Here is a 266,967-nt window from a genome sequence, read left to right on the forward strand (position 1 = left end):
ACTAAGTTTCATATATAGCCTTGTTAGATGCACTGCAGAGATTTTGTATGGTTGATGCTATTTCAGAACTTGATATAGGCCTGTTGAACATTTCCACCTGATTCTGGCTAAGTCTTGGAAGGTGACATAGTATTCCAAGCTTCCAAGTATTGGTCCATTTTCTTCAGATTTTCATGTTTCTGAGAATAAGGGGATTTTTTGAATTTCTGAGAAATTTTACTCTTTGTTTCCTGGTTAGGTTAGCCAAAGGTTTATCTATTTTATGACCTCTTCAAAAAACCAACTTTTTGATGTATTGATTTGTTGTATAATTCTTCTGGTTTCAATTTCATTTAATTCTGCTCTAACTTTGGTTAATTCTTTTCTTCTACTGGGTTTGGGGTTGGAATGTTCTTCATTTTCCAGTTGCTTGATATGTCCCATTAAGTTGTTAACTTCCTCTCTTTTCATTCTCTTGAGGAAGGCTGGCAGTGCTATATATTTTGCTCTTAGGACTGCCTTTGCGGTATCCCAGAGGTTCTGATATTCGTGTCTTCATTGTCATTTTTTTCCTAAAATTTGGAAATTTCCTTCTTAATCTGATCTCTGATCCAGCTATCATTCAGCATAAGGTTATTTAACTTCCATGCTTTTGTATGAGTATGCAGATTCCTGTTGTTACTGTGTTCAACTTTTATTCCATGGTGTTCTGAGAAGATGCAAGGAATAATTTATATTCCTTTAAATTTACTGAGGTTAGACTTGTGACCTAAGATGTAATTGATTTCGGAGTATGTTCCGTGGGCTGATGAGAAGTATGTGTATTCAGTTTTGTTGGGATGAAATATTCTGTACATGTCTGCTAAATCCAAATGTTCGATGATTAGGTTTAAGTCTAAAATTTCTTTGCTCAGCTTCTTATTGGAATTTATCCAACACTGCCAAAGGAGTGTTGAAATCTCTGACAATTATGGAGCTGGAGAAAATCAAGTTGCTCATGTCTGTTAGAATTTCTCTTATAAATTGAGGCACATTCTGGTTGGGTGCATAAATATTCATAATTGAAATATCATCATATTGAGTATTACCCTTAACAAATATGAAGTAACCATTCTCATCCTTCCATACTTTTTATGGTTTAAAGCCTATTGTGTCTGCAAATAGAATTACAACACCTGCTTTTTTCTGATTACCATTTGCCTGAATTATGGACAACTATCCATTCACCCTGAGTCTATATTTATCTTTTAAGTTAAGATGTGACACTTTTATGCAGCAAATATCTGAACTGAGTTTTTGTATCCAGTCAGCCACCATGTGCCTCTTTAGAGGACAGTTTAAGCCATTCACATTAATGGAGAATATTGATAAGTCTGTTAAAATTTTGAGTATCAAGTTTTATGAAAGTCCAGTAGACATTTTTAATCTTTTTGCCACCGTGGAAGTTGGAGTTTGATCAAAAGTTTCTGAGTGAGTTTACTTTTGTGGTAGAGATTGGGCTTGTCATTATGAAGGATATATCTGAGAATATACTGAAGAGCTGGTTTGGTTATCACAAATTTCTTCAACATATGAATGTTGTTAAAGTATTTAATTTCTCCATCATAAATGAAATTCAGTTTACATGAATACAGGATATGGGGTTGAAAGTTATTTTGTTTTAGAAGATTAAAAGATGATGACCACTCTCTTCTGGTTTGAAAAGTTTCAGCAGGGAGATCTACAGTCATTCTAATATTCTTCCATTTTTTAGGTAGTGGCTTTTTTACATCTGGCTGCTTTCAGAATTTTCTTCTTCCTGTTAACTTTAGTGAAGTTTATTATGATGTTCCTGGTGGATGTCTTATTTGGGTTGAATTGTGCTGGGGTTCTGAAACTGTCTGCTCTCAGAATTTCAGAATCTCTTGGCATGTCTGGAAAAGTCTCTTTCATAATTTCATGGAGAAGGGCCTCTGTGTCTTGCAAAGGCACTCCATCGCTTTTAGGGATTCCAATGAGACGGATATTAATCTTCGTCTAATTATTCCAGGGCTCTCTGAGAGAATGATCCGTTTTTGCTCTCCATTTCTCTTTTTTAGAGTTTGAAACATTCAAATGCTTTGTCTTCAATTTCAGAAATCCTTTCTTCTGCTTGCTGCACTCTGTTACTGAGGGATTCTACTGTATTTTTAAGATCTTTGAGGACTGCAAATTGTTGCTTCCGTGCATCAAAATATTTGCTGGTTTTGTCTTTAAATTCATTAAATTCTTGAAACAACTTTAGAATCTCTCCTAGAATTTCTAATTCCAAATTTTGAATTGCTCCTCGATTTTCTAATTCCAAATTTTCCTTTATGCTATTAATCTTGTTTGCGATCCAAATTCTGAATTCAATTTCTGACATCTCAGCCAGCTGTTTATGAGTGGGATCTTCATTTACATCTGCCATATCTTTCCTTGGAGGGGGGTTGATCTATTCTGGTTATTCATGTTACCAGAGTTTTTCCACTGATTTCACCCCATGATTATTTTATACCGTTTGATCTTTTCTCTGGAACTTTGCCGAGGACCTGTACAGTTCTATGGCCTGAGAAACTGGGTACCTTTTTGGTGTGGTGGAACTAAGTCTCTCTGTCTTGTATTCACCTGGTCTCTGTCTGACATTAGTGAAACAGTTACTCTAGGTGGAAGTATCAGCTGTGGAGAAATACCAGCAATTAAGTCTCTCCACCCCCCACAGGCAACAATTGGAAAAGGAAAATCAAACCTTCCTACAACTGCACACCCAGGGCACCACTTGGATAGTCCTCAGGCGATTGGCTCAGTTCAAAAGGTCCAAGTAAATTGTCTTAATCAGCACCCTTCTTAGGTGGGAGAGTTTAAAAAGTCTCTGGCAACTAGATTGCAGGGGTTTGCTGACAACTCAAATATGACTTGCTCCAGTGCTCCATGACATCAGGAAGACCCATCCAGCAAATAGATTATTCAGACAAGGTTGATGCCTCCTTCCCCACCTTGCACCTCTGTCACATCCAGTCCCTGATAACCCCGCAGGGCTGTGACTTAGTTGCCTCCAGTGAGCATATACCCCAGGGGGTTGCACCTGCATGAATCCCAAGGATATCTATATCCAGCAGGGGGAGGTGAGGCCTGACAGCCTCGAGAGGCTGGGACTGTTCACTCAGTTCCAGCCCCACCCCTGATTGATGTTACTGACAGAACAGAACAGAACAGAACAACTTTGTGGGAATTTGTTTTTGTCCCTGCTAAATTCCCCTGCAGAAGAGAAGCTGTTTTGAGTTCCTCAGAACCCGGGCCTGAGGCCCTATCTGTGCCACCTTACAGTCTCAGCTGTAGTTTGTATTCGTAGCACAGTTACCTGTCAATTCCAGCCTCTGCTTGCCGTCCTTTGTTTAGGCTAAAGATCCCCTGGGGCCCAGGTGCATTTTAGACTCATTAAAGCAGTCCTTTGGGTCAGCCCTTCCCTGGGAATCTCCTGGCTCTGCGCATGCGTTTTCAGTGTCCCTGCACTCCACCCATGCTGGTACCACCTCAGGCAAATCTGTTCCATGGTGGTTTCCACCTGAGAAGATGCCCAGCCTCCTCTGGTTGCCCAGAGAGACAGGGGGTGTGACTCCAGAATATCCAGGGCTGAGCCCTATTGTTGCCAAAAACGGCTATTGCTCTGCACCTCGGGGCACTGCCATACCAGTATGGTTCCCTCTCAGCTAACTGTCATCTCCTCACTTATATGCTGCAGAATCAGCACTGACCAGCTGCAGTCTAGGTCCTGTCCACACCCCTCAAGAAATCACTCAAGAATCTGGACTCCTAGGGGACAGGCCTCCAGACCTCAGAGTGAGAGTGGAGGGGAGTGCTGGGAGCTCAGAATTGCAGGTAGAGAATATGTACAATTTTATACAGTTTTATGCCTGGCAGGAGATCACCACAGCACCCTAGTAGGGGAAGTAGGTTCAGTTTTTAGAGGGTCTCTCCCGTGAAGTATAATGGGAAGACTTTTAACTCTGCTTATTTGTTTGTGGGGTACTTTGAGCCATTCTCATGGGGGAGGGGACTCCCATCCACTTGGTGATATATTTTGTACCTTGGTTTGTATCCTCGGGGTCGCAGATCACCCAAGCAGGGTTGATGTGCATTCTTCAACCTTCTTTCTTGGCACAACTTCAATCCACCAGGTTACTTGCTAAATTCCTGGCCTTTAACTCTCCTTCTGGACTGGAGCCTCTGTGGAAAGCTGGCTTCAGTCAGCCGTCTTGTCTCTGCCCCCACATAAGCTCTTTTTTAGTGGCATGCTTTTCAGTTATAACTGACATACGATAACACACACCCATTTAAAGCATACTCTTCAATGGTTGCTTGTCTATTTAGAAAACTGTGCAGTCATCATCTAAATAAAATTTTGGAATATTTTTATCATCGTTGAGGAAATATTGCACCCATTGAAAATCACATTTCATTTTCTCCTTTTTTCCCTTCCTTAGACAACAACTAATCTATTTTATGCCTCTATTTTTTATGCCTCCTTGTCTATTTTGGACAATTCTTACAAATGGAATCATATAATCATATGGTATGCTATCTTTTTTTACTTCCTTCTGTTAGTGTGTTTTAAAGGTATATTTATGTTGTCTCCAGGGTGATGAAACATCCTGTGAATGGGGTTTTGTATTTGCAAAGCATACATCAAATAAGGGAGAAATATACAAAATGTATGAAACTCAAGTAACTCAATAGTGAGAAAACCAAATAACTCAATTAAACAATAGGCAAACAACCTAAAGAGACATTATTCAAAAGAAGACATACATTTATATACATTCCTGGAGCAAAAAAAGAAAAAAAAAAACAGTTCAGATGAAAGTCAAATCAAAAACTCATACCTAGAAATATACTTAATTGAGGAGATGAAAAATTTCTACAAAGAGAACTATAAAACAAGAAAAACATACCATGCCCATGGATTGGTAGAATCAACATTGTTAAAATGTTCATATTACCCAAAGTGATTTAAGGATTCAATGCAATCTCCATGCAAATACCAATGTCGTGTTTCACAGATCTAGAGAAAATAACTTCACACTTCATCTGGAACAAGAAAAAAATCCTGAATAGCCAAATCATAAGCTAAAAAAACAAATCTGGAGGCATCAAGTTACCAGACTTCAAACTTTTCTGCAAGGCTCTAGTACCCCCCAAAACATGATAATGGTACAAAAATAGAGACATAGGCAATGGAACCAAATAGAGAGCCATGATATAAAAGCTCTACCTACACCCAACCAATCTTTGATGTATACTAAAGAATAGAAGCCTTATTCAATAAATGGTGCTGGGAAAATTGAATAGCCATGTGAAGAATAATTAGCAGAACTTTGTCTCTCACAATTCACAAAAAATTATTGAAGGTGGGTAAAAGACCTAGATCTAAGACATGAAACTAAGAATTCTAGAAGAAAATGTAGAAAAAACTCTTCTAGATATCAGCCTAGGAAAATAATTTATAAATAAGTCCCCAGTGGCAATTATAACAACAACAAAAAAAACAAATATATGGGATTTGATTAAGTTAAAAAGCTTCCACACAGATAAGGAAATAAACAGAGTACATAGACAACCTACAGAATGGGAGAAAATATTAGTAAACTATACATCCAATTAAGAGCTAATATCCAGAATCAACGAAGAACTCAAACAAATAATCAAGAAAAAATAAAACTCCCATTGCAAAGGGTGCAAAAGACATGAACAGTGGTTTTACAAAGAACATAGACATATGGCAAATAAACATGCAAAAGTGCTCAGTGTTACTTATCACCAGGGAAATACAAATTAAAACCAAATTGAGACAACACCTTATGCCTGTTGGTGGCTTTCCTTTTGAAGTCCAAAAACAGTAGATGATGCTGTGGATGCAGAGAGAAAGGAATGCTTATATGCTGTTGGTTGTGCTGGAAATTAGTACACTCTCCATGGAAAATAGTACGGATATTTCTCAAACAACTAAAAGTAGACCTTTCGTTTAATCCAGCAATCCAACTGTTGGGTATGTATGCAAAAGAAAACAAGTCAATTTATCACTCAAATTTTTTTTTTTTTTTATTGTTGGGGATTCATTGAGGGTACAATAAGCCAGTTACACTGATTGCAATTGTTAGGTAAAGTCCCTCTTGCAATCATGTGTTGCCCCCATAAAGTGTGACACACACTAAGGCCCCCCCCATAACCTTAATTGTCATTAATTGTCCTCATATCAAGATAGAGTGCATAGGATTCATGCTTCTCCATTTTTGTGATGCTTTACTAAGAATAATGTCTTCCACTTCCATCCAGGTTAATACGAAGGATGTAAAGTCTCCATTTTTTTTAATAGCTGAATAGTATTCCATGGTATATATATACCACAGCTTGTTAATCCATTCCTGGGTTGGTGGGCATTTAGGCTGTTTCCACATTTTGGCAATGTTAAATTGAGCTGCAATAAACAGTCTAGTACAAGTGTCCTTATGATAAAAGGATTTTTTTCCTTCTGTGTAGATGCCCAGTAATGGGATTGCAGGATCGAATGGGAGGTCTAGGTTGAGTGCTTTGAGGTTTCTCCATACTTCCTTCCAGAAAGGCTGTACTAGTTTGCAGTCCCACCAGCAGTGCAAAAGTGTTCCCTTCTCTCCACATCCACGCCAGCATCTGCAGTTTTGAGATTTTGTGATGTGGGCCATTCTCACTGGGGTTAGATGATATCTCAGGGTTGTTTTGATTTGCATTTCTCTAATATATAGAGATGATGAACATTTTTTCATGTGTTAGCCATTTGTCTGTCGTCTTTAGAGAAAGTTCTATTCATGTCTCTTGCCCATTGATATAAGGGATTGTTGGCTTTTTTCATGTGGATTAATTTGAGTTCTCTATAGATCCTGGTTATCAAGCTTTTGTCTGATTGAAAATATGCAACTATCCTTTCCCATTGTGTAGGTTGTCTCTTTGCTTTGGTTATTGTCTCCTTAGCTGTACAGAAGCTTTTCAGTTTAATGAAGTCCCATTTGTTTATTTTTGTTGTTGTTGCAATTGCCATGGCAGTCTTCTTCATGAAGTCTTCCCCCAGGCCAATATCTTCCAGTGTTTTTTCTATGCTTTCTTTGAGGATTTTTATTGTTTCATGCCTTAAATTTAAGTCCTTTATCCATCTTGAATCAATTTTTGTGAGTGGGGAAAGGTGTGGGTCCAGTTTCAGTCTTTTACATGTAGACATCCAGTTCTCCCAACACCATTTATTGAATAGGGAGTCTTTCCCCCAGGGTAAGTTCTTGTTTGGTTTATCAAAGATTAGGTGGTTGTAAGATGTTAGTTTCATTTCTTGGTTTTCAATTCGATTCCAAGTGTCTATGTCTCTGTTTTTGTGCCAGTACCATGCTGTCTTGACCACTATGGCTTTGTAGTACAGACTAAAATCTGGTATGCTGATGCCCCCAGCTTTATTTTTGTTACTAAGAACTCCCTTAGCTATACGAGGTTTTTTCCAGTTCCATACAAAACGCAGAATCATTTTTTCCAAATCTTGAAAGTGCGATGTAGGTACTTTGATAGGAATGGCATTGAATAGGTAGATAGCTTTGGGAAGTATAGACATTTTAACAATGTTGATTCTTCCCATCCATGAGCATGGTATGTTCTTCCATTTGTTAATATCCTCTGCTATTTCCTTTCTGAGGATTTCATAGTTTTCTTTATAGAGGTCCTTCACCTCCTTCCTTAGGTATATTCCTAGGTATTTCATTTTCTTTGAAACTATGGTGAAGGGAGTTGTGTCCTTAATTAGCTTCTCATCTTGACTGTTATTGGTGTATACAAAGGCTACTGACTTGTGGACATTGATTTGATATCCTGAAACATTACTGTATTTTTTGATGACTTCTAGGAATCTTGTGGTTGAGTCTTTGGGGTTCTCTAAGTATAAGATCATGTCTTCAGCAAAGAGGGAGAGTTTGACCTCCTCTGCTCCCATTTGGATTCCCTTTATTTCCTTGTCTTGCCTAATTGTATTGGCTAGAACTTCCAGCACTATGTTGAATAGTAAAGGTGCAGAGGACAACCTTGTCTGGTTCCAGTTCTAAGAGGAAAAGCTTTCAGTTTTACTCCATTCAGTAAAATATTGGCTGTGGGTTTGTCATAGATAGCTTCAATCAGTTTTAGAAATGTGCCACCTATGCCTATACTCTTCAGAGTTCTAATTAGAAAAGGATGCTGGATTTTATCAAATGCTTTTTCTGCATCTATTGAGAGGATCATATGATCTTTATTTTTGCCTCTGTTAATATGGTGGATAACGTTTATGGACTTGCGTATGTTAAACCAGCCTTGCATCCCTGGGATGAAGCCTACTTGATCATGATGAATGACTTTTTTGATGATAAGCTGTAATCTATTGGCTAGGATTTTGTTGAGAATTTTTCCATCTATATTCATGAGTGAGATTGGTCTGAAATTCTCCTTTTTGTTTGGGTCTTTTCCTGGTTTTGGTATCAGGGTGATGTTTGCTTCATAGAATGTGTTGGGGAAGATTCCTTCTTCCTCAGTTTTTTGGAATAATTTCTGCAGTACAGGAATAAGCTCTTCCTTGAAGGTTTGATAGAATTCTGGAGTGAAGCCATCTGGACCAGGGCATTTTTTAGTTGGAAGCTTTTTTATTGTTTCTTTGATCTCAGTGCTTGAAATTGGTCTGTTCAGGAGCTCTATTTCTTCCTGGCTGAGTCTAGGGAGAGGGTGTGATTCCAAATATTGATCCATTTCCTTCACATTGTCAAATATCTGGGCATAGAGTTTCTGGTAGTATTCAGAGATGATCTCTTGTATCTCTGTGGGATCAGTTGTTATTTCCCCTTTATCGTTTCTGATTGAGGTTATTAGAGATTTTACTTTTCTATTTCTAGTTAGTCTGGCTAATGGTTTATCTATTTTATTTTCTCAAAAAACCAACTCCTTGTTTCATTAATTTTCTGAATACTTCTTTTGTTTTCAATTTCATTGATCTCTGATTTGATTTTGGATATTTCTTTTCTTCTACTGAGTTTAGGCTTAGATTGTTCTTCTTTTTCCAATTCCATAAGATCTCTTATGAGATTGTTGCTGTGCTCTCTTTCTGTTTTTTGAATGTAGGCATCTAAAGCGATGAATTTTCCTCTCAAAACTGCTTTTGCAGTATCCCACAGGTTTTGGTAGCTTGTGTCTTCATTGTTGTTATGCTCAAGGAAGTTAATGATTTCCTGTTTTATTTCTTCCTTCACCCATCTGTTATTCAACAGAAGATTGTTTAATTTCCATGCCTTTGGGTGGGGTTGAGCATTTTTGTTAGTGTTGAGTTCCACCTTTAGTGCCTTACGGTCTGAAAAGATACAAGGTAAAATTTCAATTCTTTTGATTCTGTTGATATTTGTTTTGTGTCCCAGGATATGATCAATTTTGGAGAATGTTCCATGGGGTGATGAGAAGAATGTATATTCTTTATCTTTGGGGTGGAGTGTTCTATATGCGTCTATCAAGCATAGTTGTTCTAGGGTCTCATTTAAATCTCTTACATCTTTGTTTAATTTCTGTTTAGAGGATCTGTCCAGCTCTGTAAGAGGTGTGTTAAAGTCCCCTGTTATGATGGTATTATCAGATATCATATTGCTCAGACTGAGTAATGTCTGCTTCAAGAATCTGGGAGCATTTAAATTGGGTGCATAAATATTTAGAATTGAAATGTCTTCTTGTTGTAGTTTTCCCTTGACCAATATAAAGTGACCATCTTTGTCTTTTTTTACTTTAGTTGTTTAAAATTCACAAGTATCTGAAAATAAGATTGCAACTCCTCTTTTCTTCTGAATTCCATTTGCCTGAAAAATTGTCTTCCAACCCTTGACTCGGAGCTTTATTTTGTCTTTTGAAGCCAGGTGTGTTTTCTTGCAGACAGCAAATGGATGGCTTGTGTTTTTTAATCCAGTCAGCCAATCTATGTCTCTTCAGTGGGGAATTCAAGCCATTAACATTTACTGAGATAATTGATAAGTGTGGTAGTATTCTATTCGTCTTATTTGGTGAGAGTCCATTGCTTAGTTTTATCTTTTGCATCAGTATCACTCAAATTTTTATTGCAGCACAATTTAAACAACAAAGATTTGGAATCAATCCAAATGCCCACTAATTCATGAGTGGATTAAACAAATATGGTATATGTATACAATTGAGTACTACTCAGCCACAAAAGTGGATGAATTAGTGCCTTTTTCAAAAATCTGGAAAGAATTGGAAATCATTCTCCTAAGTGATATATCTCAAGAATGGAATAACTAATACCATATGTATTCTCCAATAAATTGAAAGTAATGGATAGGCACACATATGCACAGAGCAATTAAAAGTCACTGGAAATTAAGCAAAGGGAAGGGGGAAAAGTAGGGGCAAAAAACTACCTAAAGGGTACAATGAACATTATTTTGTTTATGGGCACACTTACAGCTCTGAATCATGCCAGCTAACAAAAATACTTGTTAACATTTTGAGATATTAAAAATATACATTTTATAGTTTAAAAAATCACAAAGAGACAACAGGTATATGTGAAAAATCTCAGCATAAGTAATCATCCATGTGATAGAATGGCTATCACAAAGAAGAAAAGGGCAGCAAGTATTGGTGTATTTGTGTGGTGGACAGATACTTGGATACTTGAAAACTGTTGGTACATTAGTGTGACCTTTATGAAAAAACAATACAGAGGTTGCACAAACAATTAAAAAATAAATAAAAATAGAATAGCCATGTATTCCAGAAATCAAACTACGGACTATGACTCCCGATATGTTGGGAGATAATGTGCATTCCAATTTCCATGGCAGCATTAATCACAACATCCATGATATGGAAGGGAACTTTGTTCCATCATTTAGTAGAATAGCTGAAGAATATGTGGTATATACACAGTGGAATATTGTTCAGCCTTTTAGAAGAAAGAAATCCTGTTTTTCCTACCACATTGATCAAGCTGGAGGACTATATGTAAAGTGAAATCAGGAAGTCATAGCCAACAATTACAACATGAAGTCTCCTTTACATGGAATCTAAAAGTGTCTAGCTCATAGAAGCAGACAGAAGAATGGTAGGTACTGTGGGGTTGTGAAATAGGAAACAAGAAATGAATTCAGGGGTGGTGCCTGTGTGTCAAAGGAGTAGGGTGCCAGCCCCATATACCAGAGTTGGTGGGTTCAAACCCAGCCCTAGCCAAAAATGAGAGAGAGAGAGAGAATTTCAGGATATCTATTTTCCATTCTGATGAGTACAGTTGAAAACAATAAAATTTATTCTTGAAAGATAACATGAAAGGGGAAATATTAGCAAAAAATATATCTGATAAGGGTCAAATTATCCAGAATATATGAAGAACTAATATAAGAAACAAAAATGCAAAGAAGACAATTAAAATTGAACAGACTTAAAAAGCCATTTCTCCACAGAAGATACAGAAACTGCTAATAAGCACTCTAACAGATGGTCAATTTTCTATTAGCAAAACACAACTCAAAATGACAAATAGATGTTACTTCAAATCTACTAGGTGGATGTAGTCATTTTTTAAGAAAGAAAATAATAAGTATTGGAAAGAATATGAAGACATAAGCATGTTCCTAGCAGAACTATTCACAAGAATCTAGAGATGGAAATTACCTGAATATCCATTAATGAATAAATGGATAAACAACTTGGGTTTACTATATAGAGGAATATTACTCAGCCATAAAATGGAATGTACCCTGCTAACATTACCCAGTAAAACAGGCAAGAGGAAGGAAGAAAAGAAGGAAGGACAGTAAAGAATAAAGAAGGAAGGAGAGAAAGACAAAAATCACAAGAGTTGAAGCAACATCTCAGAGTTATCATAGGAATCAAATACATGTACTTACTGTAAAATCTAAATTCTAGCATCTATGTTGAAAATTCCATCACTTTCCCTTTATTTACATGGAAATGCAAAGACTTAGGAGTGCCAAATAACTTTAAAAAAGAAAAACAAAGTTGGAGAGTTATTGCTTCCTTATTTCATAAATACATGAAAGGGATACATGAAGCTTCATAAATCAAGACAGTGGATATTGACATACACTAAAGATAGACAAACAGATAAATTGAATAGAATAGAGAATCTAGAAATATACCCATATTATAGAACTAATTAAATTTATTTTAATTATTTTTACATTTTTATTGTTTGGGATTCATTGAGGGTAAAAAGAAATAGATTACACTGATTGCATTTGTTAGATAAAGTCCCTCTTATAATTGTGACCCATCCCCAAGAGGTGTGCCATACACTGTGACCCCTCCCATCTTGCTGTCCTCCCCTCTCCACACTTACTCATTCCCCTATCCCTCCCCTGTATTGGCTCATCTACTGCCTTCATATTAGAATTGAGTACATTGGATTCTTGCTTCTCCATTCTTATGATGCTTTACTAAGAATGTGTTACAACCCCATCCAGGTTAATACAAAAAATGTAGTCTCAATCTCTTTTAGTGGCTGAATAGTATTCTGTGGTATACATATACCACAGCTTGTCAATATTTTTCTGGATTGGTAGACATTTAGTGTATTTTCACATTTTAGCGATTGTAAATTGAGCTGTGATAAACAGTCTAGGGCAAATGTCCTTATGATAGAAGGATTTCTTTTGTTCTCAGTAGATGGACTAGTAATGGGATTACAGGATCAAATGGGAGGCCTAGTTTGAGTTCTCTGAGGATTCTCCATACTTGGTTCCAAAAAGATTGTATTAGTTTGCAGTCCCACTAGCCGTGTAAAAGTATTTCCTTCTCTCCACATCTGCACCAGCATCTGAAGCTTTGAAACTGTGATGTGAGACATTCTCACTGGGGTTAGGTGATATATCAGAGTAGTTTTGATTTGTATTTCTCTGATCATTAGGAATGAAGAGCATTTTTCATGTGTTTATTAGCCATTCATCTGCCTTCTTTTGAAAAGGTTCTATTGACCTCTCTTGCCCAGTGATATATGAGATTATTGGGTCTTTTTTTGTTAATTAACTAGAGTTCTCTATAGATCCTAGTTATCAAGCTTTTGTTCAACACATAATATGCAAATATCTTTTCCCCTTATGAAGGAAGGTTATCAGTTTGCTTCGGTTGTAGTCTCCCTAGCTGTACAGAAGCTTTTCAGTATACTTAAATCCTTTTTTTTATTATTATTATTTTTGTTGTTGCAGTTGCAATGGAAGTCTTCATAAAATCTTTTCCCAGGCTGATATCTCCAAGTGTGCTCACCACACTTTTTCCAAAGATTTTTATTGTTTCATGCCTTAGATTTAAATCTTTTATGCATCTTGAATCAATTTTTGTAAGTGGTGAGAAGTGCAGGTCCAGTTTCAGTCTTTTACATGTGGTTATCCAGTTCTCCCAACACCATTTATTGAATAGGGATTCTTTCCCCCAGAGTATGTTCTTGCTTGGTTTACCAAAAACCTGGTGGCTGTAAAATTTTAGTTTCATCTCATGGCTTTCTATTGGGTTTCAAATGTCAATATCTCTATTTTTGTGCCAATACCATGCTACTTTGATCACTATGGACTTGTAATATAGCGAAAAATCTGATAGTGTAATACTCCCAGCTTTGTTTTTATTATTAAGAGTTCCTTGGCTATATGAGGTTCCTTTTGGTTCCATACAAAACAAAGAATTGTTTTTCCAAATCTTGAAAACATGATGATGGAATTTTAGGGGATTGCATTGACTTGGTAGATTGTTTTTGGAAGTATAGACATTTTTTTTTTTTAGTAGAGACAGAGTCTCACTTTATGGCCCTCAATAGAGTGCTGTGGCCTCACACAGCTCACAGCAACCTCCAACTCCTGGGCTCAAGCGATTCTCCTGCCTCAGCCTCCCAAGTATCTGGGGCTACAGGCGCCTGCCACAACACCCGGCTGTTTTTGGTTGCAGTTTGGCTGGGGCTGGGTTTGAACCCGCCACCCTCGGTATATGCCGGTGCCTTACCAACTGAGCCACAGGCGCTGCCCTGGAAGTATAGACATTGTAAATATGTTGACTCTTCCCAGCCATGACCATGGTATGGTCTTCCATTTGTTATTATTTTCTGCCATTTATTTTCTTAAGATTTTGTAATTTTCTTTGTAGAGGTCTTTCACCTCTTTTTTTAGGTATATTCCTAGGTATTTCATTTTCTTTGTAGCTACTGTGAATGGAATTGTGCCCTTAATTAGCTTCTCATCTTGGCTGCTATTGGCATATACAAATGCTACTGATTTGCGAACATTGATTTTATATCCTGTGACATTGCTGTATTTTTTTCTCACTTGCAGAAGTCTTGTGTTTGAGTCTTTGGAGGTCTCTAAGTATAAGATCATCTCAGCAAACAGTGAGAATCTGATCCTCTGTACCATTTGGACACCCTTTATTTCTTCTCTTGCCTGATTGTATTGGCTAGAACTTCCTACACTATATTGAACAGTAGTTGCGATACAGGACAACCTTGTCTGCTTCCAGTTCTAAGTGGAAAAGCTTTCAGTTTTACTCCATTCAGTAAAATTGTAGCTGTAGGAGTGTCATAGATAACCTTAATTAGTTTAAGAAATGTGCCACCTGTGCCTATACTCTTCAGTGTTCTGATTAGAAAAGGTTGCTAGATTTCATTGAATGCTTTTTCTGCATCTATTGAGAAGATCATATCATCTTTGTTTTTGCTTCTGTTGATATGGTGAATTACGTTTATGGACTTGCTTATGTTAAACCAGCCTTGCATCCCTGGGATGAAACCTACTTGACTGTGATGAATGATTTTTTTTTAATGGGTAGCTTAATATGTTAGTTAGGATTTTATTGAGAATTTTTGCATCTTTATTCATTAGTAAAATTGGTCTGAAATTCTCCTTTTTAGTTGGGTCTTTTCCTGGTTTTGGCATCAGGATGTTCGTTTCACAGAACATGTTGAGGACGATTCTTTTCTTTTCAATTTTTTGGAATAATTTTTGCAGTATGGGTATGAACTCTTCCTTGAAGGTTTGATAGAATTCTGATGTGAAGCCATCTGGACCAGGGAATTTATTTGTTGGGAGCTTTTTCTTGTTTCTTTGATCTCAGTTCTTGAAATTGATTTGTTCAAGAATGCTATTTCTTCTTGGTTATGTCTAGGAAGAGGGTGTGATTCTAGGTATTAATTCATTTCCTCCAGATTGTCAAATTTCTGGGCATAGAGGTTTTTGTACTACTCAGAGATGATCTCTTGTATCTCTGTGGCATTGGCTGTTATTTCCCCTTTATCGTTTCTGATTAAGGTTATTTGAGATTTTACTTTTCTGTTTCTAGCTAATTTGGCCAGAGGTTTATCAATTTTATTTATTTTTTTCAAAAAACAACTATTTTTTTATTAAATCATAGCTGTGTACAATAATGCAATCATGAGGTACAATGTGCTGGTTCCATATACAGTCTGAAATATTTTCACAGAACTGGTTAACATAGCCTTCATGGCATTTTCTTAATTATTGTGTTCAAACCCTTATACTCTATACTTAGTAAACTTCACTTGCACCCTTCCAAGATGCAACTTTTTGTTTCATTAATTTTCTGAGTGATACTTTTGTTTTCAATTTCATGAATCTGATTTAATTTTGGCTATTTCTTGCTTCTGCTGGGTCTGTAATTAGATTGCTCTTCTTTTTCCAATTCCATTAGAAGGTCCATGAGTTTGTTGATGCACTCTCTTTTTGCTTTTCCAGTATAGGTATCTAATGCAATACATTTCCTCTTCTTTCTGTGGGGATAAACATTTTTGTTGGAGTTGAGTACCACCTTTATTGCCTTGTGTTCTGAGAAGATACATGGTATTATTTATATTCCTTTAATTTTGCTGAGATTTGATTTGTATCCTAGGATGTTGTTGATTTTGGAGGATGTACCATGGGCTGATGAGAAAAATGCATATTTTTTATCTTTGGGATGGTGTGTTCTGTATATGTCTATTAATCACTTTTGTTCTAGGATCACATTTAAGTCCTTTGTTTCCTTGTTTAGTTCCTGTTTAGAATGTCTGTCCAGATCTGTGAGAGGGGTGTTAAAGTCCCCAGCTATTATGGTATTGTGGGATGTCATATTGCTCAGACTCTTCAAGATGTTTCATAAATGTGATAGCATTTAAGTTGGGTGCCTAAATATCTAAAATTGAAATGTCTTCTTGTCTCCTTTTACCACTATAAAGTGTCCAATTTTATCTTTCTTTAGTTGCTTTCATCCACTTGTATCTGAAAAGAAGATTACAGCCCCTCCTTTCTTCTGATTTCCATTTACTTGAAACACTGTTTTCCATTTCTTAACCCTGAGCCTTGATTTGTCCTTCAGGGAAAAGTGTGTCTCCTGCAGGCATATAGATTTTTTTTTTTTTAATCCAATCAGCCAGCCTGTGTCTCTTCAGTGGTGAATTCAGTCCACTGACATTTATGGAGAGAATTGATAAGTGTGATGGAATTTTATTCATCTTGTTATGAGAAAGTGTGTTGTGTATTTTATCTTTGTGTCACTGTGAAAAATATGTTTTCCCCTTTAGCTTCTGGGTGTTTACTTTGTTGGTGGTCCATTGTGATTGTCAGTGTTGAGAATAGGTCTAAGTATTTCCTGTAGAGCTGGTCTTGTTGTGGCAAATTTCCTCAGAGCTTGTACATCATCAAAAGATTTGATTTCTCCATCAATTTTGCAGCTTAGTTTAGCAAGGTACAGAATTCTGGGCTGAAAAAAAATGTTTTAAGAATGGTAAAAGTGGATGACCATGCTCTTCTGGCTTGGAAGTTTTCCATTGAAAAGTCTTTTGTCATCCTATTGGCTCTGCCTCTGTAGGTCAGTTGACACTTACTGTTGGATGCTTGCAGATTTTTTTCTTTCATCTTGACTTTGGATAGGTTGACTACAATGTGTTTTGGAGAGGGTCTGTTTAAGCTGAGACAAACTGGGGTTCGATATCCATTTGAAAGGAGTGTGTCAGTGTCTTTAGTAAAACTTGGTAAGTTTTCATTTATGATAGTCTCCAGTAGGGATTCCATTCCTTTGGGACAATCTTCTGCCCCTTCAGGAATCACTATTATTCATATGTTTGAGTGCTTCCTGGAGTCTTGTAGTTCTCTAAGTGACTGTTCTGCTTTATCACTCTTCTTTTCTGCCTCTATAACTAATAGGTTAACTAAAAAACTTTGTCCTCTAGCTCTGAGGTTCTTTCTTCTCCATGGTATAACCTGTTTTTGATACTTTCTACCGCATCTTTACGTTCCCTGATTGTCTCCTTCCTTAAACTCTGCCATATCCTTTCTGTATTGTACATATCTCTCATTCAACTTTTGGTTCTGTCTTTCCATTTTCTCATCCATTCCTTTTATTGTCTATATTTTAAATTCCCTTTCTGTAAAGTCCATTAATTATTAATAGGTGGAGTCTTCTGCAGTAGATACCTCTCCAAGAACTCCCATTAGGGAGTTCCTCTGTTTTGCATTTTTATGTTGCACCAATTGTTCTGTTGGTTCCTCCTCATGTGTTCTTTCTTCTTGTTCACTTTCTTGTCCTCCTTTTCCCTTCTCACTGCCTCCCTTCTTTCAAATCCCCTTGTCTCAGAGCTTTGGTCTTGAAATGGCCTCAGCCTGACAAAACCCAAATTTTTCTCATGGCCAAATAAACAGAAATCCTTGTTCTTGATGACGATATTTTGCAATATGTCACCAGGAAACCAGGTGATGCTATGGTTTTCTTAGGAGACAGAGAGCACCACCAGCAACCCCTATGTTCTTTATTCCAAACTTAGTTGCCTTCATTGATCGCCTGATTGTTTCTTCAGCATTCTCATCCTGCAAGGCTGGGATTTTAAAGCTCACAAGAACCTTTCAGGGGAGGTCTCACTGTGCCCCCTGACTTCAGTTCCTAAGGGGTACAGAGAGTCCCTTAGCCTGTCCCAGGAGTGGATTTATAATCCTTCCAGGTGGAATTAAGATGGCTGTACTTTAGGCACTTTCTAAGACCTTCTCATGACCTTCCCACAATGGGAGACCACTGGCCACTGAGACCTTCTCATTATGGCTGCCTCACCAGCCATCAAACCTATGGCAAATCCACTCCAATCAGTGTTCAAATGTAGTTACTATATGTTCAAGTCCCCCACCCTTCCAAGATTTCCATTCAATGCATAGTTCCCCCAACAATTGAAAAACCCTGAAAGTCTTCCTCCCTTCCACACCTTTGTGGGAGTCCAGCCGATCCAAGCTGATAGAAATCACCTGCCAAATTTATAACATTTCCACCACTTGGGATCATATGCTGTATCCAGCTCACCCCCTCCTGGCTGTGTTCCCTGAGCTATGACTCTGGATAATTTCCCCCACGCCAAGTATGGTTGGGTTTTCTCTTTTTCCCCAGTCATTTTTGTACAGCTCAGTTGAACAATTCTTTGGGTTCACTGTCTTGCTCCACACCCATCATCACTGTTTTTATGAAAAGCAGTGCAGCAAACAAGAGTGTGGACTCAGTGCAGGGTCATAGTCCATCTTAACTCAGGCTCTTCCTTGGAGAAATTGAAGAATGTGTGAAAACTCTCAAAGGCATGTATTTTTTTTTGTCTGTTTCTTTGTTTTTTGTTATTTTTTAAGGGAGAATATTTCTATTAGATGCAATAGAAATTGCATACTCAGCATACTTATTGATGGCTCTCATATTTATTATTTTTCTTATTTTTTTTTCCCCAGTGATGGAGGCCAGCAACATCTACCAAAAATGTTTATTAGGAATTGAAGGGGAAAGGTGATTAGAATAGAAATGATTGCCAGTTATACAGTTGGCTATGCCACTGACCATTTTTTCTTTTTTCTTTTATTATTTATTAAGTCATATACACATAGATCATTTACACATTAATCCATTTATGGAGTACAGTGTTCTGCTTTTATATACAATTTGGAATGCTTAGATCAAATTTGTTAATATAGGGATTCACTTCATTTACTTAATTATTATGTTAAGACATCTATATTCTATACTTAGATATGACATACCCTTGAAATATGCTCCATAGGTGTGGCCCCACCATTTACCCTTCCTCCATCAACCCTCCTCACACCCCTCCCATCCCCCTCATCTTCCCTTCTACATCCTGGTCTGTAGTTGTGATTTATCTTTCATACGAAAGTATGAATGATTATAAATTGGTTTCATAAAAGTACTGAGAACATTGGATACTTTTTCTTCCATTCTTGATATGCTTTACTAGGAACAATATGTTACAGCTCCATCCATGTAAACAAAAAGGAGGTAAAGTCTCCATCTTTTTTAAGGCTACGTAGTATTCCATGGTATACATATACCACAGTTTATTAATTCATGGGTGGATTGACACTTGGTCTTCTTCCATGACTTGGCAATTATTAATTGAACTGCAGTGAACAATCTGGTGCAAATATCTTTGTTACATAGTGATTTTTTGTCTTTTGGATATACACCTAGTATAGGAATTGCAGGGTCAAATGGCAGGTCTACTTTTAGATCCCTAAGTGTTCTCCAATCTTCTTTCCAAAAGGAATGTATTAGCTTTCATTTCCCCCAAAAGTGCAGAAGTGTTCCCTTTTATCTAAATCCATATGTTTCTGACAAAGGTTTGATAACCAGAATCGATGGAGAAATCAAACTTATTAATAAGAAAAGAACAAATGATCCCATTTCATTGTGGGCAAGAGACTTGAACAGAATCTTCACTGAAGAAGAAAAGTGCATGGCCTACAGACATATAAAAACTGCTCATCATCTTTAATCATCAGTGAAATGCAAATCAAAACCACTTTGAGATATCATCTAATTCCAGTAAGAGCAGCCCACATAACAAAATCTCAAAGGCATGCTTTTAGAATTATTTTCATACATGTAAAGCAACAAGCAGAATTCTAGTAGAGGAAGACTACAGCTTTCAGTATTGTCATTTTTATTACATTTATTTCATAAATAGCAAGAGCACATATAAATTAGAGAAGAATAGTAACAGGAAAGAGGATAATTTTTCAGAAAACTGCACCAGTATCCAATATGAAATCCTTTTGTCAAGTTATAAATCTCAGGAATGGCTCTATGAAAACTTAATAAAATTAGCACTTTAAGGCCCAGTTATGGACAAGAGATATTAAATTACTGAGTCATTTGTTTAACAAAAACAAAAATGTAAAAAAGCAGAGAACTGGTTGCTTTGGCAAAAAAACAAAAGAACCATATCATTAAAAGGAGAAACACAACAAGGATATGGAAATTCACATTTGCTTTTGAGGACCACAATGTCCACTGAGTTCTGAACCAGCGATCTGTGTGTCACAGGCAAGAGGCTGTTCTGATGAGAAGTCTTCCCAGGGCCCCCTTCACATGCTTATTACTCAGGCTGTAGATGAAGGGATTCAGCATGGGGGTGACCACTGTGTACATCACTGAGGCAATAGAAGTTCTCTGGGAAGAATTTGTCCCAGAAGAACTCAGGTAGACCCCAAGTCCTGTTCCATAGAGCAAGCAGACCACACAGAGGTGAGACCCACAGGTGGAAAATGCTTTATACTTGCCTGCCATGGATGACAACCTCATTAAGGAGGAGAATATCTGAGAATAAGAGAATAGGATCCTCATGACAGGAAACACCCCCAGAAACACATTTGACACATACAATATGATGGTATCAACGAGGGGATCAGAGCAGGTCATCTTGAGAAGATGAGCCATTTCACAGAAGAAATGTGGAATTTCAGTGCCTACAGAGGTCAGTCTTGTGATCAGTAGAACATGAACCGTGGCAACCAGAGACATGATGAATAAAGGCATCAGAACCAGGAGGCCACAGAGGTAGGGGTTCATGATGACCATATAGTGAAGAGGGTGGCAGATGGCTACAAACCAGTCACAGACCATCACAGTCAGCAGGAGATTATCCAGTCCACCAAACATCATTACAAAATACATCTGAGTGAGGCATCCTATGTAGTAGATGTCTTTGCTTTGCGTTTGGATGTTCACTAACATCTTTGGAATCGTGGTGGAGGTAAAACAGATGTCAGCCAAGGAAAGGATGGAAAGGAAGAAGTACATGGGGGTGTGCAGGTGAGAGTCAGAGCATATGGGCAGGATTACAAGCAGATTCCTGAGCATTGTGACCAGGTACATGGATTGGAACAGCCCAGAGGGAAGGGGCTGAAGTTCAGGATCTTCTGAGAGGCCCATGAGGAGGAATTGTGATACTTCTGTGTGTTTTTCTGCTTCCATGTAGCTAGTAGTGTGTCTGTCAGGGAGGAAGATAAATGGAACATTTTATAAAATGCCAGGTTACACCTTGGCTAGTTATCACAGTATAATGATTCTTCACAGTCAGTAGAGTCTTTTCAAAGACTGTATTTACTTTGTTGAGCAGGCGGCCACTTGTATTTGAAATGTGAAGAATTGCTCAGACTTCCTTCCAATTAGCAGCAATCCCTCTATTTTCTCATCTATTCACTAGATTTGATTCTCATATTAAACCTCTTGTCATTAACCGATTTCTTCCTTGATAGAATCTTTCAAGTTATTGCAGACATAGCCCATCTTTTTTTTTTTTCATAATCCATTTTTTCCAGAATCCTTTTATTCTACTGGGTCTCCAGTGGTGATTATCACATGGATTTTCAACTCACTCCTTTTTCTGTGATGTGACATTTCCTATTGATATGAAAGTAACCTCTTAGGATCTTGTTATTTTTCTAAATATATGATCATTAGTATACCTCATGTGTGAGGTTTAAGAGTAGTTTTTTGTACAAATAATCTCAATAAATAATACTTGTCATTGTTATTATTAAAGTTTTCTTTTTAGTAAAATTATTTTAGATATGTTAAGTTTTCCATCATACAGGATAATAATAATGAACAAAAAGTTTTAATTAGTCAGTCTTTCTAGAGATAAATATTTATAGAACAGCTTACTAAGGAGTGACCTGAGAAAGTTATTTAAACTATTATCTGCAGGTACCTCACCTCTATAGTAGGAGCAGTAAATATATCCAATATCTATCAAAGAATGAAATTAAACATGGTGGGATAGTTATCATTTTTCTATTCTGGTTACTGAATCTTACATTTTTAACATAACAATAAATCTGCCGTTCATGCCTATGTTTTATATCAAGACCCCATATACAAGAATCAACCATCAGGATGTATTTCCTCACTGTTCCAATGCCTTAAGGATGTAATTCTGATCATTCTGAAAATATCAGGTCAGGTCTCTTACCTGTTTTGATTGCCATATAGTACTTGTAACTAGTGAAGATCCTTATATCTCCTTCTTTCAGAATATGCACACCAAGTGAATTCTCCAAAGAAGAAAAAATGAGTAGACCATATACATAAAAGGAGGGAATTAAAGCACACAAACAAATTGAAATAAAATACAAGGTATATGTCAGAAGTTTTGCTTATGTGGATATTCTCTCAGTAGGAGATGTATTAGAATCAGCAAAGTTAGTCACCAACATATATAACTGATAGATTCAATTGAAGGTTTCCAAAATGTGTATAAATTTAATCATCTAGAAAAACCAAAAGCCAAATTTGATATTTTAAAGTAATTTTTACATCTTGATGATAGAACAATATTCTGTGTTACATGTTATGACTCATAGAGTGGGTCACTAAATTAAAAGCAGAAAAAAAATCATGAAGAAAAATTTAGATGGGAATGTTGTGAAGGCAGGAATTCTCTGATGTATGTATATATGATCTGAAAGAGGAAGTGTGGGTCAGAGTTAATCAAGGGAGTAAGGACAGAATAAACTTTCTAGGCAAGAGAACAGGATGCTATACACATATGGTTCAGTGAGTATTGTAGTGGGAATTTGAGGGTGAGTGAAATGGAGAGCAAAGGATGAGTGTCATGAGGGCAGAGGTGTGAGGCCCACAGCAGAGTATCCTGTGATATCTCTTAAAGTTCATTTCATGTTGATAATTTTATGTTTGTTTGAAGTCTGAGGCTGTGACAGTTTTTTCTCATTATTTTTCTTTCCAGGTATGTTGATACACTTTGTGCCTGTCATGTTGTCAGGGCCCAACAAATACAAATCTTGCATGTGTAATAATGAGTGAGACCAAATGTGTAAAAGCAACATGAACAGAAATCTTGAACCTCATTACATGCCTGAATATAGATTCAAAGTGGAGTGGTAAGGTTAAATAAAATACATTCATTTCCATTTTACAGGACTAATAAATAATGAGCAGGTAACACTTTAGTAAGGGGAACGAAGTTTGTCTTATAATGTTTGTTAACATAGAATAGCACACATTTTCATCACAATGGTTAACATAGCCTTCTCAAATGGTCTATGAAGTGAGTGTATGATGCCCCATGATCATATCAATGTATACAGTTATGATTTAATAAAAAAATAAAATAAAAAAAAGAATAGCACACATACAGGTTCATAAGTAGATTCACAATCACAAGGAAAAAAAATGTGTTTGAGAATATGGAATAACCATTTCTGCAGTTAGCAGGCAGGGCAGAGAATCTTCAGACATACACAAAAGTACACAGGCAACTTCTGAACCAAGTAAAGAATGGTGATTTAAAACCCACAGGTAACATTATATCCTACATTAACATATTAGAACAATTGTGCAACATTTATGATTAGGGAAACGCGGACTACTTTAAATTATATTACTCAGTATTCTCCCAAACATTTAAAGAGATTGGTGAATGGTGAACGGAAAGTGGCCTGAGTGCCAAGTGTCAAAAATAAGTATATTATTTCCATCATATTTTGCACACTTTAATAAAAACTGATGATGACAACATATAGGAACTATTCAGTGATTTTAGTAATAGGGAAGTAAATTTAAAAATGTGATCAAATTGAAAACAGCACATACAATACCTGGTGAATAAGAGGTCCTTAAACAGCAGTTAATGAATGAATGTTTGGATCAAGGAAATCTAGCAGGAACCTACAATGTTTAGGAGACAGGAAAAGCTCTAAAGACTGTCCAGGAAAAGATACATTCTAGAATTGGCCATTTCTAGCTCTTACTAGAAAGAGATTCTATTATCAATTCCATAAAGAAAGAACAGGAAACTGAAGGAGAGTGGGAAAAGACCAGTCTCAAAGTATCTTATCTTCTAAGGATAGTGATTGTACCCTCATAGATTAAATACCTGCAGAACTGTCCCCATCTCATTGCTGTAAAGGCAAAGCCTGTGCCCACTTTTCTTTCTTTTTTCTCCACCAGCCCCCCAGCTCACACTGACTCTCTCTGCTGGTGTCACTGAAGATTTATTTTTCTCCAGAGTCTTTCCGTGGGAAGCCCTCCTGGGTTTTCACAAAATCAGAAATCAAAGAATTACAGGTGGGGGCCAGCAGGGGCATGTTTAACATTTCTTGTGTCTCAAGAGTTGCATTCCCAGAGTGACTCATTAAATGAATTGTTCTATTGTCTCTGCACTCTGCAAACCGTTTGGCTCCCTTAGGATACAAAGGTGACAGCAGAATTCAAACTTTCCAGTCAATTTTGTGTCTACAAAGACCGTGATAGAGAAAGCTGGATGTATTTCCCCTAAGGAGTAACTCTTCTTCCTTTGGTTTTATTTAAAAGTCACAAGGTTTCCCCTAAGGAAAGTTTAAATTCTATAAGCAACAAAACTCAGGAATCATCTCTCTGTTATGCTATGCTTTGGAAAAGGTTATGTAATATAGGTACTGGTTCCCCTTTGAAGGTTTGGTAGAATTGTGATCTGAAATCATCTGGTCCCGGACTTTTATTTTTTGAGAGATTTTGTATTCTTGATGTTATTTCAGCACTGGATATAGGTCTATTCCAAATTTGTAATTTTTTCTACTTGAGTCTAGGAAGGTGGCAGATTTCCTTCAGATTTTCATATTTCTGAGAATAGAGTTTTTTGTCATGAACATTGAGGATTTTTTAATTTCTGTGGTATCTATTCTTATGTCCCATTTATCATTTCTGATTGACATTATTAGAGACTTTACTTTTCTATTTCTGGTCAGGCTAGCCAAGGATTTATGAATTTAATTAATCATTCCTAAAAGCAGCTTTCCGTTTCATTGATCTTCTGAATGATTCTTTTGTTTTCAATTTCATTTAACACAGCTCTAATTTTCATTATTTCTTTTCTTCTGCTGGGTTTTGGCTTGGATTTTTCTTCCTTTCCCTGTTGCTTGAAATGACCCTTTATGTTGTTGAATTTCTCACTTTCTGTTTTCTTGATGAAGGCTTCTAAGTTATAAATTACTCCTCTAAGACCTGTCTTTGCAGTATCTCACAGGTTTTGATAATTTGTGTCTCCATTATTATTTTGTTTCAAAACTGATGATTTCCTTCTTTGTCTCATGTTTGACTCAGCTATCATTCATCCTAAATTATTTATTTTCTATTATTTTGTTTGAGTATAAAGACTTCTGCTGTTATTGAGTTCAATTTTTATTCTGCGGTGGTCTGAGAAGACACAAGGAATAATTTCTATTCTTTCAAATACGTTGAAGTTAGATTTTTGTCCTAAAATATGATCAGTTTTGGAGGATGATCTGTGGGCTGAGGAGAAGAATGTATATTCAGTTTTATTAGAATGAAACGTTCTCTAAATGTCTGTTAAGTCCATTTGTTCTAATGTCAAGTTTAAGTCCATTATTTCTTTGATAAATTTCTTCTTGGAGGATTTATCCAGAACTGTCAAACGAGTGTTAAAATCTCCAACTATTATAATGCAGGAAAATATCAAAATTTTCATATCTGTTTTATAAATTGAAGCGCATTTAGGTAGAACACACAAATGTTAATTATTCAAATCGCTTCATGTTGCTTGTTTCCCTTGAGAAATACATAGCGACAAATACATAGTGCTTGTCTTTCCTTATCTTTGTTTGTTTAAATCCTATTATATCTGCAAATAAAATTTCTATCCCTGTTTCATTCTGATTTCCATTTACTTGTATTAGAGATGCTTATCCCTTCACCCTGGATCTTGTTTTATACTGTAAGGTAAGATGAGTCTCTTGTAGGAAACAGATACCTGGCTTGAGTTTTTTTATCCTTTAGACAACCTGTGTCTCTCAGAGGAGAATATAAGCCATTCACATTAATTGACAGAATTTATAAGTGTTGTAGTGTTCTGGCTGTCCTGTTTTTCAAAGGTCCACTGCATATTTTTTAACACTTTCACCAATGTAGAATTAAGGTTTTTTGTTTAAATTCTCGGTGACTTTACTTTGCTGGTAAACCTTTGTGCCTGTAATTGTGGGAAATAGGTCTGAGTATTTCCTGGGGAGTTGGTTTAGTTTTGGCAAATTTCTCAAAATGTTGATGTGTCAGATATTTGATTTCTCCATCACAAATAAATCTCAGTTTAGCTAGATACGGGATCCTAGGCTGAAAGTTGTTTTGTTTTAGAAGGTTGAAGAAGATGACCATCCTCTTCTAGCCCGAGATATTTCAGCTAAAATATATGTGGACATCCTAATATTTCTCCCTTTGTAGGTAATGTTTTTCTTATGTCTGGCTGCTTGCAGGATTTTCTCCTTCATATTAACTCTGGCAACCTTAATTACAATGTGTCTATGAGATATTTTGTTTGAATTGAGTTGTGCTGGGGGTTGTGAAACTATCTACTATCTGATTTTCTGTAGGTCTTATAATGCTTCAGAAATTCTCCTCCATAATATCTTGGAGTAGAACATCTGTGCCTTTAGGACCATCCTCTTCTCTTTCAGGAATCCCTACAATTCAGATGTTTGAACTTTTGGAATGATCCTACAACTCTCACAGTTAATGTTCTGCTCTTGTTTTCCTTTTTTCTGCCTCTTTTAATGCTTGGTATTATTTAAAACCCTTGTATTCAATTTCAGAAATTCTTTCTTCTGCTTGCTCAACTCTACTGTATTTTGAAGCTCCTTGAATAACTTTTTCACTTCCTTGAGCTCTGCTATCTCTTTCACCACAGCCACACGGTTAATTGTCCATCCTTCCATCAGGTGGCTGATGCAACCTTACATGGCTCAAGAAGTGCTTACCTGTTTTTCCAATCATCTTCTATGACTTAGGAAACCAAAAAAAAATTCATGTTTCTTGTTTTTTTCCTCCATGTCCTCCCATGCCTGTCTCCACTCTTCTATTCATTTATGTTCAAAGCCCTTGACCAGATGGCCTTGCCACCTTAATCCACTTTTTCTTGTACACAAATTGGATGACCAGATCTCCTGCTTGCAATTCCAGTCATATTAGATACAGTTCATGTGTCTTTCATTCCAAGGATACCAAGGATGTTTATAATGAATATGTGGTCCAATTTTGGCTTTATCAACACTCCATACCAATCTATCTATGAGTCAAAGTCAAAAATTTTTATCCTCTGTATTACTGGTACAGGATACCTCTTGACCCCAACAGAAAATAGGTTCAGACTAAAATAGTAATGTTGATTTAGTAATAGTGGATGATTCTAACATCTGCACTATCTGGTCATGTGGCTCACACACACCTCAGTTTGATATCTAATGGACCATTAACTCCATATAACAGTACTATATCTATCTGAATTTATGACTTAGTAAAATCAGTCATCAGTGCATAAGTGCACTAATTAGTGCATAGTCCACTAATTCATCTCAGAATTAGAATGGGCAGTATGGCCATGAAACCAGTCTTGTAATGGTATGTTTTGGAAATGAGGTTACTGGGTACCCTGTGGTTAAACACCTCACATCTATATGACTCAGTAACAAACCAGGAACTAGTTCTCCATGACATATGAGCATTCTTTTTTTTTTTTTCATTATTATTATTTTTTTATTGTTGGGGATTCATTGAGGGTACAATAAGCCAGGTTACACTGATTGCAATTGTTAGGTAAAGTCCCTCTTGCAATCATGTCTTGCCCCCATAAAGTGTGACACACACTAAGGCCCCACCCCCCATTCTTTATGGAGAGAATAGCCTTATTATAGAATCCCTGGGGTCTGTATTGTGATTCTTCTCCTAAGACATTCCATAGATCCACATTGAAGGTGTTTTCTCCCATGTCATTTAATATCATAGATCTGGAATTTAATATGACCCATGCAATAGGGGTGTATCACAGCAGAAGTGGAGACAGTTCTGGCATGCAGTTGATTCATCTAGGCACTGATGATAGTCTGTTTCTCAATTTTGACAATAAATGGTGAAATGTAGCAGCCATAATATGAAAAGAAAATGATGTGTTGACCAGGATCAGAACACTGAGAACAAGAACAAGCTCCACCTACTGTGTCAATCATACCCACTAGCAGAGGTTATGCAGGGCTGAGTGGCATTGAGAGCAGGCAGTGGAGGATGAAGACCATATTTCAGTGTGATCTTGAGATGATCTTCAGGAGAAGAGGCTAAATTCTGACCTATTGTCAGTGCTCTAAGAAGTATTTCATCCTATTGACCTTTCTTCCCTAAATAATGACCATGAAGTTGCCACTCCCTGAACTTACATGAAGAAGTACATCCAAATGGCCAAAGGGGTGGAGTGTAATGAATGCTGTGCTGCATAGTCCACTAATCCATCTCAGAATTAGAATGGGTGGTATGGTCATCTGACAGACTTCAGCCTTTGCCTTCTTAGATAATATACTTCAGCTAAAGGAGACTGCTTCACCCAGGGTCACAACACTCAGAGGTCTGTGGGAACTGTTACACCCCACACTGTATTGGCACTTCTGCAAACACCAGGCTAGCAGAGACCCGAAGCACTAAGTTCCCATGTGGCTTTCTGGAACTAACATTATGCAAGGACCCTTCTACTTCCAACCTTTTTTTGTGTGTGTGTGGAACTATGTATTCTGTATAACCAATTTGCACTATATTATGATATTTCTTTGATTCACAGTATATATAATTTTTTGAAAAACGTGGGACTGGTATTTCCTCACTGTTCCAGTGCCTTCATTTATTATACACATTCTCTTTGAAATTAATCAGGTCTCCATATATTCAATTTAAACACTTTCTGTAAAGCCATTCAATGTATTTCATAATGTGTGTACAGTATGCTTTATCTTTCCTCTTTCCATCTCTGAAAAACTATATAGTTTGTTTATATTTCTATTCTATATTTCATTAGTATTCACTATTCAACTCACTCTAGCTAAATTATTATTTCCCATCTTTCTCATTAGAGGTGATAAATGAAGCCCTAATATCAACAAATGTTCCTCTGTCTCCAGCAAATGTCAAAGATTTTCCTGTGCACCTTTTGTTAGTCATTTCAAAGGAAGAAAAAGCTATCCAATTTGCTTCCCTCAAGAAGAACTTCTTTTAAAAATTTATTTCAGATTATTATGAGGGTATGAATGATTATGTTATATTTTTTAGATGTTATGTAAAGTTCAAGTTATAGTTGAGACTTTCACCCAGGCTACAGTATATCCTTCAATTATCTCTCAACACATCAGTCCTCCTCCCTCCTCTCTCCCCCGACCCTTCTCTCCCTTATCCCTCCATTTGAGTTTAATTGTGTTTTTCTCTCCTATAGGTATGCAGTTGTTTATGTATTGATTTCATATTAGTATTGAATACAATAGAAATAGATGCTCTAGTCCAGAGTCTATTGGGCAAGAGACCAGAAACTCCATTTTTTGTAGTTGTTCTTACTCCTCAGCAAGCATTAGAACCTGCAGGACTTGTTAAAGACCAATGCATGGATGCCCATCCAATGCAGTTTCTGATGCAGTAGATCTGGGTCAGGGCCAAGGCTTGCTTTCCTAACAAGTTCCTGCTGCTGCTCAGGCAGAGACCATATTTAGAGAATCATATTTGTAGAATTCATGTGTATTTCAGGGCTTGTACTCTTTTTTTATTGTTAAATCATAGCTGTGTACATTAGTGTAATCAAGGGGTAAAATGTGCTGGTTTCATATACAATCTGAAATATTCTCATCAAACTGTTCAACGTACCCTTCGTGGCATTTTATTAGTTATTGTATGCAGACATTTGTATTCTGCATTTAGTAAGTTTCACCTGTACCCATTCTAAGATGCACGGTAGGTGTAGCCCCACCCATTACCCTCCCTCCACCCTAACCTCCCCCCTCCCTTCCCCTCCCTTAGCCCTTCCCCATATTCTTGTGCTATAGTTGGGTTATAGCCTTCATGTAAAAGCTATACATTAGCTTCATAGTAAGGCTGAGTACATTGGATACTTTTTCTTCCATTCCTGAGATACTTTGCTAAGAAGAATAAGTTCCATCTCCATCCAGGTAAACATGAAAGAGGTAAAGTCTCCATCTTTCTTTAAGGCTACATAATATTCCATGGTATACGTGTACCACAATTTGCTAGTCCATTCATGGATTGTTGGGCTCTTGGGCTTCTTCCATGACTTAGCAATTATGAATTGGGCTACAATAAACATTCTGGTACAGATGTCTCTGTTATATTGTGATTTTTGGTCTTCTGGGTATAAACCTAGTAAAGGAATTATAGGATCAAATTTCAGGTCTATTTTTAGGTCTCTAAGTATTCTCCAAACATCCTTCCAGAAGGAACGTATTAGTGTGCATTCCCACCAGCATGTAGAAGTGTGCCCTTTTCTCCACATCCACGCCGTACACACCCTGCCTGTCTGGTGTCCTGTGGCCTGGTCAGTCTCTCTGTACACACCCTGCCTGTCTGGTGTCCTGTGGCTTGGTCAGTCCCTCTGTACACAACCTGCCTGTCCGGCTTCCTGTGGCCTGGTCAGTCCCTCTGTATACACCCTGCCTGTCTGGTGTCCTGTGGCCTGGTCAGTCCCTCTGTATACACACTGCCTGTCTGGTGTTTCATGGCCTGGTCAGTCCCTCTGTAGACACCCTGCCTGTCTGGAATCTTGTGGCCTGGTCAGTCCCTCTGTAGACACTCCACCTGTCTGGTGTCCTGTGGCCTGATTAGTCCCTCTGTACACACTCTGCCTGTCTGGCATCTTGTGGCCTGGTCAGTCCCTCTGTAGACACTCCACCTGTCTGGTGTCCTGTGGCCTGATCAGTCCCTCTGTACACACCCTGCCTGTCTGGAATCTTGTGGCCTGGTCAGTCTCTCTGTAGACACTTCACCTGTCTGGTGTCCTGTGGCCTGATCAGTCCTTCTGTACACACCCTGCCTGTCTGGAATCTTGTGGCCTGGTCAGTCTCTCTGTAGACACCTCATCTGTTTGCTGTCATGTGGCACTGCTACTTTTTGTTGCTGTCGCTGTTCTTGGTTTTTAGCTTGCATTTACCTGATACCTTTCTTGCCTTTTCATTTTAAGTGTTCTTGTAAATCATATTTTTGAGTTTTGCTTTTTTTAACCCTGTTATCTGGTCTGTTTCTAATGTGAGCATTCAGCCTGTCTTGATTCAGTGACATGTGAAGCGCTTGATCTGCTCCTGTGCTTGTTGCTTCCTGGTTGCTGTGTTTCACTTGTGCTGCCGTCCATGCTGTCTCTGCTGCGTGTCCTGGTGCTGCCGTCCCTGCTGTTGTCCCTGCTGCATGTGACTTGTGCTGCTGTCCTGCCGTCCCTGATGAGTGTCCCTGTGCTGCTGTCCCTGATGTGTGAAGCGCTTGATCTGCTCCTGTGCTTGTTGCTTCCTGGTTGCTGCGTGTCACTTGTGCTGCCATCCATGCCGTCCCTGCAGCTGTCCCTGCTGCGTGTCCTGGTGCTGCCGTCCCTGCTGCTGTCCCTTCTGCATGTGACTTGTGCTGCTGTCCTGCCATCCCTGCTGAGTGCCCCTGTGCTGCTGTCCCTGACGTGTGAAGCGCTTGATCTGCTCCTGTGCTTGTTGCTTCCTGGTTGCTGCATGCCATCCCTGATCCCGTCCCTGTTGAGTGTCCCGGTGCTGCTGTTCCTGCCTTTCAGCTTCACTTCTTCTGCTCTGATCAGCCTATTACTCATCATTTCTCTCTCACTCTCCTGTTCCACAAAGGGTTATCTTCCCTTCCCCATTCTCATAATTAGGAACATTTTCCTTCAGTATTTATTTGTTTCTTTACCATCTTTATCACCAAGATGCATTATTTCCATCACTAATTTGCTCTATTTCCCCTTCTTCTGCCCCTACCCCCAATCAGTAAGATATGATCTTTGTAATACTCTATCCCCTCTCTTGGTTTGGGCCAGTTTAGTGTTTTTAGTTCTAGACTCTTATTAGTACCTTAGAGTGGCCACACCCTCCCCCCAAGTGCAAGAGCCCTTAACAGCCATCAGGGTGCAATTTGCCTTCACGTTTTCTCTCCACTCCAACCATGCTCAGTGGGAGTCAGTTCCTCTGTAGACTGGCATCCTGTGGCCTGGTCAGTCCCTTCCTCACATCTGTCACTGGATGGACTACACCGGTGGTGGACTTTTAGCTTCTGGCTTATGCTCAAGCATCCCTCCTCGGTCCTTACTGTGGAGCGAGATCCTGGCACATCTCAGTGCCGTAAACATTACCCTGTCTCTGTTCCCTGTTGCGGACAAGGTGCTAGGGGCTGCCGGACTCTTCTCCCTCCTGGGGAGGTTGTTCTGTGCCTGCTGCAGAGCCCAGGGCCTCATCTGTGGGTACAGCCCCTCCTCAGAGCCCCCTTCTTCCATCTGTCCATTGCTTTCATCTCCTCTCCTTGGTCTTCTGCTCATCTGCTTGGTCTGGCCTTGTCCTTGTGAGTTCTCCCTCATGGTCTCCTATAGACTTGAGATGTTCTTGTGCTTCATCTTCCAGGCTTCTAGCTTGGGTTTTAAGAGTGACCTTCCTATTCTTTTATCTGCTGAATGGTTTTAGAAGGGAATTTATTTTTTTTCTCAAAAGCACCTTTCTCATTCTCTCTTTTAGTTAGTTTCACTTTGATCTGTTTGGTGCTATACCTAAATTCCTGGGACCTTGTCAACTTTCCCTCCTGGATTTCCTCTGGCTGGACTCAGAAGTTGTCAGATCAAGATGGGCTTGGGACTCAGAGGGAGGAAAGGAAGCCATACTTGGGTTTTCAGGTGCTCAGAGCTGCATGGTGACTTTGGCTGCCCTCCCTTGGTGCCAAGGACTGCTATGTCCCAGGCGCAGGCCACATGTCAAGTGGGTTGAGCCCTAATGAACTAGACCCTTTGTTGTTTCACTCAATCTTCATAGTCCTGTGAGGTTAGGGTTTTCTGCGTGAAATCTCCAGGCTGTGTGCTGTGTGCAGGGTCACATACCCAGGTGAGGGGTTCCTTGGTGTCCTCTGCTGGTGAGTCAAAGCTGGGCTTGAAGGAAAGCACATTTTTCTGGTCTGTCGTCTCACTGGCCTCTGGAAGGGCTGCTGAGGGCCGGAATGGTCTTGGCCACTCTGTTTCTGTTCCCTGTCCAGGCCTGGCATGGAATGCCTATGTAGGGGGCAGAATAGAAAGAACTCAAATGTTTGCATGCAGTCATGCCTTGTTCTCATGAAAGCTCAATTCATTGTCATTCATAGGTTAGTTTCAGTCTTGATTTTCCCCTACCTTGAAAATATTTTTTTCTTGAAATAATGTTTTTTTTTTCATTAAAAAATATGTGCTGATTAAACTAAACTTGGAAAATGCAAAAGACTGAAAAGCAGAAGTGCGGTCCCTTTGTGATTTCCCCACCTGAACATGGCTCTGGACATAGACGTCTCCCCACTTGCTACAGAGGGTAATAGCAAAGAGCTGAGCCGGGGCCGCTGTCCATGGCAGACTCAGCCGCACAGGGGCTGCCTACTGGGAAATGCTGTCCTGGGTACCTGCACCCAGCCCAGAATGCACTGGTGGCCCAGGATATACTGGCAGGATGCTGGCCTGACTTTCCCCATTTCCTCAACAAATGGCCCACGCCACATGGCTCTGTGGCTCTGAGGATACTGGCTGGTCTGCCTGTGAGTTTGTTGGGTCTGTCCCAGAGTGTGAGTGTGAGTTGAGTGGTTATGCTGGCTCCCTGCAGGCAGGACAGAATAGTCCTGCTATCTGGTGCCCCTGCCCTGGCGCTCCATCGCACATGGTCACACCAAGGAACTTCTGTGGCTCAGGGACCCCATGGAAGGTGTGGTTTTGTGCAAATATGGTGACAAGGGAGGGTGTGTGCTATATGGGTGCAGGCAGATGAGTGCGTGGGACATGGCTGGCCAGACACAGAAGGCAGCATTCTCACTAGGCCTTTGTTGTGGCAGGCACCGACTAGCTCTTACTGTACGGCTGGGGACTCCTTTGGAGGACTTGCTGCCCCCTCACTGCCAGGTGCAGTGGCCATGGGGGTCTGCATGCTCCTTTCCCCCCTTCCATGGGTGGCTATGCATGTGCTGAGGACATGTCATGTGGCTTCTGGCTGGCCTTCAGAGTGAGCTGAGTCAGGGCTGAGCGTGAGTGTAACTCTGATGTTCCAAGTGACTGCAAGTGTCAGGGGCTATGAGTGCATGGCTCAGTCTGTGGCCCTGTGTGGCTTTGTCCCACATGGCCTGCTCTGTGCGTCTGCCCCCTCTGCACCCTGCTCTGCTCCTCTGAGGATGAGTGCGTATGCATGGCCATGGTGGGTCAGCTCTGACTAAGTGACTACTTCCAGTGAGGTCTGGATGTGGATGGTGTAAGGCTCTGTCTTGGCTTTACAGAAAGAGGGCTGTGGGGATGGTGTTCTGTGCATTTGCATCCCAAGCACTAAGAATCCACCCTTAGGGCCCTGCAGGGACACCCACAACTGGCTTGTGGTCTCCTTTGGACCCTCTTGCTGGGCCCGAGGCCACCTATGACAGTGTCTCCCTGTGTGTCTGACACAGCTGCTCAGCTTGTGGACGTGTCCCCCTGAAGGCCTCAGAGTCTGTCTTCTCCAGCCCGCTGATTCTCCATTGTGCTGAGCGCCTGGGTGTGCACATGCACACATGACATGCGCAGAGTGCTCACAGCGATACACTCACACACCCTATGTCTTCACACAGGGTTTGCACCCCGAGAGGCCCTTGGCTGGGCACAGCTGTCTGTGTCACGGACACAGTGGCCAGCCCATGCTGCACACGTCGGGCAGTTCCTGCACAGGCTGCTGCAGGGACATGGCCAGCCCTAGAGGCACACACAGCATCCCAGGCACGATGGAGGCCCTGCCCCACTCACCATGCTTTGCCAGAAGCCTTGCCATCACATGGTAACAGAGGCATGTGGCCCCTGTCCTCTCAGAGCTCAGGGGCTTTTGCAGGAGCTGGGCACAGAGTGGGTCAGTAAGCAGACACAGTGACAGGGGCAGTTTAGTGAAGACCACTGCGAGTGGAGCCAAGGACCCACTTTTGAATGAAGCTCCTGGAGCAGGAGTTCAGTGAGGATGCTGGACCAGCTGTGACAAGAGGGAGCTAAGGGAGACATCCCTCTCCCAGGCAGCCATGAGGGGCTGGGCAGAGCAGAAGGGAGAGTGTGTGGAAATGCAAGGAGGCCACATGGTTGTATGTGAGGAGGGGAGAGCTGCAGGCATTGGATCAGAGTGTAGGGCTTGAGGCTTGGTGGGCAGGAGGCATGGGCCACATATGCACAGTGAACTTGGCTGTGCCCTAGGAAATTGGGTAAGAACAGGTGGCCCCTAGCTGTGAACCCTGAGCCACTGGGAGAGAGGGAGGGCCAGGTGCTGCAGAATTCCTCAGCCAAACTGATGAGGTGGGATTTGGGGAGATTTATGTCTTGGAGGTGCAGAAAGCTCGGGATACCTGCAGACAGTGTCAGGGTGCTGGGACCAGAGACAGTGGCAGTGGATCATCTAGGCCCAGTCCAACACTCCCATCTGGCACCCAGTAACTGTGGAGATCACTGAGGCCTTCAGCTCCCTCACTAGCAAGATGGGGGCCACAGAGATAATCAGCATAAGTATCTGTGACTGGCTGGGCTAGGGGCCAGTGTCCTCAAGGGTGTGTCTGTGAGAGTGTGCCATGGGAGTGTCAGGTGTGTGTCCTGAGGCCTGCTGGTCCCCCACACCCTCAGCAAGTCCCCTGTCCCCCAGGATCTCCCTTCGCCCGTGCCAGCCTCAAGTGCGGGAAGACAGAGAGCTCATCATAATTCCGGAGGAAGGAGAAGCTGTTCCAGTTCTTCATCCAGCGTGTGGTGAAGGCTCAGAGCTTCTACTGGGCGGTGCTGTGTGTGGTGGCCCTGAACATGCTGTGTGTGGCCATGGTGCACTACAACCAGCCACAGCGTCTCACCACGGCGCTGTGTATGTATGTGGCTGGGCCCCTTCTGCTCATGGGCAACTTGGACGTCTCCTGTCCCTTTCTACCTGGGATCCCTCACAGGATCCCTGTGTTGCCCAGACTGTCCCACAGACATGGGCAGCCCCCAGGGGCTCTGCTGGAGGCTAGAATGTGTCTGGGACCTGAGGTGGCCTCCCCATCCCTGGGCTGCCCAGGTCCTGTGAACCTCTATTCCTCAGCATACTGTGAAATGGGACAAGAGGCCTGGGCCCCCAGGGGAGAAGGTATGTGGGGTGGCCAGGGCCAGGCCAGGCCAGAGAGACCTTTATCCTCCTTTGGAGGGCTTAGACCTACAGACTAGGGCCTCAGTGCCATGGTCCTTCCTGCCACAAGGCTGTTGCCCCTGCCCTGGGCAGCTGTTCTGGTTGCTACCTTTGGGGTTATTTCCATTTTCCTATGTGATTGGTTGGCCCTGGATGCATCCCTGCCCCCTGTGACTGGAGCCTTGCAATGGGTAACAGGGATTGAAGTCATGACCTGTCTTGGCCCCGGCCATAGCCCCAGGGATGAGAGAGGAAGATGACTGGGGGTGGGGACCTTGGTCCCAGTGCCAGCCCTCCACACGTGGGACTCTGTGGCCTGTGGAGTCGTCCAGCTCCATTGTCTTCCTCACAATGAGGATTAAAGACAAAAAACTCACCTGAGGCCGTGGCTCGCACCTGTAATCCTAGTGCTCTGGGAGGCTAAGGTGGGAGGATCATCTGAGCTCAAGGATTCGAGATCAGCCTGAGCAAAAGCGAGACCCCATCTCTACTAAAAAGAGAAAAACTAGCTGGTTGTTATGTCAGGCACCTGTAATCTCACCTACTCAGGAGGCTGAGGCTGTAGAATCACTTGGGCCCCAGAGTTTGAGGTTGCTGTGAGCTGTGATGATGCCATGGCACTCTACCCAGGGCGACAGAGTGAGACCACAAAACACAAAGAACCCACTGATGTCTTCTGTCCTGTGGTTAGTGCTTCAGTCTCTCCATTCTCCAGGGGTCAGCTGTGCTCACCCTGCTTGGCGTCTGCAGCTGAGCTGGGGATGGGGCACTACTGGGACTCCCACATGGGCCTTGCTCTCTCTTGAGGGCCCTGTGTGCCTGAAGCCACCTAGGCTGCCCCAGGAGAGCCTCTTCTGACTTCAGAGAAGAATGGTCCTGGCCCCAGCCCTGTCTGAGTGTTCTGCTGTGTTGATGGGCTGGCCCAGACTCTCTCCAGCGGCCACTAACCCAGCCTCCACCTGCAGGGTTTTCACAAACTGGAGAGACAAGGCTTATAGGCCTAGGAAGACATGGGTAGGATCCTAGGCCACAGTTCCCCAGACTTCATACTGAAATCTCTTCCTGCTCTAATAGGAAAAGGGGGCAGAAGGATCCAGGGAGCTTCTGGAAGGCACCCTGGCTCCCATTCCCAGGAGGGTGATGTCCAGGGAGGGATGTATTCTGAATACCTTCTCTGACTCCTAATTCAGGAGTCCTGGGGCCCATAGTTTGCTATCTTGGAACTTTGCTTAGCACTGGGTTCAGGGTTTTGCTTGAGTTCTCAGCTCAAGCAAAGGTGAATGTGGTGGGGCTTCCTCCCAACCCAGCTAGCCAGGCCCATCCTTCTGTGAGAGGACCCCAGCAGTGCCCAGGCTTGGGAGCAGGTGGCTGCACAGTCTGGCCACACATCCCACATGCACAGAACAGGCTGGAAGTGCCCAGTGCTGGAACCTGCACTTACTGCTCGGTCATCTCCATGGTTTCCAGCTTCACTTGTATTACAGGGGGACAGTGGCTGGAGGTGGGTGGGCATTTGCTCTGACTGAGTGTCTCTGTCCTTCACCACACATGAGACTAAAGGAGGCTGACTCAAAGGGCAGGGTGTATTGGCCTGAGGTGGGTTTCCTGCGGTTACTGTGCCTAATTTATAAGTTAAACTTTATCATATGTATGTATAAATAGGAAAAAACAGTATTTTGAGGGTTCAGTACTATCTAAGATTTTGGTCATGCCCTGGGGGTCTTGGAATGTAGTCCCCAAGGGTAAATGGGGATGACTGTATTTGCTGTGCTTAGCAGAGTGGATGAGGCAGTACTGTTGTCTTCAGAAGCTGAAGTCTTGAGTTAATTTTTATATGTAATGTGAGATAAGGATTGAAAGGGTTTTTTTTCCCCCCCTCTAATGGATGTCCAATCATTCCATTACCATTTTTTTAAAGGATTATCATTTTCCCATTTTATTATTTTTGGCACTTTTGTCAAAAATCAATTGATAAGTATTATTTTATTTCAGGAAAAATTCTGAGATTATTGTTACAATTGTTAGTTCCATTATGCTGTATTATTTTTGTATTTCAGACATTCCAGTTGTGCAAACTCTGGCTCTCTGTTGTCTGTCTTGTCTATAACTTTATTTCTGATCCTTTGGATAGCTCATTTCATAGTATCCTCTTGGCTCATCTCACACCTATCTTCCTTTTCTGTTGATAAACTTTCAGTCCTATCTGTTCTCCCTTGGACTCCTTGTTCTTTCTGAGATAATTTTGTCTTTCTCTTTAATTTTCTTTCTGAGATGATTTCGTCTTCTTTGATTTCTCTTTAGTGCTCATCCCACATCTTCTAGTTGTCCTTCCATTTTATTTTGAGCTTTTGAATCTGATTTGTAGTAATCTTTCCTATTAGCACTGCTTGTTCAATTATATTTAATTCATATTGAAAAGTTATATTAGTTTTCCTCTACTTTACAGGGGGGTGTTTTGTAAAATTTTGTTAGCTGAAAAGTTTTTATCCTTCCTTTCTACTTTCTTCTTATAGAAGCTTTTTCACATAATGATAAACTGTGTAAATTTTCCTGGACCAGCAATTACATGTGACTTTGTGGAGGGTAGGGTAGAGGTCTGGGTAACTTACTTGCTTTCTAGTTCAAGAATATCCTCCTTTGGGGAAGGGAGTAGAGTCTTACTCTGTTGTTGTTATTTCCACACTTACATGCAGGCTAAAGCTTATGGTTTCTTGTTTCTCATATACTACAGGGATAGACTGTGGATAATTTTGTTCTTTCTCTATATTGAGAAATAGAGGGTATGGGGAGAAATTTGAGTGTAGGTAACTGCCATTATCTACAGGCACTAGTTTCTTACTATCTTTTTATTTTCTGCCGGATTTGTAGTATGGCCGCTTATAATTGCCTTCTTACCTTTTCCCCCTCCCTCCTTCACTTGAAAAACTCTTTTCCCCTAATGATTTGTCAATTTAAACGGTTTACCAGCATCTCAATCTTTGTCTTTCTTGATCTTTTCTGTTGCATCTTTGTTTTCTGTTTCATTAATTCTTGTTCTAATTTATTATTTCCTTTATTCTACTTACTTTATCCATACTGTAATATTCTTTCTCCAGTTCTTTATTTGAATATTTAGCTCATGGAATTTGAGGTGTGTTTAAAGCTTTAATTTTCACTTTGAGAATTATTTTAATTGCATATTATAAACTTTGAAATATTGGTTTCTTGTTTTAAGTCTTTTTTCCAAGTGTGATTATGATTTCTTAATTGATTTATGTGTTATTTATAAGTATGGTTTTGAATTTCCAGTTGACAGGTTTTTCTATGTTGATTTTTTCTCCCTTATTTTTGCTGTTGATTTCATTATTCCCTCTCATCTTTCATCACTTCTATTTCAGATCATCCCCGTTTTTTTTTTTTTTTTTCTTTCTTTCTTTTTCCCTTTTGCTTGAAGAACATCTTTCCTAACTTTGTTTAGATTGAGTGGTGGTAAGTTCTCTCATTTTGCCTGAGTGGTCTTTGCCACTGTTATTAATTCTACTTCACATGGAATTCTAGTTTGCTATTTTCTCTCAGGATATTGAGACCGTTCCACTGTCTTCTGCCTCTGTTGATTCCTTTGAGAAGCCAGTTGTCAGTCTGAATTGTTTCTCCTTTTTATGGCTGTGTCTTCTCTCTGTAGCTGCTTCAATAAACCATATTTATTGTGGAAGCTGAAATACATGGGGAGGCAGAGACAAGGGCAAGTGGCTTCTGCCATCAGCAGCTGCCCACGCTTTGCCAATCTTGTTCACTTACACTTTCTCTTGCTTTCTTGTGTATCATTTTTAGGTATAAATATGCCAGTAAGCATCTTTAATAATTAATAGCCACAGTAGCTCTTTCTTTTTTTTTTTTTTTCTGAGACAAGGTCTCTCTCTGTTGCTCAGGCTGGAGTGCAATGCTGCAGCCTCCAAATCCTGAGCTCAAGGGGTCCTTCTGCCTTGGCCTCCCAAAGTATGGGGATTTCAGCCCTGAGCCACTGCACCCGGCCATTTTGTTATTATACTTTACAATATTGGTAATGGTTCCTTGCTAACAACCAATCTATTCTAGGTTCAAACTTTACTGGCTATCTCAAAAATAACATTTTACAGATGGTTTGTTTGAATAAGAGTCCAAACAAGGTTTACTCCTTTGACTTGCTTCATTTTGAAAACGTCTCTTTTATGTTATGATGATTTTCTCTTTTCTTTATGCCATTTGTTTGTTGAAAAAACATACCATTTGTCCTGTATAATTTCTCACATTGTTCATTTGGTTGACTGCATCGTGGTGTCATTTAGTAAATTCCTCTGTCCTCACTATATTCTGCTACTGGTAATTAGACCTAGGACAGAGCTGCTGAGCTGTGGCACCACTGAAATTCTGTTGTTGGCAGCTGTCCTGAGCGTCTCAGGGTGTGTAACAGCAGCCTGGTCTGCACTCACCAGATGCCCCAGATGGTACCAAAGTCACCCATTTGTGAAGCGCAGATCTAGAGACTTGGTTAGAAAGAATTGAGGCCATTTATTTTGTAAGCATCATAGGTGGTATTGTGCACTTGCTGTTGTGTTTGAAATGTGCAACATAGTATAAAAACAACCTAGAATATTACTAACCATCTATTATGTAGTATGTACATTTCTAAAATAGTGACTATGTGCTTCTCAATTTCTTTTGTAAGAGCTTATTTCTTGCTTTCTTTAAAAAACTTCCTACTGGGGCAACACCTGTGGCTCAAAGGAGTAGGGTGCCAGCCCCATATGCCAGAGGTGGCAGGTTCAAACCCAGCCCCGGCCAAAGACTGCAAAAAAAAATAAAAATAGGGCGGTGCCTGTGGCTCAAAGGAGTAGGGCATCGGCCCCATATGCTGGAGGTGGCAGGTTCAAACCCAGCCCTGGCCAAAAACTGCAAAAAAAAAAAAATAATAATAATAGTAATAATAATAAATAAAATAAAAAAATAAATAAAAATAAAAAACTTTCTACTGAAATATATATAAGCAGTTATCTTCTTTTTCTTTTTTTTTTTTTTGTGACAGAGTTTCACTATGTCGCCTTTGGTAGAGTGCTATGGAGTCACATCTCACAGCAACCTCAATTCCTGAGCTCAAGCAATCCTGCTCCTTCAGCTTCCCAAGTAGCTGGAACTACAGAGGAACTACACCACAACATCTGCCTAGTTTTTCCATTTTTAGTAGAGATGGGGTCTCACTCTTGCTCAGACTTGTCTCCAACTCCCGAGCTCAAGGAATCCTCCTGCCTTGGCCTCCCAGAGTGCTGGGGTTACAGGTGTGAGCCACCGTGCCTGGCCAGTCCCCTTTAATTCTAGTGATTTTTGTCTCAATGTGAATATGGCTCCCTGAGCTTTTTTATTTTAGGTAAGCATTTGCCAAGTATATATTTTTCCATCTTTTGACTTTCAGACTTTATGTGGCCTTCTATTTTGGGCTTATTGTTTGGAAACTACATATTTTATAACTGTTATTTTATAAAATCTTGCTGAATCTTTGTCATTTAATTGCCCAATTTAGTCTGCTCATAATTATTATGACTAGTAATTTACTTGGACTTTCTTCATCCATCTTAGATTATGACATTTATTCCATTTTTCATATGCTTTTTCCTTCCTTTTTAATACTAACTGATTTTGATTGTTTATTTGCTTACATGTCCCACTTTGCCTTCTCCTGGTTTAAAAACTATAGATAAAATTTCTGTTCTTTTAGTGATTAAATTTGTAATTTTACCTGTATTCACAGTAAAAATCTATAATCGTTAACTTCCCTTTTAATAATACTAAGACCTTAGAATAGTAACTTAGTCCCATTTTTCCCAACTTCTTTGTTACTGTTGTATAGCACTCCAGCTGTTTTTTAAAAATTCTGCACAGTAGAGGGGCAGCGCCTGTGGCTCAGTGAGTGGGGCGCCGGCCCCATATGCCCAGGATGGCGTGTTCAAACCCAGCCCCGGCCAAACTGCAACAACAAAAAAAAATAGCCCGCGTTGTGGCGGGCGCCTGTAGTCCCAGCTGCTCGGAAGGCTGAGGCAAGAGAATCGCTTACGCCCAAGAGTTAGAGGTTGCTGTGAGCCGTGTGACGCCACGGCATTCTACCCAAGGGCGGTACAGTGAGACTCTGTCTCTACAAAAAAAAAAAAAATTCTGCACAGTAGATATTATTATTGCTTTGTACATGATAGAGACCATGTTTATTTAGATTTGCCAGTTTTAGATTTCTCACTGCTCTTTGGCTTACCTTTTAGTCTTACAGCTCAAACCTCCATTTGCTGTGATTCTCTTTCTTCCTAAAGTTCAGACAGTCCTGTGTGACCTGACACGTGCACTCCCGAAAATGCCTTGCACTAGAAATCGCAGAGGTGTAGGAAGAGTAGAGTTGGGCCCAATGACTCAAGAGTTGTTTAACTCTTTAACCAGAAACTAAAAAACTGGAATGGTCCTGATAAAAAATAATAGCAAAGTTTAATTTCTTGTGTGTGTGTGTGTGTGTGTGTGTGTGTAGAGACAGAGTCTCACTGTACCGCCCTCGGGTAGAGTGCCGTGGCGTCACACGGCTCACAGCAACCTCTTAACTCTTGGGCTTACGCGATTCTCTTGCCTCAGCCTCCCGAGCAGCTGGGACTACAACGCCCGCCACAACGCCCGGCTATTTTTTTGTTGCAGTTTGGCCGGGGCTGGGTTTGAACCCGCCACCCTCGGCATATGGGGCTGGCGCCCTACTCATTGAGCCAGAGGCGCCGCCCGCAAAGTTTAATTTCTATTAGCATTTATGGTCAGTGTCAAAATTTCTGCAGCCTTAAACGCTGAGACTCAACCCTGTTTTCCTGTGAGATGAGGATCCTGGTGGGCATTTGCTTTCAAGGAACAGCCTGGCTCAGTGCCATAGCTCAGTGGTTAGGGTGCCAGCCACATACACCAAGGCTGTTGGGTTCCAGCCTGGCCCAGGGTCTGCTAAACAATGACAACTGCAACCAAAAAGTAGCCAGGTGTTGTAGTGGGTGCCTGTAGTCCCAGCTACTTGGGAGGCTGAGGCAAGAGAGTCACTTGGGCCCAAGAGTTTGAGGTTGCTGTGAGCTGTGACATCACAGTACTCTACAGAGAGTGACAAAATAAGACTCTGTCAATAAAAAAAAACAAAGTTCAGCCTTGGCCTGAACTCACATAGCTGTGATGTGAAGGGAATTCTTGAGTCCCAATTGGGTCTTTTCTCCTGTTGTGCGTTGCTGTTACTGTGAAAGAAGTGTGGCTTTAAATAATAAGTATTCCTTACTTTAAAGGTGATATGTAGATATCCAAGCCCTTTGCACTGCTTCTAGAACTCATGATTGTAATGCTGAATGTTTGCTGTCTAGTCTTCCATTGCCATGTGTCTGGGTACCCAGTGCCCATCTGCAGCTGTCTCTGTCTTACTGGTGCAGGAGCTGGGTCCACCATCATCCTCCCAGAGCCTCCCCTTATAAGCATAAATAATATAAATGGGTACAGGATTCTGGCCACAGCTGTAGGCAGACTCAGCCTAAAATAAATCCCTGATTGAATTAAAGTGATAAATCCTTCATCCTATCTGCCTAATAGACAAAAGGTACTTCCACTGGTGGAAGACATTATCTGGAGCATTTGTTTCATTTATATACCACGTGCAGCATGCAATAAAAAATTACGAGACATGCAAACAAGCAGGACAAAAGAAGTGTAATAAAACAAAAAGTATGATCTAAAAGCCCTTCTGAGGTCACAGCTAACATTTTGGTGTTATTTCTCTCCTTGCATGGGTGTTATTTTCTACAGGTGGGGCTCATGTAGGGTATACAAGTATGTGGCCTGCCTTTTTTTTTCTTTTAACTTACCATGTCATAAATTTCCTCTTACATCTCTGAAGTCATTTTAAATTTAATTAATCAATTTATTTATAGAAATGGGGTTCTCATTCTGTTTCCCAGGCTAGACTTAAACTTGAGGTCTCAAGTGACCTTCCTCCCACATTGCTGGGACAACAGGTGTGATTTTTTTGTTTTTTTTTTTTTTTTTTTGTAGAGACAGAGTCTCACTGTACCACCCTCGGGTAGAATGTCATGACGTCACACGGCTCACAGCAACCTGTAACTCTTGGGCTTACGTGATTCTCTTTGCCTCAGCCTCCCAAGCAGCTGGGACTACAGGCGCCCGCCACAACGCCTGGCTATTTTTTTGTTGTTGTTGCAGTTTGGCTGGGGCTGGGTTTGAACCTGCCACCCTCGGCATATGGGGCCGGCGCCCTACTTACTGAGCCACAGGTGCTGCCCAGGTGTGAGCTTTTTTAATATTAATAGTATGGTGCTTCATATAAACATTTCATATTTTACTTAGTCAAACTATAGTTATATGTTTCATAACTTTTGTTACTGTAAAAGAACTTATAACAAAGTAAATACAGATTGCTGTGTGTATGCTTGATTGCCTTAGTGGATAATGTCTTAGATATTAATAGAGTATTTTAAGCTTTAATTAAGTATTGTCAGATTTCTTTCTCAGAGGTCTGTGTATTTAATAATTTATGTTTTCAGCAGAGAAATTTGATGATACCCATTTCATAAGTGGTCACTATAAAACTGCCTATGCTTGTGGGTAGGGGAGCTGGCTGCCCAGTGCCATGTCAGCAGTTCTCACATGCCACACAAGGCTCTTTTTTCTGGCCCAGCTATTCTCTGCAGGACTTCAGAGTGGTCAGTGACCAAGGAGGGCTTGGAGCTTGTTCTCTACAGCAGGCTGTAGGGATAAGCACCTTCATTTTTGTTCTTAATATCCTCTTTGCTTTTATGTTTCTTTAAAGAAGTAAAAAGGAGATACAGCAGGTGGGGGGGCTCCAAGTCACTGTACTATCTTCTTTGGTGTCCCTTAGGTCTCAGGAACTCTGTCACCCACAAGAGTTGAACTATATGTTAGGATAATTAAAGATGCAGAGTTGTGAGCAAAATGCATGAATAGCAGGCTTTATCTGACATATCAGGTTATGGCCATCTCAGTCCTGGGCAGTTTGGTTTGTGGGAACAAAACTGGGCAGGGCTGGAGTACTCATTCAGCAAGCAGAGGGTGGGCCTGGGGGAGGTCGGGTGCTGAGTGGGGGCCAAGTGAGGACCCATAAGGACCCAAGGAAGAGCGAGCTGTGAGCAGAGACTGGTCAGCAAATCCTTCCTGGGTCAGTGGGTCCTTCTGACCTCCCTATCATTGTGAGTCCTTATCTAGAATCCTGAGGGAGAAAATGCCAGGTCAGTTCAGACTGGACAATGGTGGTCAGGGAGCTCCTGTGGGCTTCTGAATCAGGGCCAGCCCTGCCTGTCCAATTTCACTGCTCCAAGGGTCCTGTAGAGGCCGATGGGAGGCCTGGCTGGCTTTGCTCCTTTTGGAGCATGCACAGCCTAGTAGGCAGCACTGGGCTTGAATCTGTTCCCACCCCAGCCCTGCCAAATCAAGATGCAAGGAGGGGCCGGCTTATCGGAGTCTCTGCACACACAGCTCAGGGACTTGGTTGTGGCTGTGGCCTGCCGTCATCCCCTCAGCCATGTCTGCGAAGCCTGCCTGGCCAGGCCTTCCTGGTGGAGAGATCATGTGATGTGGGCTGTGTGCACACCACACCCTTACCTGGTGGCTTTGTACTCTCACAGGTGGTAACGTGGACCCGGAGAGCCAAGTGGAGGGGAAGAAGGAGGTGGAAGCCGATGACGTGATGAGGAGCGGCCCCCGACCCATTGTGCCATATAGCTCCATGTTCTGCTTAAGCCCCACCAACCTGTGAGTCCCTCGTTGCCCCGGCATGTGGATGTTTCTCTTTTCCATTCATCATGACCTGCAGAGACACAGGAACCAGCATGGCCTGTAGGTGCTCTGAGGGTGCAATTGCACCCTATGCTACGTGAGCTTCTTTGGTCACTGCCATAGTCCCTCGAGACACATGCCCATGACTTTTCATGTAGACGAGGACACAGATGGTTCTGTGCTACGTGCCCTGATATAGCAGTCTTGGTGATGCAGGGTTTGAACCCAGCAGCTGTAGAGCTGCTGCTCAGCCCTGCATGCTCAGCCCTACATGCTCACTCTCCTCTGCACACAGGGTTCCATCTCCCTGTGTGCACACAGGTTTCATGCACCCCCTTCCATTGCACCTGTCACCCGCATGTGTATGCATGCATGCAGTATCTGTTTACTTGTTCACCTGTGTGCCTTCCCATGTCTGCCCGGCATGCATTTGCCATCCACTCATCAGTCTGGTGCTCTCATCGGTCCAACTAAAGTCCACATGGTAGACAGCACTCTAGGCACTGGAGGTGCTCAGGACCAAGGCACTGTCCTTGCTGAGCCTATGTGCCTGTGGGAGTGACAGACACCAGGCACAACAAATAAGTAAAAGACGTAATAAGACGTCCAACAGTGCATAGTGCAGGAGGAAGCACAAAATGGGGTGGAGATGCTGTCCAGGTACTAAGTTAGATGGAAGGTTGGGAGTGGAAGGGAGGGTGTACAGGGGGAGCAGGGGATGTAGACAGGCAGTCCAAGGGCAGCAAAGGCAGGTTGGCCTATACCCCGTTTGTTGCTGGTCTGCCCAGCCACTCCTGTCCCAGCAGCCAGTGGTGTCTGCACATGGCTCTCCAGCACCCAATCTCCCTGCCTCCTCCCTCTCTGTTACAGCTCAGCACGTGCAGAGGCATGGTCCCTGCCACAAGGGGCAGGGAACGTCCAGTAAGTTCAGCATGAAAATATCTCAATGGAGAGATGCTGGCATTGGGGAGCAGGTGGATTGTTAGTAAAGCTCTCCTAGCAGAAGAGGCACCTGTGCCAAAACCCGAAGGGCAGAAGCTCTGGGGCGGAGGAAGGATGTAGGAGGTAGTGGGCTAGGACAGAGGGTGGACATGGGAGGCAGCAGGCTGCAGGCAGTATGGGCAGCGCCAAGATGAGAAGGGCTTGACTGCTGGCATCCTTTGGGGATGGACAGCACTGAGAGGTGGACATGCTCGACCTGCACCTCAGCAAGATCCTTCAATGGGGAGAATGCACAGAGATGCCGGGTGGTTGAAGTGTTAGGAAGAAATGGTGGTGGTTTGACTGGAGTAGTCAGAATGGAGAGGTTTGGAAGTCAGTTCTTGGAAGAAATTTTGGAGGCATAATCTGCAGAATTTGATGATACTTGTACTATGTGGGAGAGGAGGGGTTGTTAAGGACAGCACCAATCTCTGCTGGATGCTGGGCAGAAGGTAGTGTGCTCACCAAGACTAGCAGGGCTGCTGAGGGTCTGGATGAGAAAACCTAAGGCAACTGGAGACATCTTGTAGCCAAGTAGCCCGGAGTCTAAGTGGTAGAAACCCAGACACAGGCTGCTGAATTAGAAGGAAAAGTGTCTCTTTTAAGGAGGGAGAAATGCCATGGAGTGAAGAACTAGCAGGCTGTTGGTAGACCTGGGAGGCAGATCCATGGGTGTGAGGATAGGAGCCAGGTGAGGATAAGGAGATGTGCATGGGCTCCCTCCAGAGAAGAGAGAGAAGGGGGTCTTTGGATGGAAGGTCTTGGGATGTCAATGTTAGAGGAGAGACTGGAAGGGCTAGAGGAGCAGAGTGTGCCTGGGATGCAGGAGGTAGAGGTGGTGCTCCTAGAGCATGTTCCTTGTGTTGGCACGAGAGACAGTCCACTCCACCTAGCCCATCTATTGCTGCCCCTTCTGTCCGCTACTCAGAGATTGGCTTTCCAACCCCCTGAGCACTTGTCCGCACCAGTCTCCTATTTCTGTCCACACTGTTTGCTGCTGTTTTCCTGCCAGAATGGGACTTCCTGAGGTGGAGGACTTGCCTGCCCTGTTGCTTACTATGTCCCCCAGAGTTCAGCACAGGCTGGCAGAGCAGATGCTCAGTAATGTTGCATGAGTGAGTGCAGGTGAGCAAGTGGGCTTGTGTTCCTGGCGGCCCTGGGAAGGTTCCTAGGCCAGGAGAGGCCTGCCGTCTGCCAGAATGCTAGTGCTGACATCCATCCTCTCTAGACAGCAGCCAGGTGGACACAAGTGGTTATGCTGTACGGAAGTGTGGCCTGTGAGCTGTAGCCTGTGAGCTGTGGGCTGTGCAGCCTTCCCACTCCTTGTCCTGGGCTGCCCTCATGAGTAACTCAGCCACCATTGTCACCGGGCTGCTGTGCCAGGAGAAGTGGAGAAGGCTCTGGTGCCTGTAGCTGAGCCAAGTGTGCCCAGCTTGCTCACAGCCTCCATGCTTTATCCCCACAGGCTGCGGTGCCTCTGCCACTACATAGTGACCATGCGCTACTTCGAGATGGTCATCCTCGTGGTCATTGCCCTGAGTAGCATTGCTCTGGCTGCAGAGGACCCTGTGCGGACAGACTCTCCCAGAAACAATGTGAGTGGCAGAGGGGCTGGCTTCTCCCCTAACATCCTCCCTCTCTGCTATGTCTCCTCCTCAGGCGTGCAGGGCCCAATGTCTGAAGGCAGGAGTAGCAGGGGTTGGGGCTGCAGCCAGGGGACTAGCCCAAAGGGATGGATGCATGTCTGAGCCCTGCCTCCTAATGCCCAAGCCCACAGCTCCCAGATTGGCTGTCTGCCCAGTGACTCAGAGGAGCTCGGAGCCCCTGCAGCAACCCTGGCTCAGGCCCCAGCTTGGTGTTTGGAATAACCTTCCTTTTGGTTTCAGGCTCTGAAGTACATGGACTACATCTTCACAGGTGTCTTCACCTTTGAGATGGTGATAAAGGTGAGCTGTGTGGCCATCCCAGCTACCTGGTGTTTTGCTCATCTTCCCATATGAGATGGGGCTAAGGCTGGGGGTTAAGCCACATTCCTAGTAGCCTCTGGTGAGGGTGCACAGTGGGCGGGTAAGCAGTGAGTATATGCATACGTGTGTGAGGACATGAGAGCACCTGCTGCATGCATATGGGGTGTGTTTTGAGAACAAGAGGCTTCGTCATTCATTGAGGACCCCTTGTGCAGGATCGCCTCCCCAGCAGTGCCTGGGTCCCTGCTGCACTCCACTCCTGGAACAGGACACTTTGGGTTCAGCTCCTTCCCTAGGGCTGCTGTGTGACAGGAGGCCAAGAAGCCTGGAGAGAGCTGGGGGGCCGTGGGAAGTAGGCAGTGAAGACACAAATTTAAAAGGGGTCTGGCATTTGCCTGGTAACAGGCTCAGGGTCTGCCGCCTCACTGCAGCCTTCATTTCTGTCTCTACGTGTGGATCTGAGTGTTCCCTTATCAGTGTCTGACAGGCATGTGCTCAGCGTGGTTGGATGTGCACACGTGTGTGTACACCTGTGACTTCAGCATGTGTGCCCAGTGCATACTCTCAGGGTGGCACTCGGCACATCATCATGTTTTATAAATGAGGAAACTGAGGCTACAGAGGTCCTGGCACCTGTTCCAAGTCCCCACACAGGGAGTGGCAGAGCCAGGCCACAAATGAAAGTCCTATAACCTGGACCAGCTGCTCTTCCTGCTGCATTGAGCCGGCCCTCTGAAGGTGTGGCAGAGCATGGCCCTGCAGAGCACATGGTGGCAGACCCTCCCAGTCTCATTCAGGCTTCAGGGTGGCAGGGAGCCCAGGCAGGGTGCCAGGCTGTCATGAACTGTGACACTGGGGTCAGTGACCTTGAGTCCCTTAGAGGGTATGACCTGGACTGTGACCTCTGCCCTGGGAGGGCATGTGAGCATGTTCCGAGGCTGCAATGAGGTCACAGACGTGCGAACCTTTGCTGAGAGGGAGTGACCCTGTGACACCAGGACCTGGCTCTACCTCTTTTCTGGAACATTATATTCGCTAATGTGTGTTTCTCACCTGAAGATGATTGACTTGGGACTGCTCCTTCACCCTGGAGCCTACTTCCGGGACCTGTGGAACATTCTGGACTTCATTGTGGTCAGTGGGGCCCTGGTGGTGTTTGCCTTCTCATAAGTAACCATATTGGCTCTGGTCTGGCTGTGTGCAGCCCCCAGAACCGTGGTACAATCATGTTAGGGTGGCCAAGGAGAAGACCTTGAGTGTAGGGGCATGGGGTGATGTCTGTGGGCCATATGGAACTGGTCCAGCTTCCTGGAGCTGGGCTCTATGGGGCCAGGGGACCTGAGGGGACCCGAGGCCTGTCTGTCCCTGACGTCCCACAGGTACCCGGTGGTTCTAGGACTGGGTGCAGCCCCATAGGGCCCATACAAGCAGCTTTACCTGAGGTGAGCATCTGGGCCAGTGCTGTTCCCAGCCAGAGTTGGAGGTCATCTTACCCTCTTGGGGTACTGGGCTGTTCCTTCTGCCTCCTTTGTGGGAATACTCCCCCTGTTGGAGTGGGGCCTAGAGAGAACTCTGTCAGGCCTTGCGTGGAGAGTGTCAGGGCCTGGGGGGACCTGGTGGGTGCAGAGGGCAGCTGTGAAGTGAGAGCCAGAGACAAGGAAGGCCCCTGACAGTCGATAGGCAACACTGGGGGCTTTGCCTTCTCTGAGCCTACTGGGAAGGCTGCACCTGCACAAAGGCCCCTCCTATCCTGCCAGTGTCACTGACTCTGCTCTTTTTGCCTCCTTGTTGCTGGACTCGGTAGGAGCACCATGGGGTAATGCTTCTCTCTCTCTCCCCCATGCGTCCGGCATCACAGCTCCAATGGCCTCTCTCCAGACCATTTCATCACCAGCCTCGCCTCCTGCTCACCCACATTCCCCATCTGGGCTGCATGCTGCTAGGAGCCATGTACCCAAGCCCAGTGTTTCTGTCATGCCTTGGGTTGGGGCCTAGGGCTGGACATGGTCAGCCCTTGCTGCGGTATTTCCTAAAGATCAAGGTGTCCTGGTCACGTGCTAGAGGCTGAGAATATCAGCTGGAAGGCAGTGAGGTGGCAACTTCCAGCTGTGGCCATAGGCCCCAGGATGTTGGACCTCTTAAGCTGCTTCCTCTGAGGCTCCTTTCTTGAAGTGCAGCTTCCTCCCCACTCCTTCCTGACCACATCAGTGCCCAGCCATACCCAGTTTCCCCTCTGGGTGTCTTAATGAACCCTCCTTCCATGGTAAAGGGAACGAGAACTTTGCCAGGGTGTTGGGAGGGTCCTGCAATGAGGACAGTGAAGCCAGGGATGCTGGACAGTCCCAGCAGGAGGAGAGAGGTGAGACCCAGCCAGGTGGCTTCAGAGGAAGAGAATGGGAGGCAGCCCTGAGCTGGCTATTCTGCATGGATGTCAGAGGGCTGCTCCTCCCAGACAGGCAGTGTGGCCTTCCTCCTGCTCTGCCCCACCCCAGGCCAGCGTCTGTCCTCCCTTCTCTGTCTGGCAGAGGAGGGTGGTTTGAGAGCAGGTTCAGGGGCTTCTGCAGTGATGGAAATAGCCAACTTAGAGGGGCTGGGCTTTGCCCACCTGAAAACTCAGCATTGCAGGGGAGTTTAATTGGACTCTGGGGTGTAGGCTGCTGCTGGGGCAGCAGAGGACTGGGTATCCAGACTCTCCAGCCCCATAAAGGCCTGAGACACTCTGCCCACCCCACCCAGTGGGCCCAGGAAGACCCCTAAGGATAGGACCACACACACCCATGCAGGCCATTGCCCACTGAGTAAAGAAGCCAGAGCCCCAGGTATGAATGAAGCCCACTTCATCCTGTTCACTCCTGCCCCCATGGACTAAGGGCTTTATGCTTCTGATAATAGGCTCTCCATGAAGCCTGGCCTGGCCTCGCCTCAGGTGGAGTTGGTAGGAGGTCAGTAGGTTGGCCCCCAGTGCCTGCTAGGCCCAGTTCCTGGGGCCCTGGCAAGCAGAGGCAGCACCTAGGTCTGCTCTGGCTTTTCCTGCGAGAGTCCCTGATGTGGGCACATGAACCCTGGACTTCGGAGCTTGTTTCTAGTGCCTGAGTTTTCTTTTCCCTGACTTTCTCCCTGCTCCCCTCTGTGTGAGTTTCCCTGTCCACTGCTCTGTCTGTGGCTCCCTCCCTCCTTCCTCACTCATGGTTTATGTATGTAACGTCTCTTTCTTACTTTCCTTCCCCACTTCCCTCTTCTTTTCTGTCAGCTTTTTGTCATCTGCTATAGTGTTAGGGTGGCCAAGGAGAACTGTAGGAAGAGGCCAGACACGGCCCCCTTACCTTCCTCTGCCAGGACTGAGAAAGCAGGGGAAAAGCCCTTCCAGAATGTTGCGGTACTAAAGGGCTACAGTACTGATACAGGCCCCCTGTCCTCTGCTCCTGGAAGCTGGCTCGGGGTGGCTGTCAGAGTGTGGTTGAGGGAACTCTGGGCTCTCCCTGTGCCCCAGGTGCTGCTGTCCTGGTGCTGGTCCCAGCCTGGCCCCTGTCCTCAGATGAGGCCCCAGGCAGGTAACCATGGGAAGAGCCAAGTGGCCTGTGGTACCTGCAGGGCAAGGCCTCCCTGCTTCTGGATACAGAGGGGTGTGAGCCAGACCCTGGGGAGCTGCATGGGTGCCACTCACAACTCTACCTGTCTGCATCTGTGGTTTCTCCCTTCTAGAGGATCCAAAGGGAAAGACATCAACACCATCAAGTCCCTAAGAGTTCTGCGCGTCTTACGGCCCCTCAAGACCATCAAACGGCTCCCCAAGCTCAAGGTTAGAGCCTGGACCTGGGACTTGAAGGATGTGCTGTGCGTGTATGCACACGTGTATGCATATATGAGCATGCATTTACGTATGTCTACTCAAATCATACACCTGCATGAAGGAGATGGGCTCACTTAGCTGCAAAACCTTACCCAAGTAGACCTTGTTCCCAACATTCCCCTTCGTTAGCCCAGCAGGACCAAAGGTTTTCTTCAGTAGCCACAGTGCAGGGCCGAAGGGGATGTCTAGAGAGGTGGAGGATCATGGAGGGGAGATGATGCTAGGACACAGGCTCCAGGAAGTTTAGGATTCAGGAGATGGGCATGGCTGAGGTTGTGGACAGAGGATGAGTGTAGCCCAAACATTTGGAATTGTGCTAAAAACTAATCTTGATGGAGTGTGTGCTGGGCACTGTGCTAAGTACTCATTTAATCCTCCAAATTTTTTGTGCTAGTTCCTGTTATTAATAGCTTAGAAAAGCAAGCCATGGAGCATTAAGCAATGTAGGAGCAGAAAAAAGTTTGCTTAGAATGCTGAGCCCCTTGGCGCCGCAGGCTGTAGAGGACGCAGGGTACCTCGGCGTGGCCGGCGACTGCTCCTGGGCGTTGTGGCTGTGATGGAATGCACAGCTCCTCAGCGCCGCCCTTTGCGAGGGGACCAGGCCTGGCGACCACCTCAGCGCGACGCCCTCAGGACACCGGGGTTCTGCGATTCCAACCCTGAGTGCGACTTTCCTGTCCCAGCCCTGCCTGCCCAGGGGCAGCTGGTGTTCAGAGAACCGGGAGGGGGAGGTTCTGTGTTGAAAATGGAGAGTGCTGTGTCCAAGGTCCAGCATCGCTGCCCCACGTTCCATTTGCAGGTCAAGGAGGGTGGGCCCTCAGGCAGGCAGGCGGGATGGACAGGGACTAGGCTGCCAGCCCGCTGCCACCACAGCCGGGGCTGCAACTCGTTGTCAGGTGCCTGCAGTGACTGTCCAGAAATCCCAGATCTCGCGACGCCCTCAGCAGCACCAATGCAAGGGCGGGGGCCTCAGCCTGCGCCAAGCCGGGCGGTGGGCCCGGCACTAGCAGCAGCACTCAGGGGCGGAACAGGCTGCACCGCTGAACCCTGAGGTCGGTGTGTCCAGCGCTCAAGGACTCGTGTCCAGCATGCGTCCCAAGGGCCCTACCGACTCCGTGGGCCAGCTCCTGCTGGGTCCATGCTGGGAGTATGGGGTCCGCGCCCACCAGGCAGTCTGGCTGAGCGGCTGCTGCCAGGTCATTGGCCAGGCTTGACTGCAACTGAGGTGTCAGGTGCCTTGTTCCTTCCTTCTAGGAGCGCAGGCAGGTTCCTAGTTGCAGGGCTGCTCCCCACAGTCCCTGGCCCTGTCCAAACAGCAGCAAGGACAGGAAATATCTGCCTGAGCTGAGAGGGTACAGAACTCCCTAGATCCCTCCTGCACGCACCATGTGCAGCAGGTGTGCCAGGCCTGGCGGGCAGTGTACGAGGACCCTGTGCACCCAGGGAGCCCCGAGGTCCAGCTCTGTAGCCACGCCCTGCACGCCCAGGCACCAGCTGCACACAACTTCCGGACGCCAGCGCGGGTCTTCCTGCGCACGCGCACTGCGGTTGCTAGCCTTCGGTTGTACCGGTCTGACCACGGAACCGCCAGGCTTGTTTCCTGGAGTTGCTGCCAGACCTGGTTAGGACACCGTCCTAGGGCTACGCTGAGCGAGAAAGCGGAGGGGAGGGGGTGGGGGAAGGGAGTCTACGGAGCCAGGAGCTCTATCTAAAAGAAATTGTTAGCTGCAGGTGGAGATGGGCAACACAGCCTTGACCCCTTTGGTCCACCAGTACTGGGACCAGAATCAGGACCCAGTCTTCTCAACGGCCGGGTATGAGGTCAAATTTAAGGACCTCAAGACTCTCCACAGAGCTGCCTACGAGGGCGACCTCTATGACATGATGGACCTGGTCCATCTGAAAAGAAATAAGTTAAATGCATATGATAAGAAGAAGAGGTAATAGGAACAGGGAGCCGGGTGGCTCGGGCTGGGGCGGGGGGCAGGGGTTGGGTGGGATGGGGTTGGGGGTGGCGGCGTGGGTGGTGAGAGGTGGGGTGACCAGGTGTGAGGGATGAGGTGTGAGGGGGGAGATGCCCCCTTTCATGGGCTCCCTGGGCCAGCCCTCCTGTCGCCAGGGCTCCTTAGAAACTGAGATGGGGAAGTCTGGGAGAGGTCCCGCGCCCCACTCGGGCCACCACTATGGGCAGCAGAGCAAAAGCTGAACCTCATCTGTTTCCATTCCACTCCAGATTCCCCTTATACAGCTCTGTATTGACCTTTTTTGTTTGTTTGTTTTTTGGAGACAGAGTCTCACTTTTTTGCCCTGGATAGAATGCTGTGGCGTCATAGCTCCCCAACAACCTCAAGCACTTGTCTTGTCTCAGCCTCCAGAGTAGCTGGGACTACAGGAACTCGCCACAACACCTGGCTATTTTTAGAGATGTGGTCTCGCTCTGGCTCAGGCTGGTCTTGAACCTGTGAGCTCAGGCAATCCACCCGCCTCGGCATCCAGAGTGCTAGGATTACAGACGCGAGCCCCTGTGCCCAGCCTGTATTGACCATTTTAAAGTAATTTAACCAAGAAAATTAGGTATAACCGCATTTTATTTTTGATGTACACATTTTAGAACATAATGTTCTGTATATTATGGAAAAGTACATAATGAGAGAATTCCTACAATATGTCCACCTCTGAGCTAACACATCTTTAGATCAAGTCCAATTTCCATTTTATATCGAAGTGCAGCCGTGGGTTTGCGTTCTCTACCGAGGGGGTCTTAGAAAGCAATTTTAAAGTGGTAAGATGATTGCATGTGCTTGAGTAGGAAGTCTTATTTTCCTGAAAATGTGAGCTCTTTCCATGTTTATTAATTTTAAATCAGCCAAATAAAAATGCCAAAATTTTTCAATTTTTGAGTTGCATATGGTATCCATCTTTTGTTATTGTCATGATATTAAGAAACATTTGTAATGGTGTGAATAAAGACTTGCCTATTTAGATATCAAAATGTGCTATTAAGGTCCACAAATTTTTTACTAACATTTGAAAAGACACATGAATGAATGGCACAAAATATAAAATCCAGATACACCAAATGTATAGGAGAATTTAGAACTTGATAATGGTGACATTTTATATTATTAGCGAACAATGAATTTTTCATAACTGAGGTGTCTGTTAGCTGGAAATAAAGTAGATAGATTTTTAATTCACAAAAGTAAGTTCATGGCTGGGCACCGTCAGGTCAGTGGTTAGGACACCGGCCACATACACCGGGGGGGTGGGTGTGGGGTGGGGTGGTGGGTTCCAAGAACAGCATGCTAAACAAAGACCACTACAACAAATATATAGTCAGGTGTTGTGGGGGCACCTATAATCTCAGCTACTTTGGAAGCTGAGGCAGGAGAATTGCTTAAGCTCAAGAGTGAGGTTGCTGTGAGCTGTGACCCCACGGAACTCTACCCAGGCCAACATAGTGAGAATCTGTCTCAAATAAATAAATACATAAATAAATGTAAGTTCATAATAAAATACATATTAAAAGTTTTAAATATACCAAATGAGGAAAGTACTAGGAACAAACCTAAATGCCTATTGAGATAGATACATTTTTATGGTAAGAAGCCCTTCCTCAGAATGACCTCTGAAGCAAGCTTACTGAAGATTGTTTCAGCAAAATAAACGTTAAAACCCTCCGTATATGAGGGGAAAAAATTAACAAAACATGTTTACAAAATATTTGCAACACATCAAATGAAAATATATCTTAATTTGGGCAGCACCTGTGGTTCAAAGTGTAGGGCACTGGCCCCATAAACCAGGGGTGGCTGGTTCAAGTCCGGTCCTGGCCAAAACTGTAAGGAAAAAAAAAAGAATTCTAAAATTCTGCAAAGTACATTTTTCTTTACTGATCTACAATTGATCTATGGACCTGGGAAAAACATTTAGTGTTCCTGATAAGACAAGGACCTTAAATTAAAAAGGGAATACTTTTTTTTTCTATCCACAAAGTTTATAAAGATGCAATGTGGTGGTACTTATGCTTTTATGTGCTTATGACCTTTTAGATAGACTCCAACAAGTCGTAATAAAATATTTTTATGGAGTAATTAGAAATTCATAAAATTCGACTTTCTCAGCTCTGCTTAAAGTAACACTGTATTAAGGAGAACCTACATAACATGCCTGTGGCTCAGTGAGTAAGGCGCCGGCCCCATATGCCGAGGGTGGCGGGTTCAAACCCAGCCCCGGCCAAACTGCAACAACAAAAAAAATAGCCGGGCGTTGTGGCGGGCGCCTGTAGTCCCAGCTACTAGGGAGGCTGAGGCAAGAGAATCGCGGAAGCCCAGGAGTTGGAGGTTGCTGTGAGCTGTGTGACGCCACGGCACTCTACCGAGGGTGGTACAGTGAGACTCTGTCTCCACAAAAAAAAAGAAAAAAAAAAAAAAAAGAAACTTCAGTGCATCCATAGGGTAGTACAATATGTGACAGAATCCTAATCTGGCAGAAGCAGCCACTTAGGTAAGAGTGGCATATGAAGGTGGCATATGAACAGGTAGGTGTCAGCTGTCATGTGGAGGTGAACTTTTAAGATATACAGTGAGGAAAATGTCAATTTGCTGATATGTACACATGGACTATGGCAATGTGTTAGCTGAAAATTTGTAAAAAGTTTTACAAAAGCAGTTAGTGTTAGAAATTGGTATACGACTAAGATTTTTATTTTTTTCCCTGTGATTTCTGCAGTGAACCTGTATAAGGTTTAGTAGCAGCTTATTATTAATGAAATAATCCGTTCACAAGGATTATGGGATATGAATCTTACACAAGAAAAATAATTTCCCACTTTTTATTAATTCATTTATTTGAATTAGTATCTTCTGCTAACTTGTAGTCTCTTCAAAATGAATCTTTTTACCTGTATCTGTGCATGTATATTCTGTTGCGTATACATTTTATTATGCACATTGTTTTCATCATATGTATTTATTATATATACAAATAATTATAGATTCATCATTTTATTTGTGCCCTTAAGAAAATAAAGCTGGCAAATATAAATGATTATTAATCTTGCAAAAGTATTGCTTTACTTCTTGAGTTTTTCTTTTTTCTTTTAATTGAGCTCCCTATCCATCCTTTGAATCCATTTATTCTCCAAACATAAGCTGGAAACCTCTTTGGTAGGAGACATATACTATAGCCTTTCAGGACCGTTCCATCCCAAACCATCATGTTTCCCTGAGCAGCCTGAGGAAGATGAGAGGTTTAAAATTGTTGCATTAGGACTTGATCTCACATGCAGTTTTTCCTCCCTCCTGTTAAACACAGATAAAAAGATTCCTTTACTTTTGAAGAGAATAAAAGTTAGCATAAAAATAATTCCTAAAGTTAAACAATTATTTAAAAAGATATTTTAGTGACCTTTGAAATTTTATAACAGTCTTAATGACTAATACTAATCACTGGAAATATCTCCTTTACATGTCAATCAATCTAAGCACTGAATAATGAGCCACACTTTCCATTTGAATTCTGCATTTATTTTGTTTTAAATATTTTTGAAATCAAAATGAGAATTAACTTTCTTTTGAAAATTGTTGTTAATTCAGCCATCTTTTTGTCCTAGTACATTTAAAAACTAAAATTTATTTAAATGTCATTCATATAAAAATAAATGCTAGAGACCTGTGTGTGCCAAATCTCACTCACTGTAAAACCACCATGGAATGTGCTATGCCCCATTATCTTAAGTTCAATACTGTAATTTTTAAAATGCTGCCAATTATACTTATAATCATGAATTACAAGTGGCATTCCTAAATCAGAGATGTTATAATGGAAAAAAAAAAGAAACATTATAATACAGTTGTATTTCTAATCTTTAAAACATACCACTGAGTAGATATGATTGTATCATTTTACTTTAATCAGAATGTCATCTTTCTTAGCATTCATAGTAATAGTTATAATAAACAACAATTACTGAGCTGTTATTTGTGCCAGGAACTGTTAAAAATGGTCAGCATCACAAGGGTATCCTGTAAGGTGTCCTTACTATTTCTTTTTTTTTTTGCAGTTTTTGGCTGGGGCTGGGTTTCAACCCACCACAACTGGCATATGGGGCTGGCGCCCTACTCCTTTGAACTACAGGTGCCGCCTGCTCTTACTATTTTTATTTCCATTTTATCGATGAGGAAATTAAGACACAGAAAAACTAAGCCAAAGTGTGTCCCAAACTGAAGTTACTGAATCCAAAGGCCAGTGTCTTTGGATTCCAATAGGCTGTTCTTTTGTTACACAGTGAGTGTTAATAAATATCGTTCTGTCTTCACAAGAAAATTAAGGATTTGTTCTGAAAACAGGAATAAATGAAACTTAATGCTTACAACTACGTGAATGATTACATGTTTTTAGTTAGTGTGCTACAATTTTTTAAAAAGGCTCTCTCAATTTTGTAGGAGTGCTTTGCATTTGGCTTGCGTAAGAGGCTATGCCAAGGTGTCCACTATGTTGATCGACAAGGACTGCGATCTGAACATCAGAGATGCTGAAGAGAGGACACCTCTGATAAAGGTATATAGTAGCCAGATTTCAGCTTGAGATGGATTTTATTTAAACCCATAGAATAAAAATGAATTTATCACAATTGAATATAACTAATAAGTGAAATCTGTGAAAGGTTTATATTGCATTCCTAGAACTTATGATCTATTTCTTGGTGTAAAACTGACAGGCCGTGCAATGCGAGAGACCGCAGTGTGTCACTCTCCTCTTAGAACGTGGCGCAGATCCCAACATCACGGATATCCACGGTAACTGCGCTCTCCACTATGCTGCCCAAAGCGGCAATGTAGAGATTACAACAAAACTCCTTGAACATGGTGCCGCTACAGAGATAATGAACAAGGTATAGATTAACTGACTTTATTTTGAAAATATCGGAAATACATTTGTTTTAACATTGACATATGTAAGGGTTCAATTTTCCAAGTTTGGAAACTTAAGCATTCCCTAAAATAAAATATTTTGAAATAGCTCAATTGTCAAAGGTTTCTGTTTAAAAATTGGTACTTTCGAAGGAGCATGAGAGAGTACATCTTCTTTTATGCATTTATGTTAAATATTTGAGATAACACTGAATTTGTTGAAGGTTAAATTATTTTTTCAATTTTTTTACCATTCTGCTGTTTCTTTCTAATTATTGTAAAATAGCACAGAAAAGTCAATTTATCCTAGAAATAGGCTTTATCTTAAAACTTCGACAAAAGGAATGTATTTTACAAGAAATAGAAATCTTGCTGTTGACAGATTTCTTAAAAAATAATTTCTAGGAACATGATTTGCCTCACATAAGCAAGGGGTAAAGAGGAAAATGGGGAAAAGGGAAAGGAGACTGATCAGAAACACACAGGCCAGTTTAAAAACTGCATGATTGGGTAAATGAGGTGAAAGCTATGTTGATTAGTATGATGTAAGCACTTCAATTTGTTCAAATAATCAACACATTGAAAATGGCATAAATGTTTTTATGATCTATATACAAAAGACTTAATAAAAAATCATTAAAAAAATACATAACTGCAGGAAATACCAATAAGAGGGGGTTTTGCATGTTTTGTCCAGTTTTTTAACATTTAAACCAGAATCTCTTTATTTTGAGGGATAATAACTCTCAGTTTGAGAGAGTTAGTGAGAGGTAGACTTGTCTAGGCATCAATTTTAGGAGAACTCCGAGAAAACCAGATTGACAATGAGTATGATGAAGTAAGAAAGAAGGAAGAACAAATAATTAACTGATCATCCTAATTTGGCAGAAGCAGCCACTTTTAGGTAAGAGTGTAAACTCTGCTCTCAAGACCAGAATGTCTTGATGGGAAGGTGGGGGAGAAGGACCTTTTCCGTAGCAAAATCAAGGTGCATGTTCAGTTCACTAGTCCCTGTTCTCCCCTTCCCTAGAAACATTAAATGGAATTTTCAGTAATGACTCCACCTCTTACTCTTTCTTCTTTTTATCCAAATTCCCAAGTGGTAACATAATTGTCCATGTAGGTAGACAATGAGACAAAAGTGGTTTTCTGTTGCATTAGTTCTCCACTAGAATTGTGCAACACAATGAACTGGGGGGAATGTAAAAGAATAATTTAGAAGTCTAGGCTCTGTCCTGAAGATTTTGATTCAGAAAATATAATAAGGTCCAAGCACGTATATTTAAAAATATTTCCTTGAAGGCAGGTACATGTTTGAGGGAGAGGGAGATTGAGGTAGGAAGGATCAGTCAATCTCAGGAGTTGTTTTTTTTTTTTTTTTTTTTGAGACAGAGTCTCATTGTGTTCCCCTGGGTAGAGTACCTTGGCGTGACAGCTCACAGCAACCTCCAACTCTTGTTTAAGCAATTCTCTTGCGTCAGCCTCCCAAGAAGCTGGGACTACAGGTGTCTGTCACAATGCCGGGCTATTTTTTTGTTTTTGTTGTAGTTGTCATTGTTTGGCAGGCCTGGGCTGGCTTAGAACCTGCCAGCTCAGGTTTTTTTATATGGCCAGTGCCCTAGCTGCTGAGCTACAGGCACTGAACCAACCCAGGATTTCTTGACACTTTCTCTGACACTGTCCCTAAGAACAACACAATTTCTTCAAGACTCTGATGCACTGAGCACTTAAGTGTAATTATGAATTCACATGTATCAAAAATGTAAGAAATTTCTAGAGGCACTACTTCTCTTTCAATCTCTGCTTTCCAGTAATATTAGACTGATGTTTATGATGTCTTTTACTGCTGAAGAGGGTAAAAGGAATGTTACTGGCAGTATCTGTTAGCTTACAGAGCACCTTCTTATTCTTTTCAACCATCAATCATTTACTGTTATTGAGAGGGATTTTAGAAATTTACTTGTGTATAGTCTTTCAATAAGTGCAGACTGACCATTTTAGTATTTCCTCTTTGTTATCATTCAGATGATTAAGTCAACAAATGTTTTTTACAAGTAGAGTTTTCTCAATCAGAATAGTAGTGAATCCTTTACCTTTTTTTTAGTTGAAGCTGTAATATGAACTGTCTTAGCACATCTTTTAGGGCCACAGAGCTTCAGCATAATCAGGATCTCAGTTTGAAACACTGAAAACCATGAAGTTAGAATACATATAGGAATTTTTTTAAAAAAAATTATATTAGTCCTTAGTGATGGGGTCATATCTTAGAACTTAAAAAATGGCTTTTAAAATCTCTTTGTCTTTGCATCTATCAAATAATTGTTTTCCTGTTACAAAACCTATAAGCCTTTTTAAGTTAATCATGGTTGTAGTTGGATAGATGATGACATATGTTTTGCCTCAGCACCATCCCTTAAAAATGAAAATGATTTAGTGCCTTTACTTAGGCTGTAAACAATTCATGTAAGTCAGTATTAGAACTTCTATTAAGAAACCATTATATTTCTGCTTTATATTTTGCCGAAAAAAACATAATTTAAAGAGAAACCAGAAAAAAATGGATTAGAAAGTTAAATATGCATTAGATTTCCATTTACCATTTTCATCGAGAATAATGTTTCTCAGTGAACTTTCTAACAGCTGAGATAAAAATCGGTAATCTTTTTTTGTTATTGTTGTTTGTTTTGTTTTGTTTTGTTTTGAGACAGAGTCTCACTATGTCACCCTTGGTAGATTGCCATGGTGTCACAGCTCACAGCGACCTCAGACTCTTGGGCTTAAGTGATTCTCTTGCCTCAGCCTCCTAAGTAAAAAATTGATAATCTTATAACAGGAGACATCCCACGGGCCATTTAATGATAAGCAAGAAAAGTTCATTTGAAGTCTAGCTTTTTTTCACTCAGAAAACCTTAGTGAACCATTCGCAACAGGAGTGACAGACCAATTGGCATCTGGGGTCTTGTCACCATCGATAGAAGAGAGTCCTGAGTTGGTATACCTGGTGAAATCCTCCCCCTTTGTTGGAAAGCTTTCAAGGATCACGGAAACTCTAATTTCTCAAATGTTAGGGTTTGCCCCAAAAATGTATTGCCAAAGAGGGTTTAAGCAAATTCAAGAGATTGCTTTAATATTGGATATATAATGGAAAGTTTGGTAATATTTGTTATGCATAGATGATCATGGAAACTTTGTGTTGGGGGTACATACTTGTAAGTAGTCTTTGAAATCCAGTGTAAGAAATACTGATCTAGGGGTAATAATTTAGATCATTAACTCAATAAAAATACTGAAAATAGTTACTACTATATCTTAGGGTAGGGGGATATAGAGATATTAATAATAGATACTGCCTCTGCCCACAAGAAGCTCTTGGTTTAGATGAGAAACAATAAAGTATTATACTGTGGTAAATGCTGTGATAGAAGCAAAGATTCTTCAAAGCATTAAATGTCTGAACTGAGTTTTGGAGGTAACCTGAGTTGATGTGAAGAGGCAGATGAGAGTTGTTTCCAAGGGAAGGAGTGTCACATTGGAAAGCACAGAGTAATGAGAAGGAAGGGTCTACTTTTTATTTATTTTCTACCTTATGTGTACAATTTTAGGACCTTATATAAAGTTTTCCACTTATAAAAGTGTATAATTTTGTCCAGTATTGTATTAATTGTTTTTGCTGTATTGCAGAAAGACACCACACCACTCTTCCTTGCTCTGAAGGAAACCCATTCAGATGTGGCGGAACTTTTAATTAAGCATAAGGCAAATATACATCTAGTTGATGGATGTAGGAGGTATAGTAATTCGTTCTGTTTTTAAAACCTGAGTGGTATTCTAGAGTGGCAATAGTATCTCTCCTCAGAAATGTTAAATGAACAATAACGTTACCTCATAATTGTTGTATAGTGAAAAATATCCACACAGATCTTCAGTTACGCAGAAAAGCAGTTATTTTGACTGAGAAATATGAAGGACAGTATACAGAAGGATTTACCTTTTTTTTCAATATTGACTGATATTTGTTCGTAATTTGGTGTTTTGGTGATATATTAGCTGATAGGCTTTAGTTAGTTGTATAAAATGTGGACTTAAACTTGTAGTTTACTTTATGACTTAATATGAAATTCTTCACTCTTTCATAGTATTTTTTAACAACTGTTGCTTATATGGTTTTCCTTTAGAATGTCCTGTGTCCCATAAATAGGAGCTGGGATTCATTTTCTCTTTTGAATGACTTAGTGAGTCTTTAAGTTGTTTTCTTTAAAGAATATTGACGTTAGATTATCCTTAAGTGACTATTAATTGCTATTACCAGATCCTGTGGGTTCATCAGCTTTTTTTCCATTTTTACTTCTAGTGTAGTTTGATGTTTTAGTTTTAATTGGCATGGGCAGAAGGATGAAAACTTTAACTGGATAAACTTTTCCTTGAATAAAATAAGCCATAGGTGGGTGATAAAGTGTAAACAGAGAGGCTTTAGATTCCCCGAAACCTGCGTTGGATTCCTGGCTTTTCCACTTGCTAGGTGTGATGTTAGGAACATCATTTATCATCAGATGTGTTTTTTGATCTGAAAAGGAGCATAATCTGCCAAGGCTTATGGTGTGTAAAGTCTTATATGTACACACACAGAGACATATACACACATACACACAGATACATATATATATATACACACACACACAATAATTTAATGCAGTTCCTAGCACATGAATATCAGCATCAAAATCTGTAAGTACTCTGACTAAAATTATTACCATTATTATTGTTATTGGAAGCCTGCAAGTAGCTCTTACTTATTTGACCACTATCTGACTTTGAATGAAAATATATTCTATTTAGATAGGGAAGGAATGGAGAATTCTACATCTAAATCTTGCACTATGTAAGATAAGTGATCTCAGCGTAGTTTCTTGACCATTAAAGCCTTATAAATTAGCAACTTGTACTGTGTTATACCTGTGGTTAAGAGGCTTCCTTTTAGCTTCAGTGGAAATTGGCTAAAATGAACATTTCAGTACCCAAGATGTTCATGTCTGTAAGAACATTCTGCACGGACAGGCAGGATATTGAATTAGTAAAGTATATCCAATTAGTACTATAAATAACTTTTTTCAAGTTTGTAAGTGTGGGTTATCTTTCTTATTTTAGAACAGCGCTCATGCTTGCTGTACTTTGTAATTCGGAAAGCTTAGTGGATCTTCTTTTGGAGCAGAATATTAATGTCTTTGCGGAAGATTTATTTGGACGGACTATAGATAATTTTCTTCTTCCTGACTCTGAAAGGTAAGTGTACACGATAAAAGACTACTTAATCCTGGGTGGCACCCGTAGCACAGTGGTTAAGGTGCCAGCCATATGCACTGGGGGTGACAGGGTTGAACGGGGCCTGGGCCTGCTAAAACGATAATGACAATTGCAACAAAAAAATATCCAGGCATTGTGCAGGCACCTGTAGTCACAGCTACTCAGGAGCTTAGGCAAGAGAATTGCTTAATCCTAAGAGTTTGAGGTCGCTGTGAGCTATGATGACATGTCACTCTACCCAGGGGGACAAAGTAAGACTCTGTCTCAAAAAAAAAAAAAAAAGAAAAAGAAAAAAGACCAGTTAATGTTAAATTGAGGTGTAAAATAATTATAACTATTGCAACTTGTACATCAGTTGAAATTTCATGGTTTGTTTCAGAAAGTTTTAGAATGGAAATGAGATAGCCGGAAGAAACCCAAAGGATGGAGGTGTTACAAGTAGTAATGAGTGCAGGGTTCTTAAGACTTTTAAGACCTTTGGGCGGCGACTGTGGCTCAGTGAGTAGGGCACCGGCCCCATATGCCGAGGGTGGCGGGTTCAAACCCAGCCCCGGCCAAACTGCAACAAAAAAAATAGCCGGGCGTTGTGGCGGGCGCATGTAGTCCCAGCTGCTTGGGAGGCTGAGGCAAGAGAATCCCGTAAGCCCAAGAGTTAGAGGTTGCTGTGAGCCGTGTGACGCCACGGCACTCTACCCGAGGGCGGTACAGTGAGACTCTGTCTCTACAAAAAACAAACAAAAAAAAAAAAGACTTTTAAGACCTTTAACCTTACGGATTTCAGTTTTATTTTGTTTTATTACAAGTACAGCCCCTATGCGTGGGATAAAGACAGTGTCACAACTCTTCTTTTTCTGAGTAGTTATATGGGTCGTGAAAGGTCCACTTTAGTAGAAGCTGTTGTACCATTCCCTGTTGTACTGTTGTGCTCTAGACCTTCCTCCTTGAAATTTTCAAGAACTGAACAGGTTTTAAAGTGCAAGAAAGGCAATCCTCTTTTATAAGGCAGAAAGGGGAGAAGAAGGACTTTGTACTCATTCTGTTTCCCCTGATTGTGTTGCTGCATTGTTGCCTGGAAACTGGTCCTGCAGTCTGGTAATTATGCTACTAGGAAGTCTTTGCTGATTCAGATGCCTCAGTCTCCATGGTCAAACACACTTAAACTTCAAAGTAATACTTTTTGTGGTTCACTTACATTTGCTTATATGCTTGTCCATTGTTCCCAAAAGCACTAGCATCGTTCTCTGCTCTGGCAGCTAGGCCTCTGACCTTTAGCCACACAAACACACAGTGAGCAAAGAGATCCCTTCCCCTACTTATATAGAGCTTATATGGAGCTCACATTTTAGTTTAGACTTAGCCTAATCCTTTGTACATTCTCCTTTAAAGTCCTTTTGTCTAGCAAATAGTAGCTGAGATTGTTCTAAACTGTCAGAGTTCCAAATAATGATGCAGGAAAGGAATGGAGTTCCGTTTCTTCTTTGTTACCAGATCTATGCCCTGAAGCCTACTTATAGCCTGTGCAGCACCTTTTCTTAGGCTGTAAAAGATCCCATGTCCTTCTCTAGTAGTGGACACCAACTTGTCCTTGGCCCTCAAATGATTTGTCCTCCATAATTATGAAAATCTTTGAAGCTACTTGGTTCTCTACCTCAAAATTTAAGAATGTTTTCAAATTCTATGTCAAATTCTAAGAATGTAGCTGCTGGATGTAAACCTCTGAATCTGAACAGGTTAGTTGTATTTATATGACAAATCAATACCAAAGCAAATAGACAACCTACCCAATAAGAAGATATATTTGCATATATTGAATTAGATAAAAGATTAATAACTAGGATCTACAGATAAACACAAAAGAACCAAGAATCCTTTACAACATAGAGCAAGAGAGATGAATAGAATCTTCTCTAAAGAAGACAGATGAATGGCTAACAAACATATGATAAAATGCTCATCATCCCCAATTATCCGAGAAATGCAAATCAAAACCACCCTGAGATATCACCTAAACCCAGTGAGAATGGCCCACCTTATAAAGTCTCAAAACTACAGATGCTGGCATGGATGTGAAGAGAAGGGAACACTTTTGTACTGCTGGTGGGACTGCAAACTAGTACAACCTTTTTGGAAGGAAGTATGGAGATCCCTCAAAGAACTCAAACTAGACCTCCCATTTGATCCTGCAATCCCATTACTGGGCATCTGCCTAGAAGGAAAAAAACAAAACAAAAACAAAAACATCTATTTACTTTAAGGACACTTGTGCTAGACTGTTTATCACAGCTCAATTTGCAATTGCTAAAATGTGGAAACAGCCTAAATGCCCACCCACCTAGGAATGAATTAGCAAACTGTGGTATATGTATACCATAGACTACTATGCAACCACTAAAAAAGATGCAGACTTTACATCTTTTGTATTAACCTGGATGGAAGTGGAAGACATTATTCTTAGCAAAGCATCACAAGAATGGAAAAGCAAGAATTCTATGTACTCAATTCTAATATGGGAAAAATTAGTGACCTAGCACACAGTGTGGGGGTTGAGGATGGGGAGAACAGAGAAAGGAAGGGGGTAGGAATCACAGGGGGTGGTACACGTTTTGGAGGTGGAACACTATTATTGGAAGGTCTTTATCTGACAAAAGCAATCAATGTAACCAGGTTCTTTAAATCCTCAATGAAGCCCCCAAAATAAAAAAAAAAAAGTTACATACAAAAGTAGAACATTGTGCTTGCTTTGGCAGCACGTATAATAAAATTGAAACAATACAGAGAAGATTAGCATGACTCATGTGCAAAGGTCACATACAGTTTCTTGAGACATTCCATATTTTGTGTAGTTCTTGAATGGTGACTGAATTGTTTGACAAACTCTAATAGTATGAGTCAAAGCAAAATGGGCAGCACCGAATAGTGAAACTGTGATGTTCTCTAAAAAAAATTTTGTGTAAGATGATCTATGAAATGAGCATGGAGCTGAATAACACTTGGGATGTTGTGTGCAAAGTGTTGTTGATGTATTTCAGAAATGAGAAAGTATCAACATGGATCTCGCTCCTTCATGGAATTTAAAGAAGCAGGATTTTTTTGTTGTCTACATCAATTGGAGATGAGCATGGAGATTAAATACCATTCTAACAAAGATCTACTGGTTCAGAGTCTGACTAGGTACTAGGTAGAGAGAGAATAGTAGGAATCCAAACCAGGTCTTGACATCTATTAGTTTTCTACCATTATAATGGGGGACATTTACTTTATGTTATCTAATTTAGTGGGCTAATGTCTTACAAATAAATTTTGTTGAAAACTATGAAACAGCTGAGATGACCTTGTTACTGGATGAAGAGAGTTTGGCCACCTGTCACTGTCAGCCAATATGCAGAGATGGGGATAGATGCACCAAACTTTATTTGTCAGAAGTCCATCAATTGTGGAGAAGATGAGAGTGTTCTCTCCAAGACTGTCCTGTTCTTCTATTTCCAAAATCACATTTTTTTATTGTTGGGGATTTATTGAGGTTCTTCATTCAAAGAACCAGGTTACACTAATTGCATTTGTCAAGCAAAGTTCCTCTTATAAATGTGTTCCTCCCCCAAGAGGTGTGCCAAACACTGTGACCTCCCCTTCTTCCTTCTCTCCACTCCCCCATTCTCTGACCCCCCAACATGTACTAGGTTATCAATTGTCCTCATATCAAAATTGAGCACATTGGATTCTTGCTTCTCCATTCTTGTGATGCTTCACTAAGAAGGATGTATTCCATCTCCATCCAAATTAGTACAAAAGATGTATAGTGTTCATTTGATTTAGTAGCTGAATAGTATTCCACGGCACACATATACCACAACTTGTTAATCCACTCCTGGGTTGGGGGGCATTTAGGCTGTTTCTCCATTTTTTTTTTATTGTAAATTGAACTGCAATAAGCAGTCTACTGCAAGTGTCCTTATGGTAAAAGGATTTTTTTTTTTCTTCTGGGTAGGTACTCAGTAATGGGAGGATCAAATGGGAAGTCTAGTTTGAGTTCTTTGAGGGTTCTCCATACTTTCTCCTAAAAGGTTGTATTAGTTTGCAGTCCCAGCAGAAGTGTACAATAACTAAGAAAATGTCATGAAGGCTACATTGAATGGTTTGATGAGAATATTTCAGATTGTATATGAAACCAGCACATTGTACCTCTTGATTGAACTAATGTACACAGCTATGATGTAACAATAAAAAAAATAATAAAAACAAACAAACAAAAAAAGAAGTGTTCCCTGCTCTCCACATCCACACCAGCATCTGTAGCTTTGAGACTTTGTGATGTTGGCCATTCTCACTGGGGTTCAATGATATCTCAGGGTGGTTTTGATCTGCATTTCTCGAATAATTAGGTATGATGAGCATTTTTTCATATGTTTATTATTTTTCCATTCATCTGTCTTCTTTAGAGAAGGTTTTCTTCTTCTCTCTGGCCAATTGACAGAAGGGATTTTTGACTCTTTTTCTGTTGCTTAGTTTGAGTTCTCTGTAGATCCTAGTTATAAATCTGTTGTCTAATTCATAGTATGCAAGTAACTTTTCCCATTCTGATGACTGTCCATTAGCTTTGGTGGTTGTCCTATTAGCTGTACAGAAGCTATTGAGTTTAATTAAGTCCCATTTGTTTATTCTGCTGTTGCAGTTGCCACTGAAGTCTTCTTCATACAGTCTTTTCCCAGGCTGATACCTTGAAGTGTTTTACCAGTATTTTCTTTAAGGACTTTTATTGTTCTGTGCCTTAGATTCAGATCTCTTATCTATCGTGAATAAATTTTAGTGAGTGGTGAAAAGTGCAGATCCAGTTTCAAGTGTTTTATGTATGGTTATCCAGTTCTCCCAGCACCATTAACTGAATAGGGATTCTTTCCTCCAGTGTAGGTTCTTGTTTGGTTTATCAAAGATTAGGTGGCTGTAAGATGTTAGTTTCATTTCCTGGTTTTCTATTTGGTTCCAAAATGTCTATATGTCTATTTTTGTGCCAGTACCATGCTGTTTTGATCAATATGGCCTTGTAGTACAGCCTAATATATGGTAGACTGATTCACTCAGGTTTGTTTTTATTACTAAGGATGGCCTTAGCTAGACAGGATTTTTCCTGGTTCCATACAAAACAAAGAATTATTTTTTCCAAGTCTTGAAAGTATGATGTTGGTATTTTAATGGGGATTGCTTGAATCTGTAGAATGCTTTTGGAAGTACAGACATTTTAACAATGTTGATTTTCCCCAGCAATGAGCATGGTATGTTCTATCATTTGTTAATATCCTCTGCTATTCCTTTTCTTAGGGTTTTATAATTTTCTTTATAGAGATTCTTCACCTCTTTTGTGAGGTATATTCCTAGGTATTTCATTTTCTTTGAAACTACTGTGAGGGGAAGTGTGTCCTTGATTGTCTTCTTGTCTTGGCTGCTGTTATTGGTGTATACAAAGGCTACTGATTTGTGGAGATTAATTTTATATCCTGGGACCTTACTGTATTTTTTGATCACTTCCAGGAGTCTTGTGATTGAGTCTTTGGGGTTCTCTAAGTATAATATCATATCATCAGCAAAGAGGGAGAGTTTGACCTGCTCTGCCCCCATTTGGGTGTCCTTTATTTTCTTCTCTTGCCTGATTGTATCGGCTAGAACTTCCAGCACTATGTTGAATTAGTAGTGACGATAGAGGACAACCTTGTCTGGTTCCATTTCTAAGTGGAAAAGATTTCAGTTTTGCTCCATTGAGTATAATACTAGCTGTGAGTTTGTGGTAGATAGCTTTGATCAGTTTAAGAAATGTGCCAACTATACCTGTATTCTTCAGTGTTCTAATCAGAAAAGGATGCTGGGCTTTATCAAATGCTTTTTCTGCATGTATTGAGAGGATCAGGTCTTTGTTTTTGCTTCTTTTGATATGGTATATTCCAAAATCAGTTTTGTATGTAAATGTTAAAAGAAAGAATCATACCCTTATATTAAACAGCAGTAATAATACTTATTTTAAATAACAATAATCACCATAACCAATGATCTGTAACAAACAATAATTGACATAACCCATGATCCATATAACAACATTCCAATCCAGAAGTTAATCTCTTTAAATTGCCTTAAGCTATTCAAGATATACAATGTTAGGTTAAACCCATATTTACAAGACAACAAGGATGGGAGACATGAGGCAAAGGTCACATAGGACATACTCAGAGGTCACATAGGACCTAACCATCCAGACCATCTGTGTCATCTCAGCCCTAGCCTGACTAACTCCATCTTATTCTCGCTTTGTGTGCTATCAACCTGATTTATAAGCCACACAGTAGAAAACAACCAATATCCAAAAAAGTAGGACTTAATGAACATGTACTGGAAAATGCAACATTAGAATATTACAAAATGTGGGGCAGCACCCATAGCTCAGGGGGTAGGATGCCAGCCACATACACCAAGGCTGGCCGGTTGGATCCTACCCAGGCTAGCCAAAATGACAGTGACAACTGCAACAACAACAACAATAATAGTCGGACATTGTGGTGGGCACCTGTAGTCCCAACTACTTGGGAGGCTGAGGCAAGAGAATCACTTAAGCCCAAGAGTCTGAGGTTGCTGTGAGCTGTGACACCATGGCACTCTACCCAGGGTGACTTAGTGAGACTCTGTCTCAAAAAAAATAAATAAATAATAAAACAATTACAACCTGTGAAAAATGCAGATGGTATTTTATGTGGGATTCTATGACAGTTTCAATAATAAATTTTAGGAGCAATGTATTCCATTGTATTCCTGTTTCTCTGAGCATTTAAAAATTTTGTCTCAGTAAAGCATCATAATAACCTAGTTAAAGATGGTCATAAAATCCTTATTTTTAGAAAAAAAAATTAATCCTTAAAGAGGCATTTTTGGCACGAACAATTAGCTATTTGTTGTAGAGGTAGAACTTATTCTGAGTTCAGGAAGTTTTCCATTTTTTCAAGCTAATTCTAATTAATGTAATGAGCTGTACTTCCCTCAATTCATGAGTACTTCACCTTGCTTTTTTTCTTTATTCTTTAGAAGCTGTATAATAAATTCATAGAGCTTACAAATTTGATCTGTATGGGATAACATTCTGATGTCAGCTCTTATGTTTTCTGAAAAAGTCTAATAATTTAATATATGTGGTAAATATATTTCACATCAGTATTAAAACTATAATTCTATTTATTCTTTATGCATAGCATTCAACAGAAAATTTTGGAATACAAGGCAAAAATTAAACCTATAACTCCTGCACAAGGTAAGACTTCTGGTAGTGAATTACTCTGGGTTGACCTATTATAGTAAGAGTAGTAAGTTCTGAACACAAAGGAGCAGTTACCAAAAAAATTGTAAATTTTATGTATTTTTTCTTCATTTGTTCCTTCCAGGCCTACAGTTCAGAATTGTTTATTAAGTCAGTTGCAGATAACTTAGAATCCAATATAATATTGTCCGAAAACAATTCATTTAATTAGTTATGGCCTCTAAAATCTTATATGAGATTTTTGTATAAATGAGAAAATAGATGTGCAAGTTGGAATGTTCAAAATGTCCTCCATCATCACATTGTAATGAGTTGAACTTGTTAATAAAATAAATCCTCCATTTACTTTTTGTAATAAGGGATTTACATTCATTTAAAGAATATTAATTACTGTTTACCCTAAAAAAAATGTGTGGTTTGTAGTCAAACATTTACATACCACATTTTTTGGGGGGAGACAGGATCTTCCTCTGTTGGCCAGGGATGCATCAACCATAGCTCACTGCAACTTCAGACTCCTGGGCTCCAGTAGTCCTCCTGCCTCAGCCTCCTGAGTAGCTGGGAATACAGACATATACTACCATGCCCAGCTAATTTTTAAAATTTTTATAGAGTTGGAGTCTTGTTTTCTTGTTCAGGTTGGTCTCAAACTCCTGGTTTCAAGCAATCCCCCCATCCTTTCAAAGTGCTAGGATTATCCACCTATGTATAATGTTTGGCTCCCTACAAACTATTAATAGCCTATGTTGACTGAAAACCTTAGTGAATGAAACAATCAATTACCACATATTTTTGTGTGTGTTATCTACCTGATTCTCACAATAAAGAAAGAATCTTGTATTCTTACAATAAAGATAGAGGAAGGAATTCATTAAGAACAAAGAAAGAATTGAAAAGTATATTTACTGTTCATTAAGTGGAAGTGAATCATTGTAGAGGACTTCCACCTCCTGGTCTTCACATGGGCTGAGGAGGAGGGAGGGGAGAGATTGGTTTTGCTGTCTGCAGGTGGCAGAGGTGAAAGAAAATCTGCACGTAAGTGGATGCTGCAGGCAACACCCCTGTTGTTTAAAGGCTAACTGTATTACATAGTGCAATCTGTCTCTAAAAACATACTGTCTTTAAACCTGGGAACTCAACAATAAACAATACCTCTGTGGTACCATGAATAGGCATAAAACTACGAAACATATCCAGTGTGGGCTAACACCAATAAGTGAATATTTCTTAATGGTATCTTCTGAGTAGGCGAGTCAGAAGGGCAGTCCCTGTTGAGAAGCACAAGTTATATATTCTTATACCAACAAGACCTTATTATTATTGACTTCATTAACCAAAAATTGTAATTGAATAAGATACATTTACCTGGTTAGAATAAGGTGTGTTCTTCTGTGTGCTAGGTAACTATCATGGTAACCATAATTGTGGTAGAAGAAGATACTGTTACCATTCGCTACAGGTTTTGCCTCATAAATATTCCAAATGCCCAACTCTGAGTAAACAAAGTATAATAAAAGTACAAAAATGTTTCATAGTAACAAAAGTGCTATTAGGCTACCTCAATGTGACATATATATACAATCTGAAATATAATGTTGTGTATCTTTCTAAAAGAATTTCTGTATCAGGTTTCTCAAGTTGTGGAAAAAAAAGATGGAGTAGACTGGGCTCAGTAGCTCATGCCTGTAATCCTAGCACTCTGGGAGCCTGAGGCAGGCAGAATGAGTGAGTTCAGAAGTTCAAGACCAGCCTGAGCAAAAGCAAGACCCCATATCTACTAAAAATAGGAAAACTAGCTGGGTGTTGTGGTGGGTGCTTATAGTCCCAGCTATTCAGGAGGCTGAGGTAATAGGGGGAATGGAGAAAGGGAAGGGGGGAGGTGGGGAGAAGGAGGGGGCTTGGTGGGATTACACCTGCCGTGCATCTTACAAGGGTATATGTGAAACTTAGTAAATGTAGAATGTAAATGTCTTAATACAATAACTAAGAAAATGCCAGGAAGGCTATGTTAACCAGTGTGATGAAAATGTGTGAAATGGTCTATAAAACCAGTATATGGTGCCCCATGATTGCATTAATGTACACAGCTATAATTTAATAACAAAAAAAAATTAAAAAAAAGGATGGATTGAACCCAAGCATTTGAGGTTGCTGTGAGCTACAACACCATGGCACTCTACCCATGGTAACAGAGTGAGACACTGTCTCAGAGAAAACAAATGGAATAGACAGTTTTGGCCTGTAAGGTGCTCCAAATAGATCATTTCCTATTTAATTCCTGAGGTTGATGAACAGAATTGTTAAGGAAATAATCTTTATTCCTTTGCCCATTTAACAAATAACTATTAAGTGTTTTTTATGTACTAAGCATTTTGCTAGTGTTATAGAAGACAAATATTTTAAAAAATACTATCAGAAGCTAGTTGAAGTTTTTTTTGTTGTTGTTGTTTGTTTGTTTCGAGACAGAGTCTCCCTAAGTCACCTTGGGTAGAGTTCCGTAGCATCACAGCTCACAGCAACCTCCAATTCTTGTGCTTAAGCGATTCTCTTGCCTCAGCCTCCCAAGTAGCTGGGACTACAGGCACCCACGACAATGCCCGGCTATTTCTTTGTTGCAGGTGTCATTGTGTAGCTGAGTTTGAACCCACCAGCGTCTGTGCATATGGCTGGCACCATAACCACTATGCTGTAGTGCCAAGTCAAGAACTAGTTATTATCATTGTCATTTTAATTATTTGCTACTATCTTCAGTGTTTACTGTGTGTGAGCACATGCTTATATCATTCCTTATGTATTTATTATGTTATGTTTATGCCAGCCACCTTAAGTCCATGCAAAGAAATTAAAGCTTTAAGGGAATGAATAGGATATAAGGTAAGCAGGTAGAGTGAACAGCAGTCTTCCAGTGAAAGAGGCAAAATAATGATGCTTGTAGAAGGAATATCTAACCAGATTACATATTTGTCAGAAGGAAGAGGAAGTGTAAAATCTGATGTTCATAAATGGCCTTGCAGGATTTCTCAGAGGTTCAGTTATGCTGGGAATGAGGTGAATACCTGGCTCACACATGCTCATTAAAACCTTTTTATTAGTATAGAAATGAGTAGGTCTTATTCTGTAGGTCATGGGCATTTTTTAAAAAATCATTGCTGTGTACATTAATGCCATTATGGGGTACAATGTGCTGGTTTTATATACCATTTGAAATATTTTCTTTTTTTGTTTTATTGTTGGGGATTCATTGAGGGTACAATAAGCCAGGTTACACTGATTGCAATTGTTAGGTAAAGTCCCTGTTGGAATCATGTCTTGCCCCCATAAAGTGTGACACACACCAAGGCCCCACCCCCTCCCTCCTTCCCTCTTTCTGTTTCCCCCCCATAACCATAATTGTCATTAATTGTCCTCATATCAAAATTGAGTACATATGATTCATGCTTCTCCATTCTTGTGATACTTTACTAAGAATAATGTTTTCCACGTCCATCCAGGTTAATACAAAGGATGTAAAGTCTCCATTTTTTTTAATGGCTGAATAGTATTCCATGGTATACATATACCACAGCTTGTTAATCCATTCCTGGGTTGGTGGGCATTTAGGCTGTTTCCACATTTTGGTGATTGTAAATTGAGCTGCAATAAACAGTCTAGTACAAGTGTCCTTATGATAAAAGGACTTTTTTCCTTCTGGGTAGATGCCCAGTAATGGGATTGCAGGATCAAATGGGAGGTCTAGCTTGAGTGCTTTGAGGTTTCTCCATACTTCCTTCCAGAAAGGTTGTCCTAGTTTGCAGTCCCACCAGCAGTGTAAAAGTGCTCCCTTCTCTCCACATCCACGCCAGCACCTGCAGTTTTGAGAATTTTGTGATGTGGGCCATTCTCACTGGGGTTAGATGATATCTCAGGGTTGTTTTGATTTGCATTTCTCTAATATATAGAGATGATGAACATTTTTTCATGTGTTTGTTAGCCATTCGTCTGTCGTCTTTAGAGAAACTTCTATTCATGTCTCTTGCCCATTGATATATGGGATTGTTGGCTTTTTTCATGTGGATTAATTTGAGTTCTCTATAGATCTTAGTTATCAAGCTTTTGTCTGATTGAAAATATGCAAATATCCTTCCCATTGTGTAGGTTGTCTCTTTGCTTTGGTTATTGTCCATTTGAAATATTTTCATCAGACTGGTTAACATAGCCTTTAGCTCATTTTCTTAATTGTGTTAATACATTTATACTCTACACTTAGTAAATTTAACATGTACCCTTGTAAAATGCACCGTAGTTGTGTTCCCACCAATTACCCTCCCTCCATCCATGCTGAAGATGACCTAACCAATGGTGGCTACAACCACAGAAAACAGAGTTGTTTTTTTTTTTGGGGGGGTCAGTGCACATCCTCAGCATCCCCCTTGTTGTCCCTCTTTCTGCTGTGCTGTTGCTTGTGTTTTGTTCATGTCTCCTTTTGTGGTTGCCTAATTAGCAGTAACTCCAAACATTGTGTTCCCGTAAGGTGATGTCTCATGGTTGGAAGGCCTGCTTTTCTTATGTTTCAGTTAAATGGAGAGAAAACTCACATGCTTGCAGGGGACTTCCTGTTAGATTTTGTTGGCTGGGGTACATCATATGCTCATCCCTAAACCAGTCACTGGGAAAGCAGATTAGCTTAGAATAATTATTTCTGGTTTTGGAGCCTGGGAAGGGTTTTGGGTTGATAAATATCCAAATAGGATTGTGTTCCTCTAGCAAGAGGGAACATGGAATGGCTATTAGGTATGGAGCCAGTAAAGTTTGCTGTAGGGATTCATTGGTGAATTTTGAGCAAGGAAGTCACAGGTCAGATTTGAGTATTAGAGAGCTCTGTTTATGGGTAAAGCAGGGACTTGCAAAGTTTTTATTCAAAGGGCCACACAGTAAATATTTTAGCTCAGCTGGTTATCTCTGTCACATCTACTCAACCCTGTCATGGTTCTGTGAAAGCAGTCATCAATAATATGTAAGCAAATAGATATGAATTTATTCCAATAAATGTTACTTATAAAGGCATGCCAGGATGAATTTTTATATGTTGTCTGTAGTTTTCTGAGGCCTCTTGTAGGGGATAGGAGGAAGGTAACCACATGAAGCGATTAGGAGACAAAGGAAGCTTTTTTGGTAGTCAAAACCACAGTTACCTTGGCACCAATTCTTGCTCTCAATCTATTATGAGGTTTTACCCATCTATGGTAAAATATAGAAAAATAGGGAGCTTAGTTGTTTTTTTTTTTATTTTAAGTGTTGGTCTTTTTCTTGGCATTATGACTTTTTTATTTGTTTGTCTTAAAGTATTTTTTTCATTTATGAAATAACAATGATAGTTGGTAGTTTGTTTTCCCTATGAGAATGATGCATTGAGAGCACACGCTAAACTAGGAATTATCAATGTATTTTAATGTATTAATATTTAACCCTGCAGCATTAGTAGAAATATGCAGAAGAAGAAAAGACATATAGTCAACATGATTTAGTGATTATTGAATGTGAAACTCTTAGGGGGCAGAGAGATATCTCAGATAATCCATAGATTTCCATGTTGTACCCAAATTATTCAAGAGAATTTTTGAGTAAAACATCCATGGTATCACCAGAGATCCAGACATCTAGATACAAGATGGTCATCAAACTCTGGAAAGTCTCATAGCATATGCTACATCTCTGAGACACATGATAATCAACTTGGCCAAAGTCAAAATGAAGGAGAAAATTCTACAGGCGTAATCTATAACTGACCTGCAAAGGAAAAGCCATCAGACTAACAACTTACTTATCAGCAGAAATCTTATGAACCAGAGGGATGGAGTCTTCTCTTTAATCTTTTTAAACAGAACAACTACCAGCCTAGAATCTGGTATCTTGAAAAACTAGGTTTCATATTTGATGTAGAAATTAAGCTTTTCCAGACAAGCATGGGGGGAATTTGTTACGACCAGACCTGCCTTGCAGAAAGTAGTCAAAACTGCATTATACATGAATCAGCACAATTGATAGCCACCAATGTAAAATCACCCAAAAAAGTAAAGCTCACAACTCTTATAGAACAATAGCACAAAAGGGCAAAAAAGGTACAAGGTTTTACCCAACACTATGAACAGAAGAGCATCCTACATATCAATTGTATCTCTTAATGGTTTAAATGCACCACTCACAAGGTGTAGTCTGACTGAATGGATAAGGAAACACAATCCAAGTATCTATTTTCTCCAGGAAACATATTGGAGCCACTGAGGATGCATACAGATACAATGTGAAAGTGTGGTAAAAAGTATTCCACACAAATTGAAACCAAAAGAGAGCCGGCATAGCCATTCTCAAATCAGATAAAACAGATTTTAAATTAGCAAAGGTAAAGAAAGCCAAAGAGGGTTATTTTAAAATGGTAAAGGGAGAACTTCAACAAGAAATTACAACAATCCTGAATACAGTAGAACCTCAGTGACTTGAGCAGAACACCCAAGGGACTGTAAAAAACCGGTCAAGAACTAGACCTGCTGTACTGACATGTACATGTGGTGCATGTCCAGTCTATGAAAATTAAGTCAACTTAAGGAGGGTCAGTGTATGGAGTTGGTCAACTCTGATGGTTCTACTGTATGTATGCACCTCAAATAGCAGCTTCCAGATAAATAAAGCAGACCTGCCATTGGATACTGCAATTCCTCTACTAGGAGTGTATCCAAAAGACCAAAGTAATTTTGCAAGTTACTTTGCAAAAAAGATATTTGCACCTGATTATTCATTGCAGCTCAATTTATAAAAGCCAAGTCATGGAAGAAGCCCAAGTGCCCATCGACCCATGAATGGATTAATAAACTGTGGTATATGTATATCATGGAATATTATGCAGCCTTAAAAAAGATGAAGCCTTTACCTCTTTTGTGTTTATATGGAGGGATCCAGAACATATTCTCCTGAGTAAAATGTCTCAAGAATGGAGGAAAAAGTATCCAGTGTACTCAGTACTTCTATGAAACCTACTTATATTTACTCACACTTTCTTTTAGATGGATAAAGGACTTAAATTTAAGGCATGAAACAATAAAAATTCTCAAAGAAAGCATAGGAAAAACACTGGAAGATATTGGCCTGGGGAAAGACTTCGTGAAGAAGACTGCCATGGCAATTGCAACCACAACAAAAATAAACAAATGGGACTTCATTAAACTGAAAAGCTTCTGTACAGCTAAGGAGACAACAACCAAAGCAAAGAGACAATGTACACAATGGGAAAGGATATTTGCATATTTTCAATCAGACAAAAGCTTGATAACTAAGATCTATAGAGAACTCAAATTAATCCACATGAAAAAAGCCAACAATCCCATATATCAATGGGCAAGAGGCATGAACAGAAACTTCTCTAAAGATGACAGATGAATGGCTAACAAACATGTGAAAAAATGTTCATCATCTCTGTATATTAGAGAAATGCAAATCAAAACAACCCTGAGATACCATCTAAGCTCAGTGATAATGGCCCACATCACAAAATCTCAAAACTGCAGATGCTGGCATGGATGTGGAGAGAAGGGAACACTTTTACACTGCTGGTGGGACTGCAAACTAGTACAACCTTTCTTGAAGGAAGTATGGAGAAACCTCAAAGCACTCAAGCTAGACCTCCCATTTGATCCTGCAATCCCATTACTGGGCATCTACCCAGAAGGAAAAAAGTCCTTTTATCATAAGGACACTTGTACTAGACTGTTTATTGCAGCTCAATTTACAATCGCCAAAATGTGGAAACAGCCTAAATGCCCACCAACCCAGGAATGGATTAACAAGCTGTGATATATGTATACCATGGAATAGTATACAGCTATTAAAAATAATGGAGACTTTACATCCTTTGAATTAACCTGGATGAAAGGGGAAGGCATTATTCTTAGTAAAGCATCACAAGAATGGAGAAGCATGAATCCTATGTACTCAATTTTGATATGAGGACAATTAATGACAAGGTTATGGGATGGGGGAGGAAAAGCAGAAAGAGGGAAGGAGGAAGGGGGGTGGGGCCTTGGTGTGTGCCACACTTTCTGGGGGAAGACACGATGTCAAAAGGGACTTTACCTAACAAATGCAATCAGTGTAACCTGGCTTATTGTACCTTCAATGCATCCCCAACAATAAAAAAAAAAAAAAAGAAAATGTTTTGACTTCAATTTAGCTAAAATTGTACACTGCATTTAAAAAGCTGTTTTATAACACAGTAAAACTGTGTTATAGTAAGTGAAGTCTGTCTTTGTCTTAATTAGCTTTTAACTAGTGTATTTCAATATTAATATGAAGTCAATACAGAGTTAGTGGTATGGTATGGTATGTTATGAACAAAAGAGATAGGGCTATTTTTAAAAGGAATTCTCAAGTAACCAGAAACTACATTTATCTGGAATATACCATCCCCATGGGTTCCAGAAAGCAGGAAGATTACTGTGGCAGGATTGTGTTTACTGGGGCCTTTTAACACCTAACTGTCAGAGATAGACAGATCATAAAAGCAGAGTATAAATAAATGCAGACTGTAAATAAAATGGGCCTAACAACATTTTCAGAACATTCTACCTCAAAACTATTGAATAAGAGATTCTTCTCTGCAGCGCATGAGATATTCTCTGAGATTGATCATGCCTTAGGCTACAAAAAGGCCTCAAGAAGTTAAAAAAAAAATGAAATCATACTATGCATCTTCTCAGACCACAGTGGAATGCAACTAGAAGTGAAAGTCACAGAAATTAAACAACCTGCTGCTGAATGATTATTGAGTCAAAAATAAAATTAGGATGGAAATCAAGAAATAATTTGAAAAACAGGGAAACATAGGTCATTCCCTGTAGCCACTGCCAGCTGCCCCTGTACCTGCTGCTTGGACACCGTCTTGGGTGGCATCTCTGATGGGTGGGAGCGAGGCACTGATGACTACGTGGAACAGCAGCACCCTGGCTTGACCATGGGGCTGTCCCGTGGCACCTGGATGCTCTGAGAACATTTCCATTTTGATCTGAGGATGCACAGTGGGATTCTAAAAACACAAGATTTTACTCCCAGGGACATTTGGGACCAAAATATGTATGAGGTTTCTTCTTCTGAAGGGAATAATGCCTTCTATGTTGGGATTTTGGGGAAACCCCAAAAGTAGCGAAAAGCTTCTTCTGTCACTCCATTTTATGCAGTCAGATGTCGTGACAGCAGAGTCATTGTGAAGATCCTCACTTCCATGGGGACAGGATCTGACTGTGCTAGCATGACTGAAATACAATTGGTGCAGAGTGTCATGTACCTCTAGAGAGGATTATCTATGCAAATCCCTGTAACCAAGTTTCTACAATTAAGTGTGCTGCCAATAATGGAGTCCAGATGATGATTTTGGACAGCACAGTCAAGCTGATGAAAGTTGCCAAAACACAACCAAAGCCAAAGTTGGCTTTGCTGGTTGCCACTGATGGTTCCATGGCAGCCTGTTGACGCTGCTAAATTTGGTGCCATGCTCAAAACCAGAAGATTTCTTGTGGAATAAGAAAAAGCACTAAATATTAATGTTATCAGCATTATCTTCCATGTAGGAAATGGCTGTAATGATCCTGAGCCCTTCATGCAGGTGGTCTCTGGTGTCTGCTGTGTCTTTAACATAGGAGCCAAGGTTGGTTTCAGCATGTACTGCTTCATATTGATGGTGGTTTGCCTGAATGTGAGGATGTGAAGCTGAAAGTGGAAGAGATCATCAGTGTAATCAGCCCAGTGTTGCACAAGTGTTTTGCATCAGACCCTGGAGTGAAAATCGTAGCTGAGCCAGGCAGATAGTATGTTGCATCACCTTTCATGCTTGCAGTTAATATTGTTGCCAAAAAAGTCATGTTGAAGGAACAGATAGGCTCTGATGATGATGATGATGAGTGCAGTGAATAAGTCTGTCTGTGTTATGTGAAGACGGGGTGTAGGGGTCATTTGGTAACATCCTAATGATTATGTGCATGTAAAGCCTCTTCCGCACAAGAGTCCTAAATCAGATGAGAAGTAGTATTCATCCATCTACTTCTGGGGATGAGTATGTGATAGCCTTGATAAGATTGTTGAGTGCCGTGACCTGCCTGAAATGCATGTGTGTTTCTGGATGCTCCTTGAAATCCTGGCTACTTACACTGTAGCTGCTGCTTCTACTCGACCGTCTACTATATGATGTCAGGACTGATATGGCAACTGAACAAATCCAGAACCCTGACGTCCTACCTGAAGTAGAAGAGAGGGATGTCAGCATTCTGTCTGTGTCTTGTACTTGGGAAAGTGAAATGAAAGGTCACCCAGCAGTGTGTCCTTCAGCCATTAATAATGTGCAGACATCATTCTGTAGCTGTTAACTGTGAGTTTAGCTGGCATTAGGAATTTTGTGGTACACTTAACTGAATCACTACTAGTTTTGAAATGTTTTTGTAAAAGTAGGGTTGGCACAGATGAAGCAATTCAGAGGATTAGGATATGGGGTTACCTTTATCTGTGTTCCTATAGAAAAAGTTTAAATATTTGTTTTATATGGACTTTTGTTCACATTTCAGACATGCTATGAAAGAGTGCCCTTCAGCTGCTGAGCCAGCATTTAGAGCTTGTACAATAGCAGAATGCACCAAAAGCTTGGTGTTGTGATCTACTTTAAAAAAAATTGTGAAATAAGGAAAAAACAAGGGGACACAAGCTTTTATAATCTATGGGACTCAGCCATAGCATTCTTTGGTGGGAAATCAATAACCTTAAAAGCCTAAATCAAAAAGACAGAATGATCACAATTTAATAGCCTGACCTTAAAACTGGGCATAAGGACGGAATAAGAAGTTTTTAGGTCAATAAAGAGGAGGTTACCAGGTATTGCCTTTACTATTCAACATAGTGCTGTTTCTAGCCAATACAATCAGGCAAGAGAAGGAAATAAAGAACATCCCAATGGGAGCAGAGGAGGTCCAAGTCTCCCTCTTTGCTGACGATATGATCTTTTACTTAGAGCACCTCAAAGGTCAACCACAAGACTCCTGAAAGTGATCCAAAAATACAGTAATGTCTCAGGATATAAAACCAATATCCACAAGTCAGTAGCCTTTATGTATGCCAGTAACAGCCAAGGTGCGAGGCTAATTAAGGACAGAACCCCCTTCACCATAGCTGCAAAGAAAATGAAATACCTAGGAATATACCTAACAAAAGAGGTGAAGGACCTCTATAAAGGAAATTTCAAAACCCTAAGGAACGAAATAGCAGAGGATATTAACAAATGAAAGAACATATCATGCTCATGGCTGGGAAAAATCAACATTGTTGAAATGTCCATACTTCCCAAAGGAGTCTACAGATTCAATGCCATCCCTATTAAAATACCAACATCATACTTTCAAGACTTAGAAAAATAATTCTTTGTTTTGTATGGAACCAGAAAAATCCCCATATATCTAAGGCACCTCTTAGTAGTAAAAGCAAAGCTTGGGGCATCAGCATACCAGACTTTAGGCTGTACTACAAGGCCATAGTGTTCAAAACAGCATGGTACTGGCACAAAAATAGAGACATAGACATTTGGAACCGAGTTGAATACCAGGAAATGAAACTAACATCTTAAAGCCACCTAGTCTTTGATAAACCAAACAAGAACATACACTGAGGGAAAGAATCCCTATTCAATAAATGGTGTTGGGAGAACTGGATAAGGACCTGTAAAAGACCGAAACTGGAACCACACCCTTCTCGACTCACAAAAATTGATTTAAGATGGATAATAGACCTAAATTTAAGGCACAAAACGATAAAAATCCACAAAGAAATTATAGGAAAAACACTTGAAGTTATTGTCCTGGGGAAAGACTGTATGAAGAAGACTTCTGTAGCGATTGCAACAACAACAAAGATAAACAAATGGGAGTTAATTCATCTGAAAAGCTAAGGAGACGACAACCAAAGCAAATAGACAACCTACACAATGGGAAAGGATATTTGCATTTTTTGAATCAGACCAAAGCTTGATAACTAGGATCTATAGAGGACAAAGGGAAGCCACAAGTCAGTCTGCTCCCTCCCCTGCTCAGTGTAGACCTGGTGTAGACCAGTGTGGGTGCACCTCAGAATTAAGGGTGCTTCCCCACAGTGCCTGTTTTCTGTTGCATGGGTTCTGCACAGACTCCAAGCGGTATCCCATCTGTGCAGATAAGAGGTCTGTGAGGGTGTTGGGTGCCATCGTGCAGTTCAGGCCATGCTGTGCTGACATGGTTCTTTCATAATCTAATCTACTCTTCCCATCACATTCTCTAATCTTCTTAATGTGTCACCTATCACCTTTCCCCCCCACAATGAGTGTACCCTGTTCCTTCTCTGTGATTTCACAATGTGGCTTCAGAGACAAGTGATCCGTATGAAGGCAGCTACCTGCAACTCCACTTTCCCCGTGAGTGGCACATTTGTAGTCTGTCTCTAGTCTGCCCTGCAAATGTTTTCTCCTATATACACATATCTATGATAGTTTATAAATTAGGCACAGTAATAGATCAACTAAAATAACTAATAATAAACGAATAATTTTAACAACGTGCTATACTGTAAGTGACGTGAATGTCATCTCTCAAAACAGTTTATCATACTGTCCTCACCCTACTTCTCCTTGCGATGACAGGGGCAGATACAGTGAACGCGACTGGATGAGGGAGGTGGGTGAGGCAGGCACTGTGATGCAGTTTGGGCTGCTGTTTATGTTCCAACTGCATATTAGAAGGAGGAGATCATCTCCTTCCAGTGATCCTGGATCACCCAGCTGAGGGCTGAATGTGAGGACAGAGCATATCAATGGCTAAGGGAGAATTGGGGGTACAGCACAGACAGTGTGGTTATACCAGAAGAAGGATGATTGACATCCTGGGCAAAATGGAGCAGAATGGTTTGAGGTTTTTTATCACACTACTCAGAAGAGTACATAATTTAAAACTTATAAATTGTTTATTTCTGGAGTTTTCAATTTAAGACTTAGACACCATTTTGACTATATGTATTGAAACCACAGGACACAAAGCCAAAAATGTGATACTTGATCTTGCACCCCATTTCCTGGCATACAACTTCTAAAATCCTTAGGATCTCCAAAAGAGATAGCTTTGTGTGTGGTTGATGGCCTGATGTCCAGCCGTTCCTAGGCAGCTTCAGAGTAAGGCCTGGTCACCTGAAAGACTATGGTAGGATTAGAAGGTTGGGACTTCTAGACCCACTTCCCAACCTCCAGGGAGGAGCGAGAGACTGGAAGTTTGTTTGACACCAATGGCCAGTCCTTTAGTCAGGCATGCCAAGTAATGAATCTTTCATAAAACCCCAAAGGACAGGGTTCAGAGAGCTTCTAGATAGCTGAATATATGGAAGTTCCAAGGGGGTGGTGCCCTTTGGAGGGTCTGGAAGCTCTGCATCTCTTCCCCATACCTTGCCCTATGTCCCTCACCATCTGTATCCTTCATAATCTCCTCCATAATTAACCAGCTGGCAGAAGTGTCTCCTTGAGTTCTGTGAAACATTCTACTGAATTTATCGAACCCTAGGATGGGGTTGTGGGAACCCCAGCTTGAAGGCTGTTGGTCAGAAGTTCTGGTGTGGGGAGGGGCAGACGAGCCCTGTGGGGTCTGATACTGTCACCAAGGAGATGGTGCTGGGATCAAAAGGGAGGACACCCAGCTGGTGTCTACTGAAGAATCGATTGTGGGATTTTTGGAGTGAAAAAATATTCCCACACATAGGTCACATAAATCCTCTGTGTTGATTAGTGTCGTGGTGGTGTGAGGACAAAGGAAAAACAGGTTGAGTGTGTTTTTTCTCACACAAGTAACAGATAAGGGGGAATGCTTTATACTGTATTCTAAGTGCTCCTCATCCATTTCAGAAATCAATCTTTTTAAGTTTGAGACTATACTCACGCGATACTGATTCTGCAAATGATAGCATTTTCTGTCAGTGTGGTAGGGTTTTTTAGGATTCTGATTATTGCAAATAGTAGCTCCTTACAGGTATCAAATAATTTTGATAGATCTTGTTCTTGTTTACATTTTATAAACAAAGGAAGGGAAGTAAGAGTTTCTTCCTGCAGTAATAGCCCACCAATAGTATGACTATTAATTCTACTCTGGTATTCAAGTATGATCCCAAAGGAATACTTTGTAACAATGTATCAGTCTTCGTTTTTAGCAAATTGTAAATCATACACAAAATGTGCATTTTTTTCATGATCTATCAGCTAGACAGCTATGATTTGATATTAATAAAAAAGAAACTAGAATAAGAGCTAATGAAACTTAAAGTGACCAAAAGAAAGGAAATAAAAATTAGAGCCAAAATCAATCAGAATAAAAAGTAAAAAAATCAAAATCAATGAAATCAAAATGTGCATTTTTTACTGTTTGGAATTCATTAAGGGTAAACAAAGAATTAGGTTACACTGATTGCATTTATTAGATAAAATCCCTCTTATACTTGTGTTCTGCCCCCAAGAGGTGTGCCACACACTGTGTCCCCCACTCCCCTTCTACCTCTGCCTCTCCCCGCTACCTCATTCTGCTACCATACCCCTTGAATTAGATCATGTATTGCCTTCATATTAGAATATAAATATACACATTGGATTTTTGCTTCTCCGTTCTTGTGATAATTTACTAAGAACAATGTTTTCCATCTTCGTCTGGGTTAATATGAAAGATATAAAGCCTCCATCGTTTTTAGTGGCTGAATAGTATTCCATGGTATATATGTACCACAGTTTGTTGATCCATTCCTGGGTTGGTGGCCATTTAGGTTGTTTCCACATTTTGTGATTTTAAATTGAGCTGCGGTAAACGGTCTAGCGCAAATGTCCTTATGATAAAAGGATTTCTTTTTCTTCTGGGTAGATGCTCAGTAATGGGATTGCAGGATTAAATGGCAGATCTAATTTGACTTCTTTGAGGATTATCCATACTTCCTTTCAAAAGATTGTATTAATTAGCATCCCCAGCAGCAGCGTAAAAGTGTTCCCTTCTCTCCACATCCACACCGGCATCTGCCACTTTGAGACTTTGTGATGTGGGCCATTTTGGGGCTAGGTGATATCTTATGGTGGGTTTGATTTGCATTTCTCTGATGATCAGTGATGATGAGTATTATTTCATATGTTTGTTAGCTATTCATCTGTCTTTAGAAAGGTTCTATTCATGTCTCTTGCCCTGTGATATACAGGATTCTTGGATCTTTTCTAGTTGATTAATTTGAGTTGTCTATACATCCTAGTAATCATGGTTTTGTCCAATTCATAATATGCAAATGTCTTTTCCCATTCTGAAGGCTGTCTGTTTGCTTTGGTTATTGTTCCCTTAGCTGTATAGCAGCTTTTCAGTTGAATTAAGTCCCATTTGTTTATTATTGGTGTTGTGGTGACTGCCACAAAAGTCTTTTTCATAAAATCTTTCCCCAGGTTGATATCTTCAAGTGTTTTCCCCACACTTTCTTTGAGGATTTTTATTGTTTCATGCCTTAGATTTAGATCTTTTATCTATCCTGAATCAATTTTTGTAAGTGATGAGAGATGAGGGCCCAGTTTCAGTCTTTTACATATCGTTATCCAGTTCTCCCAGCACCATTTATTGAATAGGGATTCTTTTCCCTAGTGTATGTTCTTGTTTGTTTTATCAAAGATCAGGTAGCTGTAAGATATTAGTTTCCTTTCATGGTTTTCTATTCAGTTCTAAATGTCAGTGACTATTTTTGTGCCAATACCATGCTGTCTTGATCTTTACAGCTGAAAGTCTGGTAGTGATATGCCCTGGCTTTGTTTTTATTACTAAGAATTGCTTTGGCTATAACATTTTTTTTTTTTTGGTTCCATACAAAATGCAGAATTATTTTTTTTCCTACATTTTGAAAGTATGATGATGGGATTTTAATGGGGATTGCATAAAATCTGTAGAATGGTTTGGGAGTATAGAAATTTTAATAATGTTGTTTCTCTCCAGCCAAGAGCATGTTATATCCTTCCATTTGTTAATATCCTCTGCTATTTCTTTTCTTAGGGTTTTGTAAGTTTCTTTATAGAGGTCCTTCACCTCTTTTATTAGGTATATTCCTAGGTATTTCATTTTTTTCTGAGGCTACTGTGAAGACATTTGTGTCCTTGATTAGCTTCTCATCTTGGCTGTTATTGGCATATACAAAGGCTACTGACTTGTGGAGATTAACTTTATATCCTGAGACCTTAGTGTATTTTTTGATCACTTCCAGGATTCTTGTGGTTGAGTTGTTGGTGTTCTCTAAGTATAAGATCATCATTGGCATAGAGGGAGAGTTTGACCTCTTCTGCTCCCATTAAGATGCCCTTTATAGCCTTCTATTGCCTGATTGAATTGGTTAGAACTTCCAGCACTATGTTGTATAGTGGTGGTGGTAGAGGACAACCTTGTGTTTGTTCCAGTTCTAAGTGGAAAAGTTTTCAGTTTTACTCAATTTAGTATAATACTAGCAGTGGGTTTGTCATAGATGGCTTCAATAAGTTTAAGAAATATGCCACCTATGCCTATATTTTTAAGTGTTCTTATTAGAAAAAAGATGTTGAATTTTATTGAATGCTTTTTCTGCCTCTATTCAGAGGATCATATGGTCATTGTTTCTGCTTCTGTTGATATGGTGAAGTACATTTTTTGTTTATTGGGCTTGCATCTCTGGGATGAATCCTGCGTGATTGTGATTTTATTTTTTAATGTGTAGCTGTAATTTTTTGGGTAGGATTTTATTGAGAATTTTTGCATCTATATTCATTAGTGAAATTGGTCTGAAATTCTCAATTTAGTTGGATGTTTTACTGGTTTTGGCATCAGGGTAACGTTTGCTTTGTAGAACGTGTTGGGAAGATTCCTTCCTTTTTCCTCTCTCTCTTTTTTTTTTTTTTTTGGAATAATTTCTGCAATATGAGTATAAGCTTTTCCTTGAAGGTTTGATAGAATTCTGGTGTGAAGTCATCTGGACCATGGCATTTTTTGTTGGGAAATTTTTTATTTTTTCTTCAATCTCAGTGGTTGAGATTGGTCTTTTCAGAAGATCTATTTGTTCTTGTTTAAGTCTAGGGAGAGGATATTATTCTTGTTATTGATCCATTTTCTCCACATTATACAATTTCTAGGCATAGAGTTTCTTGTAGTACTCAGAGATAATCTCTTGTGTCTCTGTGGCATCTGTTGTTATTTCCTGTTTATTGTTTCTGATTGATGTGATTAGAGATTTTGTTTTCTGTTTCTAGTTAATCTGGCCACAGGTTATCTATTTTATTTATTTTTTCAAAAAATTAAATCATTTGGGGGGGCACCTGTGGCTCAAAGGAGTAGGGTGTCAGCCCAATATGCCAGAGGTGGAGGGTTCAAACCCAGCCTTGGACAAAAACTGCAATAAATAAATAAATAAATAAATAAAATAAAAAATATTTTTTGTTTCATTAATTTTTTGAATGATTCTCTTGTTTTTAATTTCATTAATCTCTGATTTAATTCTGGTTAATTCTTTCCTTCTGCTGGTTTGGGGATTAGATTGTTGTATTTTCCAATTCCATAAGATGGTTCTTGAGTTTGTCAATGCACTCCCTTTCTGTTTTTCAAATGTGGGCATCTAATGTAATACATTTATCTCGTAGGAGGGCTTTCACTGTATCCCACAGGTTTTTAGAACTTATTCCTTCATTGTTGTTATGTTTGAGGAATTTAATGATTTCCTCTTTTATCTTTTCTTGAACATAACTCTCATTTAGCTAAAAGTTACTTAATTTCCATGTCTTTGTGTAGAGATGTGCATTTTAGTTGGAGTTGAGTTCCACCTTTATTGCCTTGTGGTCTGAGAAGGTATAAGGTACATTGTTTTAATTTTGCTGAGGTTTGATTTGTATTCTAGGATGTGGTCAATTTTGGAGTATGTATGATGGGCTGAGAAAAATGTATATTCTTTTGCTTTGGGATGTTGTGTTCTGTATATGTATATTAATCCCTTTTGTTCCAGGGTCATATTTAAGTCCCTTGTATCTTGGTTAGTTTCCATTTATAGGACCTGTCCAGTTCTGTCAGAGGGATGTTAATGTCCCCAGCTATTATGGTGTCTTTGGGATGTCATATTGCTCAGACCCTTCATGGTCTGTTTCATAAATATGGGCATATTAAAGTTGGGTGCATAAATATTTAAAATTGATATGTTTTCATGTTGTATTGTACCTTTGACCAGTATAAAGTGTCCATCTTTGTCTTTCTTTTTTTATTTTTATTTTATTTATTTATTTATTTATTATTATTTTTTTTATTGTTGGGGATTCATTGAAGGTACAAATAACCAAGTTACACTAATTGCATTTGTCAGGCAAAGTCCCTCTTATAAATGTGTTTTTTCTCCAAGAGGTGTGCCAAACACCATGACCCATCACCCCTCCCTCCTTTCCTCTCTTCCATCTTTGTCTTTCTTAATTTTAGTTGCTTTAAAACTGCTTGTATCTGAAATTAAGATTGCAACCTCTCCTTTGTTCTGGTTTCCTTTTTCTTCCTTTTCCGTTTCCTTTTGGGTTTCCAACCCAGATTTTAAAAGTCTATAGACTGCTTCTCAGACATGCAAGGAAAATTATAAGCTTTTTGAAGACTGTCTCTTCTTGTGTTATTTATTGATTATGAACTACCAATATTTTTATGTATTCTTTACCTTGTTTTTACTGTAGCAAGAGCAACTTTGGTTAAGGAAAGGCGTTCTGTTTGTCAAAAAGAAGAAATGGCTGAAAACCATTTTTCCACCTTCACTTTAGTCCAGCCATTCATACCAGGTCCTCGAATGGCCTTTGTCAACCATTGTGATACAGAGGTAAGTTGTCGTCATAAAACCTTTTTTAAAGGATATTTATTTATTATTAAATCATACCTGTGTACATTAATGCATTTATGGGATACAATGTGATTTTTTTCACATACCATCCCACTGATTCTCATAATAATAAGAAAGATCTAACAAAAAAAGTCCTCATAATCATAAGAGAAATCATATAGTGTCAAGCCAGAGATGTGCTTAGCATTGAACATTAGGAAAACTAGTGGAGCAAAGCTTAAGCTTATCATTATGGAAGGAAAGTACTATAAAGCAACCAAAAAACCCCAGCTCAACAAACATGGAGAGGAAGAGAGTGATGAAGGGAAAGAATTGATTGAGGAAGGGCAAGATAAATATAAACATTGAGTAAGACAGTCCAAATGAGGGAGATTATTATGAAAACACAACAGATAGCCAGGTGTTGTGGTGGGTGCCTATAATCCCAGGTACTCAGGAGGTTGAGGCAAGCGTATCGCTTAAGCCTGGGAGTTGGAGGTTTCTGTGACCTGTGATGCCATGGCACTCTACCATGGGTGAAAAAGTGAAGCTCTATCTCTAAAAAAGAAAAGTAATAAATAAATAAATAAATAAAAACACGACGGAAATAGTGGAGTTAAATGGTGGCATGATCTCTGTATAAGATATAATAGAAATTATTTTAAACATAACTTAGAAAAAGAAAGCCAGGTAATGAAAACGTGTTCAGATTTATCTGAATGACTTATAACTGATGTTAATAAGGAACATAAAGAAAACTTAATGATGGCTATAGTAACATTAATCTTGTATACATTTACAAATAACTAGAAGATATTTCATAAGTTCCTAGCATGAATGAAAGATAAATATCGAAGGTGATGGTTCCTCAGCCACAGGCTGGGAGGCCGTGATTGGGAAGCCTGGGTTAGGGTCCCTTGTGGATGATGGCCATGGCTGGACAAGCATTAAGGACGGCAGTGATGAGAGTGGCACAGGCAGGAAGAGTACTAGAAGGAAACTGGACACAGATGCAGAGGGTGTTTGGAACCCAGATACTGAGCAGAGCTTGGCCATCTACCTGTTCTATGGTTGTCAGAAAATCATCTTGTCCTTTGAAGGCAAGATGTACGGTTAGAATGAAATGATTACCTGCTACATCAAGCTAAGATTGGAGAAGGTCTGAACTTGCAACCAGGTCTCTAATCTCATCCAGGTTTCAACTTGAAAGTAATCAAGAGAAATCTAGTCCAAGCTAAAGGACCAGGTTTCCAAGAACAAGGCTTTCCGAACCATGGCTACCACGTTGTTGGCCCAGCTCACCAAACTGGGTCCTGGTGGTCCTCAAGCCTCTGAGCTTTTCCAATTTTGGCCTGGGGCCCTAGAGCCCTGTGCAAGTTTCAGATGTGAAGCCATTCTTCTTGTCATTGACTCCCCCATCTATTGACCAGGGTAAGGGTTCACTTAACCCCTCTCACCCCTGTCTGTACTTGCTCCATTATCCCCAGCCTGGCAGGCTTGGGCCCTGGGCTCTTCCTGGTTGCAGCTAGTAGAGTTCTCTGCCTGTGTGAAACTGCCAAATGCAACTGGCTCATACCAGAGGCACCTGTTTGTACACATCAGCCAGCACTGCCCCAGCCCTGGAGTACCCCCACTCAAGAGTGTGGATGTCCAGCAGATCAATTACAAATTCTCTGAGAAAAGGGTGGTGTCCAGGAACTGATGATCAATGCCTCCTCCCCCTGTCTTTTTCCTGTTTAAGTTTTTGGCAGAACTGAACTGGGGCCCAAGTGGTGAGAAGACCAGGGCTAGCAGTGGTAGAAGCAGCAACAGTGGTGCCTTATACAGAGTGAGCAGCCAGTATGAGAGCCTGGAGCACATGACCCTCATGTGCTCCTCCAAGGCCTGCTCCTTTGGCAAGTAGGTGGTGGAGAAGGTGGTGACAGAGCGGGCCCAGCTGGAGGACGGAGATTTGTGTACTGCCTGTTTTGCTCACCCCTCTAGGAGTACCTGGTGAATTTCCTGCACAAGTTGTAGTAGCTGGCTGAATGATACATGATGAACAGCATCCTTGAAAACTCCACCATCCTCCCGGTGGTGACAAACAGAGACACCCAGGAATTGCCGGGTGTCTTATTGGAATTACTGCCCTGCCTATGTCTTTGAGGTCTCCACCAATGAACACAGGGCCCAGCACCAATTTAATTCATGGTCTGGGACTGAGGGGGGACCCCCAAACTGGCTGACCCCTGGAATATACTCCTGGCAGGAAGGACCCTTGAGGTCTCCTCATGCTTTGTATTTAAGGAGAGGGCTGTGATTTAAAGGGGATGACTTCAGAGGCCTAAGCAATAGGGGACACCAAAACTTGGTTGGTGAGCTAAATAGGTGGGTTCCAAGAAAATAATAGACTCTGAGAGTGGAACAGGGGGATGTCTGAAAGGACAGATCACTCAAGAGCATCAGGGATTGAGGACAGGAGTGAGACTACCTCCAGGAATACTTCTCAGCCAATGACAGGGCCCCCTTGCCCCTCTCTTCTGGATGTTTGGGAGAGCCTTCATTACACATTGGGTTGTCTTCCAGCTACCAGCCCCCCAAATTTCTGCCCCCAAAATATCACCCTTTTTACTACAGAGATTAACCCTATTTGTGTAGGAGCAGAGCCAGGTGGGCCCTGGAAATATTTTTAATATAATGATCTATTTATAAGGGTTATGGCTTTATCTCAGCTGCATGAGAAATGGGGGAAGGCTTTGTAACTCATCCTCCTTCTTCTCAGTGAGCAGCGGGTTCTACTGTTGTGTTTCCTCACTTGCCAACACCAAAGTCTGTTGGTTTGTGTTATGACAGAGGATAAAGCTATTTCCCCCCCCAAAAAATGTATATATAAAAATGTATATGTTTACATATTTAAGATGATGAATATCCTTATACCCTGAGTTGATGATATGAATGTGTGAAATTATCATGTGTACTCCCCAAATATGGACCCCTATTATGTATCAATTACAAATATTAGAAAATGGCTGGACACCTGTACCTCAGTGTTTAGGGCGCATGCCACATACATCCGATCTGGTAGTTTCAAACCTGGCTTGGGCCTGCTCAACAATGACAACTGCAACAATAAAATAGCCAGGAATTATGGCAGGCCCCTGTAGTCCCAGCTACTTATGAGGCTGACGCAAGAGAATCGCTGATGCCCAAGAGTTGGAGGTTGCTTGGAGCTGTGACGCCATGGCACCCTACCTAGGGGGACATAGTGAGACTCTGTCTTAAAAATAATAATAATAATAAAGGAGTTTTATTTTATTTTTTAGAAAAAAACATGTTTATTCTGTGTGGTTATCTTTTCTTTTTTCGGGTATTCCATTTATGAACAACCCCCCAAAGTTATCTTTTCCTTTGATTGCTTATGACAGCCTGAACATCAATCTTCTTTTTAAGGTCTATTCTCTATTTTTTGGTAGTATTTCTAAGAAAGGAAATTTAGTCTGTATTATTTCTTTTCAATTTAATGAAATGTCATCTCATATTTAATCTAGTCAAACCTATGCTCACAGATTATACAAAGTGAAACCTCTTTTAGGCTCTATTAGAATTATTAAATGAATTATTAGTATTTGGCTCTTCTGGCTTTTGTTTAAGTTTTCTAACAGTGTTTAGTATATTCTCAACTAATTTATCTTACTATTTGATGTAATTTCTTGGTAGCTGAACTTTTTGAAAATAAGGCAAAATAATAAACATTTATAGTTTTGTTAACTAAAATTAAAATTTATGTATCCATTAAATGTGAAAAGATATTTTAAATTCAAACCTCTTAAACAAATTAGTCCGTTGTGTGTTTTGGTGTTTTTCTCATTCATCTTGTGCTCATGAAATCTCTGTAATGGACACAGATGTTCACACATCCAGTAAATGTAGTCAGATTTGATTAAAGAATCATCAAATAAACTACACAAAGTTATAGAAGCATACGGCAGTAAAGACTGCCAAATAGTATACAAAATTATCTCTGGAAGGTCATTTCTTAATTTGACAAATATGTCCAGAATGTGAACATTTTATTATTCTAAAGAAGCATTATTAACTTTAGTATTCATGCTTGTCAAACCTTGTACACGATGTCTTTTATCAGTAAAACACAAGAGTCCTGTGGGCCCGATGTTTTAGTCCATTTCTTCTTTCCTCATGTGAGTATCGGGTCCTGCTGGACAATCATGGATATACTGGGAGATTTCTAAATCTTCAACATGTATAATCATAGGGTTTTTTAAATTCTAGATCCTTTCTTCAGTTTTTGTTGTTGTTGTTGTTGTTGAGGTTTCCTTGAGGGTACACAGATCCAGCGTACATTGATTGCTTTGTTAGATAAGAACCCTTGTCCCCCTATTCTTAGGTTGTAACTGGGTTATAGCTTTCATGTGAAAGCCCTAAATTAGTTTCATAGTAGGGCTGAGTACATTGGGTACTTTTTTTTCCATTCTTGAGATACTTACGGGGAAGGGGGAAGGGAGGGGAGGGGGATAAAGCAAGGGGGATAGGTGGGATTACACCTGTGGTGTATCTTACAAGGGTATATGTGAAACTTAGTAAATGTAGAATGTAAATGTCTTAGCACAATAACTAAAAAAATGCCAGGAAGGCTGTGTCAACCAGTATGATGAAAATGTGTCAAACGGTTTATGAAGCTAGTGTATGATGCCCCATGATCATATCAATGTACACAGCTATAATTTAATAATAATAAAAAAGAACCCTTGTCCCACCCATAAAAGACATACCACACCCCTTTTCTTTAACTTTTAATGACCATTCTATCAGGTATCAATAGACAGAGTTATTAGTACGTTGTTGACAGAAGAATAAGAAAACCATGTGAAATTTAAACTAGGGTTTTACATTTCTTTCTTACATCATAGTAGTACTTAAAATGCCCTCGTAATTCTCTAATCATAACAGCATTTTTCTTCTACAAGTTAAAATTTGTAGGGATAATTATTGAAAGAGTTTTCTTGTAGCATCTTGAATTGGTTTTTTTTGAGATAAACATTTTCTTCAATTTTAAAAATGGACACAATAACAAGAAATAAATATTTGCATATATTAATGAAAGTGTATTTTTCTTCAAAAATGTTAAAATATAAAATTTGAATCCTATGGTTTTATTTTCTCCTCTTGTTCTCATTTTCCAAATGTCAGAGTTCTGTTGGATTTGCATTACATAGGTGTGCCAGTTTAGAATATCTTACACATACTTATGTTCTTAACACCATATTCCTTTCATGAGTAAGTAATCTCTTCCTCAAGTATGTATCCAGATTTATCTCCTATGTCCTTGCGTGCTTCATAGTTGACATATTGGACTTTAAGGACTGAAGACACTGTCCTTATCCCTTCCCTTACTTCCTTGACTCTTGGTGCCCTATTTTGTCATCTAATTTTTCTTTTCTAGTAAATAACATCTAGTAAGTAGCACTGAAACATTAAGTTAGTGTAAATCTTGTACTTTATCTCTCCTGCAGATCACCAATCCAGTCACTCACCATTACCAGTGTTCATAGCTTGTTACCATAATTCTCTTTCTGATCTATGATTTTGAAAAGCTCTTTTCTGATTTTGTCAGGTGTTCATCTATTTTCACATTGCTACCAAGGTGATCTTTTGAAAATATGTTTGTGGTGGCCTGACTTACCTGCTTATTGAGTGGATCCCATTACAGGAAAGGGAAAGTTTGCACCTCTTCTGCCACCTGTCTTTGGTAGCTTGTCCTGATTCTCCCATTTCATCTCTGAAACCTGTTCCTTATCACAAGGTTGCAGTTTTACCGCATTACCTTCAGAGCCCTCATATGCCCTGTGGTTCCATTCCTCATCCTTTTGCCCCTTCTCCCCTGTCCAAAAGCCCTTCACACTCTCACTGTGTACATCGTTGTCTTTGAAAATACGCCTCTATCTTTGCTGCATTTCCTAAGCTTCCTGGGTAGAACTGACTCTTCCTCCATTGTATCCTTTGTGTAATTAATTTACTGTAATTACAGACTCATGAATTACCTTTCTTATTTGTTTCCATATATCTTTGCCACACCCACTTAAATATAGGACAGACTCTGTCTTCTGTTTCTATGTTCAAATTATTCTCCCAGGTAGTGCGTATGCTTGATAAACATAGTGAATGTGTGTTGTTTTGCTAACAGATTGATGTGTGAGTGAATCAATACATTTCCTGAAGTTGACTTTTCTTTTTCTCAATAGGAAGGAGCAAGAGAGTCAGAAGTTGGAGACAATACCAACACGATTGGTATTGTTGAAAGTGCTACACAAAAGCAAATAGGTAATGACAATTTTATTTTTGTGAAAATAAATTATAAGAGGTGGTAATCTTATAATTAGGGGAAACATCTAAAATTTTTAATTACATGCTATTACAAAATAAAAACCAATAATGGGTATTGGTTTAATTTCCATTCCTTTTATTTATTTTATTGTTTTTATTAAATCATAACTATGTACAGTAATGTATTTATGGGGTATGATGTGCTGATTTTATATACAATTAGGAATGCTTAAATCAAGCTGGGTCACATAGCCTTCACCTCACTTACTTAATTGTTGTGTTAAGACATTGATACTCTACACTTCATAGATTTGACGTGTACCCTTGCAATATGCACCATAGGTAAGGTCACAAATAGATAATGTCCATTCCTTTTAAATATACTGTCCATTCCTTTTAAGTACGTTTCTTTTGCCACCTTTTTTATACTATAAACTTTATCCTGAAACTGCTTTAACCTTCTGAAATTTTTTTGGCTATGAGTTTTATTTTACTGAAATAGTCACAAATGGAGATACATTTGTATATGTTTTGAAAATGCAGTAATATTTTTATCATTAATTTATCTTTAAATGACATTTTATAGATAAAATCTCTGTACTGTTATCAGGACACGACAAACGAAAAGAACCAAGTTTGTATTTGGAGGTACTGTCTTTTCTTATCATTACTTTAAAATATAAGCATTGACAACTTTAAAACATAAAAGGGATGCTTTTAATTACCTTTTCTCAGCTGCGTATGTTCCCACAAGGAATTATTTTCTTACATTATCAGGCCATAATTAATAAAGTAATTATGTGGAAAGAATGAGCTGCTGAATAGTAAAATTCTGCTAATTTGCAAGATTCCTTTAAAAAGACAGTGTAATAAAATACAAAATGATAAGGCTTAGAAGTTATAAGAATACCATTTGGATTTGAAGTTAAGTTTATTTAAAAATTAAAGAATTATTCCAGATTCATCTATAGCCAAATGCATGAGTCTGTGGTAAATATGGATGTGTAATAAAAGGCCTAATGAAATTCAGGGAAAAGCAGTTTGGAGACTTGATTTTTATAACTTGGAACTTGTAATGACAAAATCTGGCACTCAAAACTGTTACTATGTTTGAATTGGCCAGTCTAGATCATCAAGGAACATTTTAAGAGAAAAAAAAAAAAAATCATGGGGAGTAAGTGAACATGTTGGGCTGTAATAGTAACAATTTGATTTAGTGGAGTTTTAATAAACAAAAATCATTTTCTAAAATAGAACACATAGAATACTTTTGTGGCAGCCATGCTTCTGATACACTATAGGTATGAAATACTGACAATTTATTCGGAAGCAGAGCTCAGGTAGGAAGACATGGGAAAGGCTGACCTCTTGGAAGCAGTGGTTGGGCAGCAGCACCAGCATCAAATGGATGTCAAAAGACATGTTTTTCTGGATCTTTCACTTTCTGTGGAAACTGAGGAAAATTATTTAATTAATTTTGAATGTCTGTGACCTAATTCATAGACATGGCACTAATATCAACCTCTTAGGTATGTGTAATGAACAAATATAGTATGAAATCTGGAAACATTTTTATAGTCTGAAACGTATGCATGCAAATGTAAGAAATGTTCACAGTTTTATTTAATGATTTAATAAATATGGGAAGTAGTTCTTTTTTAAAAAAAAATCCTTCAGACAGTAGTGTCAAGGAAAAATGGAAGTTAAGCAAGTTAGAACTGGCATGAGCCTTTCTAATTTGGGGTATAATAAGTTTTGGGAGACTATTGTGGCAGATATCCTGTAAGAATAGTGATTTTGTGCTTACGACCTTCCCAATGAGATTTGTACATGTCTGACCTTGAAAAAAAAATATGTATATATTTATATATATATATTTTTTGAGATAGAATCTCATTCTGTGCCCTGGGTGGAGTGCTGTGGTGTCATAGCTCACAGCAACCTCAAACGCTTGGGCTTAAGTGATCCCCTTGCCTCAGCCTCCGAAGTAGTATCTGGTACTATGAGTACCAATTATGTGCTAAGTAGTTAGACATTGAATGTACAATAGGATGACTTACGGTATTGTAGTATCAATAGAAAGCCAAACAGCCAAAAAATCCGACTTACTATGTGGGCTTCATATAAATATTGTAGTATCAACAGAAAGCCAAACAGCCAAAAATTCTGACTTACTATGGGGGCTTCATATAGAGAAAACAGAGAATATCAGGTTAGACAATATAGAGGAAGATTGCAGTTAATGCGGAAAGGACTGGGGTGGAAATCTATAGTCAGGAAAGATCTTTCTGAATGTGATTTTCAAGCTATCAGCTAAAGGATGAGAAGGAGCCAGCCATGTGAAATTGTGGGAGAAAGGAAAGAAAGCAATGGATCACATATGTATCATTTTTTACTCTAAACATCCTGGGAACACCAGGAAGCAGAAAGTAGGGTAATCATCATCATCATCATCAGTCAATTTTATTTTTATCATTATAATGCATAGAAATGAAAATGTGCAAATACATGTCTGGGATACCTTAGATGCTTCAAAAATAAATGTTTGTATTCTTTTATATCGAGGTTTTCTATAGTTCCTAATTTGCTTTTTGTTAGTAAAAAGTTACATACTATATCTAGTGTTTGTTTGATTTTATTTAAACATGACAAAACAGTTATTTTTAACTGCGGTATCCTTTTATTCAATCATAAGTAAAAACTCTACAAAACATATTTTAGATTTTTCTAACCTTTTGTTTACCTAAATAAAGCAGCTTCAGAAATGTTCTGTTTAGGTACACTTATGTTAATATGAAATAAAAATGAATGTTCAGTTTATGCCCAATATGACATATACAAAGTTTATTAGAATTCTGTGTGTCAAATTTTCATGCTAAAATTCCATTGAGAAATATTTTATGTGTGTAATCGGTAAGTATTAGAGCAAGTGTATTTTGTTTTTAAAAAAAGTTCTCTTATTCCTTGTGGTGAGTACAAAGTAATCGGTTATTTTCAAGCTTGTTCCATGTTGAAACATGCACGAGTTCATATTTTTTGTGAATATGATTCATTTTGGCCTTTCATGCTGTGTTTACACACCGATATGCACATAAAAGATGAGCTTGAGCTAGACAGCATATATGAAGTTCTGTATTGAAGTGTTTTGGCTTTCAATACATGTTTCTCTTAGTTTTATATGTAATTGCTTTTACCAAAAAAAATTCAGTTGTTTTTGAAGAAAATGATTAGCAAATATTGATGTAACTTATTATTTTTAACTTAACTCATATTGATATTAACTTTAACAGAGTATTTCAGAGACTCTTTCAGAGAAGGATCTTAGTCATTCATCTCAGGATGCCAATCAAGAAGAAAAAAACAGAGTAAATGCACAAGTAGAAGGTAAGAATTGTATTTTCCTGTAAAAGACAATTTTTACAGATGGGATTTTATTCTTGCTCAGGCTAGTCCTAAACTCCAGAGCACAAGCATCCACCTGCCTTCGCCTCCCAGAGTGCTGGGATTACAGGGTCGAGCTACTGCTCCCTCGGGACTCTGTGTTTCTAATATGTTCTCAGGTGACTCCAATGCTGCGGATTCTTGGACCACACTAAGTAACAAGACTATAGACATCCCTGTAGAGAAATATATAGGAAGAGCTATTGGAGAACATCTCCAACAGAAGGATCAAAGGAGGGCATTATTTTGCTTTTACATGTATTTCTGAACATGTTCCTAGCCAGATGGGATAAAGAAAAAAGTGAACAATTCCAAATTATAGATATGAACTGTTACTACTAATTGAAGAGGAAATAAGTGGCATAAATGATCCCTGAAAAGAATGGTGACGAGAGATCCGAAAAAAAGGTTCATGAGCAGGGAAAGAGGGAAGGAATAAGTTATACCCGTAAGGTTGCAGTTAATGATGAAGAAAACCGAGAGAATGCTCTTGTATCGATTCAAGAAATTTGCATTTACACAGAAGATTAAGATTACTTCTGCCACAGAGATCACTGGAAGCAAGAGAGTGTGCTAGAATTATAACGTGGAATTTGGAAGGATAGGATCCGGTATTTGAAACTATTTCTGTTTGAATTCTCCAGTCTAGATATTCAAGGAACATTTTGGGAGAAAAAAAAAATTGTGGGGAATGGTGAATCTGTGGGGCTATAGCAGCAATGCATTTCTCCTCCTGTAAGTGTTAGGCATCAGAGCTATGTGCTATATGTATATTAATTCATAAAAATAGATTAACTTGAATATAAAAACACTGGTCATTTTTAAAAATATTCTTTATTAAAATAGGTGTTTTCTAAAATCAGAAAGAGATTAATGTAATATCCCCACAGAAAATAAAGTCAAAAACCATAAATTTATAGAGCCCATTCCATGACTTTTCTTAATATTTTCAATGAATATGACACTGATTTTTAAATGTAAAAATTAGTTAATATGTTATAATGATGAGGTGAATCAATTTGTTTCCTTTTTTATAAATATGTCATATTTAGAGTGAATGTGCATAATTACTTAGATGTATCTTACAAGGCTTCTGAATGAGTGGAGGAAGACATATTAAGATGGGAAAGCTAGAGGATACAGAGTACACCTAATCTGTAGGCCGCAGGGTACTCCATCCCGTCCTGCTCTCATTTTTTCTTGGCCTCTCCAACTTTTCACCTTGCTCATCTCACCCTTTCCTTCTCAGCTAACACATGAGCTCTGGAAATGCCAACCTTGATGCATCTTATTCATTTTCCTTTAACTGCATTCCATAATTATCAAGTAAAATAGGTAAAAACTGTTTGCCAATGATGCTATGGAATATTGTGAGCCTTGAGATCTGGGGAATAGAAATGGAAATAAATAACTTACAGTTGAGGTGGGGAAGTTGCAAAGGAGAAATCCTTGGAGTATTGAGGCCTTACTGAGGGAGGATATGCCTGTTTATCCATGGAAAGAGCCATAATGAATGGAGTCCTCACGTAGCAATCTGTGTAAAAAAAAAAAAAAAAAAAAAAAAAAAGGAAAGAAGATTGTCAGCATATGAGCAGAAAGCATTTCACATATATATCAACAGGCATACACTGATGAAGGTATAAAAAGTAACAACAACTTGATGATTAACATGTGCAACGCGTTGAAGGTTCTAATAGGAGGTAGACAGGAGTACATAGGTTACTTGATATGTTTTTCTGGATTGATAAAATTTTCTTTGTTTATGATGGCTTTGTCATTTATGTTGTATGGAAGAATTTGTGAGTGAATCTGTGATCTTCATATGCCTTCTACCTGGTGACATCTAGCAGCCCCTTCTGAGTGGTTTTTCAAGTATTAGATGATTAGGAGTAATTTTTAAAGAGGTATATAGTTTGCTAAAGACTTAACTTCATCTAAACTCTCAATTTATAAGATAAAAATAAATGTAGGTTTGTATACATTTTTATAAAGCTGAGAGATTTTATCACATTCTAAGCAATGTCATTTAACTTAATATATGAAATTTACAGGACACAAAATTTTATCAAAATCAGTGAAAGAGGAAGAAGAACCTAAAGGAAGTGAAAATAACCAGCCACAGGTATCAACAAATTTAAATTTAAGTTCCTGGTTTAATGTTGTTTTCTTTACATGAATGATGTGACGTAGTCCAAGGGACATTTCCTACTGGAATGGCATTTTAGAATTCATATGCGGTTAGCTAATATTTAATTTTATTTTTTTTTTTATTTTATTTTTTTTTTATTAAATCATAAGTGTATACAATGATATGATTATGGGGCATCATACACTCACTTCATAAACCATTTGACACATTTTTATCCCAGTGGTTAACATAGCCTTTCCGGCGTTATCTCAGTTACTGTGCCAAAACATTTATATTCTACATTTACCAAGTTTCGCAAATACCCCTGTAATATGCACCACAGGTGTGATCCCACCGATTCCCCTCCCTCTACCCACCCCCCCCTTTCCCACTTCCCCCTATTGTTAAGTTGTAGTTGGGTTATAGCTTTCATGTGAGAGTCCCAAATTAGTTTCATAGTAGGGCTGTGTACATTGGATATTTTTTCTTCCATTCTTGGGATACTTTACTAAGAAGAATATGTTCCAGCTCCATCCATGTAAACATGAAAGAGGTAAAGTCTCCATCTTTCAATTTTAAACAGTTTTTTTTTAACTAGTTATAAAACTTAAACCTTCCTAAAGTAAAGAGTGACTTACAGCTAATCTTTGTCCTTGGAATCCAGGCAGACGATTTTGGTGTTTTTCTGGCTCTTCAGTTTTGTAACCTTACATGATAAGGACGGTAATGCCAAGTACAGAATCATATTACTAAGCAAGAGAAATTACAAGCAATTTCATCATGATGACCACTGAGTTGGACTCATGTTCAAAGAGTCATCATTCCCAATGTACCAAACCGTAATGTAGTTTTTATACTGCACATCAGTCGTGCCAGGTAGAGTGTTTCTTCCACCTTGTGGCCTCTAACTCAGTTCAGTGTGTGTGCTGAGAGAGGGAATTAGGTCATTAGACTGTGCCTATGTAGGAAATCCGACCTTGAAGAAAGGGACTTTGATGTGAGGGTACAGCAGCAAGTTGTAACTGACATAGTTTCTGGAAATTATTAAACGGTACCAAGGTTCCTTCACTCACTGTCTTATGAGGACATTAGAAAATATTAAATGTGGGCTTAAGCCGACAGTCTGTTTCAGAAAATAGCACTGTCATATTGTGCTATATCATTTAAATTCACATTTGAGAATTGGCTTTTCTTTCTGATTGCTACTGATTTTGTCTTGTGATAATGTAAAATTTCCCAGGTTTCAGTTATCAATTTTTAAACACAGAACGGAAATAAGCACGTTAATAGTGCATGTGTTGTACTCATGCTACCTGAAGAAAGACTCAGGTATACCCACTCTAGGTATAAATCAGATAGTGATTTATTACACCCGCGCAGGCCTGTTTTTGTCCAAATGGCAAACGGCCCCAAGGCGAGGATCAAGCTGATTTTTATACCATTTTTGTGCTATGTGGCAAGCCAAGCAAAAACAAAAGCCAAACATGGCAGGTGGTTACCTCAGGGGCGGGGTTACAGAGTTGGCTCAGGGGGGCAACAGCATGTCGGTTTTCACAAGGGTGGGGTTACAGTGAGTCAGGGGTTTGGCACTGGTTACAGTAAGTCACGGGGTTACATTCTGGCAGCTGGCATGGGGATAAACTTGGATTGGGAAATTTTACTTGAGTAAGTTTTCCATCATTGTTTAGCCATTGCTAGGGGGTTGTGGTAAGTTAAACCGTTGTTTTACCTGTGTCTAGGAATCTTTGGGCACTAAGGGAACTTCCTGTTCTATTCTGAAACCTGTTTTGGGAATTAACCCAAGAGGGGGTTTAGATGTGTGGGGAACTCAGGATGAGACAGGGGCCTTTAGGGGTTCTTTGAATGGGTACTACACATGTTTGCATATGGAAACATGTCTCCTGACTAGGAATGAATGAGGACTGATAGAATGTATCTGTACTTTCAGAACTTCCTTGCGTTCAAAAGTATAAGCAACTGTGCATCAAACAAGGCAAAGTGGAATGGGGAAGTAAATAAAAACACCTGAGAAATGAGTTGAAACAGAGTTATGGTTAAAACTGTGAATAATACAAAATTTCTGCTTGTCCTTTAGTTGAGTTAGTGTAAGGAAGGAGCAAAGTTCTGAAAATTCACCATCTAATGTAACAAATAGTATACCAGACTGTGAGGGGAAAGATGTACCTGGAGTGTCCACTCTTTAGTATTTGAGGCATTTTCTCAATAAAAAGGCCTCAGTGACAAAAATATGTCCCATCTCATGCCTACTTTGTGTTCCTGAAGTATAATCTCTACTCACCTCCTAAAGTTCATTTAAATGAAAGAAAAAGGTATACTGTAAAAATGCTAACAATGCACACGGACACTCGGCATGCATTTGACACAGGTGAGTAGAAATGTGAAGATAATACAAACACAAAAACAAGCAAGGAAGTCAGAAGTTATTGTCGAAATGAAGGGACACTGAGAGTTTTTTTTTTTATGAAGTTCTTATTTTTATATCATAATTTTTTTATTGAATCATAACTGTACATTACTCCTTTTATGGGATACAAGGTGCTGATATTAGACACAATTTGGAATGCTTATTTCAAACTGGTTAACATAGGATTCACTTTAATTATTTGTTGTGTTAAGACATTTATACTCTACTCTTAAAAGATTTGACATGTACCCTTGTGATATGCACTATAGGTGATGTCCCACTGTTTACCTTCTCTTCACACAGCTTCCCCCTTCCCCTATTCTCCCCCGTCTTCCCTCTTTCATTCTGGGCTATAGTTGTGATTCATCATTCATATAAAAGTATGGGGGATTATATATTTGTTTCATAACAGTACTGAGTATAGTTTTTCTTAGATTCTTGAGATATGTTACTAAGAAAAATATGTTCAAACTCCATCATGTGAACATAAAAGGGGCAAAGTCTCCATCTTTTTATGGCTGCACAATATTCCATGGTATACATATACCACAATTTGTTACTTCATTCAGGGGCTATGGGCACTTGCGCTTCTTTCATGACTGGGCAATCATGAACTGGGCTGTAATAAACATTCTGGTGCAAATATGTTTGTCGTAAAATGATGATTGGTCATCTGGATTTATTCCTAGCAGAGGCATAGCAGGATCAAATGGTAGGTCTACTTTTAATATCCTAAGTGTTCTCCAAACCTCTTTCTAAAAGGGACATATTAGACTGCATTCCCACCAGCAGTGCAGAAATGTTCCCTTCTGTCCACATCCACACCAAAATCTGTAGTTTTGTGATTTTGTGATGTGGGCTACTCTTCCTGGAGTTAGATGATGTCTCAAAGTGGTTTTGATTTGTATTTCTCTGATGATTAAAGATGATGAGCAGTTTTTCATGTGTCTGTAGGCCATGCGCCTATTTTCTTCAGAGAAGCTTCTGTTCAACTCTCTTGCCTAAAATGAAATGTGATCAATAGTTCTTAACTTACTAATTAATTTGGGTTTTCTGTTTAATCTAATTATCAAATCGTTGTTGGAAACATAACCTGAAAAAATCTTCTCCCATTCTGAGGACCGTGTGCTTGCTTTACTTACTTTGTTCTTTGCTGTGCAGATGTTTTTTCGTTTTATCAGATCCCTGTAATATATTTTTGGTGTTACTTCAATTGCCTGGGCACTGGGGTCCTCCTCATAGCATATTCTTCCAGGCCAATTTTTTCAAGTGTTTTCCCTGTCGCCGCTAATAGTATTTTTATATTTTTTTGTCTTAAGTTTAAACCGTTTATCCAATGAGAATCAATTTTTGTTAATGGTGAAAGATGAGGGTCCTGTTTCTGTCTTCTACAAGTCGCCAGCCAATTCACCCAGTACCATTTGTTGAATAGGGAATGTTTTCCCTATTTATGTTTTTGATACGCTTATCAAAGATCGAATGATAGTAAGTGTCCGGCTTAATCTCTTGGTTATCTATTCTGTTCTATACATTTACCTTGGTATTTTTGTGCCACTATCATGCTGTTTTGATCACTATAGATTTATAGTATAGACTGAAGTCTGGTAGGCTGATTGCTACTGCTTTGTCTTTATTTCTGAGTAATGTCTTGGCTATTCAGGGTTGCCTGCATTATAGATGACCATCCCTTCACCCTGAGTCTATATTTATCTCTTAAGGTAAATTGAGATTCTTATATGCAGCAGATATATGACTTAAATTTGTATATCCAGTCAGCAAAACTGTGCCTCTTTAGAGGACAATTTTAGCCATTCACATTAATTGAGAATATTGATAAGCCTGGTAGTATTTTGGGTATCAATTTTTTTAAAGTCCAGTAGGCATTTTTAATCCTTTTGCAACAGTGGAAGTTGGATTTTGATCAAAAGTTTCTGAGTGAGTTGACTTTGCTGGTAGAGGATTGTGCTGGTCACTATAGAGGATAGGATTGAGAATATCCTGGAGAGGTGGTTTCTTTATGGAAAATTTCTTCAACATGTGAATGTCATTAAAGTATTTAACTTCTCCATCATAAATGAACCTCAGTTTAGCTGGATACAGGATCCTGGGTTGAAAGTTATTTTGTGTTAGGAGGTTAAAGGTTGATGACCATCCTCTTCTAGCTTGAAAAGTTTCAGTAGAGAGATCTGAATTCATTCGAATATTTTCCCCCTTGTAGGTTATGGCTGTCTGACATCTGGCTGCTTGCAGAATTTTCTCCTTCATGTTAATTTTGGCAAAGTTAATTATTATGTGCCTGGGTGATGCTATATTTGGGTTGAGTCATGCTGGGGTTCTGAAACTGTCTTCTTTCTTAATTTCAGAATCTCTTGCCATGTTTGGTAAGTTCTCCTCGATTATCTCTTGCAGAAGAGCATCTTGGGGCTTTCAAAGCAACCTCATCCCCTTCAGGAATTCCTATAAGGCAAATGTTAGTTTGCTTTGAAGTGTCCCAGACCTCTCTGAGAGAATGATCCATTTTTGCTCTCCCTTTCTCTTCCACGTTGAGCATTTGGAAGCATTCAAAAGCTTTGTCTTCATTGTCAGAAATCCTTTCTTCTGCCTGCTCCATTCTGTTACTGAGGGATTCTACTGTATTTCTCAGATCTTTGAGGGCTTCAAATTCTTGCCTCAATGTGTCAAAACTTTGTTGATTTGTCTTTTAATTAATTGAATTCTTGAGACAACTCAATTCTCACAGAATTTGCATTTTGTCCTGGCTTTATTGCTCTATGGGCCAGGCATTATTTGAGTTCACAGAAACTATGGCTCAGTCCCACCCTGTGTTGTTGCTGCTGCACCTATACTCATGTAGCTGGCATCTCTGACTACACTGCACTCTATGATGGGGCGGGTTCACTTAGAGCTCATAAATGACTCTCAGTTTCAGCCCTTCCATGGGCTGATGCTGTTGCCCTGCCTGCTTTCGTCCTGGCTAAGCTCCTGGGGAACACTTGCATCTTGGGCTCACAAATGTAGCATTTCTGACTCAGCTCTGCCCTAGGAGTGTGCCGTCTCTGCATGCACGTGGATTCTATTCTCTGTTCCTGCCATGCCACTCCAAGGCAGGTATCACCTCAGGCATATCCTTTGCTCAGGGGGCCTGTGTGTCAATCCCACATCTGTTTCACCCATGGCCGCCACCAGAGCAGAGGCCCAGCTGCCTCTGCTTGCTAAGAGAGGTGGAAAATGTTTCTCCAAAACATCACCAGGGGCATAAGCCCTATTGATCCCACCACTGCAGCTGCTGGGCTGCCATGTGGAACGCCATCTCTCTCTCTCCTGTATGGCTCCCATGATCCACAGTCCCCAGTTTCCACCCATGCCTCCATTTCAGCACAGACTTGTAACAGCCCACACCCTGTCCACACCTCTCGAGAAAATGCCCAAGAATCTGGACTCCATGGGAGACAGGCTTCCAGACCACAGCATGAGAGTGGAGGGGAGTGCTGGAAGTTCAGAATTGCAGGTAGAGTCTATGTTCAGTTTTATGCCTGGAGAGAGAGTGCCATGGCACACTAGTGAGTCCTCTCTTGGGAAGGAGTTCTGGTTTATAGAGTGTCTCTCCCATGGGATAAAATAGGAAGAGCTATGAACTCTGCTTGCTTGCTTGTAGAAGGGATGCTTTGATATGTGCTCTTTAGTCTTCCCTTTTGGCTCAGCTCTAAACCATCAGCTTACTTGCTAAACTTCTGTCCTTTGACTCTCCTTCTGGACGGGTGCCTCTGTGGAAATCTGGTTCCAATCAGCCATCTTGCCTCCTCCCCCACAGTGGATATTTTCAATCATTTCACCATTGTGGATATTAGGTTTTATTCATTTTCTGGGTGAATTTACTTTAGTGGTAGACCATTAAGCTGATCATGATGGAGGATGAGTCTGAGAATTTCCTGGATAGCTGGTTTAGTTATGGCAAATTTCTTCCACATGTGTATGCAGGAGAGGTATTTGATTCCTCCATCACAAATGAAACTCAGTTTAGCTGGATACAGGATCCTGGGCTGAAAGTTCTTTTCTTTTCAGAGATTGAAGGTGAATGACCATCCTCTTGTGGCTTGAAAATTTTCAACAGAGATATCTACAGCCATTCTAATATTCTTCCCCTTGTAGGTTATACTTTTGTTATGTCTGGCTGCTTGCAGAATTCTCTCCTTCATGTTTACTTGGGTATAGTTAATTACAACATGTCCAGAAGATGCTTTATTTGGATTGAGTTGTGCTGGTGTTCTGACACTATCTACTATCTGAATTTCTGTATCTTTTGTCATGCTTGGCAAATTATCCTCCGTTATATCTTGGAGTAGAGGATATAATTTGGAATTATCCACTTCACCTTCAGGAATTCCCATTAGGTGAATGTTTGGTCTTCTGAAGTGGTCCCACAACCCTCTCACCAAGTGATCCATTTTTGCTCTCTACTTCTCTGCCTCTTGGAGTGTTTTAGAGCCTTCAAAAGCTTTCTATTCAACTTTGGAGATCCTTCCTTCTGCCTGCTTCACTGTATTACTGAGGGATTCTACTGTATTTCTCAGTTCATTGAGGTCTTCATTTTTTGTCCTCCTTATGTCTAAATCATTGCATATTTTGTCTTTGAATTCATTGATTTCTTGAGACAACTTTTGAACTACTCCTTGTATTTCTAATTCCAACTGTCGTTCCATTCTGTTAATCTTATTTGCCATCCATATTGTGAATTCCTTTTCTGACATTTCAACCATTTGTTTATGAATGGCATATTCTATTGTGTCTTTTTTGTCATTCCAAGGGGTTGTTAATCTACTCTGAGTATTCATATTACCAGAGTATTTCCACTGGTTCTGCCCAATGATTTTTTTTTTTTTTTTTTTTGCAGTTTTTGCCCATGGCCAGTTTTGAACCTGCCACCTCCAGTACATGGAGCCAGCATATACTGCATATACTTGTCCTGGAGCCACAGGCGCCACACCAGCCAATGGTTATTTTTCACATTTTGACTGGAGAAGCTGCTAAAGTGAAAATGGTTTGAGGGATCCCTGAGTTGTAGTTCACCATCCCTTTATGAAAAAGTTGGAATTAGTGACTGTGGCTTTTTTCCCTACAGCTTTACAAAGGTCTCTTTCCATCGTGCATCCTGAGAGTCTGGGGACATGGTAGGTGTGATGGGGCTAGGTGGCTCTGTTTTGTATTCAGCCAGCCTTTATCCAGTCCTAGGGAATCAGTGGCTTTTGTCTGAAATCTTAGCTGGGGAGAGATAAAAGCAACTAAGACACCACACCCCCAAGCAGCAACAACTTGAAGAGGAGAATCAGTCTCTCCCATTTCAACCCTACCAGGGTTCAACCTTGGAGCATCCCCAGGTAGGAGTTCTAAACTAATTGTCCTGGGCAGCAGAATCGCTGTTCATGTGGGAGAGTTGAAAATGTCTCAAACAAGCAGACAGCAGGTGTCCACTGGCAGTTCAAATATGACTTGTTCTGGTACTCCATGGAGTCAGAAAGGCCTACCCAGCAAATGAGTTAGTGCAGGGAGGTTGGAACTCCTTCCCCACTTTTCACATCTGCCATGAGCAGTCAGTGTTAATCCTGAGGGTCTGTTGCCGAGTTCCCTCCAATGAGCAAATGTGCCAGGGTTCTGCGCCTGCCAAATTCAAAGGGGAGTCAATGATTCCTTAACCAGGCCGTTGCATTCTGCCACCAGCACACAAAGGGAGCTGAATCCTGACACCCTTTGGTGCTCATTGGAAACTGGGTCATGTTTTCCCTGAGTCTGCTCCAAGCTGGGGGTTGACTCAGTGTGTGTTTTACTCCCTCAGAGAATGCAGCTCTCACACAGCCACACTCCTCCTCTGGTACCGCTGTGGGGCAAGGTTGGGCTCCTTCTAGTGGTCCATAGAAGTGGTGAGATGGCTTCCCAAAATTTTACCATGGAGGGAGCAGGGTACCATCACTGCTGCTTTTCCACCACATAGGTCCCCAAGCCTCTGCCAGCCGCTACTATGTACTTGGTGGCACTGGGCCAGTCCTCCTCCCCTTGTATCTCTCCACTTCTTCTCATGTCACATTTTTAGCGCGCCTGTCCCATGGCCCATACAAAGCCCAGCCCTAGCAAAGAACCACCAGAAACTCTGACTCTGCAGGGGTTAGACTTCCAGACTTCTAGGCCCGGGGAAAAGATGGACTGAGAGTTCAGAATAGCAGGGAAAATACTTGTCCAACTTTTATGCCAGACAAGAAAATGGCCATGCTCACAGCTTTATTGGGTTTGTTCTGACTATTATCATTCTTTCTTTGTGGGAGCTTATGCTGAAAGCTGTCTCCGTACAGAAGTGGCAGGAAATGGGAACCCCAAAACCATTAATGTGAAAATAGATGTCAGAACTATGCTTCAGTCTAGTGATGCAAAATTTGTAACTTGATAACAGCAAAGAAATGAAGTGTGCCTCATTCAAGCAAAAGGGCACACTGCTTCTGCTGCTATGGGCACTTATGATGAAGGAAAAACAGTACATGCTGAACATGTTTGTGAGGCATTAGATGAGTTCAGCAAATCTAAGAAGTATAAATCATGAAACCTGAATCAGAAAATGTGTATTTCTCCCCACCACCTAGAGACAGATCATCAAAAGCATATGTGTTTATGAAGCAAACAATAGAGCAAATTATGTAAACTAATCAGAATGAGGAAGGCTGGTAGAACTCTCACCTTCCAAAAAGAAAAAGTGCAAGTTCCAAACGAGGTAGATGGTTCCCTTTCCACTGCTGCTTTTTCCTTTGTCAGTTGTCTGGTCCATTCTGATTTTCCAATTTTGTATGTTTCGTTAATCACATTTATTCACCATTTTACTCTTACCTCCTACAATGAACAGAAAACAGAACTGAGGGTTACTATCTTCATCATGATTTTTATGTTCATTAGTATAATGTGTAGAAAAGAAAATGTACAAGAAAGTGTGCAGAACACTTTAGGAGATTCTAAGAAATGTCTTCTCTGTTTTCATCCTTCACTTTTTATTTTATTTTTTTGTAAATGATTTTTTTATTTTATTATTTTTTATTGTTTTTTAATTTTTGTTATTAATACTAAATCATAGCTGTGTACATTAGTGTGATCATGGGGCACCATACATTGGTTTTATGAACAGTTTGACACATTTTCATTAGACTGGTTAACATAGCCTTCCTGGCATTTTCTTAGTTATTGTGTTAAGACAATTACATTCTACATTTACTAAATTTCACAAGTACCCTTGTGAGATGCACCACGGGTGTAATCCCACCTATCACCCTCCCTCCGCCCATCTTCCTCCTTCCTTCCCCTGCCTCTCCCCATTCCCCATATTCTTAGGCTATAACTGGGATATAGCTTTCATATGAAAGCCAAAAATTAGTTTCATAGTAGGGCTGAGTACATTGGATATTTTTTCTTCCATTCTTGAGATACATTACTGAGAAGAACATGTTCCAGCTCCATCCACGTAAACATGAAAGAGGTAAAGTCTCCATCTTTCTTTAAGGCTGCATAATATTCCATGGTGTACATATACCACAGTTTGTTACTCCATTCATGCATCGATGGGCACTTGGGCTTTTTCCATGACTTAGCAATTGGAATTGGGCTGCAATAAACATTCTGGTACAAATATCCTTGTTACAATGTGATTTTTTGTCTTCAGGGTATAAACCTTATAAACCTAGTAGAGGAATTATAGGATTGAATAGCAGGTCTATTTTTAGATCTCTAAAGGTTCTCCAAACATCTTTCCTAAAGAAATGTATTAATTTGCATTCCAACCAGCAGTGCAGAAGTGTTGCCTTTTCTCAAAATCTATGCCAACATCTCTGGTCTTTGGATTTTGTGATAGGGGCTAATCTTACTGGAGTTAGATGGTATCCCAAGGTAGTTTTGATTTGCATTTCTCTGATGATTAAAGGTGATGAGCGTTTTTTCATATGTCTGTAGGCCATGCCCCTGTGTTCTTCAGAGAAGTTTCTCTTCAAGTCCGTTGCCCAGCCTGCGATGGGATCACTTGTTCTTCTCTTGCTTATACGTTTGAGTTCTCTGTGGATTCTGGTTATTAAACCTTTGTCGGAGACATAACCTGCAAATATCTTCTCCCATTCTGAGGGCTGTTTGCTTGCTTTACTTACTGTGTTCTTGGCTGTGCAGAGCTTTTTAGATTGTTCAGGTCCCAGTAGTGTATTTTTGAAGCTGCTTCAATTGCCTGGGGAGTCCTCCTCATAAAATGCTCACCCAGACCGATTTCTTAAAGAGTTTTCCCTGCACTCTCTTCTAGTATTTTTATCGTCTCATGTCTTAAGTTTAAACCTTTTATCCAGTGAGAGTCTATCTTAGTTAATAGTGAAAAGTGTGGGTCCAGTTTCAGTCTTCTACAGGTTGCCAGCCAATTCACCCAGCACCATTTGTTAAATAGGGAATCTTTTTTCCACTGAATGTTTTTAACTGGCGTGTCAAAGATCAGATAATGGTAAGTGGCTGGATTCACCTCTTGGTTCTCTATTCTGTTCCAGACATCTACTTATCTGTTTTTGTGACAGTACCATGCTGTTTTGATCACTATCGATATATAGTATAGTCTGAGGTCTGGTAATGTAATTCCTCTTGCTTTGTTTTTATTTCTGAGTAATGTTTTGGCTATTCAAGGGTTTTTTTGATTCCATATAAAACTAAGTATTATTTTTTCAAGATATTTAAAGTATGACAGTGGGGCTTTAATAGGGATTGCATTAAAATTGTATATTGCTTTGGGTAGTATGGACATTTTAACAATGTTGATTCTTCCCAACCATGACCATGGTATGTTTTTCCATTTGTTAATGTTTTCAGCTGTTTCTTTTCTTAGAGTTTCATAGTTCTCTTTATAGATATCTTTCTCGTCTTTTGTTAGATATACTCCCAAATATTTCATGTTCTTTGGCACTACTGTGCATGGAATAGAGTCATTAACTGTTTTTTCAGCTTGACTATTGTTGGTATGTATAAAGGCTAATGATTTATGAGTGTTATTTTTGTAACCTGAGATGCTGCTGTATTCCTTGATCACTTCTGAGAGTTTTGTAGTAGAATCCCTGGTGTTTTTCATATATACAATCATATCGTCTGTGAAAAGCGTAAGTTTGATCTCTTCTGACCCTATATGGATACCCTTGATCACCTTTTCTTCCATAATTGTGATGGCTAAAATTTCCATCACAATGTTAAAGAGCAGTGGAGACAATGGGCAGCCTTGTCTAGTTCCTGATCTGAGTGGAAATAATTTCAGTTTAACTCCATTCGATATGATATTGGCTGTGGGTTTGCTGTATATGGCCCCTATCAATTTAAGAAATGTCCCTTCTATACCAGTTTTTTTAAGTGTTCTGATCATGAAACGATGCTGGATATTGTCAAAAGCTTTTTTCAGCATCAATTAAGAGAATCATGTGGCCTTTGTTTTTTAGTTTGTTCATACAATGAATTATATTTATAGATTTATGTATGTTAAACCAGCCTTGAGACCCTGGGATAAAACCGACTTGTTCATGATGTATAATTTGTTTGATATGTTGCCGGATTCTCTTTGTTAGGATCTTGTTGAATATTTTTGCATCTATATTCATTAGTGATATTGGTGAATAATTTTCTTTTCTTGCTAGGTCTTTTCCTGGTTTGGGGATCAGGGTGATGTTTGCTTCGTAGAACTTGTTGGGTAGTCTTCCTTCTTTTTCTACGTTTTGGAACGGGTTGGGTAACATAGGTACTAGTTCCTCTTCAAAGTTTTGGTAGAATTCTGACGTGAAGCCATCTGGTCCCAGGCTTTTCTTTTTAGGGAGCTCTCATATGGTTGATGCTATTTCATAACTTGATATTGGCATGTTCAACAGTTCCACTTGATTCTGGCTAAGTCTTGGAAGACGAAGTGCTTCCAAGTATTGGTCAATTTCCTTCAGATTTTCATATTTCTGAGAATAAAGTTTCTTATAATATTCTTTAAAATCTTTTGAATTTCCGAGGAGTCTGTTGTTATTTCGTCTTTGTTGTTTCTGATTGATGAAATTAGAGATTTTACTCTTTTTTTGCTGGTGAGGTTAGCCAAATGTTTATCTATTTTATTGACATTTTCAAAAAACAACTTTTTGATTTATTGATCTGTTATATAATTCTTTTGTTTTCAATTTCATTTAATTCTGCTCTAATTTTGGTTATTTCTTTTCTTCTACTGGGTTTGGGGTTGGAATGTTCTTCCTTTTCCAGTTGCTTGAGATGTCCCATTATGCTGTTAACTTCCTCTCTTTCCGTTCTCTTGAGGAAGGCTTGCAGTGCTATAAATTTCCGTCTTAGGACTGCCTTTGCAGTATCCCAGAGGTTCTTACAGTTTGTGTCTTCATTGTTGTTTTGTTCCAAAAATTTGGCAATTTCCTTCTTAATCTCATCTCTGACCCAGGTATCATTCAGCATAAGGTTATTTAACTTCCATTTTTTTTTATATGAGTGTGCAGATTCCTGTTGTTACTGAGTTCAACTTTTATGCCACGGTGGTCCGATATGATGCAAGGAATAAGTTATATTCCTTTAAATTTACTTAGGTTAGACTTGTGACCTAAGCTGTGATCGATTTTGGAGTATGTTCCATTGGCTAATGAAAAGTATGTGTATTCAGTTTTGTTGGGATGAAATGTTCTCTAGATGTCTGCTAAATCCGAATGTTGGATGGCTGGGTTTAAATCTAAAATTTCTTTGCTCAGCTTCTTAATGGCGGATCTATCCAGCACTGCCAAATGAGTGTTGAAATCTCCGACTATTATGGAGCTTGAGGAAATCAAGTTGCTCATGTCTTTTAGAGTTTCTCTTATAAATTGAGGAGCATTCTGGTTGTGTGCATAAATATTCATAATTGGAATCTCATCATATTGAGCATTACCCTTAACAAATATGTAGTGACCATTTTTATCTTTCTTTACTTTTGTTGGTTTAAAGCCTATTGTGTCAGCAAATAGAATTGCAACACCTGCTTTTTTCTCATTACCATTTGCCTGAAATATGGATGACCATCCTTTCACCCTGACTCTATATTTATCTTTTAAGGTAAGATGTTACACTTATATGCAGCAAATATCTGGCCTGAGTTTTTGTATACAGTCAGCTGTACTGTGCCTCTTTAGAGGACACTAAGTTGTTCACATTAATGGAGAATATTGATATGTCTGGTAAAATATTGGGTATCAAGTTTTTTGAAAGTCCAGTGGACAATTTTAGTCCTTTCTCCACTGTGGAAGTTGGAGTTTGATCAAAGTTTCTGAGTGAGTTCTTTTTTCGGTAGAGGATTGGGGTGTCACTATGGAGGATAGTTCTGAGAATATCCTGGAGTACTGGTTTGGTCATGGCAAATTTCTTCAACATATGAATGGCATAAAGGATTTAATTTCTCCATCATAAATGAAACTCAGTTTATATGGATACAGGATCTGGGGTTGAAAATTATTTTGCTTTAGGAAATTAAAGGTCGAGGACAACCCTCTTCTGGCTTTAAAAGTTTCAGCAGAGACATCCTCCGTCATTCTAATATTCTTCCCTTTGTAGGTAATAGATTTCTTGCATCTAGCTGCTTTCATTATTTTCGCCTTCATATTGACACTAGTGAAGTTAATTATGACATGCCTGGGGGATATCTTGTTTGGATTGAGTTGTGCTGGGGTTCTGAAACTGTCTGCTATCTGGATTTCAGAATATCTTGACATATCTTGAAAATTCTCTTTCATAATTTCATGGAGAAGGGCCTCTGTGCCTTGCAAGACCTCTTCATCACTTTCAGTGATTCCAATGAGGCGGATTTTAGCCTTCTTCAAATTATCCCAGAGCTCTCTGAGAGAATGATACATTTTTGCTCTCCATTTCTCGTCTTCTTTGAGAGTTTGGGAGTGTTCAAACACCTTGTCTTCAATGTCAGAAATCCTTTCTTCTGCCTGCTCCACTCTGTTACTGAGGGATTCTACTGTATTTTTCAGATCTTTGAGGGCTGCAAATGCTTGCTTCAGTGCATGGAAATCTTTGGTGGTTTTGTCTTTAAATTCATTAAATTCTTGAGACAATGTTTTAATTTCTCCTCAAATTTCTAATTCTGACTTTTGAATTGCTCTTTGGATTTCTAATTCCAGATTATCCTCCATTCAATTAATCTTGTTTGCAATCCAAATTCTGAATTTGATTTCTGACATCTCAGCCAGCTGTTTATCAATGGGATCTTCAGCTACATCTGCCATATCTGTCCTTTGGGAGTTGTTGATCTATTCCGGTTATTCATGTTACCAGAATTTTTCCGCCAATTGTGCCCCATGATTACTTTACACCATTTGATTTTTCCTCTGGAGCCTTGTCGAGGACCCGTGCAGTGCTACAGCCTGAGATGTTGGGGATCTATTTGATGTGGTGGGGCTAAGTGGTTCTGTCTTGTTTTCAGCTGGTCTCTGTTCACCCCTAGTGAAACAGTTACTCTGGGTTGAAGTATCAGCTGTGGAGTATTACCAGCAATTAAGTCACCCTGCCCCCCACAGGCAAGAATTTTAAAAGAAAATCAAACTTTCTTACAACCACACACCCAGGGCACCATTTGAATAGTCCTCAGGCAATTGGCTCAATTGAAAAGGTCCAAATCAATTGTGTCAGTCAGCACCTGCCTCAGGTGGGAGAGTTTAAAAGGTCTCTGGCAACTGGAACGCAGGGGTCTGGTGACAACTCAAATATGACTTGCTCTGGTGCTCCATGAATTCTGGAGGACCCACCCAGCAAACAGATTAGTCTGGGAAGTTTGATACCTTCTTCCCCATCTTGAAGTTCTGTCACACCCAGTCACTGCTAGCCCCGCAGGGCTGTGACCCAGTCAGTTGTCTCCAGTGAGCAGATACTCCAGAGGTTTGCACCTACCTACATCACAAGGATGTCTGTGTCTGCTCAGCCAGGCCGCTGCTCTCTGCCTCTATCCATTAGGGGGTGGTGAGACCTGTCAAACTCGGGCGCTTGATGGAGGCTGGGGGGTGTTCACTTTGTTCCAGCTGCGCCCTAGATTAATGTTACTGGCCTAACAGAACAACCTTGTTGGAGTTTGTTTCTGTCCCAGCTAAATTCCTCTGCAGAGGAGGGGCTGATTTGAATTCCCAGAACCTGTGCCTCAGGCCCTGTCTGTACTCCTGCAGGTTTTTATTCGCAGCATGGTCAGCTGTCAGCTCTAGCCTCCTGTCCTCCTTTGTCTATAGGCTGATGATCCCCTGAGGGCCAGGTGCGTCTTATGCTCAGTAGGGTGGTCCTCTTGGTCAGCCCGCTCTGGGAGTTTCCTTGTTCTGCGCGTGCTTTTTCTAGTCCTCGTGTTCCACCCAGGCCAGTACCGCCTCAGGCAAACCCTTTACTCATGGGGCCTGTGTTTCAGTCCCAAATCTGTTCTGTGGTGGTTGCCATCTGAGAAGATGCCTGGCCTCCTTTGGTTGCCCAGGGAGACAGGGGGAGTTGCTTTGGGAAATCTGGGGGTTTGCCTTTTTGTTGCTAAAGATGACTGCTGCTCTGTGCCTCGGGGCACTGCCGCCTCGGCGTGATTCCCTCTCAGCTGACCATCGTCTCCTCACTCCCATGCCACAGAATCAGCTCGGACCAGCTGCAGTCCAGGTCCTGTCCACACCCCTCGAGAAATCACACAAGACTCTGTACTCCTGGGGGACAGGCCTCCAGACCTCAGAGTGAGAGTGGAGGGAAGTGCTGGGAGCTCAGAATTGCAGGTCGTAACACGAAACTCATTGAGACCAAATGATCACATAAACATATACAAAGGCTACCAGACACACGAGCCCGTAGATGCACAGACAGAGATAGATAGACATACAGACAACAATCACAACAACGGCAACAAAAAACTACAATAAAAATAGTGCTAAATGTAAAATAATTGAAAAAAAAAGAAAAAAGTGGTGTTCATAAAAAAGTTAAATAAATAAGAAAGGAGAAATTAAAATTAGAAAAAAAGGAAATAAAAATATGTCTAAAAATCATAAAAAATAATAATAGCTCCTCCAAGAAAATGGTGAGGAAAAAAAACAGAACAAAAAAAAAAAAGAGAAAAAGAAAAAAAGGCACCAATCACAAAAATATTATTCTTGTACATATGTAGAAATATACATCTGTATGTATGATGTAGGGATCAATTTTCGTAGGAAAATATTTATAATGCAATATACATTCTGGACACCAGGAGGCGCTGTGAGTAGTTTCCAGGCTTATACCTGATTCACAGTTTATACTGTTACCACGTAAGCACCCTATCTGGCCGATCACCATTTTGGAGTTTTGGTCAAAGGTTGTCACCTAAGTATTGCGCAACCTCAGCTGCTCTGTTCCAGATTGCACTCCTGTCCGACCTCCCAACTCCTTGCAGCAGTCCACGCTTCACAAATCTTTCCACTCTGCTCCAATGTTCTTCTCCAAACTGGCGACTGCATTCGGCTGTGGGGAAGGGTGTTGGCTGCTGGTGGCTCCCGTGGCTGCTGACAGGTCCTGTGGAGCGCTCAGGGACCTTATTCTCAGTTTTGTGGTTCAGAGTCTCCCTTTTGAATTGGGACTTTTGAGTCCAGCCACCTGCCAGTTTGCCATGCAGCCTGAACTGCCAGCCCCCTCCAACATTCCCCACCAGGGATGCTCTGGTCTATTTAATCACTCCTATTGTTCAGGGGGAAGGCGTCTGCCATTTTGGATAGTTCAAAATGTCTGTTTCCCAGGCGGTATCCCTTCCCTTCAATTTTCCATTGGGTTGCCGAGCTCTCTGTGGTTTTGAGTGGCTCTCCTTTCGGATGCCATCCTTAGCTCAGGAGTACATTTTCGTAAGTTGGGTTTTGCCAGTAATTGCAAGCTGCTGTCCCCCGTAAGGGAGGGGCCTGCCAGCCAGCATGGCCAAGCAGGGAAAAATCTCTACAACAGTCTGTGGTTTTAAATTACCCCTCATATACAGCAATCTGCCAATTTGGTGAGTGTCTCCAGCTGTCCATCCACATCAATAATCCACGCGTGGGAAAGGTCCAGACCACTCTTCCTCTCACCTGATGACTTGGGAGAGGTCGGCTACACGTCCGTCCCATCTGCCATCATGCTCCGCCTCCATCCTTCCCTCTTTATTAAGGCTTTCCATACTTTCTTGAAGTTGTTTCCTAATTGGGAAGGAGTTGCACAGTGTATGTCCTGTTTACTTGCTTTTACTTAAACATAAACATAAGGCAAGTTGTTCTTATCAGATGATATCTTTTTCTTCAACAATTTTTCCTATCAGTAAATATTTTATCACAAAACATTTTGATGTCTTCTGGGCCTTGTTTAGCTAAATGAAGCAGCATTGACATTTTTGAGCTCATACTCGACATGATGTACTCCCAAGTTGCCCATTATGCCAGTATCTAGTGTTACCACTGACATATTTCTAGAGTGAGAAATATTTTAAGGATGTAATGCCAGAAGTATGATATCCCATGTATTATATTTTTCACAATGTTGATCTGTGTTTGGTGGAGAATGCAAAGTAATGTTATGGAAGGTGAAGTAAGTTCCTTGTTGCTATATAACATGAGTTAATGTTTTGTCTTCGAATATGTTTCCTTTGGCTGCCTATGCTCAATTTACAGAATCAATAGCCATACACAAGTGGAAGGTAAGGTTCATCTCGAGAGCATATGTATAGCTGCAATGCTTTGGTTTTCAAGACATTCTTCTTTCTTTAAAGGTTAAAAAACTTTGATCTTAGAGTAGATAATTCAAATATTTTTGACAAAAATGATTAGGAAATGTTGACACCACTTATTTTAATTATAAAGTACTTTAAACTCAATGTTGATGTTAATTTTAACAGAATTTATCAGAGAATCTGACCAAAGAGGATCTTAGTGGTTCTTCTTGGACTGGCAATTCAAATGGATACAAGACAGTACCCAAACAAGTAAAGGGTAAGCACTGCAACTTACGGGAAATGTCATGTGAAATAATGTTTGTTGAAGAACGTGAGCACCAAAAACCATCTTGGATTTTAGATATGTATGGTAGAAAAAAGAAAAGATGAAGCAAAACAGTGATAAATTGTATGTCTTCTCAGGTGTCAGCAACAGATGATGAAATCGAGAGTATCACTTAAGGAACTGAATCTTTAGTCCCATCTCAGTATAGTGCGAGAGCTGAGCAAAGGCAAGAAATCAGGAAGAGGACAGCTTTACAAAAGGGGATGAAGAACTGGGAAAGCAGACAGTACAGAGAGTACATGGAGAGAAAAGGAGCAGATGGATGTAATGTCAGGGTGGTCCAATAAAATACTTCTTAAGTAAAAGGTAGATTAAAGTGTTAGGTGGGAAGAATGTAGTAAAATGAGCTTCCAGTGCCAAAATGAGTGAGACAAGTAGCACCAACATCCTTGTTCTCCCTGTGTTTCTCACTGTTTGGAAGCCATTAAGGGCTGAGGCCCCTGTTCATGCAGAGCTGTTTGATGGAGTGTGGAGCTGTTACGTGTATGCAATTTCATGTCATATAAAGTGATGTTTCTTCATAGCATATGGTTCAATTTTATGGAAGTGGATAGAAGACAATGGGGTTATTCGTGGAGAGGTCAGGAAAGCTGTAGCCCAGTAACATTCCAGTAGAAACATGGTGATTTTAAATGCCATTTCAGTGTGGAATATGTGACTGGGAGAAACTGGAGGCTGTATTCCAAGGGCTATTTTTAGGTAAAGAAATGTGGACTAATACTCTTTAAAGACCAGATATTCTCAAACATTAAGAAATCAATGGGGACCATGTTAAAGATGCACATCGTGATTGAGCAGGTTTATGATTCTACAGTTGTAATGCATTCTCATTTGTTTCCAGTACTGTTGGTCCTCAGAACGCCCTGAATAACTAGGGCGTAGAGTTCTCTGTAGAGAAATGTGAAGGAGGCGCCATTGAAGAGCACTTCCAACCTAGAATCAAGGGAAAGCATTATTTTGTTCTTATTTCTGAGCATTTTTCTAGCTGGAGGATAACACTGAATGATAGAGAAATTGAAACACTAGATATATGATGTTTTGCTAAATAAAGAGGAAAGAGGTGGTGGAAATAATCTATCAAAAGAATGCAGATGGCAGATTGCAAGATTTTTTTTTGGCAAACGAAGAGGGCTTGTGAGTGGGCATAGAGGGAAGAAGTTTAGCGAGGTAATTTCTCAGTTAATGATGAGCAAACATGACAGAACTCAGTTCAGGTGGCTTCAGGAAATTTGCACACACAGAGAAGATTGGATTACTGCAGCTCCAGAGATTACTGGAAGAAGGAAGTGCTGGATTGGGGCAGAACACAGGGAGGCATTTCTTTTCTCCAGAAGGATCAGGCAGCTGAGATATATGTTGCATTGATACTAGTTAATCAGATCAGGTTACTTTGAACAAATATGGCTGGCTTTTTTTGCAAATGTTATTTTTTTTCCTAGAAAGTAGTTGTTTCCTAATTCCCTCAATGTGCGATCTTCAAGCACACTAATTTTAGAAACAGTACACTTAGCATTTGATTCAATCTATATAAAAGTAAAGTATGCAAGCAAAACATGTATCCCCAAATATTCTGAAAATTTAAAAAAAGCCTAAAAGCTTATTTTTGCCTCTTATGAAATTTAATGCCATGTTCAATGAATATTCTAGTGATTTTTGAATATAAAAATTCATTAACATCTATTAATTCTTTTTTAAAAACATTTTAACTTTTTTTTTTTTTTTTTTTTTGTGGTTTGTAGGGCCAGGGCTTGGTTTGAATCCGCCACCTCTGGCATATGGGGCCAGTGCCCTACTCCTTTGAGTCACAGGAGCCACCCAAGATCTAATAATTATATGGCCATTCAGTGTTTCCTTTTTGATAAATAGTTCACCATAGATAGCTCAGTATATGTAATTTCTCACAAACCTCTTATATGAATTGAGGAAGAAAATTAACAGCACAAAAGTAAGAGGACCTAAGAAATATTGGTATACTTGCGTCTCTTGTGGGTGTGGAAAAGATCAAACTTTTAAAACTGCTATTCTACAAGGGTCTAGCCATGCATTTCGATTGAACCCTTTCTCTAATGAGAAATGGACTATGCCTTCATCTGAACTGTCATCATAGCTGTGTTTCTTCTTAAATGACATCCACAAACTGAAGAACTTGGCAGTTAATTGCAGCCTATTGTACAAATGATGTTTTGGGTTGTAGTAAAGGCATGCTGTAAGCTTCTGCCATCGGCCTTGCCTTTTATGCTCTCTGGGTCATGATTTGCTCCTTCAAATAAAGACCACTCTTCACTCTTCTGTATGTGCACTTTTCTATATGAGTGATTTTCATTTGAAACATAATCTCACTTTTGAAGTTTTAACTGTATATTATATTAAACTTGTATTCCTATTGTCTTCAGTTTTTGTCTGTTATGCTCCAGTCTGCCCATAAATCAATCAATCCACCAATAAAAGAGAGAAAAAGCAGCCCGAAACCTAAAGTATTTCTTTTCTAAGCCCAGCTTGGGGGTTCAGCTCAATAGGAACTCTCCTCCACTGTATGTTTGGCTTTGTCATATTTACATTTACACTGTCATTTACACTGATTTCTATGTTCTCTTTGTTTTTCAGTGCATGTTAAGACACAACCTCAGTATCAGGTAACAATATTCATTCAGGAAATTTGCACACACAGAGAAGATTGGATTACTGCAGCTCCAGAGATTACAGGAAGGAGGAGGAAGTGCTGGATTGGGGCAGAACACAGGGAGGCATTTCTTTTCTCCAGAAGGATCAGGCATCTGAGATATATGTTGCATTGATACTAGTTAATCAGATCAGGTTACTTTGAACAAAGATGGCTGGCTTTTTTTGCAAATGTTATTATTGTTTTTTTTTGTTTTTTTTTTTTTCTATAAAGTAGTTGTTTCCTAATTCCCTTCATGTGAGGGAATTATTTGCTGTACATTGTGTGAAATTGTGCTTTACTTATGATACAATTTGTTTCAAAGCTCACTGTGCGCGATGCTGACATAAAACCTCCTACTCCAAAAAAAGGAGTACAAAGGATTAAAGTTAAACCAGCTGCAACAGGTAATTTTCTTTTGTTGTTGTTGTTGTCATTCTGCCTCCCATTGTTCTCTGATTTGGCATCCCTGTCCTTGTTAGGGAAATGACAGAGGTGAATTTGGTGACTCCACAACTTTCCAAGTGCTTCTTGGAATTCAAATCTTTACTTAGAGGAGCACTTCATGTTAACATCTCAGTCATGTTTAACTTTAATTATTCTATCTTACTGATTTTACACTGATGATACAAAGGAAGTCGGGTGATCCAATTAGTAGAGTATATTTGTGTGAGAGGGTATCCTTATTAGTAAAATAATTAATCACGCCTTTATGAATTTTTTTTTTTTTAGTTTTTAATTTTTCATTTATTGAGAGACTTTTTTTGGTAGTACATATATATTTTGGTGAAATATATAAAGCAAGTCTGGCAGAATTCCAAGAGAAAGTTGCGAGTCTACAAACAAAGTGGGAAACTTTTTTAAATGAATTTTCTTTTTTTTATTTTTTTTGTTAAATCATATCTGTGTACATTAGTATGATCATGGGGCACCATACACTTGGTTCATAGACCATTTGACACATTTTCGTCACACTAGTTAACATAGCTTTCCTGGCATATTCTTAGTTATTTTCCATTATGAATATTTGGTAGACACAGTCTTAAAACCGTGATCCTGAAAGGTTAATAGTACAAAATAGTCCTTCCGTACTATTTACGGAATATTACACAGAAATAATGAACACCTGGAATTGTCTGTACATTATTTCCAAGGACTTTCAAAGTTTTGACAATGTATGAGTCTGGTGATAAATATTGCTGAGAATTAGTTTCTGGGTCATAAAATTGCACACAAATGGTATACATTGTATATAACATTCAGCAACTTCTTCATTTGCTCAATATTACATTTTTTTTGGATCTGCTGAGAATGACACTAGTATCCTTGTTTAGTTTAAGCTCTCCGTGCCATTCCAACATATGTGTACCACACTGAACTGAACACTGAATGCAGATTACAAATGTAAATGTGATTGGGGATCCATAGGATCTTTTGTATACAGTAGGTTGTAAATATTAAAACTTACTATACTAAGCATTAAAATGGAAAAAATTATAATGCAAAACCTAGATTCTTTTATTTATTCCATAAAAATCTACATTACACTTGGGGCTGACACTTTGTGAATCATTTCTGGAACCATTCATATATTTCAGAAGTGCATTTATTTTGCAATATGGCCTGTAAGTCATCTTCTGTTTATTCATGTGTCCCTGGAATTTATCTTCCCTACAGTATTCACTGTGGTCCCTCTCCAGGGCCGTTAGGATGATTAAGCGGTCCTTGAATTGGTAATATTGTAGTACCTTAGGTCTCACATGGGGCTTTCACAATCTGACTTTTTCTCAACTCTCCATTTTAGCCCATACCCTGTGTGCCTGCCTTTTCACTAGCATTACTGAAATACCTCTGGGAGTGCCCTCTGAGCCAATTCCTCTTTTTTGGACAAATGCACATCCTCTTTCAGGCTTCTCTTTCCTCCTGCTGCTTCCTGTCCTGCTCTCCCTTTCTCCTGGCCTCTCCATCTTTTCACCTTGCTCATCTCACCCTGTACTTGTCAGTTCAGACATGACCTCTAGAAAAGCCAATCTTGATGCATCTTATTCATTTTCCTTTAATCACAGTATAATTATTAAGTACAATAGATAAAAACTATGTGCCCAACAATGCTGTGGAATATTGTATCCTACAGCCTTTGGATCTGGGGAATAGAAATGGAAATAAATAACTTACAGTTCAGGTGGGGAAGGTGCAAAAGAGAAATCCATAAGTCCTGAGGATGAGAGTAGATTCAGTGAGAGAGTAGATTCCAGTTTGACCAGGGAAAGAGCTGTAATTAACAGAGTCTTCACATAGCAATCTGTGTCCAAAAATAAAGAAGGAAAGAAGAGAGAAGATTGAAAAAGAAGAATAAAGGAAGAGAAAAGAAAATTAAAAATTGATTGAAGATTGTCAGCCTATTAGAGGGAAAGCATTTCACACGTAAGTCACAGGGCATACACTGATTATGGTATGAAAAGTAACAGCAACTTACAGAATAACATATGCAATGCTTTGCAGGTTTTATTAAGAAGGAGACAGGCGTACACAGGGATACTTGATATGTTTTCCTGGATTGAAAAATTTTTCTTTGTTTATGATGGCTATGTCATGTATGTTGGGTGGATGAATTTCTGCGTGAATCTGTGATCTTTGTGAGCCTTCTACACACTGATGCCTAGTAGTTTTCAGAGTGGTTTTTTAAGTGTTAGATAATTAGGAATATTTTTTAAAGGAGTATATAGTATGCTAAAGACTTAACTTCATCTAAACACTCAATCTATAAAATAAAAAGAAATTTAGCTTTCTATCCATTTTTATAAAGCAGATAGCTTTTACCACATCATTCTAAGAAACTCATTATTAGATTAACTAGGAGTACTTTTTAAGGAAGTATATAGTCTGCCAAAGACTTCATCTAGAAATTTAATTTATAAAATAAAGAGAAATTTAGCTTTCTATCCATTTTTATAAAGGTAATAGCTTTTACCATCATTCCAAGCAACTCATTATTAGATTATTTAGGAGTATTTTTTTTTTTTTTTTTTTTTTTTTTTTTTTGTAGAGACAGAGTCTCACTGTACCGCCCTCGGGTAGAGTGCCGTGGCGTCACACGGCTCACAGCAACCTCTAACTCTTGGGCTTACGTGATTCTCTTGCCTCAGCCTCCGGAGCAGCTGGGACTACAGGCGCCCGCCACAACGCCCGGCTATTTTTTTGCTGCAGTTTGGCCGGGGCTGGGCCTGAACCCGCCACCCTCAGCATATGGGGCCGGCGCCCTACTCACTGAGCCACAGGCGCCGCCCTATTTAGGAGTATTTTTAAAACAAGTATATAGTCTGCTAAAGACTTAACTTCATCTAAACTCTCAATTTATAAAATCAACCTAAATGTAACTTTCTATCCACTTTTATAAAGCTGATACCTTTTATCACATCATTCTAATCAGCTCATTTAAATAAATATATGAAATTTACAGTATACAACTTTGTTACGTCAGAAGAAGAGGAAGAAGAGCCTGAAGGAGTTGAAAATGACCAGCCACAGGTATAAACAAATTGACACTTATGTTCCTGGTTTAATACTGCTTTTTTACATGAATAATGTGGCATAGTCCCAGGGACATTTCCTACTGGAATAGCATTTTATAATTCATATGTTGTAAGCTAATATTTAAGTTGAGGAAGTTTTTTAACTAGTTATAAAGCTTAAACCTTCCTAAAGTGAAGAGTGACTTATAGCTAATCTTTGTCCTTGGATTCGAGGCAGAGAATTTCTGGTGTTTTCCTGCTTCTTTAGTTTTATAACCTTACATGATAAGGTCATGCCAAGTACAGAATCATATTACTAAGCAAGAGAAATTACAAGCAAATTCATCGTGATGGCCACTGAGTTGGACTCATGTTCAAAGAGTCACCATGCCTAATGTCCCAAACTGTAGTGTAGTTTTGTACTGCCAGTCATTTGTGCCAGGTAGAGTGGTTCTTCCACCTTGTGGCCTCTAACTCGGTTCGGCCTGTGTGCTGAGAGAGGGAATGAGATCATTAGACTGTGCCTATGAAGGAAATCTGACCTTGTAGAAAGGGACATTGATGTGATTGTGTACAGCAGCAAGTTGTAACTCACATAGCTGTATAAAATTATTAAATGGTATCAAGGTTCCTTTACTCACTGTCCTAAGAGGACATTAGAATATCTTAGACATAGTCTTAAGCGGATAGTCCGTGTCAGAAAAATAGCACTGTCATATTCTGCTATATCATTTGAATTCACATTTGAGAATTGGCTTTTCTTTCTGATTGCTATTGATTTTATCTTGTGATAATGTAAAATTTTCCAGTTTTCAGTTATCAGTTTTTAAAAACAGAATGGAAATAACCATGTTAATCGAGCATGTTTGCATATGGAAACATGACTCCTGATTAGGAATGAATGAGGACTGATGAAATGTATCTGTACATTCAGAACTTCCTTGTGTTCAAAAGTATGAGCAACTGGGCGTCAAACAAGGCAAAGAGGAATGGGGAAGTAAATAAAAACACCTGAGAAATGAGTTGAAACAGAGTTCTGGTTAAATCTGTGAATGATACAAAATTCCTGCTTGTCCTGTAGTAGAGTTAGTGTAAGGACAGAGCAAAGTTCAGAAAAAGCACCATCTAATGTAACAAATAGTATACCCGACTGTGAGGGGAAAGATGCACCTGGATTTTCCACTCTTTAGTGTTTGAGGCATTTTCTCAACAAAATGCCTCAGTCACAAAAATATTTTCCATCTCATGCCTACTTTGTGTTCCTGAAGTATAATCTTCACTCACCTTCTAAAGTTTATTTAAATTAAAGAAAAAGTGTACTGTAAAAATGCTAACAATGCACACAGACACTCGGCATGCATTTGACACAGGTGAGGAGAAATGTGAAGATAATACAGACACTAAAACAAGCAAGGAAGTCAGAAGTTATTGTCAAAATGAAGGGACACTAAGTTTTTTTTCTGAAGTTCTTATTTTTATATCGTAAATTTTTTATTGAATCGTAACTGTACATTACTGCTTTTATGGGGTACAATGTGCTGATTTTAGACACAATTTGGAATGCTTATATCAAACTGGTTAACATAGGGTTCACCTTACTGAATTATTTGTTGTGTTAAGACATTTATACTCTACTCTTAATAGATTTGACATGTACCTTTGTGATATGCACCATAGGTGATGTCCCACCATTTACCTTCCATTCACATGGCCTCCCCCTGCTCCTACTCTCCCCCTCTCTTCCCTCTTTCATTCTGGGCTATAGTTATGATTTATCATTTGTATAAAAGTGTGGGGGATTATATATTCATTTCACAATAGTACTGAGTACATTGGACAGTTTTTCTTCCATTCTTGAGATATGTTACTAAGAAAAATATGTTCCAGCTCATTATGTGAACAAAAAGGGGCAAAGTCTCCATCTTTTTGATGGCTGCATAAGATTCCATGGTATACATATACCACAATTTGTTACTCTAGGGGGTCTAAGGGTACTTGGGCTTCTTTCATGACTGGGCAATCATGAATTGGGCTGTAATAAACATTCTAGTGCAAATATGTTTTGTAAAATGATGACTGGTCATCTGGACTTATTCCTAGCAGAGGCATAGCAGGATCAAATAGTAGGTCTACTTTTAGTTTCCTGAGTGTTCTCCAAACCTCTTTCTAAAAGGGACATATTGGCCTGCATTCCCACCAGCAGTGCAGAAATGTTCCCTTCTCTCCACATCCACACCAAAATCTGTAGTTTTGTGACTTTCTGATGTTGGGCTACTCTTCCTGGAGTTAGATGATGTCTCAAAGTGGTTTTGATTTGTATTTCTCTGATGATTAAAGATGATGAGCAGTTTTTCATGGGTCTGTAGGTCATGCACCTATTTTCTTCAGAGAAGCTTCTGTTCAATTCTCTTGCCCAAAATGAAATGAGATCACTTGTTCTTTCCTTGCGAATTAATTGGGTTTTCTGTTTATTCTAGTTATCAAACCTTGGTTGGAAACATAACCTGGAAAAATCTTCTCCCATTCTGAGGACCGTGTGCTGGCTTTACTTTCTTCTTTTTACAGGGTTTGATCAGATCCCTGTAGTACATTTTTGGTTTTGCTTCAATTGTTTAGGGGCTGGGGTCCTCCTCATAACACATTCTTCCAGGCCAATTTTTTCAGGGGACAAGTATTTCCCTTGTCCCCTCTAAAATATTTTTTATAGTTTTATGTCTTATGTTTAAACTGTTTATCCAATGAGAATCAATTTTTGTTAATGGTGAAAGATGAGGGTCCAGTTTCAGTGTTCTACAAGTTGCCATCCAGTTCACCTAGCACCATTTGTTGAATAGGGAATCTTTCCCCCAATTTATGTTTTTGATATGCTTATCAAAGATTGAATGATGGTAAGTGTCCGGGTTAATCTCTTGGTTCTCTACTCCGTTCCATACATTTACCTTGGCATTTTTACCATGCTGTTTTGATCAATATAGATTTCTAGTATAGGCTGAAGTCTGGTAGGTTGATTGCTATTGCTCTGTGTTTATTTCGGAGTAATGTCTTGGCTATTCAATGTTTTTTTCTGATTCCATATAAACAAAGTACTAGTTTTTCCAGTTGTTTTTAAAGTATGATAGAGGTGCTTTAGGGATTGCATTAAATTTGTATATTGCTTTGGGTAATATGGACATTTTAACAATGAAGATTGTTCCCAGCCATAAGCATGGGGTATGATTTTCCATTTGTTAACATCTTCAGCTTTTTTCTTTTCTCAGAGTTTAATAGTTCTCTTTATAGAGATCTTTCATGTCCTTTTTGAGGTAAATTCCCAAATACTTCATCTTCTTTGGTACTACTATAAAAAGAATATAGTCCTTGACTATTTTTTCAGCTTTGACTATTGTTGGTATATGTAAAAGCTACAGATTTGTAAGTATTGATTTTGTATTCCTAGATGTTGCTGTATTTTTTTTATCACTTATAAGAGTTTTACAGTTGAGTCCCTGGGTTTTTCCAGGTAGAAGATTATATCATCTGCGAAGAGTGAGAGTTTGTCTCCTCTGACCAAATTGGAATACCCTTAATCTCCTTCTTTTGCTTGATTGCAATGGATAATACTTCCGTTACTTTGTTCAATAGCAGTAGAGGCTATGAGCATCATTGTCTAGTTCCAGATCTGAGTGGAATTTTTTTCAATTTTCTTCCATTCCATATGATATTGGCTGTGGGTTTACTGTAGTGAGCCTCTATCAGTTTAGATATGACCCGTTTCAGCCTATTTCCTTAAGTGTTCTGATCATGAAAGGATCCTGGATGTTATCAAAAGCTTTTTTGCATCAGTGGAGAGAATCATATGGTCTTTGTTTTTTATTTTGTTTATGTGATATATTACGTTTATAGAGTTAGTCATGTTGAACCAGCCTTGTGACCCTGGGATAAAACCAACTTAGTCATACTGTATAAATTTTTTGATGTGTTGTTGAATTGTTTTTGCTAGGATCTTATTGAATATTTTTGCATCAATAGTCATTAATGCTATTGGTCTATAACTTTAATTCTTTGTTGGGTCTTTTCCTGGTTTGGGATCAAGGTGATGTTTGCTTCCTCAAATGTATTGGGAAGTATTCCTTCTTTTTCTGTTTTGAAGATGGTTATGTAATATAGATACTGGTTCCTCTTTAAAGGTTTGGTAGAATTATGATGTGAAGCCTCCTCTTTCTGGACTTTACTTTTCTGGAGATTTCATATAGTTGATGGTATTTCATTGCTTGATATAGGTCTGTTCAACACTTTCAATTCTTTCAGCTATGTCTAGGAAGGTGGTGTGCTTCCAGACATTGCTATTTCCCCCCAGATTTTCCCATTTCTGAGAATAGAGTATTCTGCAGTAATCATTAAGGATTTTTTGCATCTTCTGAGGTGCCTTTTGTTATTTCTTTTTTATCATTACTGATTGATGATATTAGGGATTTTACTTTCCTGTTTCTGGTTTGGTTAGTCAAAGTTTTCTCAATTTTGTTAATCTTTTCAAAAACCCAGCTTTTTGTTCGTTGATCTTCTGAGTGATTCTTTTATTTTCAATATCACTGAATTCTGCTCTAATTTTGGTTATTTATTTTCTTCTGCTTGATTTGGGGAAGGGATGTTCTTCCTTTTCCAGTTGCTTGAGATGACCCACTAAGTTGTTGACTTCCTCTCTTTCCAGTCTCTTGGGGAAGGCTTGCAATGCTATAAATTTCCTTTGTAGGACTGCTTTCGTAGAATCCAACAGTTTTGATAATTTATGTCTTCATTGTCATTTTGTTCCAAAAATTTGGTAATTTTCTTCTTAATCTCAACTTTGACACAGCTATCATTCAGCATAAGGTTATTTAGTTCCCTTGACTTTGTTCCAGTATGAAGATTCCTGCTGTTGTTGAGTTCAACTTTTATTCCGGATGGTCCGAGAAAATACAAGGAATAATTTATATTCTTAAATTTGCTAAAGTTAGATTTGTGACCTAAGATGTGATCAATTTTGGAGGATGTTGCATGGGATGATGAGAAGAATGTGTGTTTGGTTTTATTATAATGAAATTATCTGTAGCTGTCTGTTTAGTCCATTTGTTATAGGACCAAGTTTAAATCTATTATTTCTTTGTTTACATTCTTCTTGGAAAGATCCTCCTTCTTGGAGGATCTATCCAACATAGCCAAATGGTAGTTAAAATCTCCACTGTTATAGTTCAGGATGATATCCAATTGTTCAGTGTCTGTTAGTGTTTTCCTTTATAAATAGAGAGGCATTCTGGTAGGGTGCATGAATATTAATAATTGAAATATCTTCATATGGAGTGTTTCTTTTCACAAATATGAAGTGTCCATCCTTAACTTTCCTTACCTTTGTTGGTTTAAAGCCTATTTGTATCTGCAAATAAAATTGCAACCCCTGATTTTTTTCTGATTTCCATTTGCCTGAATTATAGATGTTCATCCCTTCACCCTCAGTCTACTTTTGTCATTTAAGGTAAGATGGGATTCTGGAATGCAAGATATATCTGATCCGAGCTTTTGTGTACAGTCAGCTAGCCTGTGCCTCTTTAGAGGACAATTTAAGAAACTCAAATTAATTGAGAGTATTGATAAACATCATAATGTTTGGGATGCCATGTTTATCAAGTGTCCAGTGGATATTTTCTTTTTTTCTTCTTCTTTTTTTTATTAAATCATAGCTGTGTATATTAATGCAATTTTGGGGTACAATGTGCTGGTTTTATATACAATTTGAAATGTTTTCATCAAACTGGTTAAAAAAGCCTTCATCACATTAGCTTAGTTATTGTGTTAAGATATTTATATTCTACTCTTAGTAGATTTAACATGTACTCTTATAAAATGCACTGTAGGTATGGTCCCTCCAATTACCCTTCCTCCACCCATCCTCCCCCTACCCCTTCCTTCCCTCTTCTTTTTCCCCTTCACCTTGGGCTATAGTTGGGTTATAGCTTTCATATGGATGTGTGGGTGCTTATAAATTAATTTCATGGTAGGGCTGAGTACATTGGATACTTTTTCTTTTATTCTTTAGATACTTTGCTAAGAAGAAAATGTTTCCGCTCCATCAATGAAAATATGAAAGAGGCAAAGTCCCCATCTTTTTTAAGGCTGTATAATATTCCATGTTGTATATACACCACAATTTCTTAATCCATTCATGAATCAATGGGCACTCGGGCTTCTTCCATGACTTATCAATTATGAATTGGGTTCCAATAAACATTTTGGTGCAATTATCTTCATTATTAAGTGATTGTTGGTCCTCTGGATATATACCTAATAGATAAATTAAAGGATACAATGCAGGTCTATTTTTAGATTTCTACGTGATCTCCAAATATCTTTCCAAAAGGAACATATTAGTTTGCATTCCCACCAGCATTGCAGAAGTGTTCCCTTTTCCCAACATCCATGCCAACATCTCTGGTTTTGGGATTTTGTGATGTGGGCTAATCTCTCTCTCTCTCTCTCTTTTTTTTTTAATTAAATCATAGCTGTGTACCTTAATGCAATCATGGGGTAAAATGTGCTTGTTTTATACACAATTTGAAATATTTTCATCGAACTGCTTAACATAGCCTTCATGGCATTTTCTTAGTTATTGTGTTCATACATTTATATTCTGCATTTATTAAGCTTCACCTGTACCCTTCTAAGATGCACCATAGATGTGGTCCCACCATTTACCCTATTTCCAACCATCCTCCCCTCTCCCCTCCTGTCCTTTGTCCCTTTCCCCATATTCTTGTGCTGTAATTAGTTTCATAGTAGGGCTGAGTACATTGGATACTTTTTCTTATATCCAGAAGACCAAAAATCACTAATGTACACAGCTATGGTTTAATAGTAATAAAAATCACATTATAGCAAAGATATTTGTACCAGAATGTTTATTTCAGCCCAATTCATAATTGCTCAGACGTGGAAGAAGCCCAAGTGACCATCAAGCCATGAATGGATCAATAAATTGTGGTATCTGTAAACCAAGGAATTTTATGCAGCCTTAAAGAAAGATGGAGACTTTAACTCTTTCATGTTTACATGGATAGAGCTGGAAAATATTCTTCTTAGCAAAGTATCTCATGAATGAATGTGGGCTAATCTTCCTGGAGTTAGATGATATCTTAAAGTGGTTTTGATTTGCATTTATCTGATGATTAAGGATTATGAGCATTTTTTCATGTGTCTGTAGGCTGTGCACCTGACTTCTTCAGAGAAGTTTCTCTTCAAGTCTCTTGCCCACCCTGAGATGGGATCACTTGTTTTTTTTGTGCTAATACGTTTAATTTCTCTGTGGATTCTGGTTGTTAAACTTTTGTGGGAGACATAACCTACAAATATCTTCTCTCATTCTGAAGGATGTCTGTTTGCTTTATGTACTGTGTCCTTGGCTGTGCAGAAGCTTTTTAGTTTGATCAGATCCCACTAATGTATTTTGGTGTTGCTTCAATTGCCCTGGGGGTCCTCCTCATAAAATTATTTCCCAGATCGATTTCCTCAAATATTTTCCCTGTACTTTCTTCTAGTATTTTATAGGTTCATATCTTAAGTTTAAATATTTTTAATTAAATCACAGCTGTGTACATTAGTGCAATCATGGGGTACAATGTGCTATTTTTATATACAGTTTGAAATAATTTTATCAAACTGGTTCACAAAGCCTTCATGACATTTTCTTATTTATTATGTTAAGACATTTATATTCTACACTTAGCAAATTTAACATGTACCCTTGTAAGATGCACCATAGTTGTAGTCCCACCAATTACCCTCCCTCCTCGCATCCTCCCCCTTCCCTACCCTTAATCTCCCCTTTTCCCTTGTTCTTGGGATATAATTGGGTTATAGCTTTCATATGAAAGGTATAAATTGATTTCACAGTAGTGCTGAGTACATTGGATACTTTTTCTTGTATTCTTGAGATACTTTGATAAGAAGAATATGTTCTAGATCCATCCATGTAAACATGAAAGTGGTAAAGTCTCCTTCTTTTTTACAGCTGCATGATATTCTATGGTGTATATACAATTTATTAATCCATTCATGGTTCGATGGACACTTGGGCTTCTTCCATGAATTAGCAATTATGAATTGGGCTGCAATAAACATTCTGGTACAATTATGTTTGTTATAACGTGATTTTTGTCTTCAGGATATATACCTAGTAGAGGAATTGTAGGATCAAAATAAATCAAAAAGTTAGTTTTTTGGAAAGGTCAATAAAATAGATAAATCTTTGGCTAACCTAACCATGAAGAAAGACTAAAATCTCTTAATTTGATCAATCAGAAATGGTAAAGATGAAATAACAACAGACTCCTCAAAAATTCAAAAAATGCCTTAATGAATATGACAAGAAACTCTTTTTTCAGAAATATGAAATTTTAAAGGAAATAGGCCAATGCTTGGAAGCATGCTACCTTCCTAGATGTAGCCAGAATGAAGTGGAACTGTTGAACAGATCTATATCAAGTTCTGAAATAGCATAAACTATACAAAATCTCCGTAAAAAGAAAAGCCCTGGACCAGATGGCTTCACAACAGAATTCTACCAAACCTTTAAAGAGGAATCAGTACCTATATTACTTAACCTTTTCCAAAATAGAAAAACAAGGAGTACCACCCTACACATTCTATGAAGCAAACATCACCATGATACTCAAACTAGGAAAAGACAAAACAAGAAAAGAAAATTATAGACCAATGTAACTAATGAATCTTGATGCAAAAATATTCAACAAGATCCTAAAAAGTTAATCCAGCAACACATCAAACAAATTATACACCACGACCAAGTGGGTTTTATCCAAGGCTCTCATGGGTTCATTATACATAAATCTATAAATATAATTCATCAGATAAACAAATTAAAAACAAAGACCTGATGTTTCTCTCAGTTGAAGCAGAAAAAATATTTTGATAATAGTCCAGCATCCTTTCATGATTAGAACACGTAAGAAAATTGGTGTAGAAGGGACATTTCTTAAACTGATAGAGGCCATCTATAGCAAATCCACAGCCAATATTATATTGGATGGAGGTAAATTGAAATTATTTCTACTCAGATCAGGAACCAGGCAAGGTTCCCCATTGTCTCCACTGCTTTTTAATATTGTAATGGAAGTCTTAGCCATCACGATCAGGCATGAATAGGCGATCAAGGGTATCCATGTAGGGTCAGAGTATATCAAACTTTCACTCTTTGCAAATGATATGATTGTATATCTGGAAAACCCCAGGGACTCTACTACAAAATTCTTAGAATTGATCAAGGAGGGGCGGTGCCCGTGGCTCAAAAGAGTAGGGCTCCGGCTTCATATGCTGGAGGTGGCAGGTTCAATCCCAGTCCCAGCCAAAAACTGGAAGAAAAAAAAGTGATCAATGAATACAGCAACATCTCAGGTTATAAAATCAATACTCACAAATCTGTAGCCTTTATATATACCAACAATAGTCAAGTTGAAGAAACAGTCAAGGACTCTATTTTGTTCACAGTAGTACCAAAGAAGATAAAATATTTGGGAGTTCACCTAGCAAAGGCTGTGAAAGATCTTTTATAAAGAGAACTATGAAACTCTGAGAAAAGAAATAGCTGAAGATGTTAACAAATGGAAAAACATACCAATCTCATGGCTGGGAAAAATCAACATTGTTAAAATGTCCATACCACCCAAAGCAATATACAATTTTATTTTTTATTTTTTTTCCTTATTAAGCACCACTGTCATACATTTCACCATTAACTAAGATAGACTTGCTCCCATTCTGAGGGCTGTCTGTTTGCTTTACTTGTGTTCTTGGCTGTGCAGAAGCTTTTTAGTATGATCAGGTCTCAGTAATGTATTTTTGTTGTGGCTTCAATTGCCCTAGGGTGTCTTCCATATAAAATATTGTCCCAGGTTGATTTCTTCAAGTGTTTTCCCTGCAATTTCTTCTAGTATTTTTTGTAGTTTCATATCTTAAGTTAAATTCTTTAATCTTAAGATAAAGATATGTGCACGTTATGTCTCTGACAAAGGTTTAAATCTTTGATCTTAAGATAAAGATATGTGCAGGTTATGTCTCTGACAAAGGTTTAATAACCAGAATCCACAGAGAACTCAAATGTATTAGCAGGAAAAGAACAAGTGATCCCATGTCAGGGTGGGCAAGGGACTTGAAGGGAAACTTCTCTGAAGAAGACAGGCGCATGGCCTATAGACATGTGAAAAAAATGCTCATAATCCTTAATCATCAGAGAAATGCACATCAAAACCACTTTGAGATATCATTTAACTCCAGTAAGATTAGCCTCCATCACAAAATCCCACAACCAAAGCTGTTGGTATGGATGTTTAGGAAAGTGAACACTTTTGCACTGCTGGTGGGAATGCAAACTAATGCACTACTTTTGGAAAGATACTTGGAGAACACTTAGGGATTTAAAAATAGACCTGGCATTTGATCCTACAATTCCTCTACTAGGTATATATCAAGAAGTTTAAATCTTTAATACAGTAATCTGGTATATTTGTTAATGGTGAAAGCTGTGGTTCCAGGTTCAGTCTTCTACAAGTTGCCAGCCAGTTCACCCAGCACCATTTGTTAAATAGGGAATCTTTTTCCCACTGAATGTTTTTAATTGGCTTGTCAAAGATCAAATAATGGTAAGTAGCTGGGTTCATCTCTTGGTTCTGTATTCTTTTCCATACATCTACATGCATATTTTTGTGCCAGTACCATGCTGTTTGGATCATTATCAATTTATAGTATAAAACGAGGTTTGGTAGTATGATTCTTCTGATTTGTTTTTATTTCCGAGTAATATCCAGCTATCTGAGTTCTTTTCTGATTCCATGTAAATGTAGAATGTAAATGTTTTGGCACAGTAACTGAGATAACGCCGGAAAGGCTATGTTAACCACTGTGATAAAAATGTGTCAAATGGTTTATGAAGTGAGTGTATGATGCCCCATAATCATATCATTGTATACAGTTATGATTTAATAAAAAAATTAAAAAAAAAGTAAAATGAAGTATTATTTTTTTTAGGTCTTTAAAGTAAGACAGTGGTGCTTTAATAAGGATTCCATTAAAATTGTATATTGTTTTGGGTAGTATGGACATTTTAACAATGTTGATTCTTCCCAACCATGAGCAGGGTATGTTTTTCCATTTGTTAACATCTTCAGCTATTTCTTTTCTCAGAGTTTCATAGTTCTCTTTATAAAGATCTTTCACGGCTTTTGCTAGGTAAACTTCCAAATATTTTATCTTCTTTGGCACTTCTGTGAACGGAATAGAATCCTTGACTGTTTTTTCAGCTTGACTATTGTTGGTATATATAACGGCTACAGATTTGTGAGTATTGATTTTGTACCTAAGATGTTGCTGTATTTCTTGATTACTTCTAAAAGTTTTGTAGTTGAATCCCTGGGGTTTTCCAGAAATACAATCATATCATCTTCAAAGAGTGATAGTTTGATCTCCTCTGACCCTACATGGATACCCTGATTGCCTCTTCTTACCTGATTGTGATGTCTAAGACTTCCATTACAATGTTAAAAAGCAGTGGAGACAATGGGCAACCTTGCCTGGTTCCTGATCTGAGTGGAAATTATTTCAATTTTCCTCCATTCAATACAATATTGGATGTGGGTTTGCTATATATGGCCTCTATCAATTTAAGAAATGTCCCTTCTATACCAGTTTTTTTAAGTATTCTGATCATGAAACGATGCTGGATATTGTCAAAAGATTTTTAGAGCATCAATTAAGAGAATCATGTGGTCTTTGTTTTTTATTTTGTTCATGCAATGCATTATATTTATAGTTTTATGTATGTTAATCCAGCCTTGAGACCCTGGGATAAAATCCACTTGATCATGGTGTACAATTTGTTTGATGTGATACTGCATTCTGTTTTCTAGGATTTTTTTTTTTTTTTTTTTGCAGTTGTTCACTGGGGTTGGGTTTGAACCTGCCACCTCTGATGTATGGGGCTAGCACCCTACTTCTTGAGCCACAGGCACCAACCTGTTTGCTAGTATCTTAATGAATATTTTTCTGTCAATATTCATTAGAGATATTGGTCCATAATTTTCTTTTCTTGTTGGGTCTGTTCCTGGTTTGTGGATCAAAGTGATGTTTTATTCATGGAATGTGTTGTGTAGTATTCCTTGTTTTTCTATATTTTGGAAAAGGTTAGTGATATAGGTACTAGTTCGTCTTTAAAGATTTGGTAGAGTTCTGATGTGAAACCATCTGATGGTGGTCTTTTTGGGGAGATTTTGTATTGATCTTTTCAGTAAACCAACTTTTTGATATATTGATCTGCTGTATAAACCTTTTGCTTTCCATTTCATTTAATTCTGCTCTAATTTTGGTTATTTCTTTTCATCTGCTGTGTTTGGGATTGGAATGTTCTTCCTTTTACAGTTGCTAGAGATTAGTTTGTTAACTTCTTATCTTTTTGTTCTCTTGAGGAAGGCTTGCAATGCTTTAAATTTCCCTCTTAGGACGGCCTTTGCGGTATTCCAGAAGGTTCTGGTCATTTGTGCCTTCATTATCATTTTGTCCGAAAATTTGGTAATTTTCTTCTTAATCCCATCTATGACTCAGCTGTGATTCAGCATAAGGTTATTTAGTTTCCATGTTTTTGTATGAGTATGCAGATTCCTGTTGTTACTGAGTTCTACTTTTATTCCATGATGGTCTGAGAAGATGCAAGGAATAATTTCTATTCTTTTAAATTTGCTGAGGTTAGACATGTGACCTAAGATGTTATAAATTTTGGAGGATGTTGCATAGCTAATGAGAAGAATGTGTATTTAGTGTTCTTAGGGTGGAATCCTCTTTAGATGTCTGTTAAATCCGATTGTTGAATGGCTAAGTTTAAGTCCAAAATTACTTTCCTTACTTTCTGACTGGAGGATCTATCCAACATTGCCAAAAGAGTACTAAAATCTCCTACTATTATGGTGCTGTGGGAAATCAAGGTACCCATGTCTGTTGGACCCTCTCTTATAAATTGATGTGTATTCTGGTTGGGTGTATAAATGTTAATAACCTAAATCTCATCATGTTGACTGTTTTCCTTAATAAATATGAAGTGACCATCATTATCTTTTCTTACTTTTTAAAGCATATTATATCTGCAAATAAAATTTTAACACCTACTTCTTTCTGATTTCCATTTGCCTGCATTATATACAACCATCCCTTCACACTGAGTCTATATTTATTTTTGAAGGTAAGAGGAGATTCTTATATGCAGCAGATACATGACTTAAATTTTTATATCCAGTCAGCCAACCTGTGCCTCTTTAGAGGACAATTTTAGCCATACACATTAATTGAGAATATTGATAAACCTGACAGTATTTTGGATATCAAGTTTTTCAAAAGTCCAGTATGCATTTTTAATCCTTTTGGCACTGTGGAAATTGGAATTTGATCAAAAGTTTCTGAGTGAGTTGACTTTAGTAGTAGAGGATTTTGCTGGTCATTGTGGAGGATAGGACTGAGAACATACTGGAGAGCTGGTTTAGTTATGGCAAATGTCTTCAACATGTGAATGTCATTAAAGTATTTAACTTCTCCATCATAAACGAACCTGAGTTTAGTTGGATACAGAATCCTGTGTTGAAAGTTGTTTTGTTTTAGGAGGTTAAATGTCGATGACCACCCTCTTCTACCTCGAAAAGTTACGGTAGAGAGATCTTCACTCATTCTAATATTCTTCCCATTGTGGGTTATGGTTTTCTTATGTCTGGCTGCTTGCAGAATTTTCTCCTTCATATTAACTTTTACTAAGTTAATTATAATATGTCTGGGAGATGCTATAATTAGGTTGAGTTGTGCTGGGGTTCTGAAACTGTCTGCTTTCTTAATTTCAGAATCTCCTGCCATGTTTGATAAGTTCTTCTCGATTATCTCTTGCAGTAGAGCATCTGGAACTTTAGATGCAATCTCATTGCCCACAGGAATTCCTATAAGGCGAAAGTTAGGTTTTTTGAAGTGTCCCAGAGCTCTCTGAGAGAATGATCCATTTTTGCTCTCCATTTCTCTTCCTCTTTGAGCATTTGGAAACATTCAAAAGCTTTGCCTTCATTGTCAGAAATCCTTTCTTCTGCCTGCTCCATTCTGTTCCTGATGGATTCTACTGTATTTCTCAGATCTTTGGGGGCTGTAAGTTCTTGCCTCAATGGGTCAAAACTGGTTGATTTTGACTTTGAATTCATTGAATTCTTCAGACGACTTTTGAAATGCTCCTTAAATTTCTAAATCCGACTTTGCTCCATTCTGTTAATCTTATTGGCAATCCAAATTCTGAATTCAATTTCTGACATCTCAGCCATTTGTTTGTGAATGGGATCTTCTGGTGTGTCCACCTTTTCGTTCCTTGGGGATGTTGATCTACTCTTACTATGCATGTTGCCAGAGTTTTTCTGCTGATTCCACCCCATGTTTATTTTTCACCATTTGGCTAGATGAGCAGATAATGTGAAATTGGATTGGGGGCACCTGGAGTAGTGATTAACCAGCCCTTTGCCCAAGAGCTGGGACTGATGACTGTGGGTTTTCCCCTACTGCTTTGCAAAGGACCCATTGTGGCAGCTAGCTAAGTGATACATGATGAACAGCATTTTTGAAAAGTTCACCATCTTCCAGGTGTAGACAAACAGAAACGCCCAGGAATTGATGCTATGCACCACTTATGTTTTTTATGTCTCCACCAGTGATCATGGGGCTCACCACCCCATTTACTGCCTGGTTTGGGACTGAAGGGGGACCTGAAACTGGCTGGTCCCTGGAATAGCCTCCTGATAGGAAGGACCCTATGAAGGCAAAATGTATGGTCAGAATGAAATGATTACCTCCTATATCAAGCTGAGAATGGAAAAGGTCTGAACATGCAACCAGGTCTCTAGTCTCATCCAGGTTTTACCTTGAAATAAATCAAGGGAAATGTAGTCCAAGCTAAAGGACCTGGTTTCTAAGAACAAGGTTTTCCAAACCATGACTACCATGTCCTCAGCCAAGCTCACCAAACTGGGTCCTGCTGGACCTCAGGTCTCTTGAGATTTTCCAGTTTTGGTCAGGGGCTCTAGACCCCTCTGGAATGTTTCAGATGTGAAGCCATTTTCCTTGTCATTAACTCCCACATCTATTGACCAGGGTATGGGTCTGCTTAACCCATATTACCCATGCCTCTACCTGCCCCATTACCCCCAACCTGGCAGGCTTGGGCCCTGGGCATTGTCTGCTTGCAGCTAGTAGAGTTCTCGGCCTGTGTGTAACTGCCTAATGCAGCTGACTCATACCAGAAACACCTGTTTCTACAGATCACCCAGCATTGCCTTAGCCCTGGGAACCCCCACTCAAAGAGTGTGAATGTCCAGCAGATCAATTACAACATCCCTGAAAAAGTGTGGTCTCCACTACCCCCATCTTTTGCCTGATCAAGTTCTGGGCAGACCTGAACTGAGGCCCAAGGGGTGATAAGCCAGGGCTAGCAGTGGCAGCAGCAGTAACAGAGTGAGCAGCCAGTATGAGAGCCTGGGACACATGACCCTCACATGCTCCTACAAGACCTGTTCCTTTGGCAAGCAGGTGGTGGAGAAGGTGGAGACAAAGCATGCCCAGCTGGAAGACAGAGATTAGTGTACTTCCTGGTGTGCTTGCCTCTCTGGGATTACCTGGTGAATTACCTGCACAGGTTGTGGCAGCTGGCTGAGTGATATATGATGAACAGCATCCTTGAAAACTTCACCGTCCTCCAGGTGGTGACAAACTGAGACACCCAGAAATTGCTGCTGTGCACTGTCTATGTCTTTGCAGTCTCCAACAGTGAATATGGGGCCCACCACCAAATTTACTGCCTGGTCCAGGACTGAAGGGGAACCCCAAAACTGGCTGACCCCTGGAATATCCTCTTGGCAGGAACGACCCTCCAGCTCTCCTCATGCTTTGTATTTAAGGAGAGGGCTGTTATTTAAAGGGGCTGATTTCAGAGGCCTAAGCAATTAGGGACACCAAAACTTGGTTGGTGAGCTGAATAGGTGGGGACCGAGGGAAGAATAGACTCTGATAGTGGAACCTCACAGGTGGAGTCTGAAAGGACAGATCACTCAAGAGCATCTGGGATTGGGGACAGGAGTGAGACCACCTTCAGGAACATTTCTCAGCCTCTGACAGGTCCCCCTTGTCCCTCTCTTTTGTATGTTTGGGAGAGCCTTTGTTACACATTGCCTTGTATCCCTTCCTGTTTTCCACCTACCAGTAAACCAAATTTCTGCCTCTCCCTCTCACCCTTTTTACTACAGAGATTAACCTTATTTGTGTAGGAGCAGAGCCAGGTGGGCCCTGGAAATATTTTTAATATGCTTATCTATTTATAAGGGTTATGTCTTTATCAGCTGCACGAGAAATGGGGGAAGGCTTTGTAACTCATCCTCCTCCTTCTCAGTGAGCAGCGTGTTCTACTGTTGTGTTTCCTCACTTGCCAACACCAAAGTCTGTTGGTTTGTGTTATGACAGAGGATAAAGCTATTTTACCACCCTCAAAAAATGTATATATAAAAATGTATGTGTATATATATTTAAGGTGTTGAATACCTTATACCCTGAGTTGATGATATGAATGTGTGAAATTATCATGTGTACACACCAAATATGGACCCCTATTATGTATGAATTACAAAGATTAAAAAATAGCTAAGCACCCACAGCTCAGTGCTTAGGGCACTGGCTATATACATGGGGTCTGGCAGGTTTAAACCAGGCCCGGGCCTGCTCAACAATGACAACTGCAACAATAAAATAGGCAGGTATTGTGGTGGGTGCCTGTAGTCCCAACTACTTATGAGGCTGAGGCAAGAGAATTGCTGATGCCCAAAAGTTAGAAGTCGCTTGGAGCTGTGACGACACGGCACTCTACCTAGGGGGACATAGCGAGATTCTGTCTTAAAATAATAATAATAATAATAATAATAATAATAATTATAATAATAACAACAAAGGACTTTTACATATTTTTTAGAAAAATCATGTTAATTCTATGTGATTATCTTTTCTTTTTTAGGTTATTCCATTTATGACTAACCCCCAAAAGTTATCTTCTCCTTTGATTGCTTAAGACAGCCTGAACATCAAACTTCTTTTTAAGATTTATTCTCTTTTTTCGATAGTATCTCTAAAAAAGGAAATTTAGTCCTTATTATTTCTTTTCAATTTAATGAAACATCAACTTATATTTAATCTAGTCAAACCTATATTTAGATATTATGCAAAGTGAATTAGGCTTTATTAGAATTATTAAATTTATTATTAGAGCTCTATTAGGCTCTATTAGAATTATTAAATTTATTATTATTATTTGACTCTTCTGGCTTTTTTTTAAGTTTTCTAACATTGTTTAGTATATTCTCAACTTACTTAACTAATTTATCTTACTGTTTGATGTAATTTCTTGGTAGCTGAACTTTTTGAAAATAAAAAGGCAAAATAAATAAGCATTTATAGTTTTGTTAACTAAAATTAAAATGTCTTTATCCATTAAATGTGAAAAGAGGTTTTAAACTCAATCCTCTTAAACAAATTAGTCACTTGTTTATTTTGGTGATTTTCTCATTCATCTTGTGCTCATGGAATCTCTGTAATGGACACAGATGTTCACACATCTAGTGTATGTGATCAGATTTGATTAAAGAATCGTCAAATAAACTACCCAGTGTTACAGAAGCATAAGGCAGTAAAGATTGCAAAAGAGTATATAGAATTATCTCTGGAAGGTCATTTCTTACTTTGACAAATATGTCCAGCAATGCAGAGATTTTATTATTCTCAAGAAGCATTATTAACTTTAGTATTCATACTTGTCAAACCATGCACATAACATCCTTTATCAGTAAAACCCAATAATCCTGTTGGCTCAATATTTTAGTCCATTTCTTCTTTCCTCATGTGAGTATCAGGTCCTGGTGGACAATCATGTATATACTGGGAGATTTCTAAATCTTTAACTTGGATAATCTTAGAGTTTTTTTAATTCTAGATCCTTTCTTCAAATTTTTTTTAATTTTTTTTTTTTTTTTATTGCTGGGGATTCTTTGAGGGTACAACAAACTAGGTTACACTTACTACATTTGTTAGTCAAAGTTCCTCTTGCAATCATGTCTTGCCCCCAAAAGTTGTGACACACACCAAGGATCCCCCCTATTTCCTCCTTCCCTCTCTCTGCTCTCCACTTCCCCCACCCCTACCATGTCCTTTTCATTAATTGTCCTCATATCAAAATTGAGTACATAGGATTCATGCTTCTCCGTTCTTCTGATGCTTTACTAACAATAATGTGTTCCATGTCCATCCAGGTTAATACAAAGTAGTTAAAGTCTCCATTTTTAATAGCTGAATAGTATTCCATGTTGCACATATACCACAGTTTGTTAATCCATTCCACAGTTGGTGGGCATTTAGGCTGTTTCCACATTTTGACGATTTTAAATTGAGCTGCAGTAAACAGTCTAGTGCAAGTGTCCTTATGATAAAAGGATTTTTTCCTTCTGGGCAGATGCCCAGTAATGGGATTGCAGGATGAAATGGGAGGTCTAGCTTGAGTACTTTGAGGTTTCTCCATACTTCCTTCCAAAAAGGTTGTGCTAGTTTGCAGTCCCACCAGCAGGGTAAAAGTGGTCCCTTCTCTCCACACCCACACCAGCATCTGCAGTTTTGAGATTTTGTGATGTGGGCTATTCTTGCTGGGGTTAGATGGTATCTAAGGGTGGTTTTGGTTGGCATTTCTCTAATAGATAGGGATGATGAACATTTTTTCATGTATTTGTTAGCCATTCGTCTGTCTTAAAGAAGGTTCTACACATGTCTCTTGCCCATTGACATAGGGGATTGTTGGCTTTTTTCATAGGTATTAATTTCAGTTCTTTATAGATCCTAGTTATCAAGCTTTTGTCTGATTAAAAACAAGCAAATATCCTTTCCCATTGTCTAGGTTGTCTATTTGCTTTGGTTATTGTCTCCTTAGCTGTACAATACCGTTTCAGTTTAATGAAGTCCCATTTTGTTTATTTTTGTTGTTGCAATTGCCATGGCAGTCTTATTCATGAAGTCTTTCCCCAGGCCAATATCTTTGTTTTTCCTGTGCTTTCTTTGAGGACTTTTATTGTTTCATGCCTTAAATTTAAGTCGTTTATCCATCTTGAATCAATTTTTGTGAGTGGAGAAAGGTGTGGGTCCAGTGTCATTCTTTTACATGTGGATATGCAGTTCTCCCAACACCATTTATTGAATAAGGATACTTTCCCCCAAGGCATGTTCTTGTTTGGTTTATCGAAGATTAGTTGGTTGTAAGATGTTAGTTTCATCTCCTGGTTTTCTGTTTGATTCCAAATATCTATGTCTCTATTTTTGTGCCACTACTATGCTGCCTTGACCACTGTGGCTTTGTAGGACAGCCTAAAATCACATATGGTAATGCCCCCAGCTTTATTTTTATTGATAAGAACTGCCTTAGCTATATGGGTTTTTTTCTGGTTCCATACGAAATGCAGAATTATTTTTTCCAAATCTTGAAAGTAGGATGTTGGTATTTTAATAGGAATAGCATTGAATAGGTAGACTGCTTTGGGATTTATAGACATTTAACAATGTTGATTCTTCCCAGTCATGAGCATGGTATGTTCTTCCATTTGTTAATATCCTCTGCTATTTCCTTTCTGAGGATTTCATAATTTTCTTTATAGAGGTCCTTCAACTCCTTTGTTAGGTATAATCCTAGGTATTCTATTTTCTTTGAAACTATGGTGAAGGAGTTTTTGCCCTTTATTAGCCTCTCATCTTGACTGTTATTGATATATTCAAAAGCTAATGACTTGTGGACATTGACTTTATATCCTGAGATATTACTGTATTTTTTGATGACTTCCAGGAGTCTTTTGGTTGAGTCTTTGGGATTCTCTAAGTATAAGATCATGTCGTCAGCAAAGAGGGAGAGTTTGACCTTCTTTGCTCCCAGATGGATTCCATTTATTTTCTTGTCTTGCCTAATTGTATTGGCTAGAACTTCCAGAATTACATTGAATAGTAAAGGTGACAGAGGACAACCTTGTATGTTTCCAGTTCTAAGAGGAAAAACTTTCAGTTTTACTCCATTCAGTAAAATATTAGCTGTGAATTTGTCATAGATAGCTTTGATCAGTTTCAGAAATGTGCTACCTATGCCTATACGCTTCAGTGTTCTAATTAGAAAAGGATGCTGAATTTTATCAAATGCGTTTTCTACATCTATTGAGAGGATCATATGGTCTTTATTTTTGCTTCTGTTAATATGATGGATAATGTTTATAGACTTGCGTATATTAAACCAGCCTTGCATCCCTGGGATGAAACCTACTTGATCATGGTATATGACTATTTGATCATAAGCTGTAATCTGTTGGCTAGGATTTTGTTGAGAATTTTTTCATCTATATTCATTATATTCATTAGTGAAATTGGTCTGAAATTCTTTTTAATTGGGTCTTTTTCTGGTTTTGGTATCAGGGTGATATTTGCTTCATAGACTGTATTGGGAAGATTCCTTCCTCCTCAATTTATTGGAATATTTCTGCAGTACGGGAAAAAGCTCTTCCTTGAAGGTTTGATGGAATTCTGGTGTGAAGTCAGCTGGACCACGGCATTTTTTTGTTGGAAGCTTTTTTATTGTTTCTTTGATCTGAGTGTTTGAAATTGGTCTGTTCAGGAGCTCTATTTCTTCCTGGCTATGTCTAGGGATAGGGTGTGATTCCAAATGTTGATCCATTTTCTTCACATTGTCAAATTTCTGGGCATAGAGTTTCTGGGAGTATTCAGAGATGATCTCTTGTATCTCTGTGGCATCAGTTGTAATTTCCCCTGTATCATTTCTGATTGAGGTTACTAGAGATTTTACTTTTCTATTTCTACTTAGTCTGGCCAAAGTTGTTTTTTTTTTTTTTTTTTTTCTTTTTCTTTCTCACCATGTTCAGTTTATTCCTCTTTATTTATTTTTTTTTATTAAATCATAGCTGTGTACATTGATATGATCATGGGACATCATTCACTAGCTTCACAGACCGTTTACCAAGTTTCACATATACCCTTGTAAGATGCACCGCTGGTGTAATCCCACCAATCCCCTTCCCTCTACCCACCTCATTTATACTATTCTCTAGTATGCCTTCCATTCCCCTGTGGCATCCGTCTTCCCTTTCTGGGATACCTATCACTCATATGTTTGAATGCTTCATAAAGTCCCATAATTCTGTCAGTGAATGTTCTGCTTTCTCTCTCTATTCTTTTCTGCCTCTTTAAATATCTAAATTATCTCAAGAGCTTTGTCCTCTACCTCTGAAATTATTTCTTCTGCATGGTCTAATCTGTTGTTGATACTTTCTATTGCATCTTTAAGTTCCCTAATTGACTGCTTCAGTTCCTTCAGCTCTGCTATACTCTTTCTATATTCTTCATATCGTTCATCTCTTATTTGATTTTTTTGAATTTCCTTTTAGTTATTTCCAACTTTATCAGCAGTTTCCTTCATTGTTTCCATCATTTCCTTCATTGTTTTCATCACCTGTATTCTAAATTCCCTTTTTGTCATTTCTAACATTTCTTTGTAGGTGGAATCCTCTGCTGTTGCTACCTCGTGGTCCCTTGGAGAGGTTGCTCTGGACTGGTTTTTTATGTTGCCAGGAGTTTTCTGCTGATTCTTCCTCATGAATGATTTCTTTTATCTGTTTCCTTGATCTCATTTTCCTTTCACTTCCCCTTGCTCTTTAAGTTGCCATGCTTCTGGACTAGGGTTTCAATGAGTCCTTTTGGTATAGGAACAGAAGGATGAGAAGGTTGAAGAGCAAGAAGGGATAAAAGAAAAAAAAAAAGAAGAAGAAGGGATGAGTAAAAAGTAATATTTAAAAAATAAGAGAGACACAGAAAGAGTGAGACAGAGCAATATAGGTGCACAGTAGGGTACTTTGACATAACCTAAAAATAATAATAATAATAATAATAAAACATCTGGGGGCACCGGGTTGGGTGGTTCCCTTACTAGCCTGTTAGGACACAGTACCTTACGTCCACCAAGTAGAGAGGAAAGACAAAAATGCTATAAATCAAACCAAAACAATAAAAAAATAAAACTTACAGGGTAAAATTGGGGGGAAACCAAGTAGGCATAGAAACAGTAGCAAAAATGAAGTTCTAATTATAGAAAAAGGCAACAATGGGAAATAGTATTTAAACTAGACAAATGGTGAAAGAAAAGAAAAAAATAAATAAAAGAAAATTCTATGGGTAAAAGATTGAAATTAAAAAAACAAAACAGCAACAACAACAACAAAAATAAACAAAACCAAGGACAAAGCAGTATATATATCTTGCTGAATATTGTCTGGGCAACAGGTGATCTTCTTGGGTATAAGATGTTAATCACAATGCTGATATGACTGGAGGCCTCTGCCTATTTCTCAAATCCCTCAGGGTGGAGACCCAAATATCCCCTCAGCTCTCTTAAAGGGCACTTTAAACTGCTAAACTTGGCTATGCAGAAGCTTTCCCAGGAAAGCACTTGTTGCTTGGATCACTGCTGAAGTGGCTATCCAGTGTGCCAAAACCAGTCTCACTCTGCTCCTGAGGTCTAAGGCTGTAAGGCAGCTCTGCCCCACCTTTAGGCTGCTCAGTCACTAGATTACTAGATCCCACCTGATCCTTGCTCTGTGGCCCTGAGGGTAGAGCTTGCCTGGGCAGTTCTCTCACAATGACTCCACACGGCCCACAGCTGGACACTGTTAGCTCCATTCAGCTCAGTGGCCCTAGACAATGCCCAAATTTCTCCACACTCCTGTCCAAGCTCTCGCAAGAGAGTTCAACTGAGTGCCAAGTCCAAAAACACCAAAACAGCTCACAGGTGAGATTGCCCCTTTGCAATCTCACTGCTGCTGTTCTTACAGCTGTCAGCATGATTAGACTGAACAAACACACACAACCACTTTGCAGTTTTACACTGCTTTTGTCCTCCTCTTGGGGTCAAGAAGTCTCTCGCTGACTCCCTCTGTCCTCAAAGGGATAAATATAAGCAGATCCCACCAGCCAGAGATGCCTGTGGTCTTGTCTCCCCAGACTCACTGTGTCCAGTTTCAAGGAAGCTGTTACTCGGCCACCATCTTCCAGATTACCCTCTTTTTTTGAGGGTACATAGAACTAGGTACATTGATTGCTTTGGTAGATGATGAGGACCCTAGTTCCATCCCCAAAAGGCATACCACATGCCTTGTCCCCCTACCTTTCCTTAACTTTTAATGACCATTCTATCAGGGGTGGGTCAATAGACAATCACAGTTATTCATATATTGTTAACTAACGAATAAGAAAACCATGTGAAATTCAAACTAGGGTTTTACATTTCTTTCTTACATCATAGTAGTACTTAAAATGCCCTCATAATTCTCTAATCAAATCAGCATTTCTCTTTTACAGGTCAGAATTTAGGGCTAATTATTGAAAGAGAGCTTTCTTGTAGCATCCTGAATTGGTGTTTTAGAGTTAAATATTTTCATCCATTTAAAAAATGCACATAATAATGAGAAATAAAAGTTTGCACATGTTAATAAAAGTATATTATTTCTTTAAAAATGTTAAAATATAAAATTCAAATCCTTTTGTTGTCATTTTCCAAATGTCAGAGTTCTGTTGGATTACATAAGGTGTGCCAGTTTAGTATAGCTTACACATACTTATGTTCTTAACACCATATGCCTTTCATGAGTAAGGTAATCTCTTCTTAAAGTATTTACCCAGATTTACCTCCTATGTCCTTGGATGCTTCATAGTTGACATATTAGACTTTAAGGACTGAAGACACTGTCCTTAACCCTTCCCTTACTTCCTTGACTCTGTTCCCTATTTTGTCATCTGATTTTTCTATTATGTAAATAACACACAGTAAGTAGCACTGAAACATTAAGTTAGTGTAAATCTTGTACTTTAACTCTCCTGCAGATCACCAATCCAGTCACTCACCATTACCAGTGTTCATAGCTTATTACCATAATTAACTTTCTGATTTATGATTTTGAAAAGCTCTTTTCTGATTTTGTCCTGTGTTCATCTATCTTCACATTGCTACCAAGGTGACCTTTTGAAAATGTGTTTGTGGTGGCCTGACTTACGTGTTTATTGAGTGGATCCCATTACAGGAAAGGGAAAGTTTGCACCTCTTCTGCCACCAGTCTTTGGTAGCTTGGCCTGATTCTCCCATTTCATCTCTAAAACCTGTTCCTTATCACAAGGTTGCAGTTTTACCGCATTACCTTCATAGCCCTCATATGCCCTGTGGTTCCATTCCTCATCCTTTTGCCCCTTCTCCCCTGTCTAAAAGCTCTTCACACTCTCACTGCGCACATTGTTGTCTTTGAAAATACGCCTCTATCTTTGCTGCATTTCCTAAGCTTCCTGGGTAGAACTGACTCTTCCTCCATTGTATCCTTAGTGTAATTAATTTACTGTAATTACAGACTCATCAATTACTTTTCTGATTTGTTTTCATATATCTTTGCCACACCTCCTTAAATATAGGATAGACTCTATCTTCTGTTTCTATGTTCAAATTATTCTCCCAGATAGTGTGTATGCTTCATAAACATAGTGAATGTGTGTTGTTTTGCTAACAGATTGGTGTGTGAGTGAATCAATACATTTCCTGAATTTGGCTTTTCTTTTTCTCAATAGGAAGGAGCAAGAGAGTCAGAAGTTGAAGACAATACCAACACGATTGGTATTGTTGAAAGTGCTACACAAAAGGAAACAAGTAAAGACAATTTTATTTTTGTTATAAAAAATAATAAGAGGTGGTAATTTAGGGGAAATATCTCAAAAATTTAATGATTACGTGCTATTATGAAGTCAAAACCAATAATGGGTATTGGTTTGATGTCCATTCCTTTGATTTATTGTATTGTTTTTATTAAATCATAACTGTGTACATTAATGTATTTATGAGGTATGATGTGCTGATTTTATATACAATTTGGACTGCTTAAATCCAGATTTTTTTTTTTTTTGTGGTTTTTGGCCCGGGCTGGGTTTGAACCCGCCACCTATGGCATATGGGACCAGCGCCCTACTCCTTGAGCCACAGGCGCCACCCTTTTTTTAAAAATCTCTTTTTTTTTTTTTTTGTAGAGACAGAGTCTTACTTTATGGCCCTCGGTAGAGTGCCATGGCATCACACAGCTCACAGCAACCTCCAACTCCTGGGCTTAAGCGATTCTCTTGCCTCAGCCTCCCGAGTAGCTGGGACTACAGGCTCCCGCCACAACGCCCAACTATTTTTTGGTTGCAGTTCAGCCGGGGCTGGGTTTGAACCCGCCACCCTCGGTATATGGGGCCGGCGCCTTACCGACTGAGCCACAGGGGCCGCCCAAAATCCAGATTGTTCACATAGCCTTCACATCACTTACTTAATTGTTGTATTAAGACATTGATACTATACTCTTCATAGACTTCACATGTACATTTGCAAGATGCACCATAGGTGAGGACACAAGTATTTAATGTCCATTCCTTTTTAATATCTTTCTTTTGCCTTTTTTTATACTATAAACTTTTTCCTGAAACTGCTTTAACCTTGTGAAATTCTTTTTGCTATGAGTTTATTTTACTGAAATAGTCACAAAGAGGTAGATTTGAATATGTTTTTAAAATGCAGTAATACTTTTGTCATTAATTTATCTGTAAATAACATTTCATAGATGAAGTCTCTGTACTGTTATCAAGACAAGACAGACCAAAAGAACCAAGTTTGTATTTGGAGGTAATGTCTTTTCTTATCATTACTTTAAAATATAAGCATTGACAACTTTAAAACATAAAAGGGATGCTTTTAATTACCTTTTCTCAGCTGTGTATGTGCCCACAAGAAATTATTTTCTTACATTATCAGGCCATAATTAATAAAGTAATTATGTGGAAAGAATGAGCTGCTGAATAGTAAAATTCTGCTAATTTGCAAGATTCGTTTAAAAAGACAGTGTAATATAATACAAAATGATAAGGCTTAGGAGTTATAAGAATCCCATTTGGCTTTGAAGTTAAGTTTATTTAAAAACTAAAGAATTATTCAAGATCAACCTATAGCCAAATGCATGAGTCCGTAGTAAATATGGATATGTAATAAAAGTCCTAATGAAATTCAGGGAAAAGCAGTTTGGAGTGTTGATTTTTATAACTTGGAACTTGAAATGATAAAATGTGGCACTCAAAACTGTTACTATGTTTGAATTGACCAGGCTAGATCATCAAGGAACGTTTTAGGAGAAAAAAAAAAAATCATGGGGAGTAAGTGAACATGTGGAGCTGTAATAGTAACAATTTGATTTAGTGGCGTTTTAAGCAGAAGTCATTTTCTAAAATAGAACACATAGAGTACTTTTGTGGCAGCCATGCTTCTGGTATACTGTAGGTGTGAAATACTGACAATTTGTTCGGAAGCAGAGCTCAGGTAGGAAGACATGTTAAAGGCTGACCTCTTAGAAGCAGTGGTTGGGCAGCAGCACCAGATTCAAATGGATGTCAAAAGACATGTTATTCTGGATCTTTCACTTTCTGTGGAAACTGAGGGAAATTATTTAATTAATTTTGAATGTCTGTGACCTAATTCATAGACATGGCACTAATATCTACCTTTTAGGTATGTGTAATGAACAAATACAGTACGAAATCTGGAAACATTTTTATAGTCTGAAAAGTATGCATGCAAATGTAAGAAATGTTCACAGTTTTATTTAATGATTTAATAAATATGGGAAGTAGTTCTTTAAAAAAAAAAAAACAAACAAAGCAAAACCTTAAGACAGTAGTGTCAAGGAAAAAATGGGAAGTTAAGCAAGTTAGAACAGGCATGAGTCTTTGTAATTTGGGGTATAATAAGTTTCAGGAGACTATCGTGGCCAATATCCTGTAAGAATAAAATCACTCTAGTGATTTTGTGCTTAAGATCTTCCCAATGAGATTTGTACATTTTTTGACCTTGAACATGTAGAGACATGTACATGTACATGACCTTGAACATGTAAAGACAAAATCTCATTCTGTGCCCTGGGTGGAGTGCTATGGTGTCATAGGTCACAGCAACCTCAAACACTTAGGCTCAAGTGATCCCCTTGCCTCAGCCTCCGAAGTAACAGGGACTATAAGTACCAATTATGTGCTAAGTAGTTAGACACTGAATGTACAATAGGATGCCTTATAGTAGTAGCAAGAGAAAACCAAACAGCAAAAAATTCTGATTTCCTATGTGGGCTTCATATAGAGAAAGCAGAGAATATCAGGTTTGACAATATTGAGGAAGATTGCAGTTAATGGGGACGGGACTGGGGTGGAAATCCACAGTCAGGGAAGATATTTCTGAGTGTGAAGTTCAAGCTACCAGCTAAAGGCTGAGGAGGAGCCAGCCACGTGAAATTCGGAGAGGAAGATAGGGCAGAAAGAACAATGGATCACATATGTAAATCATTTTACTCTGAACATCCTGGGAACTCCAGGAAACAGAAAGTAGGGTAATCATCAGCAGCAGCCAACTTTAATTTTATTATTATAATACATAGAAAAGAAAATGTGGAAATACATGTCTGGGATACCTTAGATGCTTCAAAAATAAATGTTCTTATTATTTTATATTGAGGATTGCTATAGTTCTTGAAATTGATTTTTATTAGCATAAAGTTACATACTATATCTAATATTTGTTTGATTTTATGTAAACATAAAAAATAGTTATTTTAGCTGTGGTATCTTTTTATTCAACCATAAGTAAAAACTCTATCAACACATATTTTAGATTTTTCTAACCTTTTGTTTACCTAAATAAAGCAGGTTCAGAAATTTTCTGTTTAGGTACACTTACATTAATATGAATTAAAAATGAATATTTGGTTTATGCCCAATATGACATAACAAAAGTTTCTTAGAATGCTATATCTCAAATTTTTATGCTAAAATTTCATTAAAAATATTTTATGTGTTTAATGCATAACTATTATAGCAAGTGTATTTTGTTTTTTAAAAATGTTATCTTATTCCTGGTGGTGAATGTGAAGTAATCATTTATTTTGAAGTTCGTTACATGTTGAAATATGCACATTAGTTCATATTTTTTGTGAATATGACTCATTTTGGCCTTTCATGCTGTGTCTACACATCGATATGCAGATAAAAGATGAGCTTAATCTAGACAGCAAATGTGAACTTCTCTACTGAAATGTTTTGATTTTCAATACTTGTTCCTCTTCTTTTGTATGTAATTGCTTTTACCGAAAGAAATTAAGATGCTTCGGAGAAAATGATTAGCAAATCTTGATGTAACTTATTATTTTTAACTGAACTCATATTGATATTAATTTTAATAGAATATCTCAGAGAGTCTTTCAGAGAAGGATCTTAGTTATTCATCTCAGGATGCCAATCAAGAAGAGAAAAACAGAGTAAATGCACAAGTAGAAGGTAAGAACTGTATTTTCCTGTAAAAGACAATTTGATTTGACATATCCAGGACTTTCCATTTCTTTTTTTTTTTTTTTTTGGAGGAAGTGTCTCACTCTGTCACTCTCAGTAGAATTCTGTGATGTCATAGCTCACAGCAACCTCAAGCTCTTGAGCTCAAGTGATCCTCTTGCCTCAGCCTCCTGAGTAGCTGGGACTACAAAAACCAATCACAGTGTCCACTCATTTTTACAGATGGGATCTTACTCTTGCTCAGGCTAGTCCTGAACTCCAGAGCACAGGCATCCACCTGCCTTGGCCTCCCAGAGTGCTGGGATTACAGGGTCGAGCTACCGCTCCCCCGGGACTCTGTGTTTCTTATACTTCCCAGGTAACTCCAATGCTGCGGGTTCTTGGACCACACCAAGTAACAAGACTATAGACATCCCTGTAGAGAAATATATAGGAAGATCTATTGGAGAACATTTCCAACAGAAGGATCAAAGGAGGGCCTTATATTGCTTTTACATGTATTTCAGAACATGTTCCTAGCCAGATGGGATAAAGAAAAAAGTGAACAATTAATTCCAAATTATAGATATGAACTATTACTAGTAATTGAAGAGGAAAGAAGTGGCATAAATGATCCCTGAAAAGAATGGCGACCAGAGATTTGAAGAAAGATTCATGAGCAGGGAAAGAAGGAGGGAATAAGTTAGCCATGTAATGTTGCAGTTAATCATGAAGAAACCTGAGAGAATGCTTTTGTATCGATTCAAGAAAGTTGCCTTTACACACATTAAGATTACTTCTGCCACAGAGATCACTGGAAGTAAGAGAGTGTGCTACAATTATAATGTGGAATTTGGAAGGATAGAATCTGGTACTTGAAACTATTTCTGTTTGAACTCTCCAGTCTGGATATTCAAGGAACATTTTGGGAGAAAAAAACAATTGTGGGGAATGGTGAATCTGTGGGGCTATAACAAAAATGCATTTCTCCTCCTGTAAGTGTTAGGCATCAGAGAAATGTGCTATGTCTATATTCATTCATAAAAATAGATTAACTTGAATATAAAAACACTGGTCATTTTTAAAAATATTCTTTATTAAAATAGGTGTTTTCTAAAATCAGAAAGAGATTAATGTAATATCCCACATAAAATAAAGTCAAAACCCATAAATTTATAGAGCCCATTTCATGACATTTCTTAATATTTTCAATTAATATGACACTGATTTTTAAATGTAAAAGTTAGTTACTATGTTATAATGATGAGGTGAATCAATTTGTTTCCTTTTTTTATAAATATGTCATATTTAGAGTGAATATGCATAATTACTTAGATGTATCTTACAAGGCTTTTGAATGAGTGGAGGAAGAAATGTTAAGATGGGAAAGCTAGAGGATACAGTGTACACCTAATCTCTAGGCCACAGGGTGCTCCATCCCATCCTGCTCTCATTTTTTCTTGGCCTCTCCAACTTTTCACCTTGCTCATCTCACCCTTTCCTTCTTAGCTCACACATGAGCTCTGGAAATGCCAACCTTGATGCATCTTATTCATTTTCCTTTAACCCCATTCCATAATTATCATGTAAAATAGGTAAAAACTGCTTGCCCAATGATGCTGTGGAATATTGTGTCCTACAGCCTTGAGATCTGGGGAATAGAAATGGAAATAAATAACTTACAGTTAAGATGGGGAAGTTGCAAAATAGAAATTCATAGAGTCTTGAGGCCTCACTGAGGGAGGATATGCCTGTTTATCCAGGGAAAGAGCCATAATGAATGGAGTCCTCACGTAGCAATCTGTGTCAAAAAAAAAAAAAGAAAGAAAGAAAGAAAGAAAAAATGGAAAGAAGATTGTGAGCACATGAGCGAAAAGCATTTCACATATATATCACCTGGCATACACTGATGAAGGTATAAAAAGTAACAGCAACGTAATGATTAACATGTGCAATGCATTGAAGGTTCTAATAGGAGGTAGACAGGAGTAACAGGGCTACTTGATATGTTTTCCTGGATTGAGAAATTTTTCTTTGTTTATGATGGCTTTGTCATTTATGTTGTGTGGATGAATTTGTGAGTGAATCTGTGATCTTTGTATGCCTTCTACCTGGTGACATCTAGTAGTCTTCTGAGTGGTTTTTCACGTGTTAGATAATTAGGAGTAATTTTTAAAGAAGTATATAGTCTGCTAAAGATTTAACTTCATCTAAACTCTCAGTTTGTAAGATAAAAATAAGCTTAGGTTTGTAAATATTTTTATAAAGCTGAGAGATTTTATCACATCATTCTAAGCAACTCATTTAACTGAATATATGAAATTTACATGACTGAACATTTTATCAACATCAGTGAAAGTGGAAGAAGAGCCTAAAGGAAGTGAAAATAACCAGCCACAGGTATCAAGAAATATAAATTTAAGTTCCTTGTTTAATATTGTTTACATGAATGATGTGACATAGTCCAAGGGACATTTCCTACTGGAACAGCATTTTAGAATTCATACGTGGTTAGCTAATATTTAATTTTAAGAAGTTTTTAATACTCGTTATAAAACTTAAACCTTCCTAAAGTGAAGAGTTACTTATAGATAATCTTTGTCCTTGCAAGCGAGACAGAATATTTCTGGTGTTTTCCTGGCTCTTTAGTTTTATAACCTTACATGATAAGAAAGGTAATGCCAAGTATGGAATCATATTACTAAACAAGAGAAATTACGAGCAATTTTATCATGATGGCCACTGAGTTGGACTCATGTTCAGAGATTCCCAATGTCCCAAACTGTAGTGTAATTTTATACTCCCAGTCATTAACGTCAGTTTGATTACTTTTTCTGCCTCGTGGCCTTTAACTCATTTCATTGTGTGTGTTGCGAGAGGGAATGAGGTCATTAGATTGTGTCTATGAAGGAAATCCTACCTTGCAGAAAAGGACTTGGATGTGAGGATATAGCAGCAAGTTGTAACTCACTTAGCTGCAGGAAATCATTAAAAGGTATCAAGGTTCCTTCACTCACTGTCTTATGAGGACATTAGAATATATTAGATGTGGGCTTAAGCATATAGTCTGTGTCAGAAGACAGCATCATTTGAATTCACATTTGAGAATTGGCTTTTCTTTCTGATTGCTATTAATTTTACCTTGTGATAATGTAAAATTTCCAAGTTTTCAGTTATCAGTTTTTAAAAACAGTACAGAAGGATATATGTGAATCTTAGTAAATGTGGAATGTAAAGGTCTTAGCAAAGTAACTAAGAAAATGCCAGGAAAGCTATGTTAACTAGTGTGATGAAAATGTGTCAAACGGTCTATGAACCAAGTGTATGGTGCCCCATGATCATACTAATGTACACAGCTATGATTTAATAAAAAAAATAAAAAAATAAAAACAGTACAGAAATAATCACATTAATAGTGACTGGGAATGTATGAGGACTGATAGAATGTATCTACATATTCAGAACTTCCTTTTGTGCAAAAGTATGAGTGACTGTGCATCAAACAATGCAAAGTAGAATGGGGAAGTAAATAAAACACCTGAGAAATGAGTTGAAACAGAGTTTTGGTTAAAACTTTGAATAATAGAAAATTCCTGCTTGTCATATAGTGGAGTTTGTGTAAAGAAAGAGGGAAGTTTTGAAAAAGCACCATCTAATGTAACAAATACTATACCAGACTATGAGAGGAATGATGGACCTGGAGTGTCCACTTTTTATTGTTTGAGGCATTTTCTCAATAAAAAGGTCTCAGTCACAAAAATATTTCCCATTTCATGCCTACTTTGTGTTCCTGAAGTATAATCGGCACTCACCTTCTAAAGTTTATTTAAATGAAAAAAAAAAAGTATACTGTAAAAATGCTAACAATGCACACAGACACTCAGCATGCATTTAACACAGGTGAGGAAAAATGTGAAGATAATACAGACACTAAAACAAGCAAGGAAATCAGAAGTTGAAATGAAGGGACAGTAAGAGTTTTTTTTTTTTTCTGATGTACTTATTTTTATATCATAATTTTTTAACGAATCATAAATGTACATTAATGCTTTTATACACAGTTTCGAATGCTTACATCAAACTGGTTAACATAGCCTTCACTTCATTTGATTATTTGTCGTGTTAAGACATTGAGTCTCTACTCTTAATAGATTTGACATGTACCCTTACAATATACAACATAGGTGATGTCCCACCTTTTACCTTCCTTCACACACCGCCCCCCTTACTCTCCCCCTCTCTTCCCTCTTTCATTCTGGGCTATAGTTGTGATTTATCATTCATATAAAAGTGTGAGGGATTATATATTCATTTCATAATAGTACTGAGTACATTGGATCATTTTTCTTCCACTCTTGATATACTGTACTAAGAAAAATATGTTCCAGCTCCATCCATGTGAACATAAAAGGGGCAAAGTCTCCATCTTTCTGATGGCTGCATAATATTGCATGGTATACATATACCACAATGACCACAATGTTTTACTCCATTCAGGGGTCTATGGGCACCTGGGCTTCTTTCATGACTGGGCAAATCATGAATTGGGCTGTAATAAACATTCTGGTGCAAATATGTTTTTTGTAAAATGATGATTGGTCATCTGGATGTATTCCTAGCAGAGGCATAGCAGGATCAAATGGTAGGTCTACTTTTAGTTTCCTAAGTGTTCTCCAAACCTCTTTCTAAAAGGGACATATTAGCCTGCATTCCCACCAGCAGTGCAGAAATGTTCCCTTCTCTCCACATCCACATCAAAATCTGTAGTTTTGTGATTTTGTGATGTGGGCTACTCTTCCTTGAGTTAGATGATGTCTCAAAGTGGTTTTGATTTGTATTTATCTGATGATTAAAGATGATGAGCAGGTTTTCATGTGAAAACCATGCACCTATTTTCTTCAGAGAAGCTTCTGTTCAATTCTCTTGCCCAAAATGAAATGGGATCACTTGTTTTTTTCCTTATTAATTAATTTGGGTTTACTGTTTATTCTAGTTATCAAACCTTTGTTGGAAACATAACCTGGAAAAATCTTCTCCCATTCTGAGAACCGTGTGCCTGCTTTACTTCCTTTGTTCTTGGCTGTGCAGAAGTTGGGGTTTGATCAGATCTCTGTAATATATTTTCAGTGTTGCTTCAGTTGCCCAGGGGCTGGGATCCTCCTCATAACATATTCTTCCAGGCCAATTTTTTCAAGTGTTTCACCTGTCCCCTCTTAAAGTATTTTTATAGTTTCATGTCTTAAGTTCAAATCTTTTATCCAGGGAGAATCAATTTTTGTTAATGGTGAAAGATGAGGGTCCAGTTTCAGTGTTCTACAAGTTGCCAGCCAATTCATCCAGCACCATTTGTTGACTAGGGAATCTTTCCTCCTATTTATGTTTTTGATACGCTTATAAAAAATAAATGATAAAATGATAGTAAGTGTCCATGTTAATCTCTTGTTTCTCTATTCTGTTCCATACATTCACCTCGGTATTTTTGTGGCACTACCATGCTGTTTTGATCACTATAGATTTCTAGTATAGGCTGAAGTCTGGTAGCCTGATTGCTACTGCTTTGTCTTTATTTCTGAGTAATGTCTTGGTTATTCAAGTTTTTTTCTGATTCCATATAAACAAAGTACTAGTTTTTCCATGTTGCTTTGGGTAATATGGACATTTTAACAATGAATATTCTTCACAGCCGTGAGCATGGGGTATGTTTTTCCATTCGTTAACATCTTCAGCTTTTTTTTTTCTCAGAGTTTCATAGTTCTCTTTATAAAGATATTTCATGTCCTTTTTGAGGTAAATTCCCAAATATTTCATCTTCTATGGTACTACTGTAAAAGGAATCTAGTCTTTGACTATTATTTCAGCTTGACTATTGTTGGTATATGTAAAATCTATAGATTTGTAAGTATTGATTTTGTATCCTGAGACATGCTGTAGTTTTTGATCAGAGGTGGGTGTTTGCAACAGAATAGAGAACCAAGAGAGAACTCAGCTAGTTACCATTATATGACCTTTGACAAGCCAACTAAAAACATTCAGTGGGAAAATGATTCCTTATTTTACAAATGCTGCTAGGTGAACTGGCTGGCTACATGTGGAAGAATGAAACTGGACACACACCTTTCAGTATTAACTAAGATGGACTCACACTGTATTAAAATTTACACTTCAGACATGAAACTTTAAAAATACTATAAGAAAGTACAGGGAAAATACTTGAAGAAATTGACCTGGGTGAATATTTTATGAGGAGTACCCCCTGGGCAACTGAAGCAACACCAGAAATACATTACTGTAACCTGATCAAACTAAAAAGCTTCTGCACAGCCAAGAACACAGTAAGTAAAACAAGCAGACAGCCCTCAGAATGGGAGAAGATATGTGCAGGTTATGTCTCTGACAAAGGTTTAATCACCAGAATCCACATAGAAATCAAACATATTAGCAGGAAAAGAACAAGTGATCTCATCTCAGGGTGGGCAAGGGACTTGAAGAGAAACTTCTCTGAAGAAGACCGGCACACTGCCTACAGACATATGCAAAAATGCTCATCATCTTTAATCATCAGAGAATTGCAAATAAAACCTCTTTGAGCTATCATCTAACTCCAGTAAGATTAGCCCCACATCACAAAATATCCAAACCAGAGATGCTGGCATGGATGTGGAGAAAAGGGAACACTTCTGCACTGCTGGTGGGAATGCAAACTAATGCATTTCTTTTGGAAGGATATTTGGAGAACACATAGGGATCTAAAAATATACCTCCCATCGGATCCTACAATACCTCTACTAGGTATATATCCAGAAGTTTAAAACTTTAATCCAGTGAGAGTCTATCTTAGTTAATGCTGAAAGGTGTGGGTCCAGTTTCAGTCTTCTACACATTGCCAACCAGTTCACCCAGCACCCAGATTAAATAGAGAATCTTTCCCAAAAATGACATCTTTGATGGTCTTACCAAAGATCAAATGATTATAAGTGTCTGGGTTCCTCTCTTGGTTCTCTATTCTGTTCCATACATCTACCTCTCTATTTTTGTGCCAGTACCATGCTGTTTTGATCTGTATTGATTTATAGTATAATATGACACCTGGTAGCATGATTCTTCCAGATTTGTTTTTATTTCTGAGGAATATCTGGCTATTTGATGTTTTTAATGATTCCATATTAAACGAAGTATTACTTTTTTGAGGTCTTTAAAGTATGACAGTCATGCTTTAATAGGGATATTGGTTTGGGTAGGATGGACATTTTAACAATGTTGATTCTTCCCAGCCATGTCATGGTATGATTTTCTATTTGTTAACATCTTTAGCTATTTCTTTTCTCCGAGTGTCATAGTTCTATTTTTAAAGATGTTTAGCATCCTTTGCTAGTTAAATTCCCAAATACTTCATCTTCTTTGGCACTACTATAAAATGAATGGAGTACTTGACTGTTTTTTCAGCTTGACTATTGTTGGTCTATATAAAGGATAAAGATTTATGAGTGTTGATTTTTTAACCTGAGACCTTGCTATATTCCTTGGTCACTTCTAAGAGTTTTTTAGTTGAATCCCTGAGGTTTTCCAGATATACAATCATATAATATGGGAAGAGTGAAAGTTTGATCTCCTCTGACATTATATGGATACCCTGATCACCTTTTCTTGCCTGATTGAGATGACTTCCATTACAATGTTAAAAAGTAGTGGAGACAATTGGCAACCATGCCTCATCCCTGATCTGACTGGAAATGATTTCAGTATAATTCCATTCAATATGATATTTGCTGTAGGCCTCTATCATTTTAAGAAATGTCCCTTCTGTACCAATTGTCTTACGTGTTCTGATCATGAAAGGATGTTGGATATTATCAAAAGCTTTTTATGCATCAATTGAGAGAAGCATATGGCCTTTGTTTTTTATTTTGTTCATGTCATAAATTACATTTATAGATTTATGGGTATTGAAACAGCTTTGAGTCCCTGGGATAAAACCCACTAGGTCATGGTGTATCATTTGTTTGATGGGTTACTGGATTCTGTTTGTAGGAACTTTTATTTATTTTTATTATTATTTTTTGTAGTTGTTGGCTGGGGTCTGGTTGGAACCCTCCACCTCCGGTATATGGGGCCAACACCATACCCCTTGAGCCACAGTCACCAACCTATTTGCTATGATCTTATTGAATATTATTGAATCAATATTCATTAGAGATATTGGTTTATAATTTTCTTTTTTTGGTTGGGTCTTGTCCTGGTTTAGAGTCAATGTGATGTTTGCTTCATAGAATGTGTTGGATAGTATTCCTTGTTTTTCTATATTTTAGAAAAAGTTAGTAATATAGATACTAGTTAGTCTTTAAAGGTTTGGTAGAATTCTTATGTGAAACGATCTGATCCCAGACTTTTCTTTTTGGGGAGATTTTGTATAGTTGATGCTATTTCAGAGCTTGATATATGCATGGTCAACATGTCCACTTCACTCTGGCTAAGTCTAGGAGGGTGGCGTCTTCCAAGTATTGGTCTATTTCCTTTAGATTTTTGTATTTCTGAGAATAGAGTTTCTTATAATATTCATTCAGGATTTTTTGAAGTTTTGAGGAGTCTGCTGTTATTTTGTCTTTGTCATTTCTGATTGATTTATTCCTGGTTAGGTTAGGCAAAGGTTTATCTATTTTATTGACGTTTTCAAAAAAACCAACTTTTTGATGTATTGATCTGCTGTATAATCCTTTTGTTTTCAATTCCTGCCTGAATTTTGGTTATTTCTTTTTTTCTGCTGAGTTTGGGATTGGAATGTTCTTCATTTTCCAGTTGCTTGAGATGTTCTCTTGCAGTGTTATAAATTTCCCTTTTAGGCCGGCCTTTGTGATATCCAAGAGGTTCTGGAAATTGGTGTCTTCATTATCTTTTTGTTCCAAAAATTTGGTAATTTTCTTCTTAATCTCAGCTATGACTCGGGCTATCATTCAGCATAAGATTATTTAGTTTTCATGTTTTTGTATGAGTATGCAGATTTCTCTTGTTACTTAATTCAACTTTTGATGATGATGGTCTGAGAAGATGCAAGGAATAATTTATATTCTTTTAAATGTACTGAGTTTATACTTGTGACCTAAGATGTGATCAGTTTTGGAGGATGTTACATGGGCTGATGAAAAGAATGTGTATTCAGTTTTCTTAGGATGGAATGTTCTGTCGATGTCTGTTAATTCCAATTGTTAAATGGTTAGGTTTAAGTCCAAAATGTCTTTGCGTACTTTCTGACTGGAGGATCTATCCAACACTGCCAAAGGAGTGCTAAAATCTCTATTATGGTGCTGTAGGAAATCAAATTATACATATCTGTTAGAGTCTCTCTTATAAGTTGAGGTGCATTCTGGTTGGGTGCAAAAATGTTAATAATTGAAATCTCATCATGTTGAACGTTTCCCTTACCAACAATGAAGTGACCTTCATTATCGTTCCTTGCTTTTTGGTATAAAGACTATTGTATCTGTGAATAAATTGTCAACCCCTACTTTTTTTCTGATTTCCATTTTCCTGTATTATAGATGACCATCCCTTCACCCTGAGTATATATTTATCTTTTAAGGTAAGAGGAGATTCTTGTATGCCACAGATATCTGACTTGAGTTTTTGTATCCGGTCAGCCAGCCTGTGCCTCTTTAGAGGACACTATCCATTCACATTAATTGACAATACTGAGAAGCCTAGTAGTATTTTGGGTATCATGTTTTTTCAAAAGTCCACTGGGCATTTTTAATCCTTTTTCCACTGCAAAGTTGGAATTTTATCAAAAGTTTCTGAGTGAGTTGACTTTGGTGGTAGAGGATTGTGCTGGTCACAGTAGAGGATATGATTGAGAATATTCTGGAGAGGTAGTTTCGTTATGGCAGATTTCTTCAACATGTAAATGTCATTAAAGTATTTAACTTCTCTATCATGAATGAACCTTGGTTTAGCTGGATACAGGATCCTGGGTTGAAAGTTATTTCATTGTAGGAAGTTAAAGTTCGATGACCACCCTCTTCTAGCTTGAAAAGTTTCAGTAAAGAGATCTGCAGTCATTCTAATATTCTTACCTTTGTAGGTTATGGTTTTCTTATGTCTGGCTGCTTGTAAAATTTTCTCCTTCATATTAACTTTGGCGAAGTTAGTTATAATATGTCTGGGAGATGCTTTATTTGGGTTGAGTCATGTTGGGGTTCTGAAACTGTCTGCTCTCTTAATTTCAGAATCTCTTGCCATGTTTGATAAGTTCTCCTCAATTATCCCTTGCAGTAGAGCATCTGTGGCTTTCGAGGCAACATCATCCCCTTCAGGAATTGGTAAAAGGCAAATGTTAGTTTTCTCTGAAGTGTCTCAGAGCTCTCTGAGAGAATGATCCATTTTTGCTCTCCCTTTCTCTTCCACACTGAGCATTTGGGAGCATTCAAAAGCTTTGTCTTCAATGTCAGAAATCCTTTCTTCTGCCTGCTCCACTCTGTTACTGAGGGATACTACTATATTTCTCAGATCTTTGAGGGCTACAAGTTCTTGCCTCAATGTGTCAGAACTTTGTTGACTTTGTCTTTGAATTCATTGAATTCTTGAGACAACTCAATTCTCACAGAAATTGCATTTCTTTCCTGGGTATATTCTCCTGCAGGCCAGGTGCTATTTGAGTTAACAGAAATTGTGACTGCCCTATATCACTCCTGTTGCATCAGTTCTCATGGAGCTGGCATCTCTGTCTCCATTACACTCTGTGTTGGGGCAGGTACAGTTAGAGCTTAGAAATGGCTCTAGTTTCAGCCCTTCCCTGGACTGATGCTGCTGCTCCACCTGCTTTTGTCCCAGCTATGCTCCTCTGGGGGCCAGTTGCATGTTGGGCTCTCAGAAGCAGCATTTCTGACTCAGCCCTGCCCTGGTTGTATACCTTCTCTGTGTTCACGTGGATACTATTGTCTGTCCCTGTCACGCCACTCCAAGGCAGGTACTGCCTCAGGTGTATCCTTTGGTCATGGGCCTGTGTATCCATCTCAGATCTGTTCCACCCATGGCTGCCCCCAGGGCATAAGCCAGCTGCCTGTTCTTGCTAAGAGAGGCGGGAAGTGTTTCTTCAAAACATCACCAGGGGTGTGAGCCCTATTGTTCATGCCACTGCCACTGCTGCGCTGCCCCCATGGGGCGCCATCTCTTCTTCTCTTGTATGGCTCCCTTGCTTCACAGTCCCCACTTTCCACCCATGCCTCTGTTTCAGCACAGACTCATAACAGCCCATGCCCTGTCCACAGCTCTCGAGAAAATGCCCACAAATCTGGACTCCATGGGGGACAGGCTTTCCAGAACATAGGGTGAGAGTGGAGGGGAGTGGTGGGAGTTCAGAATTGCAGGTAGAGTCTATGTTCAGTTTTATGCCTCATGGGAGAGCACCATGGCACACTAGTGGTACATCTCTGGGGAAGGAGTTCTGGTTTATAGAGTGTCTGTCACATGGGATAAAATAGGAGGAGATCTGAACTCTGCTTGCTTGTTTGTAGAAAGTATCCTGCGAGGTATTCTCATGGGGGAGAGGACTTACATCCACTTGGTGATGGGTTTTGTACTTATTGTTTGTTTCCTTGGGTTCTTAGCTCGCCTCAGCAGGGGTGATGTGTTCTTCAATCTTCACTCCTGGCTCAGCTCCAAACCATCAGCTTACTTGCTAAACTTCTGTCCTTTCACCCACCTTTTGGACGGGTGCCTCTGTGGAAATCTGGCTCTGTGGAAATCTTGCCTCCTCCCCGACAGTGGACATTTTCAATCCTTTCACCATTGTGGATGTTAGATTTCATTCCAGGTTTTCTGGGTGAGTTTACTTCAGTGGTAGACCATTAATCTGATCATGATGGAGGATGAGTCTGAGAATTTCATTGATACCTGGCTTAGTTATGGCTAATTTCTTCCACATGTGTGTGTCAGTGAAGTATTTGGTTCCTCGATCAAAAATGAAAGTCAGTCTAGCTGGATACAGGATCCTAGGCTGAAAGTTATTTTCTTTTAGGAGATTGAAAATGGATGTCCATCCTCTTGTGGCTTGAAAAGTTTCAGCAGAGAGATCTGCAGTCATTCTAATATTCTTCATCTTGTAGGTTATACTTTAGTTACATCTGGCTGTTTGTACAATTCTCTCCCTCATGTTTACTTGGGCATAGTTAATTACAATGCGTCCAGGAGATGCTTTATTTGGATTGAGCTCTTCAGAGAAGAAAAAGTTCAAGTTCAAAACGAGGTAGATGGTTCCCTTGCCTCTGCTGCTTTTTCCTTTGTCAGTTGTCTGGTCCATTCTGATTTTCCAAGTTTGCATGTTTTATTAATTACATCTAATTAATAAAGATTTGATTAGCAGAACTGAGGGTCGCCATCTTCATCATGATTTTTATGTTCATTTGTATAATGTGTAGAAAAGAAAATGTACAAGTAAGTGCCCAGAACATTTTAGGTGCTTCTAAGAGATGTGTTCTCTGTTCCTATCCTTCCATTTTTATTAAGGATTGCCATACTTTCTTGAAGTTGTTTCCTAATTGGGAAGGAGATGCACAGTTTATGTACTGTTTGCTTGCTTTTACTTAAACATAAACATAAGGCAAGTTGTTCTTATGAGAGGATTTCCTTTTCTTCAACAATTTTTCCTATCAGTAAATATTTTATCACAAAACATTTTGATGTTTTCAAGGCTTTGTTTAGCTAAATGAAGCAGCATTGACATCGTTGAGCTTATACTCAACATGACATACTCCAAAGTTGCCCATTATGCCAGTATCTAACGTCAACACTGAAATATTTCTAGAGTGAGAAATATGTTAAGGATGTAATGCCAGAAGTATGATAGCCCATGTATTATATTATTCACAATGTTCATCTGTGTTTGGTGGAGAATGCAAAGTAATGTTATGGAAGGTGAAGTAAGATCCTTGTTGCTATATAACATGAGTTAATGTTGTGTTTTCGAATATGTTTCTTTTGGCTGCCCATGCTCAATTTACAGAACCTGTAGCCATACAGAAGTGGAAGGTAAAGTTCATCTCGAGAACATATGTATGGCTGCAATGCTCTGGTTTAGAAGACATTCTTTTTTTCTTTTAAAGTTAAAATATATATATATATATATTCTTAGAGTAGAAAATTCAAACATTTTTTGGGTGGCGCCTATGGCTCAGTCTGTAAGGCGCCGGCCCCATATACTGAGGGTGATGGGTTCAAACCCCGCCCTGGCCAAACTGCAACCAAAAAATAGCCGGGCATTGTCGTGTGCGCCTGTAGTCCCAGCTACTCGGGAGGCTGAGGCAAGAGAATCGCTTAAGCCCAGGAGTTGGAGGTTGCTGTGAGCTCTGTGAGGCCACGGCACTCTACAGAGGGCCATAAAGTGAGACTCTGTTTTTTCTAACATTCCATTAGAAATTTTGTGATTTTAAATGCCATTTCAGTGTGGAATATGTGACTGGGAGGAATTGGAGGCTGTATTCCAAAGGATATTTTTAGGTAAAGAAATGTGGACTCTTTAAATACAAAAAAAAAAAGAAAAGAAAAGAAAATTCAAACATTTTTGACAAAAGTGATTAGGAAATCTTGATACCACTTATTGTAACTATAATATACTTGAAACTTAATAGTTGATGTTAATATTAACAGAATTTATTGGAGAATCTTACCAAGGATGATTTTGGTGGTTCTTCTCGAAATGGAAATTCAAATGGAAACAAGAAAGTATGCAAACAATTAGAGGGTAAACAATGTATCTTATGAAAAATGTTATGTGAACGAATGTTTATTGAGGAACATCAGCACCAAAAACAACCTTGGCTTTTAGATATGTATGGTAGAAAAAAAAAAAAAGAAGAAGAAGAAGCAAAACAGTGATAAATTGTATCTCTTCTCAGGTGTCAGCAACAGATGATGATGAAATCAAGAGTATCACTAAATTAATGGAATCTTTAGTTCCATCTCAATATAGTGCAAGAGCTGAGCAAAGTCAATAAATGAGGAAAAGGGCAGGTTTACAAAAGGGAATGAAGAATTGGGAAAGCAGACAGTACAGGGAATACATAGAGACAAAAGGAGCAGATGGATGTAATGGCAGAGTGTTCCAATAAAATACTTCTAAATAAAAGGTAGATTAAGGAGTTAAGACAGGTGGGAAGAATATAATAAAATGAGCTTCCAGGGCCAAAATGAGTGAGACAAGTAGCACCAAATTCCATGTTCTCCCTGTTTCTCTATGTTGGGAAGGCATTAAGGAACTGTACTGGTATGCAATTTCTCATCGTATAAAGTGATGTTTCCTCATATCATATGGTTCAATTCAATTGATAGAAGACAATAGGCTTACTCCTGGAGAGGTCAGGAAAGCTGTTGCCAAGTAACATTCTCTTAGAAATTTTGTGATTTTAAATGCCATTTAAGTGTGGAATATGTGACTGGGAGGAACTGGAAGCTGTATTCCAAAGGATATTTTTAGGTAAAGAAATGTGGACTCTTTAAATACAAGAGCTTCTCAAAACATTAAGAAATCATTGGGGACAATGTTAAAAATGCACATCGTGATTGAGCAGGTTTGTGATTCTACAGTCGTAATGCATTCTCATTTGTTTCCAGTGCTGTTGGTCCTCAGAATGCCCTGAATAACTAGGGTGTAGAGTTCTCTTTAGAGAAATGTGTAGGAGGCACCAATGAAGAACACTTCCAACGGAGAATCAAGGGAAAGCATTATTTTGTTCTTATTTCTGAGCATGTTCCTAGCTGGAGGATGACAATAAATGATAGAGAAATTGAAATACTAGATATATGATGTTATTGCAAATAAAGAGGAAAGAGGTGGTGGAAATAATTCATCAAAAGAATGCAGATGGCAGATTGCAAGACTTTTTTTTTTTTTTTTTGCAAACCAAGAGGGCTTGTGAGTGGGCATAGAGGCAAGGCAGAAAGAAGTTTAGCGAGGAAATTTCTCAGTTACTGATGAGCAAACATGAGAGAACTCAGTTCAGGTGGCTTCAGGAAATTTGCACACACAGAGAAGACTGGATTACTGCAGCTCCAGAGATTACTGGAAGGAGGAGGAAGTGCTGGGATTAGGGCAGAACACAGAGAGGCATTTCTTTTCTCCAGAAGGATCAGGCATCTGAGATATATGTTGCATTGATACTAATTAATAAGATGAGGTTGGCAAGATGGCAGCCGAGTAACAGCTTCCTTGCATCTGGGCACCGTGAGTCTGGGGAGATAGGACTCCAGGCATCTCTGGCTGGTGGGAACTGCCTATCATCACTCCTATGAGAATACAGGGAGTCAGCGAGAGACTTCTGGACCCCAAGAGGAGGACTAAAACAGTGGAAAACCGGCAAGTGGTCGCGTGTGTTCAACCCGTCTAAACCCGCCCACAACTGTAAGTTCAGTAGCAGCGAGACTGCAAACCAGAAAGGCCTTACCTGTGAACTCTTTTGATGCCCTTGGACTTGGCACTGAGTTGAACTGCCTTGGGGAAGGTCTGAGTGGGAGTGCGGAGAACTTTGGCCGTTGTCTAGGGCCCCAGTCTGAGCCGCTGAGCCAGACGGAGCTAATAGTGTTTGGCGGTGGGTCACACGGATCCATTGTCAGTGATCTGCCCCGGCAAGCTCCGCCCTCAGGGTCACAGAGCTAGAAACAGGTGGGAGCTGGTAACCCAGCAACCAAGTAGCCTAAGGGTGGGGTCTGAGCCGCCTTGCAGCCCTAACCCTCAGGGGCAGAGTGAGACCGGTTTTGGCACACTGAGTAAGTGGATAGCCACTTCAGCAGCGATTCCAGCGAGAAAGCTGGGAAAGCTTCTGCTCAGCAAGTTTACAAGTTCAAAGTGCCTTTTAAGTGGGCTGAAGAGAGATTTAGGGTGTCTACCTGCTGGGGTTTGAGAAATCAGCAGCCTCCAGTCGTATTGGAACTGTGACTAACATCCCATACCCCAAAAGACCACGTGTTGCCCAGACAATATTCAACAACATATACAAACTGCTTTGTTTTTGGTTGTGTATTTTTTTTTTTTTTGTTTGGTTGGGTTTTTTTGTTTGTTTATTTTGACGTTGTTGATGTTCTTTTGTTTCTTAATTTCAATCTTTTCCATACAGATCCCTTTTTCTTTCTCAATTTTTCTAGTTTAATTATAATTTCCCATTGCTGCCTTTTTTAATAACTACAACTTCATTTTTGCTAGTGTTTCTACCGCTATCACTTGGTTTTTCACCCAATTTTATCGCCATAAAGTTTTCTGTTTGCTTGTTTTGGTTTGAGTTATAGCATTTTTGTCTTTCCTCTCTACTTGGTGGAGGTGGGGTACTGTGTCTGACCAGGTTAGCAAAGAGCTGCTGACCTCAAGGGAACCACCCAACTGGGCACCCAACCCCCAGAAGGTGGGGTTTTTTAAGGTTGTGTCAAAGTACCCTACTGTACACCTATATTGCCCTGTCTCCCTCTTTCTGTGCCTCTCTTCTTTTTGTCAATATTCCTTATCCCTACCCCCTCTCCTTTCTCTATCTTTCTTTTTTTTCTTATCACTCGGTCCTCCTTTCTTTCATCCCTTTTTTGCTCTTCAACCTTCTCACCTTTCTGGTCCTGTAACCCTTAGTCCACAGGCACGAGAACTTAAAGAGCAAGAGGAAGTGAAAGGAAAATTAGGGCAAGGAAACAGATAAAAGAAATCACTCATGAGGAAGAATCAGCAGAAAACTCCAGGCAACATGAAGAACCAGTCCAGAACAACCCCGCCAAGGGACCATGAGGTAGCTACTGCAGAGGATTCCACCTATACAGAAATGTTAGGAATGACAGAAAGGGAATTTAGAATACACATGTTGAAAACAATGAAAGAAATGATGGAAACAATGAAGGAAACTGCTAATAAAGTGGAAAATAACCAAAAGGAAATCCAAAAACAGAATCAAATCAGAGATGAACGATATGAAGAATATAAAAAGGATATAGCAGAGCTGAAGGAAATGAAACAGTCAATCAGGGAACTTAAAGATGCAATGGAAAGTATCAGCAACAGGTTAGACCATGCAGAAGAAAGAATTTCAGAGGTAGAAGACAAAGTTTTTGAGATAACTCAGATAGTAAAAGAGGCAGAAAAGAAGAGAGAGAAAGCAGAACGTTCACTGTCAGAATTATGGGACTTTATGAAACGTTCCAACATACGAGTTATAGGAATTCCAGAAGGGGAAGAAGACTGCCCCAGAGGAATGGAAGCCATACTAGAGAATATTATAAAAGAAAATTTCCCAAACATCACCAAAGATTCTGACACACTGCTTTCAGAGGGATATCGGACCCCAGGTCGCCTCAACTCTAACCGAGCTTCTCCAAGACACATTGTGATGAACCTGTCCAAAGTCAAGACCAAAGAAAAGATTCTGCAAGCTGCCAGGAGTAAGCGCCAGTTGACCTACAGGGGCAAATCCATCAGAGTTACCGCAGACTTCTCTAATGAAACTTTCCAAGCAAGAAGACAATGGTCATCTACCTTTAATCTACTTAAACAGAACAATTTTCAGCCCAGAATTCTGTACCCTGCTAAGCTAAGCTTCAAAATTGATGGAGAAATCAAATCATTTACGGATATACAAACATTGAGGAAATTCACCACAACAAGACCAGCTCTACAGGGAATACTTCAACCTGTTCTGCACACTGACCACCACAATGGATCAGCAGCAAAGTAAGAACTCAGAAATCAAAGGACAGAACCTAACCTCCACACTGATGCAAAAGATAAAACTAAGCAATGGACTCTCACCAAATAAGACGAATAGAATACTACCACACTTATCAATTATCTCCATAAATGTTAATGGCTTGAATTCCCCACTGAAGAGACATAGATTGGCTGACTGGATTAAAAAACACAAGCCATCCATTTGCTGTCTGCAAGAAACACACCTGGCTTCAAAAGACAAATTAAAGCTCCGAGTCAAGGGTTGGAAGACAATTTTTCAGGCAAATGGAATTCAGAAGAAAAGAGGAGTTGCAATCTTATTTTCAGATACATGTGGATTTAAAGCAACTAAAGTCAAAAAAGACAAAGATGGTCACTTTATATTGGTCAAGGGAAAACTACAACAAGAAGACATTTCAATTCTAAATATCTATGCACCAAATTTAAATGCTCCCAGATTCTTGAAACAGACCTTACTCAGTCTGAGCAATATGATATCTGATAATACCATCATAACAGGGGACTTTAACACACCTCTTACAGAGCTGGACAGATCCTCTAAACAGAAATTAAACAAAGATATAAGAGATTTAAATGAGACCCTAGAACAATTATGCTTGATAGACGCATATAGAACACTCCACCCCAAAGATAAAGAATATACATTCTTCTCATCACCCCATGGAACATTCTCCAAAATTGATCATATCCTGGGACACAAAACAAATATCAACAGAATCAAAAGAATTGAAATTTTACCTTGTATCTTTTCAGACCATAAGGCACTAAAGGTGGAACTCAACTCCAACAAAAATGCTCGACCCCATCCAAAGGCGTGGAAATTAAACAATCTTCTGTTGAATAACAGATGGGTGCAGGAAGAAATCAAACAGGAAATCACTAACTTCCTTAAGCATAACAACAATGAAGACACAAGCTACCAAAACCTGTGGGATACTGCAAAAGCAGTTTTGAGAGGAAAATTCATCGCTTTAGATGCCTACATTCGAAAAACAGACAGAGAGCACATCAACAATCTCACAAGAGACCTTATGGAATTGGAAAAAGAAGAACAATCTAAGCCTAAACTCAGTAGAAGAAAAGAAATCTTCAAAATCAAATCAGAGATCAATGAAATTGAAAACAAAAGAATCATTCAGAAAATTAATGAAACAAGGAGTTGGTTTTTTGAAAAAATAAATAAAATAGATAAACCATTGGCCAGACTAACTAGAAATAGAAAAGTAAAATCTCTAGTAACCTCAATCAGAAATGATAAAGGGGAAATAACAACTGATCCCACAGAGATACAAGAGATCATCTCTGAATACTACCAGAAACTGTATGCCCAGAAATTTGACAATGTGAAGGAAATGGGTCAATATTTGGAATCACACCCTCTCCCTAGACTTGGCCAGGAAGAAATAGACCTCCTGAACAGACCAATTTCAAGCACTGAGATCAAAGAAACAATAAAAAAGCTTCCAACTAAAAAATGCCCTGGTCCAGATGGCTTCACTCCAGAATTCTATCAAACCTTCAAGGAAGAGCTTATTCCTGTACTGCAGAAATTATTCCAAAAAATTGAGGAAGAAGGAATCTTCCCCAACACATTCTATGAAGCAAACATCACCCTGATACCAAAACCAGGAAAAGACCCAAACAAAAAGGAGAATTTCAGACCAATCTCACTCATGAATATAGATGGAAAAATTCTCAACAAAATCCTAGCCAATAGATTACAGCTTATCATCAAAAAAGTCATTCATCATGATCAAGCAGGCTTCATCCCAGGGATGCAAGGCTGGTTCAACATACGCAAGTCCATAAACGTTATCCACCATATTAACAGAGGCAAAAATAAAGATCACATGATCCTCTCAATAGATGCAGAAAAAGCATTTGATAAAATCCAGCATCCTTTTCTAATTAGAACACTGAAGAGTATAGGCATAGGTGGCACATTTCTAAAACTGATTGAAGCTATCTATGACAAACCCACAGCCAATATTTTACTGAATGGAGTAAAACTGAAAGCTTTTCCTCTTAGAACTGGAACCAGACAAGGTTGTCCTCTGTCACCTTTACTATTCAACATAGTGCTGGAAGTTCTAGCCAATACAATTAGGCAAGACAAGGAAATAAAGGGAATCCAAATGGGAGCAGAGGAGGTCAAACTCTCCCTCTTTGCTGACGACATGATCTTATACTTAGAGAACCCCAAAGACTCAACCACAAGACTCCTAGAAGTCATCAAAAAATACAGTAATGTTTCAGGATATAAAATCAATGTCCACAAGTCAGTAGCCTTTGTATACACCAATAACAGTCAAGAGGAGAAGCTAATTAAGGACACAACTCCCTTCACCATAGTTTCAAAGAAAATGAAATACCTAGGAATATACCTAACGAAGGAGGTGAAGGACCTCTATAAAGAAAACTATGAACTCCTCAGAAAGGAAATAGCAGAGGATATTAACAAATGGAAGAACATACCATGCTCATGGCTTGGAAGAATCAACATTGTTAAAATGTCTATACTTCCCAAAGCAATCTACCTATTCAATGCCATTCCTATCAAAGTACCTACATCGTACTTTCAAGATTTGGAAAAAATGATTCTGCGTTTTGTATGGAACCGGAAAAAACCCCGTATAGCTAAGGCAGTTCTTAGTAACAAAAATAAAGCTGGGGGCATCAGCATACCAGATTTTAGTCTGTACTACAAAGCCATAGTGCTCAAGACAGCATGGTACTGGCACAAAAACAGAGACATAGACACTTGGAATCGAATTGAACACCAAGAAATGAAACTAACATCTTACAACCACCTAATCTTCGATAAACCAAACAAGAACTTACCTTGGGGGAAAGACTCCCTATTCAATAAATGGTGTTGGGAGAACTGGATGTCTGCGTGTAAAAGACTGAAACTGGACCCACACCTTTCCCCACTCACAAAAATTGATTCAAGATGGATAAAGGACTTAAATTTAAGGCATGAAACAATAAAAATCCTCAAAGAAAGCGTAGGAAAAACACTGGAAGATATTGGCCTGGGGGAAGACTTCATGAAGAAGACTGCCATGGCAATTGCAACAACAACAAAAATAAACAAATGGGACTTCATTAAACTGAAAAGCTTCTGTACAGCTAAGGTGACGATAACCAAAGCAAAGAGACAACCCACACAATGGGAAAGGATATTTGCATATCTTCAATCAGACAAAAGCTTGATAACCAGGATCTATAGAGAACTCAAATTAATCCACATGAAAAAAGCCAACAATCCCTTATATCAATGGGCAAGAGACATGAATAGAACTTTCTCTAAAGACGACAGACGAATGGCTAACAAACACATGAAAAAATGTTCATCATCTCTATATATTAGAGAAATGCAAATCAAAACATCCCTGAGATACCATCTAACCCCAGAGAGAATGGCCCACATCACAAAATCTCAAAACTGCAGATGCTGGCGTGGATGTGGAGAGAAGGGAACACTTTTACACTGCTGGTGGGACTGCAAACTAGTACAACCTTTCTGGAAGGAAGTATGGAGAAACCTCAAAGCACTCAACCTAGACCTCCCATTCGATCCTGCAATCCCATTACTGGGCATCTACCCAGAAGGAAAAAAATCCTTTTATCATAAGGACACTTGTACTAGACTGTTTATTGCAGCTCAATTTACAATCGCCAAAATGTGGAAACAGCCTAAATGCCCACCAACCCAGGAATGGATTAACAAGCTGTGGTATATGTATACCATGGAATACTATTCAGCCATTAAAAAAAATGGAGACTTTACATCCTTCGTATTAACCTGGATGGAAGTGGAAGACATTATTCTTAGTAAATCATCACAAGAATGGAGAAGCATGAATCCTATGTACTCAATCTTGATATGAGGACAATTAATGACAATTAAGGTTATGGGGGGGTGCAGAAAGAGGGATGGAGGGAGGGGGGTGGGGCCTTAGTGTGTGTCACACTTTATGGGGGCAAGACATGATTGCAAGAGGGACTTTACCTAACAATTGCAATCAGTGTAACTGGCTTATTGTACCCTCAATGAATCCCCAACAATAAAAAAAAAAAAAGAAAAAAAAAAAAAAAAAAAAAAAAATAAGATGAGGTTGCATTGAACAAAGATGGGTGGCTTTTTTTGCAAATGCTATTTCTTTCTATAAAGTAGCTGTTTCGTAAAATCCCTTAATGAGTTAATGTGAGATCTCCAAGAACATTCATTTTAGAAACAGTACACTTATCATTTGATTCAATCTGTATAAAAGTAAACAATGCAAGCAAAATATGTATCCCCTAATATTCTGAAAATTTTTTTAAAAAGCCTAAAAGCTTATTTTTTCTGAATTTTAATGTCACGTGCAGTGAATATTCTAGTGATTTTTGAATACAAAAATTCATTAACATCTAATAATTCTTTTTTAAAAACATTTTAACTTTTTTTTTTTTTTAGGGCCAGGGCTTGGTTTGAACCTGCCACCTCTGGCATATGGGGCTAGTGCCCTACTCCTTGGAGCCACAGGAGCCACCCAACATCTAATTATATGGCCATTCAGTGTTTCCTTTTTGATAAATAATTCACCATAGATAGCTCAGTATAATTTCTCACATACCTCTTATATGAATTGAGAAAGAAAGTTAACAGCACAAAAGTAGAGGACCTAAGAAATATTGGTATACTTGCGTCTCTTGTGGGTGTGGAAAAGATCAAATTTTTAAAACTGCTATTCTACAAGGGTCTAGCCATGCAGATCGATTGAACCATTCCTCTAATGAGAAATGGATTATGCCCTCATCTGAACTGTCATCATAGCTGTGTTTCTTCCTAAATGATGTCCACAAACTGAAGAACTTGGCAGTTAATTGCAGCCTATTGTACAAATGATGTTTTGGGTTGTAGTAAAGACATGCTGTAAGCTTCTGCCATCGGCCTTGCCTTTTATGCTCTCTGGGTCATGATTTGCTCCTTCAAATAAAGACCACTCTTCACTCTTCTGTATGTGCACTTTTGTATATGAGTGATTTTCATTTGAAACATAATCTCACTTTTGAAGTTTTAACTGTATATTATATTAAACTTGTATTCCTATTGTCTTCAGTTTTTGTCTGTTATGCTCCTGTCTGCCCATAAATCAATCAATCCACCAATAAAAGAGAGAAAAAGCAGCCTGAAACCTAAAGTAATTATTTTTAAAGCCCAGCTTGAGGCTTCTGCTCAATAGGAACTCTCCTCCACTGTATGTTTGGCTTTGTCATATTTACATTTACACTGTCATTTACACTGATTGTATATTCTCTTTTTTTTTTCAGTGCATGTTAAGACACAACCTCAGTATCAGGTAATAATATTCATTGTCTTGAATTATTTTCTGTACATTATGTGAAATTATACTTTACTTATGATACAATTTGTTTCAAAGCTTACTGTGCGTGATGTTGATATAAAACCTCCTATTCCAAAAAAAGGAGTACAAAGGATTAAAGTTAAACCAGCTGCAACAGGTAATTTTCTTTTGTTGTTGTTGTTATTCTGCCTCCCATTGTTCTCTGATTTGACATCCCTGTCCTTGTTAGGGAATTGACAGAGGTGAATTTGGTGATTCCACAACTTTCCAAGTGCTTCTTGGAATTCAAATCTTTACTTAGAGGAGCACTTCATGTTAACATCTCAGTCATGTTTAATTATTCCATCTTACTGATTTTACACTGATGATGCAAAGGAAGTCAGATGATCCAATTAGCAGAGTGTGTTTGTGTGAGGGAGTATCCTTATTAGTAAAATAATCATTCCTTTATTACTATTTGGTAGACACAGTCTTAAAACCATGATCCTGAAAGGTTAATAGTAGGAAATAGTCCTTCCGTACTATTGAATATATTACACAGAAGTAATCAACACCGGGAGTTGTCTGGACATTATTTCCATAGACTTTCAAAGTGTGTCTGGTGATAAATATTGCTGAGAATTAGTCTTTGTGTCATAAAACTGTACAAAGATGGTATACATTGCAACTTCTTTATTTGCTCAACTTTACATTTTTTGCATCTGTTGAGAATGACACTAGTATCCTTGTTTAATTTAAGCTCTCTATACCTTTCCAACATATGTGTACCACACTTAACTGAACACTCTGAACGCAGATTAGAAAAGGGGCATTGGTAAGTAAATGTGATTGGGGATCCCTAGGAGCCTTTGTATACAGTCCATTGTAAACATTAAAGGTATTTGTACCAGAAGGTTTATTGCAGCCCAATTCATAATTGCTAAGTCATGGAAGAAGCCCAAGTGCCCCTCGATCAAGGAATGGATCAATAAATGGTGGTATATGTACACCATGGAATATTATGCAGCCTTAAAGAAAGATGAAGACTTTACCTCTTTCATGTTTACATGGGTGGAGCTGGAAAATATTCTTTTTAGCAAAGTATCTCAAGAATGGAAGAAAAAGTATCCAATGTACTCAGCCCTACTATGAAACTGATTTATAGCTTTCATATGAAAGCTATAACCCTATTAAAGCACAAGAATATGGGGAAAGGGGTAAGGGAGGGGAGGGGAGGGAGAGGATGGGTCGATGGAGGGTAAATGGTGGGATCATACCTACAGAGCATTTTAAAAGGGTACAGGTGAAACTTACTAAATGCAGAATATAAATGTCTGAACACAATAATTAAGAAAATGCCATGAAGGCTATGTTAACCAGTTCAATGAAAATATTTCAAATTGTATATAAAACCAGCACATTGTACCCTATGATTGCATTAATGTACACAGCTATGATTTAATTTAAAAAATCTTACTATACTGAGCATTGAAATTGAAAAAAATTATAATACAAAACTCAGATTATTCATTCCATAAAAAACCACATTACACTGGAGGCTAACACTATGTGAAACATTTCTGGAACCACTCATATATTTCAGAAGTGCATTTATTTTGCAGTATAGCCTGTAAGTCATCTTCTGTTTATACATGTGGCCCTGGAATTTACCTTCCCTAACTGTGGTCCCTCTCCAGGGCCATTAGGATGATTAAGCAGACCTTGAATTCGTAATATAGTACCTATAACAGTACCTTAGGTCTCACATGGGGTTTTCACAATCTGACTTTTTCTCAACTCTCCATTTTAGCCCTTTTCCTGTGTGTCTGTCTTTTCACTAGCATTACTGAACTACCTCTGGGAGTGCCCTCTGAACCAATCCCTCTCTGTTGGACAAATGCACATCCTCTTTCAGACTTGTTTTTACTCCTGCTGCTTCCTGTCCTGCTCTGCCTTTTTCCTGGCCTCTCCATCTTTTCATCTTGCTCATCTCACCCTTTACTTCTCAGTTCAGACATGACTTCTGGAAAAGCCAACATTGACAGATCTTATTCATTTCCCTTTAACCACAGTATAATTATCAAGTAGAATAGATAAAAACTCTGTGCCCAACAATGCTATGGAATATTGTGACCTACAGCCTTGGGATCTGGGGAATAGAAATGGAAAGAATTAACTTATAGTTCAGGTGGGGAAGGTGCAGAAGAGAAATCCGTAAGTGCTGAGGCCTCAGTGAGAGAGTAGATGCCGTTTGTCCAGGGAAAGAGCTGTAATTAATAGAGTCCTCACATAGCAATCTGTGTCCAAAAATAGAGAAGGAAAGAATGAAAGAAAAGAAAAGAAAGGAGAAAAATAACAAGAAGAAAAAAGTAAAGAACAAACGGAACAAATATTGTCAGCATATTAGAAGGAAAGCATTTCACACGTAAGTCACAGGGCATACACTGATTATGGTATAAAAAGTAACAGCAACTTAGTGAATAACATGTGCAATGCCTGGCAGGTTCTATTAAGTAGGAGAAAGAAGTAAACAGGGCTACTTGATATGTTTTCCTGGATTGAAAATTTTTTCTTTGTTTATGATGGCTTTGTCATTTATGTTGGGTGGATGAATTTCTGCGTGAATCTGTGATCTTTGTGTGCCTTTTACACACTAATGCCTAGTAGTTTTCTGAGTGGTTTTTCAAGTGTTAGGTAATTAGGAGTATTTTTTAAAGAAGTATATAGTCTGCTAAAGACAACTTCATCTAACTCTCAATCTATAAAATAAAAAGAAATTTAGCTTTCTATCCATTTTTATAAAGCTGATAGCTTTTACCACATAATTCTAAGCAACTGATTGTTAGATTAATTAGGAGTATTTTTTAAGGAAGTCTATAGTCTGCTAAAGACTTAACTTCATCTAAACTCAACTTATAAAATCAACAGCAATGTAGCTTTCTATCCACTTTTATAAAGCTGATAGCTTTTATCACATCATTCTAATCAACTCATTTACCTAAATATATGAAATTTACAGTATACAACTTTGTTACATCAGAAGAAGAGGAAGAAGAGCCTAAAGGAGATGAAAATGACAAGCCACAGGTATAAACAAATTTACATTTATGTTTCTGGTTTAATACTGTTTTCTTTATGTGAATGATGTGACATAGTCCAAGGGACATTTCCTACTAGAATAGTATTTTAGAATTCATATGTCATAAGCTAATGTTTAAGTTGAGGGAGTTTTTTTAACTAGTTATAAAACTTAAACCTTGCTAGAGTGAGGAGTGACTTATAGCTAATCTTTGTCCTTGGAATCGAGGCAGAGAATTTCTGATGTTTTTCTGGTTCTTTAGTTTTATAACCTTATATAATAAGGAAGGTATTGCCAAGTACAGAATCATATTACTAAGCAAGAGAAATTATGAGCAATTTCACCAAGATGGCCACTGAGTTGGACTCATGTTCAAAGAATCACCATTCCCAATGTCCCAAACTGTAGTGGAATTTTATACTGCCAGTCATTCATGCCAGGTAAAGTATTTCTTTCTCCTTATGGCCTCTGACTCAGTTCAGTGTGTGTTGAGAGAGGGAAAGGGGTCATTAGACTGTGCCTATGAAGATAATCCTACCTTAAGAATGGGACTTTGATGTGAGGGTGCAGCAGCAAGTTTGTAACTACTTACCTACAGGACATTATTAAATGGTATCAAGGTTCCTTCACGCACTGTCTTAAGAGGACATTAGAATATCTTAGTCATAGGCTTAAGCAGATAGATAGTCTGTGTCAGAAAATAGCACTGTCATATTATGGATATCATTTGAATTTACATTTGAGGATTGGCTTTTCCTTCTGATTGCTATTGATTTTATCATGTAATAATGTATAGTTTCCCAGGTTTGAGTTATCTTCAGTTTTTACAAACAGTTTGGAAATGCAGTCTGGGGGGGGGCACTATTGAGGTTAGAAGGTTTTAGTTAGGGAGGCTCTGTATTCACACTAGTTATCTACTGATGCATTTGGTCGTTTTTAAAGATAATAAGTTAATTCTGGACTGAATGAGAATGTTACATTTGCTAATTCACAATTTTTTTCTATGTGTTCTCTAAGGAATATTATTTTTTAACATGTATTTACAAGCCAGTGATTTCAGAGTAGATAAATACATTTAGGAAGTTTTCCAGTACGATTCTTATTTTCTAATTTTATTTTGGAAAGAACATTCTCCTTGACAGAAAACACAACTGAGAAACAAAATAAGCACAAGAATATTGCATGTTTGCATATGAAAACATGTCTCCTGACTAGGAATAAATGAGGACTGATAGAATATATCTGTATATTCAGAACTTCCTTGTGTGCAAAAGTATGAGCAAATGTGGGGTCAAACAAGGTGAAGTGGAATGGGGAAATCAATAAAAACACCTAAGAAATGAGTTGTAACAGTGTTCTGACTAAAACTATGAATAATACAAAATTCCTGCTTGCCCTATAGCTGAGTTACTGTAAGGAAGAAGCAAAGTTTTTTAAAAGCACCTTCTGTAAGTGTCCTTGTGATAAACGGATTTTTTTTTTCTTTTGGGTAGATGCCCAGCAGTGGGATTGCAGGGTCAAATGGGTAGTCTAGCTTGAGGTCTTCGATGGTTCTCCACACTGCCTTCCAAAAAGGCTGTATTCATTTGCAGTTCCACCAGCAGTGTAAAAGTGTTTTCTCTCCTCATCCATGCCAGCATCTACAATTTTGAGACTGTGATGTGAGCCATTCTCCCTGGGGTTAGATGGTAGTTCAGGGTGGTTTTCATTTGCATTTCTCTAATTATTAGGGATGATGTGCAGTTTTCATATGTTAATAAGCCATTCCTCTGTTTGTCTTCTTTAGAAAATTTTCTATTCATCTCTCTTGCCCAGTGATCTAAGGGATTGTTGACTCTTTTAATGTTTATTACTTCAAGTTCTCTGTAGATCCTAGTTATCAAGCTTTTGTCTGAATCAAAATATGCCAATAACCTTTCCCTATTTATTCCAGCCTATTTATTGAAGCTCAATTTACTATCACCAAAATGTGGAAGCAGCCTAAATGCCCACCAACTCAAGAATGGATTAAGAGCTGTGGTATTTGTATAGCATGGAATACTACTCAGTCACTAAAAAAGACGGAGATTTCACATCCTGTGTATTAACCTGGATGCAGGTGGAACACATTATTTTTAGTAAAGCATCACAAGAATGGAGAAATAAGAACCCTATGTACTCAATTCTGATATGTGGACAATTAAGGTCCTAGTACACAATGGGGGTGAGGGATGGGGAGAGCTGAGAAAAGGAAGGAGGGAGGGCGTGGGGGATAGATTTCACCTTTTGTGGGGCAGGACACAAATATAATAGTCTCCTTATCTGACAAAACTAATTAATGTAACCTACTTCTATGTACCCTCAATGAGTCCCCAACAATTGAAAAAAAAAAAAAAAGCTTCATCTAATTTAACAAATAGTATACCAGACTGTGAGGGGAAAGATGCACCTGGAGTGTCCACTCCTTAGTGCTTCAGGCATTTTCTCAGAAAAAGTCCTCAGTCATAAAAAAATATCTTTTTTATCTCATGCCTACATTGTGTCCCCTAGGAATACTCACCACTCACCCTCTACACTTTATTTAAATGAAAAAAAAATAAACTCTGAAAATTATAACAATCCAGATAGACATTAGGAATACACTTGACGCAGGTGAGGAGAAATGTGAAAATGTTACAGACAGTAAATAAGCAAGAAACTCAGAAGTTACAGTTGAAATGAATGGACACTAAGTTTTTTTTTTATGTCTTTAATATGATGTTTTTATTTTTTTTTATTTCATAATTTTTTTTCAATCATAACTGTGTTCCTTAATGCCTTTATGGGGTATAATGTGCTGATTTTATATACAATTTGGAATGCTTACATCAAACTGGTTAACATTGCCTTCACCTCACTTAATTATTTGTTGTGTTAAGACATTTATACTCTACTCCTAATAGATTTAACATGTACCCTTAATATACACCATAGATGATGTCCCACCAGTACCCTTAATATACACCATAGATGATGTCCCACCAATTATCCTCCATCTACATGGCCTCCCCGGTCCCCTGCCCTTCCTCTCCTGTTCTCTGGTTCATTCTGGGCTACACTAGTGTTTTATCATTTGTGTAAAAGTGTGTGGGATTATATGTTGGTTTCATAATAGTACTGAGTACATTGGATACATTTTTCCCATTCTTGAGATACTTTTCATTAAGAAGAATATGTTCCAGCTCCATCTATGTGACATAAAATAAATAAAGTCTCCATCATTTTATGGATGTATGATATTCAATTATATACACACACACACATACACACACACATACACCATAAGTTGTTAATCCATTCATGGGTCTATGGGCACTTGGGCATCTTCCATGACTGAGCAATTATGATTTGGGCTTAAATAAACATTGTGGTACAAATAATCTATGTTGTAAAATGATTTGTGGTCATCTAATATAGACCTAGTAGAGGAATTGCAGGATCAAATGGCAGGTCTCCTTTCAGTTCCCTAAGTGTTATCCAAACCTCTTTCCAAAAGGAACATTTCAGCTTGCATTCCCACTAGGTAGTGCAGAAGTGTTCCCTTCTCTCCACGTCCACACCAACATCTGCACTTTTGGGATTTTGTGATGTGGGCTACTCTTACTGGAGTTAGATGATGTTTCAATGAGGTTTTGATTTGCATTTCTCTGATGAATAGGGATGATGAGCAGTTTTTTTCATGTGTCTACAGGCCGTGCACCTGTCTTCTTCAGAGAAGCTTCCATTCAAATCTTTTGCCCACAATGAAATGGGATCACTTGTTCTTTTTTTATTAATTAGTTTGAGTTTTCTGTGGATTCTAGTTCTCAAAACTTTGTCAGAAACATAACCTGCAAATATCTTCTCCCATTTTGAACTTTATTTAAATGAAAAGAAGTATAATGTGAAAATGTTAATAATGCACAAAGAACCTGGACGTGTATTTAACAAACATGAGGAGAAATGTGAAAATTATACTGACACTAAAAGAAGGAAGGAACTCAGAAGTTACCACTGGAATGAAGGAAGACCATGACTTTCAAAGTGTAGTGGCAAGAAATAGGAACCAAACACCATTAATTGGATATTAGATATCAGAACTATGGTTCAATCTAGTAATGCAAAATTTGTGACTTGATAACTTTAGAGAAATGAAGTGTGGGCTTGTTCAAGTGAAAGGGCACAGTGCTTCTGCTTCTACAGGCACTTATGAAGAAGGAAAAGCAGTACATACTGCACGTGTTCCTGAGGCATGAATCAGAAAATATTCATCCCATCTTTTTTAATGGCTGGATATTATTCCATTGTATACTTATACCACAGCTTATGAATCCATTCTTGGGTTTGGGGGCATTTAGGCTGTTTCCACATTTTGACAATTGTAAATTGAGCTGCCGTAAACAGTCTAGTGCAAGTGTCCTTATGGTAAAAGGATTTTTTTTTTCCTTCTGGGTAGATACCAAGTAATGGGTTTGGAGGATCAAATGGGAGGTCTACCTGGAGTTCTTTGAGGGTTCTCCACACTGCCTTCCAAAAAGTTAGTATTATTTTGGCATCCCACCAGCAGTGTAGAAGTGTTCCCTTCTCTCCACATTCATGCCAGTGTATGCAGTTTTGAGATTTTGTGATGTGTACTATTCTCACTGTGTTTAGATGATATCTCAGGGTGGTTTTGATTTGCATTTTTCTAATAATTAGAGATCATGAGCATTTTTTCCTATGTTAGCCATTAGTCAATCTTCTTTAGAGAAGGTTATATTCATCTCTCTTGACCAGGGATTTATGGGATTGTTGGCTTTTTTCTTGTGGATTAATTTGAGTTCTCTGTAGATCCTAGTTATCAATCTTTTGTCTGATTCAAAATCTGGAAATATCCTTTCCTATTGTGTAGTTATCTATTTGCTTTGGTTCTTGTCTCCTTAGCTGTACAGAAGCTTTTTAATTTAATTAAGTCCCATTTGTTTATTTTTGTTGTTGCAATTGCTATGTAAGTCTTCTTCACAAGGTCTTTCCCCAGGAAAGACCGGTGTTTCATATCTTCCGGTGTTTTTCCAATGCTTTCTTTGAGGATTTTTATCATTTCATGCCTTAAATTAAGGTCTTTATTTCCATCTTGAATCATTTTTTGTGAGTGGAGAAAAATGTGGGTCCAGTTTCAGTCTCTTACATGTGGATATCCAGTTCTCCCAGCACCATTTATTGATTACAGATTCTTTCCTCCAGTATATGTTCTTGTTTGTTTTATCAAAGATTAGGTGGCTGTACCATGTTAGTTTCATTCCCTGGTTTTCTACTCAAATCCAAATGTATATGTCTCTATTTTTGTCAGTGTCATGCTGTTTGGACCACTATGGCCTTGTAGTACAGCCTAAAGTCTGGTATGCTGATGCCCTCAGGTTGGTTTTTACCCTTAAGAACTGCTTTGGCTATATGGAATTTTTTATGGTTCCATACAAAATGAAGAATTATTTTTTCCAGCTCTTGAAAGCACAGCGAGTACTTTAATAAGAATGGCATTGAATCTGTAGTTTGCTTTGGGATGTATAGACATTTTAACAATGTTGATTCTTCCCAGCCATGAGCATAGTCTGTTCTTCCATTTGTTAATATCTTCTGTTATTTTTTTCTTAGGGGTTCGTAGTTTTCTTTGTAGAGGTCGCTCACCTCTTTGGTGATGTATATTTCTGGGCATTTCATTTTCTTTTAAGCTACTGTGAATGGTATTATGTCCTTAATTACCTTCTCGTCTTGGCTGTTATTGGCATTTGCATAAGCTACTGATTTTTGGACATTGGTTTCATATCCTAAGACATTACTGTATTTTTTTTTTATCACTTCCAGGAGTCTTCTGGTTGCATCCTTATGGTTATTTAACTATAAGGTCATATCATCAGCAAAGAGGAAGAGCTTCACTTCTTCTGCCCCCTTTTGCATCCCCTTTATTTCCTTCTCTTGCCTCATTGTATTGGCTAGAACTTCCAGCACTACCTTGAATAGTAGTGGTGATAGAGGACAACATTGTCTGTTCCAGTTCTGAGTGGAAAAGTTTTCAGTTTTATTCCATTCAGTATAATATTAGCTGTGGCTTTGTCCTAGATAGCTTCAAGCAGTTTAAGGAATACACCACCAATGCCTATATTCTTCAGAGTTCTAATTAGAAAAGGATGTTTCATTTTTACCAAATTTTTTTTTCTGCTTCTATTGAGAGCATGATATGGTCTTTGTTTTTGGTTCTATTGATATGGTGAATTAGATTTATGGATTTGTATATGTTAAACCAGCCTTGCATCCCTGGGCTGAATCCTACTTGACCATGATGTATGAAATTTTTAATGATAAACTGTCATCTACAGGCTAGGATTTTATCGAGAATTTTTGCAACTATATTCGTTAGTAAAATTGGTCTGTAGTTCTCCTTTTTAGTTGGATTTTTTCCTGGTTTTGGTATCAGAGTTATGTTTACTTCATAGAATGTTTTAGTGAAGATTCCTTCCTCCTCAATTTTTTGGAATAATTTTTTCAGTATGGGTATAAGCTGCTCTTTGAAAGTTTGATAGAACCGTGGTGTCAAGCCATCTGACATGGGCATTTTTAGGGTGGGGGGATATTTTATTGCTTCTTTGATCTCAGTGCTTGAAATTGGTCTGTTCAGAAAGTCTATTTCTTCTTAAGTCTAGTACAAGGGCATGTTTCCAAGTATTGATCCATTTCCTCCACATTGTCAAATTTCTGGGCATGAGTTTCTTGAAGTATTCAGTGATAATCTCTTATATCTCTGTAGCATTTGTTGTTATTTCACCTTTATCATTTATAATTGAGGTTACTAGAGATTTTACTTCCCTGTTTCCAGTTAGTGTGGTCAAAAGTTTTTCTGTTATTTACTTTTTCAAAAATCCAACTTTTTATTTCATTCATTTTCTGAATCTTTTTTTTGTTTTGTTTTCAATTTCATTAACATCTGATTTAATTTTGGCTATCTCTTTTCTTCTGCTGAGATTAGGGTCTTTTTCCAATTCCATAAGATGACTTGTGAGTGTGCTGATGCACTCAATTTTGGGTTTTTGAAGGTGGGCTTGTCGCACAATAAATTTTCCTCTCAGGATAGATTTTGTTGCATCCCAGAGGTTTTGGTAACTTCTGTCACAACTGTTGTTATGTTTGAAGAAATTAACCCTTTCCTTTTTTTTTTTTTATCTCTTTCTGAACCCAACTATCATTCAGCATAAGGTTGTGAAGTTTACAAGACTTCGTGTGGGCATGAACAATTTTGTTAGAGTTGATCATCAGCATTATAGTCTTGTGTTCTGAGAAGAAGCATGATATAATTTCTATTCCTTTAATTTTGCCGAGATTTGATTTGTATCATAGTATGTGATCTATTTTGGAGCATGTGCCATGAGCCGATGAAGAAAAAAAAGTATATTCTTTTGCTTTAGGATGGTGTATTCTACCCGTTTATTCTAGAGTCATATTTAAGTCATTTGTAGCCTAGTTTAGTTTCTGTTTAAAGGATATGTCCAATTTTGTCAGAAGGGTGTCGAAGTCCTGACTGTTAAGATATTCTGGGATATAGGCGGCGCCTGTGGCTCAGTGAGTAGGGCACCGGCCCCATATGCCGAGGGTGGCTGGTTCAGGCCTAGCCCCTGCCAAACTGCAACAAAAAAATAGCTGGGCGTTGTGGTGGGTGCCTGTAGTCCCAGCTGCTTGGGAGGCTGAGGCAAGAGAATCACTTAAGCCCAGGAGTTGGAGGTTGCTGTGAGCCGTGTGACACCATGGCACTCTACTCGACAGCGGTACAATGAGACTCTGTCTCTACAAAAAAAAAAAAGATATTCTGGGATATCACATTGCTGAGACCATTCAAGGTCTGTTGTATAAATCTGGGAGTATTTAAGTTAGGTGCATAAATGTTTAAAATTGAAGTCTCTTCTTGTTGTGTTGTTCCTTTTACAACTATGAAGTGTCCTTGTTTGTCTTTCTTAACTAAAGTTGCTTTGAATCTGATTGTATCTGAGAATATAATTGCAGCCCTTTATGGTTTCCATTTGCTTGGTGCACTGTTTTCTATCCCTTAACCCTGAGGCTTGATTTGTCCTTCAGGGCTAGGTGTGTCTCCTGGAGACAGCATATGGATGTCTTGGGGTTTATTATTGTTGTTTGTTTGTTTGTTTTTGTTTGTCTTTTTATCCAATAAGCCAGCCTGTGCCTCTTCAGTGGGGAATTCAATCCATTTACATTTATTAAGAATGTTGATTAGAGTGGTAGAATTCTATTCATGTCATTATGAGATGGTTTGTTCTGTAATTTTATCCTTTCTGCCATTGTGGAAGCTAAGCTTTAGTTTTTGGCTGCTAGGTATTTTCTTTGTTAGTGGTTCACTGTGGTGTGCAGTATTGAGAAAAGGTCAAAGTATTTCCTTTCGAGCTGGTCTTCTTGTGAGAAATTTCCTCAGTGCTTTTATATCAGCAAAAGATTGGATTTCTCCATCCATTTTGAAGCTAAGTTTAGCAGGACACAGGATTCTGGGCTGAAAATTATTTTGTTTAAGGATGTTGAAGGTGTATGACCATGCTCTTCTGGCTTGGAATGTTTCAGTTGAAAAGTCTGCTATCAACCTACTGACCTTGTAGGTCAATTGGCACTTATTCCTAGCTGCTTGCAGAGTTTTCTCCTTCATCTTGACTTGTGACATGTTGATCAAATTGTGTCTTGGAGAGGCTCTGTTAGAATTGAGATGACTCCGGTTTGATATCCATCTGAAAAGTGTGTGTCAGGATCTTTAGTAAAACTAGGAAAGTTTTCATTTATCATAGTCTCCAGTAGGGCTTCCTTGCCTTTGGGTCAATCTTCTTCCTCTTTTGGTATTCCTATCATCCATATGTTTGAATGCTTCATGGCATCTCCTAGTTCTATAAGCTCCCACTCTGCTTTCTCTCTCTTCTTTTCTGACTCTGTAACATCCTGTGTTAACTCAAAGACTTTATGCTCTAACTCTGATGTTCTTTCTTCTCTGTGGTATACTCTATTTGATACTTTTGACTGCTTCTTTACATTCCCTGATTGTCTGCTTCACTTATTTCAGGTCATCTGCATCCTATATTCTACCTATCTCTCATCTGACCTTTGGTTTTGTCTTTCCATTTTCTTATTCAATCCCTTTTGTGTCTTAATCATCCATATTTTCAAATTGCCTTTCTGTTAAATCCATTAATTCCTTATAGGAAGAGTCTTCCTTAAAAATTTCTTGACGGTCCCTTGGAAGAGTTGCTCTATTTTTTTTCTTCATGGTGTCTGAGTTTTCTTTTGGTCCGTCCTCATTTGTGCTCTCTTCTTGTTCACTTCTTTTTGCTCCTTTCTCCTTCTCACTTCTTCCTCTCCTTCAAGTTACCTTGTCTCAGATTTTAGGCCTCAGAAGAGGCCTCTTGTTGTGGGGTCAATAGGCAGAGGAGAGTAGGAGTAAGCAAGGAGAGGCGAGAGGAAAGAAAAAGAGAAAAAAAGATGGAAAAAAGAAGGAAAGAGTAAGAGAAAAGCAAAAGAAAGGAACACAAAAGGAAAAAAAAAAAAGCCAAAGTGTGGAGGGGGAATAATGGAAGAAAACTGAAGAACAGGTGAAAAGGAGAATAGGAAGGGAGGATGAGAGTGATAGCACAAATGTTATTTTTCAGCAGGTTATATTTCAGGCATGTTATGGCCAAGCCTATAGCTCAAGGTTTTTGTGGAGCTGGGCTGGGTGGATTCCTCTAGTTCAGGCACTCCTTACCAGCTTGAACACATCCTGACTCTTCCTCTGCCATTAATAAAAACAAACAAACAACAACAACAAACCCAAAAACCAAGAAGGAAAAATTGAGTAAGGATGAAAAAAGAAAGAAAAAAATATATAGCAAAATAGGAAAGTTTTACAGCATGATCTTCCTAATACTATCTTCCTGGGGCCAACACTAGAAAGTTTTCCTGGCTTCTTTGAGCCAGACTACTGCTGAAATCTACCTGCCAGACCACCGCTGTGTCACACCCACCCTCAGCAAAGAAAGGATGGAAAAAGAAGAAAAAATAAAAATACAAATATGAGAATAGATACATAAAGTTAAATGTACTGTTTAATCAAAGGAGAGAGAGAGGAGACAAATAAATAAAGAAGAAAGAGAACACACCAAGAAGAAAAAAAAAAATGTGGGAGGGGAATATCCTAGCTGATGCAGAAGCACTTTGGGAGAGGTGATAGAGAAGAGTCTCTATCAACTGAGAGAATGCTGAGGAGTGAAGTGGGGACAGAAAAAATCAAGCTAAAATTCTGCAACAACAACAAAATACAGGAAACCTTGCCCTTTTTGAATGTAAAAATGAAAGTTAGTTAAAGAATCAGCTAAACAACTTAACAGGAAACAAAATACATTGAAATAAGATAAAGTGGGGGGGGAAAGAAGCTCAAATAGCCTGATGTAAGCAATCTCAGCAACCAATAGAGGAAGGAAAGAAGAGAAATAAAAGAAACAATGATATCAACCCAAAGAAATTGTGTGTGTGTGTATATGGCTGATTCTTTAACTAACTTCCATATTTACATTCAACAAGGGCAAGCGTTCCTGTATTTTTTTTTTTTTGGTGCAGGATTTTAGCTTGTTTATATAGTACATGTATATAAACATACACATGTATATGAGGTAGGGATACAACTTTAGTAGGAATATATTTATGTTGCAATATATACTTCCTGAACACCTGATGGTGCAGTGAATATGGGGGACAAACAACACAACTGTTAACTTCTCTCTGGTCCTCAGGCTTAGAGCTGTTTCCCAGGTTAGCTGTTGGTGATCGCATGTTCACCTGCTCAGCACTCAGGCTCTGCTGATCTGAGATTCCACAGCTCTGAAAAATTCTTTAGCCACAGGTCTGACAGATTTCTTCTACAACAGTTCCCATGGAGTGCGGGAGCCCCTCATGAGTGTAGATCCACTCCTCACAGGCAGAACACAGATTACCACATCATAGGCCCCCAGCAAGAGGGTCCCCCCACAATCATCTGGTGCCCTTTATGACAATGGTGGCATTCTATATGGGGACTTTCCCCGTGAGAATATTTCACCCACTGCCAAACTGCAGCAGAACTGCGCTAGACAGCACCCTAATCTGACCACCAAATTCTGCTCAGGAGTACACAATACAATCTTTTCACTCAATGCCCAGTTTCCCCTAAGAACCAAAAACCATGAAAGGCTTCTTCTGGGACAGCTGTGGGGAGACTGGATGTCATGGAGGCCACTGCTGGTGACTCAGCCTCCACTGAAGCCAGAGTGGACTCACAGAAACTTGCCTATTGTGGTGGGGCTTTACTGTTCTGGCAAATCCAATAGTACACCACATCACCATACACCCTGAATTACCACTCCATGCCAATATTCCATGCTGGCAATGGTCTGGCCTTCTCCAGGAGAGCTCAGTTAAATGTCTTTCCCATCCACTGTCATGCTTTGGCCCATCAAGTTTTTCTTCTCATAGGGTTTCCTTTCTTTAAAGCATTTTCCCTGTCAGCAAACATTTTATCAAAAATATTTAGATGTAGTCAAGGAATTGTTCAGCTAAATAGAGGAGTGTTGACAATGGTGAGGTTATACTTAACACAACATACTCCAAAGTTGTCAATTATGCCAGTATCTAATGTTAACATGGAAATATTTCTAGGGTTAAAAATATTTTAATGATGTAATGCCAGAACTATGACAACCCGTGTGTTAATGTTTTGCAACATTCACTTGTGTTAGAGAATACAAAGTAAAGTTATGGAAGGTGAAGTAAGTTCCTTGTTGCAATATGACATGAGTTAAGATTTTGCATTTGAATATGTTTCCTTTGGCTGTCCATGTGAGGTGACAGTATCAATAGCAATACCTAGGTGAAAGATAAGGTTCATCTAGAGAGCATATGTAAGGTTGCAAAGCTTTGATTTTCAAGAAATTCTTATTTAAAGGTAAAATTATTGTTTTTAGAGTAGAAAATTCAGACATTTTTGAAGAAAGTGATTAGGAAATCTTGGTGCCACTTATTATACTGTAATTGAAACTCAATATTGATGTTACTTTTAACAGAGTCATTCTTCTGGGACTGGCAATTCAAATGGAACCAAGACAGTACCAGAACAAGTAAATGGTAAGGACTGCATCATATGGAAAATGTCATGTGAAAGAATATTTATTGAAAAACATGAGCACCAAGATATCATAAATGCCAAAGAAAACCACCTATTACATGTACAATTAGAAAAAATAAAATGAAAAAGCGAAACAGGTGTTAGCAACAAGTGAGGATGAAAGAGAGAGTATCACTAAAGGAGCAGAATCTTTATCCCATCTCCATATAGTCTGAAAGCTGAGCAAAGTCAGGAAATCGGGAAGTGAACAGGTTTACAAAAGGGAATAAAGAATGGGAAAGCAGACAGTACAGGGGTACATGGAGAGAAAAGGAGCAGATGGATGTAATGGCAAAGTGCTTCAGTAAAATACTTCCTAAATAAAAGGTAGATCAAGGTGTTATACAGGTGGGAAGAATATAATAAAATGAGCTTCCAGTGCCAAAAGGAGTGAGAGAAGTAGCACCAACTTCCCTGTTTTCTGTGTGTTTCTTAATGTTGGGAAGGCATTAAGGTCTGAGGCCCCTGGTCATGCAGAGCTGTCTGATGGAGAGTGGAGATGTTACATGTATGCAATTTCATGTCGTATAAAGTGATGTTTCTTCATAACATATGGTTCAATTGGATGGAATTGGATGGAAGACAGTAGGCTTAGTTGTGGAGAGGCCAGGAAAGCTATAAACCTCTAACATTCCATTAGAAACTTTGTGATTTTAAATACCATTTCAGTGTGGAATATGTGATGGAGAGGAACTGGAGTCTATATTCCAAAGGATAATTTCAGGGAAAGGAATGTATATTCACACTCTTTAGAGACCAGAGCTTCTCAAACATAAAGACATCAGTGGGGGCCATGTTAAAATGCACATTGTGATTGAGCAGGTTTGTGATTCTGCAGTGCTAATGCATTCTCAGGTGAGTCCAGGGCTGCTGTTCCTCACACCACCTTGAATAACTAGGGTATAGACTTCTCTGTAGGAAATCTGTAGGAGGAGCTATTGAAGAATACCTTCAACCTAGAATCAAGGGAAAGCTTTATTTTGGTCTTATTTTTGAGCATGTTTCCAGATGAAGGATAACACTGAATTATAGAGAGATTGAAATTCTAGGTATAAAATGTTATTGCTAAATAAAGAGGAAAAAGGTGGTGGACATAATCCATCAAATGAATGCAAATGTCAGAATGTCAGATTTCAAGGTTTTTTTTTGCAAAGCAAGAGGGTTTGTGAGCGGGCACAGAGGCAGGGAAGAAAGAAGTTAGCTAGGTAATTTCTCATTCCAGATGCGCAAACGTGGTAGAACTCAGTTCAGGTGGCTTCAGGAAATTGGCACACACATAGAAGATTGGATTATTGCAGCCCCAGAGATTACTGGAAGGAGGAAGAAATGCTGGGATTGAGGCAGACCACAGAGATGCATTTCTTTTCTCTGGAATTATCAGGCATCAGAGATATGTTTTTCATCGATACTAGTTAATCAGATGAGGTTACTTTGAAAATAGATGACTGGCTTTTAAATGCTATTTTTTCCTATAAAGCAGCTGTTTCCTAAAATCCCTTAATGGATTAATGTGACAACCCCAAGGACACTAATTTTAGAAACAATACACTTACCACTTGATTAAATCTGTATAAGAGGAAAGTAGGTAAACAAAATACGTATCCCTTAATATTCTAAAAATGTGAAAAACTGCCTAAAAGCTTATGTATGCCTTTTATAAATTTTAATGTCATGGCCAGTGAATAGTCTAGTGATTTTGGAATATAAAATTTCATTTATAGCTCATAATTCTGTGGCCATTCAGTGTGTTCCTTTTTGATAAATAGTTCATGATTGATAGGTCAGTATATATAATTTCTTGCATACCTCTTATGTGAGTTGAGGAAGAAAATTAATATGACAAAGTAGAGGACATAAAAAATATTGGTATACTTGTGTATTTATGGGTATGGAAAAAAATCACATTTTTAAAACTTATTTTACAAGGATCTATCCATGTAGATCGATTGAACCCTTTCTCTAATGAGAAATGGATTATAACCTCCACTGAACTGTCATCACAGCTGTGTTCCTTCTGAAATGGAGCACAGGCTGCAGAACATGTCAGATCCTTGCAGCATATGGTATAAATGATGTTGTGGGTTGCACTAAAGACATACTGTAAGCTTCTTCCATCAGCCTGGTCCTTTATCCTCTCTGGATCATGATTTGCTCCTTTGAATAAAGACCACTCTTCACCCTGCTGTATGTGCACTTTTTCATTTGAATGTTTTATTTTTTTTATTTATGTTTCATTTGAGTGAAAGCTAATACCACTTTTGAAGTTTGAACTGAACATGATATTAAAATTATATCCTATTGTCTTCAGTTTTTGTCTGTTATGTTCCTGTCTACCCCTAAATCAGTCAATCAATAAAACAATCAATACAAGAGGGAAAAAGCAAACCCAAACCTAAAGTAATTACTTTTAAAGCCAAGCTGGAGGGTTCAGCTCAATAGGAACTCTCCTCAACTGTATGCTTGTTTTCATGATATCTACATTTACACTGTCATTTACACCGATTGCATGTGTTCTTTGTTTTTTAGGGGATTCTAACATAGAACCTCAGTTTCAGGTAACAACATTCATTGTTTGTCTTGAATTATTCCCTGTATATTTTGTGAAATTATGCATTACTTATGATATACTTTTTTTCAAAGTTCACTGTAAGTACCTGTGACACAGAAGCTGTTACTCCAGATAAAGGAGTAGAAACAATTAAAGTGCAAGAAGCCACGACAGGTAATTTTCTTTTCTTTTGTTGTTCTTCTGGTTTTGGTTATTCTGCCTCACATAGTTCTCTGATTTGGCATCCCTTTCCTTGTTAGGGAATTGACTGAGGTGAATTTTGTAACTCCACAATTTTTCAAGTGCTTATTGAAATTCAAATCTTTACTTAGAGCAACACTTCATGTTAACACGTCAGTCATGTTTTAACTTTAATTATTCCATCTTACTGATTTTACTGAAATCAGATGATCCAATTAGCAGACTGTGTACGTGTGAGAGTGTATCCTTATTAGTAAAATTCTGCAACTTCTTTATTTTCTCAACATTACATTTTTTGGATCTGTCGAGATTGACCCTAGTGCCCTTGTTTAATTTAACCTTTCTATACCATTCCAACATACGTGTACCACACTTAACCCTCTGAGTTCAGACTAAAAAGGGGGCAAATGCAAGTAAAAGTGATTGGGATCATTAGGAGCTTTTGTATACCATGGGTTGTAAACATAAATACTTAGTGTAATTAAGTATTACACTGTGCTTCAAAATTGAAAAAAAAAATGAAATACCAAACCCAGATTCTTTTATTTATTCAATAAAAATCCACATTACACTGGGCACTGACACTATGTGAAGCATTTCTGGAAACATTCATATATTTCAGAAGTGCATTTTTTTTGCTCTATGGCCTGTAAGTCATCTTCTATTTATTCATGTGCCCCTAGAATTCATCTTCCTGACAGTATTTACTGTGGCCTCTCTCCAGGGCCAGCAGGATGATTAAATGTTTTTAAATTAGTAATATCCTAGTACTTTTTAGTTTCACAGAAGGCTTTTGTAATCTGACTTGTTCTCAACTCTCCATTTTAGCCCTTTCCCTGTGTGTCTGCCTTACTCTAGCACTACCGAAGAACCTAATCCCTCTATTTTGGACAAATGCACACCCTATTCCAGGCTTTCTGTCCTTCTCTCACTTTTTCCTGGCCTCCTCACTTTTTCACCTTGCTCATCTCACCCTTTACTTCTCAGCTCAGACATGACTTCTGGAAAAGCCAACCTTGATGCATTTTATGTACATATTTTTAAACTTAGAGCCAATAATAGCCACATAAAACAAGATTCAGACTATTGGTCTAATGGGACTTTGGAAGATTTCACCCTTAAATGGCTTATAAGACAAAGGGATAGAAATGGAAAAAAAAAAAAAAACGGTTCAAAAGCAATTTAAATAACCAATAATTTTATGGCCCTATAATTTTCTGTAACAGATAAAGACAAGACAAAAAATCAAAAAATTTAAAAAGAAAATAAATTCATTTAAATTATATTGTGAAGGAAAAAGGAAATAAATGAACCACAGTTCAGGATTAAAAGTTGCAGAGGAGAAATCTAAGTAGTAAGGCAGCCCCAAGAGAGGCTAGATACCTGTTCATCTGGGGAAAATGCGAGAATCAGTGAAGGCTTGATATAGCAGTCTAACAGTGCAAGGTGATTTGTCAGAATATTAGAGGAAAGCATTTCTCATGTAAGGAGCAGGGCATACACTGATAAAGGAATAAAACCTAACAGCAAATTTGAGAACTATTATTTTTTATTTTTTTTATTGTTGGGGATTCATTGAGGGTACAATAAGCCAGGTTACAATGATTGCAATTGTTAGGCAAAGTCCCTCTTGCAATCATGTCTTGCCCCCATAAAGTGTGACACAACATGCACACTATGTTACAGGTACTATTTTGAAGTAGACCAGAGTATAGATTGATACCTTTATGTTTTACTAGATTTGTAAATCTTGCTTTGTTTATGAATTTTTGCCATTTTTATTGAGTGGATGAATTTATGATATTTGTGGTTTTTATCCTCATAAAAGCTATCTAGTAGCATTCTCAGTGGTTTTTAAAGTGTTAGACAGTTAGGGCAGGAATGGTGGCTCATGCCCGTAATCCTAATACTCAGAGGCCAAAGCTGGTGGATCACTCAAGCTAAGGAGTTTGAGATCACCCTAAGGAAGGGCAAGACCCCATCTCTACTGAAAATACAAAATCTAGCCTGGCATTGTGGTAGATTCCTGTAGGCCCAGCTTCTTGGGAATCTGAGGCAAGAAGATGGCTTGAGCCCAAGGGACTGAGGTTGCTGTGGGCTCGGAAGCCATGGACCTCGACTCAAGGGAACACAATGAGACTCTGTCCAAAAAGAAAAATGAATAAAAATAATGTGTAAGCTAATTAGGCATATTTTAAAAAGAAGTATGTAGTCTGCTAAAGATTTACCTTCATCTAAACCCTCAATTTATAAAATAAAAATAAATTTTGCTTTCTATCAATTTTTATAAAGATGATAGCTTTTATGAAATCATTCTAAGCAACTCATTTACCTAAATATATGAAATTTACAGTACTAAAGTCGGTATCCATATCAAAGGAAGAGCAAGAAGAGCTTAAAGGAAGTGAAAATAACCACCCACAGGTATCAACAAATTTTAATTTCAGTTCCTGGTTTAATATTATTTTATTTACATGAGTAATGTGACATAGTCCAAGGGACATTTCCACTGGGATAGCATTTTATAATCCATATGCTGAAGGTAATATTTAATTTTAAGAAGTTTTTTCACTAGTTTAAAACTTAAAGATTCCAAAAGTAAAGAATGACTTACATCTAATCTTTGCCCTTGGACTAGAGGTAGAGGGTTTCTGGTGTTTTCCTTGTTCTGCAATTTTATAACCTTACATGATAAGGAAGGTAATGCCAAGTAAAGAATCATATTACTAAGCAAGAGAAAATATGAGTAATTTCACCATGATGGCCACTGAGTTGGACTCATGTTCAAAGAGTCACCATTCCCAATGTCCCAAACTGTAGCATAGTTTTATACCATCAGTCATTCATGCCAGCTAGTGTACTTCTTCCTGCTTGTGGCCTCTAACTCAGTTCAGTGTGTGTTGAGAGAGGGAATGGGGTCATTAGACTGTGCCTCTGAGGAGAATCCTACTTTGCAGAATGGGACTTTGTTGTGAGGATGCAGCAGCAAGTTTGTAACTCACTTACCTGTGGAAATCTTTAAACGGTATCAAGGTTCCTTCACCCACTGTTTTATGAGGACATTAGAATCTATTAGACGTAGGCTTAAGCAGATCGTCTGTGTCAGAACATAACACGGTCATATTATGTCATATTATTTGAATTAAAATTTGAAAGTTCACTTATCTTTCTGATTGTTGTTGATGTTCTTTGCTGGCAATGTAAAGTTTGTCCAGTGTCTCATTGTTAACCTTTAGAGAAAGTACTGAGAAGCAATGTAGGGATCTGCTATCAAAGGTATATGCATGAAAGTTTCTCAACTGAGGAAGGCTTTGCAGTACTACAAGTCTTCTGCTAATACATTTTAGTAGGTTTAATAGATAATCAGTGAAATTATAGGCAAATAATGAAAATGCTGAATTACTAGTTCACACTTTCCTGTCATGTAGACTAAGGAAAATTATTTTTTTTAACTTTTTATTTGCAATCCAATGATTTGGGAGTAGCTAAATATAGATCCGAGGTGTTTTCCTGTTCCATTTTTGAATTTTCTGTTTTATTTTCTAACTTGGTGCACACATGATTGGTAAGGATATATTTATTTGGAAAAAAAAATGCTCCCTGATAGAAAATACAACTGAGTAACAAAATAAGCACATTGAATTTGCATGTTTGCATCTGAAAACTTGTTTCAAGTAATAAGAATTAATCAGAATTATGGTAGAGAGAATATACTTGTATATCTGTCCTTGTGTAAACAAGTATGAGAAAGTACAGATCAAACAGGGCAAAGGAAAATAAAGAAATTAGGTAAATCCCATGTCAAATGAGTTAAGCCACATGGTTAGTGATAAAAAAAAAAAAATCATTCATGTCCTGTACCAGAGTATAGAAGCAAAAAACTAAAGATGAAAAAGATTGAATTTTTAAAAAGCACCATTTATTTTGAAAAATAATATAGCTGATTGTGAAGGAAAAGATGCACCTGGAGTGTCCATCTTTATAGTGTTTCAGGTATTTTCTCAAGAAAAAGGCCGATGCACCTATATAGTGTTTCAGGCATTCTCAAGAAAAAGGCCTCAGTCACAAAAATATCTTTCCATCTCATGCCTACTTTGTGTCCCTGAAGTATACTCACCACTCAACTTCTGAACTTTATGGAAATGAAAAAAAAAAAAAAGATACAGTGAATATTGTAACAATGGGGACAGACTCTGGGCATGTGTTTAAGATAGGTGAGGAGACATGTGAAAAAGATACAGACACCAAAAGAAGCAAGGAACTCAGAAGTCACAGTTGAAATCAAGGGACACCGAGAGTTTGGTAGTGGAGTGGCAAGAAATAGGTGCCCAGACATCATTAATTGGATATTAGATATCAGAACTATGCTTCAGTCTAGTGATGCAAAATCTGACTTGATAACAACAAAGAAATGAAGTGTGTGCTTGTTCAAGTGAAAGGACACAGTGCTTCTGCTGCTACAGACACTTACAAGGAAGGAAAAACAGTACATACTGCACATGATCCTGAGGCATCAGATGAGGACAACAGTGCTACTATGTATAAACCATGAACCTGAATCAGAAAACTTGCATCTCTCCCCACCATATAGAGACAGATCATCAAAAGCATATGTGTTTATGAAGAAAGAAATACAGCAAGAGATGCTAAGGGTCAGGAATGAGGAAGGCAGGTTACCGGTAGAATTCCCATGTTTGGAGAAGAAAAAGTTCAAGTTCAAAATGAGGTGGATGCTTCACTTGTCATTGCTGCTTTGTCCTTGGTCAGTTGCCTGGTCCATTCTGATTTTCCACTTTGTCACGCTGTATTAATCACATATTTTTACCATTTTACTCTTATCTCCTACATCGACCAGAAAGCAGAACCTGGGGTCACCATCTTCATCATGATTTTTATTTTCATTACTATAATGTGTAGAGAAGAAAACGTACAAGTAAGTGACTGGAACACTTTAGAAGTTTCCAGAAGACGTCTTCTCTGTTCCCATCCTTCAATTTTTATTAAGCCTTGCCATACTTTCTTAAAGGTGTTTCCTAATTGGTAAGGAGTTACATGGTATATATACTTCTTTTGCTTTTACTTAAACATAAACCATAAGGCAAGTTTTGCTTATCATAGGTTTTCTGTTTCTTCAGCAATTTTACCTATCAGTAAAAATTGTATCACAAAACATTTAGATGTCTTCAAGGCCTTATTGTTGAGCCTATACTCAACATGACATACTCCAAAGTTGCCCATTATGCTGGTATCTAGTGTTAACACTGAAATATTTCTTGAGTAAGAAATATTTTAATGATGTAATGCCAGAAGTATGATAGCCCATGTATTAAACTTTTTGCAACATTTGTTTGTGTTGGTGGAGAATGCAAAGTAATGTTATGGAAGGTGAAGATAGTTCCTTATTGTGATATGACATGAGTTAATGTTTCCTTTGGCTGCCTGTGCTCCATTTACAGAATCAGTAGCCATACACAGGTGGAAGGTAAGGTTCATCTAGAGAGCATATGTGAGGTTGCAATGCTTTGGTTTTCAAGACATTTTTTTATTTAAAGGTAAAATTAATTGTTTTTAGAGTAGAAATTTCAAACATTTTTGAAGGAAGTGATTAGGAAATCTTAGTGCCACATATTATCATTATACTGTAATTGAAACTCAATACTTATGTTATTTTTAACAGAATTTATCAGAGAATCTTACCAAGGAGGATCTTGGTTGTTCTTCTGGGAGTGGCAATTCAAATGAAACCAAGACAGTACCCAAACAAGTAAAGGGTAAGCAGTGCATTTTATTGAAAAAGTCATTTGAAAAAATGTTTATTGATAAACATGAGCACCAACATATTCTAAATGCCAAGGAAAATGACCTATTAAATGTATAGTAAAAAAAAAAAATGAAGAAGCGAATAGTGTTAAATTGTATCTCTTCTCAGGTGTTAGCAACAGGTAAAGATGAAATACAGTGTATGACTAAAGGTGCTGAAGCTTTAGTCCCATTTCAATACAATTTGAGAGCTCAGCAAAGTCAGGAAATCAGGAAGAGGACAGGTTTACAAAAGGGGATGAAGAATAGGGAAAGCAGACAGACAGTACAGGGAGTACAAGGAGAGAAAAGGAGCAGATGGATGTAATGTCAGGGTGGTGCAATAAAATACTTCCTAAATAAAAGGTAGAGCAGGAGTCTCAGCTGGAGCGTGAGCCTGCTGGCTGCATCTCCGTAACTACCCTGCCTGCTCTGGCAGTCCCCAGCAGTTAGGCGGGCATGTTCCTGCCCTGAGACCTCGCCCAGCAGGCTCCAGACCCAGCTTGGAGCCCAATAGGCGCCTGGTGAAGGAGCTGCTAGAATAATACTGAGGCGGGAAGGTCAGGAGTGGCCAGCAAGAGGAGTATCTGGAAGTGGTGATCTGAGGTGCCCCAAGCCGGGCCCTGGACATCCCTCCCCTCACCTCACCAAGCCTGATGCCCAGGGATGGGGGAGAAACCATTGAAACTGATTTCAGTCACATTCTCAAGCAAGGCCACATGATGAAGAGCAGGAAGCTGGGAATCTACCGACGGTGCTGCCTGGTGTTCTGCAAATACTCCAACAAGGGGCCCCTGTGGCTGGAGAAGTATCCAGATGAGACGTCAGTGCACCTCTGAGGCTGCCCCAAGGTGACTGACATCAGCAATGTCAAGTATGTTAATGGCTTCCCAAGGAGACCTAGTGGCAGGCAGCAGCCATCACATTCACCAATGACTGGGCACAAGTCTTCACCTGGGACCCAGAGCTGGAGGCTGAAGAGTGGTGCAAGGCACTATCTGTGGAGTGTCTGGGGTCGGCTGAATGACACCAGTCAGGGAGAGCCTGACCTCCTGGCCCCAGGGGCGCATGGCATCTTCCTGCCTCCCTGCCCCCACCTGGACATGTATGGTGAGTGCAAACTGCAGATCACCCAGGAGAACAGCTTCTTCCTCTGGGACACAGCAGTCTGAAGCTTGTCTCATTGCATCTCTATGACTGGGACGCAACATGCTTTACCTTTGAGGCTGGCAGCTTGTGCAACACTGGAGAAGGGCTCTGCACCTTCTAGACACAGGAACGGGAGTGGATTTACCAGCGGGCCCACAGTGCCACACTGGCCATCGCCAAGCATCACAAGTGGGTCTTGCTGGAGATGGAGAAGAATGTGAGGCTGCTTAACAAGGAAACAGAACATTACTCGTGTCCTCACACACCCACCACCTTGCTGCCCCGCATGCTACTGGCACCACAACACAGATTAGCAGAACATGGCTGAAGCCTCCAGCTAACTCCTGAGGGCTATGCAGCAGCCCAGGCGAGTTCAGAAATGGCCCTCCTCTACAGATTCATCTTGCTTAAGCCAAAACCCAGCCAGGGGGACAGCAGCGAGGCCAAGACCCCCTCCCTGTGACAGCTGTGCTGGTGAACAGAGAAGGGTGCAGGGGGCAGCCTGCAGCCTACCATGGACAGCCAAGCCAGCCTCAAGGGGCTGTTGGCCAACAGCCTGAAGAAAGGGAGGAAGCGGTCCCGCTCCTTGCCTCCAAAGGGGAGACTGGACCAAGGGAAAGGGCTGGCCACACCACCCGAGCATGTGTGAGGCTGATTTGGGGTATAAGGGCAGCAGTTTCCATTGCCTCCATGGCACACACCTGTTTCTCTCTCTCTCAATGATCTTTATTTTGTTTTGTTTTGTTTTATTTTAGGTACAATGTGCTGATTTTATGTAGAATTTGGAAAGCTTACATCAAAGTGGTTAAACTAGCCTTCACCTCAGTTAATTATTGTGTTAAGGCATTTATACTCTATTTTTAATAGATTTAACATGTACCCTTGCAATATGCACCATAGGTGAGGTCCCAGCAATTATCCTCCCTTCCCTCCCCTCTCCCTCCTCTTCCCTCTGTCATCTTGGCTATATTTGTGTTTTATCATTTGTGTAAAAGTGTGGGGGATTATATATTGATTTCCTAATAGTACTGAGTAAGTTGGATACTTTTTTTTCCCATTCTTGAGATACTATACTAAGAACAATATGTTAATTAGCCTGGGAGAATACTTTATGAGGAGCACCCCCCAGGGAATTGAAGCAACACCAAAAATATATTACTGATCAAACTAAACAGCTTCTGCACAGCCAAGAGCACACTTAGTAAAGCAAACAGACAGTCCTCAGAATGGGAGAAGATATTTTCAGATTATGTTCCTAACAAAGGTTTGGTGATCAGAATCCACAGAGAACTCAAACTTATTAATAAGTAAAGAACAAGTGATCCCATTTCATTGTGGGCAAGAGACTTGAACAGAAGCTTCTTTGAAGAAGACAGGTGCATGGCCTACAGACAAATAAACACATACTCATCATCTTTAATCATCAGAGAAATGCAAATCAAAATCAGTATGCGATATCATCTAACTCCAGGAAGAGTAGCCCACATCACAAAATCCCCCAAACTACAGATGTTGGCATGGATATGGAGACAAGGGAACAGTTCTGCACTGCTGGTGGGAATGCAAGATCTAATATGTTCCTTTTGGAAAGAGGTTTGGAGAGCACTTAGGGAACTAAAAGTAAACTTGCCATTCGATCCTGCAATTCCTCTACTAAGTATATATTCAGAAGACCAAAAATCATTTTACAACAAAGTTATTTGCACCAGAATATTTGTTGCAGCCCAATTCATAATTGCCAGGTCATCGAAGAAGCCCAAGTGCCCATCAACCCATGAATGGATTAATAAATTGTGGTATATGTATGCCTGAAACTGAACACAACCCTCTTTCTGCCAGGCCTTGTTTGAACTGTGAGGGCCAGAGGAGGGGGACAGTCAGAACTTGAGGCAGGCTGGCATTCTGAACAGCCCGGGGGCCAGATAACAGGTGGGTTCTCAGTTTCTCTGGGCCTAGAATGGCACAGGAAGGACCTAACCTTCCTCTGTGCTACTTGCCAGTCTTGGGCTTGGCGTGTTAAGCAGAGGGGATATCTGGGTTTGCCTCAGGTGAAAATCTGTTTTTACAATGTAATTTGCACACAAACTCTTTCCTGCTTAGAAGGCTGAGAAGATGCCCTTGGGGTGGGGTGTCAATTACCTCAGCCTTGCTGAGGAAGGCTAGAGCTTGTTTCTTTCCAGGTCCAGGCTAGGCAGGAAGGTTACAGAGCACTCCTGCTGCCCTCTGTCACTGACCAGGGATAGACAATGCCCCAGCAGAGGGAGGCCCTCTGCCCAGTGTCTAGCCACACTTGGCCAGCCAAAAGCACTCAGAAACCAAGACCTTCCCATTTTCTCCTCCCTACATGGTGTTGAGGCTCCCTGCTGAAATGCAATTAAAGCAATTGCGTTTCAAAAAAAATTAAAAAGGTAGAGCAAGGTGTTAGGTGAGAAGAATATAATAAAATGAGCTTCCAGTGCCAAAATGACTCAGAGAAGTAGCACAAACTTCCCTGTTCTTCCTATGTTTCTCCCTGTTGGGAAGGCATTAAGGTCTGAGGGCCCTGGTCCTGCAGAGCTGTTGGATGTAGTGTGGAGGAGTGGAAGCAGAGAAGGTGAGCCGTACGTGTCTGCAATTTCATGTCATATAAAGTGATGGTACTTCATAGCATTTTATCATGTAATTGAAGGTTTGTGAAGCAGGAAGAATACAGTAGTTGTATCTATCAAGTGCTCAGGGCATCTCTCACCTTATGAAGATTGCACTGAAATCTGTATTATTTTTGATTTCCTTTCTATTTGGAGGATGTGATAGGGAAGAACTTGAGGTTAGACTCTAAATAGGTAAATTCAGGTAAGTTATGTGTTATACCCACTCAGTATAGATCAGAACTGTCAAATTAGAACTGTGCTGGGAATCTTGTTTAAAATGCACATTTTGATTTAGTCGGCATGGGCTTCTGCATTTTTTATACATGTGATGTTGGTGCTGCTGGTTGTTGGGCCACCCTGAGTGGCAAGTGTGCAAACTTTGTTGTAGAGAAATCTATAGAGAGAGCCATTGGAGAGCACTTTCATGATGTGTTAATCAAGGAAAAGCATTGTTTTTCTGTTATGTCTGAGCATGTTTCCAGCTAGAGGGCACGGAACAAAGAAATGAAGACTTTGAAATAATAGATATCATATATTTCTGCTAAGAGAAAAGACGTGATGAAGATGATCCAGCAGGAGAATGGAGACCTTAAATCTGAAGGTCACTCTGCAAAGGAATAGGCATTTTAAATGGGACAGAGGGAGGCTAGAGGGTGTTAGCTGGGTAACAATGCAGTTAATGATGAGAAAACAAGAGAGAACTCACTGCAGATAGATTCAGCAGATTTGCACTCAGAGGTAAGATTAGGCTCCAGATATCTCTAGAGGCAGGAGAGAGTGCTAGATTTGGGACAAACCACAATAACCCATTTCATTGCTCCATAACTATCAGTCATTAGAGATCTGTGTTTCATTAATATTAGTTAATTGGAAATTAATTTAAATATATAAGCATTGACTACTATTTTCAGAACTAGCTATTTTCTAGAAATAGCAATGCACTCAACCCTACTATGAAACCAATATATAAGCACCCACACTTCCATATGAGAACTATAACCCAACTACAGCCCAAGATGAAGGGAAAAGAGGAAGGGAAAGGGAGGGGAGGGGGAAGGACAGGTGGAGGGAGGGTAATTGGTGGGACCACACCTATGGTACATTTTACAAGGATACATGTCAAATCTGTTAAGTGTAGAGTACAACTATCTTAACACAATAATTAAGAAAGTATGGTGAAGGCTATGTTAACCGATTTGATGAAAGTATTTCAGATTATATATAAAACCAAGGCACTGTACCCTATAAATGCATTAATGTATACAGCTATGATTTAATAAAAATTATACTAGTATAGGAATATTAACTTTGACTAAAGTTAATGAAATTTTCAATGCCTGACACAATACTCTTTGTGGTAGAGTCCTTAAGAAGATTGCAGATGTAATTAAAAGCAATATTATTTAACAGAATTTCATGGAAGACAGAAGAAACTCAGTTCCAAGAATGCACGAAATGTGGATGATATAGCATCTTTTCTGTGTGTGTATCAAGTACAAACACGCAAATTAACCTGAATGTACATAAATGCTCATTTAGGGCAATTTTAGAGATGAAATTCCTTAAAGATATTAACAAATATAGATAAGTGGTTGTATATTCAAAACCTGGAATTTATCAGCAGAATTTCTCTCCCAACTTGCAATCACTTTAAAGAACACAGAACACAATGTAGCAGATGATATTAGTCTTGTAAGTGTCAGACCTCTTTATATGACTTCTACAAGGAAAGGACTTGTAAGATAGCTAAAGAAACAAAAAATATGAACTTATGGTATCCTAAAAAGGACTTAGCTATTATCTTGCCTAGGATTTCCATTCCATTAGGAGGGTACGTAGGAAGATCACTTGCTGACCAAATGATAACTTTGTTTTTTCTTTAATCTTCTTATAAGAAATAGCTCCGTGTTGTGATTATTTTCAATCTTTTTTTTAATAAAAGACATTGCTTCAGGTAGATATCATCTAATTCAATCTAGAAAATATCCATCTGACTGCATGTCAAAGTATTTTTTAAACGTACAGATTCCATTAATATTGTATTACATACAATCTATAATCCTATTTATGATTCTTCTTATTTAAGATTTACGTGAGTTTGGGAGATTGCTGATGTTTTTATATTATTAAAATTTGCTAATTTTTAAACTTAAAAAAGAAATAACTATTAAGTCATTAAGACATAGAAATAGTCATTAAGCCATTAAAATGATATGTCTACTCCACTAAACAAATTTTAGAAAAGATAAAATTATATAGGTTATTTCTTGAATTTTTTATTTTCAATTTTCCATTTATCTTGAATTATGGTGGTTATTAATGAAATTTGTATTAATTTTATGGTATTCATTTTCTCCTTTTTGATAAATATTTTAATAATGACAGCTTATTTTATGTAATTTCTCCATTATATCCTATATACCGCTTGATTGGGTCAATGAAAGTCTTTAAAATGACAAAACTAGAGGACATAAGACATGTAGTCCTATTCTTAGTTCACATGAGCATGGGAAAATGTGAATATTTTTCTCTACTGTTATTCTACAAGAATATATACATGCTTGCCAATTAAAAACACGAAACGCAGTATACATTCAGCTAAATTGTGATCCCAACTGTGTCCTTCCTAAATAACACGACAAACTGAAGAACTTATAGCGTAATGGTATAAATAATTCTTATGTGTTGCTCTGAAGATATCCCATAGGCTTCTACCATCAGCCTTGTTATTTATCTTTTAGGGTTATAGTTTGTTCCTCTGATTAAAGATCACTGCTCACATTGGCATACGTTCAGTTTTCTATTTAAATTTTCTTATTTGAAACATAATCTTTCTTTTGAAATCTTAGCTGCTTATTGTATATTATATTCCTATTTTTCTTCTACATATTTCTGTCAGCAGCAAGAAAAATAATAACAATAATAGAATGATCCAAAACCTAAAGTAATTAAATTATTTTCTTACTTGAGGATTCAGCTCAATAGAAACTTTCCATGAATGTATGTTTGGCTTTGTCATATTTGCATTTCTACTGTCATTTAAATTGATTATATGTTCCTTTTGTTTTTTAGGGTCTTTTAAGAAACATCCATTGAAGGTAATAATATTCATTTTTTCATCTGGAATTATTCATGGCACATTGTGTGCAATGTTCATTATTTATGTTACAATGTGTTTTCAAGGCTATTCAGAGCACTATTAACATGACAGTTTCCAGTCTGAAGAAAGCAGTAGGAAGGAAGAATGTGAAAATATCCAGGTCAGGTAATTGTTTTTTTCTTTGATAAAAATCCTTTCATTGCAATACAGAATTTAAAGTTTATATAGCCATGTTTACTATGAATTATTTTTATTAAAATATCTGTTAGAATATTGAAGTGTTACTAATAACAAATGTTAACATTTTTTTTTTAATTCCATAGGCCATGACATTTTAATATATGGATAAAATCCCCATTTAAAAGACTTTAAGCATAACTGTACACAGGGAATCTATTATAAAATGTCATTATTTACTGTTCATTGAGTCTTATAGAAATTTACTTTTAAAAATGCATTTGTTGTCTTCTGTTTTGAAAAACCTTTTTACACTGTATAGTTCTCACTAGATGATCATCCTTACTCTTCTCCAGTGAGTAAAACAAAAACTCAGTAAATATTTTTTTAAGATTGCTCTTCTTCTAACGTATTTTAGGTGTATAAAGCAGGAGATTCATAATAATAAAAGCAGCAATATGAGAAAAATTAAATGGTTGTTTCATATTTACTGAACAAATTCACTGTGAAAACTCTACACAACTAGTTGTGGTGGCTTTCTCACATCATTTGTAATGAAAGGAAGGGAGGGAGGAAGGGAAAGAAAAGAGAGAGAGGAAGGGATGGAGGAAAGAAAGTGTAGGAAAAATGAAACAGAAAAAAGAAAAAAATAAGCAAAGGAAAAGAGAAAGAAAGAAATTGCTACAGGTTCTTTTTTTAACCCCTTGCCTTTATTTTTTATTCATTTTAAAAATTTTATTATTGGGGAATCATGGAGGGTACAAGACCAGGTTATGCAGCTTGCGTTTGTTAGGTAAAGTCCCTCTTATAATTGTGCCCCGCCCCCAAGAGGTGTGTCACACACTGTGAGCTGTCAACACCCTCCCCGCTTCCTTCTCTCTGTTCCCCAACTCCCCCACCCCCAAAATCCCCCACCCCGTAATTAATTGTCCTCATATAGAATTGAGTACCTTGCTTTCTTTCTTTTCCATTCTTGTGATGCTTTACTAAGAAGAATGTATTTCAACTCCAAGTTAATACAAAAGATGTAAAGTCACCATCTTTTTTAGTGACTGAATAGTATTCTGTGGTGTACATGTACCACAGCTTGTTAATCTATTCCTGGTTTGGTGGGCATTTAGGTTGTTTCTACAATTTGGCAATTGTAAATTGAGCTTCAGTAAGCAGTCTAGTGTAAATGTTCTTATGATAAAATTATTTCTTTTTTCCTTTCTGGGTAGATGTCCAGTAATGTGTTTGCAAGATCGAAGGGAGGTGTAGTTTGAGTTATTTGAGGATTCTCCATACTTCCTTCCAGAATGGTTGTAATAATTTGCAGTCCCAGCAGCAGTGGAAAAGTGTTTCCTTTTCTCCCCTTCCACACCAGCATCTACATCTTTGAGATTTTGTGATGTAGGCAATTCTCACTGGGGTTAGATGATATCTCAGAGTGGTTTTGATTTGCATTTCTTTGATGATTATAGACAATGAGCATCTTTTCATTTTTCTTATCCATTCATCTGTCTTCTTTAGAGAAGGTTCTATTCATCTCATTTGCCCACTGATATAAGTGATTGTTGGCTCTTATTGTTGTTGCTTAATTTGAGTTCTTTGTAGAGTCTATTTATCAAAGTATTTTTTTTTGTTTCTTTTTTCTTTTTTTCAAGAGGCATAGTTTCACTTTGTTGCCTTGGTAGGGTGCTGTGGTGTCACAGCTCAAAGCAACCTTCAGCTCTTGGGCTTAGGCGATTGTCTTGCCTCAGCCTTCCGAGTAACTGAAACTACCACACCTACCACAATGCCCAAATTATTTATCAAGGTTTTGTCTGATTCATAATATGAAAATATCTTTTCCCATTCTGCTGGTTGTCTGTTTGCTTTGGTTGTTTTCTCCTTAGCTGTGAAGAAGCTATTCAGTTGAATTAAGTCACATTTGTTTTTCTTTTGTTGCAATTGCCCCAGGGCCATAACTGCAAGTGATTTCCCCAGAGTTTCTTCAAGGATTTTTATTGTTTCATGCCTTATATTTAGATCCTTTCTCCATCTTGAATCAATTTTAGTGAGTGGAGAAAGATGCGGGACTAGTTTCAGTCTTTTACGTGTGGATATCCACTTCTCCCAGCACCATTTATTGAATAGGGATTCTTTTCCCCAGTGTATGTTATTGTATAGTTTATTAAAGATAATGTGGCTATAATATATTAGTTTCATTTCATGATTTGCTATACAGTTCTAGATGTCTATGTCTCTATTTTTTGCCAGTAACATGCTGTTTACATTATGATGGCATTGTAGAATAGCCTAATGTCTGGTAGGTTGATACCCTGACTTTTCTTCTGTTACTAAGAATTCCCCCTTGGCTATCTGGAATTTTTTCTGGTTCCATACAAAATGAAGTACTATTTTTCCCAAATATGTAAAGTATGACAAAGTTATTTTAATGGGGATTGCATTGAATCTGTAGATTGCTTTGGGAAGTATAGAAATGTTAACAATGTTGATTCTTCCCAGCTATGAGATGGTATGTTCTTCCATTTATTAATATTTTCTGCTACTTCTTTTCATACAGTTTTGTAATTTTCTTTAAAGGGTGTTTCATCTTTTTGGTAGGTATATTCCAAGGTATTTCATTTTCTTTGAAGTACGGTGAAGGGAATTATTTCCTTGATTTACTTCTCATTTTGGCTATTATTGGCATATGCAAAATCTACTGATTTGCAGACATTGAATTTGTATCCTGCAATATTACTGTATTTTTGATCACTTTTATGAATCTTGTGGTTGAGGCATTGGGGTTTTCTAAGTATATCAACAGCAAAGAGGGAGAGTTTCATTTCCTCTGCCCCCATTTGAATGCCCTTCATTTCCTTCTCTTGCCTGATTATTTTGGCTGGGACTTTCATCCTGATTAGTAGTGATAGAGGACAACCTTGTCTTCTTCCAGTTGCTGAGTGGAAAAGCTTTCACTTTTACTTCATTTAGTATAATATTAGCCGTGGGTTTGTAATAGACGAGAACATTTCAGACATAGGAACAGGATATACACTGATGAAGGTATGAAAAGCAACGCCAACTGTGTGAACCATTAATATAAAGAACACACAGGCGATGTTTTTGAACATACAATTATGAAGTAGAGACTAGTATACAGTGATACTTCATATGTTTATGATAATTTTAAATTTTGTTCGTTTATGTTGGGTAGACAAATGGAGGAATGAATATTTGAGATGTTGGTATGCCTTGAATCTGGGGACATCTAATGCCTCCATGAGTGTATTTTGAAAATTTTTATAAGAAAATAAATACTCTTCTAAAGATTAATTTCCATTTAAACTATCAATTTATAAAATGAAAAAAATTCTCTCTTCTTTTGTAAACACTATAGCTTTTATTGGATCATTCTAAGTAGATTATATTAACTAAATTTATGGTTTTGACAGCAAAACAAGACTTTATGGTAATATCAGAGGAAAAAGAAGAAAAGCAGGATGGAAGCAAAAATAATCATCCACAGGTATAAAAAAATTGAAATTTTATTTTCGGGTTAATTACAGTTTTATTTGCATTGGTAACATAGAATAGTTGAAAATAAATTAAAATTTGGACTAGCATTTAAGAATTGATAGGTTATAATTTGATATTAAATTTTAAATAGCCATTTAACTATTGCAAAGTTTAAAATAAATAATAAATTATAGATAAATTTGCCATTGGTATAGAGGCAAGTGTTTTTCTGGGATTTTGTGTATTTTATAATTTTTATAATTATATTCCTTGTATTATAAATTTCTTATGTGATAAGGAAGGTAACATCAGCTGTTTAATCATACTGCTAAGCAATAGAATTTATGAACAATTTTACAGTGGTGGCCACTGAGTACATTAAAAGAATAATCATTCACAGTGTTTCCAAATTTACAATTTTATGTTGCCAGTCAGTAATGCTTAGGCTAAATATTTCTTATGCCTAGTGATCCCTAACTCACTTCAGTATCTATATTGAAGGAGAGATTTGAGTCATAAATATTGTGTCTATGAAGAGAGTTTGTATCATAAAATATGAGGCCTTAGGTGAAACTTACTAAATGCAGAATATGAATGTCTCAACACAATAACTAAGAAAATGCCATGAAGGCTATGTTAACTAGTTCGATGAAAATATTTCAAATTATCTATAAAACCAGCGCACTGTACCCCAGATTGCATTAATGTACACAGCTATGATTTAATAAAAAAAGGAAAAAAAAAGAATGAGGCCTTTGGTAACGGGGCTCATTATTCTTGGGGTAACAATAGCAAGCTTATAACATATTTACATGTAGTAAATCAGTAAACAGTATCAAAATGATTTTATTCACTGTCATTAGAGGACATTAGGATGTATTAGACCTAGACTTAAGCAGTTAGGCTGTGTCACAACATAGCACTGTCATATTATTTTATATAATTTTAATTAAAGCTAAATAATTGACTTTTATGTCTGATTGCATTGATTTAGTCTGCTAATAGCATAAAGCTTTCCAAGTCTCCAAATGTTGCCCTTTAGAACAGTACTGAAGTACAATGTAGAGGTTTACTATTGAAGTTAGGTAAAATCATTTTAAGTGAGGAAGGAAGGCATTGTAATATTACAAAATTACCTGCTTATTCAGTTTTGGTAGATTAAAATATAATAAATTAACTTAATTTCAAACAGAGAGTGATAAAGTTGTCTAGTTCCTATTGGAGGCTGAGGAAAACAATTTTTCACTTGTTAGTTGCAGTCCAGGATTTGAAAGTAGCTAAATACAGATTTAAGAAATGTGTTAGTTAAAGTTTACTTATTTTCTGAATATCTTTGCCCATATTTGGGTGAGAGGATCATATCATTTTGAAAACCTGTATCCTGACAGAAAACATAACTAAGTAACAAAATAAACACATTAATCTTTTATGTTTGCATCTGCAAACAGTTTTCAAAAACTAGGAATACATATGGTTTGTGGAAGAGGGGGGATATACTGCATATTATGGATTTCCTTATGTGCAAAAGTTAGAGTAATTGTGGATAGATCAAGGCAAAGTAGAGAGGTGAAATAAATTAAAATTTAAGAAAAATGAGTAAAACCAAAGGTTTGGTTAAATTTTTGAATACATATAACACAAAAGTCCAGTTTGTCCTTAGGCAGTTACTACACAACTCTAAAAGAGTAACAAGCTTATATTAAAAAGAAAAAAAAATTGTAATTTGGCAAAATTACAGATTCCTCCTGATTGTGAGGATAATAGATCCACCTGAAGTGTCCATCTCTAAAATACCTCATGCATTCTCTGAACAAAAGCACATCAGTCTCAGAAATGTCTTTTCATCCCATTTCTAATTTGTGTCCCTGAAATAAACTTGACACTTATCTTCTAAGCTTTATTTAAAAGAAAACACAGTATATCGGGAATATGAGAACAGCCCTGGCAGACCCTGGGTATGTTGTTGTTGCTGTTTTTTTTTTTTTAATTTCATATTACTGTGAGGGTAAAAATGATTAGGTTACATTGTTTGCATATCTTAGGTAAAGTTCAGGTTGGAGCTGATCCCTTCACCCACGGAGTGTGCTGTGTGTCCTCACATTGTGTACATTTGATGAGAGCAAATGTGCACACTACGCACTCTCCTTCAGCCCTCCCATTTCAACTCAATTGTATTTTTCTCTCCTGTGGGTGCGTAGTTCTTTATGTAATTGTTTCATATTAGTTTTGAGTATATTGGATACTTTTCTATTCATGCACACTTTGCTAAGAAGAATGCTTTTCAACTCCATCCAAGTAAATGCAAAATATGTAGTTTTCATCTTTTTCTTTTTTACGACTGAAAGGGAGTCCATGGTATACATACACCACCGATTTTTAATCCATTCCTGGGTTGACGTGCACATGGGTTTCTTCTACATCTTGGCAATTATGAATTGAGCTGCAATAAAGATTCTAGTGTGGATGTCCTTATTGTAAAATGTTGTTTTCTTCTGGGTACATACCTAGTAAAGGGATTGCAGGATCAAATAGAAGGTATACTTTTGGTTCTTTGAGAATTCTCCATAATTCTTTCCACAGAGGCTATGGAAAATATCTGTTTGCAGTTTTACTAACAGTGTAGAAGTGTTCCCTTCTCTCCACATCCACACCAGCATCTGCATCTTTGGGACTTTGTGATGTGGGCTATTCCACTGGGATTAGGTAATACCTTCATGTAGCTTTGAATTGCATTTATCTGATGATAAGTATTTTTTCATGTGTTTGTTGGCCATTCATCCATCTTCTTCAGGAAAGTTTTTGTCCACTTTTGACATAGGATTGTTTGTTCTTTTCTTGTGAATTAGTTTGAGTTCTCTGTAAATTCCAGTTATCAGCTCTTTGTCCGAGTCATAGTGTGCAAATACCTTCTACCATTTCATAGGCTGTTTTCTTTAGTTCTTGTACCTTTAGTTGTGCAGAAGCTTTTTAGTATGGTTATGTTCAATTTATTTATTTTTAATATTGCTGTAGTTGCCAAGGGGGTCTTGTTCATAAGCTGTTTTTCAGGCTGATTTTGCCAAGAGTTTTTTCCACCCTTTCTTCCAGATTTTTTGTCATTTAGTGTCTTAAATTTAGATATTTTATCCAATGAGAGTCACTTTTTGTAAGTGGTGAGAAGTCTAGTTTTAGTCTTCCCATTGTGGCTAACAAGTTCTCCCAGGACCATGTATTAAATATGAATTCTTTTTCCCAGTGTATGCTTTTGTTTGGTTATCAAAGATCAGATGGTAAGTGGCTGGGTTCACTTCTAGGTTCTCTGTTTTCTTCCATAGGTACCTATTTTTTTGCCAGCATCGTGCTGTTTTGATCACTGTAGATTTTTAGCATTACCCGAAGTCTGGTGATATAATGCCTCCAGATTTGTTTTTATTGTTTAGAATTGCATTTATTATTTGTTTTTCTTTTCTAGTTCCATATGATGCACAGTATTATTTTTTCTAGAACTTCAAAATATGACATTGATGCTTTGATGGGGATTGCATTAAATCTGTAGATTGTTTTGGGTAGTATGGACATTTTATGATGTTGATTCTTCTCAACCGTGAGTGAATATGGTGTGTTCTTTCACTTGTTAATGTCTTCTGCTATTTCTTTTCTCAGGATTTCATAGTTCTCTCTGTAGAAATTCTTCACATCCTTTGTTAAGTATATTCCCAAGCATTTCATTGTTTTTTTTTAAGCTACTGTGAAGGAATAATGTGTCTTTGACCTTATTCTCACCTTGACTGTTACTGGCATACCATTCTGGAGGGTCCTGAGTTGTGGACCTTGATTTTATGTACTGCCGTACCCACGGCAACTGGAACTGCCGGCTTCCCGGCAAGTGGCCGTTGCGAGGCGGCGCTGTCCGCGTTGTAAAACGCATGGAAAGGTGGTTAGTGCTCTCGGGAGCGAAGCCCCCAGCACCTCCAGTGTGCACAGCGACAGAAATGTTGCCTAGCATACTATTGTATGAACGCAATCAGTCAAGAGAACTATGGCACGTTGGTAACGAACCTTTCTATGTTTGTTGAATACTTGTTTGTCTTGTCAGAATGAACTATGAGAGTTTAAACAAACACAGTGATTTACTGATCCAGGTTAAAACCAGCAAGAATGGCTGTGTCAGACTCAGTGACTCCAAGAGAGCCTACACAACAGCATGTCCCTACCATAAATGTCAGTGACTTGAGACAATGCAGGCACAGCAAACAAGATGTTCCAACATGACATACACTATCACCACCTGCAGTAAAACTTTACTTAGAAAAACATCTTACTTCACTAATTTTCATATGTAATACAAATCAATAGAGTAGTTTAATGTTTAACAAACAATTAATTATGAATCAAAGTATAATTACTAATAAGAGTAAAAATATATAAAAAATAGAAGTAGTCAAGCATTATACGTAAAAGAATATGTTCAGCTATTTTTAAAAGAGATTATAAGAAACTGAGAACAATTACAGAGCTAAGAGAAGTCACAAACCTTGACATTCCTAGATAAGGGGAAGTAACCAGGTGTTACTGATAAAACCACCTCCCTAGAGCAAAAACCTTGAAAAGATAAACCACCTCCCTCCGGAGAGCAAAACCTTGAAAACATGTAATGCATGATAAACCACATATGCAGACACAAAGATAATTTACAAGCATAAGCAAAATAACGATTACATTGTTTGAACCTTGGAAAGAAAATGTATAAATACCAACTTCTAAACTCAGTAAAATTTACAGCTGCTTACTTCACCAAGTGCTGTGTGCAGTCTGTCATTTATCCTGCGTCGACCTCTCAACCAACCTGTACCGTTCACCCTGAGCACCCTCGGACTGAGTCCCATCGACCGGCGGTCCGCGGCAATGTACTAAAACTTTTTATTCCTTGCTCACTTCCAGGAACCTTGTAGTTGAGTCTCTGGGGTTTCCAAAGTATAAAATCGTATGATCAGCAAAGAGGGAGATCTTGACCTCCTCTGCTCCTATTTCAATGCCATTAATATCCATCCCTTACCTGATTGCATTGGCTAGATCTTTCAGCACTAGGTTGAGTAGCAGTGGTGATAGTGAACCTCCTTGTCTGGTCCCAATTCTAAGTGCAAAACTTTCAGTTTTCCTCCATTCAGTATGCTATTGTCTGTAGGTTTGTTGTGGGTTGGTGTCTATCAGTTTAGGAAATGTCCCATCTATGCCTGTTTTCTTAAGTGTTCTTGCAGAAAGGGATGGTGACTTTTGTTGAACGCTTGTTCTGCATCTATTGAGAGGCTCATATGGTCTTTCCTTCTGAATCTATTTAAACAGTGAATTATATTTATGGATTTATGAATCAACTTTCTATCCCTGGGATAAAACTCACTTGATCATGATGTGTAATTTTTTAATGTGTAGCTGTACTCTGTTGGCTAGGATTTTATTGAATATTTTTGAATCAATATTTATTAATGATATCGGTCTGTAGTTTTCCTTTTTTGTTGGCTCTTCCTCTGGTTTTGGAATCAGGATGATGTTTGTTTCATAGAACATGTTGGGGAAGTTTCCTTCATTCTTTATGTTTTGGAATAGTTTCTACAATATAGGTATTCTTTGAAGGTTTGGTAGAATTCTGGTGTGACACCAGCTGGTCCAGGACTTTTTGAGGGAAGATTTAGTTCTGGTGCTTTATACTGGTCTGTTCAGAGTTTCTAGTTCTTTATGGTTGAGATTAGGGGAGATGATATGAGTCCACATTTTGGTACAGTTCCTCTACGTTTTAGAATTTCTGAGCATATAGATTTTTGTAGCAGTCACTGAAGATGTTTTGTATCTCTGTGGTTTCTATTGTTATTTTCCCTCTTTTATTTCTGATTGAAGTTATTAGAGATCTTTTCTGTTGCTAGTCAGTCTGGCCAAGGGTACTTTGATTTTATTAATATTTTAAAAGAAACAACTTTTTCTTTCTCCGATCTTTTGAATGGTCCTTCTGTTCTCAATTTCATTAAATTCTGATTTTAGTTTATGTCTTTTCTCCTACTCGGTTTGAGATTGGATTATTCTTTCTTTTCCAGTTGCTTCAGATGGTTTATTGGGTTATTGATTTGCATTTTTTCTGTTTTTTGAATGAGAACATTTAATCCAATAACTTTTACCCTTAGGACTGCCTTTGCAGTATCCCACAGGTTTTGATAGTGTGTGGCTTCATTGTCATTTTTTCATGAAAGATAACGATTTTTTTCTTTATCTCCTCCTTGACCCAGACATGCCTAGAGATTCTGAAATTCAGATAGCAGACAGCTTCAGAACCCCAGCACGACTCAACAACAATAAGACATCCCGCAGGCATATCATAATTAACATCACTAAAGTTAATATGAAGGAGAAAATTCTCAAAGCTTCCAGGAGAAAGAAAACCGTTACCTTCAAAGGGAAGAATATTATAATGACTGCAGATCTCTCTGCTGAAACTTTTTAAGCCAGAAGAAAGTGTTCACTGACTTTTAATCTCCTAAAGCAAAATAACTTTCAACCCTGGATCTTGTATCCAGCTAAACTGAGTTTCATTTATAATGGAGAAATTAAATACTTTAATGTCATTCATATGTTGAAGAAATTTGCCATAACCAAACCAGCTCTTCAGGATATTCTCAGACCTATCCTCCATAATGACCAACCCAATCCTATACCACAAAAGTAAACTCACTCATAAACTTTGGATGAAACTCCAATTTCGACACTAGCGAAAGGATTAAAAATGGCCACTGGGCTTTTGAAAAACTCGATACCCAAAACTTCACCAGACTTATCAATATTCTCCATTAATGTGAACGGCTTAAACTGTCCTCTAAAGAGGCATAGGTTAGCTGACTGGATACAAAAACTCAAGCCAGATATTTGTTGCATACAAGAGTCACATCTTAACTTAAAAGACAAATACAGACTCCGGATGAAAGGATGGTCATCCATATTTCAGGCAAATGGTAATCATAAAAAAGCAGGTGTTGCAATTTTATTTGCAGATACAATAGGCTTTAAACCAACAAAATTAAGGAAGGACAAGAATGGTCACTTGATAATTGTTAAGGGTAATACTTAATATTATGAGATCTCAATTATTAATATCTATGCACCCAACCAGAATGCACCTCAATTTATAAGAGAAACTCTAAGAGACATGAGCAACTTGATTTCCTCCAGCTCCATAATAGTCGGAGATTTCAACACTCCTTTGTAAGTGTTTGATCGATCCTCCAAGAAGAAGCTGAGCAAAGAAATCTTAGATTTAAACCTAACCATCCAACATTTGAATTTAGCAGACATCTACAGAACATTTCATCCCAACAAAACTGAATACACATACTTCTCATCAGCTCATGGAACTTACTCAGAAATTGATCACATCTTAGGTCACAAGTCTAACCTCAGTAAATTTAAAGGAATAGAAATTATTCCATGCATCTTCTCGTACCACCACGGAATAAGACTTGAGCTGAGTAACAACAGGAATCTGCATACTCGTACAAAAACGTGGAAGTTAAATAACCGTATGCTGAATGATAGCTGGGTCAGAGATGAGATTAAGAAAGAAATCGCTAATTTTTTGGAACAAAACCACAATGAAGACACAAACTATCAGAACCTCTGGGACACCGCAAAGGCAGTTCTAAGAGGGATATTTATAGCACTGAAAGCCTTCCTAAAGAGAAAGGAAAGAGAGGAAGTTAACAACTTACTGGGACATCTCAAGCAACAGGAAAAGGAAGAACATTCCAACCCAAAACCCAGTAGATAAAAAGAAATAACCAAAATTGGAGTAGAATTAAATCAAATTGAAAACAAAAGAATAATACAACAGATAAATAAATCAAAAACCTGTTTTTTTCAAAAGGTCAATAAAATAGATAAACTTTTTGCCAACCTAATCAGGAAAAAAAGAGTAAACTCTCTAAACTCATCAATCAGAAACAACAAAGACGAAATAACAACAGACTCCTCAGAAATAAAAAAAAAAAATCCTTAATGAATATTACAAGAAACTTTATTCTCAGAAATATGAAAATCTGAAGGAAATTTACCGATACTTGGAAGCACGTCACCTTCCAAGACTTAGCCAGAATCAAGTGGAAATGTTGAACAGGCCCATATCAACTTTGGAAATAGCATCAACCATACAAAACCTCCCTAAAAAGAAAAGCCCGGGACAAGATGGTTTCATGTCAGAATTCTACCAAACCTTTAAAGAGGAATTAGTACCTATATTACTCAACCTGTTCCAAAAGGTAGAAAAAGAAGGAAGACTACCCAACACGTTCTATGAAGCAAACATCACCCTGATCCCCAAACCAGGAAAAGACCCAACAAGAAAAGAAAATTATAGACTAATGTCACTAATGAATATAGATGCAAAAATATTCAACAAGATCCTAACAAACAGAATCCAGCAACACATCAAACAAATTATACATCATGACCAAGTTGGTTTTATCCCAGAGTCTCCAGGCTGGTTCAATATATGTAAATCTATAAATGTAATCCAGCACATAAATTAAAAAACAAAGACCATATGATTCTCTCAATCGATGCAGAAAAAGTTTTTGATAATATCCAGCATCCCTTCATGATCAGAACACTTAAGAAAATCAGTATAGAAGGGACATTTCTTAAACTGATAGAGGCCATCTACAGCAAACCCACAGCCAAATACATATTGAATGGAGTTAAATTGGAATCATATCCACTGAGATCAGGAACCAGACAAGGCTGCCCATTGTCTCCATTGCTTTTTAACATTGTAATGGAAGTTTTAGCCACTGCAATTAGGGAAGAAAAGGCAATCAAGGGTATCCATATAGGGTCAGAAGAGATCAAACTTTTGGTCTTCACAGATGATATGATAGTATATCTGGAAAACACTAGGGACTCTACTACAAAACTCTTAGAAGTGATCAAGGAATACAGCAGCGTCTCAGGTTACAAAATCAACATTCATAAATCGGTAGCCTTTATATATACCAACAATAGTCAAGTTGAGAAAACAGTTAAGGACTCTATCCCATTCACAGTAGTGCCAAAGAAGATGAAATATTTGGGAATTTATCTAACAAAGGACATGAAAGATCTCTATAAAGAGAACTATGAAACTCTAAGAAAAGAAATAGCTGAAAATATTAACAGATGGAAAAACATATCATGCTCATGGCTGGGAAGAATCAACATTGTTAAAATGTCCATAGTACCCAAAGCAATATATAATTTCAATGCAATCCCTATTAAAGCTCCACTGTCATACTTTAAAGATCTTGAAAAAACAATACTTCGTTTATATTTAATCAGAAAAAACCTCGAATAGCCAAGACATTACTCAGAAATAAAAATAAAGCAGGAGGAATTACTCTACCAGACCTCAGACTATACTACAAATCGATAGTGATCAAAATAGCATGGTATTGGCACAAAAACAGAGAAGTAGATGTCTGGAACACAATAGAGAACCAAGAGATGAATCCAGCTACTTAATGTTATTTAATCTTTGACCAGCCAATTCAAAACATTCAGTGGGAAAAGATTCCCTATTTAACAAATTGTGCTGGGTTAACTGGCTGGCAACCTGCAGAAGACTGAAACTGGACCCACACCTTTCACCATTAACAAAGATAGACTCTCATTGGATTAAAGATTTAAACTTAAGACATGAAATTATAGAAATACTAGAGGAGAGTGCAGGCAAAACCCTTGAGGAAATCCGTCTGGGCGAGTATTTTATGAGGAGGACCCCCCGGGCAATTGAAACAGCATCAAAAATACACTACTGGAACTTGATCCAACTAAAAAGCTGCACAGCCAAGAACACATTAAAGCAAGAAAACAGCCCTCAGAATGGGAGAAGATATTTGCATGTTATGTCTCCTACAAAGTTTAATAACCAGAATCCACAGAGAACTCAAATGTATTAGCAAAACTAGAACAAGGGATCCCATCGCAGGCTGGGCAAGGGATTTGAAGAGCAACTTCTCTGAAGAAGATAGGTGCGCTGCCTTCAGACATATGAAAAAATGCTCATCATCTTTAATCATCAGAGAAATACAAATCAAAACTGCTTTGAGTTATCATCTAACTCCAGTGAGACTAGTCTATATCACAAAATCCCAAGACCAGAGATGTTGGCGCGGATGTGGAGAAAAGGGAACACTTTTGCATGGCCGGTGGGAATGCAAATTAATACATTCCTTTTGGAAAGAGATATGGAGAACACTAGAGATCTAAAAATAGATCTGCCATTCAATCCTGTAATCCCTCTACTGGGCATATACCTAGAAGACCAAAAATCACATCATAACAAAGATATTTGTACCAGAATGTTTATTGTAGCCCAATTCATAATTGCTAAGTCATGGAAAAAGCCCAAGTGCCTATCGATCCACGAGTGGATTAATAAATTGTGGTATATGTACACCATGGAACATTGTGCAGCCTTAAAGAAAGATGAAGACTTTATCTCTTTCATGTTTACATGGATGTAGCTGGAACATACTCTTCTTAGTAAAGTATCTCAAGAATGGAAGAAAAAGTACCCAATGTACTCAGCCCTACCATGAAACTAATTTAGGGTTTTCACATAAAAGCTATAACCCAGTTACAACCTAAGAATAGGGAGAAGTTGGAAAGGGAGGGGAGGGAGGGGGGAAGTGGTGGAGGGAAGGGGATTGGTGGGATTCCATCAGCGGTGCATCTTACAAGGGTATATGTGAAACTTGGTACATGTGGAATGTAAGTGTCTTGGCACAGTGACTGAGAGAATGCCAGGAAGGCTATGTTAACCAGTGTGATGAAAGTGTGTCAAACGGTCTGTGAAGCTAGTGAATGATGCCCCATGATCATATCAATGTACACAGCTATGATTTAATAAATTATAAAAAATAGAATGGATAAGCAAGTATCCAATATACTCAATACTAATATGAAACCAATATATAAACAACTACAAGCCCACATCTAACAAAAATGCTAGTCTCATGAGATGGAGGAGAGAGGAGGCAGAGAGGAGAGAAGATGAAGGGAGGGTGATTGGTGGGATCCGATCTAATGTGCAGAATGTCAAAGTGTTCAGCATGTCTCCTGGGTGAAGGGCTCAACTAAAAATTGAAAATTATTTTAGAAATGAAAACAATGTAATCTAAAAGTTTATGCCCTCATATCACTAAAGTTTGAAAAATATAAATTCGTTTTAAAGTATTGTTTACCTAAATAAAGAAGATTTGGGGCAGCACCTGTGGCTCAAGGAGTAGGGTGACAGTCCCATATGCCAGAGGTGGCGGGTTCAAACCCAGCCCCGGCCAAAAACCACACAAAACAAAACAAAGAAGATTTGATAATGTTCAGTTTATGTTCATAATGACATACTCCAAAGGTTCCCATTTGGCCAATACTAATTTATCACCAACATATTTCTAGAATAAGGAATATCAATTTATTTAATGTTGTAAGTATTATAGTCAGTATATTGTATGTTCTTATAATGTTCACTTATTTTTGGTGGGGAGTGAAGATTAGAGTTATGAATTTTGAAGAAAATTCCTTGTTAACATAGGCATATAAATTTATATTTTCTCAATTAACCATTGAATATTAGGTGAGTCTTTCTTTCTTTCTTTTTTTTTTAGCTCCCTGTTTAGTTCACAGAATCAGCCATGAAAAACAGATGTAATACAGGTTTCATCTGGAGACCAAATATGAAGTCTTCAATTGCAGTGTTCTGCTTTTAAACAGATACTGCTTTTATTATAACTGCTTTTTCATAAAAAATTCTGATTGGGAAATTTTCATGAACCTTAATACTTTAAGGTAGTGATTAGGAAATCTTCAAGGACCTTAGTATTTTAATTTATTTCAAACTGAATGTTGTTATTAATTTTCACAGAGCATCTCACAGAATCGTAAAAAGAAGGATCTTGGGTATTCATCTGAGCCTTCTAATCAAAAAGGAAAAAATACAGTGAATGAACAAGTCGAAGGTAACAATTGTATATTTCTGAAAAAGCTATTTGACACAAAATTTGCTTAAAACGCATTGATATATTGTAAGAGCCAAGGAAAGTCACCAATTGCATGCATACAAGGAGAAGAAAGAGAAGTGAAATGGTGATAAGTTGTACGTGTTCTTTTAATTTTTTATTAAATCATAACTGTATGCTTTTATGGAGCATAATATGGTGATTTGATATACAATTGGAATGCTTAAATCAAACTGATTAACATAACCACCACTTCATTTATTTTTTATGGTAAGACATAATTTACTCTTCAGTTATTTTGAAGTATACATTTGCATTATGCACTTTAGGTGAGATCCAAGCAAATAACCTCCCTCTTCCCACTTATCACCTTCCCTCTTCCCCTCCCATCTCCCATTCCCCTTGTTAGACTGTATTTGTGTTTTGTCATTCATATGAGAGTAGAAGTGTTTATATATTGGTTTCATAATAGTATTGAGTACATTGAACACTTTTTTTTGTTTGTTTCCATTCTTGAGATATTTTACTGAGAAGAATATATTCCAACTGCATCCAGGTAAAAATAAAAGATGTAAAGTCTCCATTTTAATTCATTTATTCACTTATTTGTTTATTTATTGTTTGTTTGTGATTCATTGCGGGTACAAAGAATAAGGTTACACTGATTGCATTTGTTAGATGAAGTCCCTCTTATAGTTGTGCCCCACGCACAAGAGGTGTAACATACGCTGCCACCCCAGCCCTTTCCCTCCACCCCTCTTCCCACTTGCTCATTCTCTTAGCCCCCGCCCCTGTATTAGGGGCTGCCTTCATATTGGAATAGAGTACATTGGATTCTTGCTTCTCCATTCTTTTGATGCTTTACTAAGAAAACTTTGTTCCACCAAGTCTCCATTTTTTTATGGCTGAATATTTTCCATGGTATAATTATAAAGCTCTTTTGCATCCTTTGTAAGATAAATTCTCAGATATTTCATCATCTTTGGCACTACTGTAAAAGGAACAGAATCTTTGATTATATTTTCAGTTTGACTACCATTGGACTATATAAAAGCTACTGATTTCTAGGCATGGATTTTGTGTCCTGAGACACTGCTGTATTCCTTGATCAGTTCTAAAAGCTTTGTAGTTCAGTCCCTGAGGTTTTCCAGGTATAAGATCATGTCATATGTGAAAAGCAAGAGTTTGACCTCTTCTGTCCCCATTTGAATACCCTTGATCTCCTTCACTTACCTGATTGAAATGGATGTTGAATAGCAGTGGAGACACTATCCTTGTCTAGTTCCAGATCTGAGTGAAAATGTTTTCAATTTTACTTCATTCAATATGATATTGACTGTGGGTTTTCTGTAGATGGCCTCTATCAGTTTAAGAAATGTCCCATCTAACCCTGTTTTCCTAAGTGTTCCAATCATGAAATGATGCTTGATTATCAGAAGCCTTTTCTGCATCAATAGATAGAATCATGTGGTGATATTTTTTTTATTTTTTATTTGCTATATTATATTTCTAGATTTATGTATGTTGAACCAAACTCATAACCCTGGGATAAAAATCAACTTGATCATGGTATAAAACCTTTTTGATGTGTCACTGAATTCTGTTTGCTAGGATCTTATTGAATATTTTTGCATCGATATCCATTAATGATATTCGTGTATATTTTTCTTCCTTTGTTGGGGCCTTACATGTTTTGAGGATCAAGGTGATATTTGCTTTGTAAAATGTGTTGGGGAGGATTTCTTCCTTTTCTATATTTTGGAATAGGTTATGTAATATAGGTACTAGTTCCTCTTTGAAGGTTTGATAGAATTCTGATGTGCAACCATTTGAATTTTTATTTTGGGGAGATTTTGTATAGTTGATAGTTTAGTGCTTGATAAAGGTCTATTCAAAATTTCTAATTCTTTCTGGTTCCATCTAGGAAGTGATATGCTTACAGGTATTGGTCAATTTCCTTTATATTATCATGTATCTGAGAATAGAGTTATTTTGTGGTAGTCATTGAGAATTTATTGAATTTTTGTGGTATCTGGGTTCCCCCCCCCTTTACTGTTTCTGATTGATGTTCTTAGAGATTTTATTTTTCTTCTTTTGCTTAGTCTAGCCAAAGGTTAATTAATTTTAGTAATCTTTTCAAAAACCCAACTTTCTGTTATGATGACCTACTGGGTGATTCTTTTGTTTTCAATTCTATTTAATTCTGCTCTAAGTTTGGTTATTTCTTTTCATCTGCAGGGTTTGCAGTTGGATTTATCTTTCATTTCCTGTTGCTTAAGATAGCCTATTAGGTTGCTGACTTGCTCTCCTCTTGTTTTCTTTTTATTTATTTATTTATTTATTTATTTATTTTTTGGTAGAGACAGAGTCTCACTTTATGGCCCTTGATAGAGTGCCGTGGCCTCACACAGCTCACAGCAACCTCCAACTCCTGGGCTTAAGCGATTCTCTTGCCTCAGCCTCTTCTTCATGAAGACTTCTAATGCTATGAACTTCCCTCTTAGGACTGCCTTTGCAGTATTCCACAGGTTTTGATAGTTTGTGTCTTCATTATCATTTTGTTCAGCAAATCTGATGATTTCTTTCTTAATCTCATCTTTGACCTAGCTATCATTTATACTAAGGTTATTTCACTTCCATGACTTTGAATATGAATATTTCTTTTGCTAGAAGGTATAATTGGTATTATTTTAAAAGCATTGAGGTTAGACTTGTGTTTGAAGATATGATCTGTGGGCTGGTGAAAAGAATGTGTATTCTGTTTTATTAGGATGAAAGGTTCTGTAGTTGTCGGTTATGTCCATTTTTTTCGAGGGTCAAGTTTAAGACCATTATTTCTTAGTTTTTTTTTGATGATCTATCCTGAATAGCTAAAGGGGTATTTAAAATGTCCAGTTATTTATAGTACAGGAAGATATCATATTGTTCAGATCCATTAGGTTTTGTTTTGTAAATAGAGGAACATTCAGAAAGGGTACATAAATGTTAATTATTGAAAGCTATCCATATTGATTGTTGCCCTTGACAAATATTTAGTATCTGTCCTTGTATTTTGTTATTTGTTTTTGTTTTAATTCAATTATATCTGCAACTAAGATTGCTATCCCTGCTTTTTTCTGATGTCCATTTGCCTGATCTCCATTCATTTGCTTTGAGTCTTTCTTTGTCCTTTGAGGTAAGATGAGACCCCATTGGCAACAATTACTGGCCTTAGTTTTTTAAAACCAGTCAGCCATTCTGTGCCTTTAGGGGAGAATTTAGGCTATTCACATTAATTGAGATAATTGATAGGTATGGTAGTATTTTGGTTGTTTTGTTTTTCAAATGTCTAGTGAATATTTTTAACCCTTTGACCATTGTGAAATCTAGGCTTTGTTGTTTAAATTCTGGGTGTATTTCTTTGGGTGGTAGACAACTGTGCTGGTCATTACGGAAAATGGTTCTGTGTATTTCCTGGATAGCTCATCTTGTTATGGTAAATTTCCTCAACATGTGGGTATCAGTGAAGTATTTGATTTCTCCATCACAAATGAAACTCATTTTATCTGGATATGGGATTCTGAGCTAAAAGTTATTTTGTTTTAGGAGATTGAAGGTCCATGATGATCCTCTTCTGCCTTGAAAAGTTTTCGCTAAAAGATGTGCGGTCAACCTAGTATTTTTCCCTTTGTCGGTAAGATTTTTGTTACACCTGGCTGTTTGTAGGACTTTTTCCTTGATATTAACTTTGGCAAAGTTAAATACAATGTATCTAAGAAATGGTTTATTTGGATTGCATTGTGCTGGATAGAAACTTTCTACTATCTGAAATTTTGTATCTCTTGCAATGCTTTGGAAATTCTCCTTCATAATATCTTGGAGTCAAGCATTTGTACTTTAAGGATCATCATTTTCTTCAGGAATCTCTATACTTTGGATGTTTGATCTTTTGGAATGGCCCCACAACTCTTTCAGAGAATGTTCTGTTCTGATTCTCCTGTTTTCTGCCTGTTTGAATAATTGGTATCATTCAAAAGCCTTGTCTTTAATTTCTGATACACTTTATTACCTGCTAAACTCAATTAGTGAGGAACCCTACTGTATTTCAAAGTTCTTAGAACACTTTTTTCATTTTGTTAAGCTCTGCTATATCTTTCTCATTATGTTCATATCCTTGGCGACTTTGTCTTTGAATTCTTTAGTTTCTTGAGACAACTTTTGAACAGTTTTTTGGATGTCTCTTTTCATCTTTTCCTCCACTCTATTCATCTTATTTTTCAACCATATTCTGAATTCTGTTTCTGACATTTGAGCCACTTCTCTATGAATAGTATATTTTGTTGTATCTCCTTTTTCATCCCTTGGTATAAGTGATCTTCACTGATTTTTCATGTTGCCAAAGTTCTTCCACTGGTTCTTCCTCAGGAATATTTTCTCCAATATTGCATTTAAAACTTGTGGGGCAAGTTTGGTTTGGTGGCTTCAGGTACTGGTGCTAAGCAGTCCATTACCAATGACCTGGAGCTTGTGATTGTGGTTTTTCCCCTACAGCCTTTGACCATTGTGAAAGGTCAATCCTGTTGAATCTCAGCTGTATAACTATATAAACATCTGTGTTGCCCCACCTCCCCCACACTAGTAACAGCTAGAGGAGGAGAATCTATAACTCTCCACTACAAAACAACTACAACTCAACTTTGGAGGGTCCCCAGGTAGACATTCCAGGTTGAAAGTTCTAATCAGATTGTCCCAGGGAGTACAATCACTGTTCACGAGAAAGAGTTCAGAGTTTCAAGCATTCAGATCGTAGGAATTCACAGGCATTCTGTCCAGCAAACCCATGGGGCTAGAATCTGGTCCCCTCTGGTGGGTAAGGGAGTAAGGAAAGTTGCCCATTAATGTCAGAACTTGGATGTCAGTTCCTCTGCCAGCTGCACACCATCTCCACATCCCTCTCTCTCCAGACACCACTCTCTCTTTGCAGCCCCCGCTTCATCACTAGTCGCTGCCCGTGATGCCACCTAGAGGTCTACACAATGCCTGGGCCTGTGAATTCACCGAAAACTCTGGGCTCTGCAGGGGGTATACTTTCAGGCATCCAGGCTCCTGGCAAAGGGTTAACTGTGCATTCAGATTTTCAGGGAAAATATTTGATTGATTTTATGACCAGTCGTATGGCACCTGAGCTCACAGGTGGGAACTCCCGGGAAGAAGAAGACAGGGAGGAAGTACATTAAGTGAAAAGGATCAGGTGGCATGATTCAGGTTGGTCAAATGATACAATTTCTGGAGAGGATGCATGGGTGGCAAGGGCCTACGTATTATGGGGTGAAGCGGTAGAATGGTTCTGGGCGAGTGAATTTGAACAGTCCCTGCCCTGAGTCTCCAAGGCAGCTACTGCTGCCACCACAGATAGTGGGAGCCCAGAGAGCTGCTGGGTTTGTGCCTGATTAACTTTCTAGCAGGAGAATGATCATGGAGGTGGTCCCTGCCAAAGTGAAAGGTTTGCTTCCAGAGGAGATAATGGACACTGGTATAACTTCAGTTGGTGACCATAGTATTGAAGCTGGGGAAGACCCATTCCCATAGAGACAGAAGTGGAAGAAATTGTCAACATAAATTTTACTGGTGGCTCTACAGCCATGCCTATTTCCACGGAACCAATCACAGTGGACAGTAAGCACAGTAACCAAGTTACAGGAAATGCCACAATTACTAAGGCAAATTGTAACACCACAGTGAAACCAGCTTTTCCAAGTGGCGTTCAGAAATTTGGTGCTCAGACTCCTGTGACTATATCAGTCCATCATATTATGTTAAACAAAGTATCACAGACAGCTGATGTTAAACTGGTAGTCAGAAACTTAAACCAGATGAACAGAAGTTAATTTTAACCACTTTGGTTAAGTGTCGTTCTAGCACTACCCCAAAGCCAACTACCACAGACTCAGAAATTTACAACTGAGGCCCAATCAGGAGATAGTAAGTTACCACTGCAGCAAATTAAAATAGTTAATCATGGGAAGAAGGCCAGAGTTGAAACCTGTCATTGGAGTTTCAGCACTGACCCCAGGAAGCCAACAGATGAATAGTGTAACACAGCCCTTGTTATAGACCAAACAGTAAAAAACACTACAGATTGCTAAGAAGCCTCAAATACCAACCTCTGGTCCAGTAATCAAGAAGCTGATCTTTGCAAAACCAAGTAATAGGAAAGCAGTTACAGGACAGACAACTCAAGTATCACCTCCAGTCATTGCAGGTAGGGTTCTTTCACAGTCTATTCCCAGAACTCCATTAAAGACCACAACAATATCTGAAAGTGGTTTTATTGGATCGCCTTTAAATTATACAACACAGACACTAAAGAAAATAGACATATCTCCTTTGAAATCACCAAATAAGGCAGTGGAATCAATTGTGCAGACCATCACTGTTAGGGGAGTAAGCACATCAAAGTTTAAAGCAATTGCACGTCTGGAAACTGCTCTCAATGTCCAGAAGATGCAGTTACCTGGAAGCAAGTTTGATTATGTCTGACTTGTTACTGCCACACAACCAGTAGCTCACCCCATCCAGATAGAATCCCAGTACAAACACTCAAAGCCAGCAAGCAAAGCCATTGGTTGTGAATACAACCCCAGTTCAGAAGTCCGTTCCAATTATCATGGCTTAGGTTGTCAAACAAATTGCTCCCACCAAATCAATCCAACTTCACAAATCATAACTACCAGCCAGCCACAGGACCGGCTCATCATGCCTGCTGCAACACTGCCACAGATTCAGCCCAACCTCACCAACGGGCCACCAGGCCTTGTCCTGGCAGTGTCTTGGCCACAGCTCTGGGAACAGGGATTGTGGGCTATGCTGTGCTTCCAGCTCAGTACTTTACTCAGCTACAGCAGTCTTCATATGTGTCTATAGCAAGCTATTCTAACTTTGTTGGAATATTTGGTATCCAGATCCAGTCGAGACTTCCATTCAATGGTATAATCCCATCTGTGTCTTCCATTCGGCCTAGAAAGCCCTGTAAGTGTAAAATATCACTGTGTTTGACATTGTATTGTGATTGCATTGCAAATAGTGAATTTTACAACATCCACAATTGTACTAGTTATTATAATAATTTGGAACATGAAAATGAAAGAAAAAAAGCAATAAAAGCATGCCTTGACAGAAATCCAGAAGGCTTCAGGCCTAAGATAGGGAAAGGAAAGGAGGGAGAATCAGATTGACATCATAGCAAAGGATGTAATTGCAAATGATCAGGCTGTCTTAAAAACTATTATGAATGCTGTGAGGCAAAAATAATGTGTTCCTCAATATACAAATGTAATGGGTGTAAAATTTTGAGAAAGCCCAGAAAGAAAGACATTGATGTACTTGGCAGAGGCAGCTGAAGTAAGAGTACAGCAACAAACAGCAGCAAAGACTAAGTTGTCTTCTCCAATTTCAGACTTGTTTACTAGGCCAAAGCAACTTTGAATAGTGGATGAGGAAAATTGTTGTTTACAGTCGTGAATAAGGAAGTAGCTGAAGCCATGTGTGACTACCTTCTTGCCCAGACAGAGCAGGCAGACAAGAGGGAAAATAAAAAGCAGCAGCTGAAAGAGTAATAGGAACACATTTATAAGAGTGATTTTGCTTGACAAATGCAATTAGTGTAACCTGGATGTTTGTACGCTCAATGAATCCCCAACAATAAAAAATGTAAAGGATTTGGATGAGGTTTGATGAGCATCATTAACTTAGCAGGAAAAGCAAAATGTGACCCCTGTGCCATGAATTGCTAACTCTTGCACAAAAGACTGATAAATGGTACAGTACACAAAATTTAAGGTGCAGGGACACTTGATTTTTTGGAAAATGGTTTAACAATTACTATGTTTTAATTCACTTCTTGTTTTAAGAGATTCGAATTATAACATTGAAAGAGAAGAGATTTAAAATGAGGAAATTAGTGCATTTTAAATCTTAGTTAAATCTGCTTATGGCCTAGATTTAAGTTTTCTTTCTTGTATTATATAGTTTTTTCATTGGCTTAGGTTTTTTTTTTTTTTTCTTTTTTTGTAGAGACAGAGTCTCACTTTATGGCCCTCGGTAGAGTGCCGTGGCCTAACACAGCTCACAGCAACCTCGAACTCCTGGGCTTAAGCGATTCACTTGCCTCAGCCTCCTGAGTAGCTGGGACTACAGGCGCCCGCCATAAGGTCCGGCTATTTTTTGGTTGCAGTTTGGCTGGGGCCGGGTTTGAACCCGCCACCCTCGGTATATGAGGCTGGTGCCTTACCGACTAAGCCACAGGCGCCGCCCATTGGCTTAGGTTTTTAAACAGTTAGATGGTCTATCCTTCTGATTCTATTGACAAAGGATATTTATAATTACTATAATTTACAATGTGTGGTGTCACATGATTTTTTTCAGTAGAGAAATTCAAAGTACCAGTGGTTGTTAACCAGTCATCCTTTGAGTATAGATTTAGAGCGTATTCAGACAGAATGTCTAACATAAAAAATTCTTAAGAAACATTCAGATGGCCTTTTGTGTTTAGAAAAGCACCATATTTAAAAAAAAATCAAGTTTTAAGGTGGATTCTGGAATAATATCTTGTTGTTAATTTGGGAATGTCAGAAGGGAACCCTCAGGCACACTCTTAAAATTAAGAGGGGGAGAGGGATAGGGTGAGTGGAGGGAGGGTAGTATAAATGTCTAAACACATAACTAAGAAAATGTGGTGAAGGCTATATTAACCAGTTTGATGAAAGTATTTCAGATTGTGTACAGAACCAGCACACTGTACCCCATAGTTGCATTAATGTACACAGCTATGATTCAATAAAAAAAGAAAAAAAATAAACATATAAAATATTAAGGGGGGCAGCACCTGTGCCTCATTGAGTAAGGTGCTGGCCCCATATACCGAGGGTGGCAGGTTCAATCCTGGCTCTGGCCAAACAGCAACAAAAAAATAGCCGGGCATTGTAATGGGCACCGGTAGTCCCAGCTACTCTGGAGGCTGAGGCAATAGAATCACCTAAGCCCAAGAGCTGAAGATTGCTGTGCGCTGTGACACCATAGCACTCTACCGAGGGTGAAAAGTAAGACCCTTTCTCTAAAAAAAAAAAGTAAAAAAGACAGTAAATGATAAATGATACTTAGAGAATTAACAATGTGTTTCTATGATAAGGAATGGCCAAAAAAAACTCCCATTTTCTCTCAAAGAGGTGGCATGTATTTGAAATAATAAATTGTCAAAGTGATTACTGAGTGCTATACAAATAAGAGGTGTGTATAAGTAGAAGTAAACTTATCATGTAGTGATTATATAGAACCTCACATTATTATCAAGTATAAAATTTGGCCTGTGAAGAAATAAAGAATAAGGAAGCTGTAAGAAATGAATTTGGAGAAGGATTTTTCATCTATACAAAAACTTCTCTTTGTAAACTTTTGAACTAAAAGTTTCAAATCAATACATGACTCTTACTTGATTTACTGAAATGGGCTTCCCAACAAAGCCTTCAAAATTATAATGGGAAAAATTCTTTTTATAACAGTAGTCAGGCATGTTGTCCATTGCTCTATTGGTTTGTTTTTATAATGGAAGTTTACTGTAGCATGATTTTACTCAGTTATTTGGGTAAGCGGAAGGTATGAGTATAATTACTCAAATAATCTAAATCATTTTCAGTAATTCTAAAACTCTGAATTTAGGAGTGTGTTGTAATGGGACTCTTGGTTTATAACAATAAAAAAGACCATGTTGGAATTCAGTAATTTTGTTAGGTACCTTAATCCTCAGTAATTATTCATGTATGATTATTGCAGTTCCTAAAGGGACTCTATACTGTTTCTGTATGTAGTGAGAATATACGTTCATATGAACAGGCCTGATATAGGCAATAGAAACTAAGTGATCCAAAAGAGGATTCCATTATTCAATAAACAGAATCCTTCCTTTTGAAATTTGGATTTATAAAATTATAGGGCATTAACTTTAAGTATAGATAGTGCACACATTCTTAGCACCTCAATCTAGTATGTTTAATTAAAATTTTTATAAATGTAAATTAGCGTAAGATGATAAAATAATGTCTAGTCAACTTATTTTCAACAAATCGGAATATGTTTTTGGTCTAGGCCTAAATTTTTGTTCATTTTGCAAATATTCTGTATTAATTCTAATTGCACATTTGTGATGTGTATTTCTATACAGTGTGAAGAAAATGTGAAATTTTGTTTACAATTGTAGATTATATGTGGTGGCATTGCTTAAGAGTATTTGCTTATAGAAATTTTGAGGTGGAATCAAATGCTACCAGTTTTTCTGATTTTCAAGAAGCTTTGTAAAATACTAAGCCATTTCCTTCCTCTGTAGTACTTACTGAACATTTTGTATTTAGGCATTTGCATCAAATTGCTGAACAAAAGAAATAGATATTTTTTAAAATTGTTGAATTAATATACTTGAAGAGGGTTGGGCATATAATTTTTAGCTCTAATTCTATCACAAAGTAGAAAGATTAAATTTATATTTGTTAGAGCTATTCAAAGAATACCCTTTTCTACACTGTAGAAACAGGACAGCCAATTAATAATACAAAAAAATTAACATTTATACTGTCTTAAAAGAAATCAATTTCTTTTTCTTTTTTTAATGTTGAGGATTCATTGAGAGTACATGAAACCAGGTTACACTGATTGCATTTGTTAGGCAAAATCCCTCTTGCAATCCTATCTTGTCCCTAAAAGGTGTGGCACATACCAAGGCTCCACCTCCCTCTCCTCCCCGCTCTCTACTATTCTTTTCCCCACACCTCCCTCCTTTCTCTCTCTGCTCTCCACTTTCCCTACCCCTACCATGTCCTTAATTGTCATTAATTGTCCTTAAATTAAAATTGAGTACATAGGAAAAATAGTAATTTCTTAGTGCAAAGTGGACAGGGCATTACAAAGGTGGCAAGAATATAAAGTGAGCTCCCAGTTTCAAAATGTGTCAGAGACAGAGAGCAAATACCCTCGCTGCTCCCATGTTCCTCACTGTTAGGGAGGCATGAAAGACTGAAGTCTCTGATCATGCAGAGGCATGTTTCATCTAACACAGAGGAAAGGAAGCATAGGGTCAGGCACAAATGTCTATAATTCAGTGGCATATAAACTATTTTACTTTACTGAACAGTAGTATCATATACTTCACAATAAGGAAGCTAGAATGGAGAGAAGAGGGTTAGTTATGAAGATATATTGGAAAGTATAGCCTGATAAAAAAGTCCATCAGAAACTTGATGATTTGTGATGCCTTTTCATCTTGGAGTATGTTACACGGAGGGACTGGTGGTGAGATTCTAAAGGGGAAGCTCAGGTAAGGAAATGTGGAAGCAAATCACTGCAGACCAGAGCTTCTCAAACTTTCTGATGTCTCCTGGATACCTTTTTAAAAATGCACTTTGTGATTCAGTAGGTCTAGGTATCTTCATTTCTAACACACCCAAGTGATGCTGAGGCTGCTGGTCCTTTGATCCCCATGAGTAGCAAGGGTATACACTTGCCTATAGAAAAATCTGGAAAAAAAGCCTGGAAGAACAGTTTCACCATAGCAGGATCAAGAAAAGGCATTATTTTGCTCTTATTTCTGAGCATGAGTTTAGCTGGAGGAGAAGGAGCAAAGAAACAAAGAAATCAAGTTATAAATGTGAGATCGTTTTGCTAAATGAAGAGGGAAGAAATGGCAGAAATAATCCATGAAAACAATGGAAGACCACAGGGTTACAGAATACTTTTTGAAGGGAAGAGACATTCTGGGTAGGGAAAGAGAGTGGAAAGAAGAAAGTTAACTAGGTAATTTTGTAGTTAACGATGAGGAAACTTGAGAGTACTGACCAAGATGGATTTAGGAAACTGGCAGTCACACAAGATAGATTGTTGCTGCCCCAGAGATCACTAGAAGCAGGAGAGTGCTGGAATTGGGGTAAACCAGAGAGATCCATTTCTCCTCTCCACGAATGCCAGGCATCAGAGATGCATCTTGCCTTGATATTACATTATCAAATAAGACTAATTTGCATACAAGCAATGGCTGCTTTTTTAAGACAGATTTTTTTTCTATAAAATGGCTATTTTCCAAAGATCTTAAAAGATTAATAGGATATACCAAAGGAAACTAATTTTATAAAAATGTAATTATCTTCCATGACTTGGCAATTATGAATTGAGCTGCAGTGAAGAATCTGGTGCAAATATCTTTATTGCCAAATGACTTTTGGTCATTTGGATATACTCCGAGAAGAGGAATTGCAGGATCAAAAGTCAGGTGTACATTTAGATCTCTAAGTGTTCTCCAAACTTCCTTCCAAAAGGAACGTACTAGCTTGCATTTCCACCAGCAGTGCAAAAGTCTTCCCTTTTCTCCACAACCACGCCAACATCTAGAGTTTGGGGATTTAGTGATGTGGGATACTCTTACTGGAGTTAGGTGGTATCTCAGAGTAGTTTTTGTTTGCATTTCTCAGATGATTAAAGATGGTGAGAATTTTTTTCATGTGTCTGTAGACCATGTGCCTGTCTTCTTCAGAGAAGTTTCTGTTCACGTCTCTTGCCCACAATTAAATGAAATCACTTGTTTTTTTTTCTTAGTCATAATTTTGAGTTCTCTGTGGATTCAGGTTATTAGACCTTTGTCAGAAATATAACTTGCAAAAATCCTCTCCCATTCTGACGGCCTATTTGCTTTATTTACTGTTTTCTTGGCAGTGCAGAAACTTTTTAATTTGATCAGATCTCAGTAATGTATTTTTGATGTTGCTTCAATTGTCCGGGGTATCCTCCTTATCAAATATTCTCCAGGACAATTTTTTCAAGCATTTCCCTGCACTCTCTCTACGAAGTTTTTATAGTTTCATGTCTTAAGTTTAAGTCCTTTAACCAGTGAGAGTCAATTTTTGTTAGAGGAGAAAGATATTGGTCCAGTTTGAGTCTTTTACAGGTTGCCAGCCAGTATACCATGGAACACTATGCAGCATTAAAAAAAAAAAAAAGGGAGACTTTACCTCTATTATGTTTACATGGATGGAGCTGAAAAATAATCTTTTTAGTAAAGTATCTCAGGAATGGAAAAAAAAATCTAATGTACACAGTGCTACTGTGAAACCAATCTATAATCACTCACACTTGCATATGAAAAATGAAACACGGGGCGGTGCCTGTGGCTCAAAGAGTAAGGCACTGGCCCCATATGCCAGAGGTGGTGGGTTCAAACCCAGCCCTGGCCAAAAACTGCAAAAAAAAAGAAAAAGAAAGAGAGAAAAATGAAACTCAACTTTAGCCTAGGATGAAGGAGGGAAGGGGAGGGAGAAGGGAAAGGAGGGAGATGGGTTGATAGAGGGAGGGTTAGTAGGGGGATCACACCTATGGAGCATATTGCAAGTACAAGTTGGATCTATCAGTTGTAGAACACAAATGTCTTAATGCTGCAATTGGGGAAATGAGGTGAAAGCTATGTTGATTAGTAGGGTGTAAGCACTCCAAATTGTACAAATAATCAACACATCGAATCCGATAATGGCATAAATGTACTTATGATCTATGTACAAATGACTTAATTAAATATATATGTGTGTATATATGTATGTATTCATGTTTTTTCCAAAACTTTCATATAATTCTGTGACATTTCAATTTTTTTCTTTTTGGATAAATGTTTTGATATTTGAAATTTATTGTTCATAATTTTTTTGGTGTATTTTATGTGTCCTTAGGTGAGTGGGTAATGAAACTCTTAGATGGCAAAAGTAGATGGTAGAATAAATGTAGGTGTATCTGCAGCTTACATGGATATGGAACAAAGGGAATGTTTATATTAACTATTATTCTACAAGTGTACATCCATGCTACTCTATTAAAAATACTTTCTCTAGGGGCGGCGCCTGTGGCTCAGTGAGTAGGGCGCCAGCCCCATATGCCGAGGGTGGCGGGTTCAAACCTAGCCCGGCCAAACTGCAACCAAAAAATAGCCGGGCGTTGTGGCGGGCTCCTGTAGTCCCAGCTGCTCGGGAGGCTGAGGCAAGAGAATCGCGTAAGCCTAAGGGTTAAGAGGTTGCTGTGAGCCGTGTGACGCCATGGCACTCTACCCGAGGGCGGTACAGTGAGACTCTGTCTCTACAAAAAAAAAAAAAAAAAAAATACTTTCTCTAAGAGAAATATAGATTAAACTGTACTGTCATTAGAAGCATGTCCTTTATAAATAACAAAACAAAGATCAGATGAATACTTATATGTATAAAGGATGCTTTTGTGTCTCGTTAAAGCTATGCTGTAGGCTTCTGCCATAAGCGTTGTCATTTATCCTCTCAATGGTGTGATTTGCTCCTCTGATTAAAGACACCATTCACATTGCCCTATGTGCACTACTGTATTTGAATGGTTTTCCTCTGAAATACTTAAGAAATCTTAAGTGGACGGTGTATTGAATGTATGTTCCCTTTCTTTTCTTTGTTTATTTCTGTCATATTGCTGTCCACAATAAAAAAAGAAAAAGGAAAACAACTTCAGAGCTAAAATAATCATGTACAAAGTCAAACTTGAGGATTAAGCTCAATATTAACTCTCCATAACTGCACGTTTGACACTATCGTATTTACATTTATATTGTCATTTACATTGATTGTCTGTGTTTTTTGTTTTTTTAGGATTTTCTGAGAAACATTGCCAGTTGAAGGTAACCACATTTATTTTTTTATCTGGAATTATTCACTGTGTGTCATACGAAATATACATTACTTATGAATCCCTTTATTTTAAAGTCCACTCAGCATACCATTAAGATGGAAGTTTCCCATGGCAAGAAAGCAGTAAAACAGAAGAATGTGCAACTATCCAGATCAGGTAATTTTTTTGGGGGAAAGTGGATACATGTTCTTGCTATGTGTAGTGACTATAGTTCACTGTAACTTCAAAATCCTGGGGTGAAGGGATCTTTCTTCCTTCTTCAATTTTCAACTTAAAATTCCTGTTTTTGTTAGGGAGTGGATAGAGATGAACTATGAAACTACACAATTTTCTAGTAATTCAAAGAATTTATGAAATTCTGACTTTACATAGTGGAATGCATTATACTAACAAGTTGGTCTTCTTTTAACTTTAGTTATTTTATCCAGTTTTTAGACTGATGATATTAAGGCAATAAATATCTGACTAGCAGAACCTATGTGCAAGTGTGTCATCATTAATTATTAAAAACAAGGAAAATAATAAATTATCCTTCCATGGCTATTTGAAAGACATAGTCTTTTAAAATGGCAGTACTAAATGTTTTGGCTTTAGGGTCCTCTCAAACTATTACAAATAATTGAGTGGAAGTATCCAACACCTAGAATTAGCTGTATGTTATTACTATGAACTCATACTCTGAAAATTTTTTACTTCATGGGTGACATAGGTGTAAAATCATAATTTGTTTCCATGTCGTAAAATTTCATATAAATGATATATACACTTTGTACAAAATAAGATGATGAAGTTTGTGAACTCATCCTAGAAAAAGCACTGCATACCTCATTGCTGAATATCACCACAGTCACCTTTGAAGTACTTCCCTTGGAAAGTTGTGCACCAATACCAGTGCCTCATCCAGGCTCCAAAGCAATTTTGGAACTTTTTTTCTGGAATAGCCATCAGCACTGACATTGTATTATCTTTGATATCCTAAATGTTATCAAAATATCTTCCTTTAAAATGTTCCTTCATCTTTGGGTAAAGAAAAAGGTCATTGGGAGCCAGATTATATGAGTAGGGAGGATGTTCTAACACAGTTATTAGTTTACTGAGTAAAAACTCCGCACAGACGGTACTGTGTGACTTGGTGCATTGTCACACAGCAAGAGCCATTGCCCCCCTGATGCAAGAGCCATGATTTGGCAAAAAGTTCCGGTCATTTTCATCTAACTTTTCCATGTAGCCTTTTCAGCACTTTCAAATGGTAAACTTTGTTAACTGTGCAGTTGTTGAAAATTCCTAATGAACAATCCCTCTGATATCAAGAAGGTTAGCAATATCATTTTCACATTTTGTTAGAACTAAAGGAATGTTTTGATTGTGGAGAAGACTGACTTTCATTGTGCACTTTGATGCTTTTCTTCAGTTTACGTTGGTATGCCCATGTTTCATCACCAGTGATAACATGGCTCAAAACTTCATCTTGCTTCTCTGTGAGGTCTTGTCAAAATTTGACTCTCCTTTCCATTTTTTTCCACTGGTGATCTTTGGGAATCATTTTGTCCAAGTTTTTTCTTGTCAAGATTTTCCATTATGATTTTCCTGATATTTTTATTAGATCATAACTGTGTACATTACTGCATTTGTGTGGTACAGTGTGCTGATTTTATATATTATTTGGAATGTTTACATCAAACTGGTTAACATAGCATTCACCTCCCCTCCTTCCCTCCCCTGTTTGACTTGGGTATTTTAAAAAAAAATTTCCCAAGGGCGGCACCTGTCGCTCAGTGAGTAGGGCGCCAGCCCCATATGCCAAGGGTGGCGGGTTCGGACCCAGCCCCGGCCAAACTGCAACAGAAAAATAGCTGGGCGTTGTGGCGCGCGCCTGTAGTCCCAGCTCCTCGGGAGGCTGAGGCAAGAGAATCACGTGAGCCCAAGAGTTAGAGGTTGCTGTGAGCTGTGTGACACCACGGCACCCTACCCGAGGGTGGTACAGTGAGACTCGGTCTCTACAAAAAAAAAAAAAAAAAATTTCCCGGTTGATTCCATTAATCCATATAACCCAACTATTGATATGACAGACGTATGTGTGTATATTGACCTTTCAAACACACTTTATACTACATTTATCTACTATGCTACACTCTTCTTACGTAATTAAAAGTTTGCTAACTAAAAGAAAGAAAAAAAATAGCATTCACCTCACTTATTTATTTTCTTTTTCTTTCAGTTTTTTGCTGGGACCGGGTTTGAGTCCACCCCCTCTGGTCTATGGGGCTGGCTCCCTACTCCTTTGAGCCATAGGCACCACCCACTTATTTAATTGTTGTGTTTAGACATTTATACTCTACTATTAATAAAATATTAAATTTAATATTAATAGCAGAATATACATGTCTACAAATTTTAATACTATATTAATGTTTAATAGTATTGACATTTAATTAATCCTTAATATTTAATATTTAATAGTATTAATGCTTAACTAATAGTAGATTATAAATGTCTCTACAATACTTAACAGTAGTGTTAATATTTAATAGTAGAGTATAAATGTCTAAACAACAATTAAATAAGTGAAGTGAATTCTGTGTTAACAAGTTTGATTTAAACATTCCAAATTGTATATAAAATCAGCACATTATACCCCATAAATGGAGTAATGTATGCAGTCATGATCTAATAAAATAAATTTAAAAAAAGACTTTCCTACCTGTTTCTCTATTGATGTTTACTTGATATGCTATGCTTCTCACAGTCAGCTAATAGTTTTGATGCAAAATTCAATGAATTTTTGTAAGGTTTTCATGACTTTCATTCTTATTACTGGGCACCCTTACCTCTCTTCTTCAATGCTGCTTTTTATCCGTTCAGAAAACTATTTAATCTATTTGCAAACTGCTGATTTTTTTGTGGCATTATCTGCAAACTAACATGTCCCTGACTTCCCTTTCATGCTTGCTAAGTTTAACAAGATTAACATTTATTCATCGCTCTAATTCAGGTTCTGAAATTCTCATAACAGCACACAATCATGCAGCAATGATAATGAACTCCATTCTGAAAGACAGTCAACATAAACACAACTATGAGACATTGATACACCAAAGTTAGGAAACTTTAATGAGGGGCTTGTACAGTACTAACAACGTAAGCACACGGTTGCGAGCTTGTGAACTTAATTGTCAAGGCTTCATATGTCATTCTGTGACTTTCTTTTATTTGCTCAGTATTGTATTTGTGAGATCAATCCATACTGACACATGTATATTTGGCTTAATTTATTTTGATTTTTATAACATTCCATCACATAAATGCTGCAACATCAAACTCTTCGAAAGCTGATATATTTATGTCATATATCCATATATATATATGTCATATATCCATATATATATGTCATATATCCATATATATATATATATATATATGAATGATAGTCATAATGGCTTTTGTATTATATAGGTGTATCTACAGATATTTATTGTATTGTTTATTAATACTGAAAAAATCAAAATACAAAACCAAGTTTTATATGTTTATTTATTTTATAAAAACATCCATCCTATATGGGACACTGATATTTGCTATCCAAAATATTTCCATAAACATTCACTTATCTCAGGCCCACATTGCCTTTATTTTCCAATATTTCCTTGTAATGCATCTTCTGCCATTCACTTGTGTTTTTCTGAAATTCGTCTTTCATATAGAATTTACAGTGATTTACTTCAGTGAAAATGGGATAATTAATATCTCTTTGAAATATTAATATTCAACCACCATGAAATTTCATAGAAGGATTTCTGCTATCCCTTCTTGTCTGCATTTTTTTCTGGCATTCCTGAGATTCTAGAATGCCTGGCTCACCAATCCCTCCACTGTAGACAAATACATATACATATGTTTCTTCAGGAATTTTTCTCTCTCTCTTTCTGCTTTCTGTCTTGCCCTCATCCTTTCCTGGACCCTGTGCCCTTTAATTTGGCTCATCTAACATTATAAGTATCAGCTCAGACATGATCTCTGAAAAACTCATTTTTGACAGTTTTATTTATATTCCTTCCAGCCACAGCGTCAATAATTATTGAGTAAAACAGATAAAGGCTGTTCCAGAAGTTTTGAAATATTGTGCTTACAGTCCAGGGGCAAAGGGTAGAGACATGGCAAGAAATGATTTACAGTTTTGGTAGGAAAATTGCAGTAGAGATGACACTAGAGTACTAAGGCAGCCCTGAGGGAGGAGATGCCTATTTATCTGGGGAAACAGCAGGAATCAATGAAGGCTTCATGTAGCAGGCTAAGGCCTTAAAAGATGAAAATAAAATTGTTAGAAAAGAAGAGGAAATCTTTTGACATGTAACAAACAGGATGTACACTGATGAAAATAGAAAAAGTAACAGAAATTTGTGAATTATTGATAAAACAACATGCACAGCATGCTGTTGAAAGGTACTGTTATGAAGTAGAGAATAATCCACAATGTTATTTCATATGTCTGTATTGTATACTTAAATTCTGTTTTTCTTCTAACATTATATGTATATACATTAGGTGGAAAAATCTTTGAGTAAATCTGTGATATGTCTGTATTTGTTGAACCTAGTGACATCTAGTGCCCTCTGGGTTGTTTTGCAAAGTTTTGGATAATTAGAAGTATTTTTTTTTTTTTTACAGAAGTAAATATTTGGCTAAAGATTAAGCTTAACTTAAACTCTCAATTTACACAGAAATTACTTTTTTACCCTTTTGTATCAAACAATGTCAATTTTGTTGAACTGTGGTCCACTTAACTAAATGTATGGTCTATCAGCAGAACAAGCCTTGCTGATGTCATCAGATGAAGAGAAAGAAAGTCATGAAGGAAATAAAAATGAACTGTCAAAGGTATGAAAATATTTAATTTTAGATTTCTGATTTAATGTTGATTTCTTTTGCAATGGTATTTTGAATGGTATTTGCAATGTAGAATAGTCCAAAATAAAAATTATATTTTGGACTAACATCTTAGACTGAATAGGTCACAATTTAATATTTTCTTTAAAATATATTCTCAAATACTTAAAATAATTAAAAATCCTGAAATCTCAGATACCCTTTGTCTTTGGAATAGAGATAAAGAATTTCTGGGTTGGGCAAATTTGGGAATCAGAAAGATCATTCAGCTGAGTTCTCCTAGAAGGACTGGGGAAAAAGAGAGAACCCAGCTATACCTGGCATGAAGACCTTGCCCAGAGTCATAGCTAAGGGAGCACAGTGATGAGGTGGTGAGATGGATATAGTTTATGATCTGGAGGGGTGGAAATCTGATGAATTAGGTAGGTGATTGAGACTGGCTGGGATCAGCTGGCCACCCACAGAGGCTTGGGACAGGAAGAAGCCTTTCTTGAATTTTCAGTTACTGGGGCAAGCTGTGTGTTGAGTGAAAAGCTTGGAAGAGAAGGCAAGCTCAAACAGCATACAGCAACCAGATTCAAATGCTGGTTTGAGTGGATGTGCCATAGGTTTTTGGCTGGTGAGGCAACTATAATGAGAAGGTCTCAGTGGCCGGGAGGCTGCCACTGTGGGAAGTCCCGACAAGGTCTTAGCAGGAGCCTAAAGCACGGCTGTCTTAATTCCTTCCGCCAGGATCAGAACTCATCTATTGGGGCAGGCTGAGGGACTCCTGCAACCTACAGGAACTAGACTCAGGGGGCACTGTGAAACCTGCCCCTGAAGGATTCTAGTGAGCTTTAAGCTCCCAACCCAGCAGGATCTGAATGCTGAGAAAACAATCAGGCGAGTGCCCAAGGCAATAATTTTGGAATTAGGACAATAGAGGTTGCTGGCTGTGCTCTCGGTCTCCTAAAAAACCCACGGCGCCACCTGGTGCCCCAGAAACGTACTGTCATCGTGCAACATACTGTCATCAAGAGCAAGGACTTCTCTTTAAAACAAACGAGGTAGTGAGAAGTAAAAAGGAGCATAAGGAGGTAAACAAGAAGAAAGAACACATGAGGAGGAACCAATAGAAAAATTCAGGCAACCTGAAAAATAAGAACAGAGGATCCCCCACAATGAACCATGAGGCACTACTGCAGAAGACGCCATCTATAAAGAATTAGTGGACTTCTCCCAGAGCTGGACAGAGCCTCTAAACAGAAATTAACAAAGATATAAGAGATTGAAATGAGACCCTAGCAAAACTGTGCTTTGTAGATGTATATAGAACACTCCATCCCCAAAATACGAATATACATTATTGTCATCATCCCATGGAACATTCTCAAAAATTATCACATCCTATGACAGAAAACAAAACTCAACAAAATCAAAAGAATTGAAATATTATCATGCATCTTCTCAGACCACAAGGCACTAAAAGTCGAACTCAACTTCAACAAAAATGTTCAACCTCACAAAAAGGCATAGAAGTTCAACAACCTTGTGCTGAATGACAGTTGGGTGCTGGAAGAAATAAAAAAGGAAATCATTAAATTCCTTCAGTATAACAACAATGAAGATACAAGTTAAAAAAAAAACTGTGGATACAGCAAAAGCAGAAAAAAATCATCACTTTAGAAGCCTATATTCAAAAAACAGAAAAAAAGAAAGATGGAGACTTTACCTTTTTTATGTTTACATGGATGGAGCTGGAATATATTTTTCTTAGCAAAGTATCTCAAGAATGGAAGAAAAAGTATCCAATGTACTCAGCCCTACTATGAAGCTAATGTATAGCTTTCAAATGAAATCTATAACTCAGTTATAACCTAAGAATATGGGGACCAGGGAGAGGGAGGGTAGAGAGGGGGTAGGATGGGCGGAGGGAGAGTGATTGGTGGGATTACACCTGTGGTGCATCTTACAAGGATACCTGTGAAACTTAGTAAATGTAGAATATAAATGCCTTAACACAATAACTAAGAAAATGCCAGGAAGGCTATGTTAACCAGTGTGATGAAAGTGTGTTAAACGGCCTATAAAAGCAGTATACGGTGCCCAATGATTGCATTAATGTACACTGTTATGATTTAATAAAAAAAATTAATGTTCACATAATGTACCTTGGTCAAAATTAAATCCAATTTATATGATAATTGGTCACTAAATTGCCCTGTAAAGAGACACAGTTTGGTTGACTAAATAGAAAAACTCAGGCCAGACATCTGCTGCATTCAAGAGTCTCATCTTTCCTTAAAAGACAAACATAGACTCAAGGTGAAGGAATGGTCACCTTTAATTCAGGCAAATGGAAATCAGAAAAAGGTAGGTGTGGCAATTATATTCTCAGATACAATAGGCTTTAAACCAATCAAAGTAAGAAAAGATAATGATGGTCACTTCTTATTTCTTAAGGGCTACCCTCAACATGATGAGATTTCAATTATCAACATTTATGCACCCAAGCAGAATGCACATCAATTTATAAGAGAAATTTTAGCTGACATGAACAATTTGATTTCCCCCTGCACATTAATACATGGAGACTTTAACACTCCTCTGGCAGTGTTGGATAGATCCTCACACAAAAAAGAAGCTAAGCAAAGAAATTTTAGAACTAAACTTAACCATTCAACATTTACATATAATAGACATCTACAGAACATTTCATCCTAATTAAACTGAATATACATTCTTCTCATCAGCCGAGGGATCATCCTCCAAAATTGATCACATCTTGGGTCACAAGTTTAACATCAGCAAATTTTAAAAAATATAATTCATTCCTCGTATTTTCTCAGACCATCATGGAATAAAAGTTGAACTCAGTAAAAACAGGAATCTCCACATGCATACAAAAACATTGAAACTAAATAACTTCATGATGAATGATAGCTGGGTCATAGATGAGATTAAGAAGGAAATTATCAAATTTTTGGAACAAAACAATAATGAAGTCGCAAACTATCAGAACCTCTGGGATACCACAAAGGCAGTCCTAAGAGGAAAATGTATAGCATTGCAAGCCTTCCTCAAGAACGGAAAGAGAGGAAGTCAATAACTTAATGGGACATCTCAAGCAATGGAAAATGAAGAACTTTACAACCCTAAACCCAGCAGAAAAAAAGAAATAATTAAAATTAGAGCAGAAGTAAATGAAATTGAAAACCAAAGAATCATGCAACAGATCAACCAATCAAAGAGTTGGTTTTTTGAAAAGCTCAAGAAAATAGATAAAACTTAGGCTAACCTAACCAGAAGTAGAAGAGTAGAATCCCCTATTCATCAATTAGAAAAGATAAAGGCCAAATAACAACAGACTCCATAGAAATCCAACAAGTCCTTAATGAATACTATATAATACATATATTATATAATATTCATACTATATAATAAAACTCTACTCTCAGAAGTATGAAAATCTGAAGGAAAGAGATCAATACTTGGAAACATGCCACCCTCCTAGACTTAGCCAGAAAGAATTGCAAATGTTGAACAAGCCTATAACAAGCTCTGAAATAGCATCAAGTATAAGAAATCTCCCCCAAAAGAACAGCCCAGGACCAGATGGCTTCACATCAGAATTCTACCAAACCTTTAAGGAGGAACTAGTACCTATATTACTTAATCTTTTCCATACTAAAAGAAGGAATACTTCACAATACATTCTATGAAGCAAATATCATGCTGATATCCAAACCAGAAAAAGACCCAACAACAAAAGAAAATTAGATACCAATCTCTCTAATGAATATTGATGCAAAAATATTCAATAAGATCCTAGCAAACAATCAAATAACACACCAAACACATTATACACCACAACCAGGTGTGTTTCATCCCAGGGTCCCAAGGATGGTCCAATATACATAAATTCATAAATATAATACATCACATAGACAAATTAAAAAACAAAGACCATATGATTCTCTCAATTGATGCAGAAAAACCTTTTGACAATACCCAACATCCTCTCTTGATCAGAACGCTTTAGAAAATAGGTATAGAATTTATTGAATTCTTGAGATATCTTTTGGGTTACTGCTTGGAATTCTAATTCGATCAATTGGCACTTGCTACTGGCTGCTTGAAGAATTTTTTTCTTCTTGACTTCAGACAGGTTCATTACAATGTGTCTTGGAGAGGCTCTGTTAGCATTGAAATTACCCAGGGTTTGATATGCATCTGAAAGGGGTGTGTTGGGGTCTTTAGTGAAACTTGGGAAGTTTTCCTTTATGATAGATAGTCTCCTGAATGGCTTCCAGGCTTCCATTGCTTTGGGGCAATCTTCTTCCCATTTAGGAATCCCTATTCATATATTTGAATACTTCATGGAGTATTGTAGTTCTCTAAGGACATGTTATGCTTTCTCTCTCTTCTTTTCTGCTCATCAACTCTCTGGGTTAAGTCAAAATTTTGTTCTGTAGCTCTGAGCTTCTTTTTTCTCCATAGTCTACCCTATTTTTGATATGTTTTACTGCAGCTTTACATTCCCTGATTGTTTCCTTCATTTCCTTAAGCTCCACCATATCCTTTCTGTATTGTACATATCTCTTGTCTCATTTTTGGTTCTTTCTTTCCATGTTCTTGCCCTTCCTTTTAATGTCTTTATCATCCATATTTTAAATTCCCTTTCTATCAACTCCATTAATTATTTTTGTTTATTTTCTCCATACATATACATGTGTTTATTTGGTTTCCACTTTTTGCCTGCACAAAATTAAAAAGACTTAAAATTTAAAAACAATAGCATTGATTGCAATAAGCACTAGAAACAAAAATGTCATCAAGAATGAGCAACGATAAAAACATTCATAAAAGAAATCAGATAATTGCTGCCAGAAAATATTGAGCAATAATAATAAGAATGCAAAAAAAAAAAGTAACATTCATATGGTTAGATAAGAGTATGTCTATCATAGAATGCTTTGACTTTGAGGTTCAGTATGGGGTCATCAGTTAACTTCTTTTTCTTTTTTATTTTTCCAAAGTCTCAAAAAATAGACAACTATTCTTGCTAATATGTTTGAGTTCTCTGTGGATTCTGGTTACTAAACCTTGTTCGGAGGTTTAACCTGCAAATATTTTCTCCTATTTTGAGGGCTGTCTGCTTGCTATACTTACTATGTTCTTGGCTGTGCAGAAGATTTTCAGTTTGATCAGGTCCCAGTAGTGTATTTTTGATACTGCTTCAATTGCCTGGGGAGTCCTCCTCATTAAATATTCACCAAGGCCGATTCCTTCAAGAGTTTTCCCTGCTCTTTCTTCTAGTATTTTTATAGTTTCATGTCTTAAGTTTAAAGATTTTACCCAGTGAGAGTCTATCTTAGTTAATGGTGAAAGGTGTTGGTTCAATTTCAATCTTCTACAGGTTGTCAGCCTGTTTCTCAGGGTAGGCAAAGGAATGGAAGAGAAACTTCTCTAAAGAAGACAGGCACAAGGACTACAGACACATGAAAAAATGCTCATTATCCTTAATCATCAGAGAAATGCACCTCAAAACTACTTTGAGATATCACCTAACTCCAGTAAGAGTAGCCCACATAACAGAATGCCCAAACCAGAGATGTTGGCGTGGATGTGGAGAAAGGGCACACTTCTACACTGCTGGTGTGAATGCCCACTAATACGTTCCTTTTGGAAGGATGTTTGGAAAATACTTAAGAGACCTAAAAATAGAGATGCCATTCGATCCTATAATTCCTTTACTAGGTAAATGCCTAGAAGACCAAAAATCACAATATAACAAAGACATCTGTACCAGAATATTTATTGCAGCTCAATTCATAATTGCTAAGCCATGGAAGAAGCCCAAGTGCCCGTCAACCCACGAATGGACTAGCTAATTGTGGCACATGTATACCATGGAATGTTATGCAACCTTAAAGAAAGATGGATAGAGCTGGAACATATTCTTCTTAGCAAAGTATCTGAAGAATGGAAGAAAAAGTACCCAATGTACTCAGCCCTACTGTGAAGGTAATTTATAGCTTTCATATGAAGGCTATAACCCACCTATAGCAAAAGAATATGGGGAATGAGCCATGGGAGGGTCAGGGAGGAGGGAAGTCAGGGTGGAAGGAGGGTAATGGGTGGGGCCACACCTATGGTGCTTATTATAATGGGTACAGGCAAAACCTACTAAATGCAGAATACAAATGTCTACATACAATAACTAAGAAAATGCCATGAAGTCTACTTTGAACAGTTTGATGAGAATATTTTTGATTGTATATGAAACCAGCACATTGTACCCCTTGGTTGCACAAATGCACACAGCTATGATTTAACAATAAAAAAAAGAAGGAAATAAGTATAGAACTAACATTTCTTAAACTGATAGAGGCCAACTGCTGCAAACCCACAGCCAATATCATAGTGAATGGAGTAAAATTGAAATCATTTCCACTCAGATCAGGAACCAGACAAGGATGCCTACTGTCTCCACTACTTTTTAACATTGTAAGGGAAGTTTTAGCCACCACAATCAGGCAAGAGAAGACAGTCAAGGGGATCCAAATAGGACCAGAAGAGATCAAATTGTCACTCTTCACAGGCGATATGGTTATATATCCAGAAAATCCAAGGGAATCAACTACAAAACTCCTAGAAGTGATCAAGGCATATAGTAATGTTTCAGGATACAAAATTAACACTCATAAATCTGTAGCCTTTATATATACCAACAATAGTCAAGGGGAAAAAACAGTCAAGGACTTCATTCCCTTTACAATTTTCCCAAAGAAGATGAAATATCTTTGAGTGTATCCAACTAAGGAGATGAAATATCTCTATAAAGAAAACTATGAAACTCTGAGAAAAGAAATAGCAGAAGATGTTAACAAATTGAAAAATGTATCATGCTTGTGGTTGGGAAGAATCAACGTTGTTAAAATGTCTATACTACCTAAAGCAATCTACAGATTTAATGCAATCTCTATTAAAGCACCTCTGTCATATTTTAAAGACCTGGAAAAATTAGTACTTTGTTTTATACGGAAACAGAAAAAAACTCAAATAGCCAAGACGTTACTCAGAAATAAAAACAAATTGGGAGGTACCACCCTTCCAGACTTCAAACTATACTATAAATCGATAGTGATCAAAACAGTATGGTACTGGTACAAAAATAGAGAGGTAGATGTGTACTCAGCCCTACTATGAAGCTAAATTATAGCTTTCAGATGAAGGCTATAACCCAACTAAAGCACAAGACTATGAGGAAAGGGCCAAGGAAGGGGAAGGGAGGGGGCAGATTATGGTGGAGGTAGAGTAATGGGTGGGGCCACACCTACTTTGCATCTTAGAATGGGTACAGGCCAAACTTACTAAAGGTAGAATACAAATGTCTACGTACAATAACCATGAAAATGCCATGAAGGCTACGTTGAATAATTAGATGAGAATATTTCAATTGTATATGAAACTAGCACATTGTACCCCTTGATTGCACTAATGTACACAGCTATGATTTAACAATAAAAAAATAAAAAATAAATAAATAAAAGGCAAAAAAAAGAGGTAAACCCAGACACTTATTGTCATTTGATTTTCGATAAGCCTATTAAAAATATAAATTTTGGGAAAGATTCCTTATTCAATAAATGGTGCAGGAGGAATTGGCTGGCAACTTGTAGAGGACTGAAACTGGACCCACATCTTTCTCCTCTAACAAAAATTGACTCTTACTGGTTAAAAGACTCATACTTAAGACATGAAACTATTAATATTCTTAGAGAAAGTGCAAGGGAAATGCTTGAAAAAATTGGCCTGGGAGAATACTTCATGAGGAAGACACCCCGGGCAATTGAAGCACCATCAAAAATACATTACTGGGATCTGATCAAATTAAAAAGCTTCTGCACTGCCAAGAATACACTAAGTAAAGCCCTCAGATAGACAGCCCTCAGAATGGGAGAGGATTTTTGCAAGTTATACTACCAACAAAGGTCTAAGAACCAAAATCCACAGAGAACTCAAACTTCTCGTGAACAGAAGCTTCTCTGAAGAAGACAGACACATTTCATACCAACACATGAAAAAATGCTCATCATCTTTAATCATCACAGAAATGCAAACCAAAATTACTCTGAGAAACCATTTAACTCCAGTAGGACTAGCCCACATCACAAAATCCCAAAACAACAGATGTTGGTGTGGATGTGGAGAAAAGGGAAGACTTCTGCACTGCTGGTGGGAATGCAAACTAGTATTTTCCTTTTGGAAGGAAGTTTGGAGAACACTCAGGGATCTAAATGTAGACCTGCCATTTGTCCTACAATTCCTCTACTAGGTGTATATCCAAAGGACCAAAAATCTTTTGGCAATAAAGATATTTGCACCAGATTGTTCATTGCAGCTCAATTCATAATTGCCAACTCATGGAAGAAGCCCAAGTGCCCATGGACCCATGAATGGATTAATAAATTGTGGTATATGTATACCATGGAGTACTAGCAGCAATAAAAAAAAAAAAAAATGAAGACTTTACCTCTTTTATGCTTACATGGATGGAGCTGGAAAATATTCTTCTTAGTAAAGTATCTCAGGAATGAAAATAAAAGTATCTAATATACTCAGTACTACTGTGAAACCAATTTATAATCACTCACACATGCAAATGAAAAATGAAACACAACTTTAGCCTAGGATGAAGGAGGGAAGGGGAGAGAGAGGGGAGGGAAGGGGGTGGGAGGGATAGTAGGGGATAGTAGGGGGACCACACCTATGGAGCACATTGCAAGTACAAGTTGGATCTATTATGTGTTTACCACAAATGTCCTTATAATATAATAGGGTAAATGAGGTGAAATCTATGTTGATTAATATGATGTAAGCACTGCAATTTGTACAAATAATGAACACATTGAAAATGGCATTAATGTATTTATGATCTATGTACAAAAGACTTAATAAAAAAAGAAAAAAAATCATACATTATGATCAAATAAGATTCATCTTACATTAATTTTTTGAGTGGTGAGAAGTATGGATTCTATTTTATTCTTCTGCATATGGCTATACAAATACAATTTTACCTGCACCTTTTATTGAAAAGGGAGAGATTCCCCCAATGTATGTTGTTGCCTGCTTTGTCAAAGATAAGGTGGCTATATGTGGATGGTTTACCGTATGGGTATTTTGTCTTGATTCATCAGCCTGTGTCTCCATTTTTGTGTCAATACCATGCTGTCTTGGTTACTATAGCCTTGTAGTGTAGTTTGAAGGTGGTAATGTGATGCCTCCAAATTTGTAAAAGAAGTCATTATATTAAAAAATACCTGTATTCAAATGTTCTTTGCAACACAATTCACAATTACAAAGATGGGGAATCAACCAAATGCGCATCAATTCATGAGTAGATTAATAAAACATGGTACACGTATTCCATAGAATACTAAGCCACAAACAATGACTTAATGCCTTTTGCAACAATCTGTATATAACTAGGGACCATTAGAACTAGGGACCATTATCCTAAGTGAAGTATCTAAAGAATGAAAACACGAATACAACATGTACTTACTACTAAATTGGAATTAAATTGATGGGCACACATGTGAAGTAAACCTCAGTAGAAATGAAGCAGGGAGTTACAGGGGGAGAGGAAGCAGAAACCTATCTAACAGGTAGAGTGAACACTTTCTGGGTGAAAGACATACTTCCAATGATGACTGAAACATTACAAAAGCAATCTACATAACCAAAATATTTGTACCCCCATAATACTTTTAGATAAATAAATATATAAATAAATAAATGAAAGGATAGAAGATGGCAACTTTTGTGTGTCTTTTTATTTCTCAATTTCTGACAGTGAAATGGGGTGAAAATTCATTCAATACCAAGAGGAAAGGGGAATGACAAAGTTAAGAATGGCCCTTTTTGAAATTTTGAAAAATTCTGTTTGACTCACTCAAAGAGAAATAAAGAAGATTCTCCAAACAATTTAAATAACAATTATAATTCTATCTCACAATTACGTGATAATACTCAAATGTAATGCTAAAATTAATAACAAAATATTTTGCTGGCTCTAATCATAACAAAGTAAAGTGATAAAATCAATGAAAAGAAAAAATTTCTTTCTGTAGACTAAAGTAGTAGCAATTATCCTTTCTATTAAACTTTTCATCAAGGTTAAAAAACAAAGGAAGAAGTGTGAAGCTAATGAGATAGAAGTATCTAAACACCTCTGTGATTTTGCAACTGATAACAGTGATGATGATGGATTAATTCAAAAAAGAAAGGCTGGAGAAACCTACAATCAGCAGTTTTCCAGGAAGGAGAATGAACAGTGGGACAGGTGAGCCTGTAGCGGTGTTTCATAGTAGATAATTATTACTGTACAAGAAAACTAATTTTAATTTGGACTAACATTCACAATTAACAAGTTGTATACTTAACCTAAGGATTTTCAGCCTTTACCTGCTATTAGAACAATGCAAATTTACAAACAAAGGGATATCGTTGTTTTCAGTCATGCTGACATTTTTTTTTAACAAAAACAGTGCTGAGAAATGTGCAGAAAATTTATTGTCATGCACTATTTGTTGATAAAACCAGTAAATCCTTTTGACAGGTTATTTAGCAATGGGCATCAAATTTCAAATATGACATTCTTTGAATCTAAGAGGTCCAGTTCTGCAGCTAGATCCTACAGGAAAATATGACCCATCTAAACACACAGACGTGTTAAGAACATTTGTTATCTATGATATATACTTAAAATAAAGCAATATTTATGTATCTAATATATAATATGTGCTAAGATACATAGTATTAATATATGTATGTTAAGGACATTTATATAACTATGTTATCTATATATGTGTATTACAGAAGTTTATTATAACATTGTCATATCAAAAGTTGGAGATAGTCTAAATATGTGTCAGTAAGGAAATACTTAAAATACCACACCCATAAAGTAATGTTGCATACAACGATTTTCTAAAATGAGGTGAATCTGTAGTATACTAATCATTTCCCAATGAAAGTATGCTTAAAGTATTTAGTGATACATATAACCAAATTTTGATAGAATTGCTTAAATATCTGCTGAGTTGCAAAAGGCAGCTACATGTTGTATTGGCATTCTAGCTTATAACCAAGAAGGTTGGAGGTTATTATATTTTTGGTTTTGTTCTGAATACCTGAGTACTCAACTATTGGAACCTCAAATTAGTCTGAATATCAGCAAATGATTGCACATGGCACTCATTTTCCATATATACATTTCAATAAGGTGTAAAAATGATTACATCAAAGGTTGTTTAATCTAACGAAATTAGCCTTGGCCAAATTTTCCTTTAAAAAGCCAGAGAGTAAATATGTTTTAGACTTTGTGGGCCATATGGTTTTTGTTATAGTCCAAAATCTGTCATAGAAAGTGAAGGAAGTGGCATGCCTGTGATCCAATAAAACTTTGCTGACAAAAGCAGGCAGTGGGCTGAGCTTGGCTCACATGTGCAATTTACTGACTCTTGTGGTAAAACCCAGTACTACTAATGCAGCAAGTCTTCTTTTAAAAGATTATGCATTTCAATATGAACCACATCACATTATTCAACAGATCTCATGTTACATTATTTACACAATAAGATTGTTTTTGCAATTTTTCCCCTTTTATTTCCATTATGGAATTCAAAATTTTAACATAAATATTTACTTTGTATAGTGAATGAGTATAAAATATCCTAAATTTGGATGATTTTTATCACGGAATACATACTTCCCTTGAAATTTTAGTCATTCTTTGGTCTTTATTTATATACATGGGCAAAATGATAATCAGGTCTTTTCCAGTTTCTTTTTTTTCTTTTTAATTTCATGTTAATGTGAGGGTATAAACAACTAGATTATGTTATTTTCATTAGTTAGGTAGAGTCCTTCTTGTAGTTGTGTCCCACACCCAAGAGGTGTTCCATGTACCCTTAAAACCTGCTTATTAAGTGGGAGCACACCAATCTCCCTCTAACCTTCTTTTGCCCCTTCCCTTGTTCCCCTTCCTCCTAACTTGAATTGAAATGAGATTTTCTCTTATGTGGACATGTATTAGGTTGTCTATTGGCTTTATATTACTATTGAGTATGATGGATATTTGTGTTTCTATTTTCTGACGCTTTGCTAAAGAATGCATTTCACCTCCATCCAGGTTAATATCAAAGATGTAAACTCTCCGTTTTTAAAATGACTAAGAAGTATGGTGTACACATAGCACAGTTTTTTGATCCATTTTTTAGTTGATGGGCATTCATGTTGTTTCAAAATCTTGGCAAATGTAAACTGAGCTGCAATAAACAATCTAGTGAAAATGTCTTTATTAAATTTTTTTTTTTCTGAGTAGTTCCATCTCTATTAATGGGATTGCAGGATCAAATAAAAGTTCGATTTGAGTTCTCTGCAGATTCTCCATACTTTTTTCTAAAGAGACTGCATTAGTTTGTAGTCCCTGCAAGGGTGTAAAAGTGTTCCCCATTACCAACATCAGCAATTTTGGGACTTTGTGATGTGGGCTATTCTCACTAGAGTTGGATGATATCTAGGGTGGTTTTGATTTGCATTTCTCTGTTGATCAGGGAAGATGAGTAATTTTTCATTTGTTTGTTAGCCACTCATCTGCTTCCTCAGAGAAGGTTCTGTTCATATCACTTGACCAGTAGTAGATGGAATTTTTTTGCTCTATTGATGTTGATTTAATTTGAGTTCTCTGTAGATTCTAATTATAAAAACTTTATCAGATCCATAACATGTAAAACCATTCTGCAGGTTGTCTATTTGTTTTACCTGTTGTGTCCTTAGCTGGACAGAGGTTTTTCAGCTTAATTAAGTCCCATTTGCTCATTTTACTTGTTGTTGTGATTGCTACTGAGGTCTTTGTCATAAAATCTTTCCCGAGTCCAACATCATCAAGAACTTTTCCCACACTTTCTTCTAAGATTTTTATTATTTCATGTCTTAGATTTAAATCTTTTATCCATCTTAAATCAATTATTTTAAGGGGTGAAAGGTATTGGTCGAGTTTCAGTCTACTACAAGAAATTATGTCTAGAAATTTGGCAATGTGGAGGAAATGGACAAATAACTGCAATCATGAGATCTTCCTAGACTTAACCAGAAATAGATCTCCTGAAAAGGCATATATCAAATGTTGAGAGTGCAGAAACAATAAAAAAGGTTTTAGCACCAACAGCAGCAACAGAAGCCCAGGACCAGATGGCTTCACAACAGAATTCTATCACACCTTCAAAGATGAGCTTCTACCTATACTGCAGAACCTGTTTCATAATATTGATAAGGCTGGAGACTTCCCAAACACATTCTATAAACCAAATATCACTTTTGTTTTGATTCCAAAACCAGGAAGGAACTTAACAAACAAGAACTTCAGACCAATTTAACTAATGAGTATAGAGGGAAAAATACTCCACAAAATCTTAGCTAATAGATTACAGTTACTCATTTCAAAAAAATTATGCATTACCATCAAGTATATTTCATCCAAGAGATGCAGGTTGTTTTAACATATGTAAATTCATAAATGTAATACATCCTATCCATAAAAACAAAGTCTATGTGATGCTCTCAATAGAGGCAGAAAAAGCATTTGTTATAATTCAGAATTCTATACTAACAAGAACATTTTAAAAAAATAGGCAAATTTGTATATTTCTTAAGATGATTGAAGTCATCTGTCCACAGTTAACATCATGCAGAATGGTGTAAAATTGAAAGCTTTTCCAAAGAGAACTGGAACCAGACAAGGATGCACACTCTCACCACTATTATTCAACATGGTTCTAGCCAATACAATCAGGCAAGAGAAGGATATACAGTGCATCCAAATTGCTTCAGAGGAGATCAAACTCTCCCTCTTTCCTGATGATATAATCTTATACTTAGAAAACCCAAGAGACTCAACCACAAACTCCTGGAAGTTATCAGGAAATACAGTAATGTCTCAGGGTATAAAATCAATTTCCAAAGATCTTGTATATGCCAGTAACAACTAAGCTGTTCAGCTTCTCTTGATTTGAGAAGCAAATCAAGGACATAATTCCCTTCAGAGTATCTTCAAAGAAAAATAAATACTTAAGAATATACCTAACAAAAGAGGTGAACTATCTTTTCACAAAGAATTATGAAACCCCAGGAAACAAAATTGCAGAAGATACTAACAAATTGCAGAGCATACCATGCTCTTTGCTGGGAAGAATCAACATTGCCAAAATGCCTATTGTACACAAAGTAATCTACGAATTTGAGGCAATGGGGATTAAAATACCGACATCATATTTTGAAGAACTGGAAATAATAGTACTTCATTTTTTATGGAACCAGAAAATAAGCAATATAGCTAAGGCTATTCTTAGTAATAAAAACAAAGTCAGAAGCATCACCCTACCAGACTTTGGGCTGTATTACAAGTCTGCCGTAAACAAAACACCATGGCATTGACACACATAGACATATGGAACCAAATTTAAAACCAAGAGATCAAACCAATCTCCTCTTGCCATCTGATCTTTGATAAACCAAACAAAAATATACAGTGTGGAAAATAATTGATTTTCAAAAAATGGTGCTGAGAAAACTACATAACCACATGAAAAGACTGAAACTTTCCCCACAAATTTCACCCATTATAAAACTTGCCTCAAGATAGATGAGAGACATCAATCTAAGACACAAAACAATAAAAATCTTGGAAGAAAGCATAGGGGGAAACTCTTGATGATGTTGAGCTAGGGAAAAATTTTATGACAAAGACTTCAGACCCATCATAACAGCAACAAAAATTAACAAATGGACTTAATTAAGCTGAAAAGCTTCTGCATCACTAAGGACACAACAAGGAAAGCAAGAAGATAATCTTCAGAACGGTAAAAGATATTTGCCAGGGTATGAATCTGACAAAGGACTGATAACTAGAATCTACAGAGAACACAAGTTAATCAACAGAAAAGAGTAAACAATCCCATCTACCTCGGGGCAAGAGATACAAACAGAACCTTCTCTGACAAAGACAGACAAATGGCTAAGAAATATCTGAAAAATGCTCATCTTCCCTGATCATCAGAGAAATGTAAATCATAACTCCCCTGAGATACCACCTAACTCCAATGAGAATAGCACACATCACAAATTCTTAAATCTGCAGAAGCTGGTGTGGATATGGAGAGAAGGGAACACTTTTACACTGCTGGTGGTACTGAAAACCAATACAACCTTTTTGGAAGGAAGTATGGAGAATCCTCTAAGAACTCAGACTAGCCCTCCCATTTGATCCTGCATTTCCACGGTGAGGCATCTAGCCAAATGGAAAAAAATCGTACTAAATATTTGCACTGGACATTTGCATCTCACTTTACAATTGCCAAACTGTGGAAACAACCTAAATGCCCACCAACCGACGAATGGATTAATAAGCTGTAGTTTATGTATACCATGAAATACTATTGTGCCATTAAAAACGATGGAGATTTTACATCTTTTTTACTAACCTGTATGGAGGTGGAACACATTCCTCTTCATAAAGCATCAGAAGAGTGGAGAAGAAAGAACGCAATGTACTCAATTCTAATAAGAAGGCTGTAAATGGTCTAATAGAAGGTGGGGGGTGGGGAAATGAGGGATGGGGAGAGGGGCGGAGGGAGTATGTTAAGGGGTCACAGTGTATATGGCACACCTCTTGAGGGTGGGACACAATTACAAGAGGTAGTTTACCTAACAACTTCAATCAGTGTAACCTAATTCTTTGTACCCTTAATAAATTTCAAACAAAAATAAATAAAATAAATACACAAATAAATGAATAATAAAATTGAAGATAGAACAAGGTGCTTTTATAGGATTGCTCAATGCTAACCCCGTGAAGCCCAAGGATGGCTCAGAGAAGGTGTCCTTAGCTATGGATCATCCCCAGAATCACTTAATTATGGGTGAAGCTCTTGATCTTGAAACCTATAAAGCAAAGAAAAAGAATGGAGAACCTCATGCACAGATGGTTAATTTGTGAAATTCTGAATACTTGAGTGTCACATCCAGGTTCAGTACTGGAAACTCAGTGCACAACAGCCGGACCTGCAGACCACCTTATCCAGAGGATAAATTCCAAAGAAGTTGGCCTGCAAAGTCACCAGCCTAGAAGAATGGCTATGTCAAGATGGTTTTTACCACTGAGGAGTTTCTTCTGCATCCTATGTGGCCTCAGTTGCAGCAGCTGTTGTGCCTAGGAAGATGATTCAAACCACTCTGAGCAATCTGGTTGTCAAAGGTGCATACTTGATCATTCAGGAAACAAAACAAATACTCAGAATGCCCCAGAAGAGCTTGTCTTGCTCTGAGGAGTTCAAAGAATTGAGGGATCTGCCACTGAGTGGAGCCAGAAGCCTGTAGCATTTAGTCAAGGCCATGACTTCAGGGATTATGGGAAGCCCCAAACCTGCCATGCAGTCTGTATCGGCATCGGCCCTCTTAAAACAACAGAAGCAGGGCGGCGCCTGTGGCTCAGTGAATAAGGCGCTGGTCTCATATACCGAGGTGGCTGGTTCAAACCCAGCCCCGGCCAAACTGCAACCAAAAAATAGCCGGGCGTTGTGGCGGGCGTCTGTAGTCCTAGCTACACGGGAGGCTGAGGCAAGAGAATCGCTTAAGCCCAGGAGTTGGAAGTTGGAGGCTGCTGTGAGCTGTGTGGGGCCACGGCACTCTACCGAGGGCCATAAAGTGAGACTCTGTCTCTACAAAAAAAAAAAAAAACAGAAGCAGCAGATGTTGGAGACGAGGGAAAGGAAATCAGAAGCTTTTTGGAGACAATTTCTCCAAGGCTCAATTGAAGTCAAGAGCCTGGCCCTGCCATCCTCATCTTAATAGCCCACTGCCCAATCTGCATAGATGGGGACTGAATTCCCCAGGCTGGAAGGAAGTCTGACCATGTGGATGACCAAGATTGGGTGTGGCAACTCAAAAGGAGATGACGTTCTCTTTTCTGATGAGTCACAACCACCAAAACCAAAACTGAGTGCTTTAGCAGAAACAAAAAAGTGCACAGGTGTCCTGAAAGAGGCTGAAGCTGAGCTGCATAAATGCTATTTTGAGGCACTGGTGAAAAAAGAACAAAGGGAAGAAAAGATGAGAAACATCAGAGAAGTGAAGTGTCTGGTCATGACATGCAAGATGGGCACCTACACCCATCTCCATGTGCTGGAGACCTGTGTCAGTGAGCAGCACGACCTCCACTGGCTCAATGGCATGAAAAAGTTTTTCAAGTGTCCCTGTGGGGACAGACTCCCACACAAGCACTGCAGTAATCATACCCTCTAAAAAAAAAGGGAGGGAATGTTAAAAGAAAACTCTGGTCCAAATATCAGAGGAGAAATTTTGTTACTAAGAGGAGAACACGCCAAATTTCTAAGTAGCCTCAAATAACCCTAACGTCATTTGCCTCAATCTTTTTTTCTTCATGTGGCTCTGGAAAGGCCGAGGATGGACTCCGGATTGCCCTTGTTTCTGACTGACACCACCAAAAACCCATGCACAGATGGTTCAGTTATGTAGGCTTGGCACCAAATTTAACTTTGATGTTTAAGTGGAAAACCAGAATATTGTCTTCCCTGTTCTCACTACAGTATTGTGGCAACATTACAGCTTTCACAGAAATTTTTGGCCCCAAACTGGAAGGTAAACCGAGAGGTGTGTTTCTGTACCTCTTGGTTATACACTCCTTTACCTCAATGAAGTTCCAGGAGATAAAAATATACATAGTATAATGACATTAACAATAGCATCATTGTGATTTTACGAGATACTCTAAATTATCAGAGGTATAACCTTTATAGTTTAGACAAGGGAAGATTTTGATTATGTACAATAGAAAAATAAAAGATTACTGCTTTCACAGAAATTTTTGGCCCCAAACTGGAAGGTAAACCAAGAGGTGTGTTTCTGTACCTCTTGATTATACACTCCTTTATCTCAATGAAGTTCTAGTGTTACATGGAGATAAAAATTTACATAGTATAATGGCATTAACAATAGCATCATTGTGATTTTATGAGATACTCTAAATTATTAGAGGTATAACCTTTATAGCCTAGACAAGGGAAGATTTTGATTATGTACAATAGAAAAATAAATGATTGACAGTTTATTTCAGATAACACTTTTTTGTATTATAAATTTATAAAGCATAAAAAATATGTTTCTTTGTACCAATAGTGTCATGGACGTGTATTGTGTGCTCAATAAGTATTTGTTGAATACACGAATAAACAGTTGAATAGATAAATTAGTGCTGATGATAAATTTTCTTAGAAAAATTTTTCTTAGAAAAGTTTCTTAGAAAAATAAGTTTTGAACTTGTTGAAAGTAGGTTTCTCTAATTGCCTAGATACAACAATATGAAGGCTTTTAGTTTTTAAAAAATATGTGAGATTTAGAAAATTTTATTTATAATTATGGCCATAAATAGAATGATTATATGGATTTATCTACTATCCTATCATTTAAGAGAAGTTGACAATAAATTTGATTTTCACAACAGGGTATGAAGCTCATGTGTTGGAGCCAGAATTCTGGGGTTGGAATGTGTGGTCTCTACTGACCGTCTGTATGTGGTGGGCAAATTACTTGGTGTTCTGAGCCTAGTCTCCTCCTTTATAGAACCATACAGGATGATAACATCTCTAAAACAGTAGCTACATCACAAATCTCTTGTAAGGATTCACATTAATTAAATACATGTACAGTGTTTTAAGTACTACATAGTAACGACATAGTAAGTTGTGAAAATACAGATGAAAAACATTATTATTATTGTTCTTTTTTAAAGACAGAGTCTCACTTTGTAACACTTGGTAGAATGCTATGGTGTCACAGCTCACAGCAACCTCAAACTATTGGGCTTACGCGATTCTCTTGCCTCAGCTTCCCAAGTAGCTGGGACTACAGGCCCCGACCACAGTGCCTGGCTATTTTTAGTGACAGTGTCTCACTCTCGCTCAGGCTAGTCTTGTACTCATGAGTTCAGGCAGTTCACTGCCTCTGTTTCTCAGAGTCCTGGGATTACAGGTGTGAGCCACTGCTTCTGGTCTTGAATTTAACATTATTAATATTACTACAAAAATAATTTCCCTCATATAAGTATGTTAGAAAAATAATGCAAATAAGTCTTAGTGCCTATAAATGACCATGTTTATTTAAAAGGAGAGTGACAAACACCTGGTATATTTCTATCAAATAATGCAAGTATGATTGTCCTTTCTCTTTTTCAGAAAGCTTGATCTAAATGTAATTCTTTGTTAGGATGTTATGTAGTAAGTTTTCTTCGTCTCTTAATGTTACTGTTTATACTTCAATCCCTCTTGTAGAAAAAGATTGATTTTACATTATGTATTAAAAACCCTAAAAACTCTATAAGTAGGAGAAATAAATGACAAATGCAGATATTTTATTAAACAGCAATAGTTTTAGATATTTTGCATTTGTATATTTCCTGTTTGCTAAAAGGAATTATTTGTGTTTTTTAGGCCTACAAAGAGAACATCTAAGAAAAAGAACAAGGTATTACTAAAAAATCATCAAACATGTCATTATTTGAAAATATAAAGTTAAAGTAAAAAAGAGTCTTTTGCTATAAAGACATTTCCTTTAAAAACTGATTAAGGAACCATAGCCATAGGTAAAAGTGTCATCCTTTTAGCACACATCAGTACTTTACAAAATATCTGTGGTTTTGCTCATATAAAAAATAGATAATTTTTTTTTTCATTCCTGAGATACTTTATGAAGAAGAGTATTTTCCATCTCCATCCATGTAAACATAAAAGAGGTAAAGTGGTACAAATAATCAACACATTGAATCCCGAAATGGCATAAATGTGTTTATGATCTATGTACAAATGAATTAATAAAAAAAAAAAGAAAGAAAGAAAAGAAAAGAAAATGGATAACTACCACTTCTGTACATTTAGACTATGCTGTAAACATTTGGGGGACATTTTGAAGCACTGTTCTTTATTTTATAGGTGAAAAAACAAATACACACTATGGATGACCATGATGACATAACCTGGTCATCTGAGGGAGACTCAGATGATTATGAGTTGCCTTCTGTTAATTATAAGAATTTGACATTTCTTGCTAAACAACATGGAAAGCACTATAAAGGTAGGACCATTGCATGAGTGTAAGGCCTTTTTATGTGTCCTACAGTAGCATATGCATTGCTTAGCACTGCACCATTGAGCACAGATGTGTTATGATGACATTAATCTCAGAAATGTGCTTTATGTTCATATACAGTGAGAACCAGGGTATGTTGTGAACTCTCAGTCAAAGAGCTCTGACAATCCCACTGTACTTCTCTCAGTGTGAATGGCACCCCCGGTGTATTGCTGACCCTACTTCTCTCTTACACTTTCCCAAGATCAGGTTGCCATTATCTCCCACTTGGAATGCTACGGTAACCTTGGAACTGCTTTCCTCACAACCCCATCTCCTGAGGCCATGCTCTACTCTGCAACCATTATATATATCATCGAGCCTCTGTGAGTTGACCACCCAAGGGACTATAACGAACTGGTCAACACATGGAGATGGCCAACATAAGGAACTAGGCCTACTGTACAGATACGTATGTGTGGTGCATGTGTGGTCAACTTGAGGTCAAATTGAGGTGGTCAATGCAGGGAAGTGGTCAACTATGGAGGGTCTACTGTACTTTTAAAAATGAGGATCCCATCGTGTTAAAAATCCTTGTTGAAAATACATCTACCACTTCTCATTATTATAAGATTAGAGATCTCAACTCTAGCATTATCCTGCTAGAGTTGTGTCTGGCTGTTCTTTCTCTGTGTGTTTCGGCCACTATCTTAGGTGTTTGTTCCTGCTTTCAGTGGCTTCAGAGAGGCGTAATTAGTATATGATCAACTGTGCACATTTCTAATGTACAATATTGTAAGTTTTGAAATATACAAGTGAACCCATGGCCATAATAAGAGAGTTAACATATTCATCACCCACAGCACTCTCCTCCTGGCGTTTTGCATTCCCTTATTTTAGAACCTGCTAAATTACTTTCCGTAGTATTCATAGTATTTGTACCATTTTCCATTCCTGACAGCAGTCCATGACAGTTCCATTCTCTGCATCTTCACACTCAGTATATCATTGTTTTTAATTTTAGACATTCTGATGTGCATGCATTGTGCATACTGTTTTGGTTTCAATACACAGCATCCTAATGACTCATAATGTTGAGCATCCTCCCATGTGCATATTTGCCATCTGTACATCTTCGATGAGCTGTCTTTGCAAATTTCTTGCCACTTAAAAAATTAGACTGTTCTTCTCTTTGTTGAGTTTTAAGAATTCTTTATATATTCTGGATACAGTTTCTTTACTAGCTTTGTTT

At 38.3% G+C, this 266,967-nt stretch overlaps 2 protein-coding genes, 1 long non-coding RNA gene, 1 other non-coding gene and 1 pseudogene across 4 annotated transcripts; 4 read left to right on the forward strand and 1 right to left on the reverse strand.

Moving 5' to 3' along the window:
- Positions 1 to 20,355: 20,355 nt before the first annotated feature.
- LOC128579424 (olfactory receptor 7D4-like) lies at positions 20,356 to 21,291 on the reverse strand. The gene has a single exon (XM_053581530.1). The coding sequence runs from the start codon at positions 21,289 to 21,291 to the stop codon at positions 20,356 to 20,358; it is 936 nt and encodes a 311-aa protein (XP_053437505.1).
- Positions 21,292 to 49,171: 27,880 nt separating this feature from the next.
- LOC128579426 (uncharacterized) lies at positions 49,172 to 53,004 on the forward strand. The gene is made up of 3 exons (XR_008378144.1): positions 49,172 to 49,231; positions 50,312 to 50,386; positions 52,955 to 53,004. It is a non-coding gene; the product is annotated as an uncharacterized LOC128579426 (long non-coding RNA).
- Positions 53,005 to 59,956: 6,952 nt separating this feature from the next.
- LOC128579414 (ankyrin repeat domain-containing protein 36B-like) lies at positions 59,957 to 231,154 on the forward strand. The gene is made up of 29 exons (XM_053581525.1): positions 59,957 to 59,997; positions 63,698 to 63,804; positions 65,162 to 65,296; positions 72,541 to 72,599; positions 91,345 to 91,484; positions 97,724 to 97,802; positions 98,115 to 98,147; positions 98,392 to 98,453; positions 101,096 to 101,189; positions 124,456 to 124,484; positions 124,836 to 124,917; positions 127,971 to 128,038; positions 152,782 to 152,860; positions 153,804 to 153,865; positions 156,459 to 156,552; positions 179,564 to 179,592; positions 179,674 to 179,755; positions 182,597 to 182,664; positions 194,743 to 194,803; positions 197,370 to 197,398; positions 197,484 to 197,565; positions 199,946 to 200,016; positions 202,448 to 202,525; positions 203,270 to 203,363; positions 210,243 to 210,268; positions 210,354 to 210,435; positions 213,870 to 213,943; positions 225,845 to 225,938; positions 231,012 to 231,154. Exons 1-29 carry the CDS (start codon positions 59,989 to 59,991, stop codon positions 231,152 to 231,154), a joined length of 2,145 nt encoding a protein of 714 aa, XP_053437500.1. The 5' UTR covers positions 59,957 to 59,988.
- Positions 68,049 to 68,155, forward strand: LOC128579430 (U6 spliceosomal RNA). Its single transcript, XR_008378147.1, has one exon. It is a non-coding gene; the product is annotated as a U6 spliceosomal RNA (small nuclear RNA).
- Positions 231,155 to 231,392: 238 nt separating the features above from the next.
- On the forward strand, positions 231,393 to 233,710 carry LOC128579425 (protein lin-54 homolog; annotated as a pseudogene).
- Positions 233,711 to 266,967: the final 33,257 nt, after the last annotated feature.

The sequence above is a fragment of the Nycticebus coucang genome, unplaced genomic scaffold, assembly GCF_027406575.1.
Source record: "Nycticebus coucang isolate mNycCou1 unplaced genomic scaffold, mNycCou1.pri scaffold_53, whole genome shotgun sequence".
In the NCBI taxonomy this organism is placed as follows: Eukaryota; Metazoa; Chordata; class Mammalia; order Primates; family Lorisidae; genus Nycticebus; species Nycticebus coucang.

Coding starts and splice junctions, on each gene's coding strand:
- LOC128579414 (XM_053581525.1), top strand. Junction 124,485..124,835: donor AGACACAACCTCAGTATCAG/GTAACAATATTC, acceptor TTTGTTTCAAAG/CTCACTGTGCGCGATGCTGA. Junction 179,593..179,673: donor AGACACAACCTCAGTATCAG/GTAATAATATTC, acceptor TTTGTTTCAAAG/CTTACTGTGCGTGATGTTGA.
- LOC128579424 (XM_053581530.1), bottom strand. CDS start 21,291: ATGGAAGCAGAAAAACACACAGAAGTATCACAATTCCTCCTCATGGGC.